The sequence below is a fragment of the Gopherus flavomarginatus genome, chromosome 4 (assembly GCF_025201925.1).
Source record: "Gopherus flavomarginatus isolate rGopFla2 chromosome 4, rGopFla2.mat.asm, whole genome shotgun sequence".
NCBI classification, from domain to species: Eukaryota; Metazoa; Chordata; order Testudines; family Testudinidae; genus Gopherus; species Gopherus flavomarginatus.
Genome location: NC_066620.1, coordinates 212,770,657 through 213,019,710, shown reverse-complemented (window position 1 = coordinate 213,019,710; position 249,054 = coordinate 212,770,657). Strand labels below are relative to the sequence as shown.

Here is a 249,054-nt window from a genome sequence, read left to right as displayed (position 1 = left end):
GTCTCCCTAAAAATACCACATCCAGTTCCAGGGTTTGTCAGGTCCCTGAGCCAGTGTAAACTGAACCAGGACCACTCTTCTGATGGGCTCCACTTACTTTCCCTTCTATCATTGTTTCCGATGGTCTCCAAAACTTGTAAGCATGAACAATGCAGGAATCCACTTTACTGCACTTGTCTGAGTGTATTGATCCTTTCCTAGGATTATTAGTTAGAATATCAGGGTTGGAAGGGACCTCAGGAGGTATCTAGTCCAACCTCCTGCTCAAAGCAGGACCAGTCCCAGGACAGATTTTTGCCCCAGCTCTCTAAATGGCCCCCTCAAGGGCTGAGCTCATAAGCCTGAGGTTAGCAGGCCAATGTGCAAACTGCTGAGCTATCCCTCCCCCCAAGTCAGGGTTGTCTGTAGTAAATAATGTTTCTCTGTTTGTTTCAGCAAATCTCATGTTCTCAGTTAAGTAGCCCCCTAGGAAAAGAAGCTGTGAGCTGACAGTGCCTGTTGCCATCAATACATAATCTTGTAAGTGTAATAATTGTTCAGGTTACAGGCCACTAGTTGCCCTCCATCGGGCTGTGCTGGCCTGGGGGCGAGGCCACACACTGTCACGGGGAGATAAGAATGAGTCCCACGGGGATGCAGGATATGATAGCCCCTCCTCACCACAGAGCCACATGAGGTGACCCCCCTCCCATCTACATGGGTAGTGACTCCTCCAGGACACCAAGGTCCCTCACACTGCCCCCCCATCCACAGGACCACAGTCACCACCCAGGACACTGGGGTCCCCCCCACAGCACCCCTCCATTCACAAGTCAATGACCCCCCCCAAGACACTGAGATCCCCTCTACACAGCCCTCTCCATCTACAAGGGCAGCAGCTACCCCCAGACACCGGGATCCCCACACAGCATTCCCCTATCCACAAAGACAGGGACTGCCCCAGGACACCAGGGTCCCCGTCCACAGCACCCATCCATCCACAGGGCCACAACGCCACCCCAGGACACCAGATAAAACAGCACAGAGCCCCAACCACAGGGGCAGTGACTCCCCTTAGGACACCGGGGTCCGCACACAGCCCCCCATCCACAGGGACAGAGATCCTCCCCTCCCTGCAGGATACACACAACCCTAGTTCCACACTCCCTGCCGAGTTGTTTCAGTAATCGAGAGACTCTTTAGGATCAATGAACAGGGTAGCCAGAAGACCTGGGCTCTAGTCCCATCTCTGTCCTGCTTCTCTTGGGCAAGTTCCACCCTCTCCCTTGGCTTCATCTTCTTCCACTGTAAAACGGGATTATGTTGTTCCCCTGCCTTTGTGAAGTGTTTCGAGGTTTGGGGAAGAAATGCCCTGAGTCAGCGCTAAGTCCTGTTATTAGAACTGGCTGGAATCCGGAATTCCTGTGCCTTGGGAAATTCAGAAAGTAAACATGAAACTCATGGGCATGAAATTCTGAAACTTCCCATCAAACGGGAGAACTGGGGAGTGGGCGGGTGGCTTTGAAACGTTCACTTTGAAAAATGGAAATGACATGCCATTGTGACCTCTTCTAAATGAAATTGCCAAGGCTCCCCAAGCTGCCCAAATTGCTGGCCGCCTGCTGGGTGGGCTACCCAAAAGCCTGGCAGCCCTGAGTGCTCCAGCAGCAGCAGAAAGGCTAGAAATCCTGAGAGCTCCGACTTCAGGCTCAGCAGTAGGTGGCAAGGCAGAGGAGCTAGGAGGAAACCAGGCTGGCTTCCCTTGGAAAAACCTTCCATTAGAAAACTTCCAGCTAGCTCCATTTATTACTGTGCATCGGGGAAGTTAGCGAAGGAGAGGACCTGTCAGATCGATGCAGCCCAGGATACTGCCCTCCAACAATACGGTTGATCTTAGACGAAGGGGACTCTGTGCCTAGGGGCCAGATTCCCAGCTGGAGTAAATTGACATCAATTGAAATCAATGCAGCCAGGCTGATTTACGCCAGCTGAGGACCTAGCCTGTAGTGAATTGGAGCTGTGGAGCCATTGGATTGTGTAGAAAGCACTGGGGTGATGGATTTTTATTTCCGTGGTGATGGGCAGCTGCCTTTTAGAGCAGGTGTAGCTTGCGTGCAGCTCCCCAGTGGCGATCCGACATGAGGAAACAAGACATGAGGCATGGTGCCTCAGGCTATCCTGGACACTGCTTTTCCAAGTCTTGCTCCCCCGGCAATTCCCCTGCCTGGGCCATTTCCACGTGCAATGCTGGACCTGGACAGCAGCTCAGGACCATTCAGGGGAGATCACCAGCTCCTCTTCCCTGTCAGAAAGCCGGATTCACTCACACTGATGGAAGAGAGACCGATTTGTCCCTCTATGTCTTCCCAGGGATCTGCGGGCTCCTCTTTCCCTTCTAATAAAAGCTTTGTGGGACAGTTAGGGTGACCAGACAGCAAGTGAAAAACCGGGACAGAGGATGGGAGGCAAGAGGAACCTATATAAGAAAAAGACCCCAAATCTGGACTGTCCCTATAAAATCAGGACATCTGGTCACCCTAGGCATCAGCCCTCCTCAGATGTGAAGTAAATCTCAAGCACGCGCCAGTGCTGGGGAGAAAGCCCCGTTCAGTCTGAGGCTATTCACACTGACGGGCTGCCGTCCAGCACACACTCACTGACCCCCTTTCCGATGCCAAGGCCAGCGCATGGGACAGGAAAACACCCAGTGTGACCCGGGGTGGGGGAGTGCTTCGGCTACATGGCATGGAAAGGAAACCAGACTCGGGAGGGAGGTGTCCTGACTGAGCTATGTCCAGTCTCCCTTCTATCTTGGTTCTGGACCAACTGAGCTGGGGAGAGAGGCTGTGTTTGGATCCACTGGAGGATAACAGCAGGCGAGCTCAGACGCAGAGGCCCTTGCCATGGTGAGTCAGAAATCTTTGATCTGCTTGGCTTCTTCTTGAGGGTGGGGAGGAGGGAGAATCAGAGGAGTGGATTTGACTACCATCCCCCCTTCCTTTCATCGGGGCCCAGCTGGGCAGAAACCTCAGGTCTCAATATTAGAGGAGTCGATGCATTCACAAGCTGATTCCCCACCATGCTCCATCAGTTCAGAAGCCCAGGGATTCGTTGCTCAACACAAAGAGGCAGGATTGCCAGGGCACAGCGCTTGCAGCTTGGCACCAGGAACCCTAACTCTATTTGCAACGGACAGATCTAAGGCTGGAGAAGGCTGGGAGGGGCTAAGACCCAGATTCACAAAGGTATTTAGGTGCCTAACTCTCAAAATCAATGGGAGTGAGGTGCCTAATTAAACACCTTTGGAGAACTGAATGTAAGCGAGCATCGATGCAAAAAGGGCTTCCTCTAGGAGCTGGCCTGTTCCGAAGCGATGAGTTACATCTGCCAGGAACAAGGGAGGATTTGGAGAACCTGAGTAAGGGACACTCCAAATCCACGTAAGCACGTTGAATGTCGTAGGGCACCATCCCTATCTATGCGCTCTCTCTGTGCCAGCTAATGGGGCACGTCCGATGAATGGAATGCCATAGCAGGTGCGGTATCTGACTAAATAAACACAGGTGATGTTAACACACTGAAGTCCAAATGCCCCATGGAACAGGTGAGTCTTCTCTGAAGGAGAAGGTGGAGCTAGCATGCCGTTAGTTGGAGGCTGTTCTAGGCTTGTGACATGGATATAAGGCAGCCTGACTATTTCAGGGACAATTTCATGTGACAAGGAGAAGCAGCAGCCTGGAAAGGGTTAGGGGATCTGTGTCTATCACGTGGCTGGGCAAGGTATATATGAAAGAGGGGGCTGGACCTAGGGGGCAGATGGGGAGGGTATGTCCTGTTTTCTCCTGGCTGCTGGAGACTGGGGGAAAGCCTCCGGGGAATGTAAGCAGCATCTGTATGTCGAGTTGCTTTATTTTATGTTATTGGTGTCTTATTGATGACACCTTAAATGACAGCTTCTTGGAGCAGCTGGTCCTGGAACCCACCAGAGGAGAGGCAATTCTTGATTTAGTCCTGAGTGGAGCACAGGATCTGGTCCAAGAGCTGAATATAGCTGGACCACTTGGTAATAGTGACCATAATATAATTAAATAAAATAATAAACTGTGCCGAGGCCAGGGCATTAAAAATACTCAACTGTGGTGTTTGCTTCTCTCCTGGGGCTGCCTACCAGCCTGCACCGCCCCTATGCATCTCTACGTTCACAGACTGTAAGACCACCCACGGAACGCAGGCTGCAAAATGTCAACCTGTGCTGCCTGCAGTGAGCCCAGACCTTCTGGATGTGGGGAAGCACATTTTTCAGAAAGTGACATCACAGAATCATAGGACTGGGAGGGATCTCAAGAGATCATCTAGTCCAGTCTCCTGCATTGAGCCAGGACTAAGTATTATCTAAACCATCCCTGACAGGTGTTTGTCTAACCTGCTCTTAAAAATCTCCAATGATGGAGATTCCACAACCTCCCTAGGCAATTTACTCCAGTCCTTAACCTCCCTGACAGTTAGGAAGTATTTCCTAATGGCCAACCTAAATGCCTCTTGCTGCCATGTAAGCCCTTTGCTTCTTGTACTATCAGAGGTTAACAAGAAAAAAAATTCTCCCTCCTCGTTGTAACAACCTTTTATGTACTTGAAAACTGTTATCATGTCCCCTCTCAGTCTTCTCTTCTCCAGACTAAACAAACCCAAATTTTTTTAATCTTCCCCCATGGAACATGTTTTTTAGACCTTTAATCATTTTTGTTCTCTGGACATTTTCCAATTTGTCCACATCTTTCCTGAAATGTGGCACCCAGAACTGGACCCAATACTCCAGTTGAGGCGTAATCAGCACAGAGTAGAGCGGAAGAATTACTTCTTGTGTCTTGCTTGCAATACTCCTGCTAATACATCCCAGAATGATGTTTGCTTTTTTTGCAACAGCGTTACACTGTTGATACATCTTTAGCTTGTGATCCACTAAAGCCCCAGACCTCTTTCTGCAGCACTCTTTCCTAGGCAGTCATTTCCCATTTTCTATGTGTGCGACTGATTGTTCCTTCCTAAGTGGAGTACTTTGCATTTGTCCTTATTGAATTTCATCCTATTTACTTCAGACCATTTCTCCAGTTTGTCCAGATCATTCTGAATTTTAATCCTATCCAAAGAACTTGCAACCCCTCCCAATACAGGCTGGACTGTTGATTCAGATATCTGTCCCCACCTCCCCTAGGTCTCTAGAGTCTGCAAAGCTGGACTGCAAGTCTCAGAAGCAGTGCCATAACAAGGGCGAGGCTTGCCTCAGGCGCGCAAAGGGGAGGGGCACTGTCATAACATTTTTTCCCAGATCTGGACCTTAGCGTCCAAAATATGGGTGTTAGTATGAAAACCTCCAAGCTTAGTTACCAGCTTGGACCTGGTAATTGCTGCCACCAGCTAGGAATTATACAGTGCCTAGCTCACTGTGGTCTCCCCAAAACCTTCCCTGGGGGACCCCCAGACTCAGATGCCTTGAGTCTTACAACAAAGGGAAATAACCCCCTCCCCTTGTTTCCTTGTTACTTCCTCCCAGGCTCCCCTCCCTGGACGACCCTAGGAGATTCCCTGCTTCCAGTCCTGGAAACACAAGTACCGAGAGATTCTGGCCTTGTCTACACTACAAAGTTGCAGCGCTGGTGAGGGGGTTACAGCGCTGCAACTTAGGATGTGTACACACCTGCAGGGCATTACCAGCACTGCAACTCCCTGTTTGCAGTGCTGGCCGTACACCCGGTCGTGCCTCGGGTGTAGAGGATCCAGCGCTGGATCACCAGCGCTAGTCATCAGGTGTAGACACTCACCAGCGTTTTTGTTGACCTCCGTGGAATAAGCAGGTATCCCAGCATACCTGAGGAAGCCTCTCTGGTAATCAAGCAAACTCCACTGCCCTCCAAGCAGGTCTCCTTCCCCGCGGTGTGCTCTGGCGTTCCCCGACCCCTCCTCCAAGCAGGTATCCAGCCCCGCGGTGTGCTCTGGCATTCCCCAACCCCCGCTCCAAGCAGGTCTCCTTCCCCGCGGTGTGCTCTGGCGTTCCCCGACCCCCCCTCCAAGCAGGTCTCCTTCCCCGCGGTTTGTTCTGGCGTTCCCCGACCCCCCCTCCAAGCAGGTCTCCTTCCCTGCGGTGTGCAACAGCGCTGCAGCGTGGCCACATCTAACACCACTTGCAGCGCTGGTTGCTGTAAGTGTGGCCACTCTGCAGCGCTGGCCCTATACAGCTGTACTAATACAGCTGTAACAACCAGCGCTGCAAAATTGTAGATGTAGACATACCCCTAGTCTCTCTTCCCCCTCACCCAGAGGGTATGCAAAGTCAGGCTTAGTAAATCTAACACAAAGAGATTTTCCCCCTGACTTCTTCCTCCCACCAATTCCCTGGTGAGCTGCAGACTCAATTCCCTGGAGTCCCCACTAAAGAAAAACTCCAACAGGTCTTAAAAAGAAAGCTTTATATAAAAAGAATGAAAAAGGACATAAAAGGATCTCTGTGTCAAGGTGACAATATACAGGGTCAATTGCTTAAAGGAAAAAAATGAATAAACAGCCTTATCCAAAAAGAATACAATTTAACACATTCCAGTAACTACACACATGTAAATACAAAAGAAAAACAATATAAACCTATTGTCTTACTATCCTTGTACTTACAACTTGGAAACAGAAGATTAGAAAGTCAGGAGATAGAAAAATCACTCTCAGAGCCGAGAGGGCACAGACCCAAGACCAAAGGACTCACACCCAAAAACTTCCCTCCACCCAGATTTGAAAAAGTCTTGTTTCCTGATTGGTCCTCTGGTCAGGTGTTTGGTTCCCTGTGTTAACCCTTTACAGGTAAAAGAACATTAACCCTTAGCTATCTGTTTATGACAGGTACAAGGGCTCACCTCCGCTCTGCTTCCACCTCCGCCTCCTCTCCTGAACGCTCCACCCCGGAGCACGGAGAAGGAACTGGTGGCGCGCTCAGGCCCAGGAAGGTGGAGGCGGAGCAGAAGTGAGCTGGGGCGGGGAGTGCAGGACCGGCTCTAACTTTTTTGCCACTGCCCCAAGCAAAAAAAAGCGAGGGGGAAGGGTGGCACTGCTGCGGTGCGGCTGGAGGAGCGAGGGGGAGGGGCACAATTTTATATTCTTGCCTCGGGCGCAAAAATAGCTAGTTACAGCTCTGCTCAGGAGAGTTATGGTGCTTTGTATTTCTAGCCAGACTTGAAAGCACTATGGGGTGGAACCAACAATCAGTGAAATCATATAGGGCTATATTACCAACCATCTGACCAGGATGCTGACAGTGACTGTGAAATGCCCAGGGAGATGAGAGAGGCTATTAAAAAACTCATTAATAATGGGGGATTTCATGTATCCCCATATTAACTGGGTACATGTCACCTCAGGATGGGATACAGAGATAAAGTTTCTTGACACCTTAAATGATTGCTTCTTGGAGCAGCTAGTCCTGGAACCCACCAGAGGAGAGGCAATTCTTGATTTAGTCCTGAGTTGAGCGCAGGAGCTGGTCCAAGAGGTGAATATAGCTGGACCACTTGGCAATAGTGACCATAATATAATTGCATTTTACATCCCTGTAGCAGGGAAAACACCACAGTAGCCCAACACTGTAGCATTTAATTTCGGAAAGGGGAACAACACTAAAATGAGGAGGTTCGTTAAACAGAAATTAAAGGGTACAGCGCCAAAAGTCAAATCTCGGCAAGCTGTGTGGAAACTTTTTAAAGACACCATAGCAGAAGCTCAACTTAACTGTATCCCCCAAATTGAAAAACACAGTAAGAGAACCAAAAAAGAGCCACCGTGGCTAAACAAAAAGGTAAAAGAAGCAGTGAGAGGCAAAAAGGCATCCTTTAAAAAGTGGAAGTTAAATCCTAGTGAGGAAAATAGAAAGGAGCATAAACTCTGGCAAGTGAAGTGTAAAAATATAATTACCTTAGACCTTAGTCCATCCCGTGCTTTGCTGCACATTGGGTGACCCGCATTTGCCATCCTTGCCTGTCAGCTGCCCTTCTCTCCAAATTGTCCCATTTCATGGTGAGGTGCTTGATGTCGTTCAGTTCCATGCTATTCAAGGTCTTCCTCTCTTTCTTCTCGTATTTTCTGGCTGCCCTTATAGGGCGGTATTTGGTAAGCGTTCTTCTTCCATTCTCAGCATGTGTCCCAGCCACTGAGGTCTTCTTTGTAGATTATTTGTGAGCGGGTGCCTTGTCCAGTCATTTTCTGACTTTTTCTTTCATCTTCCTATCTCCATATGTTATCCCCAATATTCTTCTCGGACATTTGTGATGAAATGCATCCAGCTTTTGCATATCTTTCTTGGTAAGTTGCCACGTCTCTGCCATATGTTGTGATGGCAATAACAATTGCTTTGTACACATTCAGTGTTATCCTGAGGGAGATGTTTTTGAACTGGAAGGCCAAAAAGGAATTTGAAGAACAGCTAGCCAAAGACTCAGAAAGTAATAGCAAAAAAAAAAAAAATGTAGGTACATCTGAAGCAGGAAGTCTGCTAAACAACCAGTGGGGCTGCTGGATGATCAAGATGTTAAAGGAGCACTCAAGGACGATAAGGCCATTGCAGAGAAACTAAATGAATTCGTTGCATTGGTCTTCACGGCTAAGGATGTGAAGGAGATTCCCCAACCTGAGCCAATCCGAGGAACTGTCCGAGATTGAGGTGTCATCAGAGGAGGTTTTGGAACAAACTGATAAACTAAAAAGCAATAAGTCACCAGGACTACATGGTATCACCCAAGAGTTCTGAAGGAACTCACATGTGAAATTGCAGAACTACTATCTGTAGTCTGTAACCTATCATTTAAATCAGTTTCTGTTCCAAATGACTAGGGGATAGCAAATGTGATGTCAAGTTTTAGAAAGGGTTCCAGAGGTGACCCCAGAAATTACAGGCTGTAAGCCTGACTTCAGTACCAGGAAAACTGATTGAAACAATAGTAAACAACAGCGTTGTCAGACACAGAGATGAAACATGATTTGTTGGGGAAGAGTCAACATGCTTTTTGTAAAGGGAAATCATACCTCACCAGTCTAGGTCAGGGTGGGGCAATAATGAATCAGGAGCTCAGGCCCTCAGGCAGGGGCTGAACGGTAACAGTACAAACAGTGGTAAGCCCGGGTCCTAGGTCAGGGCGGGCAACAATGACTCAGGCCCTCAGGCAGGGCTAAGCAATAACAGTACAAAGCGCAGTGAGCCCAGGCCCTAGGTCAGGGTGGGGCAATAAAGACTCAGGAGCTCAGGCCCTCAGGCAGGGCTGAGCAGTAACAGTGGCCCCAAGCCTCCAAACGGCCTGGGAGAGGGGGAGACTGACACCCACGGAGTGGGTGGCAGGGGGGACACAGGCTCTCCCACTCCACGGCGTCCCAGCCCGGGGCCTAGCAGCGGCAGAAGACCCACTGCTGCGTCAGTGGGGATCCTGATCGCAACGCGCTGACATGGGCTCTGGGTGTGCTGCTGCCACACTAGGGTACCTGCGTCTGGATGGAGGCTTCCAAGGGATCCAGCACCCTGGGTTCCTCGGGGTAGCGGGCACGGGACAGGTCAGGCAGCTCCTCCGGGTAGTGGGCGTGGGACAGGTCCGGCAGCTTCTCTGGGTAGCGGGTGCAGGACAGGTCCGGCAGCTCCTCGGGTTAGTAGGCGCAGGGCAGGCCCGGCAGCTCCTCGGGTAAGCGGGCGCGGGACAGGTCAGGCAGCTCCTCCGGGTAGTGGGCATGGGACAGGTCAGGCAGCTCCTCGGTTAAGCGGGCGCGGGGCAGGCTCGGCAGCTCCTCCGGGTAGCGGGTGCAGGACAGGTCCGGCAGCTCCTATGGGTGGTGGATGCGGGGCAGGCCTGGCAGGTCCTCCGGGTAGTGGGTGCAGGGCAGGTCCGGCAGCTCCTGTGGGTGGTGGGCGCGGGGCAGGTCTGGCAGATCCTCCGGGTAGTGGGCGCGGGACAGGCTCGGCAGCTCCTCCGGGTAGCGGGTGCAGGACAGGTCCGGCAGCTCCTATGGGTGGCAGGTGCGGGGCAGGCCTGGCAGCTCCTCCGGGTAGTGCATGCGGGGCAGGCCCGGCAGCTCCTCCAGGTAGCAGGCGCAGGGCAGGTCAGGCCAGTCCTTGCATGGACCACGGGTCACTGGTGCTTCCCAGTCATAGCCTACGCCAGAGGCATCTGGCCTCTCCGGCGGCTGTTTTCCCAGTGAGCTCTGAGGTCGAGCCTTTATACTTCTGGGCACTGTCTGAGCCTCTGGGGGGGCAGGCTCAGAACTCCCCAGCTCCGCCCAGTCTGGTGTCCAGAGGGGCTTGTCTCTCATCGAGGCAGTGGGGAATCGCACTGCCTCACCACAAAGGGTAAAAAAAGAACTAGATATGTTCATGGAGGATGGGTCCGTCAATAGCTATTAGCTAGGATGGGCAGGAATGGTGTTATTAGCCTCTGTTTGCCAGAATCTGGGAATGGGTGACAGGGGACAGATCACTTGATGATTATCTACTCTGTTCATTCTCACTGGGGCACCTGGCACTGGCACTAGCCACTGTTGGAAGACAGGATACTGGGCTAGATGGACCTTTGGTCTGATCCAGTATTGCCATTCTTATGTTCCTATGTTCTTCCATTGACTTTAATGGGGATTGGATCATTCTCCGAGAAGATGACCCTTCTCAGATTTTGGCACCTGGTCCTGATCAGAACCAGTTGCTGAAACCAAGGGGATAGAAGAAGCTTAACTAAGGACAAAATGTTCCTACTTGGATTGGGCATCACAATCTATGTTAGTTTAGGCTCCTAATGAAGTGACTGGGTTTCAGAGGTGTTAACTTCCCACAACGGGAGCTGCAGCTGCTCCTCAGCTCTGAATATCTAGCCATTTATTTAGGTGCCTAAATTAATATGGATTTATAGATTCAAAGGTTGGAAGAGACCCTTGTGATCATCTGGTCTGCCCCCCTGTATCACACAGGCCATAGGACTTCCCCGGTGCCCTACCGTCATAACATTTATTCCCAGATCTGGACCTTAGCATCCAAAATATGGGGGTTAGCATGAAAACCTGCAAGCTTAGTTACCAGCTTGGACCTGGTATCGCTGCCACCAGCTAAGAATTATACAGTGCCTAGCTCACTGTGGTTTCCCCAAAACCTTCCCTGGGGGACCCCCAGACTCAGATGCCTTGAGTCTTACAACAATGGGAAATAAACCCCTCCCCTTGTTTCCTTGGTACTTCCTCCCAGGCTCCCCTCCCTGGACGACCCTAGGAGATTCCCTGCTTCCAATCCTGGAAACACAAGTACCGAGAGATCTAAACTCTCCCCCTCACCCAGAGGGTATGCAAAGTCAGGCTTAGTAAATCTAACACAAAGAGATTTTTCCCCTTGACTTCTTCCTCCCACCAATTCCCTGGTGAGCTGCAGGCTCAATTCCCTGGAGTCCCCACTAAAGAAAACTCCAACAAGTCTTAAAAAGAAAGCTTTATATAAAAAGAATGAAAAAGGACATTAAAAATAATCTCTGTATTATGGTGACAATATACAGGGTCAATTGCTTAAAGAAAAAATGAATAAACAGCCTTATCCAAAAAGAATACAATTCAAAACACTCCAGCAACTACACACATGTAAATACAAAAGAAAACAATATAAACCTATTGTCTTACTATCCTTGTAATTACAACTTGGAAACAGAAGATTAGAAAGCCAGGAGATAGAAAAATCACTCTCAGAGCCAAGAGGGTCAGACCCAAGACAAAGAACTCACACCCAAAACTTCCCTCCACCCAGATTTGAAAAAGTCTTGTTTCCTGATTGGTCCTCTGGTCAGGTGTTTCAGGTTACTGTTGTTACCCCTTTACAGGTAAAAGAACATTAACACTTAGCTATCTGTTTATGACACCTGCCAAAGGCAGCCAAGTTCAAACATCTCAACCCAAACTTTTATGGGAAGCTTCACATGGGGTTTAGTTTGCATGTCCTGAGGAGCTCTGAGTTGGTTCTTATTGTGAAGTCAAGTTAAATACCTGGAATTCCGGGTGCTTGGAGCGTTTCTTTTCTCTGCTCCATAACACTTATAACCAAGCCTGTTCTTCACTCCCTCAGAGCTGCTGCTGACAGCAGATGGAGCAGGTGGCCCAGAATGCTTCAGTGCAGTGTCTTTTCAGTGGCTGCTAGGTGAAATGAGTTTGGTGGGACTCAGTCCAGTAGCTAGCAGACCTGGGTCTGTATTGCAAACAACACCTTCATGACGTCTCCAGCAGAGAAGCAAAGGACCATAAGGAGACTGAACTCCCCACTCACCCCCAGTGGTGGGACATCCAGCTCAGACACTTTGGATGGGGTAACAATAGGAGAAGCTTGCATGGCCACTGCCAGCTTACACCCATTCACTGGATTCAGTCTCCAGGGATCTCTGTCGGGCAACTTTCACCAACATGAAATTCACTTTAAAAATTATGCTGAGCCTCTTATCTCTTGGATGTTAAACCATCAGGTTGCTTCAAGCTTGAAAAAGAGATGACTAAGGGGTGATATGATAGAGGTCTATAAAATCATTACTGGTGTGGAGAAAGGGAATAAGGAAGTATTACTTACTCCTTCTCATAACATAAGAACTAGGGGTCACCCAATGAAATTAATAGGCAGCAGGTTTAAAACAAACAGAAGGCAGTATTTCTTCACACAACGCACAGTCAACCCATGGAACCCTTTGCCAGAGAATGTTGTGAAGGCCAAGACCATAACAGGGTTCAAAAAAGAACTAGATAAGTTCATGGAGGATAGGTTCATCAATGGCTATTAGCCAGGATGGGCAGGGATGGTGTCCCGAGCCTCTGTTTGCCAGAAGCTGGGAACGGGTGACAGGGGATGGATCACTTGATGATTCCTTGTTCTGTTCATTCTCTCTGAAGCATCTGGCATTGACCACTGTTAGAAGGCAGTTTACTGGGCTAGATGGACCTTTGGTCTGACCCAGTATGGCCATTCTTATGTTCACTGTGCATAGATCAGCTATGCCTTCCCTTCCCAGCTCTCTCATAGACTCATAGACTTTAAGGTCAGAAGGGATCATTATGATCACCTAGTCTGACCTCCTGCACAACATAGGCCATACAATCTCACCCATCCCCTTCTATAACAAATCCCTAACCTATGTCTGAGTTATTGAAGTCCTCAAATTGTGGTTTGAAGACCTCAAGCTGCAGAGAATCTTCAAGCAGGTGACCCGTGCCCCATGCTGCAGAGGAAGGCGAAAAACCTCCAGGGCCTCTGCCAATCTGCCTTGGAGGAAAATTCCTTCCTGACCCCAAATATGGCGATCAGCTAAACCCTGAGCATGTGGACAAGACTCACCAGCCAGCACCCAGGAAAGAATTCCCTGTAGTAACTCAGCAGGGCTGGCCCCAGACACCAGCCTACCAAGCACGTGCTTGGGGCGGCATCTCGTGGTGGGGCAGCACTCAGGGTTTGTTTTTGTTTTTTTTGGTTCGGCCGGGCTGCGCTGGGGGGAGGCGGGGCTTGGGAGGTGGGGCGCTGTGCTGGGGGTTGGGGACTTGGGCGGTGCGGTGCTCGGCTGGGGCGAGCTTCAGCGGCACGGCACTCGGGGGGGCTGGGACTTGGGTGGTGCGACGCTTGGGGGGCGGGGACTTGGGCGACGCAACACTCGGGAAGCGGGGACTTGGGCGACGCAACACTCGGGGGGCGGGGACTTGGGCGGCGCAACGCTCGGAGGGGCGGGGACTTCGGCGACGCGACGTTTGGGGGGACTGGGACTGGGCGACACGACGCTCGGAAGGCCGGGACTTGGGCGACGTGACGCTCGGAGGGCCGGGACTTGGGCGACGCGACGCTTGGGGGGGGCGGAGCTCTTTGTTTTCGCTTGGGGCAGCAAAAATGTTAGAGCCGGCCCTGTAACTCAGATCCCATCCTATCTAACATCCCATCCCACTGGGCATACTTACCTGCTGATAATTTGACAATTGATCTTGATATTGAAATTAGGCTATCCCATCATACCATCCCCTCCATAAACTTATCAAGCTTAGTCTTAAAGCCAGATATGTCTTTTGCCCTCACTACTCCCCTTGGAAGGCTGTTCCAGAACTTCACTCCTCTGATGGTTAGAAACCTTCGTCAATAAAACCTCCCCCGGTGGCATCCCATTCAAACCCAAATTCCACACCCACCTAGTCCAATCCTGACCTACACTCTGTATGGCTCAGACCGAAGAGCTTTGGTGGAAGAGGAGCAATTTGAATTCCTACAGCCCACTCCCAGCTTGTCGGCTGCTTATTATCAGCCCAGATTCCTGCAGCTCTAACTCCAGAACACAGCCCAAGATTGGAGCTGCCAGAGCTCAACACCCTGCCAACCATACTGTGCAGAAGCTGGAGTCCCCAGATGAGCCGATCCTGACTGGCCACCAGGAAAAGTTCATCTCTTATTGGGAGTGGTGAGCATTGTCTGCTTAGCGTGTGCATTCTGTGTTGGTAATTGTTAGTAAATAGAGGTTAAGGATATTACTGTGTAAGGCTCTTTCACTGGTAAAAGGCCCCACAAATCTAGGAACTGGGTAAGGGTGGGTAATTAAATTAACCAGGTTACACCCTGAGTCCTAGGAACTGGGTAATGGTAGGTGCCCTTCATAGAATCAGAGAATATCAGGGTAGGAAGGGACCTCAGGAGGTATCTAGTATAATGGGAGAGAGAACATGTGGATGCAGCCAGAGGAGCACAGGGATGCAATGAGGCAATGCTGGCCAGGCCGCTAAGCAGGGGCGCAGGTTTCGTATATGTTTTTTTTATTACTAAACGGAACAGTGGGGCCAAATTTGAAGCCACTGTGCCCCTTTAAATGTGAGCGCCCCATTTCAGAGCCCTGGCAGAAGCTGTGCTTTCCTTCCTTCGGCCTCCCCGCTCGTGTCTGCTTCAAGTTATTTTTCATCCAGTCTTGAAAGAGCTGGGGTAGCTCAGGGTGCAGGGAGGGGGTAGTTAGGGGCTGTGTGCAGATAGCGGGTAGCTCAGGGTACAGGGAGGGGGTAGCTGGGGGCTGTGTGCAGGAAGGGGGTAGCTCAGGGTGCAGGGACAGAGGGTAGCTATGGGCTGTGTGCAGGCCGGGGTAGCTCAGGGTGCAGGGAGGGGTTAGCTGGGAGCTGTGTGCAGGATGGGGCAGCTCAGGGTGCAGGGAGGGGGTAGCTGGGGGCTGTGTGCAGGACAAGGCAGCTCAGGGTGCAGGGAGGGGGTTGCTGGGGGCTGTGTGCAGGCCAGGGTAGCTCAGGGTGCAGGGAGGGGGTAGCTGTGGGCTGTGTGCAGCACGGGGCAGCTCAGGGTGCAGGGAGGGGGTAGCTGGGGGCTGTGTGCTGGAAGGGGATAGCTCAGGGTGCAGGGACAGAGGGTAGCTATGGGCTGTGTGCGGGCCAGGGTAGCTCAGGGTGCAGGAAGGGAGGTAGTTAGGGGCTGTGTGCAGGCCGGGGTAGCTCAGGGTGCAGGGAGGGGGGTAGCTGGGGGCTGTGTGCAGGACGGGGTAGCTCAGGGTGCAGGGAGGGGGGTAGCTGGGGGCTGTGTGCAGGCTGGGATAGCTCAGGGTGCAGGGAGCGGGGGTAGCTATGGGCTGTGTGCAGGCCAGGGTAGCTCAGGGTGCAGGTAGGGGGGTAGCTGGGGGCTGTGTGCGGGCCAGGGTAGCTCAGGGTGCAGGTAGGGGGGTAGCTGGGGGCTGTGTGCGGGCCAGGGTAGCTCAGGGTGCAGGTAGGGGGTAGCTGGGGGCTGTGTGTGGGCCAGGGTAGCTCAGGGTGCAAGGAGGGGGTAGCTGGGGGCTATGTGCGGGCTGGGGTAGCTCCGGGGGCAGGGAGCGGGGGTAGCTATGGGCTGTGTGCAGGCAGGGGGGTAGCTCAGGGTGCAGGGAGCAGGGGTACCTATAGGCTGTGGGCAGGGAGGAGATAGCTAGGGGCTGGAGAATCAGGCCCTTTAAACCGCTGCTGGAGCCCCGGGTGGCGCGGGCCAGGCAACGCGGATGGGCTGGCTGGGGGATGCTGAACCCCTGCCCTGCCCCCTCTGCCTGAGGCCCCACCAATTGCAGAGGCCGGAGCTGGCTCCGTACTGGTAAGTCCTCTGTGTTACCTTCACCCCTGATTTCAGGCCACACTTGTGACCCCTGTAATGCAGACTCAAATCAAGCCAATGGGCGCAGGATCTAGCCTGTAAAAGAACATGGTGCCCGCAGTTTAATCCGTTTCCAAAGGACCAGATCCTGCAGTCGTTAGCAGCCATCCCTCAGGCAGAACGTCCTGTGACTGTCTTGCGCATTTGAGAACAGGGAACAAGGAGCTGTCCAAGCTCCTATTTGTTATGTCTTCCATCCACGTGTCTGATCCTCAGCTCCAGGAAATAGGCCAGATCCAATTGGAGAATTGGTCTGCATTCAACAAGATGAAATTCAATAAAGAGAAGCGAACTATTTTGCACTTAGGAAGGAAAAGTCAAATGCACAATTACAAAACAAGGAGTAACTGGCTAGCGGGTCACACTGCTGCAAAGGGTCTGGGGGTTATAGTGGGTCACAGACTGAATAAGAGTCAACAATGTGATGCAGTTGCGAAAAAGGCTAATCTCCTTGTGGGGTGTATTAATAAGTGTTGTATGTGAGGCAAGGGATGTAATTGTCACACTCTGCTCAGCCCTGGTGAGGCCTTGGCCGGAATACAGGGTGCAAGTCTGGGCACCACACTATAGGAAAGATGGACAAACTGGGGAGAGGCCAGAGAAGCGCAACAAAGATGATCAACGGTTTAGAAAACCTGCTCTGTAGGGAAAAAACTGGGCCTGTTTAGTCTTGAGAAAAGAAGCCTGAGGGGAGATCTGATAGTCTTCAACTATGTTAAGCTCTGTTATAATATAAAAATCATTTGTTCTCCACAGCCACTGCAAGTAGGATGATAATTAATGGGCTTAACCTGCATCAAGGGAGATTTACGTTCGATCTTAGGAAACACTTTCTAACTCTAAGGGTAGCTAAGCTCTGGAACAGGCTTCCAAGGGTCATTGTGGAATCTTCATCACTGGAAGATTTTAAGACCAGGTTGGACAGACCAGGTTGGGCAGACAGCTGTCAGCCCTGTCTGGGTTTACTTGGTCCTGCCTCAGTGCAGGGGGCTGGACTAGATGACTCCGCAAGTTCCCTTCCAGCCCGACATTTGTACAGTTTCTGTCCCCAGCTAGTATAAATCAGGACAGCGCCAATGATTTGGGATGCAATTAAGCAAAGGACAATAGAGGCTGAATAGCAGGAAAACTCCCTCAAAGAGAGAAAGTAGGCTGTGGAATCAATAATCCCGCAACCAAAGGGTGGAAGTTTGCAACATGGAAAGCCAGATTGCAAAAAAAACCCTGGGGAATGTGCTGTAAGGAACAATTCTCTTGTCAGGGGAGCTGAAGCGGACTTGATTAATAGACTTCTTCCATTTCTATTTCCTGTGATGTGAATGGAATCCAGGTAAATGTGCCTCTGTGACACACCAAAGCCACTTCTCTGAGCCTATAATGCCCATCCACGGGAAATGCTGCGCTTAAAACATTAGCTGGAACTGGTTGAAAAACTCTGATGGAACATTTTCCATGGGGAAAAAGTCGTGGAAATGGATCGATTTCATGAAAAACGATCGTGACATTTCATTTCGCTGAGGCGGAAGCGTTCTGTTGCCACGATATCATTTGGACCAGGATATTATATGTCCAAATGAAGCACATCGACCTCATGGAAATGGTTTGCTAAAGGTAGTTTTGAAATTCTTCAGCAATTTCATTTCTTGAGAAATTTCAACTTTCCCTTCTGATCCAGGGAGAAGGGAATGTCAAAATGTGGGAATTTCCCACCAAATGGAAATGACAACTTTCCACCAGCCCTGATATTGACCATTTTGGAAACAAATTGCCTTGTTCCCTGCACACACAAAAATAAACCCTGACTCCCCTCTTCCAGGAGCCTCCCAGACATTCTCCCAGGGTCGTAGTCTGAGTGCGGCTACGCTGGTGCAAAATCAGACTAACCCCATGGAAATCAGTGGGGTTACTCCAGATTTACACCAGTGTAATCCAGGCCATGGTCCAGCCCATTGCTTTGAAAAGTGGAACCTTTAGATTCATCTGAGCTTGTGGGAAGAAGAGAGGCAGCTTAACTAGGACGGATTTGCGTCCCTGACAGGGGCCAGACCTCCCCGTCAGAACCTAGGACACTTCTCAGGGGTTCCTGTCCAAGTGACTTTCCTTGCATACCGAAACGAGCACTGTCTCTTTGCTGCATCATCCAGCGTGACAGTTCTCTTGTGCAGTACCAGCACCTCTTTCTATTCCATTGCCCTGTAGCATGGAGACGACGGCAAAATCTCTCTATGAAAGGTGCATTTTGCTGCAGCACAGAAATAAATACTGTTGCCCAGAGCAACTTTCCCATCTGGAAAATATCCTGCGGGACAGGGTGGATAAAAATACTGGAGGATTCAGCCCTTGGCATTGATACAGCAGGGTAGCCGGAAGCTTGAGTTCTACCCTCACCACATGGGCACTCCTTGTGCAGAAGAGGATTAGGGGTTGTAGGGGACAAGCAACTGACCCTGTGGTCCCAGCACAATGCTGTGCCAAAGAGGGCAAGTGAGATCCTTGAGTATAAACGGGAATGCGAGTAGATGATTTCAACCTCTGCGTACAGCACTGGTGAGACCACTACTGGAATTTTACCCGCTGTGTTTTAAAAAGGGCGTTGAAACATTGGAGAAGGCATGGGAAAGAGCCACAGAAATGATTCAAGGGCTGGAGAAAATCTGTTTCCCTTTTCAAAAAATAGATTGAGAAGGGCCTTGATTACAGTATACAAGAGCCTTCCTGGGAAAAATACTGGATCCTTAAACGGCACCTGAGGCTACATCTTCACTACCGGCCGTAGCAGCAGGTAGCGATCAATTTCTCGGGGATCGATATATGGCGTCTCATCTAGACGCCATATATCGATCCCCGAACACGCTCCTGTCGATTCCGGAACTCCACCAACGCGAACGGCGGTAGCGGAGTCGACAGGAGGAGCCGCAGACGTCGATCCCGCGCAGTGAGGATGGTAGGTAACTCAATCTAAGATATTTCGACTTCAGCTATGCTAGTCATGTAGCTGAAGTTGCGTATCTTAGATCGATCCCCCCACCCCTAGTGTAGACCAGCCCTTAGTCTAGCAGCGAAAAGCAGAACAAGGATGGATGGATGGAAGCTGAAGGCAGAAATATTCCAGTTAGAAATAAGACACTATTGTTTAGCAATGAGGGTGATTCACCATGAGAACAAACTACCATGGGCCATGGGGTCTTCACCATCTCTTGGTGCCATCAACTCCAGACGGGCTGCCTTTCTGGAAGAGATGTTTTAGCTGAACACAAGTACTACCATAGTCCAGTTAATGGGAATTGTTGAGTGTCCGGTTACATTCAGCTGTCGCACGGCTGGTATACAGAGCTGATAAGTAGAGTTTCTCAGCTGAAAAGAGATGTTTTCCTGGTTCAAATCTCACCTGCTCCACACACATTCCACCCTCCAGAACCTGGCCATTAAGCCCGGCCGATCCCTCCCAGCAAATTTTATTTCCCTGTTCCAATGCCGAGGGGGTATGTGTTCTATGCGCTGCAGGGGCGGCGGTTCCTGCGGCCACCCCTCCCATGTATTTCCCTGCCCCACCCGCACTAAGCCGATGCATGGGTAGTACATCTCAGACCCCATTAGAAACCATGTGTCGTTATTTTCTATCTGCACTCGCCACACGGGTCCTTGGGACCATCTCCATTTGCACCCACCCCCGAACCTCGGCTGTGAAAGGGCGGCCGAGGTCCATTTTCCTCCAGCCATTCCCTTGACAGGAAAGGGACACCGACCCAACGTGCAGTCCCCCAGGGTTGTCTGCCAGGTGGCTTTTTAACTGATTTGCTACTTTGGTCCCTTGCAATCCAGACAGCCATAAACCCCAGCCTAGGCACCAATCAAGGCCCACTTACACCTTGACTTTAGGGCTGCCTATGTTATCCATTGAGGATTGTGTGTTGCAGGTCCCCTCCCACCCTGTGCCTAAATCACAGAGGGAGAGTGTTACAGGCCCATCCAGGGAGGTGTCCCTTAAACCCCAGAAGCTGGGAGTGGATGACAGGATGGATCACTTGATGATCACCTGTGCTGTTCATTCCTTCTAGGGCACCTGGCATTGGCTGCTGTCGGAAGACCGGATACTGGGCTAGCTGGACCATTGGTCTGAGCCAGTTCTTACGAGCTTTAGCTCAAGCTATAGGGCTGTTGCATTTAGCCCAGGGGATCTCCGGTCCAACAGTGGGGCAATCATCACACTTTGACCTCGGCCTGCAAATCTCAGCTTCTGGGGTGATTGCAAACTAGTCACTCTGGACATCCTTGTTCTCAAGAACGGCCATACTGGTGTGACATGCTGTGCCTTGGGGGAGCGCCCTGTAACCTCCATAGCCCTCACTTACATACAATTCTGATCTTGCACATAAAGCATGACATGTAAGGTATCAGGGGAAAGGTTGTGCTCTGGGGAAAGTCACTGTTCTAAGTATGCACATCATTAGTTATGAGCCTGTGTTGTATGGTTGGTTGACAAGTACTCGGGTGTTGGTTACTTTCTTGCTGTTGTCTCTGGAGGGGCTAATATGTGGCCGATTTCCCAACTTACAGCATGTTTTACTGATGACCATACAACACTTAACTTCATATGCACTAATGAGATACAAATTTAGACAGAACAGTGACTTTCACCAGATCATAACCTTTCCCCAGGTGCATATAAAGCATGCCATGTAAGGTAAGATCACAATTATATATAAAAGAGGAATATGGGAGTTACAGGGCGCTCCCCCATGCTATAGAATGACACACTTCACCCCCTTAGTTTACTGCAAGAGGGTTAGTCACCAACTAATTCAAAGGCAGTTTGTGTTATGGTACTTTTGGCATCCAGCCATCCAGGCCATGAGGTGGCGTGCCTCAGTTTCCCGCTTCAGGCAGCAAACCAGGTTTGTTACAGTTTCTCTGCGGTGGTAAGCTTTAAGTCTGTTTATAGGTATTAGCTGAGAAGTAGTGTTACCGTAAGGTTTAACATCAGTATCAAAATTCTTATCCTAAAACTTAACGTTAATCCCAACATTTTTATACAGATGAGCGTTTACACGTATCTTTATGATACCGCGCCCTCTGTTCAGACAGTCTGGTTTGAGGTTGGTTTGTTCATCACCCATGGTGTCATTTGACTCCCTCCCATGTAATCAGTCACTGGCTTTTCTTTCCCTCCCATGTTCCCTTCTGCCTGGGTCCTGATTTTAACCATGTTTCTGGGATTTTTGTACCACAAGGTCTGGTGAGATCAGGGTCCAGGGGGATCCTACACATTAGCTGGTCCTTTGGGGAGCTGTCTCCCAACCCCAGGACTGTACCTATGCAAAAAAACAGCTCCCTTTTGAGGTTACCTGGTGTTTCCCCCTCCCAGCACTGAGTCCTTCCCTGCCCCCTTTTCCTAGAGGGCTGTGATCTGTGCTCTCTGGGCGAGGTGTGCTTACCCTGTGATCAGATGCACCTTTTCCCAGCGGCTTTCCCATAACTGCTCCCTGTCTCACCAGCCTGGGGGAAAACACGTCCCTTTCTGGTGTTGGAGCTGCATCTTGATGTAAACAGACACAGTTACTTTTCAAAAAGGTATCAGAAATGGCATCCTGAAAACCTGGGACCTGGATTGGAGTACCCTCTGCCACCCTTTCTCTGTGCCTGAGAAGTCAGCTGTGTGCCTGCTCCTCTCCAGAGGTCAGTTACACAGTTCCCTCTCAAAACCTGGGTCACGGGCGGATTCCCTGGGTGCACTGAACCACCAGTTCTGTCCTGGGGATCCTCTCCCAAGTGACCAGTGAGGAAACATTCCTGTCCTCCCACTATTCCTTCCCCAGTTTCCTTCTCTGGGTCCCCCTCTGAGATGCATCTCTCTGTAGAAAAAAGAGATGAGTAATTGGAGATATCCTATCTCCTAGAACTGGAGGGGACCTTGAAAGGTCATTGAGTCCAGCCCCTGCCTTCACTAGCAGGACCAAGTACTGATTTTTGCCCCAGATCCCTAGGTGGCCCCCTCAAGGATTGAATTCATCACACTGGGTTTAGCAGGCCAATGCTCAAACTACTAAGCTAGCCCTCCCCCTGATCCAGCCCTTCTTCAGCTGTAAAACTCTGCCAGCTAATACCTGGGACAGTTTCCTTGACACTAACCACACCTCTCCTGCCCCTGCTCCTGAGGGCACCTTGCTGTCTGTGGGAAAGGAGATAGCCTCAGCCCCTCCCATGTAACAGAGGAACTGAGGCCTTGGCTACACTGGCACTTTACAGCGCTGCAACTTTCTCGCTCAGGGGTGTGAAAAAACACCCCCCTGAGCACAGCAAGTTACAGTGCTGCAAAGCGCCAGTGTAAACAGTGTCCCAGCGCTGGGAGCGCGGCTCTCAGCGCTGCAAGCTAATCCCAAGGGGAGGTGGAGTATGTGCAGCACTGGGAGAGCTCTCTCCCAGCACTGGCGCTGCCAACACACTCACACTTCAAAGTGCTGCCGCAGGAGCGCTGTATGGCTGCAAGTGTAGCCAAACCCTGAGACCAGGAAATTGCTAGGTGATAGTCTGCCAGGACACAAAGGACACAGCTGACAAGGAGCGGGATGTGTTCCCCCAGGCTGGTGAGACACGGAGCAGTTATGGGAAAGCTGCTGGGAAAAGGTGCATCTGATCATAGGGTAAACACACCTCGCCCAGAGAGCACAGGTCACAGCCCTCTAGGAAAAGGGGGCAGGGAAGGACTCAGTGCTGGGAGGGGGAAACACCGGGTAACCCCAAAAGGGAGTTGTTTTTTTGCATATGTACAGTCCTGGGGTTGGGAGACAGCTCCCCAAAGGGCCAGCTAATGTGCAGGATCTCCCTGGACCCTGATCTCACCAGACCTTGCGGTACAAAAATCCCAGAAACATGGTTAAAATCAGGACCCAGGCAGAAGGGAACATGGGAGGGAAAGAAAAGCCAGTGACTGACTACATGGGAGGGAGTCAAATGACACCACGGGTGATGAACAAACCAACCTCAAATCAGACTGTCTGAACAGAGGGTGCGGTATCATAAAGATACGTGTAAACGCCCATCTGTATAAAAATGTTGGGATTAACGTTAAGTCTTAGGATAAGAATTTTGATACTGATGTTAAATCTTACGGTAACGCTACTTCTCAGTTCGTACTTGTAAACAGACTTAAAGCTTACCACCGCAGAGAAACTGTAACAAACCTGGTTGGCTGCGTGAAGCAGGAAACTGAGGCACGCCACCTCATGACCTGGATGGCTGGATGCCAAAAGAACCATAACACAAACTGCCTTTGAATTAGTTGGTGACTAACCCTCTTGCAGTAAACTAAGGGGACCAAGTGTGTCATTCTATAGCGTGGGGGAGTGCCCTGTAACCCCTATATTCCTTATTTACATACAGTTGTGATAGTGCATACAAAGCAGGCCGTGTGAGGTATAAGGGGAAAGGTTATGATTTGGTGAAAGTCACGGTTCTATCTAAATATGTATAGTATTAGCGCATATGAAGTTATGAGATTGTGTTGTATGGTTGACAGTAAAACGTGTAAGTTGAGAAACTGGCCAGATATTAGCCCCCCCTCTCCCCGAGACAACAGCAGGGAAAGTAACTAACACTCAGGTGGGGTGTCAAACAATCCCCAGCAGCCATTGTCCAGCAGGGGAGTTATTATTCAATGACTTTGTTGGGGACTGGTCCTGCTTTGAGCAGGGGGTTGGACTAGATACCTCCTGAGGTCCCTTCCAACCCTGATATTCTATGGTCTGGGACTGCTCGTATTTTTCCACTAGCAGCGGGTGGGGATCAAACTGGGACATAAAGGATTCCCACCATATGTAAATCCTATCTAAGGCTGGGGAGTGAGTTAATCAGGGTCAGCTCTTCACTGAATCCCTGCCCAAGATGACTGCTAAAAACACCTAAGTCTGAACTGGGGAGAGCTGGACCCAGGCTAGAAGGTGTCTGGCCTGTGACGGGAATATCTGGAGTTCTAAACTGCAAGCAAAAGAAGTTTGTCTTCAAGAATCTCTGCAACCTGCTTGGAACAAAATTTAGGGCGAGAAAGTGCTACTTGTAGCCCGTTTCTTTGGTGTTTTAAGCTTACTTTGCATGTTTGCATTATTTGCTCGGTAATCTGCTTTGATCTGTTTGCTATCCCTTCTAATCCCTTAATCTGTCCTTTCGAGTTAATAAACTTGTTTTCCTTTCTATAAACCAGTTTGTGCAATTCGTAACTGGGGGGCAAAAAGCAGTGTACATCTTGCTCCACAATGAGGGAGGGGACGATTTGCATGAGCTTGTGCTGTACAGATCTCTGTGCAGTGCAAGCCAGTTCAGTTTGGGGTTTACACCCCAGAGGGGGTGTGCACTTGAGTGCTGGGCATTCCCCAAGCTGAGTCTTCCCACACAGAGCTGATCCCAGTGTCAGTGTCTTCCTGAAGTCGGGTGTGGCCCCACCTGTGTGTGTGCTGGAGGAGGCTTGAGGGCCTGGTGCAGCAGGACAGGGTGGGGGAGCCCAGGCTGGTGGAACGGGTGGGCTCAGTGGGACCCCCGCACACCAGCTGGCACCCTGGTGGTGGGGGCGACTGTCACAGTCCGTCAGTGGCGATTAGCCAAGATGATCAGTGATGCAACCTCATGCTCTGGGTGTCCCTAGACCTCTGATGGCCAGAAGCTGGGACTGGATGGAAGGGGATGGATCATGCAATAATTGCCCGGTTCTGTTCATTCCTTCTGAAGCACCTGACATTGGCCACTGTCAGAAGACAGGATACTGGGCTAGATGGACCATTGGTCTGACCCAATTGTGACAGGATCCCCTGGGTGCAGCCTAGGCTGTGGGACCTCTGTGCCCCTTAACTCTCTCCAGCCTGGGCAGTCTCCCACAATGCTTTGCTAGTGACCAGCAGCAAACCCCTCCAGGCGCTGTTATCACTCAGCACAACTGTATGTGGGGCTCCACACCCAGCTAGGGGGCAGGATAAAGGCCAAGCACATGGCCCCTGTGGTTCTGTTTTATACCCTTAGTCCATGTGCTTGGAGAACCAGAAGTCCAAGCATGTTGAGGGGGGCGGGGGCATTGCTGAGTCCCCAGGCAAGGTTGAGCAATTCCCCTGATGTGGCCTTATGAAGGTGAGTCATAGAATCATAGAATATCAGGGTGGAAGGGACCTCAGGAGGTATCTAGTCCAACCCCCTGCTCAAAGCAGGACCAACACCAACCAAATCATCCCAGCCAGGGCTTGCTCAAGCCTGACCTTAAAAACCTCTAAGGAAGGAGATTCCACCACCTCCCTAGGTAACCCAGTCCACAGTTTCACCACCCTCCTTAGTGAATAGTGTTTCCTAATAGCCAACCTAGACCTCCCCCACTGCAACTTGAGACAATTGCTCCTTGTTCTGTCATCTGCTACCACTGAGAACAGTCTAGATCCATCCTCTTTGGAACCTCCCTTCAGGTAGTTGAAAGCAGCTATCAAATTCCCCCCTCATTCTTCTCTTCTGCAGATTAAACAATCCCAGTTCCCTCAGCCTCTTCTCATAAGTCATGTGATCCAGCCCCCTAATCATTTTTGTTGCCCTCTGCTGGAATCTTTCCAATTTTTCCACATCCTTCTTGTAGTGTGGGGCCCAAAACTGGACACAGCACTTCAGATGAGGCCTCATCAATGTCCAATAGAGGGGACTGATCACGTCCCTAGATCTGCTGGCAATGCCTCTACTTATACAGTCCAAAATGCCGTAGCCTTCTTGGCAACAAGGGCACACTGCTGACTCATATACAGCTTCTCATCCACAGTAACCTCTAGGTTACAGATGGGGTCCAGTGCCTGGTGATATGATCACATGGCCCTGCAGTGTCAAAGCAGCATCCCAGGAAGCTTCTCAGGAAGGTGGGAGATTAGTGTCTTCGAAGACCTATTGTTCTCCCTAATGGCCCATCCAGACTGATTGCATTCTCTCTGGTGGGTGTTCCCCAGATGTAAACTCAGTTGTAATTGTTACATAGTCAATATTCCTAACGTCAGATACAGAAATGATACATCCATACAAATAGGTTAATCAGAGTCAACACATCATAACCTTTCCAATGATACCTAATATGACCCACCTTGCATAAAACATACCTTAATTATGCCCTATTGATATCAGAACAGTATCTGTATGAAGAATATGGGGTGTAGAGTCACAGGACCTATCCTCCATGACCTTATCTAGTTATTTTTTGAACCCAGTTATACTTCTGGACTTCACAACGCCCCCTGGCAATGAGTTCCACAAGTTGACTGTGCTTTGTGTGAAGTCTTTCCTTCGGTTTGTTTTAAACCTGCTGCCTATTCATTTCATTGGATGATCCCTAGTGCTTGTATTATGTGAAGGAGTACATAATATTTCCCTGTTCATTTTCTCTACACCAGCTGTGATTTTTATAGACCTCTATCATATCCCCCTTAGTCTTTTCTTTTCTAAGAAGAACAGTCCCAGTCTTTATAATCTCTCCTCATATGGAAGCTGTTCCATGCCATTACTCATTTTTTTGCCCTTCTCTGTACTTTTCCCAATTCTAATAGCTCTTTTTGGAGGTGGGGCGACCACCCCTGTACGCAATATTTAAGGTGTGGATGTACCATGGGTTTATATAGAGGCAATGTGATATTTTCTGTCTTATTATCTATCCCTTTCTCAATGGTTCCCCACATTCTGTTTGCTTTTTTGACTGCCACTGCACACTGAGTGGATGTTTTCAGAGAACTGTCCACAGTGACTCCAAGATCTTTCTTGAGTGGTAACAGCTAATTTAGACCCATCATTTTATATGTATAGTTGGGATTTTTTTCCCCAATGTGCATTCCTTTGCAATGATCAACATTGAAAGTTCACTGTTCCAACCCTATGATTGGTGACCCAAATCATGTGGTGTGGTTTCTGCTCCCTGATTGGATCATCAGAACTTTTATACTTTCCAGCATGCATCAGCGTTCACACAAAAACACATGCTCATGAATATCATGGGGTGTGCCTGCTCTGTACTGCCCATGTTGGCTGAGTAGGGTGCTACAGGCATGCCCTGCATCGGTTTCCTCCTCGCCAGGGCTTTCGGTCTTTCCCAGGGTTCACATGGCCCAGCCCTCCAGCTGAATCACTGTGTTCAATCCCCTGTCAGGGTAATAAGTCCAAACAGAAGTCCCATGTCAACAAAAGGTCCTTCTAGCCCTCAGCGCTTCTGTTCAGCTTGATCTCTGGGCCTTATTCCCTGTCCTTTCTGGGTTACTGTTCAGTCTCGCTCTGGCATACAGCCCTGACTCCCAACGTCCTTACCTGCAGCCCCTTCGCAGTCTCCTGCAGTCCCTTGCTCATGGCCTTCACCTGGTCTCTGGGGGTCTTTCCTCAAACTGGAGTTCTCAGCCCTTTTGACTGAAATCAGTCAGCTAATCAGGACCAGCCGAGGGGTAGGGGTGTGGCTACTCCAGCACAGTTGTGGCTAAGCCCAACTGCCCTTAAAAGACCAGCCAGCCTGTGACAATGTCCAAACCAAGGTCTCTGTGGAAATACTGGTTCCTCGAGTGCACTGGGGTGAACAAGGCTTTGGCTGGGAGAATGTTCATGAACCAGGTGAAATTCACCCGTGCAGAGGGCCCCATGGGCTTGCGCTGGCCTTTCTGCACAAGGGTGTATTTCACCCAACGTCAGTAAAATGGGGCTGTGGAGCTCACTGAATAGACTCAACTGGCTTTATTCATACCCTCATCGGCAGATCCTTCTTTGTAGTATTCACCCAGCCCTTTCCAAACCCCACACTGAAAACCAGGCTGGGAGAGGTGGTATGGAAAGAGAAAAGCACTCACAGTTCACCACCAATGAACCCTCTTCTCCTTTTCTTTTGATTTCTACCATCCATTCCCTTTTCCCGCTTTGCACTCCTCTCACATGGTCGCTGTCTAACATGCTGACACTGTCTGTCCTAGCACAAGGGGGTCCTACTGCAGAAGGGTTAAGTGGGTTCTGCTGTCTCACCAGTGCAAGTAGCTCCTTACCTCACTCCAGATATAAAGGAGGTGGGAGTGGCGGGCCAAAGGCAGAGATGATCTAGGGTGTGGGCTGAGCAATCTTCAAGGAGGAGGCCCACGTCCAGAGAGGAGGCTGATTTCTCAGTTAATAAAGCCAACCTAAGGAAGGGTGTGAGCTTGGATTTTCTCTGGTGCATGTGGACTTTCTTTTTAAGGCCAATTGAGTAGCCATCTGCTCAGACTGTCTTACTATTGCACCATTTTTCACTTTTATGTGAGGCCCTTGATGGTGTAAAACAGGAGCGGTGCAGTGGTAACAATAGTGAAATTGATGGTGTAAAACTGGAGAGAATCAGGCAATGGTGACTCTGGCCCTTAGCAGGGGGCTGTAACAAGTGCACCTTTTGTGCATGTCTTTGGCCCGATTTCTGCCCCCTTTCGCCCATCCATTGGGTTGCTGACATAACTGAAGGCAAAATCCTGCCTTTGAACTGAGCCATTCTTTCTTTCTTTCATTCTGCTTTCCCTGACCCCTCCTGCTCTCTTCTATGCTTTTTAACTTTGCATTCTTCCCTCATCTTCTCTACTGCGTGGGAGGGGATTGGGGAAAGGAGAACAAAAGTGACCTTCATACACCTCTCAGGGCCCCCGGGACCCTCCTCCTAGCCCCCCTGTCACATTCCCCATTCCAGCTGAGATGCGTTGGGTGCAGTTCTTTTTCACAGCCCTTGTGTTGTGCAAGGCGTTGCTCTAAGATGCATCCCTTGTACAAATTGGAAGCCCCATAATAAGCACAGGTGCAAAATGAAAAGATCTCCCTTTAATGTACGGATTAGCAGGCTTCATTGATCAGCATTCCCCCCGCAGGAGGGTGGCCAGGTTTCATCAGTCTTGCAAATTTGTCTCTTTCACCAACCCAAGTTGGTCCAGCAAAAGATATTACCTCCCTGCCTTGTCTCGCTCATGTCCTGGGACCCACACGGCTACATCCCTACAAAGGTACAACTCATAAATTCCTGTCTGAGATCATGACCCCTCTGGATGCAACTACAAATGTGACGTTGGCTGGGGGCTTCTCTGCTTTCTTTTTGCTTCAGAGTTGTCCAGTTGTCACATGCACCTAGGAGAGAATGTGAGTGTAACATCCTGGAACGGTGAACCCAGCGCCTCTAGACCCATGAGCGTCCCCTGTATGAGCAAAAGTCCCACAGCTGTCAAACAAGAGGCAACAGGAGGCATCTCACCTTATCATAAACAGATAGCTAAGGGTTAATGTTCTTTTACCTGTAAAGGGGTAACACCAGTAACCTGAAACACCTGACCACAGGACCAATCAGGAAACAAGACTTGTTCAAATCTGGGTGGAGGGAAGTTTGTGTGTGAGTTCTTTGTCTTGGGTCTGACCCTCTCGGCTCTGAGAGTGATCTTTCTGTCTCCTGGCTTTCTAATCTCTGTTTCCAAGTTGTAAGTACAAGAATAGTAAGACAATAATAGGTTTATATTGTTTTCTTTTGTATTTACATGTGTGTAGTTGCTGGAATGTTTAAATTGTATTCTTTTTTGGATAAGGCTGTTTATTCATTTTTTTCTTTTAAGCAAATGACCCTGTATTTGTCACCTTAATACAGAGAGACCATTTTTATGTATTTTTCTTTCTTTTATAAAGCTTTCTTTTTAAGACCTGTTGGAGTTTTTCTTTAGTGGGGACTCCAGGGAACTGAGTCTGCAGCTCACCAGGGAATTGGTGGGAGGAAGAAGTCAGGGGGAAAATCTCTTTGTGTTAGATTTACTAAGCCTGACTTTGCATACCCTCTGGGTAAGGGGGAAGGGAGATTAGCTATCTCGGTACTTGTGTTTTCCAGGACTGGAAACAGGGAGGGTGGAGTCCCCCTGTTTAGATTCACGGAGCTTGCTTCTATATATCTCTCCAGGAACCCAGGGAGGGAACACCTGGAGGGGAGGAGGGGAAAGGGAAATGGTTTATTCCCCTTTGTTGTGAGACTCAAGGAATCTGAGTCTGGGGGTCCCCCAGGGAAGGTTTTGGGGAGACCACAGTGCACCAGGCACTGTATAGATTCCTGGCTGGCGGCAGCTTTACCAGGTCCAAGCTGGTAACTAAGCTTGGAGGTTTTCATGCTAACACCCATATTTTGGACGCTAAGGTCCAGATCTGGGAAAAATGTTATGACACACCTTCTACAGAGGTCCAACCGCTACAGCCAGGAAAAGGCCCCACCCTGGGTCGCCACAAAGCGTAAAGCAGGAGAGGGCTTCTGGGCTATGTACACAGCCAGCCCAGCCTGATGACTCTGTCTCCCCAACACAGAGCTCATGCCTCCCTCGGGGGCGTACGCAGGAATTTAAATCCCAGCACTTTTGGAGGGGCATGTTCTGTGCCCCCACCAGGGGCTGGAGAAGCTGTCAGCTCCCACCAGGGCCCTGGGGATGGGAAGAACTCTGTGCCCTCCCTGCCAGGGCCCTGGGAACCAGAGAGACTCTGTGCCTCCCCCTGCCAGGGTCTTAGGGGCCAGAGGAGCTCTGTGATACCCGCCTATTATTGGAGGGTCCATGCCCCTGCTTGCCTCTTAGCTAGACAAGCCTTCTGCAGGTGAGGTTGGGATTCATTTCCTAAAGAGCTCTTTGCACAGCTTCTCTCTGGGGCTGCCAAGCTGGGGCAATCAGAAGGAGGGAGACTTTGTGGGTGGCGCTGACACACAAGATGAGAAATCCTCCATCGGGGGAGATGCTTTGAAAGCTTCCTTAGCGTTAATCCCTCCAGATGTATGAAGCTGGGCAGGGCTGGGGACGGAGGGGGGCTCTTTGGCTGTGTTACCTGCTCACCTTGTCTGGTCGGAACAGGTTTTCCGAGCAGTTAAGCTGGAGATGAGGGTGTAACCAGTTGCCTAAGAGCAACAGCTTCCTAGTAACTGGCTAAGAAAATCTTTCCAATTTCTCTCTACCCCTCAGCATGAGACAAGCAAGGTCTTAAAAGCCTGGCAGAGGAAGGCGAAGGAGGCACCAAAGTCATTTTTCACAATAGGCTGCACCACGTGTTTCACAAGCCTGGGCTCATTAACAGAAGCCATTGTTTAGTTCTGGTGTCACCACTGGGGAAACTGAGGCACAGAGCCAGTTAGGGCCAAATCATGCTGGCGTCCCATATGGTAGCACAGAGGTGGGGTGAGGCCCCTACACCACCCAGTGCGGCTGCACCCTAGACCTGGGAGAGCAGGGGCTGCTCACTTAATACAATGGGAGGGCAAGCGTGGTAACAGGGGGTGCTGTGGCTGGTGGGGAGAGCTGACTCTACAGGGTGTATGGCACATCTTGCAAAGGGCTGGTCCAGTCTAATCACCGCCGTCCCCGCTTCCAATCCAGGAAACACTGGAAGAGTCAGTGCTTTCCCAGAGCTCGGCAGCAGATAGCTGCTCCCCACCCAACGGCTCCATCTAGTCCTCAAACAAGTCTCCGACAGTCACGTGGCCAGGAACTCCACTGCCGCAGCACACCCCTGCCCTCACCACTAGACGGGACTGCCCTCATATAGCCATGTGGTTCACCGTGCTGATGCAACCCCCCCATTACTATAGTACCTGAGCACCTCAATTTTCATCTCCCAACCCCCCTGTGAGGCAGGACTCTTATCCCCATTGTACAGAGGGGAAACTGAGGCACGGAGCGACTAAGTGACTCACCAAAGGCAGAACAGGGAATTGGACCCATGGTTCTTCAGGCCTAGGGGATCCATCCACTGGGCAGCCAACTTCCCTGGAAAGCTACTTCCATCCCCTCCAGCGGAGAGGAGGGCTTTGTGCCAATCTGAATGGCAAGCGCCCACAGGCCGGCAATGTCCCTATGGCCTCTATACAAAGCCAGCTGACAAGTCTCCGTTGATTAGGAGAAAGCTGTTTCTGTCTCTGTCATTCTTGGTACATCCACTGATTTCCCAGGGGTCCTCCCCGCAGGCTTCATTGCAATTGACCAGAAAATACGGGGCGAGCCGGGGATGGGATTGTAACTGGAACGGGCCCCAGTGGACTTTGCTGAGAAACCTATCTCCATGTGACAGCTTAATCAGGTTCAGCCGGAAGATGGGGGTCTGTGGCGTTATTACAGGCTGCCAGGAGAACACGTTTCGTCTTGGCAGCTGCCAGTCAGTAACTTGCTTGGTAGAAAATGGTCCTTTCCCCAGACAAGTAGATAGGACCCTGTGGCACGGGGAGGTCAGTAATGCTGATCCAAGCCAGGCTGTGTAGTCCAGTGGTTAGAGCAGGGGGGAAGCTAGCAGAGTGGGGTTCTATTAGCAAGTCTCCCACTTGCCCACCGGCTGACTCTGGGCAAAGCATTTAAACTCTATGACTGACATTTCCAAAGAAACCCAGGGAAGTTAGGTGTCACGCTCCTATTGGAATTCAGTGGCAATTGGGTGCCTAACTCCCCGAGGAGGGGGTTTCAAAGGCAGCAGCATGCCTGAGTTTCCCCATCACTAAAAGAGACCATCACAACCTGGGTCTGAATTTTGTGGCCGGTGTCCAGCTCTGCTTCGGGATGAGGCTGCTCCGGTTGCAGGTCAAATATGCCATTTTGAAATGAAACCAGGTGAGAAACGAGCCCCACCCCTGTGGTTCCAGCAGAGTTTTGCTGTGCGCATCTGGGTTCCTTCAAACCCGAAACAAAGTGAAATTCATGGGGATGTGAAACACACGTAGATTTGAGCCAGAGGAATTGCTCAACTTCTCTGCAAAACCTGTACTAGCTCAAGCTGCCAGGTGACCCTGGAAGAATGACTTGTTCGAGGGCTGTCAAGATGCGATTACTTCTGACAGAAGCTGGTTAGCCCTTCAAGTCTGAACTAGGTCCTGTTCTTGAACAATGAGGTGCTCATGGAAGGGAGGTGAAGCCAAGAGACCAAAGATAGCAAACTGGGAAACTCAGCTACGTTCCCTCCCTACCCACCATCTCCTAAAATACTAACATGCCGCACCCTGGAGATGACAATGGATTTGTCTGGCCTTTGGTGAGAGGAGATGCAAAGATCAAAGGGCTAAACGGGTGAGTCCCTCACACAGCATCTTACAACAAGGGGACTCGGATCTCTTCTCCTCACGCTCCACACTCATACGCCATTTCCAAGTGGGGAACAATGCTGGTCTATGCTCACGGTGCTGGTCATTAGGAAGCTGTGGAACAAATACCAATTCCAGCCGCTGCAGAGACACCAGAGCAAACACCCCAGAGACCTCATTTCATACAGGACATGTGTACGGCATGATACGATTTGCCAGGGGACTCATCTGCATTTGCTTCCTTCTAGCATGCAATGGGGCAGTGCTGCGTTTGGACCCCAGTGACCGGATGGGGCTTTCTTGGACCCTTCTCCTTAGCTTAGAGTGGAGCAGAGGAGAAGAGCTCAGCCACGGGCTCAGGGTTTGTGATGGACAACGCAGAACACAGCCCTGATGAACCTGGGACTGGTCCCCCTAAAGCTGCCACCTGTGCAGCCTCACTTTTCACATCCCGTGGTCTTGTGGATCAAACAGCTGCACAGGAAGAGTTGGACCATCTCAAGAACCTGCTGCAGGCCACCAGCAGCACCATGAAGAGCCTTCAGACCACAGTAAGCCTAGAGGCCAGCAAGCGCAGGTACCAGGAACTCATTTCTGAAGCACTGAGGGCTATCGGGGGGCCAACCTGGAGGTCTCCAAGAACCTGGACAAGCTGACCAGCCCTATGAGGCAGAGAAGAGAAGGACAGACGGGAAATAGCCCTCAGCTTGGTTGGAACTGAACCAGGAGCCACTAGAGACAAAGACATGTTTCTACAGCTTCTGCTAGAGAGGCAGACTCTATAATTGCAGCTCTAACAGATTCATGTTCTCTGTGGGTCAGGGGGACACAACTCACACTGACCAGTGGATTACAGACGCAAATCACATTGAAGCTCTTGGCAGACTTGCAAGGCAAAATCCCTTCTGTTGAGATGTTTAGTGCGGGGCTGGTTGGAACCAACATTTCATTTCAGCAAAATGGGCTTTTTCATCAAAGCCCAAATGTTCCCCGGGGACATACTGGTTCCCGCAAACTGTTCAGCGGTGAGGTTTCAAAGACTGTCTAGGTGAGTGGGGTGGTATTAGGAATATGGGAGAACTGCCAGCTCTGTGTGATTAAGAAGAGAGTTTTTTTAACCTAAATTATGCCAAATCAGATTGCCGGGACTTGAACTGGGGTCTTTTACAGTTAGGGCTAAGACGAGGACAGAGACACAGACAGACGCACACACTTCCAATTTTGAGAACGCAATCATAAGGTTTTCTTTTAATTCTGTCCCACACTAGAGACCCTACAAAAATAAACCCAAGGCATGAGCATGTGACAGAGAGGAATAAAACTCAGCAATGAAACAGGGCTCCATTTCAACCACAGAGTTAAAAAAGGAAGGTGAACAGTGACCAGACGCTCCATACAATCAATACGAAAAATAAGGGAGAAGGAACACAAGCCAAAATAGGGAAAGAACAGGTTAAAGAATATTTAGGTAAATTAGATGTAGTCAAGTTGGCAGGGCCTGATGAAATTCATTCTAGGTAGTTAGGAACTAGCTGAGAAATCTCGAAACCATTAGCAATTATCTTTGAGAACAGCTAGTGGACGGGTGAGGTCCCAGAGGCCTGGAGAAGGGCAAACTACTACCTATCTTGAAAGAGGGGAACGAAGAGGACGCGGGGAATTATAGACCAGTCAGCCTAACTTCAGTACCTGGCAAGATACTGGAACAAATTATTACAAACTCAAGTTGTCAGCCCCTGGAGGAGAATAGGGTTATCAGAAATAGCCAGCGTGGATTTGTCAGGAACAAATCACACCACACCAAGCTAATTTCCTTCTTTGACAGGTCACTGGCCTAGTGGATGTGGGGGAGGGAGCTGCTGAAGACTTGATACAGATTGATTTTAATAAGGCTTCTGACACAGTCCCACGTGACATGCTCATAAGCCTGCTAGGGAAAAGTGGCCTCACTAGGTGCACGATGGGGCGTAAGTCCATACTCAAAGAGTAGTTATCACTAGTTTGCTGTCAAACTGGGGAAAGGTTAAAAAAGTGGCCATGCTTAGCCCTTAGTAAAGAGAACTGAGATGCCTCTCTCCCACACGGGGTACTGCGGCCGTGGCACGAACCTCAAAGCACTCAGAGAAAGCACCCGGACAAAGTTCTCCATTGGCTGTGAAGCCCAACCTCAGCGACATGATTGCCCAGGAGAAGATCTCAAGCACCACGAACTGGAGTCCAGTGCAGCCCGGTCACCCCACCTCAGGCCTTTCGCCAGTCGGCTGCTGACCCCGGTGGCTGAGGCTTGCCCCAGCTGCCTCAGAGGTGGGATTGGCTCACATGACCTAGTCCATGGGGTGAAGAGTTGGCTGGGTCCACCCCACGGTGTGCAGGAAATAGACAAGAAGAGCCACCCAAATGAGATGAGCTTTTGTTAATCTCTCGGTCCGGCTTCTCTGCAACTCCTGGCTCGCCAGGCGGCTGCTGCTTTGCCTGGTTCAGAGTCTTTCCATGGCGTTGCTGCCCCCTCCCCTCTCTGGCCCGGAGCCAGGGGCCGGGCAGTGGGGAAGGGGTTTATGGGAATCAGAGTCGCATCCCAGAAGTCAGCTGTCAATTGGAGCTGCTCCAATGTGTGCCCAGCTGGCCCCGCACTCCAGGAGGCATACGGCTGGCTTTGCCTTCCCGCCTGATTTGTACCAAACGCTGCCCCGGATCAGGGCCTTTGTGCTTTTACTGCCAAGAACAGACCCGGCCCTGCTGGTAAGGGCTGCCCAGAGCCAAGCCCCAAGAAGCTGTGACTGTGGACGAAAGCTGCCTGAGCGTAATTCCCATCACACCCCACCTTGATCCCTGGGCAAGGGGACAGCCCCATTCCAGAGGAGCCCCTCGGCCCAGTCAGCGCTCGACTTCTCACGGAAATCAGAGTGCGGCTGTGGTCCTAGCACGAAATGAGCCTGGGGAAAGGGAGCGACTGCGCTGAGATCATTCACGCAGCCAAGGAAGGGCTCCGGAGCTGGCAGTGGGATACGCCGGCTTCCCCCTCAGGCCCCTGGTGGCAATTCAGTGATGAAAGGGGCCTGCACCCCGATTTGCCTGTCATGGGTCCACTCACCGCTAGGGGCGCCTCCTCCTGGCCGCTCTGGGGATTAGCTCCCTCCCAGTGCTGCGCCCTCCTCGGGCCGTCTCTCCACCATTGTCCTCTTCCATGGCCCCCTCTCGCTCCAGGAGCTTCCTCCGGCCGGGTCACTATGACTCCCCCTTCCAGGGTGTCAACGTCTTTCAGGGCAAACCCTCCCAGGCCGGCCGCCCGCTCTCCACTGCCTGCTCTGTGCCACTTCCCCAGGGCCGGGGAGGGGAACCTGGGCCCACCCTCTACTCCAGGTTCCAGCTCAGAGCCAAGAGCTGCAGTGTCCTGCGTTCCCGCTGAGCCTTTCCTAACTGTCTGGCTCCCCCCTCTCTGGGTCTGCCAGGGAGTAACTGTAGAGTTCCTGTCTCTATAGCCCCAACCACACCTCCCGGCTCCCAGGCAGTGACTGCAGCCCCTGCCTGCGCTCAGCTCCTGGGCTTTACATGGGCCCCTCCTGTTCCCGTCCAGCTGAGTCTCCTCTAATGAATCCTGGCTCCCTGGCCTCTCCTCAGGGTGCAGCCTGGGCAGTTCATTGGCCTGCCCCCAGCCAGCCTTGTGTGGGGTGGGCATCCTCTCACCTGCCCCACATTGCAGCAGCCATGGGGAGCCATAGCAGCTCTGTAGCCTGCCAGCATTGCCAGCCCTATGGAAAAGCTGAGCCATTGAATGAGCAGGGCAAGCTACGGTGCGTCTCCACGGCCAGAAACACCCACAGCAGCGAGCCTCAGCACCCAGGTCGGCAGCCTGGACTCCCGCCACAGGGCGCTTGGGCTGGAGCCAGGGCTGGGAAATCCAGCGAGGGGCAAGGTCTCAGAGCTGCAGCTCCACTCCCTGCTGGCTTTAGCCCCATAACACAGGCCCGAGTCCGCAGCCCTGGACTCTGGGACTTGCCACTGTGGGTGGTTTGGTTTTTTGCAGTGTAAACATACCCCAAGAGGCAGTGGGCCAGGGGCCAGGTAAGGAGGAGAAGGTGCCAGGGCTCTGTGAGGGAACAAGGGTCTGCCCGCATGGATCCGATCACAGGATCGGAGCCGGCGATCTGAGCTCCATTGAGATAATGGGCCGCATCTGGAGGTGCTCTGGAGAGCGGTGTGGAGCAGGCGTACGTGAGTTCACAGCCATACCAGCTACACGCCAAGGGCCCAGAAGGCCCCCCCCCATCTCTTGCAGTGGTGATTAACCCCCTGACTGCCGCCCGCCTGCAACCAAACCTCATCGCACCACAAGCAACGCTGCACACACAGCAGAGGATGGGCCGGTGGTGATGGCACCCGGCTGGGCCTGTCCAACCTCCCCGGGGCGGTGTCGAGGGTAAATCAGTTATTGTTAGTGACCTGCTCAGGTCCTGCAAGGCGGGGCCATCTGAGTCAGTTCCCATCAGGTCACCTTCACCCCAGGAAGAGGGCAGGCAGGGAAGCCCCCGGGGCAGCTCTTGCTGAGTTATATGTGCTAGGTGTCAAGTATCAGAGGGGTAGCTGTGTTAGTCTGGATCTGTAAAAGCAGCAAAGAATCCTGTGGCACCTTATAGACTAACAGACGTATTGGAGCATGAGCTTTCGTGAGTGAATACCTACTTCGTCAGATGCATGTGGTGCATCTGTGCTAGGTGCTGTACAAACCACAGAACACACAGACAGTCCCTGCCCCAATGTGCTGCCAGGCTACGTATCAGATGGAGACAGAGAGGGGAGGACAAGGGAGCAAGGAGACAGGGCTGGCCAGTAGGAAAGGCTGTGGTCTCTACACCAGGAATGGAGGATGCTTCCTAAAACTGGGGGTTTCACCTTTGCCCAAACTAAGGGTCCTAGTCTCTTCCTGCTCCCTTTCCTCAAAGCCCTGCCCACATGCTGCCCCTTCCCCACCCCTTCTCCCCAAGGCCCCGCTCTCACGCTTCCCCTGAGGCCCCACTTCTGTGCCTCCTCTTCCCCCCCAAGACCCCACACTCCTGCTCAGTCTACTCCATGCCCTAGCCCCCTTGCTCACCCTTACTGCTGGTAAAGAGGGTGGGGCCCATACTCTCCAGCCCCCGACACCCCTGCTCTGCACACCAGCTGCCTGACCATTGTCGAGTCTCTTCTTGGCATCCTCGCAGAGGAGAGTTTGAAACAGGGCCCCAGATCAGGGGAAGGAGGTAGCTCTGTGGACGACTGGGGGAGAAAGCAGGAAGGTGCTCGTTGGAAAATGTAACACGCTGGCGATGGAGGCAGGCCTCAGGGACCAGTCGGACCGTTAGATGGACCGGGGGTGCCTAGGGCTATTCCTGTCCCTCTGCATGGGGGTGAATTCCCCTCCCATGGTTCTTTAGACCTGCCTCGAGTTTCCAGCCTGGGATTCCTGCGGCGCAAGCGGGCGTGAGGGTCGTTTTGGAAGGACACAGAAGTTGCAGTGTCAGTCAAAACCCTGCTAGGAAAACTCCTGTGTCAGCGGAAAGAGCGGCCCCTGCTGCCCACACACACACACACACACACACACACACACACACACACCCCCTGTACATTTCACCGCTCCCCTGGAATTCTGTGTCCAGCCCTTCGAGCTCCGACCCTGCCAGAAATCAGTCGTTTTTTACAGATCTAAAAATTAACTGCAGTTTTTAAACTCTCTCCCCATGGCCTCACTGGCTCAGTGTTGCTTTCCAGCCCCTCCTGTGTCCTCCTCTGTGCGCGGATGGCCCCAGAAAGATGACTCGCTGTTCCCGGCCATACAGAACGTGGGACGGCTTGTGAGCTCTGGCCCTTCCCTTAACCAAGGGCAGCTTTTTGGTTGACTCATGCGCCCCCTAGTGGTCGATGCACATTCTCCCCCCACCAACCCCCCGGGCTGTGGTAGCTTCAGCTTTGCTACAAGCTCAAATGTCCTAAAACATCTGATCTAAGGACCCACGCCCCCACCCCCAGGACAAGCTTCTGCTATTTCTTTGCAACTTTCAACCTCATCCCCACCAAGCAACTTCAGAAAGTGACCTGGGGCTGCGCACACACAGAGGAACGTACCAATTCCCATGCTGGATCAGAACCAGGGTCCATCTAGCCCTGTCATAAACAGATAGCTAAGGGTTAACGTCTCTTTCACCTGGAAAGAAGTATCTGAAGCACCTGACCAGAGGACCAATCAGGAAACAGGATTTTTTTCAACTCTGGGTGGAGGGAAGTTTGTGTGTCAGTCCTTTGTTCTTGGGTCTTCTGTCTGCCTCTATGCTCTCTCAGCTATGAGGAGTGATTTCTATTTCCTGCTTTCTAATCTTCTGTTTCCAAGTTGTGAGTACAAAGATCAGATAGTAATTTCTATATTTTCTTTTGTATTTATATAGGTATAGTTGCTGGAGTGCTTTGAATTGTATTCTTTTTAAATAAGGCTGTTTATTCATATTTCTTTTAAGCAATTGACCCTGTATGTGTCACCTTAATACAGAGAGACCATTTTAATGTATTTTTCTTTCTTTTTATATAAAGCTTTCTTTTTAAGACCTGTTGGAGTTTTTCTTTAGTGGGGAATTCCAGGGAATTGAGTCTGTACTCACCAGGGAATTGGTGGGAGAAAGAAGTCAGGGGGAAATCTGTGTGTGTTAGATTTACTAGCCTGACTTTGCATTCCCTCTGGGTGAAGAGGGAAGTAATTCTGTTTTCCAGGACTGGGAACGGGGAGGGTGGAGTCCCTCTGTTTAGACTCACGGAGTTTGCTTCTGTGTATCTCTCCAGGAACACCTGGAGGGGGGAAGGGAAAAGGTTTATTTCCCTTTGTTGTGAGACTCAAGGGATTTGGGTCTTGGGGTCCCCAGGGAAGGTTTTTGTGGGGACCAGAGTGCCCCAAAACACTCTAATTTTTTGGGTGGTGGCAGCTTTACCAGGTCCAAGCTGGTGACTAAGCTTGGAGGTTTTCATGCTAACCCCCATATTTTGGACGCTAAGGTCCAAATCTGGGACTAGGTTTTGACATGGTGGTAGCAGTGGGATAGAATCCAGGAGCCAGTAGGAATATTATATTTTTCTTTTCTCTGCTAGGGGCTTTTTAGCAGAGAGAAACTGTTTAGTTTTAAAAGGGAACCAGAGAGAATTTTTTTTCTGCTCTCTCTGGCAGTTGTGGCTTGCATATTAAGCAAGAAACCATTAAGGAGCTGTTAAGGGTCTTTTGTCGCACAATAGCACTCTCATTAGGAGGCAGATACCAGCACTATACTCATGCAAATAAAGTGGTTTTTCTGGTTTACTCTACATTGAAAAAATTAGCTAGAGGAAGAAAGGGAAAAAGGCACTGTTGCTAGGCAGACCCCAGGAGGCAACAGAGCCTGCAGTTCAGAAGATAAACACCAGAGGGCACCCCAACACAAGAAAACAGGAACCATGACTTCCAATACAAAAATGGAGGCCGAAGTACAAATCAAAAAAGCTGAACACAGGCAACAATTGGAAAAAAGACAAAAAGAGGTGGAGCTGAAAAAAAAAAGGAAAGCATCAAACTGGCAGCCTACAAAAGAGAACAAGCAGCCAAAGAGGCAGCCCACAAAAGAAAACTAGAAGAAGAAGAGGTGGCCCACAGAAGGAAACAAGAAGAAGAAGAGGTGGCAGCTGAAATGCATAAGCAGAACATGAACGACTATAAACTTTTTCAAACCAAGGCCAGATACAGAATGGGGATAACCCCAGATCGCGCCCGTCGGCGTTTCAGAACCCAAAAGTGGAAACCAGATGTGTCATTTCCCAAACACGCCTACTACGTTGGGAAAAATTATGAAGCCTGGATATCAGAACACAATGTTAAATCCTTGGAAGAACTGCACCTCCTCATACAAATGGAGCAGTTCTTGGATGCTGTTCCTGAGGACATAACACGGTACATACAAGATGGAAAACCCCAAAATCTCGCTGAGGTGGGGGAGATTGGAGCCAGATGGATGGAAGTGGCAGAAAGCAAGAAAGCTACGGTCAAGGGGAACGAATACCCCGGGGGGCACACAGACCATAAACCCTACAACCAAGGACAGCCAAAGACCCCACATACAACCCAAGTAAAGCCACAGACGCCCTATTCTTCCACCTCACCAGTCTCCAGTAACTCACCTCGGCCCAGTGACCCATCAGATGGAAGATGCTTTAAGTGTAATGAACTGGGACATATCAAGGCCAACTGTCCAAAGAACCCCAACCGAGTGCAGTTCATTACACCACCATCACACCAAAGATCCCCAGGCCCAAATGCCTGTCAAATAACCTTGGAGCGAACGGAAAATTTGAGAGTGGGCGAAAAGAAGGTTACTGCGTGGAGAGACACGGGGGCACAAGTGTCAGCTATCCACCAATCCTTCGTAGACCCCAAATTCATCAACCCAAAGGCCCAAGTAACAATTTACTCTTTCATGTCACAAGCTGTAGACTTGCCTACAGCTGAACTGCCTGTCCAGTACAAAGGCTGGTCAGGAATGTGGACTTTTGCAGTCTATGACAATTATCCTATCCCCATGCTACTGGGGGAAGACTTGGCCAACCAGGTGAAGCAGGCCAAGAGAGTGGGAATGGTTACACGCAGCCAAACCAGGCAAGCTTCCAGACCCATTCCTGTTCCTGAGCCGTCCACAGACGCTCCGTCTGTGTTACCAGAGACCCAGACAGAGGTAGTGGACCCGGATTCCATGCCAACCACTGAAACAGCCACAGCACCTCCAGTCCCAGGCCCGGAACTGGAACAGCAACCAGCACCAGCAAGTGCAACCACACCTTCAAACTCAACGCCAGAGGGCGCCAGCGAGCCAGAACTGGCAGAAGCAACAGACAGCCATACCCAAAAGGCTCAGCCAGAGCCTGAAATACCCTCAGGTGCACCAGCGAAGAGCGGTACACCAGCAACGGAAACAACCCCATCACCTACATCGCTTCCAGAGGGACCAAGCCCAAGTCCACAGTCTGAGGAAGAACTGGTGACCCCAGCCTCAAGGGAACAGTTCCAGACTGAGCAGGAAGCAGATGACAGCCTTCAGAAAGCTTGGGCGGCGGCACGGAGCACCCCCACCGCCTCTCAGCTCTTCTAATCGACCCCGGTTTGTTATAGACCAAGGACTTTTATACAAGGAGATTCTTTCTGGTGGACACCGGAAAGAATGGCAGCCGCAAAAACAGTTGGTGGTTCCAACTAAGTACCGGGGGAAGCTCTTAAGCTTAGCCCATGATCATCCCAGTGGCCATGCTGGGGTGAACAGAACCAAGGACCGGTTGGGGAAGTCCTTCCACTGGGAGGGGATGGGCAAGGATGTTGCCAAGTATGTCCGGTCTTGTGAGGTATGCCAAAGAGTGGAAAAGCCTCAAGACCAGGACAAGGCCCCTCTCCAGCCACTCCCCATAATTGAGGTCCCATTTCAGCGAGTAGCTGTGGATATTCTGGGTCCTTTCCCAAAAAAGACACCCAGAGGAAAGCAGTACGTACTGACTTTCATGGACTTTGCTACCCGATGGCCGGAAGCAGTAGCTCTAGCCAACACCAGGGCTAACACTGTGTGCCTGGCCCTAACAGACATTTTTGCCAGGGTAGGTTGGCCCTCCGACATCCTTACAGATTCAGGATCTAATTTCCTGGCAGGGACCATGCAAAAACTGTGGGACACGCATGGGGTGAACCACTTGGTTGCCACCCCGTACCACCATCCAACCAATGGCCTGGTGGAAAGGTTTAATGAAACTTTGGGGGCCATGATACGTAAATTCATTGACGAATACTCCAATAATTGGGACCTAGTGTTGCAGCAGTTGCTGTTTGCCTACAGGGCTGTACCACATCCCAGTTTAGGGTTTTCACCGTTTGAACAAACTGACCATGCTGCACTAAAGTGGCTTCATACTGCCAAGGGGAGCAACAAGAAACTTCTTCGTTGCAGTTTAGCTCTCCAAAATTTTGATTTTAATATTCAGCACATCTCAGGAGCTTCTAACAAAGTAGCTGATGCACTCTCCCGTAAGAGTTTCCCAGAATCCAGTAGTTAAAAAGTGTTCTTAAAATGTAAAAGTCTGTTAGTTATATACTTAGTGGTATATGTAAAGGTGCATGTGTTGTATTAATCTGTTTATTTTAAAGTTCTACAAGGAAATCGCTGCCAGTGAGCTTCCCCACTGTCTGCAATTTGGGGGGGCGTGTCATAAACAGATAGCTAAGGGTTAACGTCTCTTTCACCTGGAAAGAAGTATCTGAAGCACCTGACCAGAGGACCAATCAGGAAACAGGATTTTTTTCAACTCTGGGTGGAGGGAAGTTTGTGTGTCAGTCCTTTGTTCTTGGGTCTTCTGTCTGCCTCTATGCTCTCTCAGCTATGAGGAGTGATTTCTATTTCCTGCTTTCTAATCTTCTGTTTCCAAGTTGTGAGTACAAAGATCAGATAGTAATTTCTATATTTTCTTTTGTATTTACATAGGTATAGTTGCTGGAGTGCTTTGAATTGTATTCTTTTTAAATAAGGCTGTTTATTCATATTTCTTTTAAGCAATTGACCCTGTATGTGTCACCTTAATACAGAGAGACCATTTTAATGTATTTTTCTTTCTTTTTATATAAAGCTTTCTTTTTAAGACCTGTTGGAGTTTTTCTTTAGTGGGGAATTCCAGGGAATTGAGTCTGTACTCACCAGGGAATTGGTGGGAGAAAGAAGTCAGGGGGAAATCTGTGTGTGTTAGATTTACTAGCCTGACTTTGCATTCCCTCTGGGTGAAGAGGGAAGTAATTCTGTTTTCCAGGACTGGGAACGGGGAGGGTGGAGTCCCTCTGTTTAGACTCACGGAGTTTGCTTCTGTGTATCTCTCCAGGAACACCTGGAGGGGGGAAGGGAAAAGGTTTATTTCCCTTTGTTGTGAGACTCAAGGGATTTGGGTCTTGGGGTCCCCAGGGAAGGTTTTTGTGGGGACCAGAGTGCCCCAAAACACTCTAATTTTTTGGGTGGTGGCAGCTTTACCAGGTCCAAGCTGGTAACTAAGCTTGGAGGTTTTCATGCTAACCCCCATATTTTGGACGCTAAGGTCCAAATCTGGGACTAGGTTTTGACAAGCCCAGTAGCCTGTCTCGGACGCTGGCTGACACCAGATCTCTCAGAGGAAGATGTAAGAAACCCTGTGGTAGCAGATGGAGATAATTAGGGTTAGGGTGACCAGACAGCAAGTGTGAAAAATCGGGACAGGGAGTGGGGGGTAATAGGAACCTATATATGAAAAAGATCCAAAAATCAGGACGGTCCCTATAAAATCGGGACATCTGGTCACCCTAATTAGGGTCAGCCACCAACTTTCTAAATGCTGACAACCAGCCCCCCTGCCCCGCCCCCTGCTCTGTCCATTCCCTCGAGACTCCACCCCTTGCTCCACCTCTTCTCCCAAGGCCCCGCCTCCAGCTCAACCACTTCCTCCAGGCCCTGCCCCCCCTACTCTCTCTTTTCCCCTTCCTGCTTCCCCATAACTAGATCCTCTCCACCTCCCTCCCCCGCACCAGCTGGGCTCCCTCTGCTCCGGGGCTGGAACAGAAGCTGCAGTCCATGACACGGAGCCGGCCTGCCCATGAGATGCAGGCAGGAGCTGGCCCCGGCTGAGCAGGGGGTCACACAGGTTGATGACCCGGCGCCTCCCATATCCTCTGCTCGCAGTAACCAGACTCTTGGTGTCTGGTCAGTACATCTGGCCAGACACTGCCTGGTCCCCTTTTTGGCCAGCCTTTCCAGTCGAAAACTGGGCCCCTGGGAACCCTACATCATCTGCCCCCCATATAGATCTGTTACTGACACCTCACACATCCTCACACCCCTTATGGCCATGGCAAGCTGACCCCGGGCTGCCGAGTGTACAAGAGACAGACTGGGGCTGAGAGAGACGGGTACCATCTGCCCAGCAGTGGACCGCCCCGCACCCAGCCTGATCTCTCCTCGCATGGACCCTGAGCGCAAATCAAAAGTGACCCCCCCCATGCTGATGATGAAACCAGAGTCAGCAGGGGGAGATTCATGCCCCCCCCCTTGCTGCTTGGGGGACGGCCTCCTGTGGCTATTTGTCCCCGATGAGGAGCACGATTCTGTCTCTTTCATGCACAGGCTTAGTGTGGGCAGGTCGACTTGGGACAGAAGCAGGGGCTGTCTCTTTAGATGTTTGTGTACAGCTCCTAGCACCAAGAACAGGAGCCCCATTCCTGGCTGGTAGCCACTGAATACAAACATGAAATAATAACACCACTGACCATCATGAAGGACAGGACGGACTCCCAAGCCTTTGGGAATTCACTCCCAGGATGACAAATGGAATCTGTCCCGAGGGAGAGATTGTATCTGTGTGTGTGTGTGAGAGAGAGAGAGAGAGTGCGTATGTCCACAGGGAGTGATTGTATCTGTGTGTGCGTATGTCCACGTGCGTGTCCAGGGGAAGAGATGGTATGTGTGCTTGTGTCCACAGGGAGAGATTGTGTGAGTGTGTGAAAGAGAGAATGGGAGTGTGTATTGCCACAGAGAGAGATTTTATGTGTGTGCGTGCGTGTGTCCAGGGGGAAGGATTGTGTGTGTGTGTGTGTGTGAGAGAGAGAGAGAGAGAGAGAGAGAGAGAGAGAGAGAGAGAGAGAGAGAGAGAGAATGTGTGTATGTCCCCAGGGACAGATTGTATTTGTGTGTGTGTCATTGTATGTCCCCACAGGGAGAGATTGTATCTGTCAGTGCGTGTATCCAGGGGGAGCGATTGCGTGTGTGTGTGTGTGTGTGTGTGTGTGTGCGCACGCACATGTACCTGCATCGTGGCCCCTTCCCCTTTATTTTAAGCCCCCAGGACATTTGCTTCCCTTCCCGCAGCCTCTCTGACACAAGCTGCTCTGCTCCGGCTGAGCTGGGCACTGGGAAGGCTGGTGAATAAATCACTAGGCTCCGGTGCTTTCCCAGCTGGGGCAGTGGCGCCGTGAGCTCCCCACAGAAGAGGAGCCCGACTGAAGCCGGAGTTAGCGGATCTATTTGTCAAATGAACCGCCCGTCCCCAGGCCCCGAGCCCCCCACCGCAGCCAGCGCTACGTGGATGATTCCGCCGCCGCCTCCTCCCCCTGCTCCCCTCATGGCCTCAGGGCGCAGTGGGAGCGCTGGGCAGATCTTCACCGCTCCTGCCGGCGCTGGCTGAGCTGCAGCGTCCCTGAGCAAGGCGGCCGCTCGGCCAAGGCGTGAAGCCGCCTGGACTGGAGAGATCCCAGCTGGGACCACGTCGTTCCCGGAGCGCTGCTCAGTGGGGCTGGAAGCCGGCGAGCGGCAGGGAGGTGGATAAGGGGAGAACAGAGCAGGTTGCTCCGGAGCCTGGGCATCTGCCCCCCAGGGGTGTTGATCAGCCCCTGCCGCGCTGGGGGAGCGGTGGGGCTGCGGCAGAGCGGGATGCTTTCAGCTCGGATTGCAGGAAGGAACTTTGGGTGGACAACCCTGAGCACGGCTCCAGCTGGCACCTTCCTTAGCCACCCCAGCCCTTCCTCCTCCCCGCACTTCGCCCCACAGGTAAGGGGTCTCTGTGATCCTGGCAGGTTCGCTAGGAGAAAGCCGCTTTCACAGGAGCGCGCCCAGGGAGGTGATCTGCTTGGGTTTAAACGCAAAAGGCAGCAGAGCAAAGCTGAGCCAGCAAACTCAGCGATGCGGAGAGCAAAGGGACTGGACGTTTTCTTGCTGGGCGTGAAGTTCCTTTTAAAAGCCTCCTATTGCCTTTGAAATCCGGGCACGAAATCCATTGATCTATACGATGAAGCGAACTACCTGCTTCCCTTTACAGCCCAGACGTTATTCTGTACTGGGAGGCCTTTGAGCTCATCTTTAGCGGAAGGGAAACATGCGCGATCTGACCATTTTCATTCACAAGATTTACACCGGAGCACTTGGAATACACATGCTCACAGCCCTTCGTGGTACATATTTCTGTACACACACACACACACACACACACACACACACACACACACACACACACGCGCTCTGAAACCTCTGTTAAGTAGAGGCGGGCGCACTATTCAAAGTGAACAATGTATGTAGTTGAATGTTGTTAAAACCATCAAAGAAATTACCCAAGAACTAAGCAGCTCCATGATTAGCCTGTCCCTCCTCGGATGAAACACCCGGTAGATGAACATGGAAGTGACTAAAGAAATGTGGCTCTTAATTTATAGGTGAAGCGGAACTGCCCCAGACCGTGAGCGTTTGGGCAGCTTTAAGGTGCCTGCGTAAGACAAGGGGTTGCTGCTGGAAAGGAGCCAAGTGTCCAGGGAAAGGATTCTCCAATGTTCCTGCTCACAAGGGACACAAGAGAAATGGCCCCTGGCAGTTAAAGGCGAGCCGGGAAGAAAAGGATCTCTGCAGGGCATGCGGCTGAAAGGTACGTACTGATTTATTACGCACAGTTCAGCTGCAATTCCTAGAAGGTAAAGCGAGTGAGGCAACGTGCAGAATTACTCAGTTCAGTAAATGTGCCGGTGTCTTTAGGGAACGTTTCCATACCTATAGCTAGGTGAGTGTACGTCAAATCTCCGCCTCTCACACATAAATATGGTAAAAGCAGCAAAGAATCCTGTGGCACCTTATAGACTAACCGACGTTTTGGAGCATGAGCTTTCGTGGGTGAATACCCACTTCCTCAGATGCATGTAATGGAAATATCCAGGGGCAGGTATATATATTTGTGCTAGCAAGCAAGCTAGAGATAACGAGGTCAGTTCAATCAGGGAGGATGAGGCCCTGTTCTAGCAGTTGAGGTGTGAAAACCAAGAGAGGAGAAACTGGTTCTGTAATTGGCAAGCCATTCGCAGTCTTTGTTCAATCCTGAGCTGATGGTGTCAAATTTGCAGATGAACTGAAGCTCAGCAGTTTCTCTTTGAAGTCTGGTCCTGAAGTTTTTTTGCTGCAGGATGGCCACCTTAAGGTCTGCTATAGTGTGGCCAGGGAGGTTGAAGTGCTCTCCTACAGGTTTTTGTATATTGCCATTCCTAATGTCTGATTTGTGTCCATTTATCCTTTTCCGTAGAGAAATAAATATGGTGTGCATCGCAAAGTCACACATCACTAATTCACATACACAAGTCACACAATACACAGACACCTGTCAGGCTCAAAACACCCATCTCCACACATTACTCAAAACAGTCCCACAACACCCATGTGACACATACCAGCCACACAATGCCCATCCATGCACACAGTACACATACCAGTCTCACAACAATACATATTACACACACGTGCGCACACACGCACAATCTTAGTTTCATAGGTTTTACCCTGCCTGCACTTATGTATTTCTCCCTCTGCTATTATTTATCTATTTATCTCTGCAAAGTCTTCAGCTATTGTGTGTATAAAATACTCACCTTTCTTTTGCATCACACTGTATAATTATGCCCACAGAGATGGAGTAAATGCAGGCAAAGTCCGTTGTATGCATTGCTGATTGTTTCACATACGTTTAGATTTCTTCTCCATACCCGGGGTGGGGGGGTAGTATCTGTAATTTGCTTTTCGACACACACGAGTGAGCATTATTTCTTCTTCTGTTTTCAACCCCTTTTACCATCAATGCATTAATCTACGCAGCGGCAAGCTGGCAACTGTTCCAGCGATAATGCTGAGTTAACAAGGTCTCTTTTTTTCTTAAACAAGTCAGTAAAAATTAAGCCCAATGGAGCATCTTATTTACTAAATAAACTCATCCCGCTTCAGATCTGCGCAGACTAAAATCGGAGACCGTTGCTGGGTCCATCTCTTCGGGGATCAAATGCCTAGGTCTTTGGAACGGCATCTAGTGAACGCAGTTTGGAACTGAGGGTCAGATCTGGACAAATTACAGTTACGAACACGAGCAGGGGTCTTCTCATTTTAAAACCAGTGCGAGAGGCGATGCATGGCAAGGATCCCATATGTATTCCCTTCCCCTTTCATGCTCTGATCAACAGCTGCTTTTCCAGTTACTATGATCTATAGCCTGCACTCTAGCTGTGCTGCATACAAAGTCTGCCATCTGGTCTTTCTCCAAGCCCTGCCAATATCATTTCCCTCCTCAAAGGAGATATCTTTCCTCCTGGGAAAAGGAATTGAAAGATTCCTATGATGAAGTTGAGATTAGAGAGAATCTTTCTCTTGCAGAACTAAATTATATTAGTGACTCTGTTTTCCCCCTTCTCCAGGGCCACCCGAGGGGGGGGGCAAGTGGGGCAATTTGCCCCAGGCCCTGGGCCCCACAGGGGCCCCCATGAGAGTTTTTTGGGGCCCCTGGAATGGAGTCCTTCATTCACTCCAGGGACTGCGGAAAACTCTCGCAGGGTCTGGGCCTCCAGAGCTTCCACTCCGGATATTCAGCAGCAATTCGGTGGCGGGGGGTCCTTCCACTCCGGGACCCGACGCTGAAGTGCCCCGAAGACCCACGGCAGGAGCGTCCTTCCACCCTGGGACCTGCTGCCAAAGTGCTGGGTCTTTGGTGGCAATTTGGCGGCAGGGACCTCCCCACCGCCGAAGACCCCAGACCCCCTGTATCCTCTGGGTGGCCCTGCCTTCCCAAGGAGTGAGATCTCAGTAGATACAAGGAATCCAAGTGTCTCTCAGCTCCCTTTGAGTTCAGGACCCAAAGCAAATGAGAGCCACCCAATGAATTTGTTTTCCAAGCTTCAGGGAAAAAGCTCATAGGTACCAGGCCAGATTCTGTACTCACTGCATCCTCTTTGTGCTGCCCCATTGGTGAAAAGGGGATGGAAAGCTGCCCTGGCAAAGCAGCTGGGGATGCCCCAGGTGGTGTACAGCCATGTAACTCCAATAATCTTAGCTGGTGAAATGGCCATCTTGGAGATGTGTACCCTAGAGTAGCCCCAAGGCTGCTGTACTTTGTTCTGAGGAGCGAATATGGCCCTGCCTGTCACCCAGATCAGGGAAAGCTGAAAGGAGCTAGAAAGCCAGCTATGCCATCCCACCTCAGTCCTGTTCCAACTGAAGATCTGGCCCATCTGGTCCAAATGCACCAGCCGGTGTCATTACTCAGGCTAACCTCCCACAGGTTTCAGTGGGCATTCTGTCTGACAAAGTGCTTTGGGATGGGGCCTACTGGCAGAATCCAGACCCCCCCCACCCTCCGCCATCTTACTTCCCTCTGCTTTTTCAAAACAGGGGTGTTAGCTCTGATTACTTCTAGGAAACATACTTTCCATGTACGTAGCCCTTTTCAGCTGCTCTCAAAGGCTCTAGCAGATTTATAGCACCTTGCAAATGGAGAAACTGAGGCACCAAGAGGTCAAGCAGCTTGCTCTTGATTGCACAGTGAACCATTGGCACAGATGGTATTTGAGCCCAGGTCTTCCAATGCCCAGCCCTGTGTTCTAGCCATTAGGCAACGCTGCCCCATCAGCCTCCCTCCTGCCCCCCCCACCTGCTCAAGCTCACATCACTGGGGACACATGCAGCCGATAAGCAACAATCGGATCTGCGGTAGTGCGAACCTATGATATGAAACCCTTTCCCACCCTGCTGGGATTGTCTTTTCCCTGCTCTGAGGGGCCGGGCAAGGCAGGTTGTAGTCACTGGGATTTCGCCGGCTCTGTCACTGGTCTGACATCTCCTGTGATGCAGCACACTCTGCTTGGAAACGAAGGGCAATCCCCCCTGCACAGCCCCCAGCCCTGGCCCTCCTGAGGGCAGCCACATTGCTGGTCATTTCCTGCATTTGTGCCCAGGAGGGGAAAAGCCTCATGTGTTCTCCTCGCTCCCCGCAGACACTAAGCCGAGGGTCAGCCTGGGCCTAGCTTCAGCTGGACAGCGCTCTCAGAACTGGGGAACTGCTACACAAGGCTTTCCCCAGGGCCGACCAGAGATTTTATCAGCAACAACTGCTCTACAGGGGGGACGGCAGCAGTTTAATAGGCAGCAGATTTAAAACAAACAAAAGGAAGTATTTTTTTCACACAACACACAGTCAACCTGTGGAACTCCTTTCCAGGGGATGTTGTGAAGGCCAAGACCATAACAGGGTTTCAAAAAGAACTAGATACATTCATGGAGGATAGGTCCATCAATGGCTATTAGCCAGGATGGGCAGGGATGGTGTCCCGAGCCTCTGTTTGCCAGAAGCTGGGAATGGGCGACAGGATGGATCACTTGATGATTCCCTGTTCTGTTCATTCCCTCTGAAACACCTGGCATTGGCCACTGTCGGAAGTCCAGATACTGGGCTAGATGGACCTTTGGTCTGACCCAGTGTGGCCGCTCTTATGTTCTTAATGTCCGGTGCTGGAGTGAGGCCTATGTGTCTGTCTGTCCCATGTCTCTTCTGTCTCTTAGCTCTTCCAACGGCTGCCTCCCTCCCCCCATTGCCATGAGGTGCTCAGATGGCTGCGTCACCGCCTGACTCATGGGCGTCTCCTTGCAAATCTGCACCCACTGAGTGATTGCACCTGGTGCCAGGCAGCTGCTTATGGTCACGAGTGCTTTGTAAACACCTCCGTTGGATTAGTGCATACAGCGGCCTCAACCTCCTTCCCCTCACGGCTCCCTGGGCTCTGCAGCACGGAGCCCAGACAACCCGATGGTCTCTGCAGCTTCCCTGGGCTACTGAGGTGTCAGGGGTCCCTCGGAGTGGGCGAGTCGAAGACCATCCACTGGGATGTCCCCAGTCAGGGCTTCTGCGCGTAGGTCGCCCGTATTGCCTAATACGCCGCTGCATCCTCCGAGCCTCGAAGCCGAATGGCGCGAAGCTTGATGGGGTCCTTGAAGCGCCAACACCTTCTCCTGTAAGTGGCGCTGCTAGAAAAATGGCAGCGCCAGCAGCTCTCGGCTCCCCATTGCAGCTGCCCGGTCCGTGGCGCTGTGTGGTGAGGAATTGGGAAGCTGCTGTCACTGCCTTTGCCCGGTTGAGTCCAGAGATTTTGCATCAAGGTCCGGGGTAAAGCAGCAAAAGGGCATAAGGGATGTAGGCACCTTGGTATTGTTCAGCAGTATCTTGAGAACTCAGGCCCAGCCCCTCAAAGGTGCCCAGGTGCCCATTTCCTAAGGAAATCCCTGCCCAGGGTGTGAGCTGAGATGAGGAAAAAATCTCGACTGCATACAGGCACAATCAGGGAGACCATCCTCCGAAGCACCTAGCATTGGAGATTGTCGGAGGCTGGGTTGGATGGACTGTTGGTCTGCTCTGATGCAGAAACTCCCCTGCTCCGAAACAGCTCAAATCATTGCATCACGTGCAAGCCGAAGGCTGCAATTTGCCTCTCTCGCCCTCCTGCAAAGTGGGTATTTTGCTTCCTCTAAGTTGCAGCACAGCTTGGTAAATCAGGCAGGCGTGTGAGTCCACGGGGCCTGGAAACGCTGGAAGGAACCTACAGATCTTCACTTGTTTTTGTGATCCTGCAGCAACCCACCACTATGGTGCCATCAACAGGAATTGACCCCACAACCTCTAACATAAGAATATGAGCATAGCCAGACTGGGTCAGACCAATGGTCCATCTAGCCCAATGTCCTGTCTTCTGACAGTGGCCAATGCCAGGTGCTTCAGAGGGAATGAACGGAACAGGGCAATTATCAAATGATCCGTCCCCTGTCGTCCACTCCCAGCTTCTGGCAAGCACAGGCTGGGGACACTGAGAGCATGGTGCGTCATCCCTGCCCATCCTGGCTAATAGCCATTGAAGGACCCATCCTCCATGAACTTATCGAGTTCTTTTTTGAACCCTGTTATGGTCTTGGCCTTCACAACTTCCCCTGGCAAAGAGTTCCACAGCTCGACTGTGCATTGTGTGAACAAATACTGCCTTTTGTTTGTTTTCAACCTGCTGCCTATTCATTTCATTTGGTGACCCCTGGTTCTTGTGTTATATGAAGGGGTAAATAACACATCCTAATTCCCTTTCTCCAGACCAGTCAAGATTCTATACACCTCGATCATATCCCCCCTTAGTCGTCTCGTCTCCAAGCTGAAAAGTTCCAGTCTTTTTAATCTCTCTTCATATGGAAGCTATTCCATACCCTGAATCATATTAGTTGCCCTTTTCTGAACCTTTTCTAATTCCTGGATATATCTATATGTATTTGAGATGGGGCAACCAGCTCTGCACGCAGTATTCAAGATGTGGGCTTACCATGGATTTATATAGCTGCAATATGATATTTTCTGTCTTCTTATCTATCCTTTTCCTAATGATTCCCAACATGCTGTTTGCTTTTTTGAAAGCCGCTGCACATTGAGTGGATGTTTTCAGAGCACTAGCCACAAGGACTCCAAGGTCTCTTTCTGCAGTGGTAACAGCTGATTTAGACCCCATCATTTTATCTGTAGCGTTGGGATTATGTGTTCCAATGTGCTTTGCATTAATCAATGTAGAATTCCCTCTCCCCAAGGGCAATCCCCGACTCTGTGAGCTCAAGGTTAGCTTCATTCGACGGTTCAGTAGTAGGCTGGTTTTTTGTCCATGGACCTGCCTCACCATGGGAACCCCAATAGCTTTGCTAAGTGCCTGCGCTGTACAGTAGCTGCTGTAAAACCCTTTGAACCCCTTCCTGCGTTGCTCTCTTTACACCCCTAATGTAGCACGAGGGCTTGGGGAAGCCCAGCAGATCTCAGGAGCCCTCCAGCAGCAATGGGGCCCTTGGGAAGTTCATGCTCTCGGCAGCAGCGCTCGAGCCCCTCTGCCACAAATCTGAGCCAAACTCTAGGTGTACGATCCCCAAAGCACTGGAAATGCTGCTGCTCTTTAGCTATAAGGGGCCCGCGTTGCATCAAGGGTAAATCAATGTAGACTCCTCGGGGACGGCTCTGCAGTTAATGTAACTCCAGCACCACCCCATTGACTTCAGTGATCAAACCACTGAACACCTGGCTGAAAACCAAGGTCTCCAGGGCCCGCTCTAGGTTAAGCCCCATCGGGTCCCTCTGAACAGGTGACTAACAGCAGTGCCCTCTCGTTCTGGCTTTCTAGGAACAAGGTGGCCTGAATGCAACACACCTGAAGGAATGCAGCTCACCCCACCACGTGGACTAGCCCCTGGGATCAGCGCGGGTTAAAAATCAGACCTGGGCGCAGCATGCAGAGGAACTGGAAACCATATGAGTAGCAGGCACGTTCCAGCCAGCCCCTCAGCTCTCCCTGCTGCTCTGCCTGCCCCCACCGCGGCAGCTCACCACCTCCTTCCTAAAGGACACCAGAGAGCCACTTGTTAACACTCAGGGGACCTCCCCTCCCCAGCGGAAGGGCTCTGCTAAGCTGCATCCACTGCCACCGTCCACCTAGCTTCACACTCCACTCTCTTTTGCCCCCGGTGAAGACTTTTCAAATGAAAGCTGCAGTGCTGGGGATTGCTGCCTGTGGGAGGATCAGTGTAAGGGGACAGGGTGGGAAGCGGCGGTGCTGGCCTCCCGCAACATGGATCGATTCGCCAGCAGATTCCCACCTCTTAGGAACATGGTCGTGTGGTGCTTCATCCTGCTCCGATCAGGTAAGGGACTGCTGTGAATAATGAGCTTTGACAAAGGCCAGTGGTAGGACACAGGACTGGGAACCAGGAACTCCTGTGTTCTAATCCCGGCGCTGCCCCCTGGGGCCTTGACCAGGCTGTTTGACTTCTATGAGCTTATTTCCCCATCTGAAAAATGCTTTGAAAATTAAAAGCTACTGTTTAAATGCTACATATAGCAACCTTTCCCGTTCGGTTCTCAGCAGCATTTGAACTCAAGACCTTTAGTAATAAAAGCGTGAGTGTCTTTCCCTTGAGTTCAAGGGGTAACTCCTTCAGCTAACAGCTGTAGTAGGATGTCCCATGTAGCAGCCACTGTGGGGGCCAGAGAGCCACACCATACTAGGATGGTCCTGAAGGAGCCCAAAGCAGTTTTGCAAACGGTCAAACCATTTGATATCAAAGTGGGAGGGAGTATCTAGTGGAGTCCAACTGGGGCCAATCCTAGGTCTGGTACTACTCAATAGTTTCATTAACAACTTGGATGACAGAGTGGAGATATGTTTATAACATTTGCAGAGACACCGAGCTGGGAGGGGTTGCAAGGACCTTGGGGGACAGGATTAGAATTCAAAACAACCTTGACAAATTGAAGAATTGGTCTGAAGTCAAGCAGATGAAATTCAATAAAGACAGGTGCTAAACTTCAACAGAAAACATCAAATGCACAGCTACAAACTGGGGAATAACAGGCTGGGGGTCGGACTGCTGAGAAGGATCTGGGGGTCACAAATTGGATGAGAGCCAAAAATGTGATGCAGCTGCAAAAACGGCTAATATCATTCAGGGGTGTAATTAACAAAAGTGTCCTAGGGGAGACAATTGTCCTGCTCTACTGAGCACTGGGGAGGCCTCTGCTGGAGTCTTGTGTCGCACTCTAGCAAAGATGTGGACAAATTGGAGAGAGTCCAGAGGAGAGAACAAAACTGATCAAAGGTTTCAAAAACTTGATTGATGAGGAACGGTTAAAGAAACTGGACATGTTTAGTCTGGAGGAAAGAAGACTGACGGGGGACCTGATGACGGTCTTCAAATATGTTAAGGGCCATTATAAAGAGGAGGTGATCAGTTGTTCTCCATGGCTATGGAAGGCAGGACAAGAAGGAATGGGCTTAATCTGCAGCAAGGGAGAGTTAGGTTAGATATTAGGAAAAACTCTCTAGCTCTCAGGGGAGTTAAGCTCTGGAACAGGCTTCTAAGTTGTGGAATCTCCATCACTAGGGGTTTTAAAGAATGGCTTAAACAAACCCCTGTTATGGATGATCTACGTTTACTTGGTCCTACCTCAGTGCATGGGGCTGGACTTGATTTCTCGAGGTCTCTTCCAGCCCGACATTTCTACCAAACTTTGCAAAGAATAAGCTGTGGTCAGGGGTATCATTTCACCCACTGGTGAAATGCAGCCAGCTCTAGAGTGGGATGCAGCAGCTGTTTACCAGCAAGCAGTAATGCTCCCAACAGTTAGAACAAGAAATAATTCAGAAGGCAACGGAAACGGCAGGAAGGTTTCCAGCCATGGCTCCACAAATGGCACTGTGGGGCTTCATGGTCATTGTCTCTCAGCCATTTCCATATCACATATGCTCTGTTTGCATGTAAAACGTCAGACCCTCCAAACTCTCCCAGGGATCTGAGAGTGAAGCTGGGTCTTGTCCCTCTCATGCAGCATCACTAGCAATAAAGATTCTGCAGGGAAAATTCTGCCCACGGTGACACTTGTGATATCTCCATTACCTTCACATTTGGCCCTCAGTGACGGCTGTGTAAATCCATTCGCCATCAATGGCTTTGCAGCACTTACTGATGAGTTTCCGTCATGTTGATGCTGCACAAGGAGGAACAGAGCATCTCTTTCTCCTGTAGCGGGGCTGGCTCCTGCAGGGCTGAGAGGAGAACGAAGCAATCAGGCTATTGATTTCAGTAGGAGCCGACACTGCGCAACTTGCTGATTCTTGAAAGCCATGTGTGATCTTTGGTGGCCAGCCAAAGCCAGGACCAGAAATGCGATAGCTCTTCTCAAAGAGACAATTCTTGCCTCACCTCCCATCGGGGGCTAATCAGCTCACTTTTAACCTGGACTGGCAAGTGCCACCTTCTGAATTGTCAGCATCACATCTACAGCAACCAGGTTTCCTTTGGAGATGCCCCTCGGAGACCAATGCTAGTCTTGTGATTACAGTCAGGAGCCAATCCCTGGCTCTGCAGCAGACACCCATGTCACCTCAATCTCTCTGTGCCTCAGTTTCCCTCGATATAAAAAAGGGGATAATGATACTTCCTTTGTCTTACCTATTTAGATTGCAAGCCCTCTGGGGCAGGAACTCTCTCTCGCCATATGTCTAACCAGCGCCCAGCGAAACAAGGCCCCAATCTTGATTAGAGATCCCAGGTGCTACTGGAATATTGCTAACAGTGAGAGCGGAGAAAGCTGTAGGCTGCTGTTAGGCAGCTGTGCGCTCTGAAAACCTGATTCTCTTCTCACTGACGTCAGTGGCGCCCCATCGAGTTCAGTCATGTTACTCTTGCTAGCCTCCACCACGAGCGAGACCAGGTTGGGCCCAGAGAGAGTTGGTGATAAATGATTCAGACTCATTCTGTGGAGGCAGGGTCACTCAGCATCAGTTCTCTCAGTCAGATGAAAGGATGTTCTCCACACTCACCGCATCAGGCTGGTGCCCCGGGGGAACAGGATCATCTTTGATTTAGGCACAAAGCTCCTATGAGCTGTGCGATGAGAACAGGAGGGAAGAGGCAAAGCACACATGCCCTACATCTGCTCTCCGCTAAATGCACGTGCTCCCCTGCACAAAGACAGAGGGACTTCGGGGTGGGGAGGGGGAAAGGAGTGAAACCCAAACTGCCCTCCCCCTGACCCCCCAGTGCTTGTGCTGCAGCTGTACATCGTATGCACAACCACATGGAGGCCATTGGCCCATCCTCTGTGCTAGAATAGGGGTTCTGCCCCATGCCATGGGAGGAGAGGGCCATTTCTTCCAACTGCCGGCCCTACAAACTCACCCCAGCATCCAAGCACCATGCTGGGTGTTTTCCTGCTTGCGTCTCATCAGCAAGAGTGGGCAGGAAAGACAAGGCCAGGCTAACCCCCATGCTGCCTCTATAAGAACATAAGAACAGCCAGACTGGGTCAGACCAAAGGTCCATCCAGCCCGGTATCCTGTCTACCGACAGTGGCCAATGCCAGGTGCCCCAGAGGGAATGAACAGAACAGGGAAGTTATCGAGTGATCCATTCCCTGCTGCCCATTCCCAGCCTCTGGCAGACAGAGGCTAGGGACATTTCAGAGTATGATTTTGCATCCCTGCTCATCCTGGCTAATAGCCATTGATTGACCTACCCTCTTTGAATGTATCTAGTTCTTTTTTGAACCCTCTTATAGTCTTGGCCTTCACAACATCTTCTGGCAAAGAGTTCCCTGGGTTGACTGTGTATTGTGTGAAGAAATACTGCCTTTTGTTTCATTTCGACCTGCTGCCTATTCATTTCATGTGGTGACCCCTAGTTCTTGTGTTATGAGAAGGAGTAAATAACACTTCCTTATTCCCTTTCTCCACCAGTCATGATTTTATAGACCTCAATCATATCCCCGCTTAGTCGCCTCTTTTCCAAGCTAAGTCCCAGTTTTACTAATCTCTCCTCATACAGAAGCTGTTCCATACCCCTAATCATTTTTGTTGCCATTTTCTGTACCTTTTCCAATAGATCTTTTTTGAGATGGGGAGACCACATCTGCACACAGTATTCAAGATGTGGGGGCACCCTGGGTTTATATAGAGGCAATATGATATTTTCTGTCTTATTATCTATTCTTTCTTAATGATTCCCAACATTCTGTTAGCTTTTGTGACTGCTGCTGCACATTGAGTGGATGTTTTCAGAGAACTAGCCACAGTGACTCCAAGATCTCTTTCTGGAGTGGTAACAGCTAATTTAGCCCCCATCACTGTATCTGTAGAGCTGGGATTATGTTTTCTATGTGCAGTACTTTGCCATGGGTTTGCACGCACTGTTTGCAATGCAGTAGGCAACTCTACTGATGGTGCATAAAAGAGACAAAGATTCCAACTGATTGTCCCCCAGCTGGGTTGCCTCCGGCAGGGCAAACTGGGGTAAAACATATGCTGATCACGCTATGCGGCAGCTCTGACTCTGATACCAGGGCTGGCTCCAGGCTACAGCACGCCAAGCGCGTGCTTGGGGCGGCATGCCGCGGGGGGCACTTTGCAAGTTGCCAGGAGGGTGGCAGGCGGCTCCGGTGGAGCTCCCGCAGGCGTGCCGCTGTGCTTGGGGCGGCGAAATTGCTAGAGCCGGCCCTGCCTGACATACATGGGGCAGATCTGCTGAGTGAGACAGGGCCATTCCCCGGCCACTTTTCAGATCAAAGCTGCATTTTAACTGGAGCAGAGGGTCTCCACCCTCTGGAATTTCAGCCGTTATGTTGTAGCTGGCTAGAAATAATTGTGCAAAACATTCCTTCCATTTCCCCCCTACACACACACACACACACACACGTTTCATGGCATGGCAGCGCAGGTACTGATCTGTTCTGCTGTTTATGGAGCTGCGCTGTTTGGGACACCTGAACAATGCCACACAAAAGCAGGATGCTGCAGGTGGTTTGTGAAATTGAAGGTGGGAAAGGGGCTGGACTGAAGACATAGAGCAATGCAAGCTTCCCACCTCCCCAGCCCTGCCAATGTCCCTCAACCCCAGCCCAATGCAGCAGGCTGATGGAGAAACAAAGGCACCGGAAGGCAAAAGGGCCTATAGTGAGTGAATATAGGGTGACTAGATGTCCTGATTTTATAGGAACAGTCTCGATATTTGGGGCTTTTTTTTATATGGGGTCCTATTACCTCCCACCCCCATCCCGATTTTTCACACTTGCAGTCTGGTCACCCTAAGTGAAAGGCAGAACTGGGATTAGACCCTGGCTCCCAGGTCTCCCAATGCCCTTAGCCACTGGGCAACACATACCTGGTTTTCTCCCATCCCTCAAATCCCACAATCCCCGCTCAGTGTGCTCCTGTATAGACAGGAATGATCAGCGTCGCTGACTGACTTGCGTGACTGCGTATAACCAATGTGAGCCTCTATGCAGTTGTCTCCAAGATTCATGGCTCTTTAAAAAGCAAAACCTGACTGACCTTCACAACCGCAAGGCCACGTCCACCCTGGTGCCAAGAGAGAAGCAAGGAACCTGCCACCTCCACGTGCTCTGAAGGCAGCAATGACTGAACCTTGGAACCGCCGGTGACCTCAGGGGGCATGGAGTTGGGGGTGACTCTGTCCAGCATCGGGGTGCTCGGTAACTAAAGCCATCACCCCAGCTGGACGTCACTGACTCCCCTGGTTGCAATCTCAGCAAAGATGGTGAGGACGGGACGGCGCCTGCACTCCCCGAGTCTCCCTGAGAAGGGTCCTTCCATGGTGCTGGTGCAAAGTGAGAAACTCTCCCAGCGTCTGGCCAGAATGGGGTAACCCCCTGCCAGTGCCCTGTATGTCACCCTGTGTGTTCAACAGGACTCAAGTGATGTCTCGTTCCTGGGCCCAGGGGTGAATGTCACTCTGAAAAGAGCAGTGGGATGGACAGACGGAGGGATGGGCAGACACTCCTTCACACACAGGCTACACCCAGTGCTTCTGCAATGCCCCAGCTCCCTGACACTGATCTAAGCAAGGATGGCGGGGAGCTGCCCCTGCTCCTCACTCATGCAGCCGGATCCGATTGTGGTGACGTGCCGTCATGTTATTCCCACGGGCCCCTGCCCATCAGAGAGGATGAAAGCAAATAGGCATGGCTGGGAGCTACGCGGGCGCAAAGGCCGGGAAGGGACGTGCCAGCTCTTATTAGCGGCTGTGGTGTGAAGGGAATGCGAGCGGCGACTGGGGGCTGACTGCACAAAGCCTCTCCGGGGAAAGTTCTGGGCTCTCTGCAGACAGACAGGGAGCGAAGAGAAGGTCTGGTGGGGGAAGGAAGGGGAACCCAGTGGTTAGAGCCCTAGATTCGGTCCCCTCGTCTGCCACAGACTCTGTGTGACCTTGAGCAACTCACTCAGGCTCAGGTCCTCGAAGACTTTAAATCATGATTTGAGGATTTCAGTGACTCAGCCAGAGGTAACAGGGTCTGTTACAGGAGTGGGTGGGTGAGGCTCTGTGGCCTGCGATGGTGCTGGAAGTCAGACTAGATGATTATGATGGTCCCTTCAGGCCTTAAAGTCTATGAATCGATGAGTCTATAAAGCTGCATTTTCTATCTTTGCTGCTCCTTTCTTTCCTCGCTTGTGTCCGTTCATCTTGTTTTGCCTTCTAGGAAATCGGATTGGACATTAACACCAGCAATAACAGCTGTGCCAGCCAGCCTCACCTAACTTCTTCTCTGTTCCCCAGAAGGACCATTATTGCCACCTGTGACATCTGCTACGAGACTGTTGGACTGGGGGGTGGGGAAGGGGTCCTTCTAAAATCGCTCTCCAGCAAAAGGGGACAAGGAATGTGGTTAAAATGAAAACCTTATTTAATACTTTACATTCCAAATGCTTTAACTCTGTTTTGATTCTTTTCTATCTCATTACTACAAGGTTAAAAGGATGTTTAATGGTGTGTTTGCCATGGAGCTAAGCAGGCTGAGGTCTCTGCATACCACACCCTGAACCTCGTTTAATGGTGGACAGTGATAGGCTCATATTAAACACCTTTGGCCCAGACAATCTCTCTGTATTAACCCAGCATTAGAGGAAGTGCTGAAGTACCCAGGCCAAAAGCAATCCGTATGGCTTTTTCTGTCTCCCATTGGTTCAGTGGCCATCCAGGACCGGACTCACACCCACGCCGAGGAGCGCCTCTTCAGGTACCTGTTCACCAGCTACAACCGGTGGTCCCGGCCAGTCCCCAACATCTCCGACGTCGTCATCGTCAGATTTGGGCTGTCCATCGCTCAGCTGATTGACGTGGTATGTGTGCGAAGCCGGACTCTAATTCTGCTTCTAAAACCCTCCACAGGAGAGTGGGACATTTATACTAGCACCTGGGGTTACAGCGGGCAACTTAAGCATAGAAAGGGCTGCATCAGCCCTCATGCTTCAGGTCACATGTGCATCACCAGCTGGGGTCAGGAAGGAACTCCCTCCGCCCGGGTAATATATTGCACATTTAAGGGCTGTAAAAGCTTTTATCCTCTTATCCTTGGAATTATGGCACTGAACTGCAGTTCAGGAGCACTGGCTCCTTTTCCTTGCTCTGCCATAGACTCACTGTGGCACTTTGTGCCTCACTTCCCCAGTTGTAGAATGGGAACAATGACACTTCCTTTGTCTGCCTTGGCTATGTAGGGTGCAAATGCTTTGGGTGCATCTACACAGCGAGCGGCAGCCCGCGGGGGCAAGTCTCAAGCCAGGTTTAACAGATTCAGGCTCACACTCCGGTGCTGAAAGGAGCTGGGGAGACATTCAGGCTCGGGCTGGAGCTCAGGCTCTGGGCCTAGGATGGGGGTGGGCTTCAGGGCTCAAGCTCCAGCCTGAGCCACATGCCCACACAGCTATTTTTAACACTGTCCTGTGGGCCCCACTCTGTCACCCTGGGCTTTGATACTCACTGGCTGCATGGACGTATCCTTAGAGGCAGAGACTGCCTGTCACACGTTATCCAGGAAGGACCCAGCACAATGGGCCCCAGGCCTCTTGGTGCTTCTCAAGACCCAATATTTAGTAATAATAAAGTCTGTAGAATTGGCCATAGCTGGAGACACAAAATTGAACTAGAGGAACCATTGATCTGTTCACTGCAACAATTCCTCTGGTCCGCTCAGCACGTAATTTCTCTCTCTCGCTTTCTGGATGCGAAGATAAATGAGCTCAGCCAGGGACGTTTAGCACAGCCAGTCAGCGTTGGCTGACACAAGATGAAATAGGAGCCAGGCCGCCATGAAGTACTTTAAATGTAACGGCACTTACTATAAAGGGGCCTCTTGTCTATAAAAGGAGTGTCAAGAAAACACAGGGACAGAGAGAAAATGCATTGGGATGGGTTTTATTTAGTATCCCGTCTTCCAGACAAGATCTCAGTCCTCAGCCACATCATGCCAACCATGGCTCATTACGGCTGATGAAGTGTTCACAGGATGGGAGCCGGCAGGTTGTTAGCCCCCGTGCTCTGGCCAAATTCCAATTTGGATCATTATCTTCCACTTAACTAAACTGCCCCTGCGATTCCAGCTGGTGGCAGTATTCTTCTTTACTTCCTGTCCTAAACTGTTGTCCGGTGTTGCTGTTGGCTGTTAAATAGCTGTTGCACTCCACCCCAGAGGTGCAGCAGAAAGTGATTCAGCTTAATAGATGTTTAAGGCCAAAAGGACCACTGTGATCATCTTGTCCGCCCTCCAGCAGAGCACAGACCAGAAGAAGTCCCTGAATTCATTGATTGAACTAGAAAAACATCCAGTCTTGATTTTAAAATGGCCAGGGATGGAGAATTCCCACCAACCTCCTCCCCCCCCCGTCCCTCCCAGCCTGTGCCAAATTGCTCCAGTGGTTCATTAAAAATTGTCACTGAGTTTGTCTGGCTTCAACTTCCATATAACGGGCTTTCTGTTGCTCTGAAGTGACTCCAAAGAAACAGCAGTCAAAACCGAACAGCCGGAAGAGTGAAAACAAAGTATGTTTGCTTTGTAAAGCCCTTCGAGCCATGATCATCTCAGGGGTGGCTAGTGACACGGGGAAAGAAATTACTGTTAGTATAACTGGGCCAAATTCTGCACACCAGGATGATTCCTCTGAAACCAGTGGTAACTGATGTGAAACTGACAGTGCAGGGGGATTCCCGCATTCTGGGGCTAAGGTCATTCCTTTTCCATCAAGCGCCACGGAATCTTTCCAAGAACCACAAGGGGTCAGGAGCTCAGGTTTGTATCCACAACACCAGTATCCTCAGCCTGGCGAGGAGCTAGTCGCTTCATCTGGAAGCTGTTCCCTTTTTTCACTGAAGCATTTGAGCGCCTCTCAGTTAGCTCTATTCACTTCCACTAGGAAGTCTCTCAAATAGCCTTTCCACTACCTATCTATAAATTAACCCATCCCACATTAATCACCGTGATATTTAAGCACTGTTACCCCTGGAAAAAGGGGTAAATAATGAGATGGCAACATTTGCAGACGATGCAAAATTACTCAAGCTAGTTAAATCCAAAGCTGATTGCAACAAGTTTCAGAGGGATCTCCCATGACTAGGTGACTGAGCAACAAAATAGCAAATGAAATGCAATGTTGACAAATGCACAGTAATGGATTTAGAAAGCAGAACCCCAACTATGAACACAAAATGCTGGGGTCTAAATGAGCTGTTACCACTCAGGAAAGATCTTGGTGTCATTGTAGATAATTCTCTGAAAACAAACTCTCAATGTGCAGCAGCAGTCAAAAAAGCGAACAGTGTTAGGAACCATTAGTAAAGGAACAGATAATAAAACAGAAAGTATCATAATCCCACTACATAAATCCACAGTATGCCCACATCTTGAATACTGCGTGCAGACCTGGCTCCTCCATCTCAAAAGATATATTAGAACTGGAAAAGGTGCAGAGAAGGGCAACAAAAATGATTAGGGGTATGAAACACTTCCATATAAGGAGAGATTGAAAAAACTGGGACTTTTCAGCTAGGAAAAGAGATGATTAAGGGGGATATGACAGAAGTCTATAAAATCATGACTGGTGTGGAGAAAGGGAATAAGGAAGTGTTATTTAGCACTTCACATAACACAAGAACTAGGGGTCACCTGATGGAATTAATAGGCAGCAAGTTTAAAACAAACAAAAGGAAGTATTTTTTTCACACAACACACAGTCAACCTGTGGAACTCCTTGCCAGGGGATGTTGTGAAAGCCAAGACTATAACAGGGTTCAAAAAAGAACTAGATACGTTCATGGAGGATAGGTCCATCAATGGCTATTAGCCAGGATGGGCAGGGATGGTGTCCCTGGCCTCTGTTTGCCAAAAGCTGGGAATGGGCGACAGGGGATGGATCACTTGATGATTCCCTGTTCTGTTCATTCCCTCTGGGGCACCTGGCATTGGCCACTGTTGGAAGACATGACACTGAGCTAGATGGACCTTTGGTCTGACCCAGTAGGGCCATTCTTATGTAATGCCCATAATCTGTAAATACTAATGGGACTCCATTGCCAGTTGGTGCCACACACCTAAAGGAGATAAAAAATCTCCCTTTCTACATAGGTGGCATTGAATCATTCCTACCAGTTCCCGAGCTCTGGAGGAGGGTGGGAAAGGTAACAGTTGGGTCTTGTGCTGAACTGGCCCAGTGGAAGAAGTTGGTTTCAGGTCTGACGCTGGTTTTCTTCATTATGATCAAAGAAACTCTCCTCCTCTCTCCTTTCTCCCCTCCCCACCATGCCCCTAACAGGATGAGAAGAACCAAATGATGACCACAAATGTCTGGTTGAAACAGGTGAGGGATAATTTCCCATTGGGGTTGCTGGGAGGGGAGGTGGGTTTCCCAAGTCACAAGGAACTCCCCGGGGCTTAGGAGTTTGATTCAGAGAAGTCCCTGGTGGCTCTAGTCTAGCTGCACTTCTTGGGGTTAGAAACTTCATGAGAAGAGCCTTTGATGCTGGATTTCAGCCTCGTCTCCCTGATCTGGGTGAAACCTGAAAGATAGGATGCCCCAGGGGCATGGCACTGGTGCATGGTGACTTTACTTGTGTAGACATGGCTGAAATCTAGCCCATGTGAGAAGTGGCTGGAAGCTGTTCCCGTCACACAGCTGCTCAGATTTTGTGAACTGGGTTGGTGAGTCTCAGCCCAGGTCCCCAGGGATGGGCACTGAAAGGACCCCAGTGACAGGTCTCATAGACTTTAAGGTCAGAAGGGACCATTATGATCATCTAGTCTGACGTCCTGCACAATGCAGGTCACACAATCTCACCAATCCTCCAGCAAGTGACCCGTGCCCCACATTGCAGAGGAAGGCGAAAAACCTCCAGGACCTCTGCCAATCTGCCCTGGAGGAAAATTCCTTCCTGACCCCAAATATGGTGATCAGCTAAACCCTGAGCATGTGGGCAAGACTCACGAGCCAGCACTCAGGAAAGAATTCTCTGTAGTAACTCAGATCCCAACCCATCTAACATCCTATCACAGACCACTGGGCATACTTACCTGCTGATAATCAAAGATCAATTGCCAAAATTAAGCTATCTCATCATACCATCCCTTCCATAAACTTATCAAGCTTAGTCTTAAAGCCAGATATGTCTTTTGCCCCCACTACTCCCCTTGGAAGGCTGTTCCAGAACTTCACTCCTCTAATGGTTAGAAACCTTCATCTAATTTCAAGTCTAAACTTCCTAGTGTCCAGTTTATATCCATTTGTTCTTGTGTCCACATTGGTACTGAGTTTAAATAATTCCTCTCCCTCCCTAATATTAATCCCTCTGATATATTTATAAAGAGCAATCATATCCCCCCTCAGCCTTCTTTTGGCTAGGCTAAACAAGCCAAGCTCTTTGAGTCTCCTTTCATTAGGCAGGTTTTCCATTCCTTGGATCACCCTAGTAGCCCTTCTCTGAACCCGTTCCAGTTTGAATTCATCGTTCTTAAACATGGGAGACCAGAACTGCACACAGTATTCCAGATGAGGTCTCACCAGTGCCTTGTACAACGGTACTAACAGCTCCTTATCTTTGCTGGAAATACGTCGCCTGATGCATCCTAAAACTGCCTTAGCTTTTTTAATGGCCATATCACATTGGCGGCTCATAGTCATCCTGTGATCTACCAATACTCCGAGGTCCTTCTTCTCCTCTGTTATTTCCAACTGATGTGTCCCCAATTTATAACTAAAATTCTTGTTATTAATCCCTAAATGCATGACCTTGCACTTTTCACTATTAAATTTCATCCTATTACTATTACTCCAATTTACAAGGTCATCCAGATCGTCCTGTATGATATCCCGGTTCTTCTCTGTGTTAGCAATACCTCCCAGCTTTGTGTCATCCACAAACTTTATTAGCACATTCCCGCTTTTTGTGCCAAGGTCGGTAATAAAAAGGTTAAATAAAATTGGTCCCAAAACTCATCCCTGAGGAACTCCACTAGTAACCTCCTCCCAGCCTGACAGTTCACCTTTCAGTACGACCCGTTGTAGTTCCCCCTTTAACCAGTTCCTTATCCACCTTTCAATTTTCATATTGATCCCCATCTTTTCCAATTTAACTAATAATTCCCCATGTGGAACCGTGTCAAATGCTTTTATTGAAATCGAGGTAAATTAGATCCACTGCGTTTCCTTTGTCTAAAAAATCTGTTACCTTCTCAAAGAAGGAGATCAGGTTGGTTTGGCACGATCTACCTTTAGTAAACCATGTTGTAATTTGTCCCAATTACCATTGACCTCAATGTCCTTAACTATTTTCTCCTTCAAAATTTTTTCCAAGACCTTACATACTACAGATGTCAAACTAACAGGCCTATAGATATTCGGATCACATTTTTTCCCTTTCTTAAAAATAGGAACTATGTTAGCAATTCTCCACTCGTACGGTACAACCCCTGAGTTTACTGATTCATTAAAAATTCTTGCTAATGGGCTTGCAATTTCATGTGCCAGTTCCTTTAATATTCTTGGATGAAGATTATCTGGGCCCTCCGATTTTGTCCCATTAAGCTGTTCGAGTTTGGCCTCTACCTCGGATGTGGTAATATCCACCTCCATAGCCTCATTCCCATTTGTCATCCTACCATTATCCCTAAGCTCCTCATTAGCCTTATTAAAGACTGAGGCAAAGTATTTATTTAGATATTGGGCCATGCCTAGATTATCCTTAACCTCCATTCCATCCTCAGTGTTTAACAGTCCCACTTCTTTCTTTGTTTTCTTCTTATTTATATGGCTATAGAACCTTTTACTATTGGTTTTAATTCCCTTTGCAAGGTCCAACTCTACATGGCTTTTAGCCTCTCTCACTTTATCCCTACATGATCTGACCTCAATAAGGTAGCTTTCCTTGCTAATCCTTCCCATCTTCCACTCCTTGTAGGCTTTCTGCTTTTTCTTAATCACCTCTCTGAGATGCTTGCTCATCCAGCTTGGTCTACAACTCCTGCCTGTGATTCTTCCCCCTTTCTTGGGATGCAGGCTTCTGATAGTTTCTGCAGCTTTGACTTGAAGTAATTCCAGGCCTCCTCCACATTTACACCCCCAAGTTCTTCAGTCCAATCCACTTCCCTAACTAATTTCCTTAATTCATTAAAGTTAGCCCTTTTGAAATCAAAAACCCTAGTCCCAGATCTACTTTTGTTTATCCTTCCATCTAGTTTGAACTGAATTAGGTCATGATCACTCGAACCAAGGTTGTCCCCTACAACCATTTCTTCTATGAGGTCCTCACTACTCACCAAAACCAAATCTAAAGTGGCATCCCCTCTTGTTGGTTCTTCAACTACTTGGTGAAGAAATCCATCAGCTATCACATCCAGAAAAGTCTGAGCCCTATTATTACTACTAGCACTTGTCCTCCAGTCTATATCTGGGAAGTTAAAGTCTCCCATGATCACACAATTCCCATTAGTGTTTACTTCATTAAAAACATTAAAGAGGTCTCTCTCCATCTCCAAATCAGATCCCGGCGGTCTGTAGCACACCCCAAGCATATCTCAGGGGAGGCTCTAGTAGCTTTCTTTCCTAGTGTGATTTCTGCCCAGACAGACTCTGTCTTATCCGTTCTATCACTTCTTATTTCTTTACAGTTAACCTCATCATCAGGGGCGGTTCCAGGCCCCAGCACGCAAAGCGCGTGCTTGGGGCAGCAAGCCGTGGGGGGCGCTCTGCCGGTGCCGCGAGGGCGGCAGACAGGTTGCCTTTGGCGGCTTGCCTGCAGAGGGTCCGCTGGCCCCATGGCTTCAGTGGACCTCCCGCAGGCGTGCCTGCGGAGGGTCCGCTGGTCCCACGGCTTTTGAGGACCGCTGAAGCTGCGGGACCAGCAGACCCTCCACAGGCAAACCGCTGGAGGCAGACTGCCTGCCGTGCTTGTGGCAGCAAAACCCCTAGCACCGCCCCTGCTCATCATTGAGTACAGACATCTTAATTTTTGCCATTTGGCTTCACTGACATTCTTCACCCGGTTAGGCACAGACATTCTACCACCAGCATCACCTGTTAGTCTGGTATCTACACTACCCTTCCTCCTTATGCCAATTCTTCTGTCCACGGCTGTATCCCCTCTTACTTTGTTTTCTTCCCTCTCAAGGTTAAATTCCGGTGTGGAGATTACCTGGACATCTCCCAGCCATCTCCCCCAAATTCCTAGTTTAAAGCTCTCTTAATCAGTTGGGCCAGCCTCCATCCTAGAAGTCTATTTCCCTCCTTGCTCAGGTGAAGTCCATCCCGAGAGAACAGTCCTCTGTCCATGAATGCTTCCCAGTGGCCGTACATCCCAAAGCCCTCCTTATAGCACCACTGCCTGAGCCATCTGTTGATCGCCATAATCTTGTCACATCTTTGTTGCCCTTCTCTAGGAACAGGCAAAATCCCACTGAAGATCACCTGAGCCTTGATTTCCTTAAGCGTCTTCCCCAGTCTGGCATAGTCTCCCTTGATACATTCCAGAGAGTATCTAGCCGTATCATTCGTTCCCACATGAAGGACAATCAGCGGATTCTTTCCCGCTCCCATTAGGATCCTTTTCAGCCTCCAGTCCACATCCCGTATCTTAGCACCCGCTCTCTGAAGCGGCTCTGCCAGGGCAGGATTTAAAACATGTTGATGGGACCGTCCATTGGGAGCTGATGGTGGTTCAGCCTGTGCTATACCTGCCCTATACAGAGAGACCTTCACTCGGCAGGATTGCCGCCTGGGACCTTTCACCAGCACTGAATTCCCAGAAGCGCCCAGATGCCGTGGGGATGGGCACTTCAGCAAAGTGCCTACTAATAATGAAGATGTGTTTGAAAAAGAAAATCAGCTCAGGAGGAACCTCTTTAAGCTGAGCAGTGACCCAGGACCCCTTTAGCTCATGTAGGAGGGGTCCATGCTTCAGGCACTAAACATCCGAGGGGACCCATGATGAGTTGTTACAAGAGGACGCTGTACATCTCCTTGCAGCAATGGTTGCCCCACTCCCTCTGATGGCTGGATCCCCAGCCCTCGCTGGGCAGCATGTCCATCTCAGACCCTTCTTGCTTTTTCCTCCCCCAGGAGTGGAGTGACTACAAGCTGCGCTGGAACCCGGCGGACTTCGATAATGTCACCTCCATCCGGGTGCCCTCCGAGATGATCTGGATCCCTGACATTGTGCTGTATAACAAGTAGGTGGCGCCACTGCACAGGTACAGCAAGGCAAAGCCCTTAGGGATGGAGGGGGGCCCAGGGGGTCACCATGGGCAGTATATGGTTGGCAGCATCCATTCCAGGCCTGCCGCCTGCAGGCCAGGCCTTACGGAGACGTCGGTCCTGATCTCACTTGCAGTTGCACCAATTGAAATCAGAAGTCAATGGGTTTACACTGGTGTATCTGGGAACAGAATCAGGTGCATGGTAGCAGAGAGCCAGAGTGAACCACATGGTCTGTCTGTGTCCAGCAGCCTGAGCAATAAATCCCCTTCCCATGCATTACTAGGGTGACCAGATCACCACACTAAAATATCGGGACACATTGAGGTGCCATCAGCCCTGCCCACAGTCCACCCCCCGCTTCTCCCAGGCTCTGCCCCCACTCTGCCCCAGGTCCTGCCCCCTTCCCGCTCAGCCCCCCTCCCGTGGCCTTGCTCATCCCCTAGCCCGCTGCTGGCTTGCTGCGTCCCTCCTCCCCCCACCCACCGCTTGCCTCTTCACTCCCCAGCCCACCACTCACCCTACGGCGCTGACTTCCCCTCTGCCGGGTAGGTGCTCTCCCACCCCCTGCCTCGTCCCGCCCTCGCTCCACCACCATTCCACCTCTTCCCCCAAGTCCCTGCCCCTGCCCTGCCCCTTCTCCGCCTCCGCCCCTGAGTGTGCCACGTCCCCGCTCCTCCTCCTCCTCCCTCCCGGAACGCACTAAGCGCCGCCAAACAGCTGTTAGGCAGCAGGAAGCGCTGGGGGGGGAGGAGCGGGGATGTGGCGTGCTGGGGGGAGGGGGAGAGAAGGAGGCGAGGAGGCGGGAGCTATTTTTCCCCACGGGTGCTCCAGCCCCGGAGCACCCACAGGGTCAGGGTCTCCCTCCTGCTCGCCTCCTTACCCAAATATCGGGACAAATGGCGTCCTGATCATACATTGATCGGGGTGCAGGACAAAGAGTCCCGATTTTATGGGGACATCTGGTCACCCTAGGCAATACAGCCCAGTCTCCCAGGCTATTTCCACCAGGCAGGCCCCTGCGCTTCACCGCAGCATTTCCTGCTCATGCTTCAGGCTGAAATTTGTGTCTTGCTGCCACCTCCTGGTGCCTCTCGGTCACTAAAGGAAATGTTATTCTTGACCTGGGAAGGGCCTGCTTTTTAATTAACGTCCAGCCTCATTAACAGATTCAGTCACGGAGCAACCGCATCCTGGGGAATTGGGTCGGAGCTGGGTTCCTGGGTTCCAAGCCTGCCCCGCGTCATTTCATGACCAGCTGCCTTGACAGACGGGGTCTTCATCGGCCCCAGGCCTGGCCATGAGTTCGCAGGGTTTCGTGCCGCACGCGCAGCGTTCTCCCTTGGCATCCAGACAGGAACCTTGCTGCGCTCGGCTGCAAAGACATCTTGAGACAGACTCAGGCCCGATCTCCTGCTCTGGGACAGCCCCACTGACTTCTGCCTGATCTGTCCATCCAGCCATGCTCATCACCACAATATCTGAGCACCTGCCGCGGGGTTCTGCTGGGTCACCGAGCCCGTCTGTTTTGACCCACCTGGGCACTTACATGGCCCTCTTCATCACACATCTCAGCTCCTCCCAAAGACCTGATCCCCTCATTTCGCAGATGGGGACACTGCGACCCAGAAGAGTTAGGGGTGAAATTCACCCCTGTTCAAAGAGTTCACTTTATCCGTCACACTGGTGCCTTGGCACTGGCTGGCCGCATGGGGTGGAGTGATTTGCATGTGAGTGGGGGGCTGTAGCAGGGCCAGGACCTCAAACCAAGATCTTCTGAGTCCCAGAGCCGAGCTAATCACAAGCCCTTTCTCCTCTTTTACCGTTCCTGGTGGATTTGGTCTTGCCTCCTCCCTGCCCCTCACTTTCTCCGAGGCGCTCGCCGCTCTAACCCCTGCTCCTCTGTCCTGCAGCGCCGATGGGGAGTTCGCAGTGACGCACATGACCAAAGCCCACCTCTTCTCCAACGGCAAGGTGAAGTGGGTGCCGCCGGCCATCTACAAGAGCTCGTGCAGCATTGACGTGACCTTCTTCCCCTTCGACCAGCAGAACTGCAAGATGAAGTTTGGCTCGTGGACGTACGACAAGGCCAAGATCGACCTGGAGACCATGGAGCGCGACGTGGACCTGAAAGACTACTGGGAGAGCGGGGAATGGGCCATCATCAATGCCGTGGGCACCTACAACACCAAGAAATATGACTGCTGCACGGAGATCTACCCCGACATCACCTACTGCTTCATCATCCGGCGCTTGCCCCTTTTCTACACCATCAACCTCATCATCCCCTGCCTGCTCATCTCCTGCTTGACCGTGCTGGTCTTCTACCTGCCCTCCGACTGCGGGGAGAAGATCACCCTCTGCATCTCCGTGCTGCTCTCCCTCACTGTCTTCCTGCTGCTTATCACTGAGATCATCCCTTCCACCTCGCTGGTCATCCCCCTGATCGGCGAGTACCTCCTCTTCACCATGATCTTCGTCACCCTCTCCATCGTCATCACTGTCTTCGCCCTCAACGTCCACCACCGCTCGCCCAGCACCCACAAGATGCCCCGCTGGGTGCGTGCCGCCTTCTTGGACTTCATCCCCCGCTGGCTTTTCATGAGGCGACCTCCAGTGCTAACCCCCCGGGAGAAGCTGAGCGGGGAGTATGACCTGCCTGGCGTCAGGCTCAGCACCTCCAGGGGCTGGCTGGAAACAGACGTTGATGACACATGGGAGGAGGAGGAAGAGGAGAGGAGGCACCCCGGACGTGCGTCCCTCAAGACAGGCTCCCATAAACACAGCGTCCAGTACCACTTCGGCTGTGGCTGCCACCTGGGCAGGGGGCGGGGGGCCCAGGCACCGCGCCTGCTTGCCAAAGGGGACAGCTTGGGGTCGGATCCCAGCCTGCTGCTGTCCCCCAGGATCCTGAAGGCCTTGGAGGGAGTGCACTACATCGCAGACCACCTGCGGGCTGAGGATGCTGATTTCTCGGTGAGTCTGCGCCCTGCTGGCTCGGGAGGGCCGGGTCCTGGCACCTTGGGCCTTTTTCACCTCTTGCCATCGGGTGGAGTTTGGCCCATTTCAGGCGCCACCGTCTGATGGCTCTTCAGGGGCCTGGTTGGTGTGAGTGGGCAGGAGTCAGCCTAGCTCCCAGCGGAGAGGCAGCGCCTGCATTGCCGCCCCGGGGAGCAGTCCCAGCGGAGAGGCAGCCCCTACATTGCTGCCCCGGGGAGCAGTCCCAGGGGAGAGGCAGCCCCTGCATTACCGCCCCGGGGAGCAGTCCCAGCGGAGAGGCAGCCCCTGCATTGCCGCCCCGGGGAGCAGTCCCAGGGGAGAGGCAGCCCCTGCATTGCCACCCCGGGGAGCAGTCCCGGGGAGAGGCAGCCCCTGCATTGCCGCCCCGGGGAGCGGTCCCAGCGGAGAGGCAGCCCCTGCATTGCCGCCCCGGGGAGCGGTCCCAGCGGAGAGGCAGCCCCTGCATTGCCGCCCCGGGGAGCGGTCCCAGGGGAGAGGCAGCCCCTGCATTGCCGCCCCAGGGAGCAGTCCCAGGGGAGAGGCAGCCCCTGCATTGCCGCCCCGGGGAGCAGTCCCAGCGGAGAGGCAGCCCCTGCATTGCCGCCCCGGGGAGCGGTCCCAGGGGAGAGGCAGCCCCTGCATTGCCGCCCCGGGGAGCGGTCCCAGGGGAGAGGCAGCCCCTGCATTGCCACCCCGGGGAGCGGTCCCAGCGGAGAGGCAGCCCCTGCATTGCCGCCCCGGGGAGCGGTCCCAGGGGAGAAGCAGCCCCTGCATTGCCACCCCAGGGAGCGGTCTCAGCGGAGAGGCAGCCCCTGCATTGCCGCCCCGGGGAGCAGTCCCAGCGGAGAGGCAGCCCCTGCATTACCGCCCCGGGGAGCGGTCCCAGCGGAGAGGCAGCCCCTGCATTGCCGCCCCGGGGAGCGGTCCCAGGGGAGAGGCAGCCCCTGCATTGCCGCCCCGGGGAGCGGTCCCAGGGAAGAGGCAGCCCCTGCATTGCCGCCCCGGGGAGCAGTCCCAGCGGAGAGGCAGCCCCTGCATTGCCGCCCCGGGGAGCGGTCCCAGGGGAGAGGCAGCCCCTGCATTGCCACCCCAGGGAGCGCTCCCAGGGGAGAGGCAGCCCCCGCATTGCCGCCCCGGGGAGCAGTCCCAGCGGAGAGGCAGCCCCTGCATTGCCGCCCCGGGGAGCAGTCCCAGCGGAGAGGCAGCCCCTGCATTACAGCCCCGGGGAGCAGTCCCAGGGGAGAGGCAGCCCCTGCATTGGCGCCCCGGGGAGCAGTTCCAGCGGAGAGGCAGCCCCTGCATTGGCGCCCCGGGGAGTAGTCCCAGTGGAGAGGACCAGGCAGCGATGGGCAGGGGAAACTGGCTTTCCTCCTCTCGCCCCAGCGGGGTCCAGGATCCGGGGCTGGGGGCAGGCCTGTTGCTCGGGCAGGATGAAGGGGGCTTGCTCTGCTGGCTATCCCCATGCCCCCAGCTGTCCAGCTGGCTCTGTGGTCCCCTACAGTCGTTGTCTGCAGCTGTTCGGTGACCTCTTGGTCGGTTGTTTCCTTGCCAGGGATCGAAGAGGTGGGGCTAAAAACATATTAACTATTCCCAGGCCAACGACTGGCTGACGGGAGAGGCCGGCACAGTAATGAGTGGGTGATGCCTTCACTGGTGGGACTCCACTGAGGCCCAAACACCAGGGGGCAGGACAAGCATCTGCACTCAGCTGCAAAGCAGAGCCGCCGGCCACGGCTTGAATACCATTGACGCTCCTCGGGTGGCACTGTGCCCTGGGGGACTCTGAGTTAGCAGACACCCAGGCTGAGCTCTGCAGCGAGGGGGACACATGCACCCCTAGCTTGGGTCTTCTCAGCGCTGGATTAAAGCGGTGTGTGGCCTGGATAGACCAGTTCTGCGGGGCCTCAGTCCTTGCTCCTGCATTTCCAGCCAGCTGGGCCAATGTAAGGCTCGGTTTCCCCCTCAGAGCCGGTTTTATTTGCCCCTGAACAGCTGTCTTAGGAAGGGAGTATTGTCTAGTCTCGTTGCTCTGTTCTCACACTACTTCCTTCAGGGTATTTATGCTCTCCTACAATGCAGGGGAGATTGTTAGCCCCAGGGAACTAAGGCACAGGGAGAGAGGTGAGGTGACTTGCCCAAATAGCCTGTAGCAGCAGCAGAAATTGAAAGGCTTCCAAGGAGAGCGGGAATTTTTTCACCAGCCATCCTCCTCTCCCGCCCTCCACGAGTACCAATTCATCAAAACCGAAACTTCACATCACAGGGTCTGTGCTGACAAAGCTTCTAACTCAGAACATTTGGGGGAAAAGACCTGTCCCAAGGTCCCACTTTGACATTTTCAAACTGGAACTTTTGAGTCCAAACAACTTTTTAGTTAGAACTGTGAATAAAGTTAGACTAAAAATGGAATAAAACTTGAAATAATTAGAACCCTTCTGCCAGTTGTAGTCAGCAGCAACCAGGGCCAGGTTCAATATCTAGGGGTTCCCATTCAACAATACAACACAGAACTGGCTCGAGTCCCCACCCAGGAACGTGGGACAATTACACCCCACCCCTGGGCACCTCTGAGAGGCAATACTTCCTTCTCACAAGCACAGAGTCCGAGTGTAGAAAAGAAACTTTTAATGAAAGCAGGGAAGTCACCCGACATTAACTTGGGAAAACACTGCAAGCAGGATTCATAGACATAAAACAGTGAGCAAAACACCCACCCCCGAATTCGTGAGGCCATGTCTTTTGCCTCAGATTTGTGAGTTTTACCACCAAAAGTTCCTTTAATGTGCCCCTCCTTTCTCTCTCCGCCGCACCCCACTCACAGTTGTTGTCCTTGGTCAGGGAAGACCCAGATTTCAGAGGTGCATCTGTGTGAGTTCACCTTCCACCCTGGCTCACTCTGCTGTCCTGGCTCACACTCTGCCAGCCACCCTGCTCCTCTGTCCTGAGGTCCCCTCCCTTAACACAACTTTCCATGATCTCAGCTGTTAGCAGTGGAACCTCACTGCTAATGTACACTGGGCCGTTTCTTGCATTACAGACACCATCCCAAAGCAGATCTAATTATTAGGCCTGGTTACCAGTGATTTCAGCTCTATTAGCAAACAATAGGGTGGATTGCACCCTCAGCAAGTTTGCAGATGACTCTAAACTGGGAGGAGGGAACATAAGAACATCAGAACGGCCATACTGGGTCAGACCAAAGGTCCATCCAGCCCAGTATCCTGTCTTCTGACAGTGGCCAATACCAGGTGCCCCAGAGAGAGTGAACCTAAAAGGTAAATGATCAAGTGATCTCTCTCCTGCCATCCATCTCCACCCTCTGACAAACAGAGGCTAGGGACACCATTTCTTACCCATCCTGGCTAATAGCCATTAATGGACTTAACCTCCATGAATGTATCTAGTTCTCTTTTAAACCCTGTTATAGTCCTAGTCTTCACAACCTCCTCAGGCAAGAAGTTCCACAGGTTGACTGTGGTGATAGATAAGCTGGAGGGTAGGGCTAGGATACAGAGGGACCTAGACAAATTAGAGGATTAGGCCAAAAGAAATCTGATGAGGTTCAACAAGGACAAGTGCAAAATCCTGCACTTAGGACGGAAGAATCCCATGCACTGCTACAGACTAGGGACCAAATGGCTAGGCAGCAGTTCTGCAGAAAAGGACCTAGGGGTTACTGTGGACGAGAAGCTGGATACAAGTCAACAGTGTGCCCTTGTTGCCAAGAAGGCTAACGGCATTTTGGGCTGTATAAGTAGGGGCATTGCCAGCAGATCGAAGGATGTGATCATTCCCCCCTACTCGGCATTGGTGAGGCCTCATCTGGAGTACTGTGTCCAGTTTTGGGCCCCACACAACAAGAAGGATGTGGAAAAATTGGAAAGAGTCCAGCGGAGGGCAACAAAAATAATTAGGGGTCTGGAGCACATGACTTATGAGGAGAGGCTGAGGAGACTGGGATTATTTAGTCTGCAGAAGAGAAGAGTGAGGGGGGATTTGATAGCTGCCTTCAACTACCTGAAGGAGGGTTCCAAAGAGGATGGAACTCGGCTGTTCTCAGTGGTAGCAGATGACAGAACAAGGAGCAATGGTCTCAAGTTGCAGCGGGGTGGTCTAGGTTGGATATTAGGAAACAGTATTTCACTAGGAGAGTGGTGAAGCACTGGAATGGGTTCCCTAGGGAGGTGGTGGAATCTCCTTCCTTAGAGGATTTTAAGGTCAGGCTTGACAAAGCCCTGGCTGGGATGATTTAGCTGGGGACTGGTCCTGCTTTGAGCAGGGAGTTGGACTAGATACCTCCTGAGGTCGCTTCCAACCCTGATATTCTATGACCAGAATTTTCAGTTCAGTCTTTACCAGCTCTATTACTGTGCAATGGACAGGGAAAAAGTCACATGTTGCTTAGGACCCGTGGACAGGACCCACACCACTCAGCACACATACCTATGCCCCCGCTCATCTCACTGGGCTTTGGCGTCCCCACCCCCTGCCTAGCAAGTGCGGTTTGATTGAGGGTGAGTCCGTCAGTCGGGGTCTGCCAAACACAGTTCTGCTGCCCCTGGTTCACACTACAAGGACAACCACCCTTTAATGCCCCTGCCCCCATAACAAAGTGACTGGGGATCCAACGCTAGCCAAAAGCGATCATTTGGGCCAAGCAGCCCCACCATGCTGCACTCCCAGGCAGGATGGGTGTGCCCATGCAAACAGAGGTGGCTCCCCAAGTCCTCTTCCCTGGCTCATCACTAGCTGTCAGGGGAGAGCTCATTCAGACCCTACTTATATAATATTTCAATAGACCTGAACCAGATTAGAGTTTGCTTGGGGGTTTTTTAGTTCGGAAAGATTTTGAGATTTTTTTTTACTTTTTTTCGTGATTTGAGATGGGGAAAAATGTCAAAATGTCAAAACCTCTTATGGGATGGAAGAACCCTTCCCTGCCCACCCCAGCTCCCCAGCTGGCCGTAGGCTACACCTGCGTGGCCAATGTCTCTCTCACAACACAAGAGCCTCTCTGCCAGGGCCTCCCGTGACCCCGTGCTGCTCTCGGGCCCCACAGCTCACTCTGACTCTTGTCTGCCTGCAGGTGAAGGAGGACTGGAAGTATGTTGCTATGGTCATAGACCGGATATTCCTCTGGGTGTTTATCATCGTCTGTTTGCTGGGGACCATCGGCCTCTTCCTCCCTCCCTTCCTGGCTGGGATGATATAGGGTCTGTGCCCAGCCCGGAAGGTGGTCTTGCTCCCAGATCTGTGCCCAGGGCTGGCGAAGGGACAAATTAACCTACCCTGACTGTGGAGCCCCCTCGGGCTTGTCCACACTGGAGGAACATTGTCAAGCCGCGACCCCCTTTGAACTCCCACGCGTCCCGGTTAGTACCAGCGCAGCGCCAGTGCCGAAGCCACATGTCAGCTGGGCCCAGCTCCAGCCATGTAGATGCTCACATGCGTCGGGTTTGTACCAACAAGTGAACAGTGTAGGGGAGCTGGGGCAGGAGAACCCTACAGTGAAACCTCAACAAGATTTTTTCTTGAGTCACTGAAACTGCTTAAAATGAAGCGGATCAGAACGGAACCACCCGGGGGGCTCTGCGTTTGAAATTAACATGCCCGTAGCTACCTAGCAAGGCAGCAGGTGCGCCCCCTAAGATGGGAACATGTTGCTCACGTTGGTTTGGTGACAAGGTTCATTTCATACTGTTCCTCCCAGCCACACGCAGTCCAATTTATCCCCCAGGTGTGAACATAGCCCACTGGACAGGGTGTGTTAGAGGTCTCCGTCTGTAGCCTGCAGCTGGGAAGTTCTAACTCTAGCAGCTCATGCTTTTAGCTAGGGAGGTCCCCAGGTCAATCCCCGGGGGACAGCCATGGCATAAGCACCCCAGGAGTTAATCTGGGTATTGGCACTCGGGTCAGCCTGGCCCAGGTGGGAGGAACCTCACTGCAAAGCCGTGCCTGTGTCCTCACTAGCACTGCGCGGTGTGTGTGGGGCTCGGACTTGTGAGGGCACGTCCCATGGGTCTTTGTGCTGCTCTACGATTCTTCCCCATGGAGCCGGGAGAGAACCTGCCTGTCCTTCCGGGTACACAGGGGGAATTGTGGGAAGGCACTGGAGGACTATCAACGCTGGGGCGGCTGAGCCTGTGTCCTCACCGCAAAGCCAGCAGATTCCAGGCTAAAGGGAAAGCAGCACCTACCCCCTCAGCGGGGCCAGCTAACCTAGGGTGAAATTCACTCCAGTGCTCAGCGCTGGCCCCAGAACTAGTCACCACTTTCAGCTCTGTTCTGCCCGGAATGCCCCTTGCAGGTGAGAGCTGCCTGGAGGGTCTTTTCAAAGCAAACAAACATTTCGGGGGGAGAGGTATGGAGAATAGTCAAAAAAAATTGCTGAAACTAATCACAACAAAGATTTTTTTGTTTTCACATCAAAAATTTGTTTGTTTGCTTTTTGGGACCCCACCCCCTTTCCCACCTCCATTTTTCCAGGGGGAAGGGGAGGGGAAAAAAATAAAAAACAACAAGTTTTCTGTTAAAACCTTCCCAAAATCTTTCATTTTGATCCATTTCATCAAAAAACCCTGCAAAAATTGTCAACTGAAATGAACAATTTTAATGTCTTTTGGCGTTTCTCCATGGAAAATACTCAACTGACCTTACTGCAGGCGTTAATGAGTTCTGAGAACAAACCCAGCAGGCTTCCTGGCCATTTTCTAAATGGAGGAAACTGAGGCACAGAGAGAGCATGGCAAGTCACTGAGATCACAGAGGATCACACTGAGATCACACCCCGGTCTTTAACGGCCCAGCCATGTAGCATCAGAGCTGAGCCTGGAACCCGGGCATCCCAGTTCCCCCAATCTAGCCAGCCAACTTGTATGTAAAGTCAAACTAAAGTTCTGCATGGCTCAAGTCAGTGCTCCCATGGAGCTGTTCAAAACAGTCCCCTGAAGCCTGGTAACACAGGAGGGAAGGCAAACATCATTTCAAGTTTCAAGTAATCCTCATGCTCCAGGGCCTTTGATGCCTGCCCATAAAGAATACCCTTGATCTTGTGTCTAACACCCCACGAGCTTTTGCAGCTGCAAGGGGCCATTTGAGAGGAAGGGGGGAAACACAAGGGATCTTGCAAGCCCACCCTCAGCCACATAGAGTCCCTAACTCTCATACCACAGAAAAGCAAAGGCACAAACTTTGTACATCATTTATCTCAACCAGAATAAACAGCTTCATGGGAACTAATGGCCACAGCCAAACCGTACAATTTTGAATTCAACCACAAACCAAATAGAAAGATTTTCGCCGTCGTTGTTGCTTTGCTGTTTTTTTGTTTTGTTTTGTTTTTTCCCCCCACACAGAGTCTTACAGAGAAACAAAGATCAGAAATACCGTCCTCGGGGTTGGTTTGTGTTTTTTAAACGTCAGAACAAAGGCTACAGTTTGGTGCTGTCCATGCTCTGGGATCGGTGCATTCCAGCTGCAGACGGGGAGCGGGGTGAGCGGATAGGTTCCAGAGATGCACAGAGATCACGCACGGTCATTAAATAAACTCTTCTATACAATGTACAAGAAAATAAACAGTCTCTTCATGGCTCAGTGGAACATTTCCAGAGCACCGGGTGTCTAACACCCGGGTCTCAGCCAGCAACATCCAAACGCCCTAGTCTCCCAATGCCTACAAGTGTAACAAGGGAAAGAGGGAACCTGAAAGCCACCTGCACCTGTGAAATTCACCAGCCTCCTGTCAACTCAGAGGGTACTACGGAAGTAGAATTGATATGAAAGCTCCTTGGCAGGGCTGGGACCGGCAGGTGGCTGGGTGATTCAGCTTGTCTATCCCCACCCCACCGCACGCTCCCCACCCCTCCAGTGTCTTGTGTGTACAGAATCATCCCCAGCAGCACATTCTATGGGACACAGGAAGATAGCGAGTTCCCCACAAGCATGCCCTGTAAAGGGGAGGGGCCAGGAGAGTCTCCGCCCTGTTCTCAGAAGACTGACACGACAATATACAAGACACGAGCAATTGCAGGGAGGGGGGCGGAACATTGAGGCTGGAGGAGATATTTAAAGCCAGGCCTTCTGGAGCTGATTCCTCTCCCATCTCCACCAGCAGCGTCTCTCTCTCTCTCTCTCTCTCAATCTCACTCCAGAGCGAGCTTCACCAGGTTGGCTTGGACCTTAGCCTGGTCCACAGCGTCCAGCAGGTTCTTGGCATCCACGGCCAGGGTGTGGGAGGCCGTCAGCATCTGGCGCTTGCACTCCTCGCTCAGCGAGGTGACAGCGTTCTGCTGCGCTAGGCGCATCTTGTTGATCAGCTCGGCCAGGTCCTTGTTGAGCAGTTTCTGGGTGCCCTCGATCTGCCAACGCAAAACACACACACGTGGCTGGAAGCGTTAGAGGCAGCAGCGGAAGAAGAGCATGAAGGACATTCCCAAAGCTGGAGGCCCTCTAGTGCCTGGACCACATAGGGGATAACAGTCTACCACTGCTGCCAGCTAACGGAGTTACTCAGTTATGTGCACACTCAGAGATGACTGCAGTTGGTGCGATCAGTAATTCCTTCCAAGACAGCTTCATCCAGGCCAGGATTTAGGAAGACCCTGTGATGTCATTAGGCAGCAAAGCCTGCGCAAGTCACTCTTGAGAGTGAGAGACAACCACAGGGTCTGTCTATATGCAACAGCCTCAGTCAAGATCACCTTTATATTCATTACACCCGAGCCCTGTCTCCTCTACCCTGCCTTGCCGGGGGAAGACACATGGGGGATTTACCACCAAAACGTAAGTGCTCCCTGTTGAAGCTGCGTCCTTGGATTTATCATTGGTCCTGATCATGATGCCAGGCTGAAATGTAATGCCTTCTCCGCCAACCAGGCCTTCGGTTTGCAATCCACTCCCTTTGGACAGTGAAATCCGCTAAGAGGGCCCAATTCACTGCTGGCTAATGCTGCTACTGTGTGTCGCCAACTCTCCCAATTTTAATCATGATCCTTGCAATGTTTGATGATTTTCTTAAAGCCCCAGCTCCTTGAGTCATGTGATTGGCCAGGCCTCTCAGCTTTCCTTGACAAAAATGCTGCGTTTCCAGCTTTTCCGGGAGAAAAAAGTGGGAAAATGCACCTCCTTACGGCTCAGAGAGCAGAAGCCAAATAAAAAGAAACCCTTTGTGCTGCTGTTGGTCCCATGACTTGGGGTGGCCTGACTCATGATTTTGGCACATTCGGAGCATTGCAAGGGAAGCTGGAAATAAATTAAAACCCTGCCTCCATCCATGTGGGATGAGCTGTCACCTGGCACTTATAAATAGCGGCTCAAGGAATTCTCTAATCAACTCTGTATGGCCCCTTGCAAGCCCTCATGGGTGTCACTGGGGTGCGGTTTCTTTAAGAGCCAGGCCTGTATTGTACCACTGGCTGGCAGATGTAGAGTGCAGGGGCCCGACTCCTGCGAGAACTAAGGCCCCTCGGGGAAGGGGGGGGAAGGTGCCTTGTGCTGTGCGAACCCTGAAAGCACTAATGTCCGCAGACTGGAATCTGCTCCCAGGATGTGCGGGCAGGGAGCTGCGGGTGGGGAGAGACCGTGTGCTGGGATCATCCATTATCCCAAAGGCAGGGGGTGTCCCACCCGACGGCTCTCCCCGGCAGTAGGGGGCATGGGAGCCCTTACCTCTGTGCGCGATGCCATGGGCAGAGCTGGCAGGATCTCGTCCACGCTGCCGATCAGTTTCCGAAGGGATAGGCCCACGTTCTGTGAAGGGGGAAAGGCAGCGTGAAAGGCGTCTCCGGCTTCGGCAAAAGGCTTCGTTCTTAGTAACGACCTGGGCCTGTCTTGGCTCGGGAGGGCCGCTGCAGAGAGATGCACTCTGGGAAATGTCCCCCGCTCTTGGGTCAAGAGCGCCACTGGGGAGAGGTACATCTTGGGAAATGTTCCCCGCTTTTAGGTCAAGGCCACCACCAGGGAGAGATGCATCTTGGGAAATGTTCCCCACTCTTGGGTCAAGGCCACCACTGGGGAGAGGTGCACCTTGGGAAATATGACATGAGCAGAGAAAGGGCTAACGTGATCCAATGGAAGGATGTTGAAACCAGACAGATTCAGATTGGAAACGAGGTGTCAGTTTGTACTAATGAGAGTAATTAACCACTGGAACAGTTTCCCAAGGGTTGTGGTGGATTCTCTGTCACTGGCAGTGTTTAACTCAAGACTGACTCAGGTTCTGCCCTGGGAGCTACTGTGGGGCAGGTCTCCTGCCTGTGTTATACAGCAGGTCAGACTAGATCAAGGGTGGGCAAACTTTTTGGCCCCAAGGCCACATCTGGGTATGAAAACTGTATGGTGGGCCATGAATGCTCCTGAAATTGGGAGTTGGGGTGTGGGAGGGGATGAGGGCTCTGGCTGGGGCTGGGGATGAGAGGTGTGGGGTGTAGGAAGGTGTTCTGGGCTGGGACCGAGGGGTTCGGAGGGTGGGAGGGGGATCAGGGCTGGGGCAGGGGATTGGGGCACGGGATGGGGTAAGGGGTGCAGGCTCCAGGCCGCGCTTACCTCAAGCAGCTCCTGGAAGCAGTAGCCTGTCCCTCCTCCGGCTCCTATGTGGAGGTGCGGCCAGGTGGCTCTTCTGTGCGATGCGTTGTCTGCAGACGCTGTCCCTGCAGCTCCCATTGGCCTCAGTTCTCAGCCAACGAGAGCTGCGGGAGCGGTGCTTGGGGCAGGAGCAGTGTGCGGAGCCTCCTGGCTGCCCCTACATGGAGGAGCCAGAGAAGGGACATGCTGCTGCTTCCGGGAGATACGCGGAGCCATGGCACATGCAGAGCAGGGCAAGCCCCTGACCCCACTCCCTGGCTGGAGCTTGAGGGCCAGATTAAAATGTCTGAAGGCTGGATGCAGCCCCCGGGCTGTAGTTTGCCCACCCCTGGACTAGATGATCACAATGTTCCCTTCTGGCTTTAGGATCTCTGAATCTAGGATCTGTCTTAGTCCTTACCAGACTTCCCAGAAGGTAGCCTTAGATGCCTCCCTCCTTCCCGGGTGCTTTACCTTCACCACAATGATGTACCCCTCTGGGGGCAGCTGGCAGATCTCATTCTTGAGCTGCAGCACCGCCTTCACCAGCTCCATGACGTTACTGTACACCGTGTCATCCGTCCGGTCCAGGTTGGCAGTGGGGGCCGGATGGATTGGCTGTCCAGAGACCAGGAGAGGACATATGATCTGCTTGCCCGCTGGGTCGGCTCACCAAAGGCTTCAGAAGGAAGCCCCGAGGAGAAAGGACAGCAGCCGCACACGACGCAGGCCCTTCTGCGCCCGCAGGCTGGGTTTGGCTGCCCCTGGGTGGACTCCCCACCTAGTGGTCAGGCAGCTGTTAGCAGCATGGTGCCTGCAGACCCACCAACAGCTGAGCAGAGGGTCAATGCTTCCATTGCCAAAGCGAGGCAGGGGGTGCAGCATCAGACCCCTGAGTGCTGCCTCCCACCGCAGGCTCAGGTACATACTAAGGGGACACAGGGCAGAGTTCAGTGACCACGGACCATCCCTCCCTCCCGGGGACCCTGAGTAGCTAGGGCCAACGTGGGGGGGTTGGGCTGGTTTCAAAGCGGAACAGACGGGACAGATGCAGGCCGGGAGGGAGAAACCCAGCCTGGTTTGTTTTCACACGTACCTGAGCTCCCTGCCTTGGAGGCTTCTGTGGTGGGCCTGTAAACTCGGCTGAACCGTGCGTGAAAGCAAAGAAGAATTGTTGTTCTGTTTGTTATTTCTGCTGCCGTCGCCCTGGGAGACCCCAGGCAGGCCTCACCGTGCCATGCCCTGCGGGCACCCATGGGGCCTGTCTACACTTTGAGCTTCCCGGTGTAACTTCCAGCTCAAGGAGACATGCCTATGAGAGCTCTGATCGAGCTTGTGTGCTAAAAACAGAGCGCAGCCGCAGGAGCGCGAGCAGCAGGAAGGGCTAGCCGCCCCAGTACGCACCTAGCGTCTTGGACAGGTATGTCCTCCCCACCCCTAAAGAGCTCACAGTCTAGGTTAACAGGCACCGTTGTCTAGACTTTTAAATAGGTTCAACCCCCAACACTGGTTTTGCGCCAGGTGTTAACCTGTGGAACTCCCTGGCTCAGGATATTATATAGAAAAACAACTTAGAAAGCTCCCCCCCCTTGAAAAAAAGATTAAACAATGTGTCTGAATGAGAACTGCATGTGCAGCCGAAACAGCTGCTGCCAGAAACCCCACCCCTACGCTGGAGGATGGGACAGTCTGGAATGAGCACTCACTGTAGTCGGTCTCCTTCTCCGGGAGCAGCTGCAAAGAAAAGAGAAACAACATCAATAAACCTAGGTCCTGAAAACCTGAAATGAGGGCGGGCGCGAGTTGGAGCCACCTCTCCTCTCTGATACCAAGCGAGTCCCAGCAACAGCAAGACGTAGACACAATCTCCATGATTGGAGTATCAGGCAGGCCCCCGGTTCATTCAGCTCCCCGAGGTTCCAAGCCCCAGTTCGCACAGTGCTGGGTGCGACGAGCCAGGCCAGTGTTTCAGAGAACGGAGGTTCAGCTAGTGGAGGTTTTACTGTAATTTGCATTGTTCAGTTGGGGAAGCAAGTCAGAGAAGATCAATTGTAATGGTTAAGGGGCTGGAGGATCTTGCTTACCAGGGAAAGGCCTACGAGCGAGGTATGGCTAGCTTGGCTGAACAGTGACTGGGGAGCTGGGGGAGAGGGTGGCTGTCTAGGAGCATGGCAAGGATGTAAACACCAAGGACAGGGAGACATGGTTAGGGATGGGAGAAGGGCTGTTGTTCTATCCACCTGTCAGGGATGGTCTAGAGAATACTTAGTTCTGCCATGAGTGCAGGGACTGGACTAGCTAACCTCTCGAGGTCCCTTCCAGTTCTATGATTCTACAATTATCCCTATCGTACAGATGGGAACTGAGGCATGGGAGGCTAAGTGGCTTGCCAAAGGTCACACAGGAAGTCTGTGGCAGAGCAGGGAAATGAACAAAGATCTACCAGATCATAGACCGGTGCCCTAGCCACTGGAACAAAGAGATGTCCCATCTAGTCCAAAGCATGGGCCAGCCAAGTCCCGCTCACACTTCTGAGTCTCTGAAAGCACCTTTCATCCCAGGTTCTTTGTTACAAACAGGGATTAAAAAGGTATTTCGATAACCCAGTGAGACAGGTAATAACTAGGGCTGTTAAGCAATTAAAAAAATTAATCGCAATTACTCCTATGACTGAAAAAATTAATTATGATTAATCACATTATTAAACAAAAATAGAATATCATTTATTTAAATATTTTGGATGTTTTCTACATTTTCAAATATATTGATTTCAATTACAGCACAGAATACAAAGTGCACAGTGCTCACTTTATGTTTATTTTTTATTACAAATATTTGTGCTGTCTTTTCAATTCACTTCATACAACTACTGTAATGCAATCTTTTTCATGAAAATAGAACTTACAAATGTAAAATTATGTACAAAAAGATCACTGCATTCAAAAATATAACAATGTAAAACTTTAGAGCCTACAAGTCCACTCTGTCCTACTTCCTGTCCAGCCAATCACTAAGGCAAATAAGTTTGTTTACCTTTGCAGGAGATAATCTGCCCGCTTCTTGTTTACAGTGTCACCTGAAAGTGACGTTCGCATGGCACTATTGTAGCCAGCATTGCAAGGTATTTATGTGCCAGATGTGCTAAACATTCATATTTACCTTCATCTTCAACCACTATTCCAGAGAACACACATCCATGCTGATGATGGGTTCTGCTTGATAACGATCCAAAGCAGAGCAGAGACTGATGCATGTTCATTTTCATCATCTGAGTCAGATGCCACCAGCAGAAGGTTGATTTTCTTTTTGGTGGTTCGGGTTCTGTAGTTTCCCCATCAGAGTGTTGCTCTTTTAAGATACCTGAAAGCATGTCCCACACCTCGTTCCTCTCAGATTTTGGAAGGAACTTCAGATTCTTAAAGCTTGGGGCGAGTGCTGTAACTGTCTTTAGAAATCTCACATTGGTACCTTCTTTGCATTTTGTCAAATCTGCTGTGAAAGTGTTCTTAAAATGAACATGAGCTGGGTCATCATCCGAGACTGCTATAACATGAGATATATGGCATAATGCGGGTAAAACAGAACAGCAGATATACTATTCTCCCACAAGGAGTTCAGTCAAAAATTAATTAACACATTATTTTTTTAATGAGCCTCATCAGCATGGAAGCATGTCCTCTGGAATGGTGGCCAAAGCATGAAGACGCATATGAATGTTTAGCATACCTGGCACATAAATACCTTGCAACGCCAGCTACAACAGTGCCATGCGAATGCCTGTTCTCACTTTCAGGTAATGTAAATAAGAAGCGGGCAGCATTATCTCCCATAAATGTAAACAAACTTGTTTGTCTGAGCAATTGGCTGAACAAGAAGTAGGACTGAGTGGACTTGTAGGCACTAAAGTTTTACATTGCATTGTTTTTGAGTGCAGTTATGTAACAAAAAATCTACATTTGTAAGTTGGACTTTCAGGATAAAGAGATTACACTACGGTACCTGTATGAGGTGAATTGAAAAATACTATTTCTTTCGTTTATGATTTTTACAGTGCAAATATTTGTAGTAAAATAATAATATAAAGTGAGCACTGTACACTTTGTATTCTGTGCTGTAATTGAAATCAATATATTTGAAAATGTAGAAAAACATCCAAAAATAGTTAATACATTTCAGTTGGTATTCTATTGTTTAACAGTGCAATTAATTGCGATTACTTTTTTGAGTTAATTGGGTGCGATTAATTGACAACCCTAGTAATAACTGGAAGACAGTTTGGCTCCTATCAGAGTTAGCTTTGTGTTACTCACTGGAGGAGAATTGTTGTTCATATAGACCATAGGGTCCTGTAATGGAGAAGAATAAGAAATATGAATAGCACAGAACCAGTAAAACAATTTTCTTTATACGTTATAGCTATTGGACTGTCACAGACATGTGGCCCCGAGGAACCTGAGAGCTGTTATCATTTTGCTGCTCATCTACTTCATGGATAAAGTAAGATCTTCCCAGGCCCCTGAGCTAAGAGATACTCTCCTTTAGTCGTTACCAGTATAGGGTATATGACACACAGTTGAGCAGTACCAGTGCTGCCCAGCAGAGGGCAACAAACATATTAGTAGTGCTGGTCTGGAATTTTTTGACTAAGCGATTTTTTGCCAAAAAAGGCAGATTCATCTAAAACAAAATGTTTAGCAGGAAAGAGCTGGTTTTGACAAATTTCCTTTTCAAAAAATCATTGGAAAAAAAAGTTTCAAAATTGACAAAATGTCCCGTTTCGACATTTTTCAGAACACAAAGTTCAATTTTTGGTTCAAAATGACTTTTTGCTTAGAAATGTAAGTTAAATTATAGTACAAAATGTTTTTAATTAAAAATGGTTGAAATTGAAATGAAACATTTTGATTGACCCAAACTGATTTTTTTTTCTGGATTTTTGGTTCACGAGCAATTTTGAGCTTTCAATTTTTCCTCCCAAGTCAGGAGAAGAAGTAGTTTCAAAATCTCAAACATATTCCGAGCATGTTAAGCAGCCAGTTTCACAGTAGAGGAAACCAAAGCTAACCCTGTTTTTATCATGTTCACAGACCTCAACTGCTATACATTAGCCAATGCAACCATTGTATCTACTTTACAACTATACTTCTACCGCTGATTAAAACACTATCCCAAACATTTTCAAAATTCACCGTTGTTCCATACTCCAGGGTTCAAAAACTTTTCCAGGAAATTTTCCACAATATTTTTAACCAAGATTCCTATCGAAACCATTACAGACATTTTTCATCTCCCTCAAACCAGGTTTTCTTACCAAAAATGGGGGTTTCCACACACACAACATTTCTATAACAATTTTGGTACACATTTTGATTACAAAGCATGCCATGGGAAATTTAGTAAAGGACAGAAAATGTCCATAGTTTTGACAACCTTTCGTGAGAAGTTTTGCATTTGGAAAAAAAAGGGTGTGTGAAATATTCCAGCCACCTATAGACACCATAGTACGGTATTCTCTGGCACCAGCCCCAACCTCCAGACTAGCTCCGTTACTGAATCATTAGTCTATTGGTTCATTAGTATTTTTAAAACGTATTTAACCCCATAACTCTATCTGAGGTACTTCTATGGCCCTCACTATGGTAGTATCAAAATATTTCAGTCTTTGATGTATTTGTCCTCGCAGCACCCCAGGAGATAGTGCAATGCTAGTATCTTCATTGTACATATGGGAAACTGAGGCACAGCACAGAGGAGCTAAGTGAATTGCCAAAGGAAGTATGTTGCAAAGCAGGAGCTGTGCCTCGGTCTCCAGAGTCCCAGCCCACAGCCCTGACAATTGGACCAGCCTAGCAGAGCAATACGCTGGTCTAATAGTGACCAGAGCTGGGCTGGAGCCGTATTTTCCATGTCGCCGGAAATTCCGTGATTTCAAAAACTTTTCTGTTCCGATACAGAACAAAAACAGAGACATTTCCCATGGAAAGAAATTCTGAAAAAAAAAAAACCCAAAACCTGTTTGGGGTCGATCCAAAAGTTTTGTTTGGTTTTTGACTTTTTAAACTTTGACTTTTTTGACTTTTATATTATACTAAATACAATTTTAAAGCCTGAAAGGAAAAGTCAGTTCAGAACAGAAAAGGGAAATGTTCCCTTCCAAGAATACCAAAGGGAAGACTCTGACCTCAGCGGAATGCTCCGATCTAGGGTTATCCCCAAAACACAATTTCCACAAACTTGACACATTCCTGGGCAACGTTTTGCTTTTGACGAATTGGCATTTTCCGATGGACAAATGTTCCATCGCAAAAGGTCTGGCCAGCTCTCCGGCTGAACCCGCCGGGCCCACTCACCAGGGATTTCTCTTCTTGCCTCAGCCACTGATAATCCTCCGCCATCTGCTTCTGCTGCTTGTCGAGCGTTTGCCGCATCTTGGCCCGCTCCATCTCCCACAGCTTCTGTGCCTCCTCCCTGCTGGTGGGCCTGAGGAAGTCCTCCTCCTTGGAGACAGAGGGTGGGCTGTGACTGTGGCAGTCACGGCTCGGGGCCTGCCCACCTCCCGCGCGTGCCAAGTACCGCTGGAGAACTCAACCCAGAACCCAAGGCAACAGGCCACCCTCTGCCCATATTGACATCCCATTGCAAGCTTGAAACCAAGACCATGGTTCTTTCTTTCAATATATTTTCCTTCACTGTATGTGTAGACACTGGTTAGTTATTGCAGGGCTTCCCAGGCTGGTATGTTATGAAGGGTTACTCAGCGGGAGATCTGGGCTGCCCAGGCTGGTTTGTTATGGAGGGTTACTCAGCGGGAGATCTGGGCTGCCCAGGCTGATTTGTTATGGAGGGTTACTCAGGGGGAGATCTGGGCTGCCCAGGCTGGTATGTTATGAAGGGTTACTCAGGGGGAGATCTGGGCTGCCCAGGCTGGTTTGTTATGGAGGGTTACTCAGCGGGAGATCTGGGCTGCCCAGGCTGGTTTGTTATGGAGGGTTACTCAGCGGGAGATCTGGGCTGCCCAGGCTGGTTTGTTATGAAGGGTTACTCAGCGGGAGATCTGGGCTGCCCAGGCTGGTTTGTTATGGAGGGTTACTCAGCGGGAGATCTGGGCTGCCCAGGCTGATTTGTTATGGAGGGTTACTCAGGGGGAGATCTGGGCTGCCCAGGCTGGTTTGTTATGGAGGGTTACTCAGGGGGAGATCTGGGCCCAGGCTGGTTTGTTATGGAGGGTTACTCAGGGGGAGATCTGGGCTGCCCAGGCTGGTTTGTTATGGAGGGTTACTCAGGGGGAGATCTGGGCTGCCCAGGCTGGTTTGTTATGGAGGGTTACTCAGGGGGAGATCTGGGCTGCCCAGGCTGGTTTGTTATGGAGGGTTACTCAGCGGGAGATCTGGGCTGCCCAGGCTGGTTTGTTATGGAGGGTTACTCAGCGGGAGATCTGGGCTGCCCAGGCTGGTTTGTTATGGAGGGTTACTCAGCGGGAGATCTGGGCTGCCCAGGCTGATTTGTTATGGAGGGTTACTCAGGGGGAGATCTGGGCTGCCCAGGCTGGTTTGTTATGGAGGGTTACTCAGGGGGAGATCTGGGCTGCCCAGGCTGGTTTGTTATGGAGGGTTACTCAGCGGGAGATCTGGGCTGCCCAGGCTGGTTTGTTATGGAGGGTTACTCAGCGGGAGATCTGGGCTGCCCAGGCTGGTTTGTTATGGAGGGTTACTCAGCGGGAGATCTGGGCTGCCCAGGCTGGTTTGTTATGGAGGGTTACTCAGCGGGAGATCTGGGCTGCCCAGGCTGGTTTGTTATGGAGGGTTACTCAGCGGGAGATCTGGGCTGCCCAGGCTGGTTTGTTATGGAGGGTTACTCAGGGGGAGATCTGGGCCCAGGCTGGTTTGTTATGGAGGGTTACTCAGTGGGAGATCTGGGCTGCCCAGGCTGGTTTGTTATGGAGGGTTACTCAGCGGGAGATCTGGGCTGCCCAGGCTGGTTTGTTATGGAGGGTTACTCAGCGGGAGATCTGGGCTGCCCAGGCTGGTTTGTTATGGAGGGTTACTCAGGGGGAGATCTGGGCCCAGGCTGGTTTGTTATGGAGGGTTACTCAGCGGGAGATCTGGGCTGCCCAGGCTGGTTTGTTATGGAGGGTTACTCAGCGGGAGATCTGGGCTGCCCAGGCTGGTTTGTTATGGAGGGTTACTCAGCGGGAGATCTGGGCTGCCCAGGCTGGTTTGTTATGGAGGATTACTCAGCGGGAGATCTGGGCCCAGGCTGGTTTGTTACGGTAGGGTTGCTCACTCTGGTAGTTTATTGTATTTATGTTTATTGTGGTAGCTCACAAAGGCACCAGTCAGTGCTAGGCTCTGTGCGGACACATGCACATGGAAGATACAGTCCTTAACATAAGAACGGCCAGACTGGGTCAGACCAGAGGTCCATCTAGCCCAGCATCCTGTCTTCCAACAGCGGCTGGTGCCAGGTGCCCCAGGGGGAATGAACAGAACAGGGAATCATCAAGTGATCCATCCCGTCACCCAGTCCCAGCTTCCGGCAGTCAGAGGTTTAGGGACACCCAGAGCAGAGGGCTGCATCCCTGCCCATCTTGGCTTGTTTGTGGAAAGTCCCTTTAATGAAACGAATGCAGCCTATCAGAGAAGGGCCACCAGGGCCTAAGGAACATCTAGCCACTGTGCTTTTCTGAGCTTATCGGCAGTTCGGTCCCAAGTCCCTGGCTGCTGCTGCCCATGTGCCTGGGGCTAGTGTCGCTGCAGCTAACGCTTCCCCAGTGGGTGGCCCCCCAGGCCGGTGAGACGGTGCTGTCCAGTGCTTTCCAGCAGGCTTGCCTGGGTCCAGCGTACGGTGACACCCGTGGGCCGCAGGCAAAGCCGGTACTAAAGAGGTCGATGTCATAGACGGGTCAGGAATTGTTTTTGCATAAGCAGCAGACACCGCAGCACAGCGAAGAACGAAGTCACACGAGGCAGCGCCCCCTCCTCCCAGTGAGCCCCTCCCACCCGCTGCCTGCAACACAGTGCCCCCTAGCGCCACGCTGGGGCATTGAGGTCAGCACTGATTGAGGGGAGAGCGCCCTCTGCTGGCTTGCACTGCACCTCACCCCGAAGTGCTCCGCTTAACACTCCCTTTGGATCAAGCAAGGTGGCGAGCAAGCTGGCCGGTCTTACCCTCATGCTGTGACGCTTGAAGACGTTGTGCCGGTTGAGGGGCGGGGTGTGCAGGGAGTTGACTGGCGACTGGTACTCTATGGGGCTAGTGAGCGTAGGTGAGCTGGCACACAGACCCTCGGGCACCTGTTCGGAGGGAGCAAGAGGCACCGGGCCCAGAGCCAGACACGGACAATTAGCGGCAGACAGACAAAGAGGGGCGAAGAGAGCCAGTGAACAGAGCAGGCAGCGCTTCAGAGCGGGACCTTCGCACTGGGGCAGGCATGTGGGGAGAGTGGCTGCTGGTGGTCCTTCAATAGGAGATTCCCTTGTCCTTCTGCCAGCTCGGTATCTCCCCGGCCTCATCCCGCAGTGAAGTGACAAGGGGCAGTCTGGCCTAGTGGTCTGAGCACAGATCTGGGAGCCAGGAACGCCAGGCCTTTACTCTGCTGTCTGCCAAGACCTTGGGCAAGTCAGCTAGGCCCCAGGCATCCAGAACATTGAGGGTCCCAACAGGACTGGCCACACCTGAATATTTTGGCCTAACTTTCTGGGGTCCTGAACATCCACAGTTCTCCCACTGACTATGGGTGTCCAGCACCCTCTGACAATCACAGCCTCTGAGGCCTAGAATTGGGCCCCAGAAAAACAGGCCACCAAAATTTGAAAATGTGGGTGAAACCTCTTCCTGCCTCAGTTTCCCCATCTGTAAAATGGGAATAATATTCTCTCTCTCCCAGGACAATGAAGCTTTATCCTTCTCTTGCCCCTTTTTTCTTAGGCTCTATGAGGGCTTTACAGACATTAGCAAATTAATTCTCCCATTCCTACCCCCTGCAAGGTAGGTCAGGCTCATCATTTCACACATGGGGAAACTGAGGCATGAGGAGGTAAAGTGACTTCACCAAGGTCACACGGTGTGTCTGCAGCAGAACATGTCAAGCTCCCATCCCCAAATGCTGCACTGGAACCACCAGACCCCACTTCTCCAATTCCCATAAAGTGCCTTACACCTGGTTAATAACATATGGAGATATACCTTACCTCATAGAGCTGGAAGGGACCTTGAAAGGTCATTGAGTTGAGTCAAGTCCAGGCCCATGTACTGTCCCTGATAGATTTTTGTCCCAGATCCCTAAATGGTCACCTCAAGGATTGGGCTCACAACCCTGGACTTAGCAGGCCAATGCTCAAACCACTGAGCTATCCCTCTGTGGTTCTGGTTCTGATCTCAGTTACACTGGGGTAAGTCAGAGGCAATGCCACAGAAATCAGCAGAATGCTGCTGGTGTAAACCCCAGCGTGGGATCAGAATCACGCCAATACTGCACACTGTTTGTGCTAAGACGTCACCCGCTGTACTTCACTGCTGGGAGAGGTGGACCAAGGTGCAGAGAGCCAACTCCGGCTCCCAATTCAGCGGGCCCGCACGGTGCGAAGGAGAGCAGAATTCCAAGACCTTCAGCAAGCAGCAAAAGAGGAAGAAGGCTGAAAACCGATTTTCCCTCCTAGCCCCCAAGTAAAAATCTGTTTGTGCTGGGAGCCAATCGATGTCAATGCCATTCCCCAGGGCGAAAGTCTCTCTTTACGTTTCAGGGCACAAACAGACACCCCGTTAGAGCTGCTTGGCCCTTCTGAACTGCACAGGGCCAAGCCCTGAGAGGCGCTGGGCACCTGCTCGGACGTCGGGGGGAGCCGTGGGCGCTCTGCAGCTCTAAGGAGTTGGTTCAGAGGAAGCGACATACAGTAGCTCTTCAGCTCTACGCCCGCCTGAAATGCAATGGTCTCACCCCATCAAGCACTGGGAGGTCTCTGCTAGCCAATACCTTGTTGGGCCTTACCATGGGGCCTTACCTGGAACTGCAGCTTGGGAGCTAGTAAGTTGGTCTGGGGAGGAGGCTTGTATTTCGGCCTGCTGGGCTGTGGGAAGACAAGGACATGGAAAGGCACAGGGTGAAGCGATTGCCGCATTAACAGCATTCAGCCACTGGCAGCGAGAGGAGGAGCAGGGTCGGCCGATGCAGGCCACAGCCCTGGGCGTTACCCGCTGCAAACTTGCAGGTTGGGACCCATCAGCCAACCGTTGCGAAAGTAGCGAGAGGCAGGTCATGAAAACCAACCAGGACGGTACCCGTCCTTTGCCCGTGTGTCTCACAACCCAACCAGGCAGACGGATACCTGGCACACGAGTGCAACGCATTGCATCTGCCTGGCTCTGTGACAGGTGTATCTGGCATAACGGGATTGCACTTGAGGTCTGTCCCATGTTACTGCCTCCTGAATCATGCAGGTAGGTATCCAGATTACCTCTACAGCTATTGCCTCTAAGATAGCAAGATGCAGGGTTTTACCTGTATTCGAGACACAGCAAATCCCGCACCTTGGCAGGGGGTTAGACGAGACGCCCTTGCAGTCACTTCTAACCCTACAGGTCTATGAGTCTGTATGTCATCATTAAGGCTACATTTTAGTCACTGGTATTTTTAGTAAAAGTCATGGACAGATCACAAGGCAGTAAACAAAAATTTACGGCCTGTGACCTGTCCATGACTTGTACTATATAGCCCTGACTACATCTTGGGTGCTCTGGAGAGGGGGTTCCGGAGGGTGAGGGGGCCCTCTGGGGCCCCAGAAACCGCCGCTGATGCTCTGGGGCAGGGGGCAGCAGGGGATTGCCACTAATGCTGAGGCGCGGATGGTGGCACAGTCCGGGACCCCTGCTGATGCTGGAGGTGGGGTGGCGACACTCAGCCCGGGACTGCCACTGGTGCTTGGGGGAGGGCACGTGGTGTTCCACGACTACCCCAGCAGTGGCCAGTGCGGCTGGCCCGGGAGCCATTCAAGCTGCTTGGGTGGCCCTGGGGTAGGGTGACCAGACAGCAAGTGTGAAAAATTGGGACAGGGTGGGGGGTAATAGGAGCCTATATAAGAAAAAGACCCCAAACTCGGGACTGTCCCTATAAAATCGGGACATCTAGTCACCCTACCTTGGGGTCAGTCGCACTGGCTGCTGCAGAGTCACGGAGGTCACGTGACTTCCATGACCTCCGTGAGAGCCTTGCAGCCTTACCCATAACATGCAAGATTTCATATTTAAAGGGACAGTGTCCGCTTAAAAATCGTGCATTTATTTTAAAAAATAATTTCTCCTCTCTGTTACTAACCTCAGCCGGGATTCTCTCCGAGCAAACGGGCTGCATTGTTTAGCTGAAGCCACAAGCACACTTGTCACTTCGCACACCGATAAGAAAACACAAGCTCTGCCCCGAACAGCTTGCTGGCTAGGGAAGGCAGGAAACTCAAAAGACGGTGGACGGCAGGGATGGACCACAAGGGTGGATTCTCCATCAGTGACAAGTTTTAAATCAAGATTGGATAGTTTTCTAAAAGATCAGCTGTAGGAAACATTTTGGGGAAATTCTACAGCATATGTAGATGATCCCAATGGTCCCCTCTGGCCTTGGAATCTATGAAAAATCGATCCCCATGTATGTGCATTAAGGGAATCAGAACCCATGGACTTCAAGCCTAAGAACACAAGCTTCTGCCTCTTGAGCTAAAGGAGAGATTCCACTAGGTAACAGGGGTAGTGAACTATTATCCTCTTTCACAGGCCAGCCACTACAGAAGACCCCGTTCTCCTCCTATGAGGGACGTATGCTCCATGATTGTGGTGGGGTTATAGACACGCTGCTCGGCTCCCTTCTGACCTTTGGAGGGGGCTCCTGGAAAGACATTGGCTCCATGATTTTGGGAGGCCGGTGGCGATTGTTCCTCTCCTGCTCCCTGGCGATGTCCTTCTCCATCAGATAAATGTCACTACAGGCAGTAGCAAAGGGAAAGGAAAGAGTTCAGCAGTACAGCTTCCTCCACACCAGGCAGTCAGCCCTGCGGGGACTTGCTTATGCCAGCATCTCTGACAAGGTTCCTGCCAGCTACAGCCTCAGTGGAAACCAATGACCATGGCGGAGAAATGGGAAAAGCTGGGGGAAAATGGTTGTGAGCATGTCCCACCCTCGCGCTGCCTCTTCCTGCCCCCACTTCTCCCTCTCCGTCCCAATGCCTCCTGCCCGCCATTGAACAGCAGATCAGTGGCGGGTGGGAGGCACTGGGGGGCAGGGGGTGGAGCTGATTGGTGGGGCCTGCTGGTGGGTGCTGAGCATCCACAATTTTTTTTCCGTGGGCGCTCCAGCCCCGGAGTACCTGTGGCGTCAGTGCCTATGGTGGATTCAGGGTGCACTGAACTCTGCGGGTAGAACCAGAGCTCTGGAGAGTTCCCCCCACCCATGCTGGCAGGCAGCAGTCACTGCAGTGCTCTGGCTAGCCAGTAACGGACCCTACAATACTGCAGCCACTGGCAACGAACCTCCACAGCTCCCCGAGTTACCAGAATCACTAGACCCTCCTGACTGATCCATCTGGCTGCCCCAGGCCTTTAGCACCGCGTGATTCCCCCCAGCCACCTACCTCAAGCTGCAGACCAGCTCCTTGAACTTGGGCCTGTCGTTGGGGTCGTAGTCCCAGCAGCGAGTCATGAGGGTGTAGAGGACGGGAGGGCAGAGGTCAGGCTTGGGGAGGCGGTCTCCCTTCTCCAGCACCCCGATCACGTCTTTGTTCTCCAGCCAGAAGAAGGGCTGCTTGCCGTAGCTCAGGATCTCCCACATGCACACGGCTGGGCGGGCAGGGGACACAAAGCACCGCGTCTCAGGGGTGGCAAGCATGGCAAGGAGATGGGAAGCACTCGCCAGGTGAGTCAGGCAAGGCAAAGGCAGCAGCGCCGCAGGCTTCCCCCACGCTGTGCTGACGGGCCAGTGATTAGACCCCGATTTGGGGGAGCTGAATTCAAATCCCTGCTCTGCCACAGACGCCATGTGTGACCTTGGGCGAGTCACTTAGCCTCACTCTGGCTCAGCTTGCCATCTGAACCATGGGTACTAGCCCTGCCCTGCCTCACAGGGGTGGGAGGAAAAACACATTAAAGATTGGGAGGTGCGAGATACTACAGAAATGGGGCCAGACAAGTAGTTTAGACAGAGCACGTCCGCCGTCCAGCTCAGGCTCTGCAGTCCAATGAGTCTTTGTCATGGGGATTCCTAGTCACTAAGGACTGCCCTGAGCCCCCCCAAAACTTCGATCAGCTGGCAGCCACGCTGCATGCTGAGATGCCAGCGGGGGAGGGGGTTGCTGGGGGTGCAATTAGCTCTCCTCATTCAATCTACTTCCCTGCTGTCTCCCTGTGCTTGGAGTAGCCCCACAGACAGGATCTTTTCTCTTGTGCCGAATCTGCAGGGATCTACGATATAACTCCCCCAAAAGGACATCTCTGCTCCCAGCCCGGGCCCTGCCCAGCTCCCGCTACACGCTCTGCTGGCATAACCCCAGGATAACGGCACTGAGATGGCTCTGGATTTACCCCAGGGGCACAGAGAGCAGGATTTGGCCCTGGGGATTAGGAAAGACACTGGCCTGAGATCCATATACTGCCCCGGACCCTTCCTTGCCCCACGCTGCACCCTGCTCATAATTCGCAGTCCCGCTCACCAAACATCCACACGTCACTGGCGGACGTGAAGCGACGAAAGTTGATAGACTCTGGCGACATCCACTTGATCGGGAGGCGAGTCACGGAAGCTTGGGGAGCAGAGAAGATGGTCACGGTTGTGCAGCCCCCCTGCTCTTCCAGCTTTGGGCTTCCCAGCTCTGCCCGTGTCCTGCAATCCCAGTCCAGAGCCCCCCATTCTCCCTCCCAGTCCTGAGCTCCCCCGCATACGCACACAGCTCTATCAATGCCCCTCAGTCCTGACCTGCAGCCCCCCACTCCTGTCCCAACCACTTGCCCTGACACTGCTAATGGTGCATAGTAGCTTTCGGCTGTGGAGAAATGTCCCCCAGCTTGGGGCCAGGTCATTGCAGACGCAAGCTGCCCCTTACCTTTGTAATACTCGTCGTCTTCTATGTACCGGGAGAGACCAAAATCCCCCAGCTTCACACACTCGGAAGAAGCCACCAGGATGTTCCTCACAGCAATGTCCCTGCGGAGACCAGGGACAGCAAGTCAGTCCCGCAGGGGCGTGTTGGGCGTCGGCTCTGGCGAGAGCCCCGCCTAGGGTGACCAGGCAATGGATGAGCTCTGGGGACCCACTTCTCCATCGTCTTGCACCTAGTTGTGCAGAAGGGGCGTGTAGCAGGATGATCACCTCTCTCCTGCCCTGAGGGGCTTAAGACAGCCCTGGGAGAGGGCTGTGACGGGGAAAAGCCAGGTTGATTGGGGGAGCAGCCACAGCTGGTCCTATAAGAGGGCTGAGGACCAGGAGGTGTAAGACACTCTCTCTAGCTTCTTGAGAGAGAAGGACTGGGCTGCCTAGGGGCTGAGCAGGGTGCCTGAGGTGGAGCAGTGCAGAGGGAGTTGGGGAGCTCCAATCTGGTAAATCCCCAGGTTGCAGGCCTCGCTAAAAGGCCAAAACGGGTACTGGGGTTGTAGAGGGGCAGCCCAGAGCTAGGCAGAGGTAGCTGGTCCTAACCCCCTTGCCAATGAGGAGTGGTTTACAAACTGCCGTCTGCCCCAGAGAGCGGGGGCTAGATGGGGACTGGCACTCGTCACTGAGGTGAGGTGGGGATAGAGGGTTGGGGGTTCCCCTGGGTGGGGAGACCCAGACTGTGGGTTACTGCTGGGTATAGAACCCTGACGTTGAGGGGCACCAGGGTCCGGGAGGGACACGGGGGCCAGCGGCAGGCAAGACACTGGACTGCAGAGGGTGCTCTGGGCTGGAAGAGCTAATTCCCAGGACGACCAGCAGGAGGCGCCGCACCAGTGAGTCGTCGCCGCACCTCAGGGTGGAACAAAGGAATAATTCTGAGCTGCTAGCACTTGGCAGAGTCATGAGGCATTGTTTCTGCTCCCTGATTGGACGAGCATCACTCTTATCCTCAGGAGCGGGGCGTAAAAGCCCACTGGGTTTGACTCTCCAGGTCTACGTTTAACACATATATCGGTATAGCTGCATCGGGCTACACTCCCCATCCCCGACATTGCTATGCCGGCAACACCCCTAGTGTAGACGCAGCTACGTAGCTAATATCCTTCAGGGAGGTAGTGTTTCCACGGGGGCAGAAAACCCCCTTCTCTCTGTGTACGCTGCCTCTACACTCGGGGCCTAAGCCGGCATGGGCTCTGTAACGTAGATACACCCTAAAGGTAATGTAACATCTCTCATCACAATCCCACCATCGAACTGTGGGCAAGGTAGGAACGGTGAGTTCTCAACCCTCTCTCCTCATTTAACTGCCTCCGTAGCAGTGCTCTGGTACGGGATGGGGAGCCTGCTCCCCTGGCTTTGTCAAGCAGGGCCCCAGCCATTTAAAACACACTAGCCGCGTGACACAGAGACCCCGCAGCAAAGTGGCCCCATTCAGCTCTTTCCTAAGACCTGACTGACTCACTACACCCAACGCACGTCTTCCGGCATGTTCATCCCTATAAGGTACCATGTAAGATACATCCAGAAAGCTCAGAACCTGTCAAGACTCATAACCATTACAGGGTGAATGGACGGGTAATATTTAAGGAATAATGTATATATATTGAAAATCTGATTTGGTGCAGAAATTAGTCCCCAGGGCATAATGTGTCTCCATGACCCCCTATTCAAGAAAGAGGAATTTGTCATCTCCCCAGTCGGCCAGCGAGGTCACTCAAGGTTCCATTGTCTACTCTTGCCACGGTCAATGGAAAACCACCAAAGACCAGGAGAAACAATGGAGACCCCTTACCGGTGGGTCACCCTGCCTGTGAGCAGAAACAAACGGCCATTTTCAGTAGAACAGAGTGCGGCAAGGCACTCTGCCTGCATCCACAGAGGAATCCCCTTTGGGGGTGGGGAACGTGCGTGGACATTTGGATCCTGGTTTGGGTGAAGCCAGCCAGTTCTGCAACGCGCTGCACTTTGCGAGGGGAGCCGAATTTATTACCCAGGACAGGTAGCTATTGTTAAGATGCAGGTTCCATGGTTTCCGATTTTATTTCATGTTGTAACCGGCTGTTTCCACCTCTGTCTCTCGCTTCCTGTTAAATCTTCGTTCTCACTCACACAAACCTACTTGTGGGTTGTTCTAAGCGCTGTACAGGAGCGGTGGTTTAAAGGAAAACTGGGGTACACCGCACCTCTGGGTGCAGAGGAATTGGAACTTCAGTGCGGAGCCAGTGTGACAGGGGTACAATTCAAAGGAGTCTTGTTAACCTGCAAGGTGACAACAGGGCTGGCATAGCGCAGAGAAGGGACATTTGGCTGAACGGTTGGTGGTGGCAGGCAGCTGACACCCTGCTACCACCGAAAGACACCCTCTTGCTAGAGGCAGGGGGTAGCAGGTGACTTGGTCCTGGGTACCCCGAGAACAAGCCAGGGCCCCGTAATTTGCCGTTGTCGCTGCGGTCTCTCCCAGGTGCTAAACTGTGCGTACAGCGAATCACTGATTTTTTTGGTCTGGTTGCCGAACCAAAAGGGCAAAAAATTGTGCCCGGCTCCAGAGCTTGTGTGTCTCACCGGTTCTGCAGCTGTCTGCCAATGTGTCGGCTAATGCCCGCCGCCTTGGCAACACCCTTAGATCGCCCTTCCCCCGCTCTACCTGTGCACACAGCTGATGGCCTCCAGGTACGCCAGGGCTTTGCCGATCTGCAGCGCGTACAGGATGAGGGTCGGCACCCTGAGGGAGTTCTTGTTCTGCTCGAGGTAATGGCCCAGCTGCACGGGGGCGAGAGACCTGCGGTTAGGGGCAAACCCAGCAGCCGGGGGGGGACCCAAGGAGTGCAAGCCAAAGAAACCCGGCTGTGGGGGAGGAGCAGCCACGCGAGGAAAGAGACGGCCATGACAGGCAGATATCAGAGAAGCTGGAGCAGGTGTGGGGGGGTGTCTATTGGGATGACCGCCTGGGAGTTCCAATGCCTTTCAATGCCATCCAAATCTCGAGACTGCAGGGGCCATAATTGTCAGGGCCACCCATTCCGGAGCAGGCAGGAATCATTATTTCTATTTTTATGGGTGGGGAAACTGAGGCACAGAGCGGTGACGTGACTTGCCCTCAAGGTTATTGGCAGCACTAAGGGTGGAACCTGGGTTCCCCGGAAACCAGTTCCCCATTCTAACCACTAGGCCACACTCCCTCTGGCAGGGGCCAGTGGGTGAGGGGCATTTTTTACAGCAGCAAGATTTCCGTGTCAACTCAGGTTCTCTCTCGCCTGTCCCACCCTCTCCCCTCCTTCCCCCACCAAAGAAAGATCATTGCTGCTGAGGAAACATTGCCTGATGCCGTTTCCAGCAGCTTCACTATCTAATGAGGAGCAAGGAGTCCTGCTGCGAAGACCATTCCCCCGCTCCCATGCCCTCCGGATAGTGTACGCCCCCCCCCGGGTTCATTTCCCCCCCTCACCTCCCCATAGGGGTACAGCTCCATGATGATCCAGGTCGGCTCCTCCTCTGTGATGCCAATGAGCTTCACGATGTGGGGGTGGTCCAGCTTCTTCATCAGCACTGTGAGCGAGAGAGACGCTGAGGATGGCTCAGGCACTGAGATGGCACGGCCGATGGGGGCGGGCTGAACCGGGGACCGGCAGCAATGGGAACGTGAACCTCCCCCACCGCAGCGAAAGAAGCAGCTGTGGCAGATTCATGACTGTCTTAGGAGGCCCAGGTGTAACACCAACAAACCCCGGTCGTCAGCGGGCAGGTTCAAGGAGCTGAGTGTAGGAGCCGGTAATGCACGAGCGAAAAGCCACGTGGCTCTTAGCTAAGGCTGCAGAGCAGACTCGGTGCTGCTGGCTGGGACACACCCAGAATGTGGGTGGGTTACACAGGCCTCGGAGCAGGACAGAATCCAGCCCTCCCCTAGAGCAGGTGACAATTACCACCTTCATCTCAGGGCTCTGCTGCTAGACACGGCACTCCAACGAGCCTGTCGTTCCCTCTCCCGGTGACCCCATCAGGCTCCCTCTCCCTGAGCTATTTCTGTCCCCCTGTTGCCCCAGCACCCCATGAGCCTGTCAGCCCAGTGGATCCCCACCAGAGCAATGCAGGACATGGCCAGAGGTACCGCCGGGCGAGGGGCAGCCGGGAGCTACGTACCAGCTTCGCTCATGAACTTCTCCTTGTTCTCGGGGGCGCAGTCCTTCTTGCAGGTCTTCACAGCCACATTGATCCGCTCCCCGTTCTGGAAGGAGAAGAAGGCGCAGGAGGGGCTTTCACCCAATGCCTTGATCAGGGGCGACGTCCGGGGTTGGAGGAATTAGCACAGCGTGGGGCTAACCAGTGGGGCCTAAGGAGCAGCTGAGGGGGTTTCTCGGGAGGAGAGCGCAGGTAGGAAGTGCATGCAAAGGGGGGATGGAACAGGCCCTGGGCTGAGAAGAGCAAAGATGAAAGGGAAGTTGCGTAGCAGGGGAAATCCACATTCCTGTGCAGCCGGCCCTGATGGGAACGAGCCAGGATTAAGGGTAATCAGGCCCTGGGGGCTCATGGGCCCATAAAAGAGGACAAAAGCTGAGAGGGGAGAAGGGGGCTGGGCGAAGAGGACATGATCCAGTGATCCCGGCTGCCCAGTGGCTGATGGCTGGTGCGTGGGATATCACTGGACTGAGAAAGTAATAGACTGAAAAAACCGAGCCTCAGAAAGGGCTGGACATCAGATGGGCCTGGCCTGTCACAGGGCTGTGTCCACACAGCCACAAAGGGGCGCTGTGGGACTGGCACGTGCCACAGCCTTGTCTGTGGCGGGGCTGGCACCTGCCCCGCTGCGCCCACCCCTGCCAGACCATGGTGAGGATTGGTGGTTGTGAGGGGTTGGGGGGCAGCGGTGGCAAAGAGACAGTGAACTCACCTGATTGGTGTAAATGCCCTCATACACCTCTCCAAAGAAACCTTCCCCCAGGATCCTGCCCAGAGTCACGTCCTCTCGGGAGACCCCGTACTGCTGGGCTGGAGGGACAAACAGAGAAACCAGAGGCACAAGGTTCATTGATGCCACCAGCTCATCCCTGGGAGTCCCTGCGTGGAGATTTCCCAGTGGGCGATGGCTCCACGGGGCTGGTACATTCGATGCAGCCGCTGTAAAGCCAGCTGCTCTGCCAGGTGTGCAGAACCAGAGTCCACTGAGTGTGACTGATCCTGTGGCCAGCCGCACCCCCGTTCCCAGCCCCGGGGGCTCCCAGGGGACGGGAACTGCCCTCGATATAGACAGAGCCCTCGCTCATCTCCTGCAGGGAAAGCAGAGTCTCCGGGGCTAATGCAACATCCCCCCCATGGGGCCTGTTTGGCGCAGGACGACGACGGTCTCTGAGGAATCGAGTCTATAAAGCATGGGGTGGGTCGGAGCTAACCAAGGGGAGGACAAACGCATGAACCTTTCCACCCACAGTGAGTTGGGGGAAGCCAGAGCCGGAGGTTACAGAGAATAGGCCATATCCAGGCCTGGTGTGAATCACTGCCACTCCTGCTCCCCTAACGGAGCTATGCCGATTTATGCCAGTGACAGATGAAGCCCCCCTCTCTCTAATACCCTTCAGACCGTGCTCTGAAGGAGCACCTAGTGGGAGGGGCTGATTGACCCCTAGCTCCTCCCCTCGCAGATCAGCTCTACCCATCACGTCCCCAACGTCCTGGAAGACCTGCCAGCCCCTTTCCCCTGGAGCTGGCGTCCCTCCAGCCGGTGGGTTCTCACATCTTCAAGGAGAAGGATCTCCAGACGAAGCAAAGCTGGAGGGGCCAGACGGGACACCTACCTCCAGATTTGGGTCTCGAGGCCTCATCGGGGATTTCAGCATAAATATCCGAATCTAGGGCAAGAAATTCAGCAGTAAAAGCGGCTGCAGCGCCCGGCCTGGGGTGTTTCTTTTAGTAAACCAGTGGGTCTGAGACCTCCTACGAGCTGTCCCTTATCCTGGGACAGTGTGGCAAGCCCGGGGCCTCTGCCCACACAGCCCATCCACACTACCCCCTGGCTGCTGGGCATGCTGCAGTTTCCGAAGTTGGGCATGGGAACCACTGCGGTGAATTAGCCCAGGGGTCCATCTAGGGCAGTGTCCTGCCTGACAGTGGCCAGCACCAGCTGCTGCCAAGGAGGCAGGAAGGATCCACATTGGGGCTGCACTAACAGGTTGGTTCCACTCGACTCTGTGGCCGCAGGACAGAAAGGAAAAAGAAGTGTGGGGTCCCCCAGTCAGGGGGCGGGGGCAGGAGGTAGAGGGAGGCTGGATCTAGGGCTTTGCCTCGGGCCCATCTCTAATAAAAGGGAACTGAGATTCTCTGTCCCTTCCCCAAACACTCCCATCCATTTTCTCCTTCTCCCAGTTGCACCGTGGCACTGGCTGGCTCTCTCTCCAGGTCCCAGCTGTGGCCGGCTGGTGAGAGGGGTGAATGAAACTCACCCATACTGATGCTCTCAGTTAATGTGGGTCTTCTCTTGTCTATGTGCCTACAGGGGAAAGCATGGGTGAAAACGCGCAAGAGAGACAAGCTCAGACACTGGTTGTCCTATCCATTCATCCATCCATCCATCTGTCCATCCATCTCATTCTTCCAGCCATCCACCCAGCTCCAGCATTTCCAAGGTTCCTATCCTCAGGGTATCTAAGCCCCGCTCTGAAGCCAGGTGTTCGTGGGATCTCTGAGGACCACACATGGTCAGGGCTTTGGTTTTATGGCCCTTCCTTCCAACCTGGACATCCCGCATTTGTGGTCTCTCTGCCCAGTGCCAATAGACATGCCTCGAGCGGTTATTTTCTACTTACTGTATGGGGATCTGTGGCAAGCTCACCCTCTTCTCATTCTCTGTGGGGAAAGGGGGGAAAGGGTCTTTACTGTACATCTCCTGTCGCCCGCCCTCCTCCCCCCGGTTTTGCTGCCAGACTCTGGGAACATCTTAGCCTCTGCTCTCCCATCCCTGGCCATTCTGCCGAGCCTCCGAGGAAGATATGGGACAGAAGGCAGAGTGCAGTCGGAGGGGACGAAGAGACCACCCCTTCCCCACACACCCAGCAACCTGCATGTGATTATCAAGCCGAGACAACCCAAAACTGCCACTGCACCTGCCTTTCACCTCGGGATGCCATCTGGGATTCAACGCCAGCTGGATCACCAGCGCGGCGAGTTTGGAGACTGTAAATTGGGGCTGATGGGTGCTGGGAACAGGGGAGTAAGAAAATTCCCTGCACTAAGCCTAGCTCCAGTTTTGGACCTCAGCCCTTGATGTTCATGGGCATCACAATCCCGCGGCATCTGCTTCCCCTCTGGCCTGCCCAGCGCCTGTGCTCACAGAGAGTCGCTCACCTTTCTTGGGACGGACGATGAGGGATGTTTCCTGGTCCCCCTGCAGTCGGCAGTAACCGTCTATCAGATCTGCCATGTTCTCCGCCTCGGCCAGGGAGGAGGTTTTAATAGCCAGGGACTGTGAAACATGAAAGGTGGGGTTGGGGGGGTTTTGAAACCCAGGTGAACATTTGCAACCAGCATCCAGATCTGCACCCTCCCAGCTGGATGGGCAACGGGTGGATGCTGCCTAGAGACAGAGCCTCTCGAGGCTCCAGGGGCTAGTGTTGAGATGCGCTGCCGTACTGACCTCACCCCTCTCCCTTCTAGGACACTGGGGTCCAGCAACCCCAAACCACAAGCGACGGGTAAAGGGGTGTACGTGACACACCGGTGCCAGGGTGTGCGTCTAACCGTCCCCATTACAGGCTGGAGCTTGGGTCACGTCCACGCTAAAGGGACAGCAGGAGGTGCAGCAGGATTACACCATGTTACTCCCTCCCAGATGCACCTCTGTATCTGGCCCGATGCATTCATGTCTTTAAAGCACACCGGGGCAAGCGCATTGAGTTCAGATGGGGACAAATCGGGCCCCTAACATATTGGTCTGGCACCATCTACAGCTCTTGGCCTGCACTCACACCCTGTGCTAAGAACAGCTGGCGCAGTGTCCTTGCAGCCCTGTTGGTCCCAGGATATTAAACAAACAGAATTTTGTCCAATAAAAGATATTCTCCCCCCTTCCCCCTGCCCTTGTCTTTCTGGTGGTAACATGTAGGGTAACCAGACAGCAAGTGTGAAAAATCGGGACAGGGGGTGTGGGGGGTAATAGGAGCCATATAAAAAAAAGCTCCAAACATCCCTATAACATCTGGTCACCCTAGTAACATGTGACTGTTATAGAATCATCGAACCAGAGGGTTAGAAGGGACCGCGGGGCCATCCAGTGTAACCCTCTGCCAAGACACAGGATGTGCTGTGTCTACACCATCCAAGGCAGATGCCTCCAGCCTCCTTCTGAAAACCTCCAGCGAAGGAGCTTCCACAACCTCCCTAGCCGTCTGTTCCATCGTCCTGCTGGTCTCACAGCGAGGGAGTTTTTCCTGAGATTTAATCTAAATCTGCTATGCTGGAGTATGACCCCATTGCCTCTCGCCCTGGCCTATGCGGCAAGAGAGAACAGCTTTTCTCCACCTTTTCTACGGCAGCCTTTCTAGTATTTGAAGACCGCTATCATGTCCCCCCGGCAATCTCCTCTTTTCCAAACTAAACATACCCAGATCCTTCAGCCTTTGCTCACCTGCCTTGCCTTTGTCCCTCTGATTGTCTTTGTCACTCGCCGCTGGATCCTTCCCATGTCTCTACACCTTTTCTATACAATGGTGACCAAAACTGGACACAGTTCTCCAGCTTAGGCCTACCCAGCGCAGAGTAGAGTGGTACTATCACCGCCCGTGACTTGCATGTTAGGCCTCTGTTCATACAACCTAAAACTGCATTTGCTTTTTTTGCAACAGCATCGCACTGCTGACCCATCTTGAGGTTGTGATCCACCACAACAGCCCTTCTCAGCAATGCTGCTGCCAAGCCAGTTATCCTGTATCCCGTATTTGTGCCATTGTTTTTTCTTCCCTTAGCGTACCACCTGCCATTTGTCTTTCTTGAATTTCATTTTGTTGTTCAGAGCCCAGTTCTCCAATTTATCAAGAACTCTCTGATTTTGAGTTCTATCCTCCCGAGTGTTGGCAACCCCACCCCCAGTTGTGTTATCTGCAGATTTGATCAGTATATGTGACCCTGTGACCTTATTTCTGTTACTACTAAAACCATGCGACACTTTTTTTTGCAGCTATTTTTAGAACAGTCATCTCCCCAAACACCTCGAAATAGTTCTCCGCCTCCCCTTTTCCTCCCCTCCTTTCTCTTTTCCAGCCTTGCCACCAGGGGGAACAACTATTTGATAATCATGGGCTCTTCAGCCTAGCAGACAACATCCAGTGGCTGGGAATTGGAGCTAGACAAATTCAGCCTGGAAACAAGGTGTCATTTTTTAACGAGGTGGGTAATTAACCACTTGAACATTTTACCATGGGTCGTGGTGGATTCTCCAGCACTGACCATTTTAAAATCCAGCCTGGATGTTTTTTTCTAAGAGATTTGATCTAGTACAAATGGGCATTAACTCAGAGAAGTTCTGTGGCCGGTGCGGTACAGGAGGGCAGAGCAGATGATCAGAGAGGTCTCTTCCGGCCTTGGACTCTATGTGGCTCTGGGACGGTAAGAGACACCGCAGCACTGTCCAGCTCCTCCCTTTACCTGGGGGGTCCCGGTGAGCGTTAGCTGCAGCATGGCTCTGCCCTCCTCCACGCTGCAACACTTGATGGATTTGATCTGCTTGAAATCCGCCAGGCAGGTGGGCTGCAATGCACCAAAACCCCAGTGTGATCACAACGCCAGCAGGGGCTGGGAGACAGCTCAGCAAGGACGTCTCTCTCTCTCTCTCTCTCACACACACACACACACACACACACACACACACACACACACACACACACACACACACACACACACACACACACACACACACAGAGTCTATTCTGGGATACCCGTTGCATCTCCCTCATTCCATAAGCAGCTCCACCTCCCTCATTTGCCATCAGAGGAACATGCTCTGGGTCCCAGCCCCGCATTTGGTGGGTGTGGGGTGACTAAGCCCTTTCATCTTTTGGGGCTTTAGCCCTGGCCCCCCCGCATACCTTTGCTTCCTTGCTCGTCATCTGCCGGATGCCCTTGGGCCCGATCACCAGGTCCACTGTGATGTTCCACCCTTGCTGGAAGGGAGAGATAAGGACACGGGCACAGTCTCTGCTCTGCCTCCGAAACAGCCCCGTCTCCCTTCCCAAGAGCTTCTCGGCCAGGGCTTTGCTGGAGCACCCAGCACTGGTCAAGGGGGCTGGAGAACGGACCCCAACAGGGGAGCCCAACTGGCAGCACGGGGAGCATCCCCACACAGTCCGGCCCAGCGTGCCGGAGCCCTGGCCTGCGGAGAGCACCAGCAGTTCAGTCTCCATCGCCCATCCAGTCCTTGCCTTCTCTGCTGAGGCCAATCAGAGCGCCAGCAAGGGAAGGAGGAAGGGGGAGGTGGACGCTTGTCCGAGAACTGGGCTGAGACTCACTCCGAAATTCCCAAGGGGCTGAGTGGCCTTTACCCTCCATGTAGGGACTGTAACCGAGAAGCCGACCGCCCTGTCTAGCGCTGGGGGCAGCGCAGACGGTGGCTTTGCTAGCTTTGCACACCCGTGGCTCTGCTGGCCCATCTCAGTCCCCGCCCGTGGCATCCCACTGGATGGGTAGCTGTGAGCCGTCCTCTGCCAACATCTCCCTGCTAGGCCTCCCAGGGGCTGCGACTGCCAGCCATTCAGTGCACTGACCACAGAAACTCAGCTAAAACCCCAGGATTCGAACCCAGGCCCCATATTAAGTCCCTGCTAGATCCCGCTAATGGTAACAATGCTTGGAGTGCTGGGGGATCCCTGGGGAGCTGCAGGGCAATGAAGACTTCAAACCGCTCCCTCCCACCCTGCTGTTCAGCTGGTACATACCGCAGCAGCTGTGAGTGGAGCTGTGGGGAAACCCCTTAGCATCCAGTGGGACACTCAAGCTGAGCTGGGGAGCCCGGATCAGGTTTGGTAATGGGCCTGGGTCCAAATGCCGGGTGGAAACTCTCTAAAACTTGAGGGCACAAAGCTGAGTGGTGCAACCGCGGAACTTGCACAACTCCCAGAGAGCTGAAACCACCGAGCTCCCCGCAGCATCAGCGGCTGCTGAGCCACTCTGGATCTGGCCCAGCCAGCCCCACCCCGAAGCGACGGGAAAGCCACCAAGACCAGTGGCAGGGTATTGGTGGCGGCTAGTGGCTTGAGCTACCTCCAGTTGCTTGAGAAATTCTGTGATGGACAAACTCAGACACAGACACTGCCTGGGAGACAGAGTCTGGGGCCGTGTTTATGATCGGCTGGAGCCAGAGAGTTGAAAGCTGAGAGCAGTTGAAACCAAAGCCATGTTACTGTGTATGGCCAGGGCAGGGGTCCCCAGCGGGGGAGCTACTTGAGGTTGCGGTATGGGGTGCAGAGATTTCCGGGCGTTAATCTGGGGGTTTCTTTCTGAGATGGGAACATCGAAATGGCCTGTCTCAAATCAGACCTGAGGTCCACCTAGCCCAGCATCCTGTCTATGAGAGTAGCCAGGCCCTGTTGCTCCAGAAGAAGGTGCAAGACACCCTGTAATGGAACAACCTACCCTGAAGAGAAAGTCCTACCTAACCCCCATCAGTGATTGGTTTAATCCCTGACGGGTGAGGGTTTATAACCCTTCTACATTTTATGTCCTAGCTAATGGACTTGTAATTCAGGATGTTTTTATCCCTATCGGTGCCTGTGTTATGCAGGTCAGACTAGATAACCACAACAGTCCCTTCTGGCCTTATAATCTATGACTCTACCAACGCCTAGTCCTTTTTGGAATCCTGCTGATACTTTGCTCTCACGGACAGCTAGTGGCGGTGAGTTCCACAGGCTGATTGTGTAAAAAAGTATTTCATTGTATCAGTTGAAATTGGCTGCCTTCCACTCTCATTACATACTTCCAGGACCGAGCACAGAGACCAGATCCCCAGCTGGGGTGTAATTGGCAGAGCTATGCTGAGGATCCGGCCCAGTATTCCTAGGAGGCTACACCACTGATTTATACAATGGCCCCTATAATACCTTCAGTGTTTCTGTTATGCGGGAAGGCACTCACGGCTGCCAGCAGGGGGGGGGTCTTGGACTAAAGACGATCACAGACCTCCTTAAAGCCAACGTGTGCCCATCACTCTCGGTCAGGAAGAGCAATCCAGCCCCTGTATGTGCTACCAACAGCTGGGGCCTTGCAGCGACTGCCTGGGGCACTGGGCCACGTGGCAAGTGCAGGTGGAATACGAGCTTTCCGAGGTTGTGAACGCAGGGCGGGGTTCGCAGCCTGTGCGCGTCAGAGGCAGAAAAATGTCAGCAGGAGACGCTGCAAGCGTGACCCTGGGAAGCAGAGGGGCACGAGCACGGGCATTTCTGAACCAGGAAGCTGCCTGCTGTTTGTTTCCGCCCGCGTTCAGGGAACAGGCCTCTGCGTCCATTCTTTGTGAATAAACGGGACAGCGCCCAAGAATGGTCTGGTCTCATGGTCCTGATTTCTCATCCTGACGCAAACAATCCTGCAAGGCTGCGCAGCTCCGGCTAACCGCCTGGGCCCAGGGCCAGCGCCAGTCTCTGCCCTCTTCGGTACGCACCGACGCTTTCATCACTGCACTTGGAGCAGAAGATTTCATACTGAGCTGCCCGGTTCTCCCCCCCGCCCCAGGTGGTACAGTAAAGGGAGAAGCCAGCAGTGTGTATAAATATCCCTTTCACCACCGCGAGGTCCCATTAGGGGACAGCTGCGAGGTATTTCCAAGAGATCAGGAATCTCCTGCAGGGTCCTGTTGCGTGTTCCGGGGTTTCCCTCGGGGAACTTCTCCCCTCCTTTGGCAAATCCCGGCTGGTTCCTCCCAGGGCTCAGCCACGGCCCGCCCAGGGATCTGACTAGGCATTCGCAGGTGGAACGCAGCAACTCGGCTCTGCTCCTCGGCCGGCTCCTGTTCACTCACAGCAAGACAACTGAAAGAAGCCTGCCACGTAGTGCCTGGGCCACAGGGCAGCGAGTGGGTCTACGGATGCCACGCTAGTGCTGAAGTCCAACTCTCCACCCTCACTCAGGCCTCCTCTGCTGGGTCTGCCCCGACTGGGGGCCTGATTCTGCTCTCCCGCTGGTGTAAATTAGAAGTAACTGCACTGAAATCGTGTCAGAGGGAGCAGAATCAGGCCTTTGGTAAGGTGAAATGCAGCCTGGGCAGAGAGTCCGGTGCCTAGACCTTTGCACCAGTCCCTCCGCACGGGGCGAATTTCACACTCAGAGCCCTGGGGCTGGGCATACCATATATCCTGCCATATACTGGCCCTAAATCCCAGGCCAGCAGGAGATTTGGGAATACCGTATTTCCCCCTATAGCTGGACACGGATCCCCAGCCCTCCTCCCGACACTGGCCATGGAGTGATGTGCTATTCGCCAGCAGAGGTTGGATTATCAGGCTCTAGACAGGTGCAGGCTGGAGGCGTGTGACAGAACCGTATATATCTCAGCCCCGGGCGCAGCGCCCCGTCTTCCCCACGCAGGGACTCACTATCAGCTCGCAGCGGAAGCTCTCCTGGTCAATGTTGGCGAAAGAGGCGAGGGTGTGCAGGAATTTGATGATGCACTCCTCCTCCCGCAGCAGGGCGTACTGCTGGAACGTCTGCTGGATCATCTTCCGGAACTGCTTGGGCTGAGGAGGGAACGGCGCCAGAGCCGGAGAGTCAGCGACGGGCCCCGCTGGCTGGGCGTAAAAACCCGACAGCCAGAAGCAACTCGGTCTGGGAGGCATCAGCATAGCCAAATGCTTCCCTCTCCACACACACAGTGTCTCTGCCAATGCACTCGAGTCCTGACCCCCTTCCCCCAGCTATTCCAGTCCTAGGCTCCCCACACACAGAGCTCTGCCAGCACCCCTCAACCCTGACCTACAACCCCCCCACATCCTGCTATTCGAACCCTGGGCTCCTCATACACAGCTCTGCCAACAGCCCTCAATCCTGGCTTCCAGTAACCCCTGAGAACTCCTGTGAGCGGCTCCCCCAACTCCGCTCCTTGACCGAGAGCACCTGACAATCCAGTGGGGGCGCCGGAGAGCTCTGCCGAGGAGCTCCTAGATTTAGACGAGTCCCTGCTGTTCCGCTCCCGGCCTACCCCTTCCCCAGGACAGTTTCCCAGCATTGTCGTTCCTTGACGAAGGCTGAATTTCCCAGCCCACGTCCTAGGTGATGCTCAAGTCCACATACGCTCGTAGGGTTGGCTTAGGCCCTAGGCATAGAGCGGCACCTAAGTCTCATCCCTCTGCACCAGGGCTGGATTTCACCCTAACGGCTTAACCCAGCTGCACTGAGCTGTTCTCTGAAGCAGTCCTGGCCTCCTGAACTGGCCACAAGTGTCCTTTGTCCATAACTCCCCCAGGCCGGGCTCTGCAGCACCTCACCTTCAAATTCTCTTGCATTTGCTTGGGGAAGAACAGGTCCAGCCCTACTTCCTTTCTGAAAGGGAGAGAGAACAAGAGACGCACACACAGGTTAACAATCCCACAGGGACTCTGCAAAACCCACTCCTTCCATCTGCATTTCAGCGGCGTTTAGGCCGTGCTGCATGGAGGGGTGCCAGGGGATGTGTGACACGCAGCCTGAGTCCCCCAGGTCAATGGCTTGGATGGGTCTATGATCAGGGATGACTGGAGTTCAGTGCCACCTGATGGGCGACGGGTGGCCCCTAAAGCGGTGCTCCCAGTACGGTTCCTAGTTGAGGACCATCTGCATTGCAGCAGCCAGCCTCAGCAGAGATGCCAAGGGCCACAGGGACAGACCACCTCTCCGCGATCCCTGCCCTCAGGACAGGGGCTCTGGTACCACCCCACTTTGATCCCCGTCTATTGCTGTGATCAGTAATGTTGCCTCGTGCACCTGACATGGTAGGGGATGATATGAGGAGGTTCATCTCATGGCATTTCAGGCTTCCTGCACTTATGATGATCCCAGCTTCCCCTACTCTGGGTTTTATTCCCTGCAGTCAGGCCATGATGCTTCGAGGGGCACGCACACACACACACACGTTTCTGCAATGTCTCCAGGGCAGCCCACTCCAGGATCCTGGTCAGGATTTTGGAATAACCATTGAAGAGCCCCCAACCCTAGAAAGTCCATTCCAGGCTTTATACTGAGCCCAGGGGACTCTGCAGGGATGGGATCTGGGAGATGAGGCTGTGTGTGGACACAATCAGCGAGGCTGATGGTTAGGTACTTAACTGGTGAGTCTCCCTCTGTGCTGGGATCTAGGGATCTGCCCAATCCCCAGGGCCATAATGCATAGGAGGAGATTTTCTTGCCTTGATAAGAGATCACATGGGATTGGACACCCTGTTATTTGTTTGTGAGGACTGGGGAACTCGAAGGAGTGGGGGGTGGGGGGAGAAGTCGAGAAGAAATAGATCTGGCCACTTACTCCAGGAAGTCAAAGTTGGATTTCTTATCCAGGGCATTGTGCGGCATGTCCTTGTAGAACCTCCTGCAAGAAGAGGGAGATGTCGGGCGTCAACATACCGACCTCACGCGCGCATCCTACACCGGGCGGGAGGTGCATGCAAGCAGGCTCCACGTGTCAGGGGAACAGATTAGCCAGCAGCTCATTCGAACATTCAGTATGCAAAATGAGAGGTAGAACCAGAGACAGGAAAGGGACCATTAAACAGATGGGCCCAGGTAAGAACCACAGATTCAAAAGTAATAAGTTAGCTAAGTGTGCCACCGACCCCCTTTAGGGGCTCATTCTCAGAGAGGATACCAGCCTACCACTGCTACTAGCTAATGGAGTGACTCCTTTAGCTTATGTGGCAGAGGCCTGGAGTTTAGAGCAGAGAGCCCAGGGCTCTGTATCTGCTGCTTACATGTGGTAGCCACGATATTACACAACTCCGGAGCGCTTTATACTCCAAATCCAGGTCTGGAGCTAAATTTGCAAATAGCCCCTGGGCTAAATTCTGCTGTGAATCAGACATGTGATGTTCCCTCTGAAACTGAGCACAGTGTGGTCCCTTCTCTGCGTAACGGGCAGGACCCAAACAATCGCAAGCTGTTGGGGTGCCTAGTTCTGGACTGAGACTTTTCATCTTGAGCCCAGCTGGACTATAAAGAGCAACAGTCAGAAAAGCAGGAGGCTCTAGGGTTCTTCCCCCATCCGTGACTTTCAGATCAAACATGCTCAGCTCCAGACTTTTGCTAACCACCAGCCTTGGCAGTTCTAGCCCAGCTGGGGTCCTCCTGCCTCTTATGAGCAACAAACTCAGGGCATGGCTACATTTGGAATTTCAAAGCGCTGCCCTGGCAGCACTGCGGGAGCGCTGCCGCGGCAGCACTTTGAAGTGTGAGTGTAGTCGGAGCGGCAGCACTGGGAGAGAGCTCTCCCAGCGCTGCATGTAAACCACATCCCTTACGGGTGTAGCGTGCAGTGCTGGGAGCCGCGCTCCCAGCGCTGCCGCCCTGATTACACTGACGCTTTACAGCGCTGTATCTTGCAGCGCTCAGGGGGGTGATTCTTCACACCCCTGAGCACGAAAGTTGCAGCGCTGTAAAGTGTGAGTGTAGCCATGGCCTCACTGCAAAACTCTGATGGATTTCAAGAGGCCTGGGCTTTGCCTTGCAGCCTGGCTGACAATGCACGAGGAGAACAGGATCCGGCTAGCTCTGTCACAGCAGCGCGGCCTGCTCTGTTGCTGACTCGAGCAGAAAAACCCCAGGCCAAATCCTCAGCTGGTGTAAATCAGCAAAGTCCCCTCTGCCTTGCAGCAGGAGTGTTTCCTGCCCTTCCCAACTCACACCGGCACGTTAAGCAGGCACGGCCCAGGTGCCTGCGTCTCACCGGGCTAATGGCAATTGCATTCAAGCCTGCCAGGCGACATACCTACGTGCCACTGCCACCCGCCTTGGCACTGCTCCCTGCCAACTACAGACGACCACGGGCACAGAGAGCAGAGGAGCCTCCTGGGGTTGAATCTCTCCGGTTATTTTTAGGGCCTATCTAACGTCTTGCTGCTCGAGTCCATCTGGCCCACTGGAGTGATTCAGCCGGAACGCCTCCACCTCCCACCATGTTCTTCTAGCTGTAGGGCATGAGCGTTCAATTCCCCAGCACCCCTGGGTACCGTGGGGCACTAAAGCCCACAGCTCAGCTGCGCCAGTTTCTTCATCCTCATCTTTCTCTCTTCTCCCTCCTCCTGACACCCCACTCGTGCGATGCAATGGCACTGGAATCTGGCTTGAGCTTCCCAACCCATCACCCCACCTCAGGGGGATCGGATTTGGTTTAAGGAGCTGCCCTCCCATCCCTAACAAAACCTGGAACTTCTCCCTGGTCCCTTTGCTGGGGGCTTGCTCCAGGCGAGCTTCTGTCTTGAGGCAAAGGGAACCACAGTAGGAAAATGCTCTGCACTAAATGGGCCCTATTGTCCAAGGAGCTCCAAGCCCTTTACAAAGCATGATCCCATTTTGCAGAGGGGGAAACTGAGGCACAGAGAGGGGAAATGGCTGGAGACAGTGAGCTGGTGGCGGGGACAGGATTCCCTGGCTCCTTGCCCTCTGCTGTTTTAGCCACTAGCCAGCGCTTCCTCCCAAACCTCTCTGGATCTAGCTAGGCCAGAGACGTTCGTGGCTGGGATGCATGGTTAAGAAGGGTCCTTTCCCCTGGCCCCCAGGGATGACCCCCTAGCACTCAGCGCCTGCTGTGCAAGGTACGTACCTGAGCTCCAGGCAGCCCAGCTGCAGGGCCATGCCCTCGCTCACCTTGCTGGCGTAGTGCTGCATGTAGTCGGTCCGGAGCTGCAAGGCCAGAGGGAGAGATCAGGAGGCCAGTTCAGTGTCCGCCATTTCCCCCCCCCCACCCCCTCATCCCTCCTTGCCTCTCCCCTTTCCTGCAGCGACAGGACTGCAGGCCTGAGTGCGAATGCCACCGGGGCACGTGCAGGGCAAAGAGACTTATTTCAGGAACCGGAGCTGCTAGGTCTCCAGGCAAAAGGATTGTCCCTGGGGATTCCCAGCGGCTAAGGGGACACTGCGGTTCTCAAACCGTGGGTCAGGGCCCCATTTTCATGGGGCTGCCAAGGCCAGCGTTAGACTTGCTGGGACCTGGCGCTCCAGCTGAAGCCCAAGTGCCACACTCCTGAGGGGCTTGGGCTCCAGCCTCCCCTCCTCCTACCCAGGGCATCGAGGAGTGGGCTCTGGTCCCTCTCCTCCCACCCAGGGCATCGGGACGTGGGCTCTGGTCCAGCTCAGGCTCTGGTCCCTCTCCTCCCACCCAGGGCATCGGGACGTGGGCTCTGGTCCAGCTCGGGCTCTGGTCCCTCTCCTCCCACCCAGGGCATCGGGATGTGGGCTCTGGTCCCCCTCCCCCCACCCAGCTCGGGCTCTGGTCCCCCTCCTCCCACCCAGGGCATCACGGAGTGGGCTCTGGCCCCTCCCCCTACCCAGGGCATTGGGGCGTGGGCTCTGGCCCCCGTCCTCCCACCCAGCTCGGGCTCTGGTCCCCCTCCTCCCACCCAGGGCATCGGGGCGTGGGCTCTCGTCCCCCTCCCCCCACCCAGGACATTGGGGCGTGGGCTCTGGTCCACCTCCCCACACCCAGGACATCGGGACGTGAGCTCTGGTCCCCATCCCCACACCCAGGACATCAGGACGTGAGCCCTGGTCCCCATACCCATACCCAGGGCATCAGGGTGTGGGCTCTCCCCCTGCCCCCAGGGTCATTGTCATAATTCTGTTGTCTGAACAGGGTCCCGGCACAGCAAAGTTTGAGAAGCACTGGTCTGGCCTCCCGCAGAACACAGGGCACAGAGCCTTGCCCAGCAATTCCTGCCTGTCGCCCACAGCTTTGGGGTGAGTTACAAAAGAGACATCTGGTCGTGACTTAAAAACCACCCGGGATGGAGACGCCACCCCGTCCCTAGTATCTGGCTCCAATTGAATTACCCTTCCTGATCAAACACGTGCTTTAGCTTGTCTGAATTTCTCTAGCTTCAGCATCCATCCCCTTGATCTCATTCTGCACTGAGATGAGAGAGGGGCCGGCCCCTGAAGCTCACTTCTTCAGACACGTCCCCGTTCTAACCATCGCTGCTGCTGGTCAACCCCACCCGCACGGAGACTGCTGGCCAGGTCTTGGCAAGTGCTGGGCGCCCGCAGTTCCCAGCGACTTCTCTGGAATTTTGTGGGTGCTCAGAACGTTTTTCAATCGGGCCCCAGAGTGGTGAGAGCAAGTGGGGGAGAGAGATCCCCGGGAGAAGTGTGAATCCAGGGGGATCACAGGTGGGTGTGGACAGGAGGCCAAATTCAACACTGGTGCAAGGGGGCACAATGCCACAAGAGTCAGCGGCGTCAGGCCCACTTACGCCCCGGAGAGCGTGTTGCAAATACTCTGACCTGCTGGTAGAAGTACAACAAGGTGGTCCTGTCCTCTATGAAGCGCTCCATGTAGTTCTCAGGGAGGTAGCGGATTTGGAGGTCGTACCTTCAAGCAAACAAAAAGCCAGCTCTTTGAGGTGTCCGCTTTTCCGAGGAAAGGTCTTTCTTTCTGCAAAGCGCCCAGTCTCTACTGCTATCTGACGACGCCCCTGGCCCCTGCTGTCCCACTCCGCAATGTGCACTAGGGGAGACTCAGCTGAGCCCCCCAGATCTAGGTGTAACAGGTCCATGCAAACCCTACAGCCCCCGACTGCTCTCCCACCATGGCGACCTCCCTTGCTGCCACCTGTTCTGGCTGAACCCGCCATTAGGCGGGGGCAGGGTGTGCCGGAGGGCGATATGGGGTCTGATCTCCATACCTCCACTCAGCCTCCAGGTGCAGGCACTCGTACTTGTCCTGCACCTCGCCCACCGTCAGGTCCGGGTGCAGCCAGTGGATCTCATCGGACTTCACGTGCTTGAGACGCAGGCCGTAGCACTCGGCCAGCTGGATGTCAGGCCCAATCCTGCCGCTTAGCAGGATGGAGTGGATGACCTCCTGCAGCCAGGGTGGGGAGGGAGATAGAGTGAGAACCCAGATGCCCCTTCCCCCGTGGCATCACCCCTTCCCCCAGCACAAGCAGTAACTTGGCACGGACACCCTGGGGTGCTGGACTTCCCAGTGCATCTCCCGTATTAGATTCTCTGGCGCAGGAGCTGCCTGTAGGTAGTTTGTGTCTTGTGCTGGGCCAGGGCCAGAGCCAGAGGTGTCGGAACTAGGGCAGCTGGGGGAGCTGCTGCACCCTCTGGCTTGAAGCAGTTTCCGTCATATGCAGGGTTTCCAGTTTGGTTCAATGGCTCTCAGGCCCCCCACTGTACACGCTGTCCCAGCACCCCAGGGCATGCGATAAGCACCAAGAAAAAACATCAGTGTCATTTTAACTATTCCCACTAGAGGGTGGTGTGACACAGCTTTCAGACTGGCTCCGGCCACTAGACACAGTGGCTTCGGGGCGCTCAGCCCGCTGTTCATTACAGGGGGGTTACAAAGCAGTGGTGTGATACCAGCCTGTACTTTGAACAATACAAAGGGCCTGATGCTGAGCTGGTGCCAGGTGCTGTTGCCCCAGACGATCTAGCCCAACACCTAGAAATCTGGCCCGGTGACGGGAGGTTATGGAATTAATTTATTTCAAATGCTGCTGTTTTTCCTGTTAAAACTTAGTAGCGTGACCAGACAGTAAGTGTGAAAAATCAGGACAGGGGGTGGGGGGTAATAGGATCCTATATAAGCAAAAGACCCAAAAATTGGGACTGTCCCTATAAAATCAGGACATCTGGTCACCCTAACACGTAGAGACCCCCTCCCTCCACCCCAACGCTGAAATCAGAACGTGAACGTTCGCAGTGTTAGCCAGCAAGGCTTTTTAGTGAAACAGTGTTCTTTGAGTGCAACAGTTTATAGAAAGAAAGAAAGAAAGAAAGAACGAGCCGTACACGAGGTTGTTAGTGGTTGCGTTGTTTGCACAGTGGGCGTCATGCCAGACTAGTTTGTTTAGGTACAGACCGGCTATACACTGCTTCTCAGGGTTACACTGCAGACATCTTTTGTTGACAGTTTATCACTCAAACCTTGGAAAACCAGCAGAAATCAGTTTGCAGCTAAATACAGGACATTTTCCATGTTTTTCTTTTCCTCGCTTGGCTTATGGTACAACAGGGCGAGATCCCCACTGGTGTCAGGCAGCAGCTCTCTGTTGACTTTAGTGGAGCTCCTGGCAATTGACACCAGCTATCTGTGTGAATGCCACCTGCCTGGCCCTGCCCCTTTCATCACATCAGCAGCCTGACCTTCCCCCTGGAAAGCTGTTACCGGCTCTGCACTTCTGGCCTCCTTGGACTCCTCCTTCCAGCCGCCCAGTGTGAGGTTTGATAGGAACAGGAGCACATGCAGCAGGAAGAACTAGGCCAAGAAATGCTTCTGCTGTCACTAATTTTAACAGCTTCCTGGCCACACAGGGTTGCCTACCTCTGCCACAACAGTGAGGGACTTAGCTGAGATATACAACACATGCCTTAACCATTCCCAGGTATTAAAGATTCCCATACACAATTCTGCAAGAAAAGGAGTATTAATCCTAGTGCTTTGGCCAAATGCAAGCTCAAGTAATTACATCCTGCCTAACTAATCCCCACCCGCTTTGGTACGGTAACATTCTTCACCTCCCACTCTTTCGTCACTGGGTCCTGTTAGCTGTCACGTTCTGCCCCAGAGGTGGCTGCACGGCAATGCTAGGTGAAGCAATCCCCAGAGGCTGTATGTAGTTTGTAAATCCATTTGGCGATCATCATAAGAACGGCCAGATTGAGTCAGACCAAAGGTTCATCTAGCCCAGTATCCTGTCTCCTGACAGTGGCCAGTGCCAGGTGCCCCAGAGGGAATGAACAGAACAGGGAATCACCAAGTGATCCATCCCATCGCTCATTCCCAGCTTCTAGCAAACAGAGGCCGGGGACACCATTCCTGCCCGTCCTGGCTAATAGCCATTGATGGACCTATCCTCCATGAACTTATCTAGTTCTTTTTTTAACCCTGTTATGGTCTTGGCCTTCACAACTTCCTCTGGCAAAGAGTTCTACGGGTTGACTGTGCGCTGTGTGAAGAAATACTGCCTTTTATTTGTTTTAAACCTGTTGCCTATTAATTTCATGTGGTGACCCCTAGTTCTTGTGTTATGAGGAGGAGTAAATAACACTTCCTTATCTACTTTCTCTATACCAGTCATGATTTAATAGACCTCTAACGTATCTCCCCTTAGCCATCTCTTTTCCAAGCTGAAAAGTCCCAGTTTTATTAATCTCTCCTCATATGGAAGCTGTTCCATACCCCTAATCATTTTTCTTGCCCTTTTCTGAACCTTTTCCAATTCCAAGATATCTTTTTTGAGATGGGGAGACCACATCTGCATGCAGTATTCAAGATATGGGCATACCATGGATTTATATAGAGCAGGGGTAGGGCGCACGGGCCAAAGGTGGCATGCAAGCTGATTTTCAGTGGCACTCACACTGCCCGGGTTTGGGGGAGGGGGCGGCTCTGCATTTTAATTTAATTTTAAATGAAGCTTCTTAAACATTTTTAAAACCTTATTTACTGTACATACAATAGTTTAGCTATATATTATAGACTTATAGAGAGAGACCTTCTAAAAACATTAAAATGTATCACTGGCACGTGAAACCTTAAATTAGAGTGAATAAATGAAGACTCGGCACAGCACTTCTGAAAGGTTGCCGACCCCTGATATAGAGGCAACGTGATATTTTCTGTCCTATTATCTATCCCTTTCTTAATGATTCTCAGCATTCTGTTTGCTTTGGCTGCCGCTGCACATTGAGTGGATGTTTTCAGAGAACTATCACAATGACTCCAAGGTCTCTTTCTTGAGTGGTAACAGCTAATTTGGCCCCCATCATTTTGTGTGTGCAGTTGGGATTATGTTTTCCAATGTGCATTACTTTGCATTTATCAACATTCAATTTCATCTGCCATTTTGTTGCCCAGTCACCCAGTTTTGAGAGATCCTTTTGTAGCTCTTTGCAGTCTGCCTGGGACTTACCTATCTTGAATAGTTTTGTATCATCTGCAAATTTTGCCACCTCACTGCTTACCCCTTTTTCCAGGTCATTTATGAATATGTTGAATAGGACTGGCCCCAGTACAGACCCCTGGGGGACACACTATTTACCTCTCTCCATTCTGAAACCTGACCATTTATTCCTACCCTTTGCTTCCTATCTTTTAACCAGTTACCGATCCATGCGAGGACCCTCCCTCTTATCCCATGACAGCTTACTTTGCTTAAGAGCCTTTGGTGAGGGACCCTGTCAAAGGCTTTCTGAAAATCTAAACAACCGCCTAGGTAGGAATACTGTGGAAAGGGATCTGAGGGTCATAGTGGATCACAAACTAAACAGGAGTCAACATCATTCTGGGGTGTTTTAGCAGGACTGTTGTAAACAAGACATGAGCAGTAATTCTATCGCTCTATTCCACGCTGACTAGGCCTCAGCTGGAGTATTGTGTCCAGTTCTGGGTGCTACGTTTCAGGAAAGATGTGGACAAACTGGAGAAAGTCCAGAGAAGAGCCACAAAAATATTTAAAGGTCTAGAAAACTGCCTACCAGGAAAGATTGAAAAAACTGGGTTTGTTTCATCTGGAGAAGGGAAGACAGAGAGGGGACATGATAGTCTTAAAGTATATAAAAAATTGTTATAAAGAGGAGAGAGGAAAATTGTTCTCCTTATCCACTGTGACAGGACAGAAAGCAATGGGCTTAAATTGCAGCAAGGACATTGGGAAAAACTTGCTCACTGTCAGGGTAGTTAAGAACTGGAACAAATTACCCAGGCAGGTTGTGGAATCTCCGTCATTGGAAGTTTTTAAGAACAGCTCAGACAAACACCTGTCAGGGATGGTCTCGATCAATGTTTCTGAACCTTTTTGTGCTGGCTTCCCTCCATGGACTTAAAAAGAAATTGCAACCCCCTACCTTAAGCTTGGGCTTGGACTTCAGTCCCCGGTGGCTCAGGGCCAACACTGGCTGCCAAGACTTCAGGACTCTCCTGGAGAGTCCAGGAATTGAAGATTATGTGGTGTGATGAAGCCTCCAGGAATCTCCCCGCCGCCCGGGGCTGAAGTATGTAACTTAGCTTCACGGGGCCCCTGGGCAATTGTCCTGCTTGCCACCCCCTAACGCTGGCCCTGCCCTTGTGACGCCACTAAACCTGTCCCATGACCCTTCCCGAAGGGAGGAGGGGGCACAACCCATAGGTTGAAAAACACTGGTATAGATAATACCGAGTCCTGTCTCTGAGTAGGGGACTGGACTAGATGACCTCTTGAGATCCCTTCCCGTCCTATGAGAACACCTCACTCTTATATACCACTGATCATCTAGAGAGCTCAGAGCACTCTAAGACGAGCTAGTGTTATCCAACGTGAGGTAAAGCGATTTGTCTAAAGTCACCAGGAGCAAGGCTGGGACGAGAACCCAGGTGTCCTAAGATGCAGGCCAGCACACTGTCCACTAAACCACACTGTTCTCCAAGTGCCCCTTTCTTCGTGTGTTCTTCCTCTTCTTCATCCCGTGGCAACATTCTCTGCAGCCCCGTGGCTGAAAGCTGCCGCTCTCGGGTGGGGTGGTAGATCAGGGGAATGTCAAGGAGCTACAGCACTGGGTCACTGCTCTGGAGCTCATCCTGCCCAGGGAGGCCCCCAAAGCCCTGTGGCCTGCGTGAGGTGGGCTGGCAGCTTAAACGCAGATCCCACCAGACAGGCGTCGACATCGCGACAGGGCACATGGGATGGCTGGCCTTACTCCCCAGCCCCCGGCTCTGTTCCCGGACGCTGACGCAGAAGGATAAGAACAGATGCCACGCTCGCTGAGTGAAACAGGGTCATCCCACTTCTGGGGGGTTTCCTGCTGTCATGGCCATAACAGCCACCCAGAGCCTGGTGCGTTACAGGAGGGATGCAGTGCTCTGCAATGGGAGCAGTGGCACTGAATTCGCAATGCACTTGCATCCAATTGGGAATTCAGCTGGAGTGCCTCCCGGGCACATATTCCACCAGCCTTGGTTCCGCTCCCAGAAGCAGTGCATCCTGGGAGGTTTCGCAAGGCCTCTGGCACGCTCTGGGAGGAGCCACGCATTCACACGGGCATTAAACCAGTTCAGACCGAACCTCTTCTGCCTTATCAGCTTCTCGAAGGCTGCCTGGTTTAACCGGTTCTTACAGCATGCTTGAGCTGGCTGCAAAGTTGTGCTGCAAGCAGACACAAGGTCTGAGTGGCCGAGAAAGTCGAAGGACGGCGGCAAACGCATCAAACCCTCAGTAACTCGCCTACAAGGCTGGCTTCCCAGCCTTCCATCATGCCCCCAGCCCCCCAGGAAAGCTGCCTTACTGGTAGGAAGAGGGGGATCAGGGCTGGGACAGGCGGTTGGGGGCCAGGAAGGGGTAAGAGATGCAGGCTCCGAACGACACTTATCTCAAGCAGCTTCCAGAAGCAGCCGCATGTCCCCACCCCCAACCCACAGCTCCTACGGGGAGACACAGGCAGGCCGTGGTTCCCAGCCAATGGGAGTTGCAGGGGTGGTGCTTGGCTCCGAGGTAGCATACAGACCCCCCTGGTTGCCCCTACGCGTAGGAGCCAGCTGCTTCCCGGGAGCCACGCGGCGAGGAGGCTAACAGGGAGCCTGCCAGCCCGGCAGAGCGGAGCCGCCAGCCAGCCAGACAACTGCCTGGTCAGCGGTGCTGACCGGAGCCACCAAGTGATCCTGGTGATCAATCAGGTGAGCCTGTTGAAAACCGGACACCTGGTCACCCTAGTGCTGGGGGAAGTTTCACCCTCCGAGTGCTGGGCTCTGACTCAGATTTGACCCCAAGCCCCCTTGGTGTCCACCCACAAATCAGCAAGCTCAGGACCCAGATCCTCAGGTTCAGAGCCTGAGTCCCGCTGTGACTCGGGTCCAAGCCCAAGCCTTGTCATTTTGCAGTGTGGACGCAACTCGAGCTGCAGAGCCGAGTCAGAAGGTCAGTGTAGCATAGTGTGGACGCATTAGCATGGCTGTGAGACTGCGGCAGGAGTGCTAGAACCTCGGTAGAAGGGGGCGGGAGCCATGAGGCCCTGCACCTCTCCAGGGCCCTGACCCCTACTCCTCCTCTTCCCCCCGAAGCCCTGCCCCCAGCCAGGCCATTCTAAGAGCCTCCCAGGGAGTTGGGGCCGCTGTGGGGATTCCTGGATCCTCCACCTGCCCTGAGCAGGAGGCCAGGATACCAGAAAGTGGCCCCTGGCTCACGTCCCTGCCCCCTCGGGGCACGCTGACCAGTGCAGATGGAGGGTTTGGAGCTCCCCTCGGGCTCCCAGGGCAGCTCTTACCATGGCCTAGGCGGGGCCTCGGGGGGGAAGAGGAGGGACAGGGGTCAGCCTACAGAGAGGGGCAGCGACTCATGCTGAGGGGGCGTCTAAGGCCCACTCAGTCCCCCTATGGGGAAGAAGCTTCCACCACTGGCGGGGGCTCTGCTTCACACCTCCCTTGCCACAAAGCTCAGCCCCTGCCGGTGTCACTCCGCACCTGCCCAAAGCTTGCAATTGGAGGGGGCAAAGGAGCCCCCTGCCCCCTAAACTACGCCCATGCTAAAAAGTGGGGGGACCATGGCCTCCCCCGTTCCAGCATGCCTGAACCGGGGTCCAGCAATTGTAAGCCCTGGCAGTGTGGCCTGAGAAACACCCAATCCACTAGCCCAGGTTTCCAATGCGGTGCAACCACACCGTCAGTGAACGGTTCACCGGCAACCCCCAGCCTCGAAAGGCCTCGTTCGAGCTACCTGGCAGATCCTGGGGAAGAAGGAAAATCCAGAGGCCTGGTTCTCCTCCCACACCAGCTGGGAACACTAGAGCCAGGCTGAATCTCAGGGGCGTGGGCAGAGAACCCGGTCCCAGATCAGCCACTGACAGAGCAGTCAACAGCGTGACAGTTCAGACTCCCTGTTTCCCAGCAGCTGGGACATCTGCAGAGATTTTCCTCTGTTTCTCTCCATCCCCCCAGTTTTTTCATTTGAAGGCGCCTGTTCCCCAGTCCCCCAGGGCTCACTGCGGCCTCTGTTTTCCAGGGAAAGCACAGCAGCCTCTGCGTTTGTGTTCCCAAGTACGTCCTGTGCTACGCACCAGCCCCTTCCAACAACATGCTGTTCCCTGGATTCAACACACCCTGCTGCTTTCTGGCTTGCTACATTTCTCCCGGTCAGTCTCCCAGATCTGCTTGTGGGAGGATGAAGCTGGTAATGTTTTTCACTGCACCAGCAGCCCTTTTTTAAAAGACTCCTGTATCCTTTCCCCATGCAGGACACCAGAGCCCATAGCTCAGTGCGCAGGCTGCTGGCCCGAGCAGTGGCCTGGGAATCAGGTCTCCTGAGGCCTATCCCAAGAGCAGGAAGGCAGCAGGACGGCGGATTAGAGTGACAGGCTGAAGGTCAGGACACCTGAGGTGTAACCACAGCTTGTTGCCTTGTTGTTAACACACAGGACCGTGCACCAGGACTCCCGGGATCCACAGCCAGCTGTGTGAACCTCTCGCTGGCAAGTCATATAATCTCTTTGTCTAGCCACCGACAGCCCTGCAGAATGTCCTTGTCCTCCCACGTCTCAGAGCCTCTGCCCTTTCCTCTGGGATGAGGACCAAGCCGTGGGTTGGTCATCTCTAGATGGGATTGTTGTGAGGTGCTGCCCAGGGGCTGACCCAGATGGTGCCCCCTGGAGGCACAGCGCATTGCAGCTGCTCTGCTAAGCGGAGGATGTTCCCCAGTGTGTCCTGATCGTCACCGCCAACCACGCCAGTGCTAAGGTCAAGTCAATGGCCCAGCCCTCCTCCATAAACACCTAAACAGGCCAGGAGTCAGCTCTCTCCAGACCCTGCATGGCCAGGCTGCTGCCTCCAGGGCACCCCTTCATGGCCAGGGATGGCGCTACAGCAGCTGTGCCTCAGTTTCCCTCCCAGGTGCTTTGCAATAATTGACATTAGGACTAGCATCCTGGCAATAAGATTCCCCTTTCGCGGAGTCTTATTTATTCAGTACCTGACTAACTGCAGACTGTCTAGCCCCACAGTCCCAGCCCTTCATCTCACCGGGGCAGGCGTCCAGCCACCCTCCTTCCTGTGGTCTGGGGCTGCAGCCTCACACCAACTTGTCTTCCCCTCCCTGGGCTGGGGGAGGGCAGAGGCAGCTTTTTCCCTGCTGATCTCTCTCCTCTTGGGAACAGAGACACATTAGGAGCCATCCTTGGCCCCAGGGCTCATCCCTGCCCCACCTCCACGACTGTTAAAGGGGCCAGACCACCCTGTAACACCCTGGCATTGCAGCTGTGATCAGCGGGGAACACCCAGACTGATGCGGTCCCCCACTCCCCTCGTAGTGGGACAAGCCTCTCCCAGAGGCAGAGTCTGTGTCTCGCTGCCTTCCAGGATCATCTCCTGGTTCCCCAGGGCCCCACCCTGGGTCTGCTCCTTCGGGCTGGCGGTGGTGAGGCCTGGGGAGAGCTAACAACACCGAGGTGCCGTGCTGAGTGGTGCACAGCAGACAGAGCAGCTCGGAGACGAGGGAGCAACACAATGGTCACTCTGTGCCAGCACCAGGGGAAACACACCCATGAACGGCGGGGCCGGGGATCACCCTGAGGGCCCTCAAAAGGCCAAGAGGTCTCAGATGCTCTCACCCTCTCTGTTTGTATTAGGCCAATCCTCATCTATTCCAACAGGCAGCTGCTTCCACCACTGGCCAAACAGCCGATAACCGCATATGTTACTCTAGCTCACTCTGGGCTCCTTGGCCTCATCTCCACACGAGATGTGGGAACATTTCTCTTCCCTGAGCAGCCTCTCTCGAGCCAAGCTTCACGCTGCTGCCTATCCCCCCAACTCGGCCAGTGCCCCCAATCTCGCCCGCCCCGGTACACAGTCACCCCCTTGCCTTCTTCCACACCGTCCCTGTGCTCCACACGACTCCCTGCGCTCATTTGCCAGGCCCCCACCCTGCCCAGAGTACGTCCTTCTGCCCCTGCCCGGCTGCCACAGGGCAGCTTGTGAGTCTGCATCGCAATTGTATGTAAATTGCCTGTTGTCATCCTGCTGGTCTCTGTCCTCAGCCTGAGAGCCCCTCAGAGCAGGGACGGAGCCTTGGCTTTGTCCACACTACACGGCTTTTGGCCACACGGCCGTGTCGCTGAAGTCAGGCAGTTTGCCGACAAAACCCTTCCACCCCCTACGAGCAGGGTTCGTGTTGTCGACAGGAGAACGCTCCTCCCGACCACGAGCCATTTACATGGCCACTTGCTGCGGCAAAACTTTTTAAAAGCACCTGTGAGCAACGAAAGTTTTGTCATTCAATTGGCAGTGTAGACAAAGCCTCAGTGTTTGGGAAGTGGCCAGGACACTGGGCAGAGATAAATAATCATCATCAGTCCTGGGCCACTGCTCGCTATGAGCTCAAAGATCTACAAATGCCTCCACCGTCCCTCTCGGTCAGGAAGTGGGCTGGTGGGACCGTTAAGTGGATTTCTGACTGACGGGCTCACAGCCCTAGGGAACTGATGGCAGGACAGGTACAGAACAGCCAGTTTCACCCACCTGCCTCATCTGGAGAGCTGAGCTCCATCTTCCTGATTTAGCCAGGCTTTGCCCAGACTGCCGAGGAGAGGCTAGTCAGTGGGTGGAGACATCACAACAGCGACTGCCACTCGCTGCTGACCCACGGCAGGATTTGAACTGCTGACCTGGAGATCAAGCGGAAGAGGCCTCCAGGGCCGGTATTAAGCACAGCTGCACAGCCCAGGTTGCCTAAGAGGGCCCAGCTCATGGAATTCCCAGCATGTCCCAACACCACGAGGGATGAGATGCGGGGTCAGCTCTGGCTCTGGGGGTCTGCAAAGCAGCTCTGGGGCAAAGCCCCTTGTGGAGTCAAACTAAGCAGGAAGAACTAACGGCCCGATCAGGTCTGAGCACCCGCAGCTTCCACTGACTTCTATGGGGCTATTCGCCTGATTTGCAGAGGTGCTGAGCCCCTGAAGCTCCCATGGACTTCAAAGGGATGGGAGAGTGCTCAGCTCACGATCCCCAGCCCCGACTCTGCAGCCCTGCCTCCCCAACAGGTCCACCTTCTACCAAAGCTGCCTTGGTGCACTGCGTTACCAGCATGGGAGAGGCAGATGGTCCTTAGAGGTCCATGGTCCTTAGAGGTCCAGAGGCAGATGGACCCTCAGAGGCCAGTGAGCCCTGTGGCTGAGGAGTCAAGACAGGATTCCTCAGCCACAGGGCTCCCCAGGCTCTGAGAGTCCATCTACCCTGCAGCTGGGAGATGTGATCGCCAGCTTGGGTAGATAGACCCGCACTGGCTTTGATGGAGCAAGCATGCGAAAACTAGCAATGTGCCGTAGCGGCAGAGAGACAGGCCAGCCACCCAACTACAGTAGCACCTCAGAGTGACCAAACCCAGAGTTACGAACTGACCGGTCAGCCACCGCCACCTTCTTCTGGAACTGGAAGTACACAAACACAATCAGGCAGCAGCTGAGCCCAAAACCCCTCCAAAGACACTATAGTCCCGTGAACTACAGTAGAACCTCAGCATTAGAGACACCTCCGGAAGGGAGGGTGTTTGGAATTCCAAAACGTTCGTAACTCTGAACAAACCTGGTTCTTTCAAAAGTTTACAACTGAACATTGACTTACTGCAGCTTTGAAACTTTACTGTGCAGAAGAAAAATGCTGCTTTTAACCATCTTAATTTAAAGGAAACAAGCAAAGAAACAGCTTCCTTCCTTCTTTTTTTTTTTTTTTTAAATGTTCCCTTTTCTCGTTAGTGGTTTAGGTTTAACAGAGGACTGTCCTGGATTTGCTTGGTTTGGGTCTGTGTTGCTGCCTCATTGCGTACTGTGGTTGCAGATGGGGTGTGTGTTTGACTGGTCAATTCATAATGCTGAGATTCCCAATTCCTCAGGTGCTTGTAAGGCTGAGGTTCTACTGTACGTCCCTAAGACCTCGGACTTGCAGCCTGGGTTTGAGCTCGGCTCCGTCACAATTCCCTGTCTTGGTAAAACAGCCAGCAGCCACTGGTTCCAGTGACAAGCCTGTGATCGCTTGGCTTTTCTGCCTCAGCCACTTCAGCACTGCCGGGGACACAGGGCACAAGGCTTCCCAATGCTGCCTCCCAGCAGGCTTTAGCAGGGAAAGAGTTAACGCCACAGACCTGGCCACAGCCGTGTCTCCACACTCCTCACCCAACCTAGCACCTTGGCTGCACCCTGGCCTTAGAGCCGGCACCAGCAAAGGACACCAAGCGGAGCAACACGAAGGACGTGTCTGCGGCGCAGAGGACAGGGACATGCCCAAGCGGTGCCCCAGCCCCAGCATCCCCTAGAATGGCTACATGACTGGCCCTGGCGTGACAGCTCTCTCCCAGAACAGCCCTGAAAAGGGAACCAAAAGCCCAGCACAATCTCGGCGACTCACTCCAGAGTGGCACACAGAACCACCCACTGAACCACAAGAAAGGAACCAGGCCTGGCTCCTGGCTGCCCACACCACATGTTCCCAGCGGGCCACGCCATAGCTGCAGTCGCACCAGGGCCATCAGCCAGGGAGCCGACTCAGACGCCAATCAAGTGAAGAGACCATTGGGGACATTCTGCCCTATTGCACACGCAGCCTCCGTGCAATACACCGCTCCGTGCGTGAGCTGGTCTCCCACCAGTGTCTGGCCTCAGTAACTAGACCAGCCTGTGGCTCAGGCTGCAGCAAGTTGCTTCTTTAGCCCAAGTGGCCAAAGCCTCTGGCTTTGGGACTGAAGGTCCCAGGTTCAATCCAGGCTGCCTGTGTATATGCAGCCACCGTCTGTTACATCAAGTAGCAACAGTGCAGTGCCCTTAACAGGGCACAGCAGTGTGTACCAGGGCCGTGCTTGAGAAAATCCAGGTGAGGGAGCTTCTGCCCGCTGACCCAGATCTGTCACAACACTGCATCCCGCCCCACTGACCCAGATCTGTCACAACACAGCATCCCGCCCCACTGACCCAGATCTGTCACAACACAGCATCCCGCCCCACTGACCCAGATCTCCGTCGCAACACTGCATCCCGCCCCACTGACCTGGATCTCCGTCGCAACACTGCATCCCGCCCCACTGACCCGGATCTCCGTCGCAACACTGCATCCCGCCCCGCTGACCCGGATCTCCGTCGCAACACTGCATCCCGCCCCGCTGACCCGGATCTCCGTCGCAACACTGCATCCCGCCCCGCTGACCCGGATCTCCGTCGCAACACTGCATCCCGCCCCGCTGACCCGGATCTCCGTCGCAACACTGCATCCCGCCCCGCTGACCCGGATCTCCGTCGCAACACTGCATCCCGCCCCGCTGACCCGGATCTCCGTCGCAACACTGCATCCCGCCCCGCTGACCCGGATCTCCGTCGCAACACTGCATCCCGCCCCGCTGTCCCAGATCTGTCACAACACTGCATCCCGCCCCACTGACCCAGATCTCCGTCGCAACACTGCATCCCGCCCCGCTGACCCGGATCTCCGTCGCAACACTGCATCCCGCCCCGCTGTCCCAGATCTGTCACAACACTGCATCCCGCCCCACTGACCCAGATCTCCGTCGCAACACTGCATCCCGCCCCACTGACCCAGATCTCCGTCGCAACACTGCATCCTGCCCCGCTGACCCAGATCTCCATCACAATACTGCATCTCGCCCCACTGACCCAGATCTCCGTAACAATGCTGCATCCCACCCTACTGACCTAGATCTCCATCATGACACTGCATCCTGCCGTGCTGACCCGGATCTCTGTCATGACCCTGCATCCCGCCCTACTTACCCGGATCTCCGTCAAGACGGAGCATTTCACCAGCTTGAAGTTCTTCCCCATGTTGAAGCTGTTGCTGTGAAAACACACTTTGAGGATCCTCACTTCCTCCTTCTCCATGTCGATTGGCACTGACACCATGGTGGGGTCCAGGGTCCCACCCAGGCTCCGGAGCGAGCTCCCCCGCAGACGGGTCAGGGTCTCCGGGATTCCTGACATCCTGAGGGGCACGGCACTGCTAAGAACTCAGCATCACTCTCCTGCAGGGACAAAGACACAGGTGGATGAATGAAGAAGGAACAACCCTGGCTCAGGCTGCATGGCTCTGGCTTGGCGCAGGGCAGTGGACAGGACAGCAAAAGACAGCTGGGCTCTCAGCAATCACCCCAGGGCTCAGGACCCCCCCATCATATGAATTGACTTGGGGGGGAGAGCTCAGCATGGGAGGGTGGGAAACCTGGCCTGGGGCCAGTGGGGGAGAGGCAGGGAAAAAGCACATGAGATGGGGTGGGATGGTGGAAGGGCAGGGAAGGGAGAGGGCATCCAGCATGAGTGGGGAGGGGAAACCAGCATACAGGAGAGCCCTGGAGTTCCCCCCGAAGCAGGAACCCTGCTCCTGTGCCATGTTTACCGGTGGGAATTCAAACCCTCGCCCCCAGGCCTGCACTTCAGCCCACCGGTGAGAGGCTGCGCAATTCCGCCCCGCGCCAGGAGCCTGGGACGGCGGCATGGGCAGGCCAGCCTGGGAAGCCGGCGTGTGCTCCACACGGGCCTGTCGGGGCAGGCGGGCATGACGTGGGCTCACTCAGCCGGCAGGGCGCCGCTCCCCTGAGATGCTGCTGCGTCCATAGCCCAGAAACACTGTGGCTTCCCGGCCCTGCTTGCTTCAACTATACAATGTAAAGGTCCCGGCTCCCTCTGCCTCGGGGCCTGGGCTGCAACCTGACCCGACACTCAGCATGGGGCTCCTGAGCGGGAGCGGCGCAAGCCAGCTGGGCCTGCACCCTCCAGCATAGGGCATTACAGCGGTGGGCAGAGATATAGGCGCAGTTGTCATCTGCTACACTCGCCGTTCCGGGGGCTGCCAGGCCGGTGTGACCTGATGGCTGCTCTGCAGCACTCTTGTTCATACAGGATCAGATCTCCCCCACCCTGGACTTTCTAATCTGCTCATTACTTTCCACCTTGGACCTACACACCTAGCTCCCCCCACCCTCTCCACCTGCCCCAGGCCGGATCCTTCCTGCGCTGGGAAACTACGGCCGAAAGCCTGACCCACTGTGATCCTCCCAACCTTGATTTTCTCCCCTCTTCTTTTTAATCAGTCCAGCCCAAGCCCCCAGCTACGGCTTTGGATTTGGGGTTTTATGTGGAAGGACAAAATGGTGCATTTCCCAGCCTTCCTCAGCAACCCTACAATAAACAAGCCAATGGGCACGGCCTGGCGCTCACAAGCAACCCTACAATAACAAGGCAGTGCGGACAGCTATGCTCTTGCAATCAACCCTACGGACGGATCACAGCCCAGCCCTTGTAAGCAACCCTAGCATGACAAAGCAGCATGCACTGTTGTGCCTTTGTCAGCAGCCCTACAATAATAAAGCAGTGTGCACTGTTCAGGTGGGTCTGCAGATCTGAACATCATGCACCCATCTCTATGAGCTAGGTTGTGAGCCCTTTACTGGCATGGGTGAGCAGTGTCACACACAAATACTCTCATGTCCTTGACGGGCATTATCTGTGTCAGCAGCTGCTTGCCAGATCATGGGCTTTACCATCTGGCCCTCAGTGAGACTTTTCCCCTGAACAAAATCTTTGCAGCTCCCCTTTATAACAAACCCCCGCAATGCCAAAGTCGATTGTGAGTCACAGCTGTCTTGATTTCTTATGATGCGGCCTGGCAGAACCAGGAAGCACACACAGATGAACAATCTCTTTCATCTCAAAATTATTCACCAACTAGACCACTGACATGCAGCCACCTCTGGGGTGGAGGGTAGCAGCTAACTCACAAAGCAGCTGCCCAAGAGGAAATGTTTTCCCAGGACACCAGGGGGAAGTGTTTTCATGGAACCACAGAAAGGCAGGGCTGCAAGGGACTTTGAGAGGTTATCTAACACAGCCCCCTGCACTGAGACAGGACCAAGTAAACCCAGATTAGGAGTTTGTCCAGCCTGTTCTTAAAAACCTCCCATGATGGGGATTCCACACAGGGGCGGCTCCAGGCCCCAGCGCTCCAAGCGCGTGCCTGGGGCGGCAAGTTGTGGGGAGCGCTCTGCCGGCGCCCCGGGGGCAGCAGGCGGGCTGCCCTCGGCGGCTTGCCTGCGGAGGGTCCACTGGTCCTGCGGTTTCAGAGGACCCTCCGCAGGCAAGCCGCTGAAGGTAGCCTGCCTGCTGTGCTAGAGGCAGGAAAATGCCTAGAGCCATCCCTGATTCCACAGCCCCCCTTGGAAGCCTGTTCCAGAGCTTAACTCCCTTGAGAGTTAGCAAGTTTTCTCCTGATGTCTAAGCTAAACGTCCCTTGGTGCAGATTAAGTCCAATATTTCTTGACCTGCCTTCAGTGGACACAGAGAACAATTGTTCACCGCCTTCTCTAGAACAGCCCTTTACATAGTTGAAGATTGTTATAGAATCATAGAATGATACACTTTATAGAATCATAGATTATCAGGGTTGGAAGGGACCTCAGGAGGTCATCTAGTCCAACCCCCTGCTCAAAGCAGGACCAATCCTCAGATAGATTTTTACCCCAGTTCCCCAAATGGCCCCCTCAGGGGTTGAACTCACAACCCTGGGTTTAGTAGGCCAATGCTCAAACTACTGAGCTATCCCTCCCCCCATCCCCCCAAGTCTCCCACTCAGTCATCTTTTCTCAAGGCAAATGATGTCCTTTTTTTTAACCTTTCCTCACAGGTCAGGTTTTCTAAACCCTGGATCATTTCTGTTGCTCTTCTCTGGACTCTCTCCAATTTGTCCACTTCTTTCTTAAAGTGTTGCACCCAGGACTGGACACAGTGCTCCAGCTGAGGCCTCCCCGGTGCCGAGCAGAGCGGGACAATTACCTCCCATGTCTTACATGAGACATTTCTGTTAATACGCCCCAGAAATATATTAGCCTTTTTCACAACTGCATCACAATGTTGGCTCATACGCAATTTGTGACCCACTATAACTCCCCAGCCCTTTGCAGCAATATGACCTCCTAGCCAGTACTGCCCAGTTTGGAGTTGTGCATTTGATGTTTTCTTTGTAAGTACGGCACTTTGCACCTGTGTTTACTGAATTTCATCTTGGTGACTTCAGACCAATTCTTCAATTTGTCAAGGTTGTTTCGAATTCTCATCCTGTCCATCAAAGTGTATGCAACCTCTCCCGGCGAGGTGTCATCTGCAGATTTTATAAACCTACTCTCCACTGCGTTATCCAAATAATTCATGAAAATATTAAATAGTACCAGACCCAGGACAGACCCCTGTCGGTCCTCACAAGACACGCCCTCCCAGTCTGACCGTGAACCACTGACCACTACTCTTTGAGAACAGTCTTCCAACCAGTTGTGCACCCACATCATAGTAAGTTCACCTAGATCACATTTTCCTAGTTTGCTTATGAGAATGTCATGAATGATTGTATAAAAAGCCTTACTAAATTTAAGACACTGACAATCCCAGAGAGGCCCTGGAGACCAAGTGACCCTATAGCAGTCCATCCAGGGCAAAGCTGAAGCACACGGAAGTGTGGAATGCTTGTCCTACAACTGCATATGCTCAGTCACTGGGACAGCCAACCCATGACCTTTCACCAGCATTAAGGGAAACAACTCAGGCTGATGACCAGCGACCAGCTCTTGTTTGTCCTAGTTCGAATTAAAGCCAAATGTCTCGGCCCGAAATGTAAATCACCTCCGATAATGAGGCAGAAAAAGAAGGATCAATCAGCCTAGGGAGAGAACTCCCTGGAGCACAATAAGGATTTACGAGGAGAGGCTGAGGGAACTGGGGTTATTTAGTCTGCAGAAGAGAAGAGTGAGGGGGGATTTGATAGCTGCCTTCAACTACCTGAAGGGGGGTTCCAAAGAGGATGGAGCTCAGCTGTTCTCAGTGGTGGCAGATGACAGAACAAGGAGCAATGGTCTCAAGTTGCAGTGGGGGAGGTCTAGGTTGGATATTAGGAAAAACTTTTTCACTAGGAGGGTGGTGAAGAACTGAAATCGGTTCCTTAGGGAGGTAGTGGAATCTCCATCCTTAGAGGTTTTTAAGGTCAGACTTGACAAAGCCCTGACTGGGATGATTTAGTTGGGGTTGGTCCTGCTTTGAGCAGGGGGTTGGACTAGATGACATGCTGAGTTCCCTTCTGTGATGGAGTAGGGACTGTCTGCATGGGGGATGGGAGAGCTGGGGATGTCTTTAGGTGAGGGACAGGATCTTTAAGCCTGTAACCTGAGCCAGGTAGGGGGGAGGAGGTTAGCACCTTGGCCCGGGAAGCTGGACAAAGGAATCGGCCTGCTGGAGGGGGAGGAGTTTAGTTTCGGTTTTGGGCTGGGTGGTTGGAATTCAGGGGGCTAAGCTTCCTGGACCCCAGAGGGGCTTGATTGAGGGATCCTGGCTGTGCCTACAAGCTCTGCTGTAACCTGCATTCCTGTGGTCCAATAAACCTTCTGTTTTACTGGCTGGCTGAGAGTCACTGTGGGTCCCAGGAAGAGAGGCGCAGGGCCGGACTCCCCCACACTCCGTGACACCTTCCAACCCTAATCTTCTATGATTCTAAATGGTTGATGGTCGCCATTCCCCGCCGCACAGCAGGGAGAGGGCTCAGTGACAGAAGGGGATTCCTGCCAAGACTGGGTTATTTGGGGGCCAGTGCAGAAGCAGGATTAAAGCAGAATTGGGCCAATGCTACTGAAAAATGATGCCCCACCACCCAGTCCAGTTTGTATTCACTGTTGGGCATGCCCCCGCCGACGTCACCCTCAGGAGGAGTCATTCAAACCAAATCTCAAATTCTTTTGCACACAGGAGAATCTGTGCCCTTATCCAACTGAGGGACAGAAAAAATACCATGTGACTCAGCTGACCAATCACAAGAGTTTAAATACTGAAAATTCTGACATTGTCACAAATGAGCCACCTTTTGAAAGGGCGAGGCTGGCTCTCTAAGATGCATGCATTGCATTGTTCTGCAAGAGGATGGCTGAATCCAGCTAAGGTCCATGTTCTGCAAGGGAGTAGCTGGATTCCAGCTACCAAAGAGGGCAAAGGGGAGGGTCTACACAGGGCTGCCCAAGCGGGGGGGGGGGGGAAGTGGGGCAATTTTCCCAGGCCCTGGGCCCCACAGGGGCCCCCACGAGAAAATAGAATTCTATAGTATTTCAAGGTTTTTTTATGGAAGGAGCCCCCAAAATTGCTTTGCCTCAGGCCCCCTGCATCCTCTGGGCAGCCCTGGGGCTACAGGTGACCAAACAGATCTTCTCCATCTTGAAAACGGCGACATTCCAAGTGAAGCCTTAGCACATGAGACTTCTGGGTTCTGACGTGTCCGAGTGCTCTGGCTAGCACACTTCGCGCATTGCTGAAGCTACCAAACCTGTGGCTATGTACCTCTGTGTGAGCCTCTGTCCACAGAAACCTCACGAAGCATGTTCTGTGGCACTGAAATGGCTCCACTGCACCCCCACCCTGGACGGGGGAGATGGACTGGGCGAACTCCTAGGTCTTTTCCATCTTTAGTTTTTATAACAACATTACACTCCAGTGCACAGCTGCCATCCTACCTGCCACGCCAAACCCAGCTGGTTGCTGCTGTTTATACCCTGACACTGTTCACCTCGGATGCATGAAGGAGCTCTCGGAAAAGGACACATCACCGCAGGCAAAGTGGAGCCTCATACAGAGGAAACTATGGGAAGCAGGACTCCTGGGCCAAGAAACAACCAGCCAGAGTGAAGGTGGTGTGTTCTCTGTACCTCAAAGGCAGGGCTGCTGGCATGTGGCTAGTTGTTTTTTTTTTTCTTAGCACAGAGAAAGTTTATTGACCTGCCAGGCCCCAGGGCCACTTGGCTCCAAGGCCGAGCCGGATTTCCCAGCCCCCCGTGTAACAGCATGACGGGCGCTGCCCCCAACTATCCTATGTGTAACAGAGCCTGGTGCCTGGGGGCTGCCTGGTGCCCGGGGGCTGCCCAGCGAGGGACCGGATCTGCCGGGACGACTCACCAGGAACCATGGTTCAACCCCACACCTCTCACCTGAGCCTAGGAAGCAGAACCAGCTTGCACTAAAACACCCTGCCCCCCCAGCCCAGGCACCCCCCAGCACCAGCGCAGCAGGGGCAGAGGGAGAGTCCCCCCGACTGGCAGACAGACACAGGGTAGATGGTGCTCCCTGCCCGAGTCTCCCAGCTGCGGCCAAGCTCTGTGCCCAGCTCCCACAGTGAAGTGGCTCCCTGCCCCTGCCTGGGGGCAGCTCCCCCCAGCTCCAAGGACAAGCTCTCCCCTCCCTGCCCACCGGGGCCCCAGGCACCCCGACTCTGGGCTGGGGAGGCCGCAGGCAGGACAGTGAGGGGAAACCGCCAGCCTGCGGGAGGGAAGGAGATCCTGGAGATGGGGTTTCCGTGATGCCGGGGGGGGACTGTCCGAGCTAGGAATTCCCACTGCCCCAGTGACCGCATCCCCCCACCCCCACAAGACTTGCTCACACCCGGGGGACCTTGCCCCCGGCACGGTGCGGCCAGGGGAAATCGAGGCAGGTGCCGGGCGCTCCCCGGGTGCAGGAGGGGGCGGGGTGAGCAGCCTCCCCCCCCCCACGGAGCGGCTAGTTGCCAGGTATTTCCCATACAGCAGGGGTCTCAAACACACGGGCTGCATGCAGCCCGCCAAGCTCCCCACCCTCCCGCCCTGAGTTATTTCCTGCGGCCGCCAAGCGCCCCTCCCCCCAGCGCACCACATCCCCACTCCTCTGCCTACCTCCAGGCACTTCCTGCCTCCAAACAGCTGTTTGGCGGTGCTTAGCGCTTTCCAGGAGGGAGGGGGGAGGCGCAGGGAGCCGCGCAGTCAGGGGAGGAGGCAGAGCAGAGACAGGGCAGAGGTGGGGATTTGGGGAAGGGGTTGGAATAGGGCCAGGGAGGGGGTGGAGTTGGGGTGGGGACTTTGGAGAAGGGGTTGTAATGGGGGCGGGGAAGAGGCGGGGCCTCATCGAAGAGGTAGAGTGGGGGCGAGGCTTTTGTACCTTTATATGAAAAGGTGTCAGTGATGCGGCCCTCGGGCCAATCTACTAGTCCTCTTGTGGCCCTCGTAGTGATCTGAGTCTGAGATCCCTGCCATACAGGGATGAAAGGCCCCGCCATCGGGTAGCTATCGCTGGGCAGCAATCCACAGCCTGGAGTGTGATGCCGATGTTTGCAGAGTGCTCAGCTGTTATTGGCAACACAACAGCAAAAGAGTGGGTGACGGCACTGATACAAAACGTGGCTGGCTGAAAGGTCAGGTCATGGGCATGTTGTGTAGCAGGGATATTACTATTATTTATTAGTATTTATTATGTGTATTACGGTAGCACCCAGCGACCCGTGTTGGGATCAGATCCCCCATTGTGCTGAATGTTGAACAGACGCGGCGCCTGTCCCAGAGGAAGATAAGTGACATCCAAGGGCTGAAAGAGTGGGATACAATCAGAGAGAGTTTCTCTGCCAGTGTAAATCAATGTAGTTCTGTCACTGTCAATGGATCTACACCAGCTGAGGATCCGGCCTTCATGCATAGATGCAACAGCAATTTCTCTTTCTTTCTTTCTCTCAGTGATAACTATTCTGAGCCAGTGCCAGCTAGTTCCACCCGCCCATAGGGTGTCATGGGCTGAGTCGGGTATACTGAGGAGGGAGACCTGGAGAAGGGAGACGGGACAGTAAGTGGAGAAGCAGGAGGGAGCCAAGACAAAGGAAAGTGTTAGAGGGAATCAAAAGCAGCAAGCGATCGGCTGAGATTGGGGGCGTAGGAATCACCCAGACCTGCAGGCAGCTGCTATTTGGCCAGGACCGGGGCAGAGCTGAAAGAGGAGGAGAGGCACCTGCAATGGAGGAAGCCGACAGGTGCATGGGGCGGGGGCTGTTTGCCAGCGGTGGAGGAGAATAGGCTCGTGAGAGATGAGCCAGGGCTGGCTGATGGAGGGATGTACTTTGCAGAGGGGCCGGGAGCAGACAGTCATGGAGGGAATCGCCAGGTGAGTCAGTGGAGGAGGGCAAGAGATGCGCAGTGCGCTGGAGACGGAGGGCCAGGCGCTGGGCGCACGTGGGAGATGCTGAAGGCAGTGAGGGGGCAGTGCTGGTCACAGGGAACATGACTGAGGGAGCAGCGTTTAGGGGGATGAGGCGGGCTGGGCCTGAGAGCCAGGCCAGGCATGAGGCGAGGAGAAGCCAGGCCACTAGCCCCACTGGCTGAGGCTGGGCACAAGAGGGACACCCAGCCATGGGAACCAGGCTGACCCGTGACAGCACGTCCCGGCAGACGGAGACATTCGCTCATCTCCAAGCCCGTTCTAACAAGTACAGCCGCTTCCCAAGAGCCGCAGTGGGCTGGAGCCATCCTCCCGCTTCTCAGTTTCGTGCCAGTGAAATGTCTCCATCTGTTCCCTGAAACGCTTCCTTCTGCTGCCTGCTTTTCAGGGTGCAGAGCTGGTGGGGCGGGGGGGAAGGGGAAGTCTCCATTCTGCCTTCAGCACGTTCCTCTTTTCAAAAAGGCTCCTTTGAAATCCCCCACAATGACTCAGCTGGGTGCCGGGGGATGGCCCCTGCTTGTCCCAGAATGGGCACAGCCCGGGGGCAAGTTTCCCTGATGCCGTCAGCCTCACATGGGCCTCAGCCCTGCCCAGGTGGGCGAGAAGGGCAAACAGGTCCAGCGCCCAGTCAGCTGGAGAAGGCTGAAGGCCAGGGAACAGTTGCCTGCTGGTTCTGAGCCAGAGCCAAAGGCCCTGGAGGGCTGAAAGAAGGGAAGCAGCCACTACTGATGTCTCCTTGTCACAGCTGGGCCCAGGACTGTGAAAGGACCCGACGGAGTGAGGGGTGCTCCCCTGGCTAGGACACTCCCAGCAGAGAGGCTGTGGGACTCCCACCCCAGAAGGCAGGGCAGGGTGGCTGTCTGGGCAGAGGGAGGGTGGAGGACTGACACAGAGGCCAGAGGTAGTGGAGGGTGCTCGAATGCTGCATGTGTTATGTCAACAGCCAAATGATGATGTGATTTTTTAAGGGCGACAAGGGGGATAGGGGCTACACTTTGGGACTTTTGGACTCGGTTTTGTTCATAAACCATGAAAATGGACTCAAGAAGAAGCTTCCATGGAGTTACTGGGGGGCGCTAAAAGGGAAACTGAGGCAAGGAGCCACTTGCAAGGCTGCCCCGAGGCCTCTGGTTTACACTGACATTCAGGGAGAGCCTAATCCCAGTCCCACTGAACTGTCACAAGCCAGCACAGCCCAGTCCTCACATGCCAGCATGGACACCTGTGGCAACACCCCCCCAGTACAGCAACCTATGAAAGCCAGTGCAGCAGAGACTCCGTTAGTAACAGAGCATTAACCATTGACCTACGTGTGCCCCCTGGAATTACTTCCTAAACCTCTGTATCCTGCCCACCCCCGTTCCTCCAGTACTTGTGCTGCCACCTCCCAGTGGGGACCATCCACTAACGAAGATGCTCTCGCCATGCTCCCATCCCAACTTAAATTTCTCCTAACGCAAGAGCTAGGCTCACCCACACTAACTGACAGCTCCTTCTTTTTGGATTCCTCTCCCATCGACTGCCTGGCAGAGCCCAGCTGGTGGCCTTCAGGCTGAGAGGCAAGGTGTGTTTATACTGTTTAGCATTGGACCGGCTTTTGTGTTTTGGAGGTTGGGTTTTGATCTGTTTTAATTGTCTGCACTTAAAGAGACAATGCCAACATATAAATAGGGATTTGTCTCCATGCTGTATTCTGCTACCACTTGGAATCTAATGCCAGCAGTACGGATAGAACTCGGAGCCTCCTGCTCAAGCTAAAAGAGAATCTCCATTATCAATTGGCAGTACAGGGCATAGGAGACACAGTTGTGCAGTTCTTACCTCATCCAGCAGAGATCAATAGTAACACACACATACATCCACACACTTACTTTTCATTACAGCATATTGTTAAACCTATTTTCTTGCCAGTGTTACCAATAACAATAACCATGGATGGTTAAAATTCTCTCTCTTTTAATCATCTAGTTTGCTGTTGATTCTTTAACACTCTGCTTGTCCATCAGCTTGGACAATGGGAATTAACGAAGTGACTATCACTTAGGTTCATAGGGACACGCGCTGGGAGTTGTATCATCTTTTATTGGACCAACTTCTTCCAGAAGTTAAGATATTAATTACCTCACCCACCTTGTCTCTCTAACATCCCAGGACCAACAGGGTTATTACACCACTGCAGATAAGTTGAGTTCATAGTCAACTACACAGTCAACTGATCAGCCACCCATGTTTGGGCTGCAAACATTCCAGGAGAATGTATCATTGTTTGCAAACAATTGTGTCTGGGAAATGACACAGAAACCCTTCTATTTAGTCTCTTTTTTTCCCCCTCTTGCTTTTCTACTTTGTAAATCTGAGGCTGGATCTCTGCTGAGATAGCGTCATGGCCTCATGTTTTCACAAGATCTACATTTTGGAACAACCACAGTGACACGGGTTAATTAAAAAGAAATTAATAAAAGAGCAATAATCAGTGTGGAATTTCAGACCAAAATTAGTTAAACAGAAAACGCGGCCACTGAAATCTAACTTGAGCCTAAAGGCTGCTGCCCCTGGTCAGGATAAGGGAGCTCAAAAGGGAATTGCACCTGTGGTTGGCTTCCATAAATTCATGCAACGGCAGGAAATCTACTCAGGCTTGTCAGATTGAGCCATCATTAGTGGGGGAATATGAGAAAGGCAAAAGCGTTAGTCCCCATCTCACATAGCTAGAGCTGAAGATGGGATCAATGCAAAGTGTAACATGGCAGCAGTGTGTTTTGTGTCCCTATCCAGTGGCTGGTCCACTGGAGGACAAAAGCCTACTACTGCTGGTCGGTTCATCTTGAGCTCAAGTGGCAGAGGTCTGTGTGACAATCCCAAGAACCACCTTACAGGGACAGGCCTGGGTAGAAAAGGCCCCAATCCTGCAAAGTGCTGAGCACCCTCAACTCCCGGGAGCTTGGAAGCGTTCAGCAGCTGGCGGGATCAAACTGCTGGGCGAGAGGCCTTCCCGGCTTTTCCCAGCCCAGCCCTCAGAAGACTGGCAGGCTGAGGAGCATGCCTCATTGTGTGTGAGCTGTGCAGGGTTCTTGCACAGCAGCTGGTGTAATGCCCCCACCGAGGGAGACGGAGTGACACGCTCAGGGAGACTGAGTTCCAGTGGCATTTCTGAACCTCATGAGCAGGAGTGGGGGAGCCAGGTGGTCTGGAAGAGTGTTAATCTTCCTATAATGCTAGCTGAAATGTGAGGTGGATTTAGATCTGTCAGGCCATTGGAGCCTCTCTCCCCTTGCCAAGGCAAGGCTGTTTTCCAGGGAGTGTTCCCTCGGCTGTTCTGCCTAGTTCCACATAACTCCAGCTAGCCCGGAATAGAAGAGGAGGTGTGTAGGACTGCAGACCAAGAGTAGGGCATGCTAGAAGAGCTGCATGGGGAGCCCAGGGCTGGGGGAGAGGAGTTGGCGGTTAGGATTGAGACGCATTGGCAGAGGTGAGCGTGGGGTCCCCTGGATGGATGGTGATTCAAGTCAGCCTTGAGCGGCATCAGCAGAGCACAGCAAAGGAAACAAACATACACAGCTGAGAGGCAGTTTAGCCTAGCAGATGGAGCACTGGTCTCAGACTCAGACAATGGGGTTTTATTTCCCGTTCAGCCTGCTGGGTGACCTTGGGCGAGTCACTGCACCACTCTGCGTCTCAGTTTCCCCATCTGTAACACAGGGATCATGACGCTGATGGCCTTTGTAAAGCACTTTGAAATCCACTGATCGAAAGTGCTACCGAAGAGCTGGATTTATTATTTTTACTTGCCTGCACCATGCCTGGTTCAAAGCAGCCCTATTAACCCCTTACTGCCACAAAGACAGAAAAATAACTCAGTTGACTGCAGGCCAGGATGAGGATTTGAAAACACATCCATTGCATTAAGCAGTGAACATACCATGGGGAAACAGCTCAGCTAATTCCCTGTAAATTTTCCCCACTATTTAATAGCTGGATAGATTTTAATAACTCATGATAAATAAAAACAATCTGCAGATGGGAAAAAAATAGACTGTCATAACGGACACAGTGACGCACTGGCAGGTGTGGCCTTTGCTAATTATAAGGATGCAGAGAAGGCCCGACGGAGGAGAGACGCCGGGGAGCATGCATGCATCATGAATACAGTTCTCCTTTCATTTCTGCTAACAGGTCTGACAAAATAGGATTAAATTATTTTTATTATAAGCACATACAACCACAACAATGCAGCTGCTCCCTCCACAATCCACATGGACAAAGGCAACTTAAAATTGGCTAAATCGGCCAAATTAGCAGCCCAAGACACTGAAATCCCCACCCATGCCACCAGCACAGACCGTGGATCATCAGTCCTGCTAACTATCATCCACTTCTTCATCCACAAGCACCTTTGTATCTTCTCCCTGGCAGCTCCCAACTCTCACACAGAGGGACCACTTTTAATGGGTTCAACTTCCAGAGCCTCATCACTGATTGGTCTCTCCACAGACACTCCTAATTAATACCCATGGCGACTGTTACACTGAGGATGTGGATGCCACTCTACCTGGAACTGGACTGAGACCCATCAAACTCATTTCACTAAGCCACAAAGCAGCCACTTTGCTAGCAAGTTTGGATCACCATTGATCTTAAGAACGTAGCCATGGGTAGACCGGATCACAGCTCATCTAGCCCGGTATCCTGTCTCCAGCAGTGGTCAGCACCAGCTGCATCAGAGGAAGGTAGGAGAAGCCCTACCGTGGGCAGCTATGAGATAACCTGCACACAGGGGAAGATAGGACCCATAGGAAGGAGACTCTGCAAAAATTCCACCACGATTTCAAAAGCTTCCACCCCACCATCAACCTCAGCCTGGACCAATTTACATGGGAGGTCCACTTTCTAGACACCACGGTGCAAATAAGTGATGGACACATTAACACCACCCTATACCGAAAACCTACAGACCGCTATGCCTACCTTCATGCCTCCAGCTTCCATCCCATGCACATCACACGATCCATTGTCTATAGCCAAGCACTGAGGTACAATCGCATCTGCTCTAACCCCTCAGACAGAGACAAACACCTACAAAATCTCCACCAAGCATTCTCAAAACTACAATACCCGCATGAGGAAATAAGGAAACAGATCAACAGAGCCAGACGTGTACCCAGAAGCCTCCTACTGCAAGACAAACCCAAGAAAGAAACCAACAGGACTCCACTGGCCATCACATACAGCCCCCAGCTAAAACCCCTCCAACACATCATCAGGGATCTACAACCCATCCTGGACAATGATCCCACACTTTCACAGGCCTTGGGTGGCAGGCCAGTCCTCGCCCACAGGCAACCTGCCAACCTGAAACATATTCTCACCAGTAACTGCACATCGCACCATAGTAACTCTAGCTCAGGAACCAATCCATGCAACAAACCTCGATGCCAACTCTGCCCACATATCTACACCAGCGACACCATCACTGGACCTAACCAGATCAGCCACACCATCACCGCTTCATTCACCTGCACGTCCATCAATGTAATATACGCCATCATATGCCAGCAATGCCCCTCTGCTATGTACAATGGCCAAACTAGACAGTCGCTACGGAAAAGGATAGATGGACACAAATCAGATATTAGGAATGGCAATATACAAAAACCTGTAGGAGAACACTTCAACCTCCCTGGCCACACTATAGCAGACCTTAAGGTGGCCATCCTGCAGCAAAAAAACTTCAGGACCAGACTTCAAAGAGAAACTGCTGAGCTTCAGTTCATCTGCAAATTTGACACCATTAGCTCAGGATTAAACAAAGACTGTGAATGGCTAGCCAACTACAAAAGCAATTTCTCCTCCCTTGGTTTTCACACCTCAACTGCTAGAACAGGGCCTCATCCTCCCTGATTGAACTAACCTCATTATCTCTAGCTTGCCTGCATATATATACCTGCCCCTGGAAATTTCCACTACATGCATTTGACTAAGTGGGTATTCACCCACGAAAGCTCATGCTCCAAAACGTCTGTTAGTCTGTAAGGTGCCACAGGATTCTTTGCTGCTTTTACAGGGGAAGATGCTTCTTTACTCCTAATAGTTAGGGCCTGTTGCAGGAAGGGTCAGATTCCCTTCCCAACCCTTGGATAGTTTTTTTTTTTTTAATCATTATTCTAACTCTGGATCACCTTGTTATCCATGGAAATGTCCGACCACTCTTTGAATCCTACTAGGCTTCAGTTATATCTTGTGGCAATGAGTTCCACAGGCTGACTGCACACCGTATGAAAAAGTATGTCCTTTTTCTCACTCTTGATTTTGCCTCCTTTGTTTCACTGAACGCACCTTTGCTCTTACATTCTGAGAAAGGGCACACAGAAATTCCCGGTACACCTCCTCTATCTCCCTTTCTACGAGATTTTTTTCCATGCCTTCAATCATTCTCAAGTAGCCTTGGCTGTATTTGAACCAGCAGCCTAGAAACAAAAGCCTCTCTAGCCCACTGTTCACCAGTCCTCTATGACAGACTGTGCACCTTCTGGTCTGAAGTATGAGTCGATGCTTTCTGCTTTATTGGGGTCTTGTGTTTATGGTACCAGCCCTGCTGCTGACGGAAGGGGGCCTGAAACAAACTCCGCCCTGGCTTTGTGCCTCAGTTTCCCCACTGGGGAAACAATAATCCTTGACCACCTTTGAAAGCAGTGCCTTTATGCCACCTCATGTGCCCCATGCACTCAGAAAGCATTGTGGTCTCAGCAGCAGGCCAGTGGGGGAGGACGGAAGGGGCTAAACGTTTTGCTAACTTTGATGAATGAGCTATTTTCCTAGCCCTGCCAGTCAGCAGGCCGTCGGAACAGTTGACACCAGCTCCATTCAGTTCAGCAGAAGAACGCATCCCCCGGCAGCCTGCCTGCTCTGAGGTCTGTTTTTATTTTTCTTTCTGTGCAGTGCGTGCTCTTTTTAGCTTTCAAGGTGGAATAATGCAAACCCCACCCCCCACTACCCCTAATTGGGCTGCACTCCCAGCTGCTGACGACATACGCTAGCAGAGTCAATGCCTGAGTGCCCGTGCCAGAGCCCTCACTGTGTCATTAGGTGCAGTGTGAGTCAGGGGTACATTATTTCACACAGTGCCTGGTTTTAAACAAATCTGCTCACCCCAGGCCCTGGCTTTTGTCCACCTGAGTCTCCTCCCACGTCTTTATCTCAGCTGGCTCCCTCTCCCAGCGCCAAGGATTTGGGAATGCTATTTAATTCCTGGAATTTGATCTCTCCAGCAGTATCGCCTCCCCAGCGCTCCAGGTTCATAAATAGCATCTTTCCGTCCCTTCCCCCGGTTCCCTGCGTCTCCCCAGCTGCCTGGCACAGGCTACGGCACCCAAAGAACTTTTCAGACGTAGGCACCAAGTTCTAATCGAGATGCAAAGTTTGGTTTGTACCCATCACTACGTGCCTTTAGCTCCAACGCAGTCCCGTATGGCGTCACTCCTCTGCTTGTCCGTGATCCCAGCGTGCCCTTTGGCCCACTTCTCCCACAAATCTTCAGGTCCTTTTCCTTGTCTCCACAATGCCTAGTTCGCCCTCCCAGCTCTGCTCCACTAACCCACTAGCCCACCTCCCTTCTTCAAATCCCCCTCTAAGACTCGCTTGTTTTGCATTTAGGTGTTCAAATCCTGTTGACTGTCTACGCATTAGGTGCCTAGCTGCCATCTGTGCCTTTGAAATGTCTCCTCTACAGCACTAATTGTGCTATCAAGGCGACCACAGAAGAGCCCAGAGAATGACTAAAGGATTTGGAAATATGTCTTATAGTGACAGACTCCAGGAGCTCTGTATCTTTACCCTGACAGAAGGTTACGGGGAGACTTGATCACAGTGTAGAAGTACCTATGTAGGGAGCAAATAGTTAATAATGGGCTCTTCATAGGGTTGCCAACTTTCTCCCCTGCTCCACCTCCCTCCCCTTGACCAGCTGGGCTCTCAGCTCAGGAGCGCAGCTTGATGTGGGAGCCCTCCTGCTTGGCTATGAGATGCAGGTAGGAGGCGGCCCTGGCTGAGCAGTACCTGGTGCAGGTGATGACCCAGCGCCTCCCCCTGCCTGCTGTAACTGGACTTTTGGTGTCCGCTCAGTACATCTGACCAGGCACTGCTAGATCTCCTTTTTGACTGGACTTCCCAGGTCGAAAACCGGGCCCCTGGCAACCCTAGCTCTTCAAGCTCACAGAGAAAGGCCTAACACGCTCCTGTGGCAGGAAGCTGAAGCTAGACAAATTCAGATTGGAAATACAGTATCAACTTTTAACAGTGAAAGTAATTAACCACTGGAACAATTTACCAGGGGTTGTGGTGGATTCCCCATCACAGGCAATTTGTAAATCGAGAGTGGAGGTTGTTCTGAAAGCTCTGCTCTAGGAATTAACGGGGGGCAGGTCTCTGGCCTCTGTTATACTGATCAGACCAGATGATCACAATGGTCCCTGCTGGTGTTGGAGTCTGATTCCCACAGCCAGTGCCAGGACAGGAATAGGGCTATAAACTCAGTGGAAAAGGGAACTTTCATTCTGGGGAAGTGTGAAATAAACACAATTCCGTTTCCCTGCCCCTCAGCCTTGGCCAAATCTATCCCCCGCGCAAAGCCAGTGGCTTGGGTGCAGTTACTCTAAGCCAGAATCTGGCCCTCTGTGTTTTGTAACTGAACTTGCTGCTGTGGTTAAATAGTAAACCTGTTCGGGGAGATCGGGAAGCCGGAGACACAACCTTTCACCTCTCAGAGCTGGAGTTGAAAGCAGAACACATTCGCCATGGTCAGGGGGTGTTGCCTTGCAAAGTCTGTTAAGGGCTGATATGAAATGAGATTGGTGAGCATCAGCCATTAGAATATAAGAACAGCCACCCTGGGTCAGACCAAGGGTCTTCTGACAGTGGCCAGACGCTTCAAAGGGACTGAACAGAACAGGGCAGTTATCAAGTGATCCATCCCCCGTTGTCCAGGCCCAGCTTCTGGCAGTCAGAGGTTTAGGGATAACCAGAGCATGGGGCAGATTAGCCACTGGGCCCCAAGCCCAGGAGCCCCAGCCAATTTGGGCATCCTGGAAAAATGGGCACCCCCACATCTCGACCTGCTCTGCCCACCTGCCCAGCGCTCCTGCCAGGGAGTGGGGGAAGCCCCCACGCCCAGACCCCGCTCCCCAGCAGGAGTGCCGGGGGAAACCAGGGTGTGGCGAGCCCCCATGCCTTGACACCATTTCCCCAGCAGGAGCACCAGGGGGTGCTGGCAGGGGGGACTGCAGGCAGAAGGGGTGGGGAGAGGCCCCTACTTGCCCTGCCCCCAGGCTCCACAAAACAGTAATCCACCTCTGAGCCAAAGCATGAGGTTGTATCCCTGACCATCTTGGCTAATAGCCACTGATGGACCTATCCTCCAGGAACTTATCTAGTTCTTTTCTGAACTCAGTTATACTTCTACCTGATTCTTAGATTAGTCCAGTTCTTAGTGAAATGGACATCCACGGCACAAAAACCACTCTAGCAATTGGCCCTAATTACTCCCCTCAGTGGTGGTCTCAATGGAGAATGCAGGGACCGAGTGGGCTTAAAGGATGAGCTACCAACCGCTGCTGTAGTCCCCCATGTCGTGGTTGAAGCATATTGGTGGGGTGATGGGAGGGAAGCTTGCAAAGCTACAGCCTGCTCTTCATCTGCTGTGTGAACAACCCCTCTGCTCCTTCCAGCACTACATCTAGTGAGAGAAGAGAAAGGCTTAGGCCAAGATGAGACTGCTGCAACCCATGGTCTGTGAAGTCCACAGCAGGGCATGATCATGAGACTGCCCTGCGGACATGGGCCAGCAAAGACTAGAGAAAAGGGCTGTAACTACTCCTGGGGAACAGGCCAGATGCAAGGGAAAAATACAAAAAGGGTGTGTACGGGGAAATAAAGCCCAGGTGAGGCTTGCAGGAGAAGACTGGGAGAAGGAGACCTCCTTTGCGTCTCCTCTCATTTCTCTCTTGAGGAACGAGCAACGCGAGAGAGAAGTGAATGAGCCCCTCTCCAATCTCAACTCCAGCCCTCACGCACTCTGCCGCCTCTAAATCGCATTAGGCAGGCGCTGACAGTTCCCCAGCCAGATGCTGGTAGATGCACAGGCACCTCCCACGCTCAGCTAATGCAACTAACAAGCGTGAAGAGACCTAATTAGTGCACAGGAAGACTAATCACAGATCAGCAACTGGTGCAGACTGAGAGAGGTGTTAAGCCCCAGGACGTATGGGGAATAAACCAGTAGGCCAAACAGGGGCTTTTCTATGGTTCAGCTTAGGGTTGTTTCAGTGGCAGGTTTGAGGCTTATGAACCTGGTGCAATTTAGCACTGAGAACTCAAGATGACTAACGAGCTGTAGAGGACAGATGCCACGGTGATGGACGCGAGGTAGACAGACTGAGTGGATGGAGGAAGGATGGTTACCTGGCTATCACATGTTTCTTGGCTCACACATGGGAACAGTTGCTCAACCCGGCGGATTCTTGCTCCTCATTAATTTGGGGATAGGAAAAACTCTTCCTCCGGGCAGACTGGTGGGGTTCTTGGAGTGATGGTGGATTGTCTTTCCCTGGAGCATGGAGTGAGGATCATCCATCAGGATCAAATGGCTCGTTCCCATACGAGGATCAATTCCTTGCGATTGCAGGCTGCAGGGGCTGGACAGAGGACACAGGTAGAGCCCCCCATCTCTCTCTGAAGCAATGGTATGGGCGGCAGCTGGAGACAGGATACTGGAGAGCATGGACCTTGGTCTATGGCAGTTCCTAGGTTCTCCTTCTCCTGTTCAGCGTATATGCCTCACTTCGAGGAAGGCCGCTTTGGCTGACACAGCAGTGGCCAGAAAGCGCCTGGCTCCATGCATGGGACCTTTACTCCAGACTGCAGCAGGAGGTGACATTAACCAATCAGAGCTCTTTCATTTTCAAATGGGAGGAGCGGGGAGTGGGATAAGGACCATCCTTGGACTCTGGCTTTGCGCAGCAGTTAGCCCAACAGGGCCCGATCCTGACTGGCAAAAATCCATGTGAGATTGAAACTGTAGTGATCCTTTCCCCATGTAAACATGCTCTTTAGAACCCTGTGGTTCTTTCTTTGCACACCCCACACTCCCATGGCCTGCAGTGGAGGAGAAGGACCTCAGTGGATTGTGTCTTTTAACATTTGATTCCAACGCAGCCAATTTGGTCCATGGACCTTTCGGGACTCCATGGACCAAAAATCAAGCTAACTATGCCAAAGATGGTAGCAAACTCGCTAACGGCCCTGCCCAGCTCCCAGCCGCACCAATGAGAGATGTACCTCGAGGCCATAACGCGGTCTCTGTTGACGCTGTGCTCTGTCTCCAGTTACGGGGCTCAGAATTGAGCACAGCTCTCTGGTCAGCAGCAGCAGCTGCTCTCCTGGCCTCTGATGAGTCTCATGTTGTCAACACCTGGTTAGCTGCGAGCCTGCAGGGTCCATGCACCATGCGCACCACTGGGGAGAAAACGACAGCGCAGCCGTGTCGCCATCTAGTGACCACAACCCCTAGAAGTACAATACTACTGCTGCTGGTAGATCTCCGTCAGCTCAAGCACTCGGGGCACCTGGTTCTAGTACAGACGAGCTCAAGGGCTAGCCCTACTCTCTCCACAAAGTCTTGCATGGCGGTGCGGCACGGCAGTGTGACGTCGTGGGTGGTCGCGGCTTTGCTAGAATGGGCGCTTGGAGCAGGGCCAGCTCTATGAATGGTGGGGCCTGATTCAAATACCTGGTGGCTGTCCAGGGCTTCGACGGCACTTCGGCGGCGGGGGGTCCGCTCGGGGTCTTCTGCGGCACCGACTGACCCCCTGCCACTGAAATGCCGCCAAAGCCCCAGACTGGGACCCCCCCTCCGCTGCCAAAATGCTGCCGAAGCCCCGGACCAGGAACCCCCCCCCACCACCAAAATGCTGCTGAAGACCCGTAATGGACCCTCCCCGCCAACCGGGTGAGTAAAAAATAAATAAATAAATAAAAAGACGCCTAAGGCACGGGGCCCTCTTAAGTGCAGGGCCCGATTCCGGGGATCGGGGGAATCAGCTTAAAACCGGCCCTGCTTGGAGGTGAACCCTAGATGCTCCGGGATTAGCTTTGTCTCACTTCAGGGAGTCTGTGGTGCGTGTGGCTGTGCCTTTGCTGGAGCCCAAGAAGTGACTGCAGCTTGGCCAGACATACCTGAGCTAGCAGGGCAGATGTGGCAGGGCAGGCTGTACAAATGGGCCAGAGACCCTGGGTACCTGCTCACGCTGCTGAAGCCAGAGGTGCTGCAGGTACTGTGACAGAGATGGGAATGGTCTGCCACATCCTTGGGAGACAGTACCTTTGGGATCCAGTGAATGGTTTATGTATTATTGTGGGCCGGGGCTGTAGGTCACCTCTCAGGGGGAGATGTGACAAAGTGAGACCTGGGAATTCCAAGGACTGTATGACTCAGTTTACCCAACTCCAGTTATGCCAAAACCCAGCCTTTTGAAACGATGTCCAGAAGAGAGGGTCTTTTGTCTGCTGATCACTTGTTACCAAAGGCCCAAGCTGGATAAAGAAATGGCTGCTCTGCTCAGCTGGCATTCCGGTTCTGACTCTGAGACACTTATGAACTTATAACCATGGGGAAAACCCAGCTGTGGGTTTTGAAGGACTGACATCTGCTAGAGCCTGAAGCTGGAGCTGGTGTGATGTCTGGCAAGCTTTTTAGCATGTGAGTAGATTCTGTTATTGTTTAATATGTTTGCTTGTTATGCTTTCAGCATAAGAATAAATGTGCTTGCTTAGAAAGAGTGGGGTGGTAACTCGTACACTGGGCATAGCTTCTGGAGAGAAAGCAAAGTGAAGAACTGGCCTTTTTGGCAGTCTGGCTTGCTGGGGATACCACGATGAAGCCAGGGAACTGTGTAGCCTTGAAAACCCCCGGTCAGGAGGGAATGAGATGCGAGTCTCTGCCCAAGAGAGGTGACAGCTCAGAGTCTAGAGCAGGCCCCTGGAGGGACCACAAGAGGGAATACAGATGCAGTTGCCTGAAACTATGACATCCACACTGCAATTTTTAGCAGCCCTAGTGCAGGTGTGTCTACGTGAGATGTAATCATCCTTTGGATTGTAGTGTAGACACACCCCAAGCGTCACAGCTGTTCTGTGCTGGATGGAATGTCTGACGCTGAATGTGTACAGTTGAGAGGGAGACTATGGCCTGTGTTGTTAATGACCATGGTGCATTGGAGTTCTCTGCTCTCCCAAGAATCGGGTATCTCTCACCTGGACTCGAAAAGTTGTGTGATCGCACAAAGCAAGGCCTGGTTACTGGGAAGAGATAAAAGGAGCACGGTGGCAGGAAGTTGTCTATATAAAGCCACTCGGCTAACCTGGCTGGGTGAAACTTGTTTGTTCAAAATGCTCTAAACTGAGCTGCCACTAAGAGGCAGTTTCTGACTTTCCCATCCCCCCGTTTACTCTCTGGTGTTGTGATATGTGCTGTAATTTGCCCAGCACTTAGAGACAGCTTTGATCTGCGAGGTGCCACTGTCTAATTACAGCCTGCATTGTGCTGCTGTATTGTACAGAAAGACTCCCGAGGGCTCGCTGCTCTCTGTGCATCTGAACTCATCCAGGATGCTGCGCGCTGGCTCGTCCACGCTGCAAGGCTCTGCTTTTTAAAGTAACTTGATGTAATCATTGTCCTAAGAATACATAATTACAGGCCTGGCCCTTTAAGATCCCTCCTGCCCTACAGGAACGCAGTGTTCTTTACCCTGCATGGGCTTTAAAGGGACAGGCCTCTGTTTTTCAGATTTCTCTAAGTGGGAATTTTCCCTATCTGGGTGTGGAAAGTCAGAGCCACCATGATTATGGAGTAGAATAATGACCCCAGCATGTGTCATCATCAGGATTTGAACCCAAAATCTTCAAGTACTGCAACACAGAGTGCGACCACTTAAGCTAAAGGAGTTGCTCCATTAGTAAGTAGCAGTAACAGGCTGTTATCTACTAAGGGCCAGCCGCTAAAGGGGAATGCAGCACACACTCTGCCAAAGTGTTACAGGGTTAGCTGGCTACCTTCCCTCTCGCCCTCAACTTCTCCTGCTCCTTTGTAATCCTGCAGCACCAGGGCAAAACAGGGTGAATTCTGAAGTTACCCACAATGTTTGCCAACATACATGATTCTCCCAGATTTGCATTAAAAATATCAGGTGTTCATCCCACCCTGCCCCGTTCTGATAATTGGGCCTTCAAATTTACCCTAGTGCTGAGCTCAGCTGTGAAAAGTTAATGAAATGTCACAATTACATATCAGAGGGGTAGCCGTGTTAGTCTGGATCTGTAAAAGCAGCAAAGAATCCTGTGGCACCTTATAGACTAACAGACGTTTTGGAGCATGAGCTTTCGTGGGTGAATACCCACTTCGTCGGATGCATGTGATGGATGCATGTAGGTATTCACCCACGAAAGCTCATGCTCCAAAACGTCTGTCAGTCTATAAGGTGCCATAGGACTCTTTGCTGCTTTTACAAATACATATATCAACAGTAAAAGGTGAAAAAGTGAGACAGACTCAATGAGTCCAAACACAAAGGCCTCCTGCTGTCAGTCAAGGATGGTTAAGGTGGTGGCTGGTGAACATGAAAAGTGTGGGACTGGAAATCAGTGAGCCAAAGCGGACGTGTCACAAATTAGGCCTAATGGGTGGACAAAATGCTGATGGGAGGGGCTATTCGGCCCACCACTCCCTTTGCGGGTCCTTAAAGAAAAAGAAAAATTGGCTACCGCAGGAAATTTCACCATCATGGCCGCCACTCCCACCATCTCCTGGGACCCTGGACCTCCATCCTAACCTGGAAAGATTTCCAGGCCAGGACAGAGAGAGGAACCCACTACCACCTCCACTGCTCAATCCCCAGCTCCAGCAGCTAAATCCCAACCTCCACCTGGGGTGTTAAACACTCTCTCTCTCACACACACACACACCCCTCTTCTTTCCTTTCTCTCTCATTTTTCCTTCTATCAAGGGTCTGGCTTAGCCAGCTGAGCCAGCGCATTTTGGAACATGACCAGAACGCGGCAGCTAAAAGCAATGCCCCACCCGGCCCAATGCTGGGACAAGTTTGCCAGGTCTTGATGTGGCTGATAAAAAAGCCACGTGCTGGGCCTGTGGTTTTTTCCAACAGTGAGAATGCAAGTGAGGGTCAACACCACAGCATCGCGGCCATGCCGTGGGCGGTCAGACATTGAAGGCAGAGCCAGAGTCCACGGTCACGAGTCAGCTGGGTCAGAGGCAGGAGATAAACTGGAGATCAGCCCCCAGGGGTCAAAGATAGGAGCCAGACTGGAGATCAGGAGCCACATGCCATTGGAGTGGGGTGCACACAGTTCACCAAGAGCAGGATAAAGCCCTGTTCAGATATCTTCCTCTGCCTCTCTAACTCTGACAGACCCCGGTCATTAGCAGGCGGGATTGAACCTGGGACCTCTGAAGCTAAATGCACGAGCCTCTACCACATGAGCTAAAAGCCACATAGCTCTTCGCTAAGGCTGCAGAGCAGACTCATTAATCTCTCTCTCTAAGTGGTCTCAGTGCTACTAGATAGGACGTTACACCATACCCAGGAGATGCGTGAGTTACATCCTTCCCCTTGCTGAGGAAGCACATCCCAAGCTCAGAGACTTCCCAGTTGAAATCCCAAACGAGCCCCCACTTGTAAAACCAGCGGCGGGTGGGATTGAACCTGGGAACCTCTGGAGCTAAATCCATGAGCCTCTCCCGCATAAGCTAAAAGCCTCATGGCCTCTAGTTAAGGCTGTAGAGCAGACTCGTTAATCTCTCTCTAAGTGCTCTCAGCAAAAACAATGACGAAAATTTATTTGGGAATAAGCTTTTGTGGGTAAAACTCACTTCATCGGATGCATGGAGTGGACAATACAGTATTGCCCACGTAAATTTGTTAGTCTCTAAGGTGCTGCAAGGACTCCTCGTTGTTTTTGCTGATACAGACTAACGTGGTTACCCCTCTGAAGTAAGTGGTTGCGGTGCCACTGGATGGGACAGAATACCACAACCTGGAGGTATGTGGGTTACACCTGCTGCTGGCTTAAATAGGGCCAGCGGGCTGATCAGCTGCTCTGGGATTCTGCCACTCGGACCTCAGGGGCAGAACCACTGGGGCTGGGGTTCGCGCATCCCAGGTAAGCAATTGTCGGCAGGCTGCCCCTATGGGCCCAGGGTCAAGCTTGTGCAGACAGAAGCTGCATTTTCTGTCCTGCCTGTTCTTTTCTTTCCCCTTTTGTGTCTGGCTTTTTAGGAAACGGGGTTAGACTTTTAACAACCTCAGCCACAACCCCGGTTCCAGCCCACCCCAGCTGACCTCTCTGTGCCCGCAAAGCACAGTCATCCCCATACGCACAATACCATCAAAGAGACTGTCAAACCATGACTGGTTTTCCCTGCTAAAACTCTCTCCAGCTAACGGGAGTGAGGGCAGTCGTTGAAATGAAAGCCTCCCTTCATACACTGCATTCCAAAGGCTTTAATTCTTTTCCTTCTGTTCTGTCTCTTTAATAAAAGCTTAAAAGGACGGAGAACGCTGCATTTGCCATGGCACTAAGCAGGCTGAGGTCTCTGTTTGCCAAACCCTGAACGGCTTCAAACTGCTCCATGTTGGATCGTTTCAGAGCCCTTAACTCTTTGGGCCAGTCGCTTCCATCTAAATTAATGCAACAGCCCCCACTGTAACGCCCACTGGCCTTCAGGCTCCATGTGTTAGTCACTCCTGGAGGCTGGAGCTGAGGAATGCTGCTGTTTAAAATCTCCACTGATGCCATGTGTCAGCCTGGGGAGTGGGTGTCAGAGAGGTGAGCCAGCCCTGAACTGCGGAGGACTCGGCACGAGGATGTGGTGCCAGCCAGGGTCAGCTCTAACGCCTTGTCGGCCTGGCTGCTTCTCCCCATCTGTCTCTGCACAGCAAGGTGCGCTACAGAACATCATCAGTTCTGCGGCTGGCGTGCTTCCACCAGGGCTGCTGTTGCAGGAAGGAGACGGGTGGCTTCCTGCAGCTGGGAGAGGGCACCTGGGTAACAGCGGGCTAGGGGAGTGGCCTGGCAGGCAGCGCGGACATGCTTCTCTGCGCCGTCTGCAGCATGGGGCTGGCTGCTGTGAGGGCCACACTCCCTGCTGCTCCCTGTCACTACAGGGCCCCATATGCAGATGTTCCCCTGGGGCAGCAGCCCGCAGGTTAGCCTGGGGCAGGGAGTTCTCATAGTGCAGCCTGCAGGCTCCGCCCCCCCAACCCCCGTGTCTGGTGCTCACCTTCCTACGGTTCTCAGTTCTAACAGAACTAATCATCTAAGTCCAATCTGATTGGCTGCTCTGCTTTGCCCCTAACTCCAAGAGCCAATGAGATTTCGCAGAGCCGAGCTACCACAACCAATGGCTTCCAAAGCACCAATCTGGTTCTCTTAGTCAATCTCTCCCCTCCCTCCCCACCCCGGAGTGCAGTCTTACTGTTGGCAGAACCTGCACCTTTGCCCCCTACCAGTCTAGAAAGGTTTCTGATTGGCTGGGGTTTTACTGGCCATCAGCCCAGAGGTGCCTGGAGGAGGTAACTACCAGTGTGAGAATTTACCTGCAGTTGACAGGAAAAAACATCCCTCAACAATGTCTTTAAAAATGCATGACAGCAGCCCTGCCTTGGCACAGAGCCTGCCTCGAGTTCAGATCTCAGTGTCTGGCTCCCGCTGGCGGATGAAGACCTGGCCTCAGTGATTCACACCTTTGTCACTTCTCGGCTGGACCGCAGCAAGGCAGTACATCTGACCAGGAAGCCATCGGCGCTTGGGCAACTCCGACTTGTACAAAACGCTGCAACGTGTCTCCTCAACAACCCAGGCTACTCTGCCTCCTCCACCGGCTTCCCACAGAATAGTCAATCAAGTCCAAAGGCTTGGTCCTTATCCATGGTCTGGACCCAGAGTATGTAAAAGATCTAACAAAGCTCTGGGATGAGACTGCTCCTCCGGCACCATGGAGCTCTCAACACTAAGGGTGAAAAGCTCATCTGGGCAGGAGAGAGAACTTCCCTGAGGGTGGTCTGGGACTGCAGTGAACTCCCCCAGGAACCAAGGACCATCCCCACTCCACCACTTTCTGCTCCAAGTGGAGGGTACATTTCTTCGACCTGCCTTCTCTAATACAAACACAAGGAACCGTATGTGTGTGTACCTACTCCAAACCAAGACCCTCCACTGGGAGAAGAAGAGGACAGAATGTAGTCATGTGGCTTCATGCATGTGTAATGCTGACAGACCCCGGTAGTTGGCGGGCAAGATCGAACCAGGGACCTCTGGAGCTTAGTGCATGAGCCTCTTCCACGTAAGCTAAAAGCCAACTGGCTGTTAGCTAAGGCTGTAGTGCAGACTCATTTAACTCTCTCTCTCTAAGTGGTCTTGGCGCCACTAGATGGGACAGAACACCACACCAGGAGGTGCGTGGATTACACATGACTGGGAGAATCATAGATGTGTCGGGCTGGAAGAGACCTTGAGGTCACAAGTCCAGCCCCTGTGCTGAGGCAGGCCCAACTAAACCTAGTCCATCCTTGACAAGTGTTTGTCCAGCCTGTTCTTAGAAACCTCTAGTGATGGGGATTGCACAGCCTCCCTTGAAAGCCTATTCCAGAGTTTAGCTACCCTGAAGAGTTAGAAAGTGTTTCCTAAGATCTGTCAGAATCCATGGGCCTAAAAGCCAGCTCCATACCACCTGGGACAGCGGATGTTCCCACATCACCACCAAGAGGCCATACATAGTTACCTCCACGGAGCCTTGTGGAGATGAGGCACTGCAGGAAGTACTGCCCAAAGGATCCAGAGTGACAGCGCCCTGCAGCCTTCTGATTGGCCCATGCTCACTATTTCACCCTAGAGAGTGGCCCAGGCAGTTGTCTATGCAACCACATAGACTTGGGGCCTGTTGTGATGCCAGGTCTCACCTGGCTTTCTGATCTTCCGTCTCTGAGCCCAGCCTGCCTCTGATCTGGTTTCCTGCCTATTGATCCTGGCTCTAGCAATAACCATGATCCTGGCTTGCTGGCTGCTGCCCAGCGGCTGTCGTTGACTTGTGGACAACAGCCCAGCTGTGGCTGCTAGGCCAGACTGGACAGATTTGCCAGCCAAGGCCTCATCAGTGCTGATTAGAGAGGGCCAATTACCTCCATGTCTTATATACGACACTCCTGTTAATACATCCCAGAATGATACTAGCCCTTTTAGCAACTGCATCACACTGTTGACTCATATTCAGTTCGTGACCCACTGCAACCCTCAGATCTCAGCTGTACAGCCGCCTAGGCAGTTATTCCCCAGTTCATAGTTGTGCATTTGATATTTTCCTTTTTAAGTGCAGTACTTAAGTGAAGAAGCTGAGGTGCCATAGTGATGAGTGCTCTAAGAGTCTACACAGAACAGAACGTCAGGATGTTCCCCAGATACTCAGCCTAAATCTTCCTTTGCTCAATTTCCTCCTAGTTTCCTCCTTGTACTGCTGACTGGAAGAAGTGTGGGCTAATAGTCAGTGTGGGAGTCAGGGGGGACAGGCTCCTAATCTAATGTGCCTTCACCGGTTACCCAGAGGCCTCAGTCACCAACATCGTTCTCTGGCCTGTGTGCTGCTGGCTACTGGCCACTCCCCCAGATGTATTAGCCGGAGTAGCTCTATATCAACTCCTATTTCCTGCCCATGACGGCCAGCTAACTGAAGCTAAACTAAAGATGGAGATGATGCTTGTCAGCCAGGGGGAGCGCTTAGAGGAGGTGGCTAAATCTATGGTTGCTCAGCAACAAAAGGCACCTGCCTGATCACTGTGGATTGCAAACTCAGGGTCCTCCTACAGTCAGTGCTGCTCCATGCCTCTCAAAACAGGTCAGCCCCTCCTCTGAGATGCACACTTTTCAAGGTTTGTATTTGGGTGGCCGCCCACCACCACCTCCTCTCAGGTGCCCATTTGTTCTCCAGAATCTCAGCTTTCATTCTCTGGTCCTCATGGTTATGAACTAAACCTTCGGAGTCTGACCTGAGTGTAACCAATGCAGTGATGCCTGCCTGAGTCTGCAGGCAGCCTGAAGCAATAGCTCTGAGAGGGGACAACTGCCCCTGTTCATTACAGAGGGGCGGCAGCGCAGATGCCCAACAGCGATGGTCACAGTGTGCAAGGGAAGGCACCTGTGACTGATTGCCTAATGCCCGAATGACTGCAAGGGAAGGCAACTGGGATCAATGAACTGCTGAGGATTGAAAGGGAAGGGCCTTATAAAGAGGGAATCAGGCGGAAGGCTGCGGACGCAGAACGATGCAAAGTCTGAGCAAGGATTAACCAGAGAACTGCTGAAAGGGGCCTGAAGAAAGTAGCTGAGAAAAGGGTTAGAAGAGCAGCTCTGAGCAGGAGCTACACAAGCCTCCTGCAGAGTCCTTGGCCAGGGGAAGGGTTTGGTCCCAAAAGCCGGAGAGCTGGAAAAGACTGGGGGCTGAGAGCCAAGGCAGGGAAGAGATGCAGAGACCAGGCAGAGAGGCGGAGCAGAGAAGCCTCAGGACTGAGCATTGATTATATTAGATGCCAGTAAATAAGACCCTGGGCAAAGGGCATTACTGGGCAAATAAAGTCTGTGGGCAGTTTATTGAAGGAGCCCAATGAGGTGGGGGGAGAAGGGGGAACAGAGGCAGGCCTGTGGCAGAATCACACCTGGTCAGCAGAGGAAGCTGTGTTTATCGCGATTGTTTTAAAAGAATATCACCTCTGTTAACTATTTCCCAGCTAATCAAAGCAGGTACAAGAACAGAGGGCGGGTGGTGTTTGAGGATCTACACACGCAGCATCTCACTTTGGCCCTCTGAGGGGGTGGTTATTTAGGAGACGCAATTACTTTCCCCCACCTCCACCTTCCCTCGAGGAGGAGGGAAGCCCCAGGAGCCTAGCAGGGTACAGAAGCCCCATAGGGGGGCAGCCAAGACCAGGGACTGAAGTGGGACATCCCAGTCTCACAGTTGGGGGATCCACACCCATATGGATCGGCAGGGCACCCAAGAGCATATTTTGAACATCTGCACAACAGGGTATCTCACGAGGCTGGAGCCTGGTTTGTGGGCGGAGCTTGGAAGGTACCGCAACTCCCCTGACCCCCAATTCAGTTCCTGTGCCCCTGCCTCTGCCGTTTCTGACCCCTAGGTTTGACTGGGGCAGCGGACGCTAGCTGGGACTGACCACAAAAGCCCCCCAGAAGCTCAGGCTAGTGCAGACTGCAGCTCCCCACCTTCCGAGCGGAGTGGACTGGCGGCAGACTATCACCCCGTACGCACCTACCGCAGTGTGGCTGCTAGTCAACACTCAGGTGAAATTCAAGGTGCTGGTCGCTCTCTGCAAAGCCCTCCCCTCCCCCGTGAGCACTGGAAGGCTTGTCTTGATGGAGCTGAGGCATGCACTGACATGCATCTGAGGAAGTGGGTATTCACCCACGAAAGCTCATGCTCCAAAACGTCTGTTAGTCTATAAGGTGCCACAGGATTCTTTGCTGCTTTTACAGATCCAGACTAACACGGCTACCCTCTGATACCTGAGGCATATTGTTTTCCAGGCTTCTCCCACTGCTAGGGTCAATCAGCTCCCCAGGCCAGTGTGTATCCAAGGTCTATACCAGTGTCTCTCAACCTTCCCAGAGTACTGGACCTCCTGCAGAAGTCGGCTTGTCTTGCATACCTCAGGTTTCACCTCACTTAAAAACAACTTGCTTGCAAAATCTGACATAAAAAGACAGAAGTGTCACAGCACACTGTGACTGCAAATAAACATAAAATGAAGCAATTAGATTATAAATACTGTACTTACATTTCAGCGTATGGTATATAGAGCGGTATGAACAAGTCACTGCATGGAATTTTAGTTTGTACTGTCTTCACTAGTGCTTTTTATGTAGCCTGTTGTAAAACTAGGCAAAAATCTACAGGAGTTGATGTACCCCCTGGAAGTCCTCTGCATACCCCAGGGGTACTTGTACCCTGGTTGAGAACCACTGGTCTATACAGCTGCAGGGTGAAGGGTTTAGCTCTTCCAAAGTGGCATATTAACACGACTCACTCCATGTCACGGTGACATGCTCCTTATACACACATGTAACCTGTCCAATTGCCCTGGCCCCCTTCCCATCACATCTCTCCCCTCACTGCGGCTCAGACCACCGCCTAGCCTCAAATAACTGGTGCATTTCATCATGCTAATCATTCCCTCTCCCGGGAAAGGGAAAGTGTTAAATTGACAGCTGAAGACAAAACAAGAGCAGACCCAACACCTACCCCAGCAGCGACCCATCAGACGCCTCTTCCCCACAAGATCCTTTCTGCATACCGCTCCCTTAGCTCACCGGCTGTCGCAGCAGGGTGAGACGCAGCGTAAGATCCAGAGACGGGTAATCTACAACGCCCAGCTAGTCCAACCCCTTCGCCCCAAGGCAAGCTGGTTCCCTTCCCTCTGCGCTCTCTGTCCAGTCCAGCTGCAAGAGGCTCCTCCACCACTTATACTGGGAGTTTATTCCACATCCCCGTAGATTTCACAGCTAGGAAGGGTTTCCTGATGTTCAGCCTAAATTCTCCTCGGCTGCATTTCACCTCCAAGGGAGAGCTCATCCTCCTTCCCTCCCAATCTCACAGCTCTGTTTATTTTGGGCTGCATCTCTAAAATAAATGCTGGTAATTGGAGCGAAAGCTGCTGAGCCATTGTGCCCAGATCTGAGGTGTGGGCTGGGTTCTCCTTTCTCTTCTCCCACCAGGCCAGGCTCCGTGTCACACTGCCCTGCTTGTCTGACTGGCCCAGGGGAGCTGGAGGTAGCTTCTTGTGGGTCCTAGCGACACTGAGCTCCCTGGCGTGATCTTACTTCCCCGGGATGAGGGCTGTGCTGTGTAGCATGTCTGATGGCTACCAGCCAAAGGCTAGAGCAAACCCAACCCATTTATAGAGTCATCTCCCCTCATCCAGGCTAGAGCACTGGACTGGGACTCAGGAGACCTGGGTTTTATTCTGGTCTCGGCCACTGGCCTGCTGGGTGACTTTGTTTCGTCCCTTCTTTATGCCTGTTTCCCCGTCTGTAAGAAGGGGGAAATGACACTGACCTTTGTAAAGCGCTTTGAGATCTGCTGATGGTCAGAGCTAGGCACTATTATTTATTATGGACGCCCTTCGATGCATCGCTTCCCTGGGGAACCCCTGACTCTGAAGGATGGAGAAGGATGGGCGGGGACCAGCTACAGGGACCAGACGTGGAAGCTGAAAATCCCAGGGTGGAAGATACTTTCCCTCCCACTAGGGAAGCTGGTCTCTTGAAATATAGCAGCCCTGATTTCAGTCACCCCTTTTCTGCACTTGAGTTAGTGATCAGGGAGGAGGGGGCTTTCAGCAACCTCCATGGTCCCCATACCCTGGAGCCTAGATGTGACTTCCCGCGACAATGCTCTCCAGCCGCACCCCATCCACAGAGGGCTGGGGACACCCCCATTCAGGCCATTTCTGCCCCCTTTCATTGACAGGGCAGCATAAGAGGACGTGAGGCCCTGGGTCTAATCCCCTCCCAGCAGGCCAAGGCTCTCCCTACACATCTCTCCTCATCAGCTGAGCTTGGCTCTCCCGCTGCATAGGCCCTGTCCAGTTGCCGGGCTGGGCTATCTCCCTGTGACTGTCTGGCTAGCAGGGTGACCCGGGGCTTGTGAGCATGGGGCTAGGAACGCCCCTGCTTTCCCCTTCATCCCTTGAAATGCCCTGCACATCCCCATTTGCTCTCCCCGTCACCCCGGGGAACCGGCTGACTACTGGGAAGCCGAACTCCCCGGCTCCAGTTTGACTCCGGCACTGACCAAGAGTTCCTGTGGGGTGGCTGCATGGGGCAGCACAGTGATTGTGCTGGGCCCCAACCCAACCCCTGGTGGGCACCTCAATACCCGTTACCATGGATTGCTCCCCATGACAGGCTCAGCCCCTGCCGCATTCACCCTGCAACCCGCCCCCATCCTATGTATATTTCTGCCCCCACAGCGGTGTCCCTCCTCCTGCTCCGGCCTTCCAGGGCCCCCTCGCACAATCCCTTGAGCTAGCTGAGGCAGCGGCGCCAAGGATTCTGGCATGCACCTAGGCCCCACCGCTGGTACAGAGGGGGCCCACCCTGGCAGAAACCCTGGATCCAGAGAAGGGCCATTTGGGGAGTCCCCACGCCTGTCCCAGGGCCGAGGGCACCCATGGGGCCTGTGCTGAAGGCTGCCCCGGCAGCATCCAGTCCCCCTCAGGGCTAAGTCACAGACTAGGAAGCTTACCCTGCAGCTGCCCGTGCCCTGGTCTGCGGATACCCAGAAAAGTTCACTGCCCAGGGCTCCTCTCACCAGCACTAAATCCAGCTCTGGACACACCCAGGGTCAAAAGCCAGCCCGGCTGGTACTCCACTGACAGCACCCTCTTGTCCTGGGGGCTGACCCTGGCCCATCACTGTTGGCACCCCCGTGGCAGAGTCTGACTCGCCCCAGTCTGTCCTCCCGCTGTCCTAGTGGCACCGGAGTGGCCAGCATCAGCCGAGCTCATGCACACCTCTGGCAAAGGGCCCCAGAGTCCAGGGCAGCCTGAGAAAAGTGCCACTTACTGTCGAGATGGCTGTCTCCGCTTGCCTCGCTGCCTCTCCCTCTGCCAAGCCTGCTCTGATCGAACAGACACTTCCTTCCTTCTCGCACAAGTGTGCAGAGGAGTTTGCATATTGCAAAGGCGGCTGGTGCAGCCGAAGCATCCGACGCACGAGGAAAACCTCCCTGCACGAGGGGAAGGGGGGAAGGAGATAAGCCTGACAGCTGCAAAACCTGCTCCCCTACCTCAGCCAGGCGGGCCTGCGCTGGGGAGAGCCAGACACTCCCTGAATGGGCAGTTCCTGGAGTCTTTCTTTATCCTCCTTTCCTTCGGCACTTCCTTTTCTCTTCCCGGGCGGCTCACCCCGGCTTCCGCTTCTCCAGCATTCTTGGAGGGAAACTGCCCCCCCGCCCCCCCAAACACACACCAGTCCGGCTTCTATCTGCCTTCGGCCTGCCCATGTAGTGGGCAAAGCAGACCGGTTTCCATTCAGTTCACCTGTGCTTCCAGCCCCACCAGGGCCTAGCTGGGCATGTGGGCAGCTAGCGGTATCTTGGCCAGGGTTAGGACACGTCTTTAACCCCGGTCCACACAGGCTGACCAAACGATGCCTGAAACCTGTTCAGCTACCTCCTGCTACTGGCCCTCCACTCAGCGTCATGAAGATGCTCCCGCTGCCATGGATCTGCAAGGCTTGAAATCAGGCTGAGAGTCAGCCAGGCTCCTGGGACATGAGATGGACCCGCAGTGATGCTAGAACAGTTCCAACAGCTTTCTTGCAGAAAGGTTAGCCCAGCAGTTGGGGGGAGGGGGGTTAGTCTACATTTCTGTAGATCTGGGTTCAAGTCCCTGCTTGCCGCAACTTTCAAGTGTGACTTTGGGTGAGTTGCTCCATTTCTCTGTGACTCAGTTCCCCATCAGTTCTGGGGGATAATGATGCTGAGAGGATAAATACATCAATGATGGTACAGGAACCCTACCAAACAATCAGTGGGGTCACTGGACGAGCAAGGAGGTAAAGGAACACTCAAGGATGATAAGGCCATTGCAGAGAAGCTAAATGAATTCTTTCCATTGGTCTTCACTGCAGAGGATGTGAGAGACTCCCACACTGAGTTATTTTTATTAGGTGACAGACCTGAGGAACTGTCCCAGACTGAGGTGTCAATAGAGGAGGTTTTAGAACAAACTGGTAAATTAAACAGTAGTAAGTCACCAGGACCAGATGGTACCACCCAAGAGATCTGAAGGAACTCAAATGTGAAACTGCAGAACTACTAACTGTGGTATGCAACCGATTACTTAAATCAGCATCTGTACCAGATGACTGAGGAGAACTAACGTGACACCAATTTTTTTTAAAAAGATCCCGGAGGTGATCCTAGCAATTAAATGTCAGGGGGAAGCCTAATTTCAGTACCAGGTATATTGACTGAAAACTATACTAAAGAACAGAATTAACAGACACAGAGATGAACATGATTTGTTGGGGAAGAGTCAACATGGCTTTTGCAAAGGGAAATCATGCCTCACCAGTCAATTAGAATTCTCTAACAATGTCAACAAACATGTGGACAAGGATGATCCACTGGATATAGTGTACTTGGACTTTCAGAAAGCCTCTGACAAGGTCCCTCACCAAAGGCTCTTAAGCCAAGTGAGCTGTCATGGGATCAGGGGGAAGATCCTCTCATGGATCAATAACTGGTTAAAAGACAGGAAACAAAGGGTAGGAACAAATGGTCAGTTTTCAGAATGGAGGGCGGTAAATAGAGGAGTGCCTCAAGGATCTGTATGGGGACCAGTGCTGTTCAACATAGTAATAAATGATCTGGAAAAGGGGTTTAATGGTGAGGCGGCAAAATTTCCAGACGATACAAAATTACTAAATCCAAAACTGGCTGTGAAGCATTACAAAGGGATCTCACAACACTGGGTGACTGAGCAAGAAAATGGCAGATAAAATTCAATGCCAATAAATGCAAAGTAATGCACATTGGAAAACATAACCCAACTATACATACAAAATGATGGGGTCTAAATTAGCTGTAACCACTCCAGAAAGAGATCTTGGAGTCATTGTGAATAGTGCTCTGAAAACATCCACTCAATGTGCACTGCCAGTTAAAAAAGCTAAAAGAATGTTTGGAACCATTAGGAAAGGGATAGATAATCAGATAGAAAATATCATATTGCCTCTATAGAAATCCATAGTATGTTCGCATCTTGAATACTGTATGCAGATCTGGTTGCCCCATCTCAAAAATATTTGTTAGAAGTGGAAAAGGTGCAGAGAAGAGCAGCAAAAATGATTAGGGGTATGGAACAGCTTCCATAAGAGGACAGATTAATAAGACTGGGACTTTTCAGCTTGGAGAAGAGACGACTAAGGGGGGATATGATAGAGGTCTATAAAATCACGACTCGTCTGGAGAAAGTACATAAGGAAGTGTTATTTATCCCTTCACATAACACAAGAACTAGGGGTCATCAAATGAAATTAATAAGCAACAGATTTAAAAAAAACAAAAGGAAGTATTTCTTCACACAACGTACAGTCAACCTGTGGGATGTTGCAAAGGCTAAAAATATAACGGGTCAAAAAAGAACTAGATAAGTTCCTGGTGGATGGGTCCGTCAGTGGCTATTAGCCAGGATGGGCAGGGATGCAAATCTCTGTGCTGGGTGCCTAAGCCTCTGACTGCCAGAAGTTGAGAGCAGATGACACTGGACGGATCACTTGATAATTGCCCTGGTCTGTTCATTCCCTCTGAAGTAGCTGGCATTGGCCACTGTTGGAAGACAGGATACTGGGCTAGATAGACCATAGGTCTGACCCAGTGTGGCTGTTCTTATGTAGGTACTTCTAGACTGTGATCAAGTCATCCCTTAACCTTCTCTTTGATAAGCTAAATAAACTGGGATCCTTGAGTCTAGGGCATGTTTTCTATTCCTTCAATCATTCTCATGGCTTTTCCCTGACCCCTTTCCAATTCATCAACATCCTTCTTGAATTGTGGAGCCTAGAACAGGCAAAGGATTCCAGCAACGGTCACACCAGTGCCAAACACAGAGGTAAAATAATCTCTTTACTCCTACTCGAGATCCCCCCATTTATGCATCCCAGGGTCACAGTAGTCCTTTTGGCCACAACGTTGCACTAAGAGCTCCCGTTCAGCTGAATATCCACCAGGACCCACAAATCTTTGTCAGAGTCAGAGTCCCCTATCCCATAAGTATGGCTTGCAGTCTTTGTTCTGTGGTGTACACATTTATATTTAGCCACATTGTGTGTCTTGATCACAAGACCGTCCACGGTTCCAAAGGCCATCGCCTCTTTCACTCCAGATGCCTGATCTGGGGGTTCGTTCCAGACCCATCTCTGTGGTTCTCTAGCAGGGTCGGAGAGTCCAGGGAGCCCTGAGCATCAGAAGCACATGAAGACGTTGCGTTGCCCCAGCTTGATATGACATTATCACTAGGGCCCTATCAAATTCACAGCCATGAAAAACGCGTCACGGACCATGAAATCTGGTCTTCCCCCATGAAATTTGGTCTTTTGTGTGCTTTACCCTATACTATACAGATTTCACGGGGGAGACCAGCGTTTCCCAAATTGGGGGTCCTGACCCAAAAGGGAGTTGCAGGGGGGTTACAAGGTTATTTCAGGGGGCTCGCGGTATTGCCACCCTTACTCCTGCACTGCATTCAGATCTGGGCAGCTGGAGAGTGGAGGTTGCTGACTGAGGGCCCAGCTCTGCAGCCAGCAGCAGCACAGAAGTAAGGCTGGCAATACCATCCCATGCCATCCTTACTTCTACGCTGCTGCTGGCGGTGGCCCTGCCTTCAGAGCTGGGCTCCCAACCAGCAGCCGCCGCTTTCCAGCTGCCCAGCTCTGAAGGCACTGCTGTCGCCAGCAGGAGCAGCACAGAAGTAAGGGTAGCAGTACCACCCCCCCCTTGCCTGGCGACCCCCCTCACACACACACAACTCCTTTTTGGGTCAGGACCCCCACAACTACAACACTGACATTTCGGGTTTAAATAGCTGAAATCATGAAATTTATAATTTTTAAAATCCTGTGACCATGAAATTGACCAAACTGGACTGCAAATTTGATAGGGCCCTAATTATCACCCAGCAGGGCAAGCACATTGATGTCTTGATACCCAGGTGTTGGCAGATTAGAGGGAGTTCGGGAAAGGGAAAGGAAAATGATCAGGGGCAGGGATGGGAAGGACTGACTAATGGAGCCTTCCCAATTTGTCTAGCGTGGCTAAGGCATCTGAGGAATGTGAATGCCAAGGTGATTGTTTCTGGTGGTCGAAGTGGGGGGCCAGGAGCAATGGGACGAAATGAAATGGGGAATATTTTGGCTGGAAGTGCAGGCTGACCAAGCAGGCCGGTTTTCTGGGCGCTCCTAGGTGTCTACTGTCCTGGCCCTTTGCACACCTGCCACTCACCATCCTGGGTTCAGGGAGGACCAGGGGGCGACGCGCGGAGCGTGGTTGGGGGCAGGAGTGAGGGAGCGTGGGGAAGACACTGGAGGCCACTCCCAGGTCAGTAGGAAGGGGAAGGGGTGGGACAGTCTCCCACGGGAAGGGACGCAGCGCTCAAATGGCAGTGAGGGAGCCAGGAATCCCAGGGCGGGGAGGAAGCAGCGATGCTCCAGAGGCCTTTCATGAAGAGCTCCAAGCTAGATACACAGATCAGATCGGTGCTTCCCAAACTGGGGGTCACCACGCTACTTCAGGGCCAGATGCGGGAGGGCACAGGGAGGCAGCATGGAAGGGGAAAGCGCCAGGACTCCCGATAGAGGAGACGGGGGAGTTTGTGGGTCAGGATTGAGGGTCGTAGGCAGAGCTGTGAAAAAGGGAAATGGAGACCACCTGCAGCGGCTTCCCACAAAACTGTATCATGAGCGCTTCCACACCAAGCTGCTAAAGCACAGAGCTCTCTAGTCGCTGTGAAACGACACAGATGCTAGCCCCCAGCAGTTAATCATGTGACTCCTGAACAGGAAGTCTCGCTTCCACAAACCAGAGGAAATGACACACGCTCCAGTCTGTAGGGGATGATTCACCCAGGGTGGGGGCTGGAGGAGACCTCTGATGGCAGGTGCAGGGAGACACCAGCCCGTGGGACCTTCCCCATTCCCCTAGATCCCCCAGTATTGGCCAGGCCATTGAAGTTCGGCTGGGCCTCTCTTCCCCCCCCGCCCCCAGATTTGGATATTAGGAAAAACTTTTTCACTAGAAGAGTGATGAAGCGCTGGAATGGGTTCCCTAGGGAGGTGGTGGAATCTCCTTCCTTAGAGGTTTTTAAGGTCAGGCTTGGTAAAGCCCTGGCTGGGATGGTTTAATTGGGTTGGTCCTGCTTTGAGCAGAGGGTTGGACTAGATACCTCCTGAGGTCCCTTCCAACCCTGATATTCTATGATTTGGACCTGGCTGGTTCCCAGGGGCTATCCCTGTGACAGCTGGAACCAGGGTCTCCACGCCTGCCCCTTCCCACTGTGGGCACTGCGGTGGGCCTCAGCCCCCCATCATCATGAGACCCCCTGCTCCTCCTCTTTCCCAAGGCCCTGCCCCCTGCCCAGGCCAGAAGCCGGAGCCAAGCAGGAGTAAGAGCCGATCAAGGAGTCGGGGCCGCTGTGGGGAGCCCCAGAGTCCCAGACACTCCACTTGCCCTGGGAGGTAGGGACACAGGCCGGGGCTGCTCTCAGGCACTTCAGCCCCCTGCCCAGGACAGGTGGAGGATCTGGGACTCCTAGGGTGACCAGACGTCCCAATAAAATCGAGACTATCCGGATATTTAGGCAGTCGTCCTGTGTCCTGACCGATGTTTGGTTGGGTCGGGGACGCAATTTGTTCCAATATTTTGCACTTTGGCTTTTTTTGGACTCCCTCTCACCCCCCCAGTGTCCTGATAGTTTCTTCATCCAATCTGTCACCCTAGGGACTTCTCGCAGCAGCCCAGGACCTCCGGGTGGCTCTTATCACTGCCCAGCTCTGGCTTCTGGTCTGGCCAGGGGCAGGGCCTCGGGGGAAAGAAGAGGAGCCGGGGTTGGGGCCACGGCGGGGGCGGGGCTCCTGCATGTGTCCCCTTTTTGCGTTTTGAAAAGGTGGTCAGCCTCAGCACATCTGTGTCCTTCCCATTTCCGAACACCCGCAATCTTAGACAAAGCCCATGGGCGTTAATCCATTCGTCCTTTCATCACCAGCCACGACCCCATTCGGGCTCTGTAAATCCAGCCCCATCTCACCTATCATCTAGGTTTTTATAACCCCACTTGTCACTATAGGCTCCGATGCAGTGACTGAAATCAGCATCACCTAAGGACCAGAACCAACTTCCCTTCCTTTTTCTATTCTCTTCTGCTCTAATCCATTCGATTCTGGTTCATACAGTGCAAACTTCCCCATAGCACGGGGGTTAATTATTGCACTGGGGCCGGAGCCAGGAGCAAACACAGAACCCTCAGCTTTCAGTCCACTCTGGCACCTGACAAATATGAACTAACTCCAGTTCATGGCTGTGCCCAGCGAAGCGGTGAACTATCATCCCCAGGCAGGGAAACTAAGGCACAAAGCGGCAAAGAAGGAACAGGCTCATCTGGCGATCTGAGCTGCACACACCACAGAATTCAGCTGTGTTCAGATCCAGGGTTGTGGTTAGCCCGAAGCCAGGACTTCTGTCCCCTGGTTCCCGGATTCTCACCACTAAACCACGGATCTCTTACAAGGTCACTTATTAACCCCTGTTTATTTAAACAGGCCTCGCCTGGGAGCTAATAATAAATGCCAGTGGGCGTTCTAAAGAGCCTCAGGACTCCAGGTGATGCGAAACCTGAACTCCTCCCCACCCCCAACAGCTCCCGTCAAACCCACTCTCTGCATTGGAGCCAAGAATGGGTGAAAACAGATCATCTTGTACCAGGCGCAGCGTGCTCGTGTTTATTTGGAGACGGTGAGAGGACAAAGCAGGGACCATCTGGGAAGGAATTTATCATGAGCTGGTGAAGAGCATCCCAGGAGGCAGCTGCTTGCAGATCAGCAGGCAGGCTGCAGACATCTGAGGAACTGCGGGGCCCTCTAAAGGTTCACACTGGGAACCCCAGATTCACAGGACCGGATTTCTCCTCTTGAGCTGGACCCCCCACTCCACGATTAGCCCCACTGATTTCAAGAGGGCTACTCAGCCTAGACGAAGGGGGAGTGAGAGCAGAGCCAGGCCCACAGACTTCAGGCTCGGTCTCCCAAACACCAATGGGGTCACTCTGTGTTTACGCTGCTGGGAGTGAGACCTGATCAGGCCTCTACAGTTTAATGGGGCGGCTCACTTTGTATTTACACCGGAGGCTGAGCGATCTCAGGATCGGCCCATCCCACTGATTTATCTTGCCTTTCCCACATGCGTAACATTGGAGCCCCCACTGCTGGCAGGGGCGTGGAATTCGGCCCGAGTTCGCCCCAACCTAATCCTTATGCTCAGCACTTTCCTTCGGCCGGGAGGGATTTCGGCGTTCAGTGCTCAGGGGTTGGTTTGTCTCTGACTGGATGTGGACCGCACCCCACCAGGGGGATGATCACAGCTGTCTCCCTTGTATCACCATCCCAGCTGAGAGGTGCCAAGGAGGCAGAGCCCCCTGGGAGTGCTCCCTCCAGGCCAGGGTTGAGGTACACCTGTGATGGTGGCATATAGGCAGGTCCAAACCCCACTGAAATCAATGGTAAGACTCCTCCTGATCAGGATCAGGCCCTGTCATAAACAGATAGCTAAGGGTTAATGTTCTTTTACCTGAAACACCTGACCAGAGGACCAATCAGGAAACAAGACTTTTTCAAATCTGGGTGGAAGGAAGTTTTGGGTGTGAGTTCTTTGTTCTTTGTCTTGGGTCTGACCCTCTCGGCTCTGAGAGTGATTTTTCTATCTCCAGGCTTTCTAATCTTCTGTTTCCAAGTTGTAAGTACAAGGATAGTAAGACAATAGGTTTATATTGTTTTTTTTGTATTTACATGTGTGTAGTTGCTGGAATGTGTTAAATTGTATTCTTTTTTGATAAGGCTGTTTATTCACTTTTTTTCTTAAGCAATTGACCCTGTATATTGTCATCTTATTACAGAGACCATTTTATGTCCTTTTTTCATTCTTTTTATATAAAGCTTTCTTTTTAAGACCTGTTGGAGTTTTTCTTTAGTGGGGACTCCAGGGAATTGAGTCTGCAGCTCACCAGGGAATTGGTGGGAGGAAGAAGTCAGGGGGAAAATCTCTTTGTGTTAGATTTACTAAGCCTGACTTTGCATACCCTCTGGGTGAGGGGGAGAGATTAGCTCTCTCGGTACTTGTGTTTCCAGGACTGGAAACAGGGAGGGTAGAATCCCTTTGTTTAGATTCACGGACCTTGCTTCTGTATATCTCTCCAGGAACCCAGGGAGGGAACACCTGGAGGGGAGGAGGGGGAAGGGAAATGGTTTATTCCCCTTTGTTGTGAGACTCAAGGAATCTGAGTCTGGGGGTCCCCCAAGGAAGGTTTTGGGGAGACCACAGTGAGCTAAGCACTGTATAATTCTTAGCTGGTGGCAGCAATACCAGGTCCAAGCTGGTACCTAAGCTTGGAGGTTTTCATGCTAACACCCATATTTTGGACGCTAAGGTCCAGATCTGGGAAGAAATGTTATGACAGGCCCGTAGTGAGATATGGACACACCTCGGCTGAAGGGAACCGGCCTGACACCTATCACACTCGCGGCATGTAAGCCAGCAGCTGCCTCCTAGGCACAGTCCCTCCCAGAGGTCCTGCTGGGGAAATGCAGCTCCACGCAACCTCTGACACAGGGCTGTGGCTACTGCTACAGTCTAGTCTGTAGCATGACAACCACTTGGGGACTGAATACAGGTGGTGCTGGGTGCACACAAAAACCACCAAGCCAGCCACACATGTATTCACACCACCACCCGCCCCCTAGACAGATCCAGCCAGCTTCCCATGTACACACACAGACATACAGCCCCACGCATGCACACAGCACACCTATCTAGATACACACAGTCATCTAAAAATACACCCATCTAGTTACACACACTCATCTAAATACATACATGCAGAGAGTACATCCATCTAGATACACACAAACACCCCTCTAGATACACAAACACACACATCCATCTAGACACACACACACACACACACGGTGTACACCTATCTAGATACACACCCGCCCAGTACATGCTCCCGGCACCCTCCCAAAGGCAAGACGAATCCACCAGACTTCTCTGGTCTCTCCATTAGCCAGGGCTCCCCTTTGCACTGGCTGGGAGGAAGGTGTTATCGGTCCCATGCCTCCCCCCACACACACAGAGCGGCGTCCACAACAGCCCCGCTGCCATCCCCGTGAGAGGAGTGGCCAGCACCCCCATTCAAGTGAGAGCGGCTTAGACAGGTTCAGCGCCTTCGCCCCTGTGCCACAGGGGCAGCTGCAGGTCTTGTGAGGATCCCAGCTGGTCACAGCAGGGGTGTGATGTCTCCCCCACAGCAAGGGACAGGCTGGTGGGAGCAGTGCCACCCTGCTCTACACTTCACCAGACTCTCCCGAATTGCCCAGGGCCCTAGGAATCGCTATTCTGGATCAGACTCAATGTCTCTCCTGCCCCCAGCACCAGATCAAAGCCCCCTTTACCACAGTGCCTAGTTAGGTACCTGACTCCCAATGAAATCAGTTGGATCTCAGCACCTCAGTACATTTAAAATAGGAACCTGCGTGACCTAGTCTTTAATACACTTATTCTCACCAACCCCCTTGAGGCAGGGCAGGGCTATTAGCCCCATGGTACAAAGGGGAAACTGAGGCAGTGAGCAGCTATGTGACATGACCCAGGTCTCCCAAGTCCCAGGGGAGCAGCCTAATTACGGGACCATCCTTCCTCACTAGTTGCTTCAGCAGGCAAACGTGGGGTGACTTGTCCCTCAGGAGGGCCTCACCCTAGTCACCAATACTTATAGACTGGGTTCAGCCTTGAAACATGAGGCTCTCTCTCCCTTCCAATGCTAGTATCAGCATGAAGGAGCATGGGCTTGTGCACAGAGCCCTGCGCTGGGGTTTAGGGGACCACTGTTCTAGTCCTGGCTTGGCCCCTTGGATGTGCCTCAGTTTCCCCATCTATACAATGGGGATCCTGCCCTCCTTTGTGAAGCAGTCTGAGATCTACTGAGGAACAGCTGAGTGGTGGTCCCACGATTTCCCTGGGGCTGCTAATCAATGCCTTCAGCAGGGCCCTGCTGGAAAAAAACAGGATGTTTCGCGACTCTTTGCTTGTAGGAAATTGCCAGGACCCTTGAGTTTTGGAATTGCTGTGTGAGCGACGCCAGGAGGGAGCTTCCACCACAGAGGGGGTGAAATTCACCCCTGGGAAAGGGGGCCCTAGGCAAGGTCAAAGCACCACTTCTGTCCTATCTGCTGGCAAGGGGCTTGCCGCTGTAGCCCGACCCCCCTCAAAGTCAATGGGAGACTTTCCACTGCCTTGAGAGCGAGCCCTTAGTATCTGGTAACGCAAAACCGCTTTGTTCTGCTAGGAGGCTGGGGCTGAACTGAGCCCTGGGGGATTCTCCTTATGTTCCACAGGTCTGCCTGCTTGGGGAAGCAGCCTCTCTACAGCTGCAGAGCCATGTAAGATTACGATGCTCTCCTACTGACCGTCATCAGAGGGGTGGCCATGTTAGTCTGGATCTGTAAAAGCGGCAGAGTCCTGTGGCACCTTATAGACTAACAGATATATTGGAGCATGAGCTTTCGTGGGTGAATACCCACTTCGTCAGATGCATGTAGTGGAAATTTATATTTATACCTGCCTCTGGAAATTTCCACTACATGCATCCGACAAAGTGGGTATTCACCCACGAAAGCTCATGCTCCAAAACGTCTGTTAGTCTACAAGGTGCCACAGGACTCTGCTGCTATTGACTCTTTTTCCATCATGGGCTCGGTGGACCACTGGTCTGACCCACTACAGCCATTCTTAGAATACAAGCAACAGGGGTTATGAAATGGAAGAGGGAACACATGTCCCATACCATGGTAAACGATGTTCACCTGCGGAACTCACTGCCACAAGTATTCTGGAGGCCAACACCCGAGCTGGAGTCAGGAAAGGATCAGACATTTATATGGACCATAAGAGCATCCACTGTCACTTTAGACAGTCGTGTAACAAAGCCAAACACTAGCGCCAAGGTTTCTTACACCTATATCTGAAGCAGCTGGTACCGGCCACTGTCAGAAACAGGATACTGGATAGGCCACCAATCTGGTACGGCGTTTTCTATGTTCCTGTTCACACAGCCCACAAGATCATGCCAGAATAGCAGGCCCACAAATCTCGCTTCTCAGTCGCGTTCAGATCCCTTCCAGCATTTCGCTCCCTGCTTAAAGCTCTTTGTTTAACCATCTGTTCTGAAGCTCAGAAATACAATTGCTTGGAACCGCTGCTCAGTGCGCACGGGAGAAATTAGGCAGCAGAGCAAGCGGCGCTCCCCTCCTCCCATCTCCGCCTCCACACCTGGAACAACAGCCTCTGTACCCAGGGAAACTGTCAAAGAAACTCCCAGCGAATTCAACTGAAAATAAGAAAACAGCAGCATTGGAGCTGAAGAGTGGAACGTTGCTCTTGCCACACTCCTGAATTCCAGCACAGCACATTGAGAGGGGAACAGAACGCACCAACTGATGGCAGGCGGCAGTGACTCACCACCAGCCACTGGTGTGTTTGCATGTTAGCATCAATTGTTGGGTTTGCAACTGGAGCCTACTCACAAGACAAAATACCTGTGCAGAATAAGATGCTCTCTGGAGAGACCTACAACCCCTTGTCACGAATGCTTTGCTTCCGTAGCGTTATCATGACAGGAAGCCTCAGCCCAGTACTCAGGACTCCTGGGTTCTATTTCTGGGTCTGCCTCTGACTGGTCTTGGACAAATTCACGAGGGCAAATTTTCCAACTTGGCTAGGCCTGATTTTAGGCGGCCAATTTTGTACATCATCTCTCTGTGTCTCTAATCCCGTGTGTGCCTGATCTTAGGAGTCTAACTTCGTACCTCCCCTCTCTCGGTCTCTATTCCTTCCGCCTGTAGAGAAATGAGGTTAATAACAGTGTAATGAACCTCTCCGTGCACCACTGCCCCATACTGGATGGAAACAGAATGTCTCAAAAGCATGTCCTGCGCCCTACATTGCTAATAGCTGACAATGATTTAGCTAAGCCAGTAGGCAGGAAAACTGGAGTTCTACCTTTGCTCCCGTCATGGTGCGCAGCAGAGTAACTACTGGAGCTGGTCGGAAATAAGCAATTTCAATGAAAGTTCAGCTGTTAAAGGGATCATATTTTACCTGAAAATGTCCCGGAAAATCGTATGAGTTCCAACCCGTTCTAGGATGAGCAAAGTCCTCCAGTGCCCAGATTTGTTACAATTCCTCCCTCGATAGGAGTGGTGTAGGGCTCAATCCATCCATATTTGCTACCCTTCGTTAATGTAATTTACAAATGTCTCCTTACATTTTCTACACCAAGGATCGGCAACTTTTGGCACACGGCCCGCCACAGTAAGCATCCTGGCGGGCCGGGCCAGTGTGTTTACCTGCCGCGTTCGCAGGTTCAGCCGATCGTGGCTCCCACTAGCCGCGGTTCACCGCTCCAGGCCAATGGGGGCTCCAGGCCAATGGGGGCTCCAGGCCAATGGGGGCTCCCCTGGCCCGCGCCACTTCCAGCAGCCCCCATTGGCCTGGAGCAGTGAACCGCGGCCCGTGCGAGCCATGACCGGCTGAACCTGCGAATGCGGCAGGTAAACAAATCGGCCCGGCCTGCCAGGGGGGCCGCGTGCCAAAGATTACCGATCCCTGGTCTCGACCTTTGTCCATCTCCAGCACTCACAAATTAAACCATCCCCAACTTAGCGCTGACACAGAGAAATCATCAATTAATGAGCCGAACCCCTTTGGTGATCAGGGTTTAAATGGTGTAAGTGCTTAAGTCACTAACGAGCTTTTGAAAATGGGACTTGGTTCCCAAGTGTCACAGACTTTAAGGCCAGAAGGGACCATTATGATCATCTCACCTGATCTCCTGCACATGGCAGGCCAGAGAACCTCACCCACCCACTCCTGTGATAGACCCAGAACCTCTGGCTGAGTCACTGACATCCTCAAATCCTGATTTAAAGACTTCAAGTTATGCAGAATCCACCATTTACACTAGTCTAAAGGACAGTGCTGCCCAAAGGTGGGGGGGGGGGAAGTGGGGCAATTTGCCCCAGGTCCCGGGCCCCGCGGGGCCCCGCGATCCCTGGCCCAGTGGTGGTCCAGGTCTTTGGCGGCGAGGGGACCTTCAGTGCCGCCAAAGACGTGGAGCGACTGAAGGGCCCCCCCACCACCGAAATGCTGCCGAAGACCCGGACCACCGCTGGGTGAGTACAGGCGCCGCAGCTCCCCCACTTTGCCACAGGTCCCCTGAATCCTCTGGGCAGCCCTGTTAAAGGAGCAGATGACCCGTGCCCCATGCTGCAGAGGAAGGTGAAACCCCCCTCAGAGTCTCTGCCAATCCGATGTGGGAGAAAATTCCTTCCTGACCCCAAATATGGCGATCGAGTTAGACCCTGAGAATGTGAGCAAGACCCAGCACCAGACACCCAGGAAATAATTCCCTTAGATGCTTTTGCCAACGTGAGCTGTGGGCTCCAGGCTCCACACCCCTGCTCCTGACATTTGGCAGGCCTCACTCCCAGTTCCTGGTGGGCATTTGCCCACAATCCCAAACCCCTGGGTTGGCACCGTTACTGATGCAGGGCTACCAGCCCGGGAGGTGCTGTGCAGACAAAGGGTCCCTGTCCGAATGAGCCTCCCGTCAAAGGGTCAAACCCTGACAGGTGCAGCCCACGGATGGGCAACCAGGGGTACCTACTCCAGCCCAGATGCTCAAAGGTATGTAGGCCCCTGACTCCCACTGGAACCTGGTGGGGCGGGGGGAATTGATAGAGGCTGATGAGGTCTGTAAGTGAGCCCCATAAACACCACGTCCGACTGCACAGAGCTAGTATCTGACCCAGAACCGCTCAGCGTATGGGAGGGAGAGGCCACCGCAGCCTTGAGCAAGCAGGGCTGGTTGCAGCAATCGCAGATCCTGTGCACGTTCTGAGCTCATCTACTGGACACTGCAAGCACAGGGCGTGACTGCAGCTCACATCGACATCCGCAACCTAGCTCGGATCTAGCCTGTTCAGGTACCAAAGCTGTGAAGCCACAGCAGCATGGGCTAGCCCCATGAGTACTGACCTGGGGTTCCGGGCAGAGCTGGGGGTGGGGGAGCAGGGCTGGGATAGCAGGGGGCTGTGGGTCGGGATTGAGGGGCACTGGCAGAGCTGGGGGTGGGAGCCCAGGGCTGGGATAGCAGGGGGCTGTGGGTAGGGATTGAGGGGCACTGGCAGAGGTGTGGGGGTGGGAGCCCAGGGCTGGGATAGCAGGGGGCTGTGGGTCGGGATTGAGGGGCACTGGCAGAGGTGTGGGGGTGGGAGCCCAGGGCTGAGATAGCAGGGGGCTGTGGGTCAGGATTGAGGGGCACTGGCAGAGGTGTGGAGGTGGGAGCCCAGGGCTGGGATAGCAGGGGGCTGTGGGTCGGGATTGAGGGGCATCAGCGGAGCTGTGGATGGGAGCCCAGGGCTGAGATAGCAGGGGGCTGTGGGTCGGGATTGAGGGGCACTGGCAGAGGTGTGGGGGTGGGAGCCCAGGGCTGGGATAGCAGGGGGCTGTGAGTCGGGATTGAGGAGCACTGGCAGAACTGGGGGGAGCCCAGGGCTGAGATAGCAGGGGGCTGTGGGTCAGGATTGAGGGACATTGGCAGAGCTGGGGGGAGCCCAGGGCTGGGATAGCAGGGGGCTGTGGGTCGGGATTGAGGGGCACTGGCAGAGGTGTGGGGGTGGGAGCCCAGGGCTGGGATGGCAGGGGGCTGCGGGTCAGGATTGAGGGGCATTGGCAAAGCTGGGAGGAGCCCAGGGCTGGGATAGCAGGGGGCTGTGGGTCAGGATTGGGGGGTGTTGGCAGAGCTGGGGGGAGCCCAGGGCTGAGATAGCAGGGGGCTGTGGGTCGGGATTGAGGGGCACTGGCAGAGGTGTGGGGGTGGGAGCCCAGGGCTGGGATAGCAGGGGGCTGTGGGTCAGGATTGAGGGGCACTGGCAGAGGTGTGGGGGTGGGAGCCCAGGGCTGGGATAGCAGGGGGTTGTGGGTCGGGATTGAGGGGCACTGGCAGAGGTGTGGGGGTGGGAGCCCAGGGCTGAGATAGCAGGGGGCTGTGGGTCGGGATTGAGGGGCACTGGCAGAGGTGTGAGGGTGGGAGCCCAGGGCTCGGATAGCAGGGGGCTGTGGGTCAGGATTGAGGGGTACTGGCAGAGCTGGTGGGAGCCCAGGGCTGGGATAGCAGGGGGCTGTGGGTCGGGATTGAGGGGCACTGGCAGAGCTGGTGGGAGCCCAGGGCTGGGATAGCAGGGGGCTGTGGGTCGGGATTGAGGGGCACTGGCAGAGGTGTGGGGGTGGGAGCCCAGGGCTGAGATAGCAGGGGGCTGTGGGTCGGGATTGAGGGGCATTGGCAGAGGTGTGAGGGTGGGAGCCCAGGGCTCGGATAGCAGGGGGCTGTGGGTCAGGATTGAGGGGTACTGGCAGAGCTGGTGGGAGCCCAGGGCTGGGATAGCAGGGGGCTGTGGGTCGGGATTGAGGGGCACTGGCAGAGCTGGTGGGAGCCCAGGGCTGGGATAGCAGGGGGCTGTGGGTCGGGATTGAGGGGCACTGGCAGAGCTGGTGGGAGCCCAGGGCTGGGATAGCAGGGGGCTGTGGGTCGGGATTGAGGGGCACTGGCAGAGGTGTGAGGGTGGGAGCCCAGGGCTCGGATAGCAGGGGGCTGTGGGTCGGGATTGAGGGGCACTGGCAGAGCTGGTGGGAGCCCAGGGCTGGGATAGCAGGGGGCTGTGGGTCGGGATTGAGGGGCACTGGCAGAGGTGTGGGGGTGGGAGCCCAGGGCTGGGATAGCAGGGGGCTGTGGGTCGGGATTGAGGGGCATCAGCGGAGCTATGGCAGGAAGTTATAACCATGTTATTAGCCCGTCACTTTCTTGAGAATCAAAACCAAAAATCTAACAAATGCTGAAATACTAAAAATAAAACCAACTCCGCAATGAAAGCTCCCCTTAGGGAGGGGAACCCACTTCCCAGGAGCAAGGTGGGCGTGTTTCCCGGTAACCTTTATCTGCGGGAAGGAAGCAAGCAGAGTAGCGCCTGAGTCCTGTTTTGCACCATGGGAAACTCTGGGAGGTGTGATCACAGGCCTCTCATTGGTCACTAGCATGTTGGTCGCTAAGCATAATGGTCGCTAAGCAACCAAAGTGAAACCACATGTGATGCTGCTGCCTCATTTGGGGGGAAAAGGAAAATAAAAGGGTCTGTTTTCCGTATTTGGCTGCTTCTGAAAAAACACCAATAGCAGCAAGAGGCAGGCTGGGGTGGAGGGAAGAAATTGGCGAGATGTGACATCCATGGGATGCACCTGTGGATCCCACCCGAGTGCAGCCTGGCTTGGCAACTTTCCTGTGGCTATCCTGCAAACCCACCGTATCATGGGCACAACGCAGGACTCTTCCCAACCGGCATCCCCCAAGGGTCCATTTAGCCTGGTATCCTTCAGGGAGCAAATGGTAAAGCCCCCGGGATGTCCCATAATAACTTTGGGTGCTTATACAGCACGTATAGATCTCAGAGCACATTACACAGGTGGGTAAGTATCACGGAGTCCCCAGGTGATGCTCTGGAACTGCTCCCCACAAAGCCAGGCAGGACTTTGGGAAGCCTCCTCTCCCTTGGCGCAGACTGTCTGCAGGGCAGGAAGCTCACACGGCTTCACCTCCTGGATCTGACCTTGGAGCATTCAGCATATGCCCTTCCATGGCTTCCCACAGTGAGTCCGCCCAGGCGGGGTCCTGGGGAAGCCAGAGGGTCTTGCACCCCCACTTCGCAGTCAGACGTGACTCTTAGCCAGTCAGTAAGGCAGAGGTTTATTAGATGACAGGAACACGGTCTGAAACAGAGCTTGTAGATACAGAGAACGGGATACCTCAGCCGGGTCCATTCTGGGGCCCAGTGAGCCAGACCCCCACGTCTGCCCTTACTTCCCATCCCCAGCCAGCTCCAGACTGAAAAACCCCCTCCAGCCCCTCCTTTCTGGCCTTTGTCTCTTTCCCAGGCCATGAGGTCACCTGATCTCTTTGTTCTCCCACACCTTTAGCATCCCCTTGCAGCGGGGAAGGGCCTGGGCCATTAGTTGCCATGGAGACAGAGGGTAGGCCAGAAACTGAGGCACCCACACAGTATTCAGAGGAAACATTCAGAACAGCCCCACTTCGTCACAGTGAGCATCATCCTCCACAATTTAAAGGTGGAGAAAGCAAGGCACAGCAAATACTAAGTAATCCATGTAACGGCGTGTCCTGTGCCTTTAATGGCCAGGGGCCCTCGGCCCCACTAGCCCTATTCAATTACCAGAGCCAGCTGGGAACAGGGGAGAGGGGGGTTTCAGGTGATCCCCATAAACAGCAAGCAAGTGGCTCAGCTGGGAGGCCTGCAGGTGGCACTGAAGCAGTGGAGCGATGGGAAGACCCCCTTCCAGCACTGAAAGGGACCAGGGCAGAGTGGCTGGATGCTGTAGCCCAGGGTGGGCAGAGGGGCTGCTTTTTTATTTTGAAGAATAAAACTACCCAGAAAGAGTCTTGAGCCTGGCAGTGAGTCCTTCCTGCGGAAGCTGGGAGATCTAACCTGTGTGAGGGGAAACAGACACCAGCTAGCCTAGGGAAGGCAGCATTATTACATTCACTAACACACCCCGTGTCTCCTGTCTCCCAGTCCTGAGTCCTCGGCAGTGGACCATGCTTTAGATGCTCTATACTAGCCATATCAGGCTGGGTGCAGGACAAATTCTTCCTGACCCCAGCTGCTGAAAGCTTTTACCCTGAAGTATGAGGATGGAACAGGGCCTCTAATTATCAAGGTATGCTAACGTGTTAGCACGAAGTGGTGAGTTGCTTAGAACCATAGTGTGTGCACCCAAAATCCCTCCAGCTCCTCTAGGGCAGAACCTTAAGCCCAACCTCACGCAACCGAATCCTCTCCACTGCCCTTACTCACGTGAGCTAGGCCTGCAGCTGTCACCCAAAACAGAGCCCATGTTTTGCATTACACAGAGAGCTGCAGGGGTTGTGTGTGTGTGTGTTGCACAGCTGCAAAGCCGAAGGGGGTTTGCTAGGCAGGTGAAGAGTCCACCAACGAGAACAGTTAATGAGATGTGTGGGAGGCAGGGAACGCAGGTTCCCTTGCACAGTTTTTCCCTTATTTGAAGAGTTTGGCTGGGTGAGTTGAGACCCCCTTAACTGGTTATTACGTGGTTCCGGTAGCATCCTCAATATGCACGTGCCTCCCAAATATATAAGACATTCCTGTCCTAGAGAGCTGATAGCTTCAAGCAGCGCAATGCTCTGTCTCTTCCTTAAGTTAAAAAACAAATGGTTTTCTCTGTATCCCCGCAGGGAACACAGCACCCGCCCGAGTGGATCAGCCCCACGGTCCATATTTCCCCAGCAGTGGGCTGCTTTATATGAGTTGTAGTTCAGACCCCCATTCTCTCCCGTGGGACAGGCTCCCCAAACGACTTGAAATAACAAAAATAACCAGCGTCAAAGCAATGATCATGAACACACAGCTGACATGGACAGAGCACGTTATCAGAATGGGCGATGGTAGATGCCAGGAAAAGGTTTTCTATGGTGAACTGAAACTAAGAAAGTGTAGGGGGGCGGTCAAAGAAACCCCCACAGAGGCACCCTTTAGGCTGAACAGCACCTCCCGCAGCAGAGATACTGACAACATCAAAGAGGCAGCCACGGACAGATCTGGACAGAGAGCAAGTAGCAATAAAGGCGGTAAACACTCTGAAGAAGCCCGACATGGAAAACTGATTGAAAAAAGGGCCAACCATCATGCCAAGGCTTCCGTGGGAGCCTGCACATTCCTATGTGACATCTGTTTGCGATCCTGCTGCTCAAGGATCTGACCATACAGCCACAGGAGAACAGGTGCAAGACCATGACGTCATCGCTGGCTAGCTTAAAACATGCCCAAAATGTAAGGCAGATTTCCCTCTGACCGAGCTGCCTGGTGCATCATGGAAGTCCAGTGATCCTGGATGCACTATTGGTCCAGCCAGGGTGTCCGGTCCACAGGGCGAATGAGGGCCTCAGTCTCCCAAACTACATCTCCCATAAGGCAGTGCACCAGCACGGGGAAAATGCAGTTTAAGATTGAACTGACTTGAAAACAAGCATAGACTCATAGACTCATAGGTCAGAAGGGACCAATCTGATCATCTAGTCTGACCTCCTGCACAAGGCAGGCCACAGAACCCCACCCATCCAATTTTATAACAACCCCTATCCCAGGACCGAGTTATTGAAATCCTCAAAAATGGTTTGAAGACCTCAAGCTGCAGAGACACCACCAGCAAGCGACCCGTGCCCCACACTGCAGGGGAAGGCGAAAAACCTCCAGGGCACCTGCCAATCCGCCCTGGAGGAAAATTCCTTCCCGACCCCAAATATGGCGATCAGCTAAACCCTGAGCATGTGGGCAAGAGTCACCAGCTAGCACCCAAGAAGGAATTCTCCGCAGCAACTCAGTACCCATCGCATGCAACATCTCCCCGCATTTTGTGCCAGTCCAAAAAACCACAGGAAACACATCCATTCCAGGATTGTCAAACATCTTCTTTTGATTGAAAACATTGAAACAAAATGTTTCCCTATTTCCAGATTGAGATGCTTTGGAACTGCCATTCCAAACAATAGTTCAAAACTTCAACTTCTCCTCCTGAGTTGGGATGAAAACAAAAGTTGGAATTTCCCATGGGATGGAAATGCTGAATTTCCTGCTGCTCTCCGAGCGACTCTTTAGGCCTCACCCAGACCCCACTTAAGACCTATTTTGGGGAGTATGTGAGCTTTAAATGGTGCATTTGTGCTGACACTCCTCCATTCAGGGGCAAATTTTACCCTTTGTAAGTCAGATTGTAACACGCAGCAGCAGCGAGCCCACAGAAAGGCAAAATACCAAATGCTAGCAATGAGTGATGGCTTTTCTCCCTTGGCTCAAACAGCAGAGGTGCAGGCTTTGGAAGATGAAGGAGAAGGATCATCTCTCCAGTGAGGTAAATCTGCCTGGAGTCTGTAACACACGAACTCCCTACAACCCTCCTGTTGCAGGGGTACATGAGTTGCATATAGTGGGATTCCCGCTGCGGAAAGATGAGGGAAACAGTAGCATATAAACAAGAGCATCCAACCCAGGACACGATGGGCAGCAAGTCCCTATTTTTCAGCAGAGCTGAGCCTGTGGCAAGACTGGAGCTGGGAGAAAAGCTAACGTGGCCAGAAAACAAAACATTTCAGTTTGGATCAATGGAAACATTTTGATAAAATCAAAATGTTTTGTTTCACACTTTTACATTCCGTGATAATTGATAATAGAACATATAAAACTCTATGCAAACGGTATTTGGAAACACGTTGAAACGAAACTGTTTGATTTTTTTTGTCCCTGAGAAATGTTGCTGAAATTGGCACCTTCCTGCAGAATTGTTCAATGGCACCGAATAAACGTGTTCTGATGGGGAAACGGATCCGTCAGAAAATTCTTGGCCAGCTCGAGTCATGAAAATCAGACATGCATTCAAAGGGTCAGAGTCGCTTTTGCAGTTTGACCTGTTGTAGAGACAGGTCTGGAGAGTGGAGTTCGGGCCAGAGATCAAGATGGACTCTTCCTCAGCAGGCCCGTCTCTGGTATGGCCTCTTTAAGGGAACACGCCCAGTTCCCCTGTGAAGGATACGATCCTGCCTGTTGGGCTTGATGAGGCTCAGTTGACACTAATAAAAGGAAGGCAAGAAAGCTCCCAGCACAGGAGGAGGGGTCCTAACAGATCGATTACCACAAGCCCCGAATGAAAGGGAGGGAAAGGCCTGCGCCATGTAGCCGAACTCACTCTGTTTTGCACTGGACAGTAAAGTGACCGACTGAGAAAAAGGCATCCAGCAAGACTTGATAGGTGGCGTTTGTCCTTACGGGCCAGGAAGGCAGGACAGACTGGCAATGAGAGGGGAAACTGAGGCCCAGCACACTTGCTGAGTGGTGACCAGCCAACAGAGGAGACTTGGCGATGGAGAACCCGGCACAAGGTACAATCCCATCTTGCAGCAAGCAGGCACCTCTGCTGCTGCGGCCGCAGCTCTCTGCACACCGCAGCACGGAGAACAGATCCCTCCAGGGGGAACATGTATAAGCCTGGTAAGTAGAAAGCCTGCGGGCACCGCTTGCCGAGATGCAGTCGAAGGAGCAGCCAGGCAGAGGTCGCATGAGAGGCCAGGCTTCCAGAGCTAGGAATTTGCAAGCGGCAGGGCCAACACGCTAAGTGGGTGTTTGCAGATGCTAGATGGCTAACTGCATGGTTATCTCCCAGCAGCTACAGCTGTACTGTGAAAACACAACACAAAGCAGATCGGTGCCATGGCAGGGGCAGGGTAAATCAAGGAAGATCAGCGTTCGCTTTCATAATAGCGGGTGAGACTAATGTGAGACCCCAGCGATCTCTCTGAGAAATAATAAGAATACAGGATGCATCCTCAGAAGTGAATTAACTACCCAGGAGATGGTGTTAATGATCCTGACCTACTTCACAGAGGGGAAAACTGAGGCACACACAGGGGAAGCAGCTTCCCCGAGGTCACAGACGACATGAGCATCTGTGCCAGAATTAGCACCCATGTGTTCTTAGCTCCCAACTCCACCCTCAGATCTCCAGGCCGCACTGCTTCTCTGATTACCTGCCTCCGATTCCCGAAAGAACCTCTGCATCTCTTGGGACGGGGTGAGGCACTAAATGAAAGCAAGATGGCCAAGTTCCAGCAGGTCTGTGTGGACACCAGGTGACAACTAGTTATCTATCAGCAAGTGAAACTTTGATTTAATCAATCAGCACAACATCTAGACCAGGGGTGGCCAACCTGAGCCTCAGAAGGAGCCAGAAATTACCAATGGTCATTGCCAAAGAGCCACAGTAACACATCAGCAGCACACCCCCCCCCCCATCAGCTCCATCCCCCCATCCCTGGGCGCAGGCTCTGGGGCGGGAGTAGGAAGGGGTGGAGTGGGTAGGGTGACCAGATGTCCCGATTTTATAGGGACAGTCCCGATTTGGGGGTCTTTTTCTTATATAGGCTCCTATTACCCCCCACCCCATCCCAATTTTTCACACTTGCTGTCTGGTCACCCTAGGAGTGGGGGCAGGGCCTGTGGCAGAGCCAGAGGTTGAGCAGTGAGCACCCGCCCCTTACCCCCCGGCACACTGGAAAGTTGGCACCTGTAGCTCCAGCCCCGGAGTCGGTTCCTATACAAGGAGCCGCATATTAACTTCTGAAGAGCCACATGTGGCTCCGGAGCCCCAGGTTGGCCCCCTCGATCTAGACACTGCATAGATAGAGGCCTCCCAAGGTTTGAAGGTTCACCCAGGCTGCTCCACATGCTTCAGGCACTTAGACTGTTCCATGGGAAACTCACCCCCACCAGGGGAAGTCAGGAAGCATCAAACCGGGGACCTCCAGCACCAAAGAACAGGCCTCTATCGTTTGAGCTAAAAGAGCAGCTGTCTCGTCTGATGGCAGGGGTGAGCTCTTCCTCTTCACGTCAAACACATGTAGCCAGCGTGTTACAGATATGGGCTTTGGGGTCCCGATCCCGCAGCCTTTGCTTACCGGAGATGCCCCTGCTCACACAGAATAGAATCATACAATATCACGGTTGGAAGGGGCCTCAGGAGGTATCTAGTCCAACTCCCTGCTCCAAGCAGGACCAAGTCCTAGCTAAATCATCCCAACAAGGGCTTTGTCAAGCTAGGCCTTAAAAACCTCTAAGGAAGGAGATTCCACCACCTCCCTAGGTGACCCATTCCAGTGCTTCACCAGCCTCCTAGTGAAATAGTGTTTCCTAATATCCAACCTAAACCTCCCCCACTGCAACTTGAGACCATTGCTCCTTGTTCTGTCATATGAGGAGTCTCATTCATTTCAGTGGCTTTTCATGCCCAAGACAGTGTTACAGCATGAGTCACTACCCTGGCTTAGTCCTTGCTGAATTCCTGACAAATCAAAAATGTCAATTCTGACATGCTGCCGTGGTGCCTCATGGAGGATCTAGTTCAGAGCTTCATTCTCCTCTGTGGCCTGGGCTCTCCAGCTGGACTTCAACTCCCAGGACGCTCTGGCTTCAGACTACAATCCCCCATGATGCACTCTGATCTCTCGTCTTGGTGAAAGAAGCCAGTGCATCCTGGGAGTTGAAGTCCGCAACTATGGTGACTCATAGGAGTTATAGTTCTGGAGTCTCATGCTCCCAATTCCCCTCTACAGGCTGGACTGTAGAGGGGAATTGGGAGCATGAGGCTCCAGAACTATAACTCCTATGAGTCACCATGGTTGCATTTCCAAACTGAAATATTTCAGTTTTTGATTTTTCATTGAAAGTTTTTCCATGGTTGCAGGGGTAAAAGTAACTTACAGGACATACCGGTACTGCTGGAGTCCTGAGGGGTGTGGCCTCAACCGGAAGAGGCAGTGTCTCTCAAGATTTAAAGGCCTTGGGGCATGGCTGCGGCTGGGAGCCGCCAGGGCTCAGGGGCAAATTAAAGGGCCTGGGGCTCCGGCTGCTGCGGAGCTCCGGACCCTTTAAATCCACCCCACAGCTCTGGCTGCCGGAGCCGCGTGTGGGATTTAAAGGGCTCTGGGTTGCCCGCAGCCGCGGGAGCTCTGAGCCCTTTAAATCCGGCCCCAGCCCGGCCACCAGAGCGATTCAAAGGGCTCTGGGCTGCCCGCTGCGGCCGTACGCCGTACTGGACCATACCAGCTTACTTTCACCTCTGCATGGTTGTCAAAATTTTTGGAGGTGGGGGGGAGGAGGATGTTTTTTCCAGCTAGTTCTTCCATCAGCTCAGGGAATTCTGCTTTATCACAAGCAGCATAGGGTCTACTCAATTCCTGCCATAACCGCGCTGTCTGTATGGCTCCAACACTGAGGCATTCCATGGGCCTTGATGGCATTATCGTTTTAAATATAAGCAACGCTCGGTACAAAAGGCCTCGCTCCCAGTGTGAGTAACAATGATGGCGAGGGAAAAGCAAAGTGATTGAGAAGACATTGCCGTCCCTGCCCCCGTCACCCCGAGAAGTTTGCACGGTGAATGTTAATAATAGCCCAAATGTGAAGGCAATGGAAAAGCAGAACTCAGAGGAGCGCATGGGCTCCACAGGATGGGGTGGAAGGTAAAAATTACAAGCCCGGAGCCAGAGAGCTTTCGGACCAAGCAGGAGCAACGGCGGGGGAGGCTTTTCCATTCAAGGGGATGCAGAAACAGCCCGAACGTTTTATTCAGCAAATGCACTGGGGAAAGAAGAGGGGGAAAGACACTCAGGCCCAGCAAAGTGCTGCTCTTTAGAGGTTGCCAGAGTCCCAACGGCTCCAGAAAAGCCATTCACATGCCCACTGCCTCATCTGCACCATGACCTACGGAGCGCCTGGGGATCTCAGGCCTGGTCCACACTACAGCGTTAAATCGATTTAAACAGCGTTAAATCGATTTAACGCTGTACCCGTCCACACTACAAGGCACTTTAAATAGATTTTAAGGTCTCTTAAAATCGATTTCTGTACTCCTCCCCAACAAGAGGAGTAACCCTAAAATCGATATTACTATATCGATTTACGGTTAGTGTGGACGGAAATCAAAGTTATTGGTCTGATTCTTTTACTGAGCTACCCAGAGTGCACCGCTCCGGAAATCGATGGTATCCTAGGACCATGGACGCACACCACCGAATTAATGTGCCCTAGTGTGGACGCGTAAAATCGATTTTATAAAACCAGTTTTATAAAACCGGTTTTAATAATTTCGATTTTATGCTGTAGTGTAGACGTGGCCTCTGAGGAGCTGTCCCCTTCCCTTCTCTCCCGCTCCCACACGCAGAAATCCAGAGTCTCTCTCTCACACACACACTTATACACCGCATCTGTCTTTTTCACACACACCCAATGAACAACCCACACAACGTGGGTCTGTCCCATGGACACCGCTAAGGATGCACAATATTCCTCTCCCTCTCAAGCTCCTTCAGACACATGCTATCAGCTGCAAGTTTTAACCCCAGATCCCAAGTTTAAAGGTGTTAACGCCCCCTCACCCCCCGCCAATTTTGGGCTAGGGACTTGCTGCAAAGATGGTACCGAGCTGCGCAGATGAGGGAGGTGGGGAACTGATTCAAGCCTGTCATAAGAATCTCTTGCTCACTGAAACACAGAGGCCAATTCACACCTTGTCATGGGACTTGACCACAGTTCTGAGATGACCATAGCTCTCACAGATGCAGAGACAGATAAGCCTAAACAGTCATGAGTCTCTGCACAAACAGGGCCTCGACATGCACCCAGCCAAGAACTCTGTGCTGCTTTTAATAACCCAACTCATGGGGCAGTGAAAACAAACTCTTTGCTCCCGGCTCTGCGTACAAAGGGGAAACTGAGGCCCAGGATTGCAGGATAAAGAGGAAGGATGACCCCAGTGGTTAAGGCACTAGCCTGGGACCTGGCACCGATTTCCTGTGCACCCTTGGGTGCATCACTCAGCTGTCCTGTGCCTCAGTTTCCCCTTTGTTCAATGGGGATACTAGCCCTGCCCTGCCTCACAGAGGCATGTGAGGCTACGTACATTGCAGAGTGTGAGGCGCTCGGATCCTGTACAAGCCCCTGGAGGAAAGGAGGCTGCACAGGCTGCGGGCCTGGAGTGATCGGGCCACCATCTTGCCCGGCCGGGCAAGAAGCCCAAGCTTGGGCTAACACACACAGATTCTCTAGCCAGGGCTGTAACAGTCTCACATTTCCTGCAGTTCAGCACACGCTCTCTGAGGGGTGACACTTGCACGGCTCCTACCGCACTGCATGGGAAAAGCCAGGCCTGCCATCCTCTGGGGCCGCCCGCAAGGAACCTTCCCCCAGCACCGAGCACCCAAGGATTCTGCGGCATCCTGGGACAACTCAAGCCAGGCCTTTGTTTCCCGTTCTGTCATGCCTCTGTGGTGTGCGGGCAGCTCCCTAGGACCAGATGCTTCCTGGGTGTAAACGGGATCACCTGACTGCAGTGGAGTGAGGCTGGTTTATGCCCGCGGAGGCTGTGGCCCCGGATAAGGAAGCCCGAGGCTGCGTGTTCCTGCTATGAATGGCATGCACTGGGCAGGAGCCAGCGGCATTGGTAGCAAGGGGGAAGGCCAGCTGCGCTTTCGCTGCAGGAAAGATCAGGAGCTTTTTCAGCTCTGTGGACGGGGCTTTCCCAGGGACCACATTTTGGGGGTGGAGGGAGCTGGGGAAGAGGCCAGCAGGCGTTTTAAGGAGACTTATCTCCGTTGGCATCTGAGTTCTGTAGACTCCCCCTCACCTTAGCTTCTGTGGCCTCTAGGGAACAGAGGGGAAGGATTGAAGCAGGGAAGGAATAAGAAACAGGAGGAAACCGATGGTGCATGAAACTCCAGCAGCTTGTGTGATTTCCCCCTCGCGATCAGAGCACAGGGGAACTCCATACAAAGCCACATGCTTGCTCAACAGCCCTTGAGAGCCGGGGAGCCCCGTGCAGAGCGCTGAGGTCTGGGCCCAGCTGAGCTGAGGTGGGTGGAATTGCAGTCTGGGACTTGCCAGCTCACAGTCGGATCTGGCTCAGGGAAGTTTCCTGGAAAGTTTCCAGTTTCTATCTCTGCAGCTTCAGGAAGCATTTGACCCTCTGCGCCTACAAAGCTGACAGCAACCCAAATAGGGCAGGATCCACTCCACCCCCAGCAGCCAGGGCAGGATCATTCCCCGCTGCCTGTTCTCCAGTGCTTCGGCCAGCACGGCTGGCTGGAGCATCCACCCCTTCCCCGGCAGACCCTCATCCCTATTGCTCTCGCAGGGAGAATCCGTCTGATACCCGGCCTGCACTCTCCCTTTGCTTCCAGCCCTGCTCGGCCCATCCCCTCCTTGGTGCTCACAACCTTCACATGGCAACTGGGACCCCGCTCTGACTAAGCTTTCATGGCGTGTCCTCTAAGATCCGTTCCAGAGGAGAGTCCCGCAGACACCCCTCCAAGGCAGATCTCTCCCCAGGGGCAGCCTCCACAGGCCGGTGGGACCTTGTAGCGCGGTGCGTTTGCCAGCTGGTGGGCAGCCACGAGGACGGACTTGACCAGCGAGTCATCCAGCCAGTGGCTGGGCTGGGCTCATTTAGGGGGGCGCCTCTCCTTGCCTGTGGCAGACTGGAACCAGGATATCCATAGGCAGAAACTCAACACCCAATCCAAGGATAGGCCCCAGCTCGTCTCGGACACATGGTGCTCTTGGCATCAGCCATCACGAGACACGTGCCCCTTCCCTTAGCAAACAGCCCAACCTGCTGTCACCTCAGAGCATGCCACCATCCCCAGCTCTCCTGGCCTGGGGGCTGTACAGCCGGGTTTGTCTCCACCCCTCTCTGGGGCATTCCGACTAGTGAACACAGGGATCCACACTCCTCCAGTACAGTTACACTAGGGACAGATTTGGCCCAGCCACAGCAAATATTGACACAGCGATCGGCATACCAGTGGCGCAGGGAGGTACATGCCGTCACACGGGGGATCCAGCCCGGAGCCTGGCACCATACACCTCGGGGTTCAATCCCAGCTGACAAGCTGCAGCAGCCTCGCACCAGAGAGGGGAGGGGGAAGATTTTGCACGGAGCCAGAACACACGTGTGTGTTCACAGGAGCATGTCTTAGCCTGGTACATTCAACCAGTGGGGCCAGGCACCCGGCCTCAGTCACAGCAATTCCGCCCACGACCAGGTGACTGATCGTCACCCCCACGCAAGCCAGAGTGCTCCCGTGGGCGCTACACAACGGAACACCTTCGGCACCCAGGCCCTGGCCATCAGCCCCGGCCTGAAGGGTCTTCGAGAGGGTAACCTCAGCTCTCTCCTACCTTTTCACCCACCTTTGAGGTTCCCAGGGTGCGAGCGAAATAGATGTAGGTCCACAGGTCCCCCCTCTTCCAGCCCCGTGACTGCACCCCCAAGCTGGGGCACGGGATTAGGGACGGAGGTATGGAAAATGGGATCTTCCTTCCCCCGAGGCCCAGAGAAAACACCCTGGCAGTTACACACCCTTAGTGCGCTCACTTCCTGGTCTGGGCTGCCTTGCATTCCTCCGAGCACCGCCCTCCCTCTCTCTCTGCCTGCATCTCCTGCCAGCCCCAGCATGTCCCTCGGGTGCAGAGCCTGCCCTGTTCCTCCCAGGGGGCTGACAGCTCTGCCTGCAGCACCCCCTGCCGCCTCCCAAGGGCCTGAGGGACTCACCTATGTGAGAGGGAAGCTGGTGCTGGAGCTCTGGGACCTGCGGTGTGATCCTTTGCTGCTCCTCTGTGCAGGCGTCTGGCTCACCAGGCAAGAACAGGACCGAGGAACTTGCAGGATCTGGCCCGCGGGAGAGTTTGTGCTAAAGGGAAGGGCATCATTCTTACTACTACTGAAAGCACAGCCCAGAGGCCCACTTCCTGGACAGGCTCGGGTGGGTGCCGGTGACATGAATCCTCAAGCCTACACTTCCGTGACTAGCGTGCCAGGCGAGATAGAGAGCAGACCGCCCCGCGCCCCTCTCCGGGAAAGGGCTCCACAAACACGGCAACCCACCTCCATCTTACTCCGAACTCGGGTGCGGGGGTCTGTCCCCCAACATCTCACATGGAGAGGCAGGCCCGGATCCTCAGCTGCACTCAAGGACCACAGAGCATGGTGCCAAGGGTTCTCAACCAGGGGTACATGTCCCTCTTGAGGTACACAGAGGGGGTACGTTAACTCATCCAGATATTTGCCCATTTTTACAACTGGCTACATAAAAAGCACTAGTGAAGTCAGTACAAACTAAAATTTCATACAGGCAATGAGTTGTTTACACTGCTCTACATACTATACATTGCAATGTAAGTACAATAGCTATATTCCAATCAATTTATTTTATAATGATATGGTAAAAAGGAGAAAGTCCGCAATTTGTCAGTAAGCGTGTGCTGTGACGCTTCTGTATTTTATGTCTGATTTTGTAAACAAGTAGTTTCAAAGTGAGGTGAAACTTGGGGGTACACAAGACAAATCAGACTCCTGAAAGGGGGACAGTCATCTGGAAAGGTTGAGAGGCACTGCTATAGGCCACCGATGTGCTTCCCTGATCTCGGGCCAGCTCTGCAACAGGCCAGTCCCTCTACATAACTGAGAGCAGCCTCAGGGCTGCTCTCCATTACTCACCACACCTCCCTGTGAAGAGGGTAACGGGTGTATACAGGGATCTCTTCAGCCACCTCTTCTGAGGTGTGATTCAGCAGCTACTTCACGCCAGCCAGCAATGCTCCACAACAGTTTTGGTCACGTAAATGTTGAAGGACTTTGTGTCCAGCTGAAATGGGGGCCAGTTGGGGAGACAGACCATTCCTTAGCTGGAAGGTGGCCAGACCCCAGAGCTAAGCCCATAGCCCCAGAGAAATGCACAGGCAGTCTGGAATTATTGGACAGAAAATGACTATTTGTCAAAATCAAAACCTGTCACTGGCCACAAGACTTTCCCTGGGAAGATGTCTCAGGTCCAGGGTGAATTTCTGGGCAAGAAGAAAATAGTCAGGAGGCCACAGCATTCACATGGGATCTGGGCTCAAATGTGAGTCTCCACTGCCCCCAGGGACTTCCCTCACCACTGGCTATAGAATCAGTCTCTAGATAGTCCTTGGTATTAAATAAGAGGCAAGAGAGAGACTGATTCTGTAGTACCCAGTGGTAGGTGCTGCGCAGACGTACGACACCTGCCCCAAAGAACTAATAGTCTATATAGCTACGGTATTACCATTTTACAGGCAGTGCAGAGAGGGTGTGGGGCAGGATGAGAATTGAACTCCTACTTCAGCACAGTCAAGCCAGTTCTTTAACTACAAAACCATCCTGCCCTTCCACCTCCGGGTTAAGCTTTCAACAGCCCAGGGGATGCAATCATGCATGTTGCAACCTGTTAGACACATTTGTTAACAGTGGGTACAAGCAACAATTCGCACTCAGGAAGTCACCATAGATAGAGGCAGTCACCTCTCTTCGGCCTGTGTCGGCACTGGCTTTTTGCTCCCGCGCCGTACATCCAGAGGGTGCAAAGGCTTCAGCATAACCGAGCTCGCAATCACATTGACTTATTGCAGCTACTGTGGATACTCAGAATCATGTTCAGCCTGTTATCTGTTCTTGTCCTATGTGCTGGCACTTCATAAGCTTTACTATGCATTTGTACAGCCACCTAGGTTTGCAAACTCTAGGCATTGCTGTTATTTAATAAATAACGACGCTTCTGATCTGCAGCTCTTCAACTCGCTCTATGAAGGGAGACAAGCATCAGCAGCCCTAGTTTGCCAATAGGGAAACTGAGGCATGGGCAGGTGAAGCAACTTGCCCAAGGGTTCAAAGCTAGGTTCGCAGCAGAGTCCGGCTTCAAATTTAGGAGTACACCTAGCTGGAAATTTTTTGACTGCTCTTTTCTGGCAAAAAATAATGTGGGTTGGTCAGAACTGAAGCTGTTTGTGAAAGTGGGTCAATTTGAACCATCTCCCCACACAAAACATTTGTGAAAAAATCTCTCTGAAGTTGTCCAAATGTCCCATTTCAATGTGTTCAGCTCAGAGAGTTTTGGCTTTTCAAATTGAACTTACTTTTTGGTTCAAAATTTTAGTAAATTTAGACTACAAAAAGATTTTTAAAAAAAAGAGAGAGAAAAGGTCAAAAATGAAAAGAACCATTTTGAAATTATCAAAACAGAACATTTCCACTGATCCAAACTGATTTTTTCCTCAGTTTGTGAAAATTTTTGAGATTTTGATTTTTGTCCCAATTTGGGCCAGGAAAAAATTCAAAATCTTGCAAATTCTTGCAAAGTCATTTCCTGCCCAGCTCTACCCAGGTGTCCCGCACCCCTCCCCACATCAGCCGCTCTCCTTAAAAGTAAATGCATGGACAGCTCCCAGCCCAGATCCTCCAACGGCACCTGCCACTTGAATTCATGATGCACAGTGACTGTAACCTCCGGAAGATCCTCCTTCCTGCTCCTAACCGGGACCCGAGAACACCTAACGAAAAGAGAGCCTTGAAAAATCCACCCCAAGTTTCACACAAGATACTGCATGTACCACAACAGGATGCTTGGCGCCTCAGTTCCATATAGGGTGACCAGATGTCCCAATAAAATTGGGGACTGTCCCGATACTTAATCCTTTGTCCCGCGTCCTGATCAAGGTACAATCTGGATGCCATTTGTCCTGATATTCAGGTATAGAGATGAGCGGGAGGGAGGCGCCGACTACGGGGAAAAATTAGCGGGTGCTCTGCACCCACCGGCAGCCAAGCTCCCACCTGCTCGCTGCCTCCTCCCATTCCCAGTGCTTCGCGCTGCCTAACAGCTGTTTGACGGCGCTTTGGACTTTCTCGGAGGGAGGGGGAGGAGTGGGAAGATGGTGAGCTCAGGGAAGAAGGCGGGAGAAGAGGCAGGGCAGGGGCGGGGACTTGGGAGAAGGGAGTGGAGTGGGGCGGGGTGAGGGTGGTGAAGGGGTGGGAAGAGGGGGTGGGCAGAGGGGACGTCGGCGCCGTAGCACGGGCGTGCGTGTGAAAAGATGAGTGGCGAGCCAGCGGCAGGCTGGGGGGTGAAGAGGCGAGCAGGCGGGTGGGAGGGGGTGAGGAGACGAGCGGTGGGTGGGAGACTGAGGAAGGGGGCGGTGACGGGGGGGAGCAGAGCAGGGAGAGGGCGGGACCTGGGCAGAGTGGAGGCGGAGCCTGGAAGGAGCAGGGGTGGACTGTGGGCAGGGCTGACAGCACCCCAATGTGTCCCGATATTTCACTGTTGTGATCTGGTCACCCTAGCTGCATACAGCCCTCCAGTCTGGCTATAGCAACAAGAGAGGTCAAGGGCTCTGGGTCACACCCCCACTGGCCATTCCTGCATCTGCCCACTATCCGCCTTCCCCAGTGTATGGTTATCATCCACCCCACTGCCCCTCATTACAGCCCCTCCAGGACCCAAGTGCCACCTCCTGCCCCTCTCACACACTGCCACCTTCGACTCTGCATCCTGTATACCCGGGGAGGGCTGGCTCTGCCCCACTGCCATGGTATCTGGGCACGTACTGCTTTCTAGCGCTCCCTCTGCCTGGAGCATATCTGCCAGCACATCACACAGAGCTCCGGCCAGAGGGGGCGCTAGAAAGCAAGGCACGCGCCGGTACCGTAGTGATGCGTGCAGGAGGGACGGACGGAAAGATGGAGACATGCTGGCCTAGGAACCGGGACCCCAACCCAACCCCAAGCTTGCTGAGCCAGGTAAGCGACTGGCAGGGGGAGAGGGTGTCCCCACTGTCCTGAGCTGGATGGAACCAGACCTGCTCAGGTGTGTGCCATGGCCTCCGCCGCTGGAGGCGTACGCAGGTCACGATCCCTAGCACACTAGTGGCAGCTAACTGAGCCTGTCCTCTGAGCATGCCCATCTCCCCGGGCTAGCAAGGAGAGGGCGTATGTATGTATATAACGGTCACATCGCTCTGCCCCAGCAGAGGCCGGGGTGGCTGTTCTCTGCAGCTCCCTTCAGTCCACAGCCCTGCCTTGCCAAATGGAAGGGGCCCTTGGGTCCCTGCACCCCACATCCTTACCCAACAACGCCAGGTGCTCCGCACCCCATCCCCACTCCGTCCACCATGGGCTCCTGCCCAGCCCCTCAGCTGGATCTACCTTCAGCCACGGCGCCACCTCCCTCGCTGAAATGAGAGTTCCCCTCTCTTGGGAAGGCCACAGGGTGTTCTAGAAGATTTAAGAAGCCAGCTAGCAGCCCTGGGGAAAACTCTGTGCAACGCCATGGGGAGCCCACACGCTGGAGCCCTGCAAGCAGGCTAGGGAGAGGGAGAAGAGGAGGAAGGCGGAGTGCGCACAATGGGGATGGAGAGAGACGATATCTTCCTGTCCCTGGGACAGGGGAGAGGGGGCCAAAGACTGACCTACCCGCCTAGGGCTCTATTTAAACGAGACACTTTGTCAAGGCACGGGGGGCAGATGCCTGTGGAGCTGTGTTTCTGCAGCAGAAGGGTCTGAATCCCATTGCTCATGGCTTAGGTGGTAGCAGGGGCGTGTCAAAGAATCCGCGGCAGATGCACCCTGCTGTTAAAGCCGCTAAGACAAAGTGCACAACTGCCTGCAAACGAGCTTGCTGACGACACGATAGTCCCAGTGGGTGGAGGGTGCAATGAACCAGCACGGGTGCCTTGGCTACACCGTGATCAGGGCCGGTTTAGCAGCCACTAGCCCTGAGACTGGTGGGTCTCACAGCTTTCCCCACCCCTGGACAGGGCCAGGGCCAACTACACTCCCCTCCGCAGGGGATGCGCCATCACGGCGTTGGCACCGTTTGCAGAGCACCTTGATGGTGCAAACTGTTCAACCTCTTGGTCATCACCCCTAGCGCTTTTCAACCATACATCACAACGGGGAGGGGAAGGGCCTATTTCAGAGAGGGGGAAACTGAGGCACGGAGCAGTTAAGTGACTTACCTAGTGCCAGAGTGAGTCAGGCACAGGGCCAATGCCCCCAGTTCCCAGTCCTTCTCCCCTGGGCCATGCTGTCTGTGCCACCAGAAGGCAACAGTTCTGTGATACACCCGTATCCTTACAGGAGGCTCACGTACAGCTCCCTGTGCTGCTGTTGGGCTGGCAGGACCTCGCTGCAAGTGTAATAATAGCAGAGTGGCCATTATGGTACCACAGGAGCCGTACACATTGCCAGGTCAGCCATGGGGGAGTGGGACCTTCCTACCGAAGGGAGGAATCAGGGATCTCCAAGGCACAGACTGGGGATCGTGGCAGTGCCCAGCACATTCCAGCCTGCAGGGCAGAGCACTGTGGAATTGTGGGGGGAGAGAGACTAGGAGCCATCTTTGCCTCTCCATCTCAGCCCAAACCTGCTCTGGCTCCCGCCACGTGGAGCCTACGAGCCATTTCTCCAGCATCCCACACACACACACACACACACTCTGCTGCGGGACAAGATCAGCAGCCAGGGCCTCCGATCAAGGCTCCTGCAAGAAGAGAGTGGCTGGGGAACCCCGCAAACCATCCGTGGGGGACACCTTCGCCTGGCCAAACTCCCTGGGCTGCGCGGGGCGGTTTGAGGGGGAAGACAGACCATCAGACAGGATGACTGAGTTGGGGTTGGTCCTGCTTTGAGCAGGGGGTTGGACTAGATACCTCCTGATGTCCCTTCCAACCCTGAGATTCTATGATTCTATGATGCCAGCTTACAGCCTGCCCGCAGCCACACTCCCCCTAGGCAGACCATCCCCACCTCGTGCCCCCTTCCACAGACCCATCCAAGCCCGGGAAGCTGGCCTCAGTCCCGCCAATGCCAACTTCCCCCCACGGCGCACCCACGCCCAGAACTGCCTGATGCCCACCTGCAGGATGGTAGCTCACCCCGGCTCCATCCGTGCTGGATGGCTAAGACAGGGGAACCTGCCACTTGCTTCACCAGAAACCTGGGCACCTCCCCACAGAGGGCAGCAGCGTTTGATCCGCCTCGGGGGGGCTTGGGACTTAGACGGGACAGGAGCTGGTAGCCCCTTTGAGTAGCCCTCCAGCCCTGGTGTCTCCAAACCACTCGCCAGCCACACAATCCTGCCCCTCGCTGGGAGAAGCTAGCGGCCAGGCTAGGGGAAGGATGTAATAGCCCCTCACCTCCCACCCCAGAGCAATGGCTTCAAGCCCCAGCGGGCAGGAAAGACCCCCCCTCCGGCCACATTTACACACACCCCAACTTACTCCGAAGCAGAGGCGCCTGGTGCGGCCAAGCCAGCGCCGGGCAGGCCGGAGGGAGCAGCTGCTGGCCCCGCTCCGAAAGGGGTCTCGGCCGCAGAACACACGTGTCCGACCCGGGCTGTCCGTGCCGCGGCAGAGCCGGAGCGTGTCTGGAGCCGGCTCCGCAGGTGCGGGGAGGTTCAGGCACGTTGGTGCTGCCCCCGTGTGGATCTGTGCGCACGCTGCGTGGCAGGGGGCGGCCCGGGGCCAAGGCAGCAGGTGTGGGGGGGTCGCTGCGCCACCTAGTGGCTGGCCCGAGGCGGGGACGCCAGCCGGTGCAGCAGCTGCTTGAGTGAGTGCCAGGCTCTGGTTCAATCCGGTGTGACCGCTCGGGTGACCAGATAGCAAGTGTGAAAAATCGGAGCAGGGGCTGGAGGGGTAATAGGCACCTGTATAAGGCAAAGCCCCAAATATCGGGACTGTCCCTATAAAACCAGGACATCGGGTCACCCTACAGCCTGTGCAGCGGGTGGCCACAGGAGCAAAGAGGATTGTGGCCGGGCAGGGGTGGGGCCATGCTGACCCCATCAGATCATCAAACACACCCCGTCCGCTGAGGCCCCGTGACACCAGGCGTTGTGCAGTGCCCAGGGCAGGCTCCATCCGGCTCATCCACAAACCTGGGGCGGCCTGCCTGGCCGGAGGGTTTGAGAGCCTGGGGCGCTGGGTGTCACAAATGAAGCGAGTGGCTGTGGACTCAGGGGATGGCATTAAAACAATGGACAAGGAAGGTCAAGATAACATGGCAGAGGTGGAGGCCTGATGCGTCCTCAGCCGCACCTGGTGCCATTGTGAACCCCAGCACGAAGAGGGCACAAACTGCTGCCCAATCGCACCCACTTTTGAAGTGTGCTTTGCCCAATCACACCCACACTGTCCACTGATGCAAGTCAAAGTCACTAAGGTGCCCCTGTCTCTGGGGGGCGCTAATGTGTGTCTGGGTTTGTCTGTTCCCCCCAGAAGCACCAAGCACTGTGCTTATCTTATCAAAGAAAAAACTACCAGTAACACTAGTAAAAAAAAAAATGGCCTGAGAGCCAGGACACCTGGGTTCTGTTCCTGGCTTGGCCTCTGACCAGCTGAGTGACCTTGAGCAAGCCACTTTCCCTTTCGGTACCTCTATTTCCCATCCCGTCTTGTCTATTTACAGGGTAAGCTCTTTGGGCTGGGAGGGTCTCTCACTAGGGATGTGGGGTCCTGCTCTTTGCTGGAGTGCTCTCCAAGTGCTACTGTCACACTGCTGCTCAGGGTTGCCAGCCCTAGAGCAAATCTCAGGATCTTTAGTGAGTCTCCTAAAGACCCAGCTGCTGGAGTCATGAGATCATCTGAGAGCTCAGCTGTCTTTTAAGTACGCTTCTTGCTCTCACTGCTGCAGGGAAAAGCTTGAGAAGCAAATCCTGAGGGCTCAAAGGTGGGAGGCAGAGAAAAAAAGCCCCAACATTAGTTATTTAACATCAAATGCACCTTTTCTAGGCCAGTCTCACAATTTGTGAATGTTCTGGGTTGGTAATACTGAATTACTGATAATGAACTATGCTCCGCATTCCACATAACTCAATGTACAAAACCCAGTCCTGCAAACCCCTACGGCTTGGCCCAGTGTTTGCGTAACTGGCTTGGGGAAAGCCCTGCGCGCTTAGGCAAAATGTCTCCTTACCCTTTCCTGTATCGCAGCTTCCCTCTCTGCTGCGGCCCAGATCAGAGAGTCATCTTTTCAGGATTTAGCTGTGTTTATATACATTACACAGAGTAAAGGGAGCTTGCGATAATGGGGGAGGGGAGGCATCAGGGCCAGGGAAGATGAGTGGGGAGCCCAGAGAGGCAACAGGGGCCTGGGCGATCGGGGCGGGGGAGTCTGGGGAGACAGCAGAGGCCAGGGGCACCAAAATGCAAGTTTGCCCAGAGCATCATTTTCCCTAAGACTGGCCCTGTCCATTTTCACTGCTGGCTCTGCTCCTATGCCATCTCGCGGCTTCTCCTGCGATAACAGGCGAGCGACTCCATGGGCTGGTGCATTCTGAGGAGAGCAGGAGAAGCCAGTCACCCCTGGCTTATCAGAGACCAGCTGCCCCGTGTGGAAAGAGGAACAAACCAACTTTGCCCAGAACCAAAAAAATCTCTCTGCCTTCATTATTATTCTTTGTAGTGTCAGTATTCTCCGGGCATGTCCACCTCTCTTGTGACCCCACTGCTGTTTGCAACTGTTGATTCCTGGCCGACACACACTGCGTCACTCCAACTCATATTGTCTGTCTCTTTCTACATCTGCACAATTCCTCTGATCATCAGCTTCCTGCATTATAGCTCAGTGGTGTGAGCATTGGCCTGCTAAACCCAAGGCTATAAATTCAATCCTTTAGGGGGCCGCTTAGGGATCTGTAGCAAAAATCTGTCTGAGGCCCCTGTTGCCTCTCTGGGCTCCCCACTCATCTCTCCTGGGCCCCAATACCTCCCCTTCCCCATTATCCCAAGGTCCCTTGCCCCCAAGGCCTGCCCTGCTCCGTACCTCCCCAACCCTGGCACCCTGCAGGTGAGTTGGACTAGATGACCTCCTGAGGTCCCTTCCCACCCTGATATTCTATGATTACAGGCATCATTGTTCTCAAGTTTTCTATTAAACAAAGTGTCGGAAGGTGACAAACCACATTTCACTGGTGCTGCTCTGCAATTTAACATGGCGGAGTACAGCTCGGTCTCACGCTGTAGCCTTTTCCTGTAGCCGCTTTCTGATTTTAACACCGTTTCCCACCAGCCCATGGGTCTGGGGACAATGGCAACTTGAGGCGATGTGGAAACCCAAACTTCACGGCAAGCTGCTTAAACACATGCCCACCACACTGCAGCTCATCGTCAGCCATTACTTTGTCAGGCACACAACATCTAGCAAAAACAGATCTGACGTGCACAATCGCCTCTTGGGCTGTAGTATCTGCTAATAAGGCTCTCTAGGGGAAGTGAGAATAATTGTTTAGAACAAGTACATCATTTCCCCCCCAGTCTATGCCTGTTTTGCTCTGGGGACAATTTCTTTTCCTGAGCCGTCAGCAGCATGCTCACTTTCACTTGCCTTTGACAACTTCCTCAATGTCGCTATTCATTTGTGCTCAGTATAAAACATCTCTGGCCCTTCTCTTAGATTTCTCAGTCCCTCAATGCCCTTCTTGTATCCTTTGTAACATATTCCTCTGTAGCGTTTTAAGGAATCGTCACTCTGATGTCTTTAAACAAAATCCCACCTAGGACTGAGAGCTCCCCGCTGAATTGGTGATAGGGGCTGAGAAGATGCTGCTCTGGCCACCCTGTGCTAATAAGGATTAGCTGCTTTCTGCAGGTTCTCATCCTGATCTGTTGCTCTGGCAATCAGAGACCACAGTTCATCAGAGACTGGATAGTTGGCTTTGTTTTGTGTGTTTGCTTTCAAATCAAATTGACACATCCAGTGTCTAGCTCTGGATTTTGCTCCACTGCACTTTTGTCAAAGGCCTAGAGAGCATATTTGCAACTGCCAGGTCTCTCCCTGCCCCTTGCCCCCAGCATAGAATCAAATAAGTTACTTGCTCGCTCTGTGCCTCAGTTTCCCACCTGTAAACTATGGATAATAATACTTCCTTTGTCTGGCTTGTGTAGTTAGATTGCCTGTCTGCCTGGCTACGTGTGTGTCTGGGACCCAGTACAATGGGACCTCTCAGTAAAACTGCCATGTACACAACAGTGTTGCAGTGTTGAAGTAGGGGAGGTCTAGGTTGGATATTAGGAAAAAACTTTTTCATTAGGAGGGTGGTGAAGCATTGGACTAGGTTATCGAGGGAGGTGGTGGAATCTCCATCCTTAGAGGTTTTTAAGGGCAGGCTTGGCAAAGCCCTGGCTGGGATGATTTAGTTGGGAATTGGTCCTGCTTTGAGCAGGGGGTTGGACTAGATACCTCCTGAGGTCCCTTCCAACCCTTATAGTCTATGATTCTATGATTCTATAATAATGAATTCATAAAAAGACCAATCTGGTGATAAAAGGGAAAGATGAGGCTAAATCTGTTGACTAAAAAACCCCGAGATTCAAGCCAGCCACTTAATACGTTATGAGCAATTTCTTCACAAACGTGGCCCTTTTTCTTAGTGTGTGGGCTGGACATGTGCTTCCTGTGGGCGCTCCGAGGAACAGAGCTCCACCTGCGCAAATGCGGGCAGAAAAGGCGTGAACGTGATTGGCCTGAAACATGACAGCGACTCCACCACAGTCTTCTGGGGAGATGGCTGGTGTGGACGCCAGGATGGCAGCTGCATTGCTTCGGAGGGCCACTAGGGGCACCTCGAAGAGACGACTGGAGTCCATACGGTGACATGCTCTTTTTCCCCGAATTGCTGCCCAAAGACCAAGAAGGAGATTTTGGCCGTGTGATGGGGAATCCTTTGCTCCATTCTCCTTGCCTCACACAGACCCGCCCAGAGACCTTCTCTTGCATAGATGCCACCGTGCCATTAATTTATTTAGCGTGTCACTCCACCACCTACATACTAGTGCATTTGCAGGATCCTTCAGCTTTACTACCCCTCCTGCAAAGGGGAGGGCAGCAAAGGTGTCTCCTCCCAGAGAATTCCTTTGTCTCAGGCCCCACTGGCCTGTCTCTCTCTTCTGCTCCTCCCTCACACTTTCTGCCTCTGCCCTTTTGTCCAGCCTCCTTGTTAATGGGCTAATTAGCTGGGTAGCCCCCATCTGATCTGGTCATCAGGAAACCCTCTCCTTGACCAGGCCCCCGGGGAGGGTCTGACTGGTTAAACAGTGATCCGAGCACTGGTTCAGCTGCTGATTTGCAGCACTCTGCCACCCACCTCCCGCCCAGGTGTTTCTATCTCCAGGCTACTGGACCCACAACTCAACTTCAGCCAGCTAGGATCCCTTTGCAGGGTCCGTCCATTCTCCACCCACACAGGTCCTCACACCTGGGCACCCTGGGGTTCCACACTCCTCGTTCTCACCCTCTTTGCTTGGGGGGGGGTCTGCTGGTGCAGGGGTCCTCTGGTGACCCCAACTCTCCAACTGCTCTTGGCCTTTCCCCATTCCACACCCCGGCTTTCCAGAGATAGGAGCTCTGATAACTTCTCGACTGCTGTTAACGAGCTCAGGTTATTTTTATCCTCCTGAGACTATTTCCGTATCTTCATATCTCGGGGTGCTCCCCTTTGTTTGTGTTCTCAAGGGCCCGGGTTCGCCGTCTATGTTTCCCAGCCCTTCTAAGTTTAACAGCTCCTTTCCCTTCCCTGTGGGTTTCCAGACACTCTGGGATTTCCAGACACTCCTTTGCTTCCCTAATGGGAAGGGATTCCAGTCTGCGTCTAACAAGATGGGGTGGGGCAACCCATCCACTACCCAGAGCCGACCTTAGGGATGGGTGACTGCCCAGGGTGCCGTGGTCGGGGGTGGGGGGGTCACCATCCAAGTGCCACAAGGTAGCGGGCCTGGGCTGCTGGAGCAGGGGTGATTGTGGGGAGCCCAGGGCTGGAGCCTCTGGACAGGAGGCGGGTGATGCCACCCAGAGCTGCCAGCCTGGCAGGGAGGTGCAGACAGCAGGGTTTGTGTCTACACAGCCAGAGAGACAGCTCCTGTGTCCTCTGCTTCCTGCGGGCACAGTGGTCAGGGGCGGGGTCTCCCCTGGCTCAGAAATTGCCCCCTGTGCTGCCCTTCCCGCAGGTGATGGGCGAGGAGCCTGTATGCAATGCATGACTAGGAATTTAAGCATCCTGCAGGTTAAATGACTCAAATTCAACCCCTAAAGACATTTTGGTAGATAATGTTTGTGGTTTTGTATATTTTCATATCTAGTGTTAAAGGTTAACAATGTAATCAGACAGCCCGTCTGTGCTGTATTCTGTTCATTCAGAGATCAAAAGGACATCTTAACATTGAGATGAACTGTAAACATAGGCTATCGCTGTATTCACCTCTCTGAAATATGTAGCAAACCATCTGCAGATGGTGGAAAAACAGGCAATTGCCTTACATTAATCTGTGTAGATAATTACTGGTGATGCTTAGGAAATGGATCTACTTCAAAAGTCCCCATGAGTGCCTATTGTTTGCAGAACTCCGAGCTGTCACAAGAAGGCCTGAAACTGTACAAAGATGTTTGGGTCCCGATCCTTTTTATCTCAGATCTGCTTGACTGGACCACCCTGAATATAAACATTGGGGTTTAACCTATGAACTATTTCTAAAATAACTCTTTGCATCTACAAAGCTCACCATCTCTGCTATGAATCTGAGTCCCAAGAATTGTACTCATGTCTGTACGTGTGCTGATCTTTCAACCAACTCATTCTTTTCTTTTTTAATAAATTTTAGTTTAATAAGAATTGGCTGTGAGTGTGTATTTGGGTAAGATTTGGAATATTCATTAACCTGGAAGGTAATGTGTCCAATCCTTTGGGATTGGTAGAACCTTCTTATATGATGAATAAGATTTTCAGTAATCCTTGTTATATTTGACTTGGGTGCCTAGGTGGAGCTTGAGGGTGGGTTACTTTAAGGGAACTGTGTTGTTGGCTTCTGAGTAACCAGTGAGGTGTTATAGAAGCTGTTTTGTGCTGGCTTGGTAAATCTAAGCATTGGAATATCCGCCAGCTTTGTGGATTGCCTGTCCCGTTCTTTGCAGTTCACCCTAATTGAGTGACATCAGTTGGCTCCCTGGGATTCCAGTTACACTGTGGATGCCAGGGGAGATGGGGTGGGGAGCCCAGGGAGCGCAGGGTGGCTAGGGGCAATGGGGAGGAGCCTGTGGGGTGCAGGGGTGATGGGGGGGAGCCTGCAGGCACCAGGGGCACCAAAAACAAATTCACCCAGGGCATCATATTCCCTGAGGCCATCCCTGCCACTACCCCAACCCACTTCCATTTAAACTTCTCCTGAACTTCTCGGGGCACTTGTACCATAGGGCAGAGGTTCTTATCCCCATGAATACATTCAAGCTTCACTCGTGCACCAGTCTTCCTCCCTGAATCCAAACCCTTAAACTGCTAACCCCCTCTGGGAATGTCTCCACAAACTTCTCTGGTCCTTTAGCTGCCCTCTAGGGTGACGGATTGATGCTGCCTGACCCATACCCGAGTATTCTCGAGGAGGCTCTGAAAGAATTGTTCCAAAATGACAGTGTGCATAATATCGGCCATGCCTTGGACGTCTGGCCTCAGCCAACGAGTGGCCCAGCCTGGCAGTTTTGGGGCAAATGCCCGGGACCATAATCCCCCAGTACACCTTGCGGCTCGAGGTTTTTGCTAGTATTTTTCCATCAAAGGGCCCACTCAGCCTAGGATGGCCGTCTGAACTATTTCATAGTCCCTTGCTTGCTCATTGCTGAGAACCACATTGGCCACATGATCTTCTCTTGTTAAACAGCATACTAGCCACAGGGCCCAGCTGCCCCATCCCATCCTGCCCCCACAGCCACTCTCTCAAATGTGACCAAAAATGGGTCATCTCTGGGGCCCCTGAGGCTGACTGCCGATCCCTGCCGCGGACTCACCGTGCTGTGTAGCAGCTCTTCTTGCACCTGAGTTTGCTCCCTTATCAATTCCTGCGGGCGTGTTTGTTGCTCAGCCTGCCGGGTGAGCAAGGCCTGTCTCTCCAAGTGGTGGGATGACTGGAAGGTCTGCAAGGTCTTGTGCATTTCCTTCTGTTGTTCAGCCAGCCACCGTAACGTCTCCCCCATCTCTGAGCCTGCCGAACCCTTACACTGACTCCCCCTTCAGGTTCTCCATCCGCACAGATAAAGACAGGAGCCCGGACTAGCCCCCAGGTACCTAATTGGTTAACCAGTGATCAGAGTGCTGGTTCAGTTGCCGATTCCCAGCATCCTGTCACAGCCCCTTTAAGAGACGGGGAGGAACATTGGAGGCTGGGGGTTCTTTGCAGTTTGAACCGGGCAGAGAGACTCGCAGGAGAGAGCAGGATCGTACGACATGGCCGAGGGGATGACGGGCAAGGACAAGGGATCCCAGCGATGGAGCAAAGGAAGGAAGTGAGAACCGAGGGTGGAGCAGCGAGAGAAGAGCAGTGGGAGGAATCTGCCTGAAGAGATCCAGCGAGAGCCCACGCACTGTGCAGAAGGGCCTGGCCGACATGTGGAAATACCAGGGAGTTGCTGCTGATCCTTTGCTTGGCCTGTGCCAGCCGGGGAGGGGCTGCAGCTGGTGGACAGGACAGGAGGGCGGAGGGACGAGGAGTATGTGCTTAGTTGTCTTCTCACATAAAAGCGGTCTCGGAATAACCATGCAGGCCTCGTGGGACTATTCCCATGAGCGAGCATCACTCCCGTGAGTACAGGTCAGCAGGGTCAGGCCCACTGACTACTGAGAAGCAGACCCCTGGCTGCAGGGCGTGGGCCAACGCGCGCTGGGCTCCTGGCTGGCGGAAGCACAGGGTTGTGGAATGCTGCGGTACTTTTGTTTGTGGGTTGCTATGGTGAGGAGGTAGCTCGGTACCAAGAAATGAGAGAGTCGCCCAGGGCCAGGCCGGAGGGTTCGCAATGTAAGCACAGGGGCAGGGTGGCCATGTCTCATCCCCAGGTAGCAAATATCCCCAACAGCCGGTGGTGGAACACTAGATGGGGAGGGCTCTGAGTCACCACAGAGAATTCTTTCCCAGCTGTCCAGCTGGTGGGTCTTGCTCACATGCTCAGGGTCTAACTGATTGCTGTATTTGGGGTTGGGAAGGATTTTCCTCCCAGATCAGATTAGCAGAGACCCTGGGGGGTTTTCACCTTCCTCTGCAGCACAGGACCTGGGTCACTTGCAGGTTTAAACTAGTGCAAACAGTGGATTCTCTGTAACTTGAAGCCTTTAAATCAGGATTTGAGGACTTCAGTGACTCAGCCAGAGGTGAGGGGTCTCTTACTGGAGTAGGTGGGTGAGGCTCTGTGGCCTGCAGTGTGCAGGTCAGATTAGATGATCGCGCTGGTCCCTTCTGGCCTTAAAGTCTATGAGTCTGTGAGCATTCTCAAGACCGCAGCCACTCAACGCAAGCATTGATGGACACGTGCGGCGTGGGGGCAAGCAAGCCAGAGACCAGAGCAATGGGAATGGGGTAACCCCATGGTTAAGTCACAGACCCGGGACTCTGGAAATTAGGAGCCTAAGTAGCTTTGTGAAACTGGGCCTTCATTTCTCTGGGCTGCAGGTCTCCATCTGTTAAATGAGGTTAGGGAGGCCTATTTAGATTGTAAGGTCTTTGGGAACAGGGCTATTTCCCCCGCGCCCCCATACATTTGGACTGTGCCCAGCACAATTGGGCCTGGAGGGTATGTCTACACTAGAAACTTAAGTGGACCTATAGTAGATTGACTCACAGCCTGCGGTGATGCATGTTCACACTACCTACCCTCCTTGGGTCGGTGGTGAACGTCCTCCCCAGGAGCACTTCCACTGGCCTAAGAGAGGGAGTGTGGAGAGCTGACAGCCCAGTCCCTCAGCTCCGCTGGCAGCCCAGCTGCCCCACAGGCTCCTGGGCTCTCGGTGAGCTGCCCCTACATCCGCTCCCCGCTGGGGGAGCATCACTTAGAAAAGTTAGATGCCTGCAAGTCACCAGGGCCTGATGAAATGCATCCTAGAATACTCAAGGAGTTAATAGAGGAGGTATCTGAGCCTCTAGCTATTATCTCTGGAAAGTCATGGGAGACAGGACAGATTCCAGAAGACTGGAAAAGGGCAAATCTAGTGCCCATCTATAAAAAGAGAAGTAAAAACAACCCAGGAAACTACAGACCAGTTAGTTTAACTTCTGTGCCAGGGAAGATAATGGAGCAAGTAATTAAAGAAATCATCTGCAAACACTTGGAAGGTGGTAAGGTGATAGGGAATAGCCAGCATGGATTTGTAAAGAACAAGTTGTGTCAAACCAATCTGATAGCTTTCTTTGATAGGATAACGAGTCTTGTGGATAAGGGAGAAGCGGTGGATGTGGTATACCTAGACTTTAGTAAGGCATTTGATATGGTCTCGCATGATATCCTTATGGATAAACTAGGCAAATACAATTTAGATGGGGCTACTATAAGGTGGGTGCATAACTGGCTGGATAACCGTACTCAGAGAGTAGTTATTAATGGCTCCCAATCCTGCTGGAAAGGTATAACAAGTGGGGTTCCGCAGGGGTCTGTTTTGGGACCGGCTCTGTTCAATATCTTCATCAAGGACTTAGATGTTGGCATAGAAAGTACGCTTATTAAGTTTGCGGACGATACCAAACTGGGAGGGATTGCAACTGCTTTGGAGGACAGGGTCCAAATTCAAAATGATCTGGACAAATTGGAGAAATGGTCTGAGGTAAACCGGATGAAGTTCAGTAAAGACAAATGCAAAGTGCTCCACTTAGGAAGGAACAATCAGTTTCACACATACAGAATGGAAAGAGACTGTCTAGGAAGGAGTACGGCAGAAAGAGATCTAGGGGTCATAGTGGACCACAAGCTATATATGAGTCAACAGTGTGATACTGTTGCAAAAAGATCAAACGTGATTCTGGGATGCATTAACAGGTGTGTTGTAAACAAGACACGAGAAGTCATTCTTCCGCTCTACTCTGCGCTGGTTAGGCCTCAACTGGAGTATTGTGTCCAGTTCTGGGCACCGCATTTCAAGAAAGATGTGGAGAAATTGGAGCGGGTCCAGAGAAGAGCAACAAGAATGCTTAAAGGTCTTGAGAACATGACCTATGAAGGAAGGCTGAAAGAATTGGGTTTATTTAGTTTGGAAAAGAGAAGACTGAGAGGGGAGATGATAGCAATTTTCAGGTATCTAAAAGGGTGTCATCAGGAGGAGGGAGAAATCTTGTTCACCTTAGCCTCTAATGATAGAACAAGAAACAATGGGCTTAAACTGCAGCAAGGGAGATTTAGGTTGGACATTAGGAAAAAGTTCCTAACTGTCAGGGTAGTTAAACACGAATAAATTGCCTAGGGAGGTTGTGGAATCTCCATCTCCGGAGATATTTAAAAGTAGGTTAGATAAATGTCTATCAGGGATGGTCTAGGCAGTATTTGGTCCTGCCATGAGGGCAGGGGACTGGACTCGATGACCTCTCAAGGTCCCTTCCAGTCCTAGAGTCTATGAATCTATGAATCAGCACACTATGGCCATACAATAATATTGCAATCAGACCACAAACCCCTATAGACAATCATGTCAAAGCCCTTTCTTAGTGGACACACTACAAGAAGGAGGTAGAAAAATTGAAAAGAGTCCGCTGTTGGGCAACAAAAATGATTAGGGGGCTAGGGCACATGACTTAGGAGGAGAGGCTCAGGGAACTGGGATTATTTAGTCTGCAGAAGAGAAGAATGAGGCGGGATTTAATAGCTGCTTTTAAGCTGGTTTCAAAGAAGATGGATGTAGACTGTTCTCAGTGATAGCAGATGACAGAACAAGGAGTAATGGTCTCAAGTTGCAGTGGGGGAAGTTTAGGTTGGATATTAGGAAACATTGTTTCACTAGGAGGATGGTAAAGCACTGGAATGGGTTACTAGGGAGGTGGTGGAATCTCCTTCCTTAGATGTTTTTAAGGCCAGGATTGACAAAGCCCTGGCTGGGATGATTTAGTTGTGGATTAGTCCTGCTTTGAGCAGGGAGTGGGACTAGATACCTCCTGAGGTCCCTTCCAACCCTGATATTCTATGATTCTATGCCGCCTGGGGCTGGGAGCAGGGTCCAGCTGCCCTGAGTTCTCGCCCCACCCCTTACTCCACACACACATTCTGGACGGGCTTGTCAATTTCATGGCTCAGCCGTGAAACTGACAAGACAGTCAACATTCCCAGCCAGAGCTGGAGGGGGAGCCATTCTGGCTTCTTGCCCAGCTGGGAGCAAGGGCCAGCCACCCAGCTCTCCATGGTAGCAGAGGGCAGCTGGTTCTAGCTACCCGGCTTTCTTGTCCATTTCACAGCTCCTGCCAACAGCAGCTGTAAGGCCCGCAGCGTCTACACAGACACTGCATCGCCTTAGCTACACCGACAAGCCCCACGTCTCTCGTGGAGGTGGAGTTATGATGTCAGTGGAGTAGGGCACATATATGGCGGGGCGCAAGGCTGTAGTGTAGACACTGACATAAACGGTCTTACATGGATTTAACTGTGTTGTCTAGACCAGGCCTGCGTCTCTAGGTACTCCCATGAAGGGCAGCTCTCTCAGAAGTCCCAGGGACTCCCAACATCAGTTTGTACCCCTGGTGGTTCTTAAGCTTGGCCATTGACCCCCAAGAGGAGGTAAAAGGTCTCATTCACTCTGCCATGGTGTGGCTCTGAGGGCTGCCATGGAATCGAGGATCTGAGCCCCATTGTGGCCAGTGATGTACAAACACCGAGAACCCAATGCAGAGTCACACTAACCTGCATATAGATTTGAGTATGGGGAACCAGAGCTGTGGATTTGCAAAGATACCCCACTGATCAGTACTTAGTGATACCAGCACAGTGGCCACCTCGCTGATGCCAGATGTTAGCCACTCCCAACCACTGCTGACAGAAGCTGCAGCATATGGCACACAGAGTGCGAAGAGGCACACTGTCTTCTGTCCATCTGTACCCTGTGCTAGCCACTGCTGTTCCATCCAGGTGCTGGGCACTCTGCAAACAAAGCACGCAGGAAATGGAGTGACACAAGGATCCAGAACTTCCCTGCTCAGTACATGGCTTGACTGGGGAGTGATCGAAAGATGCTACCCTCCCATGGTAGAGGCGGAACGAGTAAATCCAGTTCCTAGCAGACACATCTGCTTCTCTCACACACAAAATGCAACCACATACTCTGCTGGCATCATGCTGGGTAGGCTCCAGGTAGCACCAGCAGCTAATTATATTTACTAAGCACCAGCAATGCACTCGGCAGTGTAGAATACCCGTAAGTCTTTTCCCTGAAGAGTTTACAGACTGAATAAGAAAAATACAGATGAGACCTGATGCACTGGGAAGCCAAGAGATGTAAAAACAAGGGTCTGATTCTCCACCACCTTGCACTTTGTCATTTACATCAGGGTCACATAGGTGTAAAAGCTTCTTACCCTCACTTTCCACAGCCACAAATGAGAACACACAGTGCAAGACAATGGAGAATTAGGCCCAATGCAGTGTCTTCTACTCTCGCAATTGTATCACAAGTCTCATGATGTTTGGGGCTTTTCTTAATGCCCCAGCTCCTGGAGTCATGTGAGCACATGACCATCTCCGCTTTCATTTAAAAAATAGCAAATTAGCCCTTCCTGCTGGAAAATGGACCCCCTAAAGGTTAAAAAACTATAAGGCAAATAAAAAGAATCCCCCCGTTTATTTTAAAATCTCATGATTTTGGGGGCCTGACTCACAATGTTTGAATGTATTGGGTCAGTAATACCTGCTGTTATGTGGGGGTATGGAAGTACTTATCTTTACAGCCAAGCAAATAATTAATGGGGAATAATTTAGGCTGTGAATCCATCCCATTTCCTCTTCATCAATTCTCCATAAGAAGCTTACAGTGTACACAAATTTATCCCTATTTCGAAAATAACCACAGGGTGAGTTCAATGAGTAATTCCTATTTAGGAATCAATTTGCTAGGGAGCGATGTGGCTAGCACAGGGCTGGGCAAACTACAGCCTGGGGGCCACATCCGGCTCTTCAGACATTGTAATTTGGCCCTCGGGTTCTCGCTGAGAAGCGGGGTCCAGGGCTTGCCCCACTCCATGTGTGCTGTGGCTCTGCACAGCAACTCCCCAGAAGCAGCCAGCACGTCCCCACTCCAGCTCCTACACATAGGGACAGCCAGGGGGCTCCGCACACCGCCCCTGCAGCTCTCATTGGCTGGGAACCACAGCAGCTCTCACTGGCTGGGAACCACAGCCAATGGGAGCTGCAGGGGCAGCACCTGTGGACGGGGCAGCATGCAGAGCTGCCTGGCCAGAGTGGGGAAGTGCCGCTGCTTCAGGTAAGCACTGCCTGGAGGCTGCACCCCTGACCCCCTCCCGCACCCCAACCCTGATCCCCCTCCCACCCTCTGAACCCCTCGGTCCCAGCACAGAGCACCCTCCTGCACCCCCTACCCCACCCCCACCCCCCAATTTCGTGAGCCTTCATGGCTGGCCATACGATTTCCATACCCTGATGTGGCACTCAGGCCAAAAAGTTTGCCCACCCCTGGGCTAACATCTCCTTTGGCTCTCCGCAGCTGGGTGGGCTTTGTGTGAGCCTCAGCCCCGTGCCCTGCGTCCAGGCTGGTCGCGGGGCACTGACACCAGTCAGCCCCTGTAGCATGGATTTAGGTTGGTAACAGAAGGCTGGACAATCATTCACTTATTGTACTAATGAACCCAACTCCGGCCCCTCTCAGGGCCAGTGCAAAGGGCAACAGACCCAGGCTCAGGGACAAAGACTGGCCTAGAGCCCCCCCGGATCATAGTGCGGCAAGCCCCGTGGGGTCTCTCTGGGGATCTGCGCTGTGTGTAAAGGGGTCTCAGCCCGGGGGGGGGGGCGTGCAGAGCTGCTGCAAAGCGAGGCCTGTTTCCCGCTTCCGAGCAATCTCCTTGTTCAGGCTTGGAAGAAAGCGACTCTCCTGTCTCATCCTCCGCCCCCTTCCGCGCCGCAGCCCGCCCCGCTCCCCGGCCGCACCCCGCACCCTGGCGTGGGCTGCGGGAGCAGCTCCCTAGCCCCAGAGGGGCCGGCCGGGGGTGGAGCCCGGCTCCAGCCCAGGGACATAAAAGGAAAGACCCGGCTCCAGCAGCTCTTCTCTCCCGGAGTCCGATCGCCCCAGCGATGCCCGGAGACTCCGCCCGGCCCCCGCGCAGGCAGCGCCGAGCCCGGGGCTGCTGCAAACGGTGCCTCCCGGCCTGGGCCCCTCCTGCCGCCGCCTGCTCCCAGCCCAGGTAAAACCCAGCCCGGCAAGGGGCGCTGGCCGCTCTGCAGCCGGGGCGGGCGCCTGGCATCCGGCGCGGGGGCGGGCGTTACGCGGGGGCGGATCTTCCCGGACCCCCAGCTGGCAGGAGGGAGCGAGCCCCGGGCAGCAGCGGGGCAGAGACGGTCCGATCCCCCCAGAGCAGCGGCCCCTTCCCGGCCGCGCCCACCACCGCGGCGCTGCGGCGGCTCCCACTGGCCTGACGCCGCGTCGCTCAGCGCCGCCGGCCGGGCTGGGCTCGGCTTCTCCCCGCCGTGAGTCAGAGGCCGGGATCGCAGCAGCCGCGGCGGTTTTCGCAATCGGGGTGTTTCTCTCTGCGCCGGTTTGACTCCCCTTTCCCCGCTCCCGGCAGGGCCATGGAGACCGACGCCGCTTCTGCGGCCGCCTCCTCCCGCCCCGGCGCCACCTTCAAAGAGGAGCTGCTCTGCCCCATCTGCTACGACCCCTTCCGCGAGGCCGTGACCCTGGGCTGCGGCCACAACTTCTGCCGGGCCTGCGTGAGCCGCTCGTGGGAGCACCAGCCCCGCCACGCGTGCCCCGTGTGCAAGGAGCTGGCCCCCCTGGGCGAGCTGCGGGTCAACCACACGCTCAACAACCTGGTGGAGATGCTCCTGCGGGAGGAGAGCCGGCGGGGCACCCCGGCCGGGCCCGCCCTGTGCGCCCTGCACCGCGAGGAGGCCAAGCTCTTCTGCCACGATGACAAGGAGCTGGTGTGCGCCCTGTGCCAGAGCGCCAAGCAGCACCAGGGCCACAAGGTGCGGCCAGTGGCGGAGACGGCCAAGGACTACAGGGTGAGTGGCCAGGGGTAGTGTGTGCCCCGAGCGACACACGGGCACAGACGTGTAGGAGATGCACGTGCGAGGGCTGGAGTGTGGTGATGGGGAGGGTCTGTGCACAGAGGCCTGCGCCGGGTGGCGTGGACACCTGGCGTGCACGGCGACCCTGCACTGCATGCACAAGGGACTTGCCCTCGGCGGGCACCCTATGGCCTGGGGGCACACACATGGTATGGGTCCGGTTGTAGGTGGGATGCAGGAATGTGCATGGCTGGAATACAGGGATGCACCCAATGGCATTTCCACAAGGGGAGTGGACTGCACCTCGGATTGCCCAGAGGGAGGTGTATCTCCCTGCGGGAACAGGGTCCTCAGATGGGGGGTGTGCACAGAGCTTCCCCCCCCTTGCAGAATATCATGCATGTGCAGCCCCACCTTACATGCTAACTGCCTGAGACTCCCGGCACTGGGATTTTGATGGCGCTCCCCTTAATAACTAGTAGGAAGTAGGGGCAGCTGTAAGCAGGCAGCCGGCTGTCGCGTGACTGTGTGTTTGGGGGGGCAGGCCTGAGTGAAAGGCACCAGGTCTCTCTGCTCTTGCTCTATTTCCAAGGGACCCTGTCTGTAAGGGTGCTGCTTCACTGCTCTGCCAGCCCCTCTCCTCTCTGCACTGCCTGGTTGCTGGGATGCATTGAAAAGCTGGCATGCCGTGCGGCTTGCCTGCCCAGTCCCCTGGCAGGAGACCCAGGGCGGTCACTTGCCCTGTTAGCAGTATGGCAGGAGCTGGAGAGAGCTCTGGAACGGGACAGCATGGGGTCCGGCCCACACTATCCCCAGCCTGGAGACCATTTGTGTGTCCTTGGACAGTGAATGGCCCTGTCTCAGCAATGATCCTGCCATGGCCCCACTCCTGGAGCAAGGGCAGTGAAGTGTGCTTAGCACCAGCATGGGGGAAGGATAAGATACTGTGGCAGAGCAGTGATGCTCCGAGCCTCTCCCCAGTCACGAGCCAGGGAACAGGGCAGCAGGGCCGATCTCCAGACAGTGGTTTTGCTCTTCCAGCCGGAAAAGGGAAATTGGAAATGCTGTCGTCACTGGCCGAGTGAGTCACTTGGGAGGGGGCTGTGCCTTAAATCAAACGCGGCAGCAACCATTGGGGCAGGCTCTGAAATCTGTTTATAACTCCGCCTGACAGTGCACAGGGAGAGTGTGTGGGGGGGGGCATGGTCTAGTGGTTGAGACACAGCCCTGGCAGTCAGGCCTCCTGCGCTCTCATCCCAACCGTGCTGTGAGCAGGCGTGAGTCACTCCCCCTCTCGTTTAATGCTTCCTGCCTGCAAAACGGAGAATCAGCATTGGGAATTTCCAGGCAGGATCAGGCCCATGGCCCCTCTAGCCCAGGGTCTTGTCTCGGACAGTGGCCAGGACCAGATACTTCAGAGGAAGGGGCAAAACCCTGCAAGAGGCGTTCACTGGCTCCCCTGCCCCTAGGGGCAGTGTCTTAGGGGTTGTCTTACACGCTGAAGCAGGAGCATTTAGATTCCTGAGAGAGTTGTGAGGCTAGACGGATGTTTGTAAGGTGCTTGGAGGTCCCCAGAGGGAAAGGGCTAGCGAAATGCAACTTGTTGTTGTTAATGAGCTAAGTTCCCTCTAAGCCACATGGCCACGCAGCAGGCTGTTATGCACCACGCAGGCGCTCAGAGCTGCGGTGAGGAGAGATGCCTCTCCCTGCTGGCACCCACCCAGCCCTGGCCTTGCCGTGGCTGGGAGAAAGGTGCCTGTCTGCCCCAGCCCAGGTGCTGCTGCAGAGGGAGAGAGCTAGGGGGAGTCCTGTCTCCCTGTTGTAGCCCCAGGGCAGCCTGCACCCCAAACCCCTCAGCCCTACCCCAGAGCCTGTGCCCCTAGCCCTGAGCCCCTCATCCTTGGCCCTAGCCCAGAGCCTGCACCCACAGCCGGAGTCATCCTCCTCCCGCACCTCAACCCTCTGCCCCAGCCCTGAGCCCTGTCCCACAGTCCAAACCCCTCGGCCTCACTTCTACCACATGTCATAAATCAGCTCCATATTGATGCACATGACGAAATTCATTCCACACATGCTTGGGGGGGGAAAAAATAGAGGGGACAGTTCATGAGCTGATGTGACTTCATGTGGGAGTGTGTGTGTATGTATATATAAAATAAATTACACACGTATATCTGTATGCATGTGTATATGTATGTGTAAAAATAAAAGTGGTCCCTGACAGAGGCCTGCCATTGAGGAACGTGCTATATAAAGAGCATCTCCTTCTTGCAGGCCAAATGGAGGAACATGAAGAACTCCCTGCGGGACAAGGCGAAGGATTTCGGGGCAGTCCGGCGGTCGTACGAGTCAATCTCCAAGCACAACCAGGTAAACAGCCAGTTTGAAGTGGGTTGGCGGATCGGACAGCCGAGGAGATAGTCCTGCAGGCACTGCAAAGGGGGTCTTAGCTGATCGCAAGCCTGCAGCTGGCGGCTGTGGGCCCCAACCCACAGGGAATTGGCTGCTGAGGCTTTCTCACTGCTGCCAGGTGGGGCTGGGTGGGGCTGAGCTGAGTCATGAGTTGGTGCCACAGCCCAGGGCCACCTATTCTCTCTGTGTGACCAGTGCCTGAGGCTGGGCCTTGTTTGAAAACGTCTCTCAATGGAGCCTTTCATCCCGCAGGATCCAAAGGTCCTTTGCAAACTGTACCTAGCAGATCCCACTCCCATGACAGAAATGCAGCCACCTCTGCAGTGGAACGCTGCCCCATCCCGTGCCAGCAATCCCACATAACGGCAGGAGTGTGGTGGGGAGGCAGGCTGGAGTCACAGGAGGGAGGCTGCTTTCCGTGCAGGAGGCTGGTACTGGGTGGGAAATGCTGGCCGCTCTCTAGAGCTCTGGCCCACTGCTGGGAAACCCGAGGGACAATGCCTCTTCCTGGTGATGGCAGCCAGTGAGGTTCTGCTGGTGTCCAAAGGAACAAGTGATAATGTGGCAGTCATCAGAGGGATGCCCTGGGGCCTGGGGCTCAGGAGCTGGGTTCAGCTGCTGGTTCTGTCAGACTCTGGGGGAACTTAGTTAAGCCATTTCACCACTTCTGCGTTCATTTCCCGTCAGCCCAACGGGCCTCCTGCCCTGTGCCCTATTTAGCAGAGCTGGTCAAAATAGCACCCCCCCCCCTTTTTATTTCTCCAGGAAAAATGTCAGCTTGGGATGGGAAAAAAATTAGATACACTTTCATTTTGAATGGCAACGTTTTGATTTGGGTTTTCAACTACCTTCCCCCTGTTTTGGGTTTTCAGCTCTCCCCTTCCCTTTTCATTTTTTCCAGAGGCCCTAAACCATAGGCATCGACTCTGTGTTTGCTCCAGGGCTGGAGCATCCATGGGGAAAAATTAGCGGATGCTTCCCACCCACCGGCAGCCAAGCTCCCCCCTCCTCACTGCGTCCCTGTTCCTCTCCATCCCTCCCAGCACTTCCTCTTCTCCCCCTCCCCCCCCGCCTAACAGCTGTGGGGCAATGCTTAGGACTGTCTGGGAGGAGCGGGGACACAGCTTGCTCAAGGGAGGGGGAGGAAGTGGAGAAGAGGCGGGGCAGGGGTGGGGACTTTGGGGAAGGGGTGGAATGGAGGTAGGAATGGGGCGGGCACTTTGGGGAAGGGGTGGAATGCAGGTGGGGTGAAGGCAGGGTGGGGGTCGAGCACCCACCAGGCAGCAGGGAAGTCGGTCCCTGTGCCCAAAACCCAAAATGTTTTTTCCATCCAGGAAACACAAACTCACATTTTTGCTTTCAGTTTTTTAATTGAAAAATCAGCCTCAGATGGTTTTTGTGCTACCAAGATTTGGACACAACAGACTCTTTTTAATGAAAGTCATTGGACAAACTCTGAGCAGTCTTTTTAGATTGTAAACTCCTTGGGGCAGGGCTCCCCAGCTACGTGCCACTGCCATACAAATAACATTCTTCCCTTCCTGTCCTAGAGTGGGGTCCTGTTGCCCTGTGGGTCACTGTTGGGTGCAGGGACCCCTTGGGGGTGCGAAGGGTCAGGGCTAAGTCCGATCTCTGCTATGGTCCTGCCCTTCCTCCTACCGGGCAGGTGGAGGTCGCCAGGCTGGAGGATCAGATCAGGAAGGAGTTTGAGAAGCTGCACGAGTTCCTGCGGGGCGAGGAGAAGGCCGTGCTGGCGGAGCTACACGAGGAGGCTCGGCACAAGCAGGGCCTGATCGAGGGCAAGATCAAGAAGCTGTCGGAGGACAGCGATGCCCTGCTGCATGAGGTCAACCAGCTGCAGGCTGAGCTGACGGAGGACGACATCTCCTTCCTCAAGGTAATGCCGCCCTCCTCCCTATGCCTGCAGTGCTCACCTTGGCCCCCCTGACTCAGACGGGGGAGTTGTGGGTTGGGGGAGTAGTCGAATTACATCCTAGCTGCGCCCACTGTCAAAGCTCCACCCACATCCCAGGGGAGCTGGAGGTTTCTGCTCAAATGATCAGCAGTACAATGGTTAACGCATGGCTATCGTTGGTCTTCAGTTATAGCTAATGCAGCCGCCTGCCTCTCCTAGGACCAGATAACCACAGGATTCCAGAGCCGCTGGGGGCCTCTGTGTGGGAGCCTTTACCCCCCAGAGAAGTAACAGAGGACCTAGAGACCAAAGCAGGACATAAGCTGCAATCTGTCTGGGAACAATCTGAAACAGCGCTTACCAGGGCAAGGGCGGGGCAGGGAGACCTCGCGCTGAGGTGAGGTGGCAGTGAGTTTGGGTTTGCTGGGCAGAAGCCTCTCTTAGTAAGGAGCGGTGGGTCCCTCCATGTGGCTCTGGGTAGCCGGCATCCATTCCGAGCACGGCTCCACCAAGGACGCTGGTGCATCTGAGAGGGTTTGGACACATGATGCCGAGAGCCACAAAGGACCAAGGGCTTGGGGGGAGTGGAGGGCTTGACCTGCAGCGAGCGAGAGGGTTCCCAGAGCTAGATATATGCAGCTCGGCTAAGGGGCATAAAACCTGTGAACCAGTCCCCTCTCCTTCCCCCCAGGTGGGGTAAACTGGCCTAGTGCCATGGACTTCAATGGTGCCCCCCTGATTGACACCAGCTGAGGATCTGTCCCTGTATTTGAAGGGTGTAATCGCATGGGCTGAAAGCAAACCCATTAGGGCTGGTCTGCACTAGAATGAGAGTGACCCAGCTTCGTCGCTCGGGGTGAGAAAAATCCCCTGCCCAAGCGACGGCGGTAAGCCAGCCCAAGTCCCGTGTGGACAGCGCTGAGCTGATGGAAGAATTCGTCCATCGACCTCACTACCACCTCTTTGGGAGCTGGATCACCTGCGCCAATGGGAGAACCCCCAAGTGTTTACACTGAAGCTGCAGCTGCGCTGCTGGAGTGGGTCACGTGTAGACAAGCATAGGCACCGACTTCCATTGTTCCTGGCTGCTCGACCCCGCCCCTGCACCACCCCCATTCCATCCCTTCCCCAAAGTCCATGCTCCTTTCCTGCCCCCCTGTCCACCTGCTTCCTCAAGTCCCCGCCCTGGCCGCGCCTCTTCTCCACCTCCTCCCCTGAGCGTGCTGTGTTCCTGCTCCTCCCCACTCCGTCCTGGAAAGTCCTAAGTGCTGCCAAACAGCTATCTGGCGGCAGGACGTGCTGGGAGGTAGGCGTAGGAGCAGGGATGCGGCACGCTGGGGGGGGAGGAGGAGATGGGGGGTGGGGGGTTGAGGGGAGCTTGGCTGCCAGTGGGTGCAGAGCATCCACTGTTTTTTCCCCATGGGTGCTCCAGTCCCAGAGCACCCACAGAGTCGATGCCTATGTAGACAAGCCCTTAGTGTGCTACAGAAGGGACTGGGAGGGAAGGGAATGGGATGCAGCCGGGAAAGGAGACCTTGCCTGTCTCCTGCCTCTTCTGGGCTGTATGGGCAAAACAATCACGTGTTCAATGTAAATTCTCTCTGAAACCAGCTCAGAAGCATGTGGCTTTGTTGTGGGGGGGTTGCACTCTGGATTGCCCCAAACCTGGGCTTGAAAATAGCAACCCCTCCCCATTTCTCCCCCCTTCCCCCCCCGATTGTGCAGTCAGATGTTCCAGTGCATAACTGGTCTCCAGGGCACATTTCTGCCCACCCAACGTCAGTTCCTTTGATAGTTATAAAAGCACCTTGTGCGGGTTTAACATGCAACGTTTCTCTCTCTTTCAGAAACACAAGAACCGCAAGCGCAGGTAGGTTCCTGAGCGTTTGAAATCCTGAATGTGCAGCCGGGGTTTATTGGCTCAAAGATGGCCCTCTTACACCAAGTCCCGCAGCGTTACCAATCCCAAGTGCAATGGCTTTGTCCATGACACAGACCTCACCTCGAAACCTTCCTGCAGGAGGACATGAAAACGCTGCAGGATACGTGCGGCTGCGAATAGGTGGAGGTGGTACTTTGGTAGAGATCCTTGTTTTGGAGGGTGCAGAGTACCAGCAATTCCTGCTGGTGCCAAGCAGCTCTGATTCAGCTCGTGATCCCTCAGGTCCCAGAGCAATTTACAAATCTCACGTGGTAAAGATGAGCCTGAGATCTGAAATCGGGGTTGAAACCATTCTAATCTCACCCACCGAAGCTCCACGTTGGGCCCTGAAGGTCTGGTCCAGGACTAATCTCCAGTATCCGAGGCAGGAATTGCAGCTCCACTCCCCCTGCCCCCTGGGAATGACCCTAGGCAGCTGTTCAGGCCTGGAAATGAAGGGCCTCCGTCTCCAAATTAACAAAGGACGGTTGCAGACAGGCTGTAACCACCCAAGCTGGAATCTAACCAGAGAAAGTGCTGTGGAATTCCTGAGGATTTGGTTTCAAGGCCCTGGTTGAAAGACACCCCCCTCCCTCAGCACAGTGCCCCGTAGTCTCATGCTGGGCTGACCCTGAGAACAGAGGGCTGTCCTGATTCAGCAATGCCTTGGAGATCTCCATCCCTGGCCTGGCCTCAGTGGTGGGATGTTGGACTGTGGCTATCACCTGCAGGCAGAACAGAACCTCCTCCCCGACTTAAGCAATCCTTTTCAGTAACCCCTTGGAACATGGCCTCTTCCGACCAGTTCCGTGTAACCTTCTCCCGCATCTCCACAGAATTGCCTGCACGGCAGAGGAGCCAGAAGCCATCCAGCCAGGAATGCTGGTTGATGTCCCCAAGTTCCTGGGGTCCCTGCAATATGACGTGTGGAAAAAGATGCTGGACATCATTACAGTAGGTAAGGCAGTGCAGACACAGGGCAATGAGTAGGATGGGCGAGTGGTGGCCAATGCACCAGGTAACTTAGAGCAGTGGTCTCCAAACTTTTTTGATCACACACTCATCAGTAAAACATTTTTGAGCATGCACCCCCTGCTCCGAACTGTCAAACTGCTGAAGGGGAAAAATAAAATCGGCACTGCTCCAGCAGTGCTCTTCCTGCCACGCACCCCAAAGGATCCTCTTGCACACCCCCTGGGATGCGCGCACCCCACTTTGGAGACCACTGACTCAGAGTCACAGGGCTGCTCAGACTTCCAGGCTGGGAGCACCATGGAGCTTTGCATGCCTTCAAAGCTACTGGGGCTGCTCCACCTGGAGGCTAACAGCCTACTGCTGCGAATGCACTTACTCGTTTCGCTCAGGTGGTAGAGGCCTGTGGCATTGAAGGCTGTGGGTTCAAACCCTGCCGATGACCTGGATGTGGGGTAGTTACGCTGGCACATAGAATTCAGGCTGGTTTGTGTCTTAGGACGCAGAGCTAAGAGCCTGACCAAACCCGCTGGCTGGGAGCTATAACGGATTCCTCCTCTGTCCCCGATCTGCAGAGAATAACACACCCTGAACAGCAGGTTACAGGTAGCAGCCATAGGTGCTGCATAAACAGACTCCAGGTGCTGTTAAGCTGAACTGTAAACTGGTGGAGAAGAAAGCTCGACTCTCCGCTCTTACATTTGAGCTAGAGAGGCAGTCCCATCTCGAGACTTACACACACGCAGATCCTCATTTTATCCACGAGAGGGCAGTGGGACACACAAGGATGACCACACTGTATCAGACCAATGGTCCATCTAGCCCAGTATCCTGTCTTCTGATGGTGGCTGGTGCCAGATGCTTCAGAGGAAATTAACAGAACAGGGTTTTCTCTCTAGTGATCCATCCCCCTTTGGCCAGTTCCAGCTTCTGGCACTTAGAGGCTTAGGGACACCCAAGGCATGGTGTTGTGCCCCGACCATCTTGGCTAATAGCCATTGACGGACCAATTCTCCACAAGAACTTATCTAGTTCGTTTTTTGGTTGTGCGTGGTTTTTTTTTTTTTTTTTTTTTGTTTTGTTTTTTGAACCCTGTTAGTCTTGGCCTTCACAACATCCCCTGGCAACAAGTTCCACAGGTTAACTGTGCGTTGTGTGAAGAAATACTTCCTCTGTTTCTTTTAAACCTGCTGCCTATTAATGTCATTGGGTGACCCCTGGTTCTTGTGTGTTATGAGGAGGAGTAAATAACACTCACTTTCTCCACATCAGTCATGATTTTATAGACCTCTCATATCCCTCCTTACTCATCTTTTTCTAGGCTGAACAGTCCCAGTCTCTTTAATCTCCTTATTTGTTGCCCTTCTCTGTACTTTTTCCAATTCCAATATATCTTTTTTTTTTTTTGAGATGGGTCGACCAGATCTGCATGCAGTATTCAAGGTGTGGGCGTACTGTGCATTTATATAGTGGCAGCGTGATATTATGAGTCTTATTATCTGTCCCTTTCCTAATGATTCCTAACATTCTGTTCACTTTTTTTGACTGCTGCTGCATATTGAGTGGATGCTTTTCAGAGAACTATCCAGGATGACTTAAAAACCTTTCTTGAATGGTAACAGCTAATTTACATTCCATCAGTTTGTGTGTGTATAGTTGGGATTATTTTTTCCAATGGGCATTTATCAACACTGCATTTCATCTGTTTTGTTGCCAGTCGCTCAGTTTAGTGAGATCCTGTTGTAACTCTTCGCAGTCAGCTTTGGACTTAACTCTGTCCTGAGTAATTTTGTATCATCTGCAAACTTTGCCACCTGTTTACCTCTTGTTCCAGATCATTTATGAATATGTTGAACAGCACTGGTCCCGGAACAGATCCTATTTTCTGAAAGTCCAAGTACACTATATCCACTGGATCACCCTTGTCCACATGTTTACTGACATTCACAAAGAATTCTAATAGATTGGTGAGGCATGATTTCCCTTTACAAAAGCAGTGTTGACTCTTCCATCAAAAATCATGTTCATCTATGTGTCGGCATGACCTCCTCTATTCTTTACTCTAGTTTCAGCCAATTTGTGTGGTACTGAAGTTAGGCTCACTGGCGTATAATTGCCAAGATGACTTCTGGAGCCTTTTTTATTAAAAATAGCATTACATTAGCTACCCTCCAGTTATCTGACGCTGACTGATTTAAGCGATAGGTTAAATACCATAGAGAATAGTTCCGCAGTTTCATATTTGAGTTCATTCAGAAATCTGGGGTGATACCATCTGGTCCTGGTGACTTATAACTGATGTATTGATTTGTTCCAAAAGCTCCTCTATTGACACCTCCATCTGGGACAGTTCCTCAGATCTGTCACCTAAAAAGAATGGCTCGGGTGTGGGAATGTCCCTCACATTCTCTGCACTGGTCTTGTCTTCCTTGAGTGCTCCTTTAGCATTTCAGTCATCCAGTGGCCCCACTGGTTTGGCAAGCTTCCTGCTTCTGATGTACTTAGCATTTTTGCTGTTTAGTTTGACAAGAACTAGCTAAAGACACATTCCTTTTTTTTTTTTTTTTTTTTTTTTTTGGCCTATCTAATTATACTTGACTTGCCAGAGTTTATGCTCCTTTCTGTTTTCCTCAGCTGGGATTTGTCAAGGCTGATTCCCCACTCTGGCACTTCAAGCACAGAAGGGGAGAGCCCCCAAGTATTCTAAAAATTTAAATACAGCAAAAATCCAATCCTGTCCTTTAAAAAAGGTAAATTTTATTAAAACAAAAAGAAAATACATCTGGAACTTGGGCTTTTGCTAGACTTTTAAAAGAGCAATTCCAAAAATTAAGCATCCAAACTAGCTTTCTTGGGGGTTCAGCTTAAAGCAAACAAAAGCATCTGGGGTTAGCACGGAGGAGTCAGCAAGCCTTGCAGTAAATAAAAGAAATCAACCTAATCCCATCTATCTAAACATTCCTGGTCCCAATGAATCCTTCTAGTTATGGATGAGGAATTTTCTTTCTTGGTCCAAACTTCACCCAGCGTTCCAGCTGCTCCCGTCTCTCCAGCCCAGAGAGACAAAAGAGAAGCTTTTTTCCCATTTGAAAAAGTTCTAGCCTTCCATTGGCTCTTTTGGTCAGGTGCCCACTCCTTTCCTTTTACCTGCAGGATCTTTTAGCCCTTTACAGATAAAGCAATCAGCCATCAAGAGGGACTTTATAGCTGGTTGGGTGTCCATAAAAGGGAGTCCCTTCCCCTCCCTTTGTTTATCACAGGATTTGACTTCCAATTGTTGAAGGATCCCTTTTTGCTTCTAACCTCCTTTTCTACTCTGTTTAGCCATGGTGGCATTTTAATTTTTTTGGTCCTCTCATTAGTTTCGTGTGGTGTAGTTTGTTTGGTGGCTTTGAAGTTTCCATGTGGCTTGCAGGCATTTCACTCTTGTGGCTGTGCCTTTTAATTTCTAACTAGCTTCCTCATGTTTGTCTAGTTCCCCTTTTGGGAGTTAAATGCTTCTGTGGTCTTTTCAACCCTACAAGGCTGTTTAAATGTAATTACATTATGGTTGCTATCACTTCATGGTTCAGCTGTTTCTGTCTTGCACCAGACCCCGTGCACCACTTAGCACTAAATCAAGAATTGCCTCTCCCCTTGCGATTTCCAGGACTAACCGTTTCCAGAAACAATTTCTACACGCTATCAAGAACTGCATCTTTGCATCTTGTCCTGAGGTGACATGTACCCAGTCAATATGGGGCTAATTGAAATCCCCCATTATTGGGTTTTTCTGGTTTTTGTTTTTGTTGTAGCCGCTCTAATCTCCCTGAGTATTTCACAAGCACTGCCCCATCCTGCTTCGGTGTCAGTTGTATATTCCTACTGCTAGACTCTTAGAAATTCCATGTTGGAATAATAATCTGTAGAGTCTGTGCTACTGTTTCTTTCACATGGTAGATTCTTTCACCTACAGTGCCACCCACGTCAACGTGACCTACTCTGTCATTCCTGTCAGATACTAGTGATGGTGTCTCTGTCCCTCTCGCCCAGCCAATGGGAGCTGTGAGGGGCATTGCCTGTAGCAGACATTGCCAGCTGTGGGGCTGCCTGCGTCTGTCCTCCACAGGCTGCAGTGGGGAGGCTTTTGGACTGAAGACAGCTGTGACTTTGAGACTCCTGCTATATATTTTGTACCCTAGTATCTCCATGTTGAATGGAATAACATTATTCCACCAAGTTTCTGCGATGCTGCTTATCAGTATCCTCCTTTAATACCAGGCCCTCAAGTTCACTCATTTTAGGATTTAGACATCTTGTGTTTGTATACAAGCACTTATAACATTTGTCAATATTTAGTTGTTGGCCTTTATGTGATGTAATTGAATGGGACTTTCCTTTTGACTGTTTCTCTTCTGTTCCTACCAGTATTGTCATCTTCTCACTTTATATCCTAATCAAGAAGAGAAGAATAGCCTTTAATAAATCCTCCCCTAAGAGTGGCATCTGTTGGCTTCCCCCCAGCCCTAAGTTTAAAAACTCCCCTGACTTTTTTTTTTAATTTTATATGCCAGAAATCTGGGTCCATTTTGACTTAGGAAAAGCCCATCCCTCCTGTATCAGCTCCTTCCATCCCTAAAGGTCCCCCTGTGCTTAATAAACCTGAATCCCTCCTCCAAACACCATCATTTCATCCACCCATGAGGCTCTGCACTTCTGCCTGTCTAACTGGCCCTGTGCGTGGATCTGGAAGCACTTCAGAGTGATCCATGGAGGTCCTGGACTTGACTCTCTTACCCAGTGCACCCATCCTTGCACCTATCAGTCCATCTCAGAGAGGCTTCCTTCTCTGTGCACAGCAGCTTAGCTCTGCCTTTTACTGAGTATATTGGGGGTGTGATGTGTGGGGCTCAGAACCAGCATAGGAGGTGGAGATGCTGTGGATTTGACAGGTGCAATGGCAGAGATGGAGGGACAGGCTAGGGATGCTCTAGGCTAGCCAGGGGTGCTGCAGCTGAAGAGGAAATGGGATAACCACAGGGTTATATCAGGGGTTTCCACCAGGGGGTGCTGCTGGGGACCAAGATGTATTGGCAAAGCTCATCAGCGGGTTTAGGCCGGCAGTGGCAGGGGCTGAGCTGGGGATGCCCAAGCAGAGCCCTGGGGTGGGGGACCTTGCCCACAATTTCAAGCTCCGGTCCAATCTTGCTTTGGCACATAAGAGGTTAACTGTACATGGCTGGTTTTGCACACTGCACCCATGCTCCTGTCATGATAACCAGGTGAGGAGCCTGCCAGTCATGGTGAATCTGGGCTGGGAGGGGCAAGGCCCCTGCTCAGACTTCCCCCCCCGGCTGCACACAGGATAGCGCTGGGTGCAGGAGGGGGCCGTCTGGCCAATTCGTGCCCTGCAACGAGCTGGTGGCAGCAAGCGATCCAGGCGGAGAGAGGGGAGACAGCTCCTGTTAGCACAGTAGGATCAGGTTGTCTGGGAAAGGGGGGTGAATAGCCAGAGCCGGCTGGAGTCCAGTCACAGCAAGGATGGTGGTGATGCGGGGGTTGATAAGAGCATGTAAAAATCCCTACGGGCCAGATTCATCCTGGGTGTAACCTGCTGACTCCAGGAGTCACACTGGGGTAGAGAACACTCTGCAGCTGGGGAGATGCCCCTGGGCAAGGCTTGTCGAGTGCCAACACCACGTGGCCCACGCTGTCTGGGATGTGGTGGGTGACGATTCCGGCCCCAGAAACATTGAGTTCAGTGCAGCTCCAAGTTCACCCGGCGGGACTCGAACGGGACCTCCCAGGGGTCTGGTCACGCTAGCCATGGGCTGTAACCTTCCTGAGAAACAGCCATTGCTCTCCACAGGCGACATTGGCATAACATTGGGGTAACTCTCCCGCAGCGCCGATGGTGCGCGGACGTCTCTGCAGGGGGGAGGGCCCAACACTTGTCCAGTTTCTAAAACAAAAATGATGGCCATTTCCATGCCCCAAATGGGTAAAACAGAATTAAGGCGAAGACTGTGTTGCCATTTGAAACACTAAATAGGAAAAAACCACAGACATCGGGGATGGGGGTGGAGGGGGTCTTACTTGGACAGGCCCTAGAAATCTTATCACTGGCATGGGTTTAGAGCCAGAAAGGAGGGAGGGTGTGAAGATGGCCTCTGGCTAAGGCAGTGCTCTGGGACTTGGGGATCGGGGTGATATTCTCAGCTCTGCTATGGACTTCCCGCGTGACTGGGCTGTGTCCCTTCCAGCTGTCCGGCTCGGCTGGGAAATGAGGCAGGGAACCCTGTAGTAATGCTCTGAGGTGCTAGGGAGATCAGACGTATTTAGGTGGGAGCGTTCCCTGCTGGGTGTAGACGTGGCAAATACTTCCATTGCCATAATGCCTGGCTGCCCACAGCAGTGCCATGCTAGGGGCTGTACAAACGCCCAGCCAAGGAGAGCCCCCGCCCCAAAGGCCTGACAATCTTAAAGACGGACTGGAAAGCCGGAGTTGTGCAGACAATAGGAGGTGTGTGGTGCCCAGCCAGTTGGGAGCAGCACAAACCATGTGGCACCTGGTGTTCCCTGGGGACACGCCAGCAGGGTTGCTCTGAGGAGGGACTTGAAGGTGTGTTGGTGGGGGTTACGAGTCTGGACTGAGGTTTTCCCCAGACACAAGGGGTGGGCTGGGGGAGAGGTTGGGTGGTGGAGGCTGGCAGGTGGGGTGTTTGCCCTGGGCTGTACCTCACACCAGCAGATGCTAGCTCCAAAGGCCGCTCTTGGCACCTGACAAATCTCCTTTCTCAGTTCCCTTCAGCTTTGACCCCAACTCTGCCGCGGGCTGGCTCTCCGTCTCCAGCAACCTCACCAGCATCACCAACGGCAGCTACAAGCTACTGGTGGACAACCCGGAGCGCTTCTCCTCAGCCCCCTGCATCCTGGGCTCCCGGGGCTTCTCCAAGGGCTCCCACGCCTGGGAGGTGGACCTGGGCGGGCTCACAAACTGGCGCGTGGGTGTGGCCAAGGAGCGTGGCAGCCGCCGGTGGAACTTCCACCACGACGCCCGCTCGGGTTTCTGGTACATCTACCGCCTGCAGGGTGTGGACAGCGAGATGTGCCGGGCCTCCAACTCAGCCAGGTCGGAGACGGTGCTCCGGGACCTCAAGCGGATCCGGGTGGAACTGGATTGCGACGAGGGCGAGCTCTCCTTCTACGACGCCGACCAGAATAGCCACATCTACACCTTCCATGAGCAGTTCAGTGGCGAGGTTTTCCCCTATTTCTACGTGGGCAACCCAAAGCCTGATACGCCACCTGGGTCCCTCAGGATCTGCCCTCTGCGCGTCCTGATCAAGGAGGACCTTCCACTTTAGGCTGCTCAACACAACCAGTAAAGGTTCCCCTCCTGGCTTGCCCCTTTCCCATCTTCCAAGAGCCTTTCTAGAGTGTCTTCCATCAGGCTGTCCTCCAGTGGACTAACCCCTTCAGGCCCCTGGTTTCTTGCTTGGGGTTTCTCACGGGAAGCTGTTACTGGTGGGTTTTTATTTTCTACTGTTTGCCTCCATAACAGATGGTGGCTTTTTTTTTTCCCTTTTTAATAAACCTCCGTGGTGGCAGAACACAGCCGTGGTCTCATGTGGATTGTGTTTTGGGTCACAAATTCCAAGCGTCTCCGTTCGAATTTTCGTCAAAGGTTCAGTTAGCTGCCGAACCCCCTCCCCCTCCTTTTTTGGAGAAAAAAAAAATCACTGCTGAGTTGGGCAAGCATTTCCTTTACAGGCTGAGCCTGTGGAACTCATGGTCACATAATGCTGAGGCCAAGAGCTTCTCAGGCTTCAAAAAATGGGCGTGGGCCTGTGGCTCATGAGACTGTTCTGTTATAAAACCCCTCCTGCCCCAGCACATAAACCAGCTACCAGAGAGCAGGGTAGCAAGTATTCAAGAAACTCCCTCTGCCGTGAGGGAATTTCAGAATTACCCCTGCATAAGGTTTCTTGCACTTCCTCCTTGAGTATCTAGTGTAGACCACGGGTGAGACAAGATCCTGCACTAACTAAACCGCTGGTCCATTACAGTGCAATGTACAGAGCCTCCTCTTCACTCTCTCCCTTGGCTGCTATAAAAATAACCCCTAGCTCTCGCACGGAGAGTTTCATGAGTTTGAAAAACAAAAGGGCTGTAGCTGTTTTTCCGATATGAAAATGGGGGCACTGAGAGCCTCAGGGGAATGGTCATAACCTTCAAAGCCTCTTTGTCCAAAGTAATAGGCTCCAATTCAGGCCAAGTCAATAGAGCTCAGCAGCAGGTCCTGTGTTCTGGTTGTGCAGCCGCGGGGAAATGAGCGAATGTTCCTGATCACAGACTCCTGCATCTCACAGTGGGCAGCTTGAGTAGCCAGGAGCTCTGAACTCCCCTTGTCCATCCTCTTCACAGTGAGAATAATCCCTGACTGAGTAGCATCAACGAGTGATCAACTTTGCACCTTTTCTTTAGTGTTAACTTCTGAGTAACCCATCATCTCCCTGGCCCCAGCTGCTCTGTGTCCTAAATGACTGGATACCTACACCCAGGCTGACATGAGGCCATCTAATAAAAGCATTTTTCCTCAGTGGATCTTAAAGCACTTCACAGAGGAGGTCCATGTTGCCTCCATTTTACAGATCTGGAAGCTGAGGCACAGAGGTGACTTTGACTTGCACCCAGTGGCAGGGCCGGGAATAGGACGCAGGTCTCCAGAGGTCTCCACTAGCCTGTGCTCCCCAGAGTTGTCTTCTGTGGATGAGAGAGAAAGTAAAACCGCACCTAACCCACCTGGCTACTGACAGTCGTGGCTGTGCAGAACGTGACTGAATCCAAAAGATTGGGAGATTCCTCAAACTGGCTCTGTTGGCCGTAAGCCAAACCTGATCTGCATGGCAGGGCTTTGGCATGTTTTCAGCCCAAAGTGCCCCAGCCAGACTCTGCCAAGACACTTCCCATTTTTATATAAAGTGTAAAATTCAACTCACCCTTCATCACAGAGCTCCGGCCAGGACTTCCACAACCCGCGATGTCTTGTGTCCTGCACGACTCTGGTGTTTCATCTGAGCATGTTCGATCCTTGTGCTGTAGCAGGGAGCACAGGTGTACAAAACGCAGACCCAGATGCTTCTAGGCGCTGGACAGCCCAGATGTGTACGAAGGACCTGAGACTGAGAAGAGTGGCTTTTCACCCCTTCCTTGTCGAACCTCAGAGAGTTCTGATGGACTGTTAACTTTTGGAGCCTGTGGTTCTGAGTCTGACCTCCCACAGGCTTTAGACTGGTGTAACCCTGTTGCTTTCATTGGAGTTATTCCTGGTTTCCCCCCAGGGTACCTGAGATCAGAATCATGCCCTCTGTATAAGAGGGTAATGTGAACTATATTAAATCAAAGATATGAGAGGAATGTGCCCAAGATTTATGGTGACCAGATGTCCTGATTTTATAGAGACAGTCCTGATTTTTGCGTCTTTTTCTTATATAGGCTCTGTCATAACATTTTTCCCAGATCTGGACCTTAGCGTCAAAAATATGGGTGTTAGCATGAAAACCTCCAAGCTTAGTTACCAGCTTGGACCTGGTAAAGCTGCCACCAGCCAGGAATCTATACAGTGCCTGGCGCACTGTGGTCTCCCCAAAATCTTCCCTGGGGGACCCCCAGACTCAGATTTCTTGAGTCTCACAACAAAGGGGAATAAACCATTTCCCTTCCCCCTTCCAGGTGTTTCCTCCCTGGGTTCCTGGAGAGAGACACAGAAGCAAGCTCCGTGAATCTAAACAGAGGGACTCCACCCTCCCTGTTTCCAGTCCTGGAAAACACAAGTACTTCCCCCCCTTCACCCAGAGGGTATGCAAAGTCAGGCTTAGTAAATCTAACACAAAGAGATTTTCCCCCTGACTTCTTCCTCCCACCAATTCCCTGGTGAGCTGCAGACTCAATTCCCTGGAGTCCCCACTAAAGAAAAACTCCAACAGGTCTTAAAAAGAAAGCTTTATATAAAAAGAAAGAAAAGGACATAAAAATAGTCTCTCTGTATTAAGGTGACAAATACAGGGTCATTTGCTTAAAAGAAAAAAATGAATAAACAGCCTTATCCAAAAAGAATACAATTTAACACATTCCAGCAACTACACACATGTAAATACAAAAGAAAACAATATAAACCTATTGTCTTACTATCCTTGTACTTACAACTTGGAAACAGAAGATTAGAAAGCCTGGAGACAGAAAAATCACTCTCAGAGCCGAGAGGGTCAAACACAAGACACAGAACAAAGAACTCACACCCAAAACTTCCCTCCACCCAGATTTGAAAAAGTCTTGTTTCCTGATTGGTCCTCTGGTCAGGTGTTTCAGGTTACTGGTGTTACCCCTTTACAGGTAAAAGAACATTAACCCTTAGCTATCTGTTTATGACAGGCTCCTATTACCTCTCCACCCCTGTCCCCATTTTTCACATTTGCTGTCTGGTCACCCTACCAAGATTCAAAGGTGGTTTGGAGCTCTTGCAAGCAGCCATGGGAAGATCTAGGCCGGTATGTTCTTGGAATCAGAACTGCCTCCCTCTGAGCCCCCAAACTGGGCTAAGCAGCCTTTGGAAGATGTCCCTATCTACTGGATACGGCCGGGAATGCAGGTCAGCTGGCTGAGAAGTCAAGAAACGCACCTGATTGGCAGATCCCATTACGGCGTGTCCTGCCTTCCGTGGCCATGGAGAACAACTCATCAGTGTCCCCTTTCTAACCGCCCAGAACCAATTTTAAGCCTCTCGCATCATGGAAGCTGCCTCGAGCTGCTCTAACGCCTCTCCTCCAGTCTGAGAGGTCACAGTCCGTTTGGGAGCCGAAACCAGACCTCCACAATGACAGAGGAACTGGGTGTGACTGAGGGACTCCATGCAGCGAGTCGTGAGAGCTGATTCCAAGAGTCCGACTTTCATTTTCACCATGGTCTCAGGCACCTAATTAACAGCCTGAAATCTCCAGCATTAAGTATGTGTGTGGGAAGGAGGGGATGGGGAGGAGTTAATTGCAAATCAGGTATTTCCCTTCAGCCGGGTGAAGGACAAGACTCCAAATCGCCTTCACACCACCCCCTTGAGTGCCAAGGTGAGCAGATTTTGGTGGAGAAAAGTAGGAAAGTATGTTAAGAATTGGGGGGGGGGTGAATTTTTTCCATTCTTCAACCAGACTTCCTCCCCCTCCATGCCCCCAACAAACATACACGTTCCTGAGCAATGGGGCTGCTCCTTCATGGAACCCACATCAGACACACCCACCTTCCTCTCTATGATAAGCTATTGGAATCCAGCTCTGCCCTTTCCTGCCTGTCCATTAATTCCTGGGGAGAATCAGGAGAGTGGAGGTGAATTTGAATTGAAATTGACACCGATTCAAACTGCATTATGTTCCTGGGTAAGATACAACATATGGTGCATCTTATGTGTTGCCTATTGTATAACTTTAGCAGCAGCTGGAATTACTGCCTGGACAGAAATGACCTGAAGAGCTCTCTCTAATATGTAAGCTGTATACTGTGGTAGCATCCAGAGGCCGACCAAGTCTGGGCCCCGCAGTGTCAGGTGCTGTACAAACTTTCCCAACGTTTAATAGATTTTCAGGTCAACAGAGGCAAAGAGTCCTGTGGCACCTTATAGACTAACACATTTTGGAGCATGAGCTTTCGTGGATGAATACTCACTTCATCAGATGCATGGTCAAAAGAGCATCTAGTCTGACAACCTGCAGAACTCAGGGCTGTGAACTTACCCAGCCTGTGACCGTTCCTGGCCCAAAGAGCTTTCAGTCCAAAAGACAAGACAGAAGAGGCAGATTAAGTGTTTAAAGGTAAGAATTGCTGGTTGCTTTCCTGTAGCTTGGGATGTTAAGAATCCCCCTTAAATCCGTTATGTGCCTCTGAATGCTTTGTGCTCTCGGTCTTTCCATCCACGCTTATCTTAAAGGCCTGGTCTGCACTCATTTTGTGTACCAGTAGAACTATTTCAGTTATGGGTGTGATTTTGTTACCTATATAGGTAAAACAGTTGTGATGGGATCCCTGGGGTGCAACCTGAAATTGGGGTACTACTGTGCCCCCTTTACTCTCCAGCCTGGGCTGGATCTCTCAATGCTTTGCTAGTGACAAGCAGCAAACCCCTCCAGGTGCTGTGATCACTCAGAACAACAGCATGTGGAGCCCTGCAGCCAGCTAGATGCATGAATGCTCCCAGAGCCACTCACGAATCACACAGTCACCAGCAAATCTCCCAAGCCCCCAGCTTTGCACCCCAGGAATGTACCATCCTGCCCTGGTAAGAAGCTGACCAGTGTAAGTTTATTATTAAGGCTAAGATTTAGTCATGGGTATTTATAGTCCAAGTCTTGGACAGGTCACAAGCAATAAACAAAAATCATGGCTTGTCTGTGACTTGGACTATAAATACCCATGACTAAATCTCTGCTCCTGGGCCCCACTGCTCTGGGGGGGCCCCCTGCACAGAAGCCTCCAGGGACCACTCTCATGATGGCCTCCAGGGCCACCCCCAGGACTGCTGTTTCTCTGGTGTTCCCTGGGGCTTCCCCCAGGACTGATGCTGGGGAGCTCCTTGAGGCTGCCGCTCCGGCTGCCTCCAGGACCGCTGCTGCTCAGGTGGTCCTTGGGGGCCAGCTGCACCAGCCGCTGCTGGGACCAGCTGCTTGGGCACCCGGTGGCCAGCCACACTGGCCACTGCAGAAGTCACGGAAGTGGCAGAAAGTCATGGAATCTGTGACTTTGTGACTCACAATCTCTGTGACAGAATCGCAGCCTTATTACCCAGTCCACCCCTCCCTTGATGTGGAGAGGACACACACCAGCCTGTGTAAACTGAGCTGAGATTTTTCAAGCACTTCAACCAAAACACACTGTTTTAGGTAAAACATAAAACAGGTTTATTAACTACAGAAAGATCGATTTTAAGTGGTTGGCACAAAAGGGTCAGTGTTAGTTACCAAAGAAAATAAAAGGCACCTGCACAGTCTAAATCTAAACCCTTATTAGACTAGGCAGTATCCAGATCAAGCAACTTTCTCACTCCACTGGATGTTGCAGGTTGGTTATAATTCTTAATACAGAGGCTTCCCCCTTGAGCCTGGGACCAGTCTCCTCAGTTCAAGTCGTCTTCCCAGCGTCCCCGTTGCTTCCTACGTAGGTGGGCGAGAAGAAAGGGCACAGTGGCATCAGGCTGTGGCCTATTTTATGTCTTCCGTCGATGTGCCTGGAAAACACTAACTCAGATATGTCCTGATGGGCTTTGCTGAGTCACAGACTTGAGCAGTGCCCCACTGTCCGGTGCTTCTCTTAAGCCTTGTAAATCCCTGGTTTACAACTCCCCTGCTGATTAATAGTTGCCAGGGGCAGCTCCAGGCCCCAGCATGCCAAGCGCATGCTTGGGGCAGCAAGCCGCGGGGGGCGCTGTACCGGCGCTGCTAGGGCGGCAGGCAAACCGCCGGAGGCAGCCTGCCTGCCGTGCTTGGGGCAGCAAAATCCCTAGAGCTGCCCCTGGTGGTCGCTTAACACCCTCCAGGGAGTGGCTCACGTCCTGTGTTATCAGTTGGGAACTAGCAGTAAAGACTCTCGAACAGACAACACATTTCAGTAACAACCATGCAGCAAAAAATCGTAACTTCATACACACTAACAATATACGTATTGGACAGAACGATGGGTTTTGGCAGATCACGACGTTTCATGTGATATCTTACAGATTATGCTTTGTATGGAATATATCCTAATTATGACAGGGAGAATATGGGGGCTCCCAGGGTCTGCTTTGAGGTACAGAGTGCCACAGCCATACAATCCCTCTACTGTGGACACACTTCTACTGGACTGGTATAGCTTATTTCCCTCCCTGTTCAGGATTGTAAGGGGGTGTACTGGCCCATTAAGCCGGGCGGAGGGGAGGGGCGCAGAAGACTCTGTTCTAGCAACGTTAACACGAGCACAGGCTCACAGAGCAGTGGAAACTGGAAGAGAGGAACTGGTCCAGGGGGGTGGGAAGATTCCAGGTCACTGTCACTTGAAGGGCCCGGGATCAGGAGCTCTGTAGGGTAGGATGGGGCAGAGCGTCTCTCTCCCTGGGCCAAGCAGGGGAAGCTTTCAGAAGGAGGGCAGTATATTTACTGCCTTCCCTCACAGAATAGGGTATGTGTGCGCAGAGAAGGAAGCCTGCGTGGGAAAGCTATGCTTCTGCTGAGTGGAATAAGCCACCAGCAACATTGTGGGGGGCAGAGAGCGAGAGGGAAAACAATTTTTCAGGTAGTACTTGCCCTGGGATGTGCCTAAGGGGGACAGGTGTGTAACAGGGTGTCTTGCCCGTAGGCTGGAGCGTTGGGGCTAAGCCAGCCCCGATGAACCCCACCTTAGAGGAATCCAGGATCCCGATATAAAAGGCAGCACAAGCTGCAGCGGGGGGTGGAGAGAGTAGCAGAGACCGCCAGAGGCAGGAGGCTTAGCAGTGAGCTGAGGAAGCTCTGGAGATGTGTGAACTCGGGGGTTTGCTGATCCATTGTGTAGTGAGTGGTTTGATTACACTTCAGTTCATTATGAAATCTACTCAAGTGCCCAAATAACCAGGATCAGAGAGGCTTATTGCCCTAAGCCGACAAGAATATAGGCCAGGGGAAAGCTTCAACAGGGTATCAGTCCCTGGGAAGCCCGTCCCGTGCAATGTTGTTAGATTCACCTCAGCAAGGGGACACCCTGCAGCTGGCATTAGTTACATGATAAGAATATAAGAACGGCCGTACCGGGTCAGACCAAAGACCCATCCAGCCCAGTATCCTGTCTGCTAATAGTGGCCAATGCCAGGTGCCCCAAAAGGGAGTGAAGCTAAAAGGCAATGATCAAGTGATCTCTCTCCTGCCATCCATCTCCATCCTCTGACAAACAGAGGCTAGGGACACCATTCCTTACCCATCCTGGCTAATAGCCATTAACGGACTTAACCTCCATGAATTTATCCAGTTCCCTTTTAAACGCTGTTATAGTCCCAGCCTTCACAACCTCCTCAGGCAAGGAGTTCCACAAGTTGACTGTGCACTGCGTGAAGAACTTCCTTTTATTTCTTTTAAACCTGCTGCCTATTAATTTCATTTGGTGACCCCTAGTTCTTGTATTATGGGAATAAGTAAATAACTTTTCCTTATCCACTTTCTCCACATCACTCATGATTTTATATACCTCTATCATATCCCCCCTTAGTCTCCTCTTTTCCAAACTGAAGAGTCCTAGCCTCTTTAATCTTTCCTCATATGGGACCTGTTCCAACTCCCTAATCATTTTAATCATGATGATTGCCCACGTTACACAAACTGGTTCAGCAGCCGGCTGGTCCTGCAGGTAATGCATTAAATGGGGAGCCAGGCGAGCTGGGTTCTCTTCCCAGATCTGCGACAGCGTCCCTGTGTGACCTTAATCTGGCTGTGCCTCAGTTCCCTGCCAGCAGAATGGGGATGATGTTTCCTTAGTCTGGGTGGAATGGAAGCTCTTTGGGGGTGGGGGATATCTCTGTGTTCAGGACCTGGGGCAGCAGGGCCTTGATCTCAGCCAGATGCTATTATTGAATAATAACTTCTATGGCGGGCTCCCATGCTTAATTCCTCTTCAGCCAGATGCCTTTCACTCCCCGCCGCTGTCTCTGAACAATATATCCTCCCAGAGTGGGTTTCAAAATCTGACAGGCTGCTTTTATTAGCCCCAAACATCATCCACCAGGCCGTCGTCAGATTGTTTAATGACAGCTGTCTGCCGGCTTTTAGACAGAGCAGGTCTAGGTCTGACTCCAAATTGCCGTCGCTCCAGAAAGGGACTCCGTTTACAAGGAGCCTTTACGGTTCCTGCTTAAAAGGAGGCGGATAGATTGGATGCAATTAGCACTTTAAAATAAATGGGAGGAGCGGGGGGTGGGCCAGAGAAAGTGAAAGTGATGTGACACATGATGAGAAGCCAAACACGTTACAGCAAAGTCTTTTTGCAAGGTGTATGCCCATCCTGGGTAGCGAAGCGAATGGGCAAACAAGCTAGCCTTGGACTGCTGGAAGCGGTGTGTCCAATTCTCGCTTGTGTCATGAGTGTAGCGTTCTCAGCAGACATTTATTATTGAATAACTGATGTCAGGCCCCCAGTCTGGCGAGAGAGTGTCCTGGCTCTGAAGGGTTTACAACATAACTAGACAAAGGAAGTATTATTACCCTCGTTTTACAGATGGGGAAACTGAGGCACAGAGCAGCAAAGTGACTTGCCCCAGGTGACACAAGAAGTCTGTGGCAGATCCAAGAATTTAAACTGCCGTCTCCTGCATCCTAGTTAAGCACCTTCAGTACAAGCCCATCCTTTCTTTTGCCAGGGCAGGTTACTTTTTTCACAGATGACAGAACAAGGCACAGTGGTCTCAAGTTGCAGTGGGGGTAAGTCACAGAATAACGCCACTGGGGGGGGGAGGTTATGCTTAGTAGCCTTTTCCCTGGAGCTGGTAGCGGATGGATCAGGTCAGGCCTGGCATGCGTCGGAAGAGATGTGGTGAGTAGGAGTCCAGTCACCTCTGAGCACTGGCGCTCAGGGGTGCATTGACCAATCCTGGGGCCAAGGAGATCATAGAATATCAGGGTTGGAAGGGACCTCAGGAGGTGTCTTATCCAACCCCCTGCTCAAAGCAGGACCAACCCCCAGACAGATTTTTCCCCCAGATCTCTAAATGGCCCCCTCAAGGATTGAGCTCACAAGCCTGGGTTTAGCAGGCCAAGGCTCAAACCACCGAGCTATCCCAGATGATGCAGAGCCCCTAACTGCATTTTGTCTGGCTTTAACCAGTGATTAGCCCCTCCATTTTAAATTTTATCCCCACGCTAGAAATAAAAAATATGTATCTAACCCCCTTAAATCCATTTCAGAACTTCTATCTAACAAAACACAGTGTAAGGGCCAGATCTTCCCCTGGTGTAAATTGTCATCGCTCCATGGATTTGCCGTAGCTGAGGCAGTCGTTAGTCTTAAACTTTCCTTGTCTAAGAGCCTGTCTGGGGCATTATTCATTGACCTACTGGCTCTTTAGGAGCTGTTTCCTTTCTAAATCCTAAAGCAAAAAATGATTTAATCTTAACACGCAGTGAGCAACAGCTTGTTGTAGCTGCTGTGCAGTCAGTGGCATGAAAGTGGATTTCAGTGGATCTGAAAAAAACGTTTCTTCCCTCTGCTTTAAGAATTAAGAACATAAGAAGAAGAACATAAGAGCGGCCATACTGCATCAGACCAAAGGTCCATCCAGACCAGTATCCTGTCTACCGACAGCGGCCAATGCCCAGTGCCCCACAGGGAGTAACAAGTAATGATCAAGTGATCTCTCTCATGCCATCCATCTCCACCCTCTGACAAACAGAGGCTAGGGACACCATTCCTTACCCATCCTGGCTAATAGCCATTTATGGACTTAATCACCATGAATTTATCCAGTTTCCTTTTAAACCCTGTTATAGTCCTAGCCTTCACAATCTCCTCAGGCAAGGAGTTCCACAAGTTGACTGTGCGCTGTGTGAAGAACTTCCTTTTATTTGTTTTAAACCTGCTGCCCATTAATTTCATTTGGTGGCCCCTAGTTCTTATGTTATGGGAACAAGTAAATAACTTTTCCTTATCCACTTTCTCCACATCACTCATGATTTTATAAAAAGTTTTTTAGTTTTTGTGAGTTTGCTGCCACCAGTGGATACGGTCCTGGACCAAGCATCAGGCACCCTCGGTTCTGTCATGCCTCTCTGCAACTCATTTCTCCACTCTATCGAATGGAGATGCTGATCCTTCCCTTGTTACCTGCTTTGAGAGCTATAGAGGGGAAGTACTGGGTTTTGTTTTGTTATTTACTATCACTTATGATTTGCTTTTTGCATTTTGCTTCCCTTAGTCAGTTTTGCTTTGTGTTTCCAGTCAATTTCCTTTCTGGTTCTTAGGCACCGTTGTGTTTGAGTTGCCAGTAATGGAGGGGAATGTTTCCAATCCCTCCGCCTAAGGCACACAACTGCTTGCATTTGTTTTTTTCCCCTAAATGAAAACATAAGCGCAGCCATACTGGGTCAGACCAAAGGTCCACCTAGCCCAGTATCCTGTCTACCAACAGTGGCCGATGCCAGGTGCCCCAGAGGGAATGAACAGAACAGGGAATTATCAAGTGATCCATCCCCTATCGCCCATTCCCAGCTTCTGGCAAACAGAAGCTAGGGACACCATTCTTGCCCATCCTGGCTAATAGCCACTGAGGGACCCATCCTCCATGAACTTATCTAGTTCTTTTTTGAACTTTATCATTTTGGCCTTCACAACATCCTCTGGCAAGGAGTTCCACAGGTTACTGTGCGTTGTGTGGAAAAATACTTCCGTTTATTTGTTTTAAATACTTTAAATACTTCCTTTTGTTTGTTTTAGTATTGTTTAAAATATTTCTATTCATAGTGGGTTTTATTAAAACAGACCCCACTGAAAGCTGGAACTTGGGGCTTAAACTATATTGTGTTCCTTTAAGCTAAAGATGTTAATATTTAGTGCTTGCAACACAGATCCCGCTGAAACATCAACATAACTGTCTTGGCTTCAGGGGAGTTATTCTGCCTTTACGCCAGTTAAAAGATTCCAGTCTGTCTCTCTGCAAAGGGCTATGCAAACATAAGCCATTTCCACTCATATTACCAAATTGCCATTGATCTTAACCCTTGTATTTACCAGCTGAAATCTTGTCTCTCTGCTCCTGTGAATTTTTTAAACATGATGATCTGGAGAGAAAGATGTTGTAGTTCATTCAGATCTAACACATAACATATTATAGTTTGCTGTGCCATTGCACAGTCTTCCTGATGGCCCAGAAGAACGGGCTCACAAGAGGAAGATATTAACAATTGGTTTCCATGGTTTCGCCTCCTCTATTTGCATAGGATTCTCCTTAGGAACAGGAACCCAGGAATCACCAAGCAAAATACAAAAGGAGGATGTTGAAGCTGCATTAAGTGGGTGTTGAGCAGCGTTAAGGGGGACGAGGAAGCACCTCCAGAGGGTTGGACAAGGCCACTGATTCAGTGGGGAGTACAAAGGCTGATGAAGAATGCAGCCTGGAAGATTGCTGTTAAGCTTGGATTCACACACACACAATGCAGCACTTAATGAAGCAAATTGAGGGGGTTGTGTGGGTGTCTTAAAGGCTTCCCATCAAAGCAGGTGAACCCTAGTCATGGGGCATCATAGATGTTAGCAATGGAAAAGACCTATGAAATAGCCAGTCTGGCTCCCTTCTGATGCAGGATAGTAGTACGTTGGTATCAAATCCTCATGCCCTGCATGATGCATGTGACCTAAATGATTCCAATGTTGTCAATCCCAATCATTCAAAAAACCTCGACTCAGGCCCCCCCAAATCATAAGATTTTAAAATAATAAGTGCTGGCTGCTTCTTATTTAATTTATGGGTTAGGTCAGGAGGAATGCTCAGCAGGAAACATTTTGTCCCATTCTGTGAAAACCTTCAAGAGTTCAAATCTTTTTCCTGTCCTGAATTGGGACAAAAAATCAAAAATCTTCAAAATTTTCACAAGCTCAAAATCTGGAGGGAAAAAAAAACCATGTTGAGTCCATTGAATTTTGTTTGAACTATTTTTTTTTGTTTGACTCTAATTAGCTTGGGCTTTCTAATTAGCTTAAATTTTGAAACAAACAATTGTTTGGAACTAGAGAATCATTTTAAAAAAAAGTCAAAACAAAACATTTCAACCATTCTGAAACTTTTTCTCAAAATTTTGTTGAGCCAAGACATTTGTCTAACCTTACCCTTTCTCGCGAAAAGTTTCTATTTTGATGAATCAGCATTTTTGATGCCCCACCCTCTCCATTGTAAAAATTCCTGACCCGCTCTAGTTTTGAGCCTTCAAGGAAATCATGTTCTCAGGCTTTTCTCCATCACTGAAAGGGAAGAAATTTACCTTTTCTTCAGTGAAAACTGAGATTCCCACACAATCTCATGCCTCCAGGACCTGAGGCTTTAAGGAAAACTTCATATATTCCAAGAATTGTGATAAAATCACAAGAGCTGGCAACACTGTATGTTCAGATTTTCAGATCAGAAGGGACAATTATGGTTATCTTGTCCTGCATAACACACACCAGAGAATCTACCCAATGATTCCTGCATCAAGCCCAAACCCTGATCTGTATGGTATTCCACTCTTCCCAGCCCAGTACAGTATAATTACACTGGCATCCCTTGTGATTTCTTTATTTTGATTTCCCATTTGTTGCCCCTTCTGCCAACCGAATGTCCTGTTCTGACAACAGTGATACCCCTCTGAGTGATAGCAGAGATCTGGGGCATAAGAAAGTCAGCTTTCCATTGGAGGAGAAACCAATGATGTGGAGCCAGGGTATATTCTACGTGTAACTTTTTTATTTACACAGATACACCAGTCATGGAACAGCGGTGATCATAAACAACCTGAAGGCTAGCCCTTCTTCCAGGAATCTTATTCCAACTCCAATGCCTCATTTCCATGGAGCACTTCTGCTGGAAGAACTGATCAGAGAGCCAGGCAGAGTTAGATCTTTGATGTGATTACAAAGGGAAGTTGAATTGTACACAGTTTGTTAAAAGGCGTGTGGCGCAGGGGCAATGACAGGCATGTAGGGGTACTGCTGCCCTCTGCGGGATGGAATGTCAGGCTTGTGTTTATACGCATACGAGAACGTAAACTCTTAAGGCTTCCATTGCTAGCAAAGATTTCCATTTGGTTACAGGGGTGGGAGTAGGGCTGTATTTCTGGAGCAAACATTTCCTACCTTGATTCTTGTGCTTGACTAGGAAGTGCACGCAGCAAGAGTTTTTTAATTGATTAAATGTATGTGGCCATTGAGTCTGTGGATGTGGAGTTACAAAAGTAGTGTCCTAGCAGGAGCCACCAGATGGTGCGGTTACACACAGACTTTCCAGTTCTTCGAAATGCTCATTCTTTGCAGACATGCTGTAGTGCTATTAGTGTTATGATGATGTTTCTTTGGGGGAGCTGTTGCAAACAGCCAGGAGAGTTTGCTCTCTGCCTTAATTTCTCTAGAGTCAATTCTCAGTGCAGTGTTGCTTCTTGGGAACCATGTATTTGGGCTCAGTATCCTGAAGTGAGGGTTTACCTGCATGTTGTTTGACCTACCTCTGTTCCAGGTGTGTAGGGTGTAGGTAAAATAAGTTACACAAAAAAAAGTATACAAATTCCACATCACTGATTCTCTTTCACCAGGAAACTGACCTGTAAGCCCCCTGCATCTGCTACCTCTCAGTGGAAGGCATGCCAAAATGAGTTAACAACACTTAGGTGGCTTCTGTGATCCAGCAAGTCTGATATTTACTTGTGCTTAATTTACTATTTAGACAAAAAAAAAGTTTTCTTCCAGTAGAAAATGCAGAATTAGCATGCAATGGGGTGTACTGACCCAACACCTGCCAAGATGGGGTTAACGGGAGAGCTCCCCACCTGGTTATACCTGGAGAGCGTGCTGGGTTCAAGGAGGAGTTAAAAGGAAGGAGTTCAGAGCAGCTGGGATGAGGAGACCCAGGAGAGGGGTGGTCTGGAGTCCCTCTGTGAAGAGGGCCTGAGAGGAGCCACATGGAGAGAGAACCATGGGGAAGCTCCAGGAGCGAAGTCAAGTCCTGTGGTGCATCTTGGAAAAGCCCATGAAGACAGCCCTGCTGATGAATGTTCTGTAATGAGCAGAGACCTGGGGAGCACCAAAGAGGGACTGAAGGTTCAAGCCTGGGGTGGCGGGAAGTGGTTTAGTTGGTATTTCGCCCGGTGCTTGGGATCTGCTGAGGAGCCCTGGGAGCCACTGCTCTGAGGATAGAGTGAGGTGGAAGAGCAGCCCAGGCAGGACGAGAGACATGGCGATTGCCCAGAAGGGATGGAACTCTAGGGTGGCCTGGGCGGAAGGCCACGTCCTTGCTAAAGTTGCCAACTTTCTGACCAAACAAAACCCGCCCCTTCTCTGAGGCCCTGCCCTCTCCCTCCATCCCTGCTCACTCTCACTCACTTGCTCATTTTCACTGGGTTGGGGAGGATCCCTCTTCAATCAGGTGTTTGGTGGAAAACTGGACGCCTGGCGACCCTGGTCAGGCCACTGCAGCCCAGAGGGAGAGAGTCAAGTTGAGTCACTGAAATGCCAGGCCACATCACTAAAGGGTGTTCCAAGTCAGTGCATCTACACCATAGTGCGACCCTCATTGGTGCACAAAGTCCAGTCTGAGCTTGGGAGACATCTCTGGGGAAGGGGTGGTTTACTGTAGGGTCCTGTCTGTGGTGTTCATGCCAGGTGTTCTGGGAGGTGCTTGGCCACCCCCCACCCCAGGCCTAAGCTCAGAGCCAGCACTGCAGGACTTCCTCCCCCTGCTAGGATCTGAACGGGCTGATCAAAATTTTTAAAAACCTCAACCCTCAGAAACGCCAATTACTGGCCTGACCTTTCTGGAGCTAATACATGTTCCTACTTCCACTAATTGGAGGGTCTTCTTTTTTCTGTAGGAGCAGCTCAGGGGATTCACAGATTTATCTGGAGAAATAAGTATCTCTGCGTAGCGTTTCTTTTTCCCGAGCCAGTGAAGTAGCGGCAGGAATTAGAGCATGTGGGCAGGGTTGTGAGCTGTCCTGATTTTCACAGAATAGCCCCAGCTTTGACTGCACCACTCTGTGCCCTACAAAGTGTTTTAATGACCCACATTAAATGGACACTGTCGTCATCATTGGGGATCAAACCCAGAGCCCCTGGCCATAGGCACTGACTTCTACTCCTGCCAGTGGATGCTTGGCCCCCCTCCACCCCTGCCCTGCCCTGCCCCCATTCCAACCCCTTCCCCAAAGTTCCTGCCCAAACTCCATCCTCCCGCCCCTATTTCGACTCCTTCCCCAAATCTCCGCCACGGCCCTACCTCCTCCCCTGAGCATGCCATGTTCCCGCTCCTCCCCCACCCTCCCAGCACGCTGCCAAACAGCTGTTTGGTGGCAGCTGGGCGGGAAGCACTGCGAGGTAGGAGGAGGAGCAGGGATACGTGCACTCAGGGGAGGAGGTGGGGCACGGGGGGGGGAAAGCTTGGCTGCTGGTGGGTGCAGAGCACCCACTAATTTTTCCCCATGAGTCTCCAGCCCTGGAGGACCCATGGAGTCGGCGCCTATGCCCCGGCACTTCTACCACCCGAGCTAACAGAGCAACTCCGGTAGCTGGGCATTAGTACCAGGCTGTTGTAGTTATGGGGGTCAGCCACTAGAGGGAGTGTGATGCCATGGGCTGTGCCAGTGTGTTTCAGGGTATTGACACTGGGCTCAGGAAGGTGGCAAGGAACTTTCCCTCTCTGCTGCGATTTGGTGTTACATTTTCATTGGGCCTGAGCTCTGCCCTGCCCTGAAGCAGGAGGGAGAGGGTGGGCACCAATTGTCTTCCCTCCCTCCTCTCCTGCCTGGCACTGCAGGGTGATGCCAGCTGCCTCTGAGCAGCAGCACCCTTTGAAAACCCACACGCTTGGCTAAGGCCAACAGCGGCATCTTTGCATCTCGCCAGCCAGGCACCGGCTCCTTGGCAGGTGGACATCTCAGCTCCCAGTTGTCCGGACCAGCTCCCGGCGATTGACACTGCATGTGCCAGAGGGAAGCCATGTGCTAGATTGGATTGGCCCAGTCAGGACCCCCGGCCGCTGGCCAGACCAGCTTTGTGGTCATGGGGCCTGCGTGTTGCTGCAGCCAAGGCTCAAGTTAGCTGTGACTTGACTGAGCATCCCAGGTGAGCTCAGTGCCCAGGTACAACGCCCTGCCTGTGCATCCCAGGTGAGCTCAGTGCCCAGGTACAATGCCCTGCCTGTGTATCCCAGGTGAGCTCAGTGCCCAGGTACAACACCCTGCCTGTGCATCCCAGGTGAGCTCAGTGCCCAGGTACAACGCCCTGCCTGTGCATCCCAGGTGAGCTCAGTGCCCAGGTACAACGCCCTGCCTGTGTATCCCAGGTGAGCTCAGTGCCCAGGTACAACGCCCTGCCTGTGTATCCCAGGTGAGCTCAGTGCCCAGGTACAACGCCCTGCCTGTGCATCCCAGGTGAGCTCAGTGCCCAGGTACAACGCCCTGCCTGTGCATCCCAGGTGAGCTCAGTGCCCAGGTACAACGCCCTGCCTGTGTATCCCAGGTGAGCTCAGTGCCCAGGTACAACGCCCTGCCTGTGCATCCCAGGTGAGCTCAGTGCTCAGGTACAACGCCCTGCCTGTGCATCCCAGGTGAGCTCAGTGCCCAGGTACAACGCCCTGCCTGTGCATCCCAGGTGAGCTCAGTACCCAGGTACAATGCCCTGCCTGTGCATCCCAGGTCGAATGCACCCGCTGTGCTGCTGGATGTCCCACGTACAGTGCACTGTAACCGTGGAATCACGTGGAAGGGGCCTGGATTGGGGTTTGCTTGTCACAGGCCCAACAGGCCTTCACCTACCTGAGCGTCTCCCTTCAAAATGTATCAGGCAGCGCGTTTGGCTGGAGTCTGTCTGCCTGTCTGTCCTGGGCTCAGTTATTCCCATCCACAACCTCTCCCTGGCCTCCCTGCTCTCCAAAGCGCCATGTTCTGCTGAAGCCACGTGCTCTCAGCGGGGCTTGTTCAACGCGGTGACGGGAGAGGAGAGGTTACGCACGTGCCAATGGCAGCGAAGCCAGGAGCCAAGACTCTCCGATCCCATGGGGCTTCCCCCTGCTCCTGTCCCTCCCTTCTCCCCTCATGTCAGGGCCAGGTTAAGAGAACGTTCTGACCAACGGCATGAGACGCCTTCTCTCGAGCCCCTACCGACTGCTAGGGACCCCTTTGTGCTTTAATGATCTCGTCCTGCTTCCCTGCTCTGGCTGTGCCAGACCCGCTAGGACTGCCTGCCCTTTCCACGGGTTGCCCGTCCAGGTCAGGGTTCACCCACGTAGCCAGGCCGGGTGGCCCACCTGGGGCAGGTTGAGTTGGCCCAGCCGCACCCAGGGAGCCGGGGTCAGCATGCACGGGGCCTTGCTCGTTCCCTGCCATATCACGCCCCGCTTGCCATGATGTCACCCCACCACCCAGCTGGAGCACACGATGGGGCCAGGCCATGAGCTGAATCCGGGAGTCCCCAGCACCGGTGGGTGGGCTGAGCAGGCTGCGCTGGGTAAGGGGCGGGCGAGGCTGCTCCAGCACCATCTGGAACAAAGACATCACTTCCCCATCCCTCGTGTCCTCCCCTAGGCCCATGGCCCGGACGCTAATGAGGCTGTAATTAAAGGCAGCTCAGCCTCCTCCCCTGCAGCACCCGAGCTGGAGGGTTACAGGGCTGGGAAGCTTTAAACAGGCAGGGTGGTTTCCTATTGGCCGCTGTTGGCGGCATGATGTCATTGCCATCCAATCAGGAGACAGACCGCTCCCTTTCTGTTCCCCCTCCTCCTCCCCACACTCTCCCCTCTTCATCCAGGAGTGGGAGAAAAGTCTGGCAGAAATTAACCCCTTGTGGAGTTCAGTGTGCCAGGAAGAGAAGCCCCCAAGACAATGCCTCCTGCTCCCACTCTGCTGGCGGGACATCACCACCAGGGCTGGGGCACTTCCCAGGGGAAGGAAAGGATGGTACGGGCCCTGGGGGAGGGGTGGCAGTGCCCCTGTGCCTGGCGGCATATGGGCATATACCGTCAGTGCCAACTAGCATAGCCAATCCAAGACTCCACCCAGGCAACCCCCCCCCTCCATTTCCCAGGCTCTGATGGGGTGTTTGCAGTTGAAAAATGCTGCTCTCGGAAGGTCACTTCTGTGCAACTCGATTGGGAGTGCGGGGGCGTTGGGGGACTAGCCGTCGAAATGGAGCTGGTTGTTCAGCGCCAAGCAATAGGAAAAAGAGCATCTGTCTGGGTGGCAAAGCTGATGAGGCTGCACCTGTGTAGGACCAACCCTCAGACGGGTGCCTGGGACACAACCCAGGTGAGTCCTGGGTGGGGACTCAGGAAATCTGCCTTCAGTTCCCGGCTCTGCCACAGACCTTGGGCATGTCACTCAGTCGCTCTGTGCCTTGGTTTCCCAGCGGTAAAATGTAAAGAACAAACCTTCCCTTGGCCAGCCTTTGTCTGCCTTGTCCATTACTATGTGTATGTACAGCACCTAGCACGCGGCGGCCTCGGACTCTGCTACCAAAGAGATCACATCTCTCGCTGCACCCATCACCTCCCACCACAGCCTGTGTTCCACCAGAACCCTCAAATTAGCCACCAGGAGGGGGAAGTCCAGGCAGAAATGACCCTGCCGACAGTGTGGGGGCAGAGTGAGGGCAGTGGCTTCAGCAGATGTTACTGAGCCCCCCATGTGAATATGCCCCCCCCACACCCACATCCACACACACATTGCCTTTGGGTCCATGAGTGCCGGAATTAGATGTGC

General features: G+C 52.5%; 3 protein-coding genes across 19 annotated transcripts; 2 read left to right on the top strand and 1 right to left on the bottom strand.

The window, feature by feature from the left end:
- Window positions 1-54,645: 54,645 nt before the first annotated feature.
- On the top strand, window positions 54,646-80,195 carry CHRNA2 (cholinergic receptor nicotinic alpha 2 subunit). Its single transcript, XM_050951663.1, has 8 exons — window positions 54,646-54,718; window positions 60,120-60,231; window positions 61,145-61,197; window positions 61,556-61,707; window positions 65,173-65,217; window positions 69,967-70,076; window positions 72,015-73,077; window positions 78,188-80,195. The coding sequence occupies exons 1-8, from the start codon at window positions 54,646-54,648 to the stop codon at window positions 78,311-78,313; spliced, it is 1,734 nt and encodes a 577-aa protein (XP_050807620.1). The 3' UTR covers window positions 78,314-80,195.
- A 93-nt stretch (window positions 80,196-80,288) lies between these two features.
- On the bottom strand, window positions 80,289-199,744 carry PTK2B (protein tyrosine kinase 2 beta). 16 transcript variants are annotated; one of them, XM_050948746.1, is made up of 31 exons: window positions 199,649-199,744; window positions 131,678-131,925; window positions 118,618-118,796; window positions 118,217-118,304; window positions 116,541-116,620; window positions 114,252-114,314; window positions 113,239-113,293; window positions 112,351-112,491; window positions 108,853-108,927; window positions 108,413-108,514; window positions 106,118-106,235; window positions 105,580-105,619; window positions 105,217-105,263; window positions 104,572-104,625; window positions 103,671-103,768; window positions 102,923-103,007; window positions 102,231-102,331; window positions 101,430-101,545; window positions 98,739-98,839; window positions 98,349-98,438; window positions 97,275-97,479; window positions 96,518-96,626; window positions 94,662-94,727; window positions 92,829-92,954; window positions 90,012-90,158; window positions 87,972-88,007; window positions 85,368-85,395; window positions 84,758-84,804; window positions 84,136-84,279; window positions 82,768-82,848; window positions 80,289-81,458 (listed from the first exon to the last, which is right to left on the bottom strand). In XM_050948746.1, the coding sequence occupies exons 2-31, from the start codon at window positions 131,882-131,884 to the stop codon at window positions 81,243-81,245; spliced, it is 3,045 nt and encodes a 1,014-aa protein (XP_050804703.1). In that variant the 5' UTR covers window positions 131,885-131,925; window positions 199,649-199,744; the 3' UTR covers window positions 80,289-81,242. The 16 variants fall into 16 exon arrangements, with proteins under 16 accessions (XP_050804703.1, XP_050804700.1, XP_050804702.1 ...); XM_050948743.1 differs by lacking the exon at window positions 199,649-199,744 and adding an exon at window positions 192,758-192,928; XM_050948745.1 differs by lacking the exon at window positions 199,649-199,744 and adding an exon at window positions 192,770-192,928.
- A 13,810-nt stretch (window positions 199,745-213,554) lies between these two features.
- Window positions 213,555-230,274, top strand: TRIM35 (tripartite motif containing 35). Of its 2 annotated transcripts, none has more exons than XM_050948839.1 (7): window positions 213,555-213,624; window positions 214,940-215,378; window positions 217,659-217,754; window positions 219,463-219,693; window positions 221,559-221,581; window positions 222,469-222,590; window positions 229,385-230,273. In XM_050948839.1, the coding sequence occupies exons 1-7, from the start codon at window positions 213,581-213,583 to the stop codon at window positions 229,948-229,950; spliced, it is 1,521 nt and encodes a 506-aa protein (XP_050804796.1). In that variant the 5' UTR covers window positions 213,555-213,580; the 3' UTR covers window positions 229,951-230,273. The 2 variants fall into 2 exon arrangements, with proteins under 2 accessions (XP_050804796.1, XP_050804794.1); XM_050948837.1 differs by lacking the exon at window positions 213,555-213,624 and adding an exon at window positions 214,343-214,558 and having other exon boundaries at window positions 229,385-230,274.
- Window positions 230,275-249,054: the final 18,780 nt, after the last annotated feature.

What these genes read in the sequence shown, in the direction of transcription:
- CHRNA2 (XM_050951663.1), top strand. Translation starts at nt 54,646, where the DNA reads ATGGATCGATTCGCCAGCAGATTCCCACCTCTTAGGAACATGGTCGTG. An exon ending in CAGCGTCTGGCCAGAATGGG is followed by an intron (nt 60,232 to 61,144) that starts GTAACCCCCTGC and finishes TCTGTTCCCCAG; the next exon opens with AAGGACCATTATTGCCACCT. An exon ending in CAAATGTCTGGTTGAAACAG is followed by an intron (nt 65,218 to 69,966) that starts GTGAGGGATAAT and finishes TTCCTCCCCCAG; the next exon opens with GAGTGGAGTGACTACAAGCT.
- PTK2B (XM_050948746.1), bottom strand. Translation starts at nt 131,884, where the DNA reads ATGTCAGGAATCCCGGAGACCCTGACCCGTCTGCGGGGGAGCTCGCTC. An exon ending in TCCAACTTTGACTTCCTGGA is followed by an intron (nt 113,294 to 114,251) that starts GTAAGTGGCCAG and finishes TCTCCCTTTCAG; the next exon opens with AAAGGAAGTAGGGCTGGACC. An exon ending in TGAACAACAATTCTCCTCCA is followed by an intron (nt 85,396 to 87,971) that starts GTGAGTAACACA and finishes TTTTCTTTGCAG; the next exon opens with CTGCTCCCGGAGAAGGAGAC.
- TRIM35 (XM_050948837.1), top strand. Translation starts at nt 214,449, where the DNA reads ATGCCCGGAGACTCCGCCCGGCCCCCGCGCAGGCAGCGCCGAGCCCGG. An exon ending in GCCGCCTGCTCCCAGCCCAG is followed by an intron (nt 214,559 to 214,939) that starts GTAAAACCCAGC and finishes CGCTCCCGGCAG; the next exon opens with GGCCATGGAGACCGACGCCG. An exon ending in GCTGGACATCATTACAGTAG is followed by an intron (nt 222,591 to 229,384) that starts GTAAGGCAGTGC and finishes CTCCTTTCTCAG; the next exon opens with TTCCCTTCAGCTTTGACCCC.